The sequence below is a fragment of the Carassius auratus genome, chromosome 3, assembly GCF_003368295.1.
Source record: "Carassius auratus strain Wakin chromosome 3, ASM336829v1, whole genome shotgun sequence".
Lineage (NCBI taxonomy): Eukaryota > Metazoa > Chordata > Actinopteri > Cypriniformes > Cyprinidae > Carassius > Carassius auratus.
Window position 1 is genome coordinate 17,641,142 of NC_039245.1, and position 260,363 is coordinate 17,901,504.

At 37.1% G+C, this 260,363-nt stretch overlaps 17 protein-coding genes and 1 long non-coding RNA gene across 23 annotated transcripts in view; 6 read left to right on the forward strand and 12 right to left on the reverse strand.

Moving 5' to 3' along the window:
- LOC113041783 (proteoglycan 4-like) overlaps positions 1-845 on the forward strand; it is a 6,016-nt gene extending 5,171 nt beyond the window's left edge. The window contains exon 7 of the mRNA XM_026200409.1: positions 566-845. Coding sequence (XP_026056194.1) covers positions 566-632 — 67 coding nt within the window. The 3' untranslated portion in view covers positions 633-845. The remainder of the gene's footprint in view (positions 1-565) is intronic.
- A 4,904-nt stretch (positions 846-5,749) lies between these two features.
- On the reverse strand, positions 5,750-13,883 carry LOC113048991 (uncharacterized). 2 transcript variants are annotated; one of them, XM_026211002.1, is made up of 14 exons: positions 11,908-13,883; positions 11,528-11,620; positions 10,986-11,366; positions 10,261-10,362; positions 9,122-9,354; positions 8,526-8,704; positions 8,341-8,434; positions 7,892-8,236; positions 7,691-7,808; positions 7,484-7,575; positions 7,263-7,377; positions 6,503-6,775; positions 6,201-6,362; positions 5,750-6,108 (listed from the first exon to the last, which is right to left on the reverse strand). In XM_026211002.1, the coding sequence occupies exons 1-14, from the start codon at positions 12,131-12,133 to the stop codon at positions 5,894-5,896; spliced, it is 2,628 nt and encodes an 875-aa protein (XP_026066787.1). In that variant the 5' UTR covers positions 12,134-13,883; the 3' UTR covers positions 5,750-5,893. The 2 variants fall into 2 exon arrangements, with proteins under 2 accessions (XP_026066787.1, XP_026066778.1); XM_026210993.1 differs by having other exon boundaries at positions 6,186-6,362.
- A 2,296-nt stretch (positions 13,884-16,179) lies between these two features.
- Positions 16,180-18,980, reverse strand: LOC113049004 (endosialin-like). The gene has a single exon (XM_026211014.1). The coding sequence runs from the start codon at positions 18,789-18,791 to the stop codon at positions 16,755-16,757; it is 2,037 nt and encodes a 678-aa protein (XP_026066799.1). The 5' UTR covers positions 18,792-18,980; the 3' UTR covers positions 16,180-16,754.
- A 46,070-nt stretch (positions 18,981-65,050) lies between these two features.
- LOC113049014 (CAAX prenyl protease 2) lies at positions 65,051-72,706 on the reverse strand. Its single transcript, XM_026211025.1, has 8 exons — positions 72,378-72,706; positions 71,666-71,768; positions 71,387-71,470; positions 71,143-71,221; positions 70,674-70,841; positions 69,377-69,448; positions 69,218-69,280; positions 65,051-68,457 (listed from the first exon to the last, which is right to left on the reverse strand). The coding sequence occupies exons 1-8, from the start codon at positions 72,539-72,541 to the stop codon at positions 68,231-68,233; spliced, it is 960 nt and encodes a 319-aa protein (XP_026066810.1). The 5' UTR covers positions 72,542-72,706; the 3' UTR covers positions 65,051-68,230.
- A 971-nt stretch (positions 72,707-73,677) lies between these two features.
- On the forward strand, positions 73,678-90,202 carry LOC113049023 (E3 ubiquitin-protein ligase pellino homolog 1-like). The gene is made up of 7 exons (XM_026211037.1): positions 73,678-73,990; positions 79,195-79,390; positions 81,997-82,126; positions 82,487-82,588; positions 85,179-85,400; positions 87,267-87,455; positions 89,400-90,202. Exons 2-7 carry the CDS (start codon positions 79,218-79,220, stop codon positions 90,015-90,017), a joined length of 1,434 nt encoding a protein of 477 aa, XP_026066822.1. The 5' UTR covers positions 73,678-73,990; positions 79,195-79,217; the 3' UTR covers positions 90,018-90,202.
- A 2,297-nt stretch (positions 90,203-92,499) lies between these two features.
- Positions 92,500-100,614, reverse strand: LOC113049031 (ras-related protein Rab-1B). Its single transcript, XM_026211046.1, has 6 exons — positions 100,298-100,614; positions 97,357-97,429; positions 96,618-96,713; positions 96,379-96,474; positions 95,814-95,945; positions 92,500-94,825 (listed from the first exon to the last, which is right to left on the reverse strand). The coding sequence occupies exons 1-6, from the start codon at positions 100,309-100,311 to the stop codon at positions 94,631-94,633; spliced, it is 606 nt and encodes a 201-aa protein (XP_026066831.1). The 5' UTR covers positions 100,312-100,614; the 3' UTR covers positions 92,500-94,630.
- Positions 100,615-104,827: 4,213 nt separating this feature from the next.
- LOC113049040 (EH domain-binding protein 1-like protein 1) lies at positions 104,828-132,764 on the reverse strand. 2 transcript variants are annotated; one of them, XM_026211060.1, is made up of 20 exons: positions 132,390-132,764; positions 127,915-127,972; positions 127,197-127,292; positions 126,465-126,518; positions 125,973-126,151; positions 125,690-125,829; positions 125,197-125,271; positions 119,635-119,694; positions 119,392-119,536; positions 112,086-112,332; positions 111,837-111,991; positions 111,677-111,725; positions 110,973-111,491; positions 110,662-110,713; positions 110,401-110,444; positions 110,072-110,183; positions 108,249-108,348; positions 108,051-108,124; positions 107,754-107,868; positions 104,828-107,409 (listed from the first exon to the last, which is right to left on the reverse strand). In XM_026211060.1, exons 1-20 carry the CDS (start codon positions 132,491-132,493, stop codon positions 107,319-107,321), a joined length of 2,469 nt encoding a protein of 822 aa, XP_026066845.1. In that variant the 5' UTR covers positions 132,494-132,764; the 3' UTR covers positions 104,828-107,318. The 2 variants fall into 2 exon arrangements, with proteins under 2 accessions (XP_026066845.1, XP_026066854.1); XM_026211069.1 differs by lacking the exon at positions 125,197-125,271 and having other exon boundaries at positions 132,390-132,761.
- A 4,634-nt stretch (positions 132,765-137,398) lies between these two features.
- On the reverse strand, positions 137,399-139,136 carry LOC113041794 (potassium channel subfamily K member 1-like). Its single transcript, XM_026200410.1, has 2 exons — positions 138,744-139,136; positions 137,399-137,878 (listed from the first exon to the last, which is right to left on the reverse strand). The coding sequence occupies exons 1-2, from the start codon at positions 139,057-139,059 to the stop codon at positions 137,535-137,537; spliced, it is 660 nt and encodes a 219-aa protein (XP_026056195.1). The 5' UTR covers positions 139,060-139,136; the 3' UTR covers positions 137,399-137,534.
- A 1,805-nt stretch (positions 139,137-140,941) lies between these two features.
- Positions 140,942-151,613, reverse strand: LOC113054313 (TAF6-like RNA polymerase II p300/CBP-associated factor-associated factor 65 kDa subunit 6L). The gene is made up of 6 exons (XM_026219771.1): positions 151,605-151,613; positions 151,233-151,453; positions 142,986-143,118; positions 142,770-142,898; positions 142,041-142,347; positions 140,942-141,595 (listed from the first exon to the last, which is right to left on the reverse strand). Exons 1-6 carry the CDS (start codon positions 151,611-151,613, stop codon positions 141,432-141,434), a joined length of 963 nt encoding a protein of 320 aa, XP_026075556.1. The 3' UTR covers positions 140,942-141,431.
- A 26-nt stretch (positions 151,614-151,639) lies between these two features.
- LOC113049049 (uncharacterized) lies at positions 151,640-153,062 on the reverse strand. The gene is made up of 5 exons (XR_003276565.1): positions 152,742-153,062; positions 152,465-152,615; positions 152,296-152,376; positions 151,918-152,041; positions 151,640-151,674 (listed from the first exon to the last, which is right to left on the reverse strand). It is a non-coding gene; the product is annotated as an uncharacterized LOC113049049 (long non-coding RNA).
- Positions 153,063-154,638: 1,576 nt separating this feature from the next.
- LOC113049063 (mRNA decay activator protein ZFP36L2-like) lies at positions 154,639-156,498 on the reverse strand. Its single transcript, XM_026211098.1, has 2 exons — positions 156,292-156,498; positions 154,639-155,956 (listed from the first exon to the last, which is right to left on the reverse strand). The coding sequence occupies exons 1-2, from the start codon at positions 156,298-156,300 to the stop codon at positions 155,012-155,014; spliced, it is 954 nt and encodes a 317-aa protein (XP_026066883.1). The 5' UTR covers positions 156,301-156,498; the 3' UTR covers positions 154,639-155,011.
- Positions 156,499-157,751: 1,253 nt separating this feature from the next.
- On the reverse strand, positions 157,752-175,537 carry LOC113049054 (metastasis-associated protein MTA2-like). The gene is made up of 18 exons (XM_026211087.1): positions 175,076-175,537; positions 169,489-169,556; positions 168,457-168,550; positions 165,840-165,957; positions 164,814-164,877; positions 163,899-164,016; positions 163,516-163,609; positions 163,329-163,428; positions 163,022-163,210; positions 162,848-162,922; positions 162,683-162,741; positions 161,130-161,230; positions 160,900-161,039; positions 160,468-160,696; positions 160,235-160,324; positions 159,896-160,014; positions 159,682-159,824; positions 157,752-159,604 (listed from the first exon to the last, which is right to left on the reverse strand). The coding sequence occupies exons 1-18, from the start codon at positions 175,101-175,103 to the stop codon at positions 159,451-159,453; spliced, it is 1,983 nt and encodes a 660-aa protein (XP_026066872.1). The 5' UTR covers positions 175,104-175,537; the 3' UTR covers positions 157,752-159,450.
- A 1,141-nt stretch (positions 175,538-176,678) lies between these two features.
- LOC113049070 (echinoderm microtubule-associated protein-like 4) lies at positions 176,679-207,090 on the reverse strand. Of its 2 annotated transcripts, XM_026211108.1 has the most exons (24): positions 206,899-207,090; positions 194,861-195,037; positions 194,264-194,375; positions 192,182-192,643; positions 188,420-188,533; positions 187,333-187,361; positions 185,507-185,536; positions 185,152-185,272; positions 184,517-184,666; positions 184,368-184,437; positions 183,773-183,883; positions 183,428-183,523; positions 182,233-182,367; positions 181,578-181,716; positions 181,009-181,160; positions 180,790-180,915; positions 180,490-180,621; positions 179,513-179,580; positions 179,297-179,385; positions 178,969-179,066; positions 178,749-178,836; positions 178,548-178,646; positions 178,016-178,146; positions 176,679-177,764 (listed from the first exon to the last, which is right to left on the reverse strand). In XM_026211108.1, exons 1-24 carry the CDS (start codon positions 206,921-206,923, stop codon positions 177,555-177,557), a joined length of 2,964 nt encoding a protein of 987 aa, XP_026066893.1. In that variant the 5' UTR covers positions 206,924-207,090; the 3' UTR covers positions 176,679-177,554. The 2 variants fall into 2 exon arrangements, with proteins under 2 accessions (XP_026066893.1, XP_026066900.1); XM_026211115.1 differs by lacking the exon at positions 192,182-192,643 and having other exon boundaries at positions 206,899-207,088.
- Positions 207,091-207,259: 169 nt separating this feature from the next.
- On the forward strand, positions 207,260-211,139 carry LOC113049086 (evolutionarily conserved signaling intermediate in Toll pathway, mitochondrial-like). Its single transcript, XM_026211128.1, has 8 exons — positions 207,260-207,547; positions 208,296-208,487; positions 208,579-208,993; positions 209,092-209,315; positions 209,503-209,560; positions 209,930-210,078; positions 210,451-210,571; positions 210,657-211,139. The coding sequence occupies exons 2-8, from the start codon at positions 208,359-208,361 to the stop codon at positions 210,902-210,904; spliced, it is 1,344 nt and encodes a 447-aa protein (XP_026066913.1). The 5' UTR covers positions 207,260-207,547; positions 208,296-208,358; the 3' UTR covers positions 210,905-211,139.
- Positions 211,140-214,593: 3,454 nt separating this feature from the next.
- LOC113049092 (uncharacterized protein C11orf95 homolog) lies at positions 214,594-220,962 on the forward strand. Its single transcript, XM_026211138.1, has 5 exons — positions 214,594-215,041; positions 216,184-216,675; positions 217,437-217,787; positions 218,071-218,514; positions 219,861-220,962. The coding sequence occupies exons 1-5, from the start codon at positions 214,915-214,917 to the stop codon at positions 220,343-220,345; spliced, it is 1,899 nt and encodes a 632-aa protein (XP_026066923.1). The 5' UTR covers positions 214,594-214,914; the 3' UTR covers positions 220,346-220,962.
- Positions 220,963-222,131: 1,169 nt separating this feature from the next.
- LOC113049099 (reticulon-3-B-like) lies at positions 222,132-243,016 on the reverse strand. Of its 3 annotated transcripts, XM_026211162.1 has the most exons (10): positions 242,715-243,016; positions 238,128-238,172; positions 232,730-235,266; positions 231,659-232,439; positions 227,716-227,923; positions 227,261-227,399; positions 226,865-226,934; positions 226,656-226,702; positions 224,523-224,581; positions 222,132-224,367 (listed from the first exon to the last, which is right to left on the reverse strand). In XM_026211162.1, the coding sequence occupies exons 1-10, from the start codon at positions 242,806-242,808 to the stop codon at positions 224,319-224,321; spliced, it is 4,029 nt and encodes a 1,342-aa protein (XP_026066947.1). In that variant the 5' UTR covers positions 242,809-243,016; the 3' UTR covers positions 222,132-224,318. The 3 variants fall into 3 exon arrangements, with proteins under 3 accessions (XP_026066947.1, XP_026066933.1, XP_026066939.1); XM_026211148.1 differs by lacking the exons at positions 231,659-232,439; positions 232,730-235,266 and having other exon boundaries at positions 242,715-242,997; XM_026211154.1 differs by lacking the exons at positions 231,659-232,439; positions 232,730-235,266; positions 238,128-238,172 and having other exon boundaries at positions 242,715-242,996.
- Positions 243,017-246,300: 3,284 nt separating this feature from the next.
- LOC113049116 (menin-like) lies at positions 246,301-251,907 on the forward strand. The gene is made up of 10 exons (XM_026211172.1): positions 246,301-246,490; positions 247,298-247,769; positions 247,878-248,086; positions 248,676-248,804; positions 248,991-249,031; positions 249,150-249,237; positions 249,327-249,463; positions 250,308-250,446; positions 250,553-250,726; positions 250,810-251,907. Exons 2-10 carry the CDS (start codon positions 247,334-247,336, stop codon positions 251,308-251,310), a joined length of 1,854 nt encoding a protein of 617 aa, XP_026066957.1. The 5' UTR covers positions 246,301-246,490; positions 247,298-247,333; the 3' UTR covers positions 251,311-251,907.
- Positions 251,908-252,705: 798 nt separating this feature from the next.
- LOC113049123 (mitogen-activated protein kinase kinase kinase kinase 5-like) lies at positions 252,706-260,284 on the forward strand. The gene is made up of 10 exons (XM_026211184.1): positions 252,706-252,848; positions 256,138-256,195; positions 256,591-256,681; positions 257,043-257,107; positions 258,295-258,350; positions 258,452-258,499; positions 258,982-259,027; positions 259,181-259,253; positions 260,007-260,138; positions 260,218-260,284. Exons 1-10 carry the CDS (start codon positions 252,756-252,758, stop codon positions 260,282-260,284), a joined length of 729 nt encoding a protein of 242 aa, XP_026066969.1. The 5' UTR covers positions 252,706-252,755.
- The last annotated feature ends 79 nt before the right edge of the window (positions 260,285-260,363 follow it).

Sequence of the window (260,363 nt, forward strand, 5' to 3'; positions counted from 1 at the left end):
ATTCCTCTTTATTATAATATAGTGATTTGATGATTTTTGGTTTTCATGAGCTGTCAGCTGTCATAAAGATTAAAACAACAAAAATTGCTTGAAATATTGCACAATATTGTAATTTTGGAGACCCACATGTTTATTAATTACACTGTTTGTTACACTGTTGGTATAGGATGGATTAAATGCAGTGTCAAATATTGTATACAGGATTTAGCCACTTGCTCTTTTCAGTACCATGCATAATAGCCCCTGTGTGATTATATGTAGGAAGTAGACATTCACCAATATACTGGCAAAAATCTGTATCAGCCAAGATCATCCTTGCTGACTGATATAGGCTATTGGCTAGTTAACTTTCTATGACTTCATAGATCAGAGTGGCTGATTTTTATCTGTTACATTGCATCAAGCATTACAGTATATATGTATAGGTTTGTATAAAAACAAATACAAGGCCGTACAATAATTTTTTACAACTATTTATGCTGTGAAACTATTATGTTAAAATGGCCCCTCTGTTTTTCACTGTTCTAATGTTGTTATTATTATATTTTTTTACTGATACTTACAGTGGAAAAATCTGGGAGGAGACATGGGAGCCGGCCTGCCAGTTCTCACCAGGTGTCAAGCATGTGTGACGTCACCCATTCATCTACAATTCAGTATGAGTTGAATACCTGCTATGAGTTGTCGAGTTCGCTGTTACGGCACAGCCATCCTGTTTGCGCATGTGATGATTTTAGATAAGAAGGAGGAGCCACGTTACACACTTTCAATGGTTTCCACCCTAACATGCTGTCATGCTGTTTTTTTTCTTTATTACTGATTCTTGCTAAAAGCTGTGTTCAAATAAATCAAAGTGTTACTATATTTCTGTTTATGTCTTTCCATTCACCTTGTGGGTTAGCCAATTAACTGAAATATTCTTCAACACATCAAATTATATATTGCAATATGATGCACCAAAATATGTAGGAAGGTGGGACATGTTTTCAATCATATTAACTGACACCATGAAGAGACAGTTGATTCCACCAGATAAATCATACATTTTCTGTATAAAGGGTAGCTGAGGTAGGCAGGGGTGGATAAATGCACAGGCTTACCAAGACCAGATGTCAAGAGGGTCCAGAAGCCTCTAAAAATGTGAAAGCATGGTTTTTTTAATTCAGGAAAGTTTCTAAAGGCTTTTTAAAAAAATGCTTCTAAAGGCAAGGCACATGAAACCCTGGCTTCTGCACTAGTGGCCTTTTCCATTTACTTTGACACACTGAATGTGTGTGTGCAAGTCTACCCCCGGATGGGTAGTAAAAAGCAGAAGACAATACATTTTTTTTACACTTTTAATGTTATTATTTCAATCTATATGGGCCAGGGAAGCTGGGTTTTTTTGTTGTTTATTTATATTTTTTAAACTATAACTATCAATATTTATTTAGATGTTATCATGGTATTAATTTCTTTATTTGCATATTATTTTGATCTAATTACCGGAGAAATATTACAGTATGCTGTAATACAGAATATTATTATATGATCCGAGCTAGACGTATTCAAAGCCTATATTCCACAATGCAATGCGGGCATTCATTCACAGAATCGGACAGCGATCAGCTGGTCTTTAACGCCAGTATCGCTTCAATGTACACACACACACACACACATATATATATATATATATATATATATATAATCATTGGTTTTGTCACCAGCAACAACACTCCAGAAGTGACGTAATATATATATATATATATATATATATATATATATATATATATATATATATATATATATATATATATATATATATTAGCAAAATTGACTTCATTTGTTTAATATATGCTTTTTGGGAAATGTTCTAGCTTTCTAAGAAATGTGTGTTTACACTATTGTAAAACATTTCTTGAATTAAAAAAAAAAAACAACAATAACATACAACAACAACAACATAATATTCGTTATATTAATGTTTTTGTCTAACGTAGTATTTGAAGATTTAAACAATACAGATAACAATAATAATAAAATACAGTTTCATGTATTTGTCTAATGTATTGTGTGCTCGTCGGCCGGCGGCAATTTGAAATGGAATGAAGACCATTCACGGCCATAGATTCACGGCAGAATCCAAGTATAGGTCTCTGCAGGAAAGTAATGGGAGTTACTAGATCAAGGTGTTTTTACACCATGATACATGATTGGTTTATGTAATAGTGACGTTAGGTTTAGGGATGGGGTTGGGTAAGGGGGATCACTTAGATTGCATGATTCAGAAACACCCAGCAGTTTGAAAATACCCACAAGGTGATAAACGCCCACTTTTGCTCTGCAGAGACCTAAGTTTCGCAGAATCACAGGAGTCGAACATGTCCCCCACCCCCCCACCCTCCCCCCGAAATAACGCACATGCTTTGTGACAGTTTATGTGGCGCGTCTATTATGGGAGTTGTAGTTTAAATATATTGGTATATTTCTCATAATTAGAAGTAAAAAGTGTACAATTTTGGATACACCCTGTGATTTTGGGGGATGGTGAACACACTGGTGTCATCAGATTTAAAAATGTAATCGTTAAATAGGTGAAAATAGCTTACTACCATATTTGACAGTGCTTACAGTGGTTAAACTTTGGTGACCATATCTACATGACAGTAGAGGCCCAGAGCTTTCTATAGCTGCTGGTCTTATGTGTTTAGCACCTTCTGTTGCTGAATGACAAGCCTTCAAAGATGGACTGGGTTCAAGGTTCAGAGGTCAATATTTCAAAGCAGGAGTAATGTATCCTCTTCAGAATGAAATATGTTAATCCCCATGTTGAGACCTTTCCAATGATGTGTTTGCTATAGCACTGTTGACAATTTTGTCCTACTACAACGTTTACATTTTTACATTTCATGGTTTGCAGATGATGGGCGATTTGGGCGATAGCCTCCTTTATTGTCCCCAGAGGGATATCTGCCTTGAGTTCAAATGCTTCACACATAACACTTGACATATTGTTTTATCATACAGCTGATCTATACTTACAATAAAAAACAACATAAACAAAGTGATATGTAGTCAGACTAAAGCCAGGGTTGCCAACTCTCACGCATCTGGCGTGACACTTATGCTTTCAGCATCAATCTCACGCTTAAGTCCAAGTGTGAGTGTCACGCCAGATGCGTGAGAGTTGGCAACCCTGCTGAAGCACGTCACACAGTAACAATCTATTGCTCATGTTTCACAAACAGTGACGAGCAACACACAACCATTTGCGTTATATCATGAAGTTATTGCACAACCAGCCTCAAACAACATTATTTAAAGTTTTAATTGAGCTACTGTAGGTCCAAATAGGGCTATAGTTTAGATATGTTACATTTAGATTGGGGTACCTATATCTTCTGCCAGAGGATAAGAACTCATACTTGGTATGGAGAATAAAGATGGATCAGACCCCATTATTTATGCTTGCCTGGAGAGACTGGTTTCTATTCCTCTCCACAATCTTCATATTAAAATACTCTGTAATGCAGCCTTGTATAATATAAAACCCTCTGATTCACCATGAGGGTTTGCTCTAAATGATTACACCCACTTTCAACATGGGCCTTCCAGCCAAAGGTATTGTCCATATACACACCAATAGGCGCAGAGCTGATGGATTGGTTCAACATTTATGACATCTGATACCTTCTGACCCATGTCACGACCCTTTCATCAGCTTGTGAAATGGTTAAATGAGATGTGTGAGTTGCCAAGTCAAGTCACCTTTATTTATATAGCACTTTAAACAAAAAAGATTGCGTCAAAGCAACTGAACCAACTCTTGTTGATGCTATATTTTTCGTCACTGTATTGAATAAATACCTGGGGTTGTTTGTTTTCTTCTTTCTGGACAATCCCAGAGTTTAAGGTCCCGTTGTCATGGTATCCTCCAGGAGGAGGACCAGCACCACCGTCCGCCGCGATGTTCCTGCGGACTCCCGCCGCTGGAAGTATAGGATTTGGAATGTCTTTGTGCTCCATGGTTGGCTTTACTATGCTGATAGTGGACTGTGGGGCGCAACTCCTCACAGTCCCGATTTTATTTCAGAGTGACCTTCTCTTAGACAGGTTTCCATCCAAGGCTATGAGCCCTATCTGCCCATGCTATTTGACCCCTAGCTGGGGGCAGTGGTTGGCAGACGCCAGGGCGTATCCACATGCCGGTGGGCCTGCACGTCGTGCCTCTGGGGCCCACTGCTGCTCCGAGATCCCCTGCAGATTAGCCTGGGGTCTCGCGGCACCCAGTATCCGTGTGTGGCCACGTGGAGGCACTGCAGGAGTCTTGGTGGTAGAGAGGCTGTGTACCGGCAGCAGGAGGCTTACGCACTCGGCTCCTCTTATTCACCTCCACTAGGGGGGCTAGCCGGTGGCAGTAGCTGAAAGCAGAGAGTAGCAGGCAGGAGCAACATGCAGCACACAACATGCAACATGCACTGACAACAAGTACTTCTACGCACTACTGCACGTGGCGCATCACACACACCCTGTGCAAGCACAACACACTAAGCCAGCATTAGCGGGGTGGACTCCTTTAAAATAATGTAATCATCAGGTTTTAGCCAGGTTTCTGTCAAACAGAGCACATCTATTTTATGATCAGTGATCATATTATTTACAGAAAGTGTTTTCGTAGAAAGGGATCTGATATTCAGTAAGCCAAGCTTTATCATTTGTTTATTCGTATTGCATTTGTTTTTTATTTGTTGAACCTCAATTAAATTGTTAATCTTAACTTCGTTTGGACGATTTTTGTATTTTCTAGTTCGGGGAACAGACACAGTCTCTATAGTGTGATATCTAGGTGAAAGAGTCTCTATGTGCTGAGAATTAACTGACCTCTGTGATGTGAGGCAGCTGGCAGACAGTCGTTTTAGTCAGTCTGTCTGCTTCCTTGTGTCTGTGTGCAGAAGGCTGAGCAAGAAGTGTGCCAAAAATTGAATAATTTAATGTCTCACACATAAATATGCTCATGTTTTTTCCCCCTGTAGTCTCTGCTATTAATATTTAGCAACCACAATATTAGAAATTTAAATAACATGTATGAAAAAAAAATGCTTCTGTTTGTATGGTTTATTTTTTGTTTTTCAAACAGTACAAGTTAAAACAAATGCAAATTAGTCAAACGAGCTATTAGGCTGTATTTTTAAACACTCAACTGTAGGTTTTTCATATAGTCAGGAAATGTAGTTATTAAAGCAAATCTTGAAGTAATTCAGTGAGGCTTCCCTATTAAACATCCAAATTCTGAAAAATTTAATTGTGTGTATATAATAACCACTATTGTGTATATAATTAAGTCACATTTTCAAGTTTTGGGCCAGTTTTTGCATTTGTTGAACCTCTATGTACTTTCACTGCACATGAGAAGCAGCTGATAAAGTCCTGTCAAGGATGCTTTCAGAGACCATTTGTAGCATGAGATGATGCAAGAGTCCAACTTCAGAAAAAAAATGGGTTTGTGTGTCAATGTAAAACTGTCAGAAAACTCAGATTTGCCACAGCAGATGACATTAGTGGAATTATGTTTATTATTATTATTACAATGCACATATTTACACCTTCCTGCAAACTTTTCCACACAGTTTTGTTCTACCATAAACAGAAGATTACTATTGGAAAAACAGTTACTTAAATTAATTACATTCATTATTGTTGTAATGTCACATGTAGATATGATGAATACTATTATTCAAGCATATCTGACACACAAACAGTGTTTCCTCCATGTTGATTTAACCGTGGTGGCCCCCCACAGCAACATTTCTGACCCCCTACGGTATCAGAAATAGGGCTGCATTGTTAGAGTGGGAGAAAAAATAAACAAAATAAAAAATAAAAAGGAAACTCTGCAACAAAATTGACTTAATGCTCATTTCTCACTTGAGAGCTCATCAAACTCATCTGACAATTCAGAATCACTGTCGTATCCATCCCAATCATTCTGGAAGTCCATACTTGTTCCAGTCAAAACTTTAGCATAACAGTCTCTTGCATGCTTCATCATTCTGGTGACTTCTTGCTTCTTTCTCAAAGTTAAGCTGAGGAAACCCTTGATCCCTTCTTCATTTAGATCCCACAGCTCACCTTGTAAAACAAACATTATCAGAAAAAAAAAATTCCAATGTACAGTATAGTATTTCAACGCATTACTTAATGTGTACTTTTCAATGCCTCACTGGAAAGCTGGCATGACATCTCCTTGAGTGTGTCTGCACGAGTGGAGAGAGATTTCCAATGCTTTGCCATCTCAGAAAGAACAATCTTCTTCTCCTCCTCAAGTCTCCTTATAGCCATCACAACATCAAACGCCTTCCTCTTGGTTTTCAAATCTACAGCGTCTGGGATACAGTCGTGGAAAATAAGTCAATTATAAGTATGATTATTTTTCAAAGAATTTCTGAGATAATCTGGGATAAGGCATAATTATTTTTTTGCTACTGTGAATTAAACAAAATTGTCAACAGATTTGTGTACATACCACCATGTGAAAGTTGCCATGGCCAAACTGTCTCGTCAGAGAGAATGATGTCAAAGGCGATTCTTTCTGTATCTGGAACCATACTGTTGTATTTTTCAACAACAGAGCTAAGAATGGCCTTCTCCTCTCTGATTTTGCGCCGGATCCGGGCCCGACCTTTGCTGCCATCGGTGTCTTTGTAAAGGCGCTGGGACCTTCTTTTAATGCTGGCCACCAGCACCTCTATTCTATTGATCACTGCGTCAAGATCGGCATTCTTTTGGGATGTTGTTGCTGAGAAGAAAAAAAAAAAGTGTAAACATTTCACATTTTCATGGCAGTAACTGAAACGCTATAATGAAGTCATAAGGATGATCCCTCTTTGCTTTTTTTTTTCCCCCTTTATAAAAAAAAAACACAGCTCCTAGAGGAAGGACATGCGAGTCTCAATCATTTCATATTTATTAGCGTGTATAGGAAGTATGTAACAGGGTACCAAAGAAAATTACAACGTAGCCAAGATGGGATCCACTAACTGCAAGAAATGTCCAAACTTCTGGACTGTGCACCATTCAGGTACTTTCAGGGTACTTTGTTTTGACATAATTTCCAGTGTGTATAGTGTATAGTACAAACTAAAATTTGGCATTTTTATTGCATAAGTACATGACCAAAAAAACTGTGTATGTATGATTTAATTTTAAAACAATAATTACTTGCAGAAGCATGTCTCCCATTATTCTGCAGAACTGAGACATTGAAGTAATAGTATAACTCTCACCATCTGCCCACTCCTTAATATCAGTGACCCAGCCCTCAACTTCAACCTGTGTCACTGCCAGCTGGATTCTCATGCTTTCCAGGTCCTGAAGTTGGCTTTCTAGACGTTTTGTGGCCTTCAAATAACAAAAAGAGGAAACGAAAGTAGAAAAATGTTATACCTACAAAAATATACAATAGAAGGTATTTACAATATAAGAAAATAACAATACTCATCTCTACCTTCTGATATCGGCAGGCAAGTGAAGTAGCCAAGTTATTAAACTTTTGCTGATTCCAGCGCATGGCCATCAATGTAAGCATGTCAGTACGTCCTACAAAAAAAAATAAAATAAAAAATAAAATAAAAAAACACAACACCACATGTCCCTCACTGGCTACAATTTTCTTGTAACACTTTCAGTCTAGTGCAGTGTGTGGTTACCTTACCTGCTTTGGACATGTGCTTCGTGGTCACAGCAATCCTAGAGAGGAAGGCGTTACACTGCTCAACCTCCTCGCCAAGTGTCAATCCGGCCCCTTGCTGGTAAGCTCCACTCCATTTAACCTATTGAAGAAAATACTTAAAAGCTGCCAACATTCCTTTGCAGGTGTTTAGGGACAGTCAATGACATTGTAATGTTTTCTTACCTCGCATTTAAAATCATGGGCTTTGGCATGAAACACTGAGAGGAATGGTTTCATGCTCAGAAGGTGCTGGAGCTCCGGGCAGCTTTTTGTGACTTTGTTGAGGTAAGGCCAGTACTTGCAGGTTACATCCATGGCAAAAAAGCTTATTGGCGTATTTGCCAGCTTGTTCTGCAGGTAGAGGGGATAAGCATATATTTCTCCCCTGAACATGTTGAGAGCGGTGAGAAAAACTCCATGTCGACAGACTGCAAGCTCAAGTCCCTCCTCATCAATTTTACTTGAGGATTTCTGAGACGTTTCCCTTGCAGCTGACCACTCCCCTCCACAGACACCTCTTCCAGAGACCTACAAAATGGAAAAAGGTTGTGATAAAAAGTAAGGAATCACCCAAACAATGTCAAGATGTTATTGGTGTTTTTTTTTTTAGAAATATTATAAAACAAGTTTACATGGTTGGTGGTAGAATGAATGTAATCCACAAATCTCTCTACTTCATCATCTTTTGCAATGAAGATGCCATCAAATAAGGCTTTTTCTTCAGATCTAAATGAAAGAAAGATACACATTGACCTTCAATATGACACAGCCAAGGTTACTTTAACAACACTGCAAATTACACACATTTTGAAAGTACCTTGCTGCATTCTTAAAGCGGTAGTGCTTGCGATTTCCATCCACAGAAACAGCAAGCATGTCTGGGGTGCATGCAGGGCAGACAAAATGCTCCTCCCTGCAGATCTTATCCACCTCAAATCTAACAGCCTCCCACTCCAAAAAACTTTTTCTGAAGCTGTCTGCTGTGATCTTCCCAATCTGTTTCAGAACAATAAAACATGCCAACATAATTCACAGTAAACTAAAGTCAGTAAGGTCAAAGGTGACGCCAAATCCTCCACCATCGAGCCTCCAAAGGCAGCTGCTCAGCCCAGTGCATCATTGGAAATCTTTTGGCTCTTTGTATGTCACGGACAGAAAACATCACAACCAAAAAATTTTTACATTTAGTGTACGAATTTAGATTTTTTTACAGAGCGGTAGTTTTTACACAAAAATTTTGAATATTAGATGACGTTCTGTCAATGTATCGTGTATAGCTAAATCACTGTGTTTTGATATCATCAACATGCTCCAATTATAATAATCAATGTGTTGATAATGTCACCATAGTCATTCTACAATACACGTTAATACTAGTACTAGTTGTTAGTGATTCCCACCACTAATACTCACACGGCCAAAGCGGAGAGTTCGTTGATCAAGCATTCTTAAAAATGCTTGGCATGACAGTCCTGGTGCTGCCATCTTCAACTCTTCATATGAATAAAACACATCTGTAGAGTACACTGTGGAAAAGTGAAGGGTAGCAGGCCAGTAGTCATTACGGACTAAGTCATCCACTCCCGGGCTCCATGTGGTTTTGCATGCCTCGCATTTCATCTCAGGCATACTGAGATCATATCGTCCTGGAAAAATCAAGAACACATTGTATTATGCACAACTCTGACAAATTCATTGGGAACTAGAGGTCCCTCCCGCATGTCCCGACACAAAAGACTGCAGCACGGGACAGGTTTTGAAAGCTCTATGCGGGACTGGCCAGGATGAGACAGGTGTGTTTGCTGGTGTGGGAGAAACAGATGATTCACTGCATTTCCGCAAATTAAATATTTGTGTAAAACAACATACACAAATGAGAAAGTAGTGCATGTAATTATAGTTCAGCTGGATGATATGTTAGGCAGCAATAAAAAAAAGAAGGTGTTTAAGCGGTCTAACTGACAATGTTGTTTACGTGGTTTCAATTCTTTCCTGCTGCTCTATCTGAAACTTGAAATTGAAAGCATGACAGAAGAAGTGTACACCACTGGGCTACTTCAGATGTTCTTGAATTTCTAAAGAAAAGTAGCCTACATTATAATCACCCATATAGTACAGTCATAACCAAGAAACTTAAAATCAGACATCTGGCAGTCTTTCTCAGTTGTCAAATGCATCTTTCGTGAAATAATGCAAAACTGAACATCCCTCCTGCCTATCCTGTGGTCTTTCACAGGCGGGAGATGCACATACGGTTATCGATGCGGATGGGAGTGGGACTAAAACAACACATTGCAGAACGGGACCGAATTTTGCAGGAAGGGGGGGGGGGGGGGGCAGGACTGAAAATCCTGCCCAGCGCAGACCACTATAGGGAACGTTTGAATAGAAATAGGACAATGGAAAGTGTCAGGAAGCAAGTGGGAGAGCCCTATGGGGTGGAATCAGGTTAAAGTCCAACCCAGGTCCCTATGGGCACTTTGCCCAGAATGTGATATGGACACTAGAGCCACTTGATCTGGAATGTTCCCTTAAGTTCATCTTATTCTTACCATTCATTGTAACCACAGCAACAACTTTTCCTGTGTTGACACTCAACGATCCTGGAGAACAACTACATATTTTTTTGGGCATCTCCAACGGCACAATACACACTGAAAGACACATCATATGCAGGGATTAAAGACATGCATCGTACTATGTACTAACTCGGAAGTATTCTGTAATCATTTTTTTTAATAAATGATTTGAAAAGCTTTAAAGATAAAGTGTGTTTCAGAGAAAGTACTCAAAAGATTCCTGAGAGGCCTATTATACTGTAAAGTTATTTAAATAAACTGAGAATGGGACTAGGGCTGCACAATATATAATTGCGCTTTTTCTGACAGATAAAGCGATTACCATTTCCAATATGATTTTTTAATGTGAATGATTTGATTTAGTTCAATATTCCAAATGTCTCTTTAATTTGTGCCACCTCTGATAGGTAAGCACAGCCAGTGTACAAGACTAACACCCACTGACTGACTGAAGTTCGCCAATCAGAATTTTTGTACCCTTTACGCACTACGCAGACCCACCAACCAGAAGTTGCACAGTCAAGGAGGATGACGTGAATATAAAAGTCAAATGTCACAAATGTACCCAAGCATGATTATTTGCAGATTTTACCATTAGGCAGTTGCGTTGGATCATATTGCAATTGTGATTGCATTAATTGTGCAGCCCTAAATGGGACACTCAAAAAAAAGAAAGAAAAAAAAGAAATACAGCTTACCACACTGGGAAAGAGCCCTCTCCACGACACAGGTTGTTGGAGGCAATGGCTGAAAGAATCCAGCTATTGTTGCATCCCTGTTGTGGAATACGTGGTTTCGGTGTATACTGACATCACAATCAGCACAGAAAAATGGTTGTGGTCTGCAGTCACGACAACGGACAGCAGCTGGACTGATGCCACATTGTTGGCAGATCTGAGTTGTCACATTTTGTTGTGCTACCATGGTATTCACCAGACAGGCTCTTTCTTTCTCCCACCTCTCTGAGAGGAGACTTTTTCGAGTAGACCAGTCTGAAGAGGCCCGTGGTGGTGCTGGTGCCGTTTCCTGATCATCCAAGTCATCACCCTGTGAGTGGTTTAGCTCTTCAAGGAAAGTCTCTGTTAAAATAGTACATCATATTTAAAAAAATAATTTCTACACTATCAAAGTATGTAACATGGATGTTGTCGGTTATCCTGTTGCAAAAACATGTAATTTACATTCTAATTATTAGAATCTGTAAACAAAATGAACTGATAGCGACAAAAAAAGAACATACCAACAGTGTCAGGAGGACAGTAGTTGGTTAGCTCAACGCTGCTGTCCAACATTCTAGGATGAGCACTAGCCTTACGACTGTAGCTGTGACTAGCTGTAGCAGAAAATAAAACCTAAATCAACCTTTACAGCATTACAATTCCAAAGATTTTGACAAGCTCATTTTATTCCACACAATGATACAAACTTTTATTAGCCCAATTACGTTGTCTATACCCCTTTGGTGAGTATGTCATAAAAACTGCATATCTCATACCAGACACATGGCTGATTCATGTATTCAATCCCAAGAGGTAAAACAATCTACATCTCCATTTTAGATATATGTGAACAATCACAGGAGTTCTCCTTTAAGTAATATAACTGAAAAATAAAACTGACCCATTTGGTTTCGGGATGACCTTGGTCTGTCATAGACAACATTTCCATCACTGTCTCTCTTCAACCACCTGACAGGTTGATGGCTGGTGGATGGTGCTGCCTCCTGTTCTCCCGACATCTTATTAATGAAATCATCCAAGCTCTGGAGTTCATAATTTAATTCAGAATGTTCAACAAGCTCATCAAGCTCATCAAGGACCTGTTCGAAATTGGAATGGTCACTCATGACGAACAAGGACAAACAAAACAACACTAAAGGGATAGGGGGAAGAGCAAATGAGCAAGAACCACGGAGAACTAGACGGACTAACAACAATTAAATAGACAAACGTGGCTCTTAAAAGTGCCTTTGTTTTTGCTTTTTAATGAAACAGAAGTTTTAAAATAAATGATGAAGGAACAAGGGGACCTGTTGAGAGAAGGGAAAGATAATACATTCAGATTTGAAGATCATGCTACATACAAATACATATATACTGAAAAACTGAAAGGTTTTAGAACTTGAGAAAATGTTGGTCAAGTTTGCCCATGGTTTGGGATGTGGCGGGGAGGTCTGTGGGTGCTTATAGTATTAGGCCAGAATACTGTAGGGCTGGGTGTTGCCTGAAAACTCACAATACAATAGCTCAAAAGGGATGGACTGATCTGTACAATCATGGCTGATATTGATACCAACCATTCAAAATGCCAGTTTGGCTGATAATCAGTGCCATTTTTTTAATATGTTTTATAAGTTATTAATTCTACTTTTGTACTAACAAGGAAAAATATTTCTTTAACTGGTTTATTTCCTTTTCCCTGTGATAATTTTACTGTATATAAATGGGCACAAAACACTTGGCAAAGAAAGAGCAACGACATACAACCACAAGAAGAATCCCAACGCAGAAATACATTATAGCTGCTGTAACACGTTATGTCTCATTATGAAAATCTTACATTCTCTTATGATTGTACCTTACATGATTATATGCGACAAAAAATTAACTTGAATTCAATTAGCTAACTTTGGTAGCCTGCACATTTGGTACAGAAAGCCATTTTTTTAGAATGTTTTCCATTATTTATCGTCATAAGATATGGCCACCTTAAAAAAATGTAAAGTTCCTAAACACAACTTCTTGTCCTGATTCAACAGTTTTGATGTGTAAATGTAAGAATAGTATCGATCTTTATTAATTAAGCCTTCTAACATTACTTTACTTACCGAGTGGAAAATCGCAATGGACCTTGGGATCGGCCATACGGTGACGTCAGCATTATTAATTTAGAGGATTTAATAATAATAATAATAATAATAATAATAATAATAATAAAAAGATTAATTGAACACAATCGTAGCATTTATATGCATTTATTAAAATCAACAAACCTCTGATAAAAATACGTTATCCAGCATGCTATAGTTAAAGCGGTGTCCTACCAATGATAAGAAAACGCTTAAACTGCTTACTTGCACGCGCCTTGGAGCGTTGTTAAACTCACCTTTTAATGCTGTTTTACCTGCAGTCGAGCGTTGCTTTGGTCAAACTCACCTCTGAATGCCGTTTTCCCTGCAGCTGAGCGTTGTTAAACTCATCTCTGAATGCCCTTTTCCCTGCAGGTGAGCGTTGTTAAACTCACCGCTGATGAACGCGCTAAACCTTTGCGGGCGCTTTGATATCAGATTGCGAGGCTTTTTAAACATCAAAAACCCGCCATTTGGGGGCCGCCATTTGACTCACCTTGGCATAGATCATTTTTTGTAACCTGTTCCTTTTTATTTTTATTTATTGTAGTCTAGATCCATACGAGGCAGACAATGGGTTGTGGTGTGCTGAAACAAGACGTCAAATTTCAACGCTGTTTAGTTCCATAGAAGTCTATCGGACTACCCCCCACGTTGAAAAAAGACGTCAAAGGTATACCCAGTGCGTCAAAAAAGTGACGCCAGATCCCTTGACCATGCGTCAGACATTTGACGAGTAGCGAGTGAGACTGTGTTGGCAGAACACATTTGCCAATATTCCATGTCTGACAGGATATAGAATCTCAGACTGGGTGTTTTTAATGTGCCATTTCAGCCTCCATAGGTGCTGGAAACGAGGCATAGAATAACATCGGATCCTATATGCTGTGTGGAATGTAGGAACAGTGCTCCATATATAATAATTCATCCTTAATTAGCTTAAATAGCTGACAGGTTGTTTACTGGGAGAGGCAGGAAAGACACACAGCTAAGCCTGTGATGCCAAACACTCTCTGGAATACATAACATAAATCGGTCCATTCCCTCTCCTAATGCACAGCTGAATTTAAAAGAGATGTCTGTGGAATGTGGAATGAGGAGAGGCCACGATATACTCCAACATTTTCCCTTTGAAGAGTCTGTTGCTGAAATCTTTCCCCAGCTGCTTATCACTGGGCTGAATGTGAGAGTACCTGAGGGCACAAGGCAACACAAACAATCGGCGAGCCTTTGAAATAAAACTCATTACTGCAAGCATTTGTTGAACTGACATTAGTAATTATTACGGAAGGTTGATACGAATATTTAAAGTGATTGTTTGAAGAATTAGTTAAATGCCTTTAAGGAAGTATAATGATTTCAAACTTTGGCTATAAATTATATTGTATAAATTGTTCCCAAGAAATAATATAATCATGAAATTCTTTCTTAATTTGCAAAAAGACGATTATATGTATCAGATACTGACATTTTGTCATAACACTTTTTGATTCGTTCTTTACAAAATTTGAACACTAGTCTTGATCAGTTTAAGACTTAAAGACAAGTACTATAACTCCAAAAGTTTTTGGACACTTGAGTCACACATTAAAATGTATGAAAGTCACTGAATTATAAACAGCAACATTTACTTTAAAGCAAGTTTGGACACATTGGGTTTTCATGTTTTATGGCAACTCTCCAGAGACGTAATGATTTTTAAAAGTATACTGTACAAGCTGTATTTTTGATCCCTTTACCCTAAACCTACCCCTCAGAAAATATTTCAGCTATTTTAGATTCTCCAAAATGATCATTCTGTATGATTTAAAAAGCTTGTTTCCTCATAAGGACCAAAAATGTCCCCACACATTTTTTATTTTTTAATATATTTTTATTATGTTTTTTAAAGTCTCTTACCATGGTGTCACCAAGGCTGCGTTTATTTAAATACTATTACAATTTTAAAAAAGTGTTTATTTTTTATTTTAACATATTTTAAAATGTATTTTATTCTTGTAATGTGTAGCTGAATTTTCAGCATCATTACTCCAGTCTTCAGTGTCACATGATCTTTCAAAAATCATTCTAACATGCTGATTTGGCACATAAGAAACATTTTTTTATCATCAATGTTTTGATGCTTTTTCTTCTTCACTTTTAATCAATTTAACGTATTCTTGCTAAATTAGTATTCATTGACTATTTACTGACCCCAAACATTTGAGCAGTAGTGTATTTGACCACCCAAAGATTATTCTAAAGTCATCTCACACAGAACTGTAACCACAACTGCAAAACATGTAGGAAGCTGTTCGTTCTCAAGCGATTACACCAGAGTGCTTTTCCTGTGATGATGTGATGGCTGAGCACGCCAATTATCCACAACACTGCATGACAGTAGAAGGAGCTCTCTGATGTCTGGCCAGATTTATCTGATTGGATTATCAACTACTGAGTACAGAACGTGTTTCTTTCATTGCACCACTGTCAATATCTCTCAGTATCCATGTGGAGGCAAGGGAGAAAAGAAAGCAGGTTGGAGATGAGAAATGTTGAAAGGACACATTAAGAATAAGACAAAGGCATTGTTACTTTTATAGAGTTGAGTAAACCCTTTCCACATCCTTACTCTTACCCATAAAAAGCTGCAAATTCTACAAATAAACCGAAACTTGTCTATTGATTTTATAGGCATGCATTAGCCACAGCATCAAAAAACAAATATTGCTCATTTCAAACAATGAGGACACAAAACTTTAAACTATACTGAGAACTTTAATTTAAAAAAAATTAAATCAAGAAGTAGTTAGAGCAGGAAATTTAGTGGTTTGTGGATTAAACAAGTTGATCTGTACTTTACCTTAACACAGCCTTTACGTCAAGCATATCAAAACATAATGCTACAAACAAATAAGGAAAGTCATTGGTACACGATTGTCTGACTGCTTGTTTTCAAAACGCTTGTGAATTATGACCAACCTCATTCACACAGTGTTCACGACCAGACTGTGCACGTGCAGTTTCATAGCAATTTTTGTCATTAAAAACACACAATGCTTAGAAAGCATTTTCAGATGATCTTGTTAGGCACCATTTGGTAAAAACAGCGTTTAACAAATATGATAGACAGACTTTTTCTTGGTCTGGATCAGACTGAAATCACAACAGGGAATACAAATCTAGACATTGTCAAAATGGACTGAAATTATGGCTCCTTAGAGAACACATCTCTTAAGACCTGACTCAAACAGTTATTCAGATGGAAAGTTTCTTCAGAATTAAAAATAAATAACCCACATTATTCAACCGAGGATCCTCATCTATTAAGAATGCTCTATGGTTTGTCATGTGACCGTTGAGCAACTGTTTCGCAAACTAAGAGATCAGTGTGACCAACAGTAGAACAACTTTTATTGCCTCTTGAGAACAGCAGAGAATGAGGTTCAGTGATTTTAGAGTCATTCCTCCCGTTTTTCACTTAAGCAGACTGTCCAGATAAACATCCATACATAATTATGGATAATAATGTCAAAGGGAAAGGATGGGGTGCTACCCTCAATTCATCAAATTCTTCTCGGAACTGTGAAGTTACAAAACAAAATGTATTTACATTATCACACTGTCCAGTCCTACTTGCTTAAACATGGGTTTTGGTTACGCTATCAGACAAGTCAGCAGCTGCTTTATCACCAGCACCGGCAATCCAGTGATAGCAATCGCTGGTGTTCTTGTTCTGTGGTTTAACAGTGTAGCGAGTACAATAGATAATTCCCAGGACCACCATCACCACAATGAAGATGAAAAGTGGCACTAGCAATGCAACTAGCAACCAGCTGGTTCCTTGATTCTGGTCAATGCTGACATCTATTCCTGGTGACTGCATTGGGGAATGGGTGGAAGTTTGCTGCCCTGGACCAAAGGTGGTTGATTTATCAACATACATGTCAGTATTATAATGATCTTGTTCAGTAGACTTATGTTCTCCAAAAAGGTCAATAGGGTTAGTTGCAGTTTCTTGTGTCTCCGGTTTTGTTTGGGTTGAGCTGAACCAGGGCAAACTCCAAGCTCCGCCTGAAGCTGTGGAGGAAGGGAGGACTGTGGGAACCATGGTGCTCTCATCCTCATAATAGTCTGGTACGGGTGTCAGAATTGCTGGTGGAAAAAAACCATTATAAGCTGGTAGTTCTGTATTAAGGTCACCATCAACATTAATGACCTCAGGGGAGCTTTCAGTCAGTGTAGTCCTTTCAGGTTCCTTTTCAGTTGTCCAAATCAGGTCTGTCGGAACTGTTTCCACATTGGGCAGCTCAGTCAGCCAGCTCCAATCAGAAACAGGGGGAGGGATCCATGGGTATTCTGGATCTTCTGATTCCCTAAGGGGATTGTGAGTAATCCATGGGTTGGAGACGGTGGTTGAGGGAGTGTCCATGTCCTCCTCAATGAGTTTGCAGGAATTTTGGTCAAGCTGAAGAGTATAACCGTCTTTACAGTGGCACTCAAAGAATCCTGCGTTACTGATGCACATCTGTTCACATGTTCCTTCAATTTGACATTCAACGATGTCGTGACAGCGATTCTGGTTCTCTTGTAATGGGGCATAACCAACATGGCAGTGGCAAATATGGGAGCCCAATGTGTTCTTACATTCATGCTCACAAGGGTTGTCCAAACACTCATCTACATCTTCACAGGCACCCTCTTCATTTTGTCCGTAGCCATCCCAGCAGTGACACTCAAAGGATCCAGGAACATTTACACAGGTATGCTCACAGGGACTCTGTAGGCATTCATCGACATCTACACAGCTCCGTTCATCAGATGCCAGCATGTAGCCATCACGACAAGAACAGCGGTATTGTGAGTCATCATCAATGCAAATGTGATGGCAACCTCCATTGTCTTTATCGCACCTGCTTGTCTTAGGTGGATCAGAGCAAAAAGGTGGTTCCCTGTTCCAACCTACAGTTCCATCTTCCTTTTGTGTGCACAGAATTGATTGGTCATCTTTAGCAGGACAAGGTACAGTTGCAACTGATCCATTTGGCATATGTGTTAAGAGGGTACTCAGAAGGTTAAAAGGGGTAGTATACAGTGTATTCCCACCTCCCTCACTAGCAATAGCTGTACACATGCCTGGGAAGTTGTACCTGCACAGGTAGCCATCCACTGAAATCGAACAAGGTCCGTCCTTCCATTTCAGATTATGCACTTGCTCATGGGCCGCAGTGCTGTAAGGTATCACCACACATCGTGGGGATGGGCAGGTACTGGTCGAGCTTTCTTGGAGCCAGTTAGTGTACTGGGTGTCCTGATCTCCAGTGATCCACGAGAAGCCACGCAGGGGTCGGGTCTGTGAACATTGTCGGGGCTGCCTCTGAAGGCCAATCCAGATATTTGCCCTGTCTCTGTGGTGTGGTCTCAGTTCCACATTCGAGAAGAGCTCCTTCACCATTGCTGCTTCCTTTGGATGCCTGATGGTGGCCAGGTTCCCTCCGTGTTCCTTGCAGCTACGCCAAGCATCCAGGAAGATCTTGCGCTGGAAATAGAGCACATAGCACCCATCCTCGCTGCAGAGTGCATCCCGTTCTTTCAATCCCTGAGTTTGCACCCCATAGAGGCACAGTAGTGAGGACAGCAGAATAACACAAAGAACTGAACAGCCCATACCTCTCATCTATTCTATTTTCTATTGTACTTTCTTTCAATTTATTCCCCCTAGTTTTATGCTAGTTTTTGTTGCCCATTCTTCGATTACTTGTACCTGTATTAAACTTTTCCCTTCTTTTCCTCTCTCTCCACCCTCCTCTCTCTGTCCTGTCCAGTGGTGATCTGAGCCTAAGCTGAATATTTCCAATCTGACCCTTGACGTTCCAGCAAGAGAGAGAAAGAGAGAGAGAGAGAGAGAGAGAGGGAGGGTTGCAGAGATGGAAGGAGGGTAGGAGTGACTGAAGAGAAAGGGGGAGTCAAAAAAATGTTTTTGGCACAGGCAGGACCAATTTGTGTGTGTGTGTATTTTTGGGGGGACTGGGGGGAAGTGCAGTGGTCTCTGTGCCTCTTCAACAGAATGTAACTTATGTTTTTCATAAGAGTGTGTATGGAAATGGTTTGGGACTTTACCCCACCACACCACACCCCCCGCAACCCCAAGTGACTCTCCACCCCCACTAAACTATGGATATGATAACAAATTGTAACGTTTTTTTTTTTTTACCCATGTTAAATATTCGAGAATATTTAGACAAAAGGCTGTGTCTGCTGTAAAAGTCAGCAGTTTTCTCTAATCTTTTCTCTTTTTCATATTGTTTTCCGATGTCTTTCTGGGCATTTGGTCTCTCCTCTCTTATTTGAGTAGTAGCACTGTGGTTAATGCGTGCTATCATGACACTTTAAAGCTAATGTGCTCTTAAACAGGTCTGAAACTGTCCATCTTTGCACCTCTCTAAAATTTGTCCTATAAAAATGAATGACAAAAACATAAAAAGTATGTTACTTTATTGTACTAATACATGTTATTTGATGAATGAATTACACACATACTGTAATTAAAAATAATAATTGTTATGTAAATATATATTCTTAAATGGATGGCCTTGTTGAATGAAACAAGTATTGTTCATACATGACTACTGGAGCATATAAAAAACTCAAATTACCTGAAGTCTGCCAGTTGCCTGTGAAACCACTGCAACATCAACAATCACTGCATACTGGAACAATAATAGATCTAGTTTGCTAGAGGTTAAACTACTCATAGCCATAAGGAACAAAAAAGATCCAGCTTTGTTAAGAAAACAGAGAGGTGGAAAGACTCAGTGGTCTCAATCTGTATATAGACGTAATGGGGATAAAGTTATGTGGGGGGTTTAACAGGAACAGGCTAAGGAGGAAATGGCTAGATTTCTAAAAGATCATTAAAACTTTAGTTTTGTGAATGAAACACAAATGAAGCACATTTCTAAGAAAGCTGATAATATTAACTTTGAGAATGCACTGAAGTGTGGTCAGTGTTTTTGAGAGTTTTATTTTATGTTATTTTATTTTGGTGCAGGAATCATAAAACTTAACACAACCTTGAATCAAGCAATTTGAATCCTGTTTTGGTGATCATTAAAACCAAATATCACATCATAACAATCTGGAGAAGTGTCTAAAGCTTAAGTAATCTGAAAAGGATTTTTATTTCAGGCCACATGCACAAAGATACAAATACACAACTTATTGTCAGTAAACAGAGATGCTTCAAACAATCCGAAGAGTTTGGGCAAATCTATTCATGCACTGCAGATGTTCTATACGCACATATCAATCATTTCCGTGGAAACACTCAATGTGAAAAATGCAAAGCTTCACTTGCCAGACAATCTTTAGCAAAATGGGGGGGATTTCAAGGATTTACAGTCCTGCAAAGTCCTGATAATAATACGAAAATTGTGTTTTTCAAAACTATATGAAAGATCACATTTCTAGGTGTTTTAAACACTTCACTCATGCTCTCTTTTCATCTCACCATCAGTGCCGATGTACCTAACCTTCATCTCACGAGTCAATATCCAAGGTACACTGAGGTGAAACAAATCTGCAGAACAGCACAGAAGATCCTAAGGGTATTTATTTATTTATTTTTTTCCTGGAACCGTCCATCCACCACCTGTAAATCACATTTGCTCTTTTCCACTCTCAGTATGGCTCGTTCTAAATACTGTCCTCAGATCTCATGCTGCTTCCACTAACCCTTCATATCATGCTGAATTGAATTTGTTCACCCACTAGCTGCTCTGTAAACAGTGTCTCTAATTCCTGCATGTGATAATTATACAAAATATGTGTGATTAGGACTGAGAAAAGAATCTTGAGATGTTATACGTGCAACGGACATTCATATCTTCCCCTTTCAAGCTTGCTATTAAGCTGTTGGCAGTGGTCTTGTACTTAGCAGAAGTCATTACTGCTCATTTTACTTTCCTCTGGAAAGTAAATGCAGACATAATGTTATCAGTTTTAAGATAACTGATGCAAATGGAAGCAACAGACAGAGGGTACTGCAAACTTCTAAACACTAATCGTTACATATTAGAAACAACATTCTAGTTATATGTTAAAATGACCTTACCAATCAACTTTCACAGCTGTGTTTGGAAACAAGGATCTTGGTGCAGGATGTATAGTCTTATGTGGCTCTGTTTGACATTTGTAAAATTTATAATTCAGTTTTTGACAGCACTTTTGGAAAGCCCTCTCCCTGAACCATGATACAGTAAGTCTCAAATCCAATTCAGCTAAAGCAGTCATCCTAAAGATACGTTTCTGGGTCAGGAATTGCTTCTAAACACAAGCATACAGACACACATGTATGTATTTGGATCACATACATCATGTTCAGGATCTGTGCATAATATATATATTTTTTTAAGCATTAAGTGATCTGGAAAGCTTTTGATTCAGATGAAAGACTGACTCGATCAGAATACTAAAAAAGAAACATCAAATTTGCACATACATAAACACTGTCTTCCTTACTAAATGTGGATTATGAAACCTCTATCATTTTTATACGCTTAATGTATGTTTCAAGAAAGCCAAAACATTAGGCTTACAGTGGATTCTCATCCAATACAAAATACTTGGAAGAAGATTTGTACAATTTTACTCTGTCCAAAATGCAGTTTGTCTTTGGGCAGATTTCCACAACATTAAACCCAGTTGGCCTACTACTGTTAAAGTCAGCATGAAGTAAAAATTCACCCAATCTGTTTTCTAAAGGCATGTTATACATACCATATTGTGAACAATTAAACCATGCATATCTTTCATTTTTAAAACTTCAATGTTATATACCCTATAATGTTTTATCAAAGTGACATAACTGCATGTTGCATTCAAGTGCTTTGTCCATTCTCTTCGGGAAATCTTGTTAAAGCCCAAAAATATTTAGGTATTAATCCATTTGAATAAAATGTAGTGTCCCCTTAATTGGTAACCATATAAACATTCACCACACAATCTATATATCTGACTTGCTCATGATTCTGAATTGTTTTTCAAATAAATAAAATTTTTGTCTACATACAATAAGCATCAAATGGTTATTTATATGCGTGTATATACATGAGTGAAAATGCAGGAGAAAGCAATGTAAAATGTGTGAAAAAACAAATAAAACTTTACAGTGCAATAGCTATGTTTCTACCCTCCGCCAAGTTTAAAGATTACAGGCCCGCCCAACTCAGAAACTCGGCTGTCAAAATTATCTCAGTTTCTCAGTTGTAAATACAGCTTGAGAGGTCATTCATATCCATTTTCCACCTAAGAAACTTCGAAAGCACTTGACAGCAGCATTAGACAGTCTAAACCAGCCTTCAAATTCACGTTCATTTGCCTCCATTTTGAGTGAAATGCCTCAAAACATTTTTGATACTCAGATGTATATCCCAATATGAAAAAAACCCAATCTGTTTCTACTTTAATTTCAATGCAACTTTGAAAAGGGTTGTGGGCATGTTAAATATTTTCACATAGTAAACTGTAGACAGGAATGCCCTTTAATGCATGTCTGGGAAACCAGTCCTTAGAGTATAAAGGCACAAAGCAGACTCTGGTGGTTACAGTTAAAAGACCATGAGTCTCTGTGAGCCCTAGTTCAACAGAACACACATGAAGAAGCTAGAGCAGAGTGGCTTTGATGCAATATGTTACACTAAGTTCACCAACTACAATCTGGCCCTGGTTATGAGAGTGAGGAGAAAGTTTGATAAACATTGGGGTGGGTGAAATGTCAAAGTATTTGTGCACCCTCCTCTACACCCCTCAGGGCCAGAGCTCTTACTATCCAGAGCAGGACAATAGATTCAGACGGAGGCCCAAAAACATCCCCTCCACTCCACTTACCCGAGTCTCACTCTGAAACACATGGATGTACTGAGAGCATAGAAAACATGAAGGTATTTGCTCACGCACAGTTTAAGTAATATTAAAATCTTTATGAATTCTTTGCTTATGATCAGGTATAATAACTTTGATTACCGATGAGATCATATTGGTTTACTTTTTTAGAGTAACTATTTATATTTAATTTAACCAAATTTTATAAAAAATTAAAAACTATATATGCTACTGCAACAAAAAGTGTAGTATTAAACTAAATTTTTAATAAATACAGTTTTATATAATTTACTCAACCATTCGAAACATTCTTTAATGTGCTTCTCGTGTAATTTCTGTTCTTGAGGTCAGTGTTTAGTCAGCAAGGGAGTGGGAAAATGTTTTTTTCCCATGCTATCATTTCTATACATCATTACTTTTAATGACGTTAATAGCAATGACCCCCACTAAAAACTCGTTATATATGATTGCACAAACACTTACACCATTAATCCCAGACAGAGAGGGGGTTTCCATCGCTGCATTCTGAATAGCAGCAGAGTCAAGACTCTGAATTGTAATAGATGCATATTATTTCTGTAATGTGAAGCAATGCCAAAGCATATTTTCAAAATTGTCAATCTTTCGATCTTGCTCTATCTCTCTCTCTCTTGATTATTCTATTCAGAAAACACGAAAGACTACAAATCCTTCAACAGGCTCTCCAAAACCCTTCAGTCTTCACAGCACATACCACTTATAACTTTAACTCAAACATGACGCATTTACACAACAAGAACCTGATGTATATGGTCTGTTCAGTATAGCAAAGTGTTCTTCTGAAGTGTTTTGAATATGTTGTTTAAGAGCTTGTCACACTAAAATACTTAAACATTCATCATTCACGCAATATCAGAAAAAAAAGAAAAGAAATATACATGAGATCTGGATCTAAGGCCCTATTTATAAAGGCCTATAATATTACATAAAGGGTTGCTTTAAACATCAATACAAAGTGATGGAAATCCAGCTTAATCAAATAACTTTAAAAGCTGGACACAGGAGATTTTCTGCTCCTGAAAGAGCTTTTAAGAGCCAGATAGATGAGAGGAGCTATAAAATAAATATCAGACACTAAGAAGAAAGAGAATTGGTAGAGAGAAATGAAAGAGGCAAAGAGGAAAGCTGCATGGAGGGATGTCTGAATAAAGCTTTTTCTCTTTCCATTAGACTTTCACGCAGACTTTTCTCTGTTTCCCCTAGTCACAGAGTTTCACAATGTAAAATTGAGCAGGCTTCTAAATTTGTTCACCGGATGCTGGGCAATTCCTAATTCTATTATTTTAATGAATTCATTTTCTGGTGGGCAGCCAGCTGGCAAAAAAAATCCTAATTCACACAGTATGCAGCTTCATTCACTGAACATAATACATTGTATCTGTGCTCTGCAATAGATTGTCTTTGAGACTATTAGTGGCCAACAAAAGCTATTTGTTTTCATGGAGACAGACGGACCCTAAACCCAGATTACGGTCATGACAACAAAAGCTGTTTGAAGATATAGAAGGCTAATTATGTCTCTTGGCGAGACATAATTCATGTATTCCCACTTGTGATGCTTTTCTTGCCTTTGTAATAAACTGCAACGTGTAAAAGTACAAAAACAGGCCTTTAATTAAGTTTTTTTTCTTGATGAAGTTCATACAAGTTTAGGTCATTATATACATATTTAAGAAAGGAATGGATTAAATGGATCAAAAGTGCAGTAAAGACATTTATAATGTCAAAAAGGATTTTCTATTTCAAAAAAAATGCTTTCTACTCATCCTGAAAGAACTGTATATATTTTTCACAAAAATATCAAGTGGCACAACTGGTTTCAACATTGATTATAATAAGAATGTTTCTCAAAATGAGCAATCATGTGACACTGAAGACTAGAGTAATAGCTGCTAAAAAAGCTTTGCCATGAAAGGAATAAATTACTTGTTTCAAAATAAGTTTAAATAGAAAACAGCTATTTTAAATTGTAATAATATTCCACAATGTCACTGTTTTAACTGTATCTTGATCAAATAAATGAAGCCTTGATGACTTAAGATGTCTTTAAAAATATATATATATATATAATAAAAAATGTCTGACACCAAAAAGTGTAGCCAAACCTGTACATGTACACTCACACACAACAAACATAATTGCTGTGGGGGGTTTAAACCTCATGTTTTAAAAATGAAAAAAGCTATTGGTTTATTTATGTGTTTGTCTCTCTCTCACACACAGAGGCACTCATTTTCCTCTTCTCACCACTCTCTCTTCTTCTCTAAACTCACGTGTGGCTTTCAGATCAGCAGACTCTGGGCATCTGCAGCAGTTAACCCCTCCTTATCTACAGCCCAGAAGTGAGAAAAAGAGAGAGAAGATATCCTTCTTTGTGACTTCTCCTCCACTGTCCTCCCTTAGAGATGGAGATAGCGCATGTGTCTGCTATTCTCTAAACGCTTATGACCATCAGAACCTGCTCAAAGAAGAACAATAGATCCATTTCTGGCTCTTGTTCAGGCCACACATACCTTTGCTTCTCACTCTCTCGAAAGAGAAAAATAAAGGAGAGGGAAGGGTGATGGAGTTCTTCCCTTCAAGAGACTTTGGAAATGGATTTCTATAACATAAAATGTTACCGTTTGGAGAGAGTCACCATAAACCGTATACTTGCCTTACTATTTTCTTTATTTATATGGATATATCACGTACACTCTTAAAAATAAAGGTGCTTTAAAAGGTTATTCAAGCGATGCCATAGAAGAACCATTTTTGGTTCCACAAAGAACCATACAGTCAAAGGTTCTTTAAAGAACCATCTCTTTCTTACCTTTTAATAATCTGATGAACCTTCTTTAACCACAAAGAACCTTGCGTGAAACTGAAAGGTTCTTTGGATGTTAAAGGTTCTTTATGGAACCATTAAGACACAAAAGTCTCTTCTATGGCATTGTGAAGCACCTTTATATTTAAGAGGGTATATGGGTTCAACTTAGTCATTGTATGACTATCCTGCTCCAGTTTACAGTTTATCAGATCGGTCTGATTTCTTCAGAGTCACTACAGTAACATCCAGATTTATCTCATAATATGGCCAAAGGGTTTCCTGTTTCCTGTTTATAGACCCTTTTACAGTTGGTAAACAAGGTGACGTTTTTGTGTGGGCGGGGCTTAGCTGGAGGCAGAAAGATTCCCCTCAACACTTGAACGAACGGAAGCTAGCGAGTTTTCTTAGCTTGTTTTTTTTAATAATGGCTGGAGAAAATCTGAATAATCTGCTTTATCTGAATATTTAAGGTCACTCACTGTCCGGGACCGCGATAATTATTTTAAAAAAGTTAACTTTAACGGACGGAACCAGATTGATCGACCCGTACACAATCACTCATTGGATGGACGATCTGACAGGATTACCTCCGATTGAGTGGCCTGACATCTACACTTACCTGATAGAGAAACCGAGCGTGGATGATAAAGAAAACTGAGGGCGTATAAATCCTTAGATTAAATAAAGAGTGACATTACAGTAAAATTATTATTAAGATGTAAATATTTTCTAGAAATAAAAATTCTGAAGACTGCAAATTAATTATAAACTTTCTGTATTTATTCTTTCTTACCATGTTCTTAAATTCCGATCACAATTAATCACAACAATGTATATAAAATGTTCTCCATCGATTCTGGCAACCAACAACACAACAAGACGACATTTTAAGGTCCTTGAGTAGCCGACCCTGTGTTGGTTTGTATTAGCCGCCTCCAGTTTTCCGTTTGTTTTGCCTCCAGCTAGCGCCGTGATGTACCTGTGACGTCCGCGCAAAAGGGGTCTATATTTGCACATATAAATGATCAAAGAAGAAAAAACCAACCCTGACACATTTTATCAGATTCATGCTCGCTGTGTTTACATTCGAATCCAAGTTCAGATGTTGTTTCGATCTGACTGTCAGACGGTCAGCTGGCTAAACAAAACAACTGGGGCAGAGTTCGCCTAACCTGATTTTACCAAGTGAGACATGTTCCTGGGACAACATCGTTGTTGACCCTTGAACAACATTGTGATTAACCAATCAGATTTGAAGAACCAGTTTATAGATTTTGTGAAGTTTATGCTTAAAATCAGTGTTTGGTGCTTGTACATCAGTGTAATTCATCTATCATTTCCTCTGATTTTAGGGATTACTCATGGTTAAGGTTAGGTTTAGGTGTAGGGATATGGTTAAGAATATATTTTTGGAGTAAAATGTTGTTCCAGGGTCAACAAAATATGTTGACCTAGGAACACATCGGACTTGGCAAAATCAGGACGTGCGGCAGAGTTCTGGAAAACTGCATTGAAAAAGTGCACTTACTTGAGAAATAATATGCTAAAAAGTTACAAACTTACCAAAAGGTTACTTACAAGTGCTAACTGAATGAATGGTTTCTGACACTTAATTGCATGGTAATTGCACTTCAATGAAAAAATAAAAATATATATATATTGTAGTTTTAATTTATATAGCAATGCAAATACCTGAACTTTAGTTAGAAATTACAAAATTTTGTTAGAAATTACTTTAGTTGAATCCCTTTTTATTACTAAAGATTTCAGGAGCTTTTGTACTTTCAAGAAAAAAACTTACTGTGCCTAATTTCCATAACAGCAAACAAACCGAGATAAATTAACTCCTGCCTCCCCTTCTTCCCCACAGTCGAGGTCCCTGGCAAAGGTAACCTCTTAAACCTCTTTGCTTTTCGCTGTCATACCAAAGACCCATTTTTATCAAGCACATCCAATAAAAGTGAAGGAGTGCCTCTGAAAATATGAGAAACAACACTACGGCATCTAGTTTAAAACTGTACAAACACTGAGCAAAGGGGAAAATGAAAGGCATAAACATCTTTCAGTGTTCTTCACCGACCAGTGGATGATAACTGCAAAGCCATTAGATTTAAACTGACACTGACCAGTCCACTTTGCCAGAGTGTGGGAACCAAACAGAGTGGAGCCCAGTAAAGCGCTGTCACGTGTCAAAGCCAATGACCTCTTGGGGTTCTGTTATGATTGCATTTCTGTAATTTGCTGAAGGCTTTTAGTGGGCCACTGAAAAAGTGTTGTTGCTTGAATTGAAACTGTGAAATTTGTTTATTTTTAGCTTTTTGCTGTTATCAGAAGGACTATTTTAGATTTAATTACATTTCAGATTGTATTCAAGCCCTTGACAGACAGAAGCTTAGCCCTTTAGACAATATAGTTTTTGTACTGTTGTTGCTTCATCAGTTTGAATCACCTTTACCCAGAATACTCAAAATAAGCCAGAATTTTGTCTCAATCCATACATTTCTAAAACATGTTTCTGGGACAAAGTGACTGAAAATGATGGAATAGGTCACAAATGATTGTATTGTTTTTACTGAAATCAATAAATTCCACTATACAGCCTTTAAGACTATTCTATTCTATTCTATTCTTAAGATTTACTAAGATTCTAAATAAATGATGAAGTAAAGTAAAATATCCAATTGCAATCTGATAGCATGTGCCCTTTGTTGTGGTTGATTTATAAATTGTAATTGCACAAATAGTCTCAAACGCAAATAGGTTTGATGCATCTGAAAGAAAACCTACATAAACAATGATACTGAAAAAAATATATATTTAATGGGTAGCTGTAAACAGTACTCTTAAAATTATTTTAAGAGTAAAGGTCTCTGCACAATGAGTCTGAAATTTTCGTATACGTTTTTTTGTATTCAAAATCCTAAAAATTAGTCACGCACAGAAACCTTGCACACAGAATCCGATTCATATTAATTAACCCATTTTGAAAAAAATTGCAAAAAAGCGCTAACTGGAGTCTTCAAGTAGTGAGGATGATTTTGTTGTCTTATTGCTTCTTAAAAAAAAAAGAAAGAAAAAGGAAGGAAATATTGAGTCCATCCAATCCTGAGATAAGCCGCAGCTGATCGATATGTCACAGCATGACCTCCTATCTGACAGAGAGTTCCCCCTCAGGAGCAGCGGGATAATCACGGGCGATTCAAAGTTTACTACAGGCTGTCAGTGGCTCAGTTTGATGCTTTTGCTAGCAATACTAAAGCCACATATTGAAAAGAAACCAGAATTGTTGTGAACTCAATGTGCAAGGATCTATATACAGTGCTTTGTGCTGCGAGGCGAATGGATAAACTTAACAATCGCCACTCTGGATTTTGGCATTTGCTTGTACAGTGGCTATAAACTGACAAAACACCTCTGAAAATGCTTGCTACGGATACTTAAAGGTTAAGGTACTTAACAGACTTAAAAGTCTGCTGTTTCGTGAATTTTTTCACAACAGATTAATTAATACACATCGGACAAATTTTTTGGATTTCGAAAATTAAAAAAAAAGCATTAGAAAATTTCAAACTCAGCGTGCAGGAATTATAAACTAATAGCTTATTAGCATGGATATTACTAGCATATGGCCTGTTAATTAGTGCTAATAAAGCACATATTAATACCTTATTCTCCATCACTTAATTCTACCCCATATAAACTTAACAACTAGCTTATTATTAATAAGCAGGAAATTAGAAAACTTAATTTACAGATAATATGTTTTTCTATTCTAATTTCATACTTTTTTACCCTTGAGTTAAAGTGCTACATACTCAAATCAGGTCACCACTGTCACAAAAAGGTGTAAATATTTAAACAAAATCAGTGGGGTGACATAGAGAAGGTACAGAGAGTACATTTTGCATCACCCCACCAATTTTTTTCCACAGCGGGAGTGGAAAAAATCCTACTTTCATGAGGACCATAATGTGGCAAGAAATGAACCACATCCTTGGGGATGACAGTGATCTGGAATATGGGTTGTAAAAGAGAAAATGCCAAAGAGACTACAGAAGAAGCACAGTAACTTCGATATAGAAAAGAAAACATTATTTGGGTCTAGGTCACTGCTAGATTATTCATTAGCTCAAAAAAAAAGATTGCACGCTTATAGCTTTCAAGGATTTTCAAGGATGGCTATTGAATCATGGATTGCTGAAATGTGTCTAAATACCTTTGCAGACAATCTTACGTAAAATACAATTTTGAAGAAACTGTACAGTTGGATAGCACATGTATGCGAGAACACAGAGTTTTCTAATTAAATGCAAACTCAAGATATACATCTCTTGCATTAAACAGATAACTATATATCCACTCACATTTGGATATGAAAAAATAATAATTCTCAATGCACTTAAAAAAATTCTAATTATTACAGATATACCTTCTTTAAATGATGTTCCTTGCTACAGTTTGAGCCACCTGACCCCATGCTGAATTATACCTTTCAACATTTCCATAAAACCCTTCTTAGTTTTTACATTAGAGCACAAAAATACTTGCCAATTTTCTTCATTACAATGATTAGCAAAGGTCAAGTCATTCATTAACATGGTTCCTCTTAACATTCATGAATACGCAGTTCATCTTAAGGAAGATCAAAGCTAAAGTCACCACCACTATCTTTTCTGAGGCTGTTATTTCAAAGCATCATTGAAGAACCATTGATCCCATCATATTAGCCATTAGCCTTATGTGGTTCAAAGTCAAAATATCAAGATTAAAAGTTTTTTTTTAGAGGTGTGTTAGCCTACTAGCTGGCTGCTACTCATTTCCAAATAGTTATTTGCTGGTGTGGTACATCTTGCAGTGGTACAAAATATAACACTGTGTAAAGTTCTGTGAAGTGAACTTGCGTAAATGTATACAAACCATCTCAATGAATGTTTGCTATCCATTACTAGATTTAAAAACAGCAGCAGGGACATAATATTATATTTAGCTTAAAAGCAATACAAAAAAAAGTAAGTCATGTGAAGTTGTGGAAGTTTGAACAGATGTTGTAAACCTCAGATGGCCTCTGTGCACATAAAGCACTCCCAGAACATCCTCCCAGTGCATCCAAACTGTTCAAACAAAGCCCTGAGTCTCATGGGAAACAAACTGGGCTATTTGTATTTGTCTTGTAAATCTAATTAGCACTCACAGCGGCACTTTTATTGTTACTCACTATATGTCTTGACTAAAACATGCCTGCTATTTCCAACCATACTGTGGGTTTAGTGTTCAGCATAGTGTTCCTCCAGGAATGACCCATGGTGCTCCTGCATCTCGCCTCAGATTGCCCCTCTCTGGACATTTGATCTTTCGCAACAGAGAGGTCCTGAGATGAGACAAACCTCTAATCTTGTCACATGGATGATGTTCTCCCGAGCAGCTGGAGGTTCCTGTAGGTCAGCAGTTTAAATCTCAAACAGAGAGGGCAAATGATCTCAGATCCCAGTGCGGGTGAATGGTGCTATTGTTTCAGCTGAGATGAAACCCAATCTCTGCCTCCCAGTACACCACAAAATATCAAGTTTCAATTATTTGTTACAAAAATGATTATTTGATAGGAATGAATTTAATGAATTTAGAGACACATCTCCTGTAGAGAGATCAGATGGCTAAAATCGAATCAGAAATGTTGTGGCTGAATAAATCCATCGTCTTCAAAGCACTGTTATGCAAAACATTAAAGCTCCAAACAAAAATAAGCGGGAATAAAATGAAGCAACTGTGTCAACCTCATTAACTGATCGGTCATTTGGTAACTGAACAATCAACAATGCTGACCCATCCTGCACCCCTATTAATTTTATTCCTGAAACAAAGAGTATAAAAATAACACCACTCCACTGCTGTGTGTAAACCAACTGAAATCCCTCATTTTTCTTCTAGCTTTAGGCTGAATGTGATCCCTGTTGTTTTATTTTTGCTGTTTTTGGGGTTTAAATGCCAGGAATGCTCCAGGAGTTGGGATCCTTGCTGAGACAGCGATGTCTCATCAATTGTTTCATATCTCCTTCTCTGGGGAATATCATCAACATCAAAAAAGTTCAGCACTTTAATGAGATATGAAATACTGGATTACCCATCACTGCTGCCGTTGATTGGTTGAACTGTTAAATTTAAAACATATAGCTTATCGAATGAGGTGCACCAAAGGGACGATGACAATTACATAGAAAGAATGTTGGAAAATATTGCCTATGTTTCCTTAAATCTCTCCCAGTTTGAATGTTGCTAAATATCAACTAGTTCTCCTATCTGTTCCTGACATAATTAGAGTGAAAGAAGAACTGAACATAGCCAGAACAAGCATCCTGCCATCTGTCCTAATTCTGTGAGAATTTCCAGCAACGCCTGACACTGAAAACTAGCAAATCGTCCTCTCCACCCTCAGTGAAATGACACTACAGCTTATTCAATTACATGTCATCAATTCACATCTTACCTGCAGAACAGAAACTACTACAGTAGATCATGGAAATAATTCATTTATCTCCAAACCACCAACTGAAGCACCACAGGGATCAGTAGTACACAAAATTAGCAAAGTTTTAACCGTACATTACTACTTCTGTCTTGTTCATGCAAATGATTCTGAGCATTTGCATCTTTCACAACTGGACGATCAGATGCCGTTAAAAACCAAACGTCTGGCAAGCTTCCTGGATGAATAAACTGAATCTATAGCTACCAGAACTTTTCTAAAAAACTAGGTCACCTCTTATCTACACTGAAAGAACCTTGGTCACTCCCATGGGTTAAGACATGCAGATTCCTCCTGCAAAAAAATGAGACAGAACTTTATTGCCAGGGAAGCTACTCAGATTCTGGTTCTGCAACTCATTCCTGGATGTTCTTCCAGCATACGCAATCAAAACCTCTGTAGATCTTAAAGAATGATGCAGTCCAGCTGACATTCATCTTGCAAGTACTCTCAAGTCTCAGCTCTATACTTTCTCAGCTGCCACCCTGTCTCCTGTAAGATTAAAACCCTAGCAACTCTGATACAGCCATCCTTCCTATTCCTGTGTTATGAAGTAATCAACTTAGGCTGATTGAAAAAAAGCATGCCACATTTATGCAAAGATCAAAAAACATACCTATGCAGTACAATGCAGTACAATTCACTTTTATTCCCTTTTCACGCAGATTATGATTACAGGGTAAGATTATTGATAAATAAACATCTATTTTGATGTCGCGTCTTTGTAAACAAATCCATTTTGCCATTAGCATCACATAAACAGCTCTATATAACGGCTTTTGCGATGTAGTAAACTTGCTCAGTAGCTCACCTGGTACCGCAATGCTCTTGTTATACAGAGCACTTCAGTACAAATCCCAATAAATCCCAATAAAAGAGCTTGACTTCTGGAAGCAAGTTAAAATGTCATGATTGCTATCAAATGCATGTTTCTTTCACATTTGCTCCTGTTAACATGGTAGGTAAGGTTTCGGTAGGGTTTAGCATAGATGGTGCGTTATTTTCCAAAGCAATACAGTTAACTTTTTAACACTACTCACCAGACATTTCATTGCTGATGTAGAGCAACCACTCATAGTTCCACTCATTCCACTCCACATTTCAGTCATTAATAAAAAGAATATTATCAAAAAATAAAAAATAAAATTGCCTACAACTCAACTTCAACTTCATTATCAAACCTATTAAAAATTATCAAATCCTTTTGATGTTGTGTTTGGAAAATGTTGTAGGAAATGGGTACAAATGCATATAAAGTTAATATAATCCATTCTAATAGTGTCCTTCAGTCATGACTATATTCACAATGTAGTACATTCTTCCATAACTCATGACAGACAGACAGACAGACAGAGACATAAAGACAGACAGAGACAGACAGACAGAAATACAGACAGACAGACAGACAGACAGAAAGAAATACAGACAGACAGACAGACAGACAGACATACATACAGACATACATACAGACAGAGACAGACAGATAGACAGACAGAGACAGACAGACATACAGACAGACAGACAGACAGAAAGAAATACAGAAAGACAGATAGACAGACAGACAGACAGACAGAGACAGAGACAGAGACAGAGACAGAGACAGACAGACAGACAGACAGACAGATAGACAGACAGACAGAGAGACAGACAGATAGACAGACAGAGACAGACATACAGACAGACAGATAGACAGACAGACAGACAGAGACATACAGACAGAGACAGACAGACAGACAGACAGACAGACAGACAGACAGACAGACATACAGACAGACATACAGACAGACAGACAGACAGAGACAGACATACATACATACAGACAGAGACAGACAGACAGACAGAAATACAGACAGACAGACAGACAGAGACAGACATACATACATACAGACAGAGACAGACAGACAGACAGACAGACAGACATAGACATACAGACAGAGACAGACAGACAGACAGAGACAAACATACATACACACATACAGACACAGACAGACAGACAGACGGACAGACAGACAGACAGACAGACAGACGGACAGACGGACAGACAGACAGACAGACAGACAGACATACAGACATAGGGCCCTATCTTGCACCCAGCGCAATTGACTTTGTACACCGACGCATGTGTCATTCCTATTTTGCACCCGCGCAAAGCGCGCTTTTCCCTCCACAGAGGCACGTCGCTAAACTAGTGAATGAACTTGCGCTCCCTGGGCGGTTCAGCGCAAAAAAGGAGGCGTGTTCCGGCGCAAACAATCCCTGGTGCTATTTTGCTGTTCCATTAAACAATTGCGCCACTGACCAGAAAAAACCTAGTCTAAAGTCAGTGGCGCGTTGCGCGTTGTTCATTATGCTATTTTAAGGGCGCATGCTTGGCCATAATGTATAGCGTGCACAACGCGCATACACTTTGCTCATGTAATCTACACAGATGCAACAGTTATTTTTGCAAATCATAAATTGTTACACTAAAAAAATATTAAAACATGAGATGACGGAAATCATTGTGGTGTGACACGAAGATGTGAAAAAAAAATAGGCATAAAACTAGCTCACAAATTATTCAGGCTAATTATTCTCCCATCCCCATACAACACAACTTCTCTGTCTTTCACTGCTCTTACAAGAACATCAGTCTCCTCGGCTGTGAACCGCTCCTGGCGTGCGCCTGGTAAATACGCCATAATAATAGCAATCCATAATGGAACTTGCGCACCTGCTTTTAAAGGGAATGTTGGATGACGCTCTGATTGGTTTATTTCACGTTACGCCCAAACCACACCTATGAATAATGAAGCTACTTCAGACCAACCCATTTTAGATTTGCGCCGGGCGCAAGAGCCATTTATCCCTCCGGGAAAATAGCAACAGCGCCGAGACCCGCCCACAAACTTACTTGCGCTTCGCGCTTTGACACTTGCGTTTCAGATCGTCAAAATAGGGCCCATAGACATACAGACAGAGACAGACAGACAGAGACAGACATACATACACACATACAGACACAGACAGACAGACGGACAGACAGACAGACAGACAGACAGACAGACAGACGGACAGACGGACAGATGGACAGACGGACAGACGGACAGACAGTTAGATAGATAGATAGATAGATAGATAGATAGATAGATAGATAGATAGATAGATAGATAGATAGATAGATAGATAGATAGATAGATAGATAGATAGATAGATAGATAGATAGATAGATAGATAGATAGATAGATGTACCTGACATAGCTGAAAATATAATTCATGCAGTCTCATTTCAGTGCAGGTTAACAATACATCGATCCATTAATATTCAAAATGCAATGCAACCCAAAACTGCATCACAATCAGTCTCCCTCAAATGAAGTGTTGATGTCAGATATTCATTACATTGTGGAGTACATAGATAAGTGATCAAGGCATTGACACAGACAATGGGAAACTGTGTGTTGTATCCTGTCTTGTCAACAAATGTGTCCTCACAATTTGTCGCAATGCCAGGCAAACATGCGCAGCGTCCAAAAACATCAGATGATTCAGATAAAACAAAACCTCTTATCCAGCGGTCTCAGATGTAGTGAACAAAAGAACAAATGAGAGAGAGAGAGAGAGATGTGCCTGAAAAGACCCACGTCACTCACACAGTGTGTTGGAGACATACCATTCACATGATTAAAAGCTGAAGGATAAGTAGTGGAACATTGTTCAAACTAGAAATATGAGATTTTTTTTTTTTTTTTTTTATCAAAGCTGGAATGCACATAGTTATATAGATGAACAATGGCTTACCACCTAATAGATTAAGTATTTTATTCCTGGGCTGGCTTGCATTAACTTAAATAATATAATAATATAAACTTAAATAAAATGCATGCGTTGGTCTCTCAATAGCCAAAAGTAGACTTATGGTTCACCATTTTCCAAGCATAAATATATATATATATATATATATATATATATATATATATATATATATATATATATATATATATATATTTTTTTTTTTTTTTTTTTTTTTTTTTTCATACAATATTAATTCAACTCAATTATCAATGATGCAAATAATTTAAAGGTCAATTCAAAATATCCTTGGAGGGGTTTTTGTGTCAAGATTGGAACTGTGTTGTCATGTGTTTCAGTCCCTGTTTTGCCTTATTTGATCAGTTTCCTGTACTTGTTTAGTCTGATTATTAGTTGATTCCATTTTTCACTATTATCCTGCCTTATAACGCTAGTCCTTTCAGTTCAGTGTTGTTGGGCTTACTAATAATGTACATGTGTCTTCCTCCTGTTTTCCATGTTGGATTTACCCCTGTGTTGGATTAATAAAGACTTCAGACTATCCTCGGGTCTGTTTTTCTTCCGGCAGTACAAATCCTTTTGTGTGAATGTCCATGGTAAATATGTATGAAAATTCTACTGACTTTTGAGATGCTTTATTTGGGATTAATACCCCAAAAAATTACAGCAACATACAGTATTGACAATATTTATTTAAAATAATATTAGAAAGAAGTGGTTACAGCCTGTGAAACCAAGTATACATCAATTTATAAATGATATTTTGGAAACAGAACATTTGTAACTTTTTTTCTTTCTTATTTCTATTTATTTTATATATTTATATTTTTATCCCTTGATTATTTTGTAAAATTGTTGCTTGGAAAAATTTACAATAATTTACATTCCACAGACTTCTAATGCTTTTATCTAATTATAAATACTTGAACCTAATTCTAACCCCACACCCTAAGAAAATCTGGATTTTTACAAATATTTATTTCATTCCGTTTTTACAAATGAGAAATCAGATTTGGCTCACTTATCCCCAAAATGTGCTTAAGTAGGTATATCGTATATAGCTTACAAAAAGTATTGTGCAAAAGTCATAGACACCTTATATTGTAAATTTCACAAAAGCATTTGTTTTAATTTGCTTATATTATACATTTTGCTTTAGTGTGCCAGTTGGAACCAAACAGTAAATTTTTGTTGTTCCCACTGAAAATATATGAACCATAGATCTCGAGGGGAAAAAAAGATACAAAAGCTGTCATTGTCACAAGCCTGGTACCTTTACCAAAGGTACATTATAAAATGCTACATATTAGTACCTTTTAGAAAGGTTCCACCCCAGTGATGGACTTTGTACCTTTTTTCCAAGAGTGTACCATTTTGTCATGCTAGACCACTAATACACTATTTTGAAAAGAGCTAAGAAACGTGATTGATTTAAAAGCATAGTGTTATTTACTCTCCAACACAGCTAATCCTTAACCCCAGAGAGTATAATTCAGTCAAAAAGGAGTACAACATTTATTCTTATTTGCATAACATTTCTTTTAGAAAACATTTCAAAGCAAAGCTGTCAAAAAGGCTCTTTGCATTGTAAATGCTTCTATAGACTTCAGTAGAACACAGTAAATAATATATTCAGGTAAATGACATAGTTTCATTGCTTCCAGTGTCAAACCCTGCATAACATTCAGCATGAGTGATACCTGAGGCAATGTCAGTAATCAAAACCTGGAAGCAGTGATCTGTGAGCTTCATGATCTTCACCTCTCAGCATGCCACTGCAGGTAATGTCTGCCTGAATCCTTACTCTAAAAAAACAAGTCTATGTCAGAACTTAATTCAATTGTGGGCAGTGGTTCCACATATTGGAAAAGTGTTTTTTTATTTTTTTTTTTTACTTTAAACTCTACTCAAATACCTTGTGTAGTGAAAACATACTGGAATTGAGTTAACCTAAGAAAATTAGACCTGTCTAACTCAACTAGATGTCTTCCAGGATGTGGGTTTCCTCAATTCCAGCAGCTTCAATGTTCATCCAAGACACTGGTCTCTCACAGAGAGGCGAGCTCGACTTTTAATGGACCACTTGGAATCCTTCACTGGTCGTCTGTGGAACACAGATGGAGTGTAAACACAAATAGATTAAGCAAACTTCTGCTTTATAAATGCAAATTGATTGAACACGATGAAATTAAGTCAACAAATGCATCATCACATCAGAATTAAGCACATTGAGCAAGCAGCAAAAAAATCTACTTATAGAACTGTTCGGAGTGCATCACCGCACCAAGTACAATAGTGAACCGCAGCCAAAAACTCAAGGCTACATGGGAGGTCTGCTACATACAGAGAGACAGAGAAGCACACATTCTGAATATCCTCTTGTTACAAATCGAGTTTCTCTGCCTCTCTTCCACACTGCAGGAAGTGTTACAGACATACAAGCTCTTTCTCAAGTCTTAAATTCATGCAATGTGCAGGAAAACTCCAGACTGATTTGTTGGTTTGTTTGGTTGCCAGTGGGAGACAGTTTTTTCGAAGAGAATGAGCTAGCATTGTAGTCTCATTCCTTTAAGTGTTTTACACCTGTAGGACTCCAAAACCACCAATGAACAATGATCAATAAGGGGAAAATGACTCCTTAAATGAAATACAGAAGAAACCTGGAAGCTGTTAAAGTGTGGGGTCGACTGCTGCTTTGTGAGCTCTAAAATAGTAACTCCATCTTAAACTATGAAGCTACATTTGTCAAAACTAACTAAATAAGTAAATAACAAATATATTAGATTAAACAGATCATTTTTAATTGTACTTACAACATATTTAGATATAAGTGTATCATGTAGAGAATGAAGATGCATCAGCCAATAGGATAAAAAAAATAGATTTTAAATTAGAAAGTGTCATTAATGTGATATACTAAATCAACTGTTCTATTTCAAATTTAATTTTGACACGTAAGTTGAATAGCTCATAATTTAATTGAAGGAATGTCATTATAGCAACATTTTAAATGCAAATTGAATGATTTCACTAAATCAGGTTTAAATGAAAAAAAAAGTCAGATACCTTGCTTTTATATCTTACATTTAATAATAATAAAATTATGGTTACAAAATTCCAATTGGGGCAATTGGAATAAAAAAAAAAAAAAAAGAAAGAAAGAAAAAAAAAACATTTATTTGTCCACAAATCTCCCAAAAAATGAAGGTGTTACCATATTCATAACACATAAATTGAAAAATGTACATTAATCATATTACTGGCCAGCTTTTTATATAAAGTTGCATATATAAGTATGAGAATGTCACTATAAGCAAAAGGCATGAAGATCTTAAGATATTATAAACATTAACAGCATGATTTTCTTTGAAACAATGTGTGAAGAGTGCTATATAAAAAAATATGACTTGACAAAAAACTTGGCAGTGAAGAGAAGATAATGTGAGCTGTGTTGTTTGACCTGCTCCAATAATTTTTAGGAATGTGGAAAATTTCATTGACGAAATTTGAGTTTGCTATGGACAGTTGGGCGTTGACATATTTATAAACCAAGAAGCACGTTGCCTCATATCCATGAATATTTTGACTGTGGTGAAACCACACTACATATCAGAGCTGTGGACAAGTCCAAAAGGAAAAATAAATAAAACATTGCTAGAATCGCACAAATTACAGCAATCAGTTGAAGATCTCGGCACAGCAGGCAAGATGCTTGCAGGATTGGGTAACAATCGAAGGTAGGATTAATGAGATTCTAACAAGGACATGCATATGCACATCACTGGGTCCATGAGGGGAAGTGAGTCTGGATGGGGCTCTTCAGGGTCTGAGCTATGACTCACCCACTGGTCCCTCTTAATGGAGACTCACAATGTCATTGCTTCTACGGATACCAACGTGTAACATAACCAGAGAGGACTAAACTGTCTGAGCCGCGGCACAATTAATTATATCAAAGTGTGTGTTCACTGACTACAGGGGGTCAATTCATGACACAGAGGAAGCCAGAGAAGAAAGCAAACAAGATACTTGAGCCAGCTGAGAGAATGCAGAGAAAAATGAATAATCAGCTATGTAGTAGAATAGGCAATGCTACACATACGGCCATCTGTACATGAATTGTAAATATTTCTACAACTAGTCAATGAGTCAAATGTTTGAACACAGCTACTTACTTTATTGTTTCTATTTTCCACTCATAGATAGATAGATAGATAGATAGATAGATAGATAGATAGATAGATAGATAGATAGATAGATAGATAGATAGATAGATAGATAGATAGATAGATAGATAGATAGATAGATAGATAGATGGACAGATAGATAGATAGATAGAAGCTATGTTCACTTATTAATATGTATGCCTCTGCAACTGTTGTGGTTTTTAAAACTGTATTCCTTTTGCTTGGCTAGAGATACAGATAAACATGTATGTAAACATAACATAAATGAGTCTGTGGTCCACATTATTATTGTATTATTGCTTATGTGTGTTTGTGTATTGACTATCTGTTCTTCTTTAGTGCTAACTTAAACCATGTGCCCTATAATGATGTCCAGCTATTGAGCACCATAAACAGGGTTTTGAATTTCAGTTTCATCACAACCTGCACTCGATTCAAATAGATTATGACTGACATTAAAATGTTCTTGTTTTTGTGATGGTAATGTACCAATAACTGCCTTTGCATTGTGCAGTGCAGTTTGCATTCGAGGTGAAAGTACTACTGTGCTATACAAATGGAGTGCCAGTGATGCATTATTCATCTGCAATTATGCTTCATTTTTTCTAGCAGACTAGTTATCAGTATAATTTGCACTGTATCCGAGCAGTGCACCTGTCTTCATGCACAGGTTGAGACTATGATATATTTAATCACTATGAAATCACTGTTGCTCTTATATTTATCTGTTTTAAGAGACAGGGGCACAGAAACGATTGAAAAATGCATTATAAACTTAAGCAACTTGATTCGTGAATATTATTAGGGTGAAATAACATTCATCAAGCCATCTTTGTTGGTAGCCAGGTAAGTGGCAAGAAGATAACTAACATTTTTATTAAAATCACATGGGCTTTAACAAAAGTTTTATGTTTGAATGAAATATGTATACCATGTGAAAGACCTCAGTATACATACACGAACATCAAAATATATTGATATTTCCAAGCATCTAATCCCGAAAGCCTTATCATGTACTTCAAATGTAAAGTAAAAATGTGACCACACAAAGTATATGTCCATTTTTGCGAAATTAATTTAATGACATGAAAATGGCATTCATCTTGCATCATTAAAGCAATGGAAGCAGAGGTAATGGTCTGGTTTAGGGCTGTGATCTTGCGGTATTATTGGCTACTCTGAGTGACTTGGAAATACCACGTCTTACATGAGAGTGTGTGGCAGAACCACAAATTGCTGTGATGATAGTCCAGTTCACCCATTTCCTCCCACTGCCAAGCCTTTATCCTTCCAACCACAGCCAATCCATTATACACATTCATTTCAGCCAGGGGAGATGTACTGTAGTGGTGGAGTCTTTCAAAGTGTATGCATGCCATTTTCATACATAGGTATCTTTTGAAAAAATGTAAGCTTAACTTTTAGGAAATGTCTTGATATAATTTAACATGATAAACTGTTATTCCATGCAATTAATTGTGAACAACTGATTCACAACACATGTTTTTTAAGTGCCCAGTAATGTTATTTTACTATGATTTATGTACTATTTTTAATTATATAAAAAAAAAAAAAAATCAGTTTTTGCATTTTTTGTTTAAGTTTTAGCAACTCTGTTACTTGCTTTTGTCATTTTATTCACTTTTAAAATATTTCCATATAAGTATTTATTTTTTATTTCAGTTTTAGTCATTTTAGTACATTAAATTAAAATTAAATTAAATTAAATGTATGCATTTAGCAGACACTTTTATCCAAAGCGAATTACAGTGCATTCAGGCTATCAATTTTTACCTATCATGTGTTCCCGGGAAATTGAACCCCCAACCCTGCGCTTGACAACGAAATGCGTGACCAATTGAGCTACAGGAACACTAATTTATTGTTATTACTACAGTAAAAACATGTACCTAAACTTTATTTCAGCTAGTTACCAAGACAGCAACTTTTCTAAATTAAATTATATTCAATAAAATTATTAGATATACTGTAAACCTTGAACTTAGAAATTAGAAATGAGTATCTAGTCTCGCAGTGACCGCTATGTAGGCAACTAGATACGAGTACAATTAGAAACTATCTGAAATAAAATAAGTTTGAGCACTAAAATGACTTAAAGTAATACATTTAATTAAATAAAAATTAAAATGGAAAAATCACATTACAAAATTACTAAAACTTAAATACAAAATATGAATAAATGCTATAACAGCAAATAAAATTATACTAAATGAACGCTGCACAAATAGTGTGGGTTTCACACTTTAATACACAGGGTTTGGGGTTTGTTCAAATCCTCAATCCTAAGGTGATCTTACTAAAGCAAGCATCAGTATTGTTAAAAAAGATAATGGATAATACAGATATAAACACAAGGCTACACCAAAAATGCCAAGAGTGGGGTCTCATAACTAAACACTCTTTATCTCAATGTCTCATGCAGAGTTCTGGGAGAAGTTGTTTGTCTACAGGGGTTCTGGAAGAAAAGCAAGTCTTGATTTTGGTATCCAGACTGGGACTGTTTATCATGTATTCCCCATGAGAAGGCTGGTCTCATCCCCTCTGGCCGTTCTCCTCTTAGTAATGCCTACAATCTGGACTCCCACCACCACAATCATTTAATTTCTCCGCTCTTTTGTGAGAGAGCGCGTTGTTCCCACACTGAACAGTACGTTTGTGGGTGTACTGTTTGGAGCCATGTTTCCTACATGATCAAGGTTATTCTGGGGGACTTCCTGTTTAGGGTCTGACCGATTGCATGACATGGAGCATTACTATCATTTCAAACATGTACATATGGAAACTGTTAACTAAATATCGCAATGGAATGAAACTGGTATGAATAAGAAAGGCCCTTGTGCACTCAACCCCTCATCCAACAGAATATCATAATGTATCTCTCACACTGATGTGCGAATACAAAAATGTAACAATGTCTGGGCAGTTACTCAAACTTCTGTGTATCACAATTCGAAGCTGGCAGTGGATAGAAATAACTTGTTGTGAATAAAAATGTATAGCAATTATAATTTTGAATAATCTGAATATTGTGAATATATGTGAACTTGTGATGCCTTTTTCAAAAACTTGTCGATTGCTTCTCTATGGATTTGGCTCATGCTAATCCTTCAAAGTAAAATCAATATGATTTTTTTTTTTCAGAGATTTTAATATGTGCCAGGGATAAACAGGAAGTCAGATAACTAAGAAAAGTTATAGCGCACCATTTTTTTAATATAGACACACAATTTGAGGTATTATTCATGTCTGTAGCACAAACAGTGCAAGTTGAACCAACGTGGGTTAAAGAGACTTTGCAAATAGAAGCAACACCAAACATGAATAACTAATGAATCTTAAAAAGAAAATTGAGGGGCATGTGTTATTTTGACATTATTTTGCCTTATGTGAGCTCATGAATGCATTAATTCCTGTGGGAGATGATTCAAAACTGAGATGAAATCTCACCAGTTCAAATTAACTTAATGAAACAGAAAAAGATCAAAAGATTTTGTTTTAGCAGATTTGGTCTTTTCAAATGAATTAAATATTTAAGATCTCTGTTTGTTCTGTGCCAATGTTTTTAAAAAGTTTAGAAGAAATAAACTGAAAAAAACATAAAACATTTCAATCAGGATTTAACAAACTTTTGCAATTCTTTATTTACAAACAATATTACTATTGTTGTTGTCATTTTGATCCATTAAATACAGCTTTTGTGAGATTTCTTTTTAAAAACTTTTTTGACTGCATCATACACGAGATAAAGCATTTCATATTGATGCATACAAATAAATAGATGCCATAACCTCAAAGTAACATACAGTATGCACCAGAAAACCAGAAGAATGACGTAACATCCACGTATAAAAATGACTCTTGGGTAATGAGAACTGAAGATGCTCCTGGTCAGAGCGCCCCGGCATGATCTCTTCTCACGCTCTCCCTCAGTTTCCCAAAAATACTACAGGAAGCAGAAGAGCCACACTGGAGGGGTCAAGGAGGAGGGGGGTGAGGTCAACAGTGTGTATGCTTACAGATGCATGTGTGTGTGTTTAGTAGACGTGGATGAGAGAGGGCTTCATTTTCTCACTGCGTATTATTTTTAGTGCTTCCGCTTCCAGACTACAAATCAAAAACAACTCTTCACACTTCTACCTTCCACCCGCTGACAGATCAAACTACTTTTAAATGAATATAACCAGATTATTATATCAATCCACCCATATACAATAATACACCATGCAATGTTTATGTATATGTCAAATTAGAATTATTAATAGTGCAATACATTACACAAGAGGATGCAAGTCTCACAGAAAATACACAGCAGTCATATTAGGAAGACGTTTGAAATAAAACTGATGTTGGTAACTCCATTAAAGCTTGAATTATAGTTTCCTGATCCATTAAAGGCCCCAGAATCTACGGAGAAGAAGAATATTGTGGCCCTTGTGCAAAATGCACAAAGGTTTTTTTAAGGCTTGGTTAGTACTCCTTAAAGGAGTACTAACCCCAAAATTAGAAAAAAACATTTATTCATCCTCCTGTCATTCTAAAACTTTCTTTCCTCTGTGGAACACTAAACAAGATTTTTTTTAAAGAATGTTAAGTAGGGATTTTTTTGTCCACACAATTGAAATCAATGGGAACAGAAACCATTTGGTCACCAACAATTATCTTCTTTTATGTTCCAAGACAAAGAAAAAATCATACAGGCTTAGAACAACAACACAGAGTAAATGACTGAATGTTTATTTGTTTGTTTTTTTGGGGGTGGACTATCCCTTAAGGAATCTTTCATGAACATGCCTTACAAGATAGAAGAGACATTTGTGGCCCTTGTGGAAAAAATACAAGTCTATAGATATGTTTATTTAGCTCATTAGTCAGTGATTTTTTTTTAGCACTGAAACCCTGAGAAAGAAAAGGCCTGCCTCTATATTTGGACATGTTGTTCTTGACAAAATCATGCTGAGTCTGAACTATATCTACTGAAATAATGACATAAAACACTTTGGGAAACCAAGCTACAGGATCACAGAATCAAGCATGAGCTGTAAGTTCAGGCAAGAGGTTATAGCCAATGCATCCTTATAAGGAAAAGCTACAGCCCCCCTCAGAATAAAGAAATCCACATGGGTCGCATGTTGTAGGGACATTGGGATGCTCTGACACTAGCAAGAATTCAAGGAATTGTTTGTTTAGAAAAGGATGGTGGAGCTGGGGAGAAATAAATAAGAAGATATGGCATTAATACCCTGGAGGAAACCTGTATGTGCGTGTGTGTGTGACGGGGGAAAGGGAGGGAGTACTGCTCTGAATTTATAACTCAGGATTGTGTGATATGTTTCTGGTTCTGCGTGCTTTTCACACCAGCTCTGAGTGAATGGAATAAAGTGATCTCCACACCACAAGATCACAAGGATACCAGACTACCAATACAGAGAGATTATCTCTCAATACAATATAAATAAAGGCTGAATTGAAATTCTCATGCTTTAGCATATATGAATTAGATTTTCCTTAAGTATGTTCTATTTATATGCAGGTTTGTACAACAAATACATGATGACTTTAATAGCATGGTTGTGTTCCATGCAGAACTTAATTGAAAGGCCTTTTAATTTTGCAACTAATTTTCAGGATGTAGAATTCCAGTTAGAATTTGAATACAAGGAAGTGAAATTGATTGAAATACAACTAAATTTAATTAATAATCAATTTTCAACTTTGTCAGGACAAAGTTCCCAGAATGCATTATCTGTGATGATTATTTTTTTTTTTTTAGTAACTGTAATGCAGCAACTTCCTTTTTTTCAGTCAACATCCTGTCCGGCTAGACAAACTTCAAATTCAGATTTGCACAAATAAAAACCACAAATAATTTGCTGTTGCTGAACAAGTAAACTACCATTAAAAAGGGAACAGTAGTATTTTAAAATAATAATCAGCAAGGACACATTCAAGTGATCAAAAAAAAAAAGGTTAAGACTTTAACACTAACACCATTGTTAACAAAAAAAAAAAAAATTAGCCTGCAAAAAAAAAAAAAAAAAAACTGTACTATATATATATATATATATATATATATATATATATATATATATATATAAATGTTAATATAAATGATAATAATAATACACATTATTACTTATTTTACTGTATTTGTAATCAAATAAATGAAAACGTTTCTTGCAGGTTTCAAACTTTTGAACAGTATAGTGCATAATTTAACCACCACTTGAGAGCTCTATCTATATAACTTCAAACTATAACAATTAACCTACTCTTATATAAATAGATCTACAATACATTAAAAGCACTGAAAAACACCTTCACAGTTCTAAAAGTTGTCAGGTCTAATCCAAAGCAACCAATATTTGCTCACTTCTTCTGTGGTATTTAAAGGCAGCAGATTTCTTAAACCTCTTAGAAATATCCCAAGATCAATTTTAAACTTGGACGTTTTGCTCCAAATGCAGTTATGATTTGTGGACGAGGAAATATGATTTGACAGAGTCAGAAAAGACTGCTATTTGCTTTGATAGGCCATCACTTGTATGGGTTAATAAAGGTCAAACTAACCTGGCCGTGACCAGAAAACCCCCAGCTAACCCTCAGAAGATTTCATCTGTGGAGATTAGATGTGATTAACCTCATGCAACTAAAACCCTGAGATCTTTTCATTACCTGTCTGTTCTCTGATGATAAATGTATGGTGGAGGTAATAGAAACAACACAATCCTGTTAAAGATCGTCTTTGAGACGGAACAGTAATTTCTGACCCCTGACTCATAGTTTTATGGTCAAACAAATGAAAAAAAGAAAGTGTTGCTTTTCAGATCTGAGATGCTAACATGCTTTACATTCTTCTATAAAAATTCTATTATATGCCTTCAAGAAGCTATGCATATACATTCATCCTCAAGTCATAAAGCTTTAATGAATGTTGTGAACCACCGGCACAAAAACAAGCGAATCATGGCGAATGATCTACTCTGATTACACACTTGTAATGGCTGAACACCTTCACTTGAGTAATTACCCTGCCGTGAAAGAGGCCATGGAGCAAAATAAGTCTGAGAGAGTGCCAGAGAGAGCTTCCTAATGAATGCAGATGTGCCCACTGATGTGGGTTAAATGGTCCATGATGCTACACGCAGCTGCAAAGTCTACAACTGACCTCCCCCTTATGATGGTGTACAGATCACAAGTCACACAAAAAAAGGAGTTTTCTCATAGATTATGCAATGAGCTTCTGACAGACTAGAGAGAACTGATTATTTATAGGTGCAATACTGAATTATTCATATATATGCGCCAATCTGCTTGAACAGTGAAGATCTCAGGGATGGAATGAAACAGAGTTCAACATGAGGACAGTAAACTTATGAATGTAACTTTTATCAAACAGATGGGTTTAAATTGCATAACCGCAGTGAAAACAATGGCAACACTGAAGTGCCACTTGTATCCTAGAATTATTCACTCCTCAAGTTATTGCAAAGCTAAACTGAACTCCCTGTGAATTTTTTTAAAGAACAAATATATGGCCATTATTAACAAAAATATATTTTACATATGAAGTCTATATGATGCATTAGCAGGATGTGTGACAGAGGAATCATCCTTGAGAAAAATACTATGAAAACAATATCAACCTGATACAAATACAAACTCTACCATGTCTAATGTCTATAGCAGGACTCATCCAATAGCATCACTCACAGAAATATTCAAACATATATTTATAAAATGTAAAGGCCACTGTGAAATAGCCAGTGTGCACACATATACTCCTCTGACTGAAGATCAGCTGTATTATTATATTAATGCAGGAAGACTGTGTTAATCATTATTATTATTAAAACTTAAATTATCAATTATCAATTTCAACTTTATTTATTTTTGCTATACTCATCTTAAAACTTGCCACTTACCATGCCTTCATCACTTATTTTCCCTTTTCAAACAGATTTCCAGTGAAGCTGTAATTGTACAATTATGAAGAATGAATGAATATATATATATATATATATATATATATCCTGAAAGTAGACAAACATAACCCATTCAGACAAATGAGACAAAAATATTTTCTTTGTCATTTATTTATTCAGGAAATTCATCCAATATTACATATCTGTGAGCAGCCAAAGTATGTAAACTGTGAATCAATGACTACCAGGTGTCAGTGTGTGCCCTGTTTTATTCAGAAAACATGGATCTATTAAAGTTTGAACATGTTTGTGGAGATCTCTGAGGACCTCAGAAAAAGAGCTGTTGTTGCTCATCAGGCTAGAAAAGTAAACAAACCCATCTCCTAAGAGTCTGGACTCCACAAATCCACAGTCAGATAGATTGTGTACAAATGGAGGAAATTCAGGACCACTCTTACCCTCCCCAGGAGTGGTCGACCAACAAAGATCACTCTAAAACAAGAGGTTGCAAAGGAACCTAGAGTATCTTCTAAGAAGCTAAAGGCCTTTCTTACATTCGCTAATGTTAATGTTCATGAATCTACCATCAGGAGAACATTGAACAACCATGGTGTGCACGGCGGAGTTGCTAGAAGAACATTGCTGCCCATCTGCAGTTTGCTAAAGATCATACAACCCAGAGGGCTATTGGAGAAGTGTTTTGAGGACAGATGAGACCAAAATAGAGCTGGAGGATGGAAAACACTGCATTCCAGCATAGGAACCTCATCCCATCTGTGAAACATTGTGATAGGAGTATCATGGTTTGGGCCTGTTTTGCTGCATTTGGGCCAAGGACATCTTGCAATCATTGATTGAACAATCAATTCTGAATCTCAATAGAAAGTGGGTCATGCAGCAAGACAACGACCCCAAGCAGTTGTTTTTACCAAATAATGGTCTTCTAAAATGGTGAACGTGATTTCACCAAGTACAACATGTTTCTGGATCAACATCTTTTGATAATCCTGGACCAATATTATTGTCCAGAAATATAGACTTAATCCAATCCCTATACCCCTAAACCTAACCCTACACATAATTTATTCCTAAAATCAGTGGAAAATGATAGCTGATTAACAAGGCTGTAAAAGAATCTAACCCTGATTGTGTATATTTCAATTCTGATTGGTTGATTGGAATGTTGTACTTGGTGAAATCATGCTCACCTAGCGGGTGGCTACTGAGTAATTGGCAGAAGTAAGAAGAAACATATATTCATTTTAATATCATTTCACAATAGTACTATTTTGCCTGTTATTCTCATCTAAGAAATGCAGCCTTGAAAGTATTTAAAAAAATTCTTACTGAGACCAAACTTTTGAATGGTGGTGTACATCTGTAAAATCACTGCCCTTTTGAACATACTTTTGTGAGATCATAAGTGACTTAAACTTCAGCCATGTGAAAGGTTGCTTTATTTGGATGGAAAGCATTGGGAGATGAGTATCCCAAAGCCCACTGAAACACTTACAAAGAATTATTATACTGTTAGACAAACACGCAAGCAAAGCAACATCAATTCAGGAATGTCGATGAACTCCTCTAGAATAGGCAAGGACAATAAATTCAGGCCTTGAAGGAGAGAGGTGAGGGTGAATGGGGAAACTTCTGAAGAATAGGAGTTGGGCAATGAAGTGCAGGAGCAACATCAGTCAACACATTCCTGAATCCAAAGGTGACCCCTGCTGAACGGGGCAGGTGAGTAATGTGGTTATGTGTCTGCATATGTGGGAATCAAATTCACAAACACTGGCCTTAATGAGCTCACTAATGGAGGCAGGGTAGAAGGAAGTATCAGCGGGGCTAACGGATCTTACACAAATACACAAACCTTCTGGGTTCCAAAGGATAATCAGAGGTGCATGCTGGGAACACCAACTATGTGTCTGTCAAGCTGAAGGGACGGAGGTCATCATCATCAGGCCTGGAAGCTTCACACAAAAGAGGGACTGTGCTATTTTGACCCAAATAAAAAGGCCAAAAAAAAAATGCACACTGACTAGAGAGCAACTTCTGAATGACATCGAGTAAAACATTTCCAATAAAGTCCAGTCTTTCAAGGATCTCTCAACAAGGTCGACATGAGGAAATAATCATTACTAGAGCAAACAAAAGTAAATGTAAGGCAAACGTGTAGTAGTAATAGATCTCTCAGATATTATCTTTCCACTGATTTGAGATATACAGTGGCTTTATCTAAAACAATAATCTGAATATTTAGATATATAGAGATTTAACATATCCATTCCATAAATATGAAATATTTGTTAAAGTGAAAGAAACAAAAATAATCTATTGTGGTGTCTTCTGCAGTCTTATTTTATTATCCCTGATACTGTTATAGTTTTTTAATTTTTTATGTTTTTTATGTAATTGTAATGTTTTTTTTTGTGTCATTTTTATAAGGTTTTTTTATTATTAATATCCGTTTTAGTTAGTTTTTTGGTTTTCCATTTTAGTAATTATATTAGTACATGTATTTAAACGAATGAAAATGAGAAATGTTACTTTGACAACCAGCTGAAATAAAATGCACTACTCTATATATTTAATTTATTTCAAAGTTCAAGTTTATTTTATTTCAAAGAGCAAAATGTTTTTATGGTTTTAGTTTTTAAACCCTGGTTTTCTGATCTCAAAGCATATTAGTATGGAAAATGGATTTTAAATATGTATACAAAGTGGCATGTCAGATTTATATATTTGTTTGAAAAATAGGAATTTGTTTATATGGACATGGTTTATGAAAACCTGTCCCATATTTCAAAAGAGAAAGAAGCCAGAGTCTCACAAAACAATACAATGTTCATTAATAATTCAAACGAAAGAAATCTATGCACTAAATCCAAGCTGAAATTCTGTTTAAATAACTGTGCACTGGCTATAGACAGTAAAATAACACCTCATAAAGGAAGCAAGTCTGAAATCATTTAATGGAAGAACAAACACTTCGTTTTTAAAGATCTCACTCCAAATAAAACAGTCAGTGTAATACTGAGACCCAATGAAGATGTTAAAGTACATCTGTTTCTTGCTTAAGGTGCATTACAAATAAAAGCTACACAATTAAAAACAGTGAAATGAATATGATCTTCTTGAGAAACCATCTCAAGGCCTCATTTCACTTGCAATGTGATTGATTCTGGTCTTTATGTGTTTTGTTTTGGATACATGAGACCTTGCTTTGCGGTTTAAAGCCCATTTTGATTTCATAAAAAGATGTTTGTTTAAAGGATCTATAGGATTTCTAGAATCTGCACAGTTCTAGTAAACAGATTATGAAGCGTTTTATTTCAGTTAAGACTTCTGATGATGAGTCACATTGATTCATGTAAAATTTGTTTTTACAGTAGTAGCTATAGGGTAGATGGAAATTAACATTTCACTGCCAGTCAAGGACACACCTACACCTTAATTGTTACTATTATCACATTTTAAAGTAACAGTTAAGTAAAAACTGTAAGTTAACAAATTGTATTTATTTAAAAATACATTTTAATGATATTGACATTTCACAATATTACTTTTTGATCAAATAAATGCAACCTTTGCAACCTGTAATAAAGTAAAGGAAAATAAAACATGGCGGTAAAAAGTGTCTTGCATATAAATCAAATAAATTACAGTGGGCCATGAGTGCTGGGAGTGACTGAGATGTCTCTTTGACACTTTTAACATCTGCGAGTGAGAACGACTAGATGACAAATTTGTGAGGAACAAAGTGAGACTACAAGAGATAAAGCAGGAGTGTAAAAGTGACTGCTGATGAAGGACAGCTTCCCACGTCCCAACAATCCCCTCCAGTGAAGCTCCAATCAGAAGCATTGCTATGATAATCTTCTCCAGATGTTGACCTGTGTAGACCTTGCTGCAGGCATCTCGAGCTGCCGTCATAGACTACCAACACATTTACACTCACCAGGGGTCATTTTTAGCAAGTAGGAAGTCTAGATTTCTGTGATTCAGAATGTCAAGTAGTCAAAGGGGACGGTGCAATGACAGAAAGAGTTTTATTAACTTTCCTGTTACCTGAAGTTGCATATCTGTTTAGAAGATTTAAGTAGCTCTATATGAAGAAAGGAAGTCATATCACATCACATTTTCTTAACTTTGACATTAAATGACAGAAAACCAGTTATCGTTGATGTGAGAGTGTTTCTAATACGGCTGAGGGGGTTTTCTGAAGGATCATGTGACATTGAAGATTAGAGTAACTGCTGCTTAAAATTCACCTTCGCAATCACAGGAATAAATTACATGCCAAAATAAAGTGCAATTGAAAACACTTAATATTTCACAATCTCTCTCTATATTTTCCTCTTTTGCAAGGCCATAGAAATGCTATCGTGGATGTTTTCTTTTGCTAGTGGATCTGTTTTCATTTCTGTTCACCACTAAGTTTACATTTCCACCCTGTAAACGTGAAAAAAATCCACTGGTATAAAAAAAAAAAAAAAAAAAAAAAAAAAAAACCCTCTACTGGATGAGCTACTGTTGCTATTAGTTCCTCCTAGTTGTTTTTGTACATTATATTATATATTTTTATGTTGTTGTCCCCGTATTGTATATATGTATTATGTTGTTGTTTTAACATCTAAACTATTATGCGCACCAGCTTAACGTTTACTCATATTTTATCTTGAAAATCATATTAAGCTTGATGACAGTAACTTCATATCATGGCCTATATTTAGCATCTAGTTTTTACTAGATCATTTTTCATATGTTAAAATTACACACCAAGCACCAGTGTGACAGACACCATAATACATGTGCACAAACACACACACAAAAACATCTGGGAAAAAAATATCATATGCAAATTCAAAAGAGTATTTCATTATTATAAAACATTTTTAGCAGAAGCACAGGTCGTTCCCTGTATGTTTCAAAAATTCATTTATACCATGTCTTCAGGACATATGCAGCACAAAAGAAAAAAGAAACACAATACTTTAGATTTGACTCGCTACAATCACTATGATTTACCATGATAATATCGTCCAGTAGTGCCTCATCCACTATTGTGTGTCCTCTTGAACAAGATCTAAATCTTAAAGATGTGACGTACATGTTTATAACAATAATGAAAATGTTGTGGGAGATATGATTCCTTGTCATATGTTATTTGTGTTGTTATTGAGGACAGATGCTGCCTTGATATTTAGGATATTGCATTTAATATATCAGACTCGCTCACTATCCTTTCTCAGTTTAAAATGCCAGCCAACACTTGTTTCCAGATTTCTATACTAGGCACAGCAGTCATTATGAGTTGAAGGAACACACCACCACACCCTCCACCCCTCTGTCTGACAGATAATCTATTTGGGGGGCTGTTTTGCTTGGCCTCGTTGCAAAGAACAAGGAATTGTAGCCAGCTGTGTAAACTGACAAGTTTAAGACCCAGCGGAAGACTGAAGAAATAAAAAAAGTGTTTACTTATGAGTGTTTAGGATTTCAAAACGAATGACGCTTTTAAATTCACCAATAAATCCTTTTTTTGCCTTTGTTTTTTTACTTTATTTGACTATATACACTGACAAGCTGCTCGGCAAATTACAACAGCTGCAGTTAATGTCTAAACACCACTCAGTTCTCCACTTTTACAATATTTCTATGACAGGGGCATTCCCATTCATCTCAAAGGCATGCTGCTCAGCTGCTGTATGTAATGCTGGCAGTACACAACCTAGAGACTGGCATCTTGACTCATGGCATGCAAAATGAATCGGCCCATACCAGAATTCCTTACAGCAGACAGGGGAAAAACATACTAAACGTCCAGGGTCAGTAAGAATTATTTTACTAAGCAAGGTCATACTAAATTGTTCAAAAGTGATGGTAACGCCTTTTAAATTATAACATGATTACTTTTGCATGATAAAGATTTCTATTTCAAATAAATGCTGCTCATTTAACTTTTAGAATGATTTCTAAAGGATCATGTGACATTGAAAAGTTGGAGAAACTGCTGCTGAAAATTCATCTCCACAGTCACAAGAAGAAGGTACATGCTAAAATATTTACTATAGATTGCAATGATATTCAGAATATATTACTCTTTTTACAAATATATGGCACCTTGGTGTGCATAAAAGTAAACATTTGATACCCTAACTAATCATGAATAACATTTTACTGCATTTTTTAAATCCATGTTAATGTAAATTAACATTTGTTTTTCAACTAAAGTTAATATATAGAAATTTATATATAGAAAAGTGTTAATTAATTTTTTATTTTTTTTAGTAAAATACAATGTATGAGTACTTCTGAATGGCTGTCAATGGAGATGTATTTGCCCAGATAATAGTGTAGTAACCACAGGCCACATTTTTAACAATTCATTTAAAGGGATAGTTCACCAAAAAATGGAAATTACCCCCATGATATACTTACCCTCAAGTGATCCTAGGTGTAGATGACTTTCTTTCAGATGAATACAAATCAAGTTATCTTTAAAAATATCCTGGCTCTTCCTAACTTTATAATGGCAGTAAGGCACAAACATTTTCAAATCATTCATCTATCAAGTACTCCACATGGCTCTGAGGGTTATTAAAGGTCTTCAGAAGCGAAGTGATGCATTTGTGCAAGAAAAATATCCAAATTCATTTTTGTCTCAAGTTTTTGTTTGTTAACACTATCAGTTACATGTAGGGTTAGTTTTAGTAAAGGTGATATGTTATTTTCAAACACAGTAGAGTGTAAACACACTAAGTGCAACTTAACATATATTTTATGTGCCACTCACTCTACATTTTAGTGTAAAAAGCAACATACAAGAAGCAACATAATATCATTTTGCAGAAATACTGTATCACCACTGGCACATTTTTCCAATGAGCCTGGGCTGAAAAGAAAGCTTCAGCATGGGCACAAAAATTCTATTATGACCACAACAACTCAGAAGGCGAGTTAGATAATACCGGAGAGGCATTTTTTCTGGTCTTAATAGATTTTTGCAGACAACCTTAGAAGAAAGGATGACAAGAGCAATAAAAGGTACAAAAACATATTTTCATTAACAAAGATAATGACAGACACAGAGAAAGGAAGACAAGGAAATAAGTGCATTAGCATTCATTACAAATGGCACTGAGACTTTTTTTTACCTAAGTGAAATATATATAAACAGGAATGGGTGAGAAATAAACGACAGGAGAGACTGGGGGAAGGGAGTATGTTTTTGCTGTGTGTACATTCAAAAGTTGCCTGAATGCTAAATTTGGTTCCTGACCCAGTTTCCTTAGACTAATTTTTTTAAAGTAGACTGACAAACAAAAAAGGAGCACAATCTATCTATGCATACTTTCAAAACCAGTGACGTGGTAGATTAATAATTACATTTGCTAACACTTATTTCAGTTTTCATGTTATAGTGAATTACTGTATTAACAGCAACATCTACTTTTATTCAGTTTTGGTTAATCTATATATATATGTATATAATGCATACAAAAAGCTGTCACCATGACACCAGTGGTGTGTCTTCCTGTAGTTTCAAGAGCATAGTTTGCCACTGGACACATCATACCAAGGGTTCAATTACCATTGTGAATGCATGATGTGATAAAATGCTCAACTTGAATGCAAAGTCAGTCAGTTAAGATAATAGCATCTGACAAAAACATAAAAAATAAAATAAAAAAAGGAACCGTTGCCTTTGTAAACACCACTAATTATAATGTATACTTAAATACTGCTCTATAAAATAGTTGCATAATATGCAGTAATTGTTACTCAGTATTTTTTACAAGAACAAATATAATTTTATCTTTTTAGTTTTAATCTCTTTCTTAAGAAAGTTAAGAGGCCACATTACTGCTATACTGATTCTGAAGACAATAATACGTACAGTAGAAGAACACTTAATTATGAAACAGAAGCCAAAGTGGATTCTAAAAATACAGGAGCATTGTTATGTGGGACACCACTACAGCTTCTGATTAAATTTGGATATCATCTCTACAGAAAAAGCTTGGGTACAGTGATGATATTAATCTTTAATAGACACTTTAATAGACACAATACCATGTTAATAATTGACTACCATTAACACGGTATCTGAAAAAAATAAAATAATAATAATTATTATTATTATATATCATAGTATGCATGATTAATAAAATAATTACAAAAACTCATGGTAACTAAAAACCTGGCTGTTATTTCCATTACAGGCATTTAGCAATAGTTAGCAATGGGCACTTATCCAGTTACAAATAACCATAGGAAACACATTACTCAGTGTCTTTCTTAAAAGGATATGTTTCCTATTTTCAACCATTTGCTACAATGTCAATAGTATATGTAAATGAACAATGTGTACTCTTTTCCATATTACCTGCACCCAGACAACCCTGTTTATTTGTCAGCAAAAGTCCATCATACAATGCAAAATGAGCAAAAAGGGAACACTGTAGCACTTATTCTCTGCTTTCCCCAGCCACGTATAGCACAGATAAAAAATAAAAATAAAAAAAAAACACTTAATCCATTTTTCTACTGCATAGGCAGCAAAGCTTTATTAAAAACCCATCTTGTCGGCAGAGAATTCAGTTTAAAAATACTTATACAGCAAACAGTTAATTTTGAGGAATTGTTCTTAGATTATCAGATGATTATGCCAGTCACACAAGCTCTGTGGAAACAGAGGAGACTTGTCGGTATGGCTGCACATATGAGCATCATCCTCCTTCATGACAAAGCTGTTTTCTGTGTGCGTCAATTAACAGATACAAAAAGACAGCACATATGCTAAACTTATTACCTGTCCTTTCACAAGAAGTGCCACATGTTACAGTCATAACTCGTGATCACTCTCATGAGCAGGGTGACGATCCCTATTGAGCCGTTATGTGCATTAATAACCTGTGTATTCTCACCAACTTCCGAAATCTTTTGGTGTGTACCCAACTCGTTTCAAAAATAGCACTAGTGCACAAATAATCATTCATTAATAAGTCTCCTTGTGGCTGCATATAAATGTCAGACTGATTCAGATTAATTTGCATCCACTTTTCGCACCTGATTACTAATTGTACGATGAGAGGCAGCTGTAATGTGCAATCCAGTCTCAGTTTCAGGAGCAATTGATCACATTGGCATGCATCTACAGTATGACTGGTTCACCAGGTGGATTTTACTGTTTCATTGTAACACGTTACACGTCAAGTTTCCTCAGCTCTAATCACTGAGACTTTCGAACACCCCACTTGCACATTCACACACAGTGTGTGATCACACAATCAGGCTGGCCGTGAATGCCAATTATGTTGATAACAATTACTGTGACTGCGGTTCTTTATGCCCTGAACATGCACAAGTGGTTGATTTGTGTGGGCATATCATCATGAAAGTTGCATTCATGATGGAGCCTTATGACAAATTTAAAACAAGATGAATTGTGAATACAGTCATTGTTCTTATGGATTTACCATGATGACTAAAGTCGCGCATCTCAAGTTTAATTCTAAAGTTGGAAAAACAGAACAAGACCCTTCCACAAAATGTGAATTATTTGGGGAATGCAAATAGATCTAGATAACTTGAAAGATAGGATTGGCCAAATATGTTTTTATGCTTATTTAAATCATTCTAACAAGCTGGTTTGGTTCTCAAGGGACAATTGCATGCAATGGCCTTGTCAGTGTAAACACTATGAATAGCTTTGGGGACAATAAAGTGTATTTTATTTTTCATTAATTTTCAATAAAAATGTCTTATTATTATTATTATTATCAATGTTGAAAATATGTAATTCAAATTTCAGCTACTTAGTACTCTTGTTGAAACAATTATATGATTTTTTTTCAGTATTGCTTGATAAATATAAAGTTTAAGAAAACAGCATTTATTTGAAATATAAATCTTGTGTAACATTATTACTGTTATGTATTCTTTACTGTCACTTTTGATCCAGAATAATGTGTCCTTGTGAATATATATATATGATATATATGATATATGATATATAATGTACGAAAATTAATCAAATATTTAAACTAAAGCAAAATTGACAATTTTCTTCAAAATAACACACACAAAAATGTAGGGTACTAAAAATATATTTAATTTAATAAAGGTCAATGTACACAAAATGGACATAGGAACAATCTAAAAACTAGAACACACATTATAAAGCTTGGCTTATGAATATTAATTAGTTGATTTTTTTTTTTTAAGGAATTAAGTGGTCTCTAGTCATAATAGATTAGCTCTTGCTACTTATAACGATTCAGTCCTGTTCCAAAGTGACAATGGACTGTGTAATCATGGTTCCTATACACCCATGATCCAAAAAATAATTTATCAGCATTTTCTTTAGATTTTGGGGTGAAATGTGATATTTCTAAACGTAAGAAATGTGATTCCACATTGATTTGATAAAATGACCATTTGAAATGCACAGCATAATGCGTATGGACTAAAATGCCAATTAATCAGATATTTAAAACAGTCACTGATATTCACCGAAGCTTTCTACGTGCTTCTGGCATGTTGCACAGTCTTGCTAATAGTTCCCAGTGTAAGAGGTATTGTGTTACTGTCTTTCACGGAGGATTTTGTCAGTATGACTTCTGCGTTTGTGTACTCAGTGTCTCTGGAGGACGATGGAATTAGATCTTCCACATTCAGTCTTCCCGATTTACCCTTCACCCCACAGTGTCCCTGGCCTCAGACATAAAACATGAAAACTGGTTCTGAGTGACATGAGAACGAACAAGGCCAAGAAAAAACTTTACTGCATGGGCGGTACAACTCTGCTTCAAATTGAATTAGAGCAAACGTACGGGCTGATTTCAGAATACAGCACTTAAGTCAAAGCTAAGCACGTTGCTTATGTTATCTGTTTCCAATATGCTCATGCTGTTCACTTTCGAGTGCTAGCTCAGACCAAAAGCATTTAATCTTATTAGCCTATTTCCAGAGCAGTTTCTTTGCATTTTATTTCATTTGACTGACATTTGTACCTTCAGGGTATAAAAAGTGCATACATGTGATCATACAAAACTTTATGGCCTTAGTAACATCATCTTATACTCAGACACTGACACTGTAAAGCAAGTAACCACCACACATAGTCAAGACCAAGACCATAACCTCTCCACACCTGAACAATACGCAAGGGTGAGGGATTGAGTGTGTTCTTAGTTGATGAAGACAAGGAATACCATGTAGTGCACGATACAAATGTGAGTCCATACTGAAAAGATGGGATTTCAGGTTTCAATTAGATTCTGAAATAAACATAATTTTACGTTTTTTAAAGATTTGTTTATTTCAAGGTGTCTTTATTGCATGGTAATTAAAGAAGTAGTTAGTTATATTAATTAACAACATATGCTTAATATAGGGTTAAGTTTGGTTTAGGGTTTGATGCTTGTAATAACACATAATTTTAAAGAAAATACAAAATGATGACAGCATCCTTTCAAAGGTTACTAATATTTACCATTCAGGTAATAATGTGTACACTAATATGCACCCTTTAGATGTTAAGAGGATACAAAATTGTACTTCTTCATAGGGGTACTGCCGTACAGCTTTTAGGATTTTTCTTTTCCTTCTTGAGAAATGCCAAGAAATTCTGAAACTACAATATTTTACAATAAGGTCTTATTTGTTGACACTAGTTAACTACATGAACTTTCAAATCACAGTATTTATACAGCATTCATTAATCTTGATTTTAACATTTGCAAACACATTTTTTAAATTAAAAGCTATATCTGGTAACATTGTTTAATGCGCTGCATTGTTTAGTGAAATGAACATTAAGGGCGCTTCTACTTTTGGTTTGATAACCTGTAAAGGTTCAAAAGAACGTGGAGTAAATTTCTGCTGAAAGCGAGTGGAAATCAGTCACACTGGTCAGGAAAGTGAGTGAGAAAATACAGAAATACACAGTCTGACCAATTCATATATCAGCAATTCACATCAGAAACTAACCCTAGCGGTGTTTCCATGAACCAGACCACCCTTTTAGGCGGACTCGTGTACGGTTTGCAGGTTTGCGTGCAAGTTCAGAAAACAGTGTTCACATCCAAATAAACTTCTCCAGCTCAAAAAAAGTAACAGAGAAATCACCACCTGTTTTCTGTATTATGTAAATATATTTATTTTTATTTATACAGCTGTATAATGCACAAATCTGTACATAAATTGTGTTCCAGATGCATACCACATTTATTATTTTATCTTATTTAAATGCTCTTTCTGTTCTCAGTGTCATATGCAGCATGTATGTTTGTGCCAAAATCTCCTAAGAAAAAAACACAAATTCCATGTGTTTGCAGCACACACTTGGAAATAAATACTGTAAAAAATATATATATACAGTTTAATGCTCATTATAAGTTTGTTACCGAAACCATTAACTAATGTCAACACATGTGGCTTTATTGAATATTCCATTGTATAGTGTTATAAATTTGTATACAATTTTCAATTCATTCGTTCACTGTTATTGTTATGCTGATCATTTACAATGATAAAAATTATTAACGCAAAACTTTCTCAAGTGGACTCTGCACTACAGATATTTTTAGTTGAAGGCATGATTAAATATGGCAAAATAACATACGAAACATACAAACATACGGGGGTAAGGAGGTGAAGTAGTTTCAGAATTAGGTTTAATCCAGTTCAGCATGTGGGACGGTTTATATCTCCACACCTCAAGTGGCAGAAGAGTATGAATCTTCATGAGAGCCAGCATGTGGCAAAAACATAACAGAGTGATGTACACACAATGCTCCAGTCATTATTTTTCTCTGTGGGGAAAAAACACTGCCTAGAGAGAATATCTAGTATGCTACTGTAACTGTAAAAAAAATCAAAGGCTGTAAACTCCTCCATCATTGTGTCATCAGACAGACAACAAATACCGTGAAACACAGTGCTTCAGTTCCTGGAGATAAACTGTCTTCACAGACTGAATCTATTCCAAGATCTTTGGAAATGTGCACTCAGCAAGAGCACCTTCATTACTGACAGCGTGGACTCTTTCACCCCTTCAATATCACCGCCATCTGTTTTCATATGAGACTAGAGCACAAGAGGCATATTGCTTTTTTTTCTTTTCTTTTTAAAAATAAAATGTGAATCAACTCCACACAATAGGAAGCCATATTTTAAACTTAATGGGAAAGTTGGAGGACAATTGAAAATAAATGAAAACAAAATATCAGAATGTCATGGCATTAGACACAAAATATCGAGAGCGGCTTCTGCAAACAAATGATACATGACCTTTTCTCAGAATTAACTTCACTTTTCTGAGCCATTTTACAATTACCTTTAAAGTTCACCCCAAAATGAACATTTGCTTAAAATGTACTCCCCCTCAGGTCATTCAAGATGTAGATGAGTGTTTCTTCTTCAGAAAAAAAAAATTAGCATTAAATCACTTGCTCATCAGTGGATCACTGGCAGTGTATGGGTGCCTTGTGAATTAGTGTTTTTATCAGCTGTTTGGACTCTCATTTTGATGGCACCCATTCACTGCAGAGGGCCCATCAGTGAGCAATTGATTTCTCCAAATCTGCTCTGATGAAGAAACAAACTCATCTTCATTTTGGATGAACTGAGTCCATTTTAATTTCAATTTTAATTGTTGGGAGACCTATTCCTTTAACTTATCATTTAAAAACTATTTTTTCTTCTTGCTTGCTTTAACAAATATCAGCTAAATAAAATAAAAATAACATGATATATATAAAAAAACGAATTACAAAAAAATATATATTTTACAATATATTTTAAAAACATATCATATCTATTGCCATTACATTATTGTGACTTCAGTGTTCACTGTATGGCAGGGTTCTGTGTTTGAAATACACTATCCATATAATAGTTTCTTCCACCGTAAAATCATCACTAATAAACATGGTAAAGACTTTCACATTACTGTTCTTTCATGCACAGGCAAACCGAGATTCTTCTGCAAAAGTGTGTTAAAAAACAACAGCTCTTGAAGTTTATATACCAGACACACTGGTGATTTTAGCAAAGGTAATGTCCTTCACAGCTGAGCGGATCCTCTCTGAAGTCAGGCCTTCCTTTACCCTAAAGATACGTTTGCTGGAAGTCTCCGCAGGACAATGCTTCAGACTTCTACAATCACTGCATGAGCCGTTCAATCAAGGTACAATTAGTGAGTTTCAATGCCAATCTGCATGAAACCTTGAATTTAGCCTCTGCTTCCCTTGGAATGCATTTATACAGTTATAATAAACCGAGTACAAATGAGAGACCGAGACAGAGAAAGCTAGAAAATTTAAGATATGAACAGATGGTGTATTGCCTCTTGCTGGTGTATAAACCTGGTGAAAGACATTTGGAGCTGCATTTTTGGAATAGTTTTACTGTTAAAGTGATCAAGAGGTTTCTAAGATGGCTACAAGGCAATTCTGGTTTCCCATCAGATTAATTTTCTAAAAAAAAAAAAAAAAGTCATCCCTCTCTATATCTTATTATTTCCCAATATAAAAAGAACTGAAGAAATGTGACAAGTATTCCTGTCATATACTCAGCTTTTTTTTTTCTTTTTTTTAATAACAAGGGCCAGGTGTGATATTTACATACATAAATTTACATGCATTCTCTTGTGTGATGAATACAAGACAAGCGAATATGAATATGCCTGTGCAATTATCAGCAACATATTCATTGCTTCCAAACTGTGTGCCAAACTAATGCATCAGAATTGCACCACTTAACAGTATTTTTAGCTGCATATTAGTTGTGTTTTTTATCATCCGAAACGTGCTACAATTTCTAAAGTGACTTATTTACCGCAACTGACGTCAAGCACAAAGCTCAGGCAAAGAAATGCACCACATCTCAGATATCTGGAGTCCATACTTTGGTGATGTAATGCCAAATTTAGAAGTCCATTGTGAAGGCCACATCAGTGCAAGCTCGGCACAAGAACATCAAGTACACTATTTGGGACCATTCCATATACTTACGTACAGGTCTTTTGACTTGAGCCCGTAATCAACCACCTAGCAACATTGTTCAGTCACTACTATTTTATGCCCCCAAAAAATAACCTAAAAAAAAGACAAACAAATGAAAACTTGCAACATAAACCTGTCTAAGCCAGAAAACCCTGATGTTTGTTCATCTATCCAAATGAATCATTACCAGTTCATTCCCTGCAGGGCACCTGCAGAGTTTTCTTCACCCAACAGGTCGATATTAATAACAAAACATTGCATTCTTCAGTTCATTTGCTTGCATCGATACTTCATGTCGACAACGTGCTCTCACCGGGTTAAATCAAGCATGCAAAAAGCAAAAACAGTTTTCCTCATCAAGATAAGCTCTTATTAATTTGGATTTAATTAATATTTTATTGAGATAAGCTTTTTTGAGAATTCATGCAATAGGAGTATTACTTCTAGTTATGCAGTTTTCCAAGCTTTTGAGACAGACAGATGCTCTAAAGAGACTGAAAATATACTGAGAAAGAGAAAGCAAAGCAAAGCCCAGAACAGATACATAACTGGGAAGCAAAAGAAAAGACCTTTTGATATCTTTTCAATGTTTTACTACTCAAAGGTTTATTTTTATTTATTTTTTAGAAATTAGTACTTTCAGTAAACTGATCAAAAGTGACAGTAAAGACATTTATGATGTTACAAAAAGAGTTTGATTTCAAATAAATGTGGTTCATCAAAAATGTCTATTCGCCAAAATAAATAAAAATATATTTAAAAACAAAATCCAGAGAAAATATTCAGCAGCACAACTGTTTCCAACACTTCATTAATAAGAAATGCATCTTAAGCAGTAAATCATCATGTTAGAATGATTCCTTAAGGATCATGTGACACTGCAGACTGTAGTAATGGCTTCTGGAAATTCAGCTGTGCATCACAGGAGTAAATTACAAATTAAAATATTAGTCGAAATAATTTTATTTTAATAATACCATTTTCTGTATTTTTCATCACATTAAACGCAGTCTTGGTGAATATAAAAAAAAAAAAAAAAAAAAAAAAACTCTTACCAACCCCATTTTCAGATGCTGAGTAGACCTGCATGAATAAAATGAATTATCACAGATGAGGCAAAGTGATCTGGTGTTAACAGTTATCTATACACCCACATGTGAAGAATGCATAGAACGACTCTATGAATCCAAATTCCAAAACATCACACATTCAAACAAATCTAAAAGACGGGAGAGAATAGATAGACGTATTGACATCCCTCCTGTGGCTGAACAAGAGACCACAATGGTACTGTCAGTCTCCAAGTATTCTTGGCCCACTTTTGTCATTGCTCAAAAAATGTCACAAGATGAGCTGTCACTTGTACTCAAATGAATAAATATTAGGGTGGAACAGGGAAGAATTTTGAATACAATCACATCTTATATATGCCTAAATGTAAAATCATAACAGCTCTCCATATATATGAACCTCCATAATTATATCATCGCTCAAAGCTGAAGTTTTCAGCAATGTCAAAAAACATTCTGGCATCCTAGTATAACATGCAAAGATAAATACAAGACATTCCGGGTTGACTTCCCATGAAAAGGGTGCTTTTAAAACACTGCATCATCCATCGACCTACCAGTGGCAGATTAAGGTTGTCCAGAGAATGACATTCTCCTTGTTAGCACAGAAATTACACACTGTACCTTTTGAAGAAATGCAGAAATAAAGGCATAAAAGAGAACATAACTCCAAGTGAGGTGTTTAAAAAAAATCTTTAATTTATTTACAAACGGCAGAGTTTTGCAGAGTGGATTGAAAGACCGCCAGAAAGATTGTCATAAAACATTTGTCCATCAGTGAATTACAGTAAATTGCATTGCACGGTAGTCAAAAACAACTAGCATGCACTTTATTCTCCCAGTCACCAAAATAGATTTGATTATAAAATATAGCTCTCAGTATAAACATCAGGCTCGTTTGTAATCACCAACCAGTCCATTCAATTCATCTGTGTATGTGTAGAGATTCTCAAAGACTTGACATTTCTTCAGGTGATGTTTCAATGAGCCAAGACATCGCTCAGCTATTTTTCACATTTGCAAAATAGTTTTAAACGTCTATTGCTTCTCCTTACTGTAAATATGATGTTCAAATCATCTAAAATGCAAGTCTGCGCCTGCGGCAAATGTTTTGCTTGCAACCGACCAGATTAAAGAAAGAATTCTGTGAACTGAAACAGGATGAAAGAAGCTTCTAATGGAGAAAAAAACCCTGGAAAATAAATGCAGAATGCAGTAACTTTACAAATTAAGGAGGTGAGGATAAGACTGTTAGACTACAGCGAGAGACAACTAACAAGCTCCTGACACATTCACTTAAAATCAGTCTCCTTTTAGAAGTTACACCAGTCATCAATCACAGCGCCTGTCCTGTCCTCCATTCAGCTTTCCCTAAATAAATCACAATTCAACATGGCATTCAATCTGAAAATCCCATTGTGCGGTTTGAACACGAAGATGACAGAGCTGCATCTCTCCTCGATTATCAAACAAATCTAGAAGAATGAGTGAATTTCCACAGATGCGGAAAAAGTTCAACTTCGCGTATCAAGGATTAATTGAATCATAGTTCAATTACATTATCGCATCACGGGATTAAATATGCAAAGCAATACAGATACAGTTTCTTAATAAACACTAAGGAAGGTGTCTGCTTTAAATTCATGAAAACAACAACAAAATGAGACGCACACAACAATGGTCCTCTTGCGCCCTCTGTTGACCACAACCACAAAGCAGCTAAACTAAAGCAGCATTCTGTGTAGCTAATCACAGTTCAGCAGTGCTTACATACAGCATCCTCCTCGTGTAAACATGTCGATACAGTCATACACACTGTGGCACACTTCAAACACACTTATTTCAGCGTTAGAGACTAGTAAACCAGATCAATGAAGTGGTACCTTAACTTTGGCTGTTCAAGTGATATCACGGTTTTCTTTGTAGCGAGCCAAATAAGAAGGTTTTTTGGGAATGAATGAAAGAAAAACCCCAAACAAACTTCTTACGTGGCACTAGATGGAAATCCCTGATTTGATCCTGTTTGTGAGAATATTGCTTAAGAGGTTTACTTTGCATGGTCTCTCACAACACAGAAAAGCCTACAAATGACTTTATGATACACACTTAATGAATGTGATGGCAAACCATGCCAATATATTAAATCAACAAATTACAAGCAATAAAGTAGATAAGAGTTCTATATATACACTATCTCTATATACTCTGCTTTCACAATTGATGACAACTGAAACCACATACAACTACATAACAAGAAATGTTCTGCACCAAGCAGCCTCTATACTGGGTAGCAAGCCACATTTGCATACTTAAAGGTATAGTTCACACAAAAATGAAGAATAGATTACTCACTTTTTTTCTTTATTTTTTTAAGGAACACGAAAAGAAGTTATGCAAATGTCCTGATTAGCTAAATCGAAAAAAATATCTGTATATTCAAATCACACAAATTTAGGGAAAGAATTTTTTAGAATTTAGCCTCTGTTCACCATTCACTTATTTTCTGGAAAAGAGCAGCATGAGCATTCTGCTTAATATCTCCTTTTGTTGTTTTCAGAAGAAATGGCATGAGGGTGAGTACAGATGGCAGAGATTTCAATTTTGGGTGAACTATTTCTAGAAGCAGTTATGAAAGTTGTATTTAGTGTGTTTCTATGTCGATCATCATTAGAACATCCATATGTCACCGGTGTAGCAGCATGCAGATAAGTGGTACGAGTTTTCACTAACACTCCATGGTGAAGGATCCCGCATAAAACTTGATTACGCCATTTTTATATATAAAAGCTTTATAAAAAAGCTTAACTTTTAGATTTACCATGTAAAACATTATCAGTCGAAGTGTAATTCTCTGATATAGGTAGTTTCAATGTTGTTGCAGGTGGTTTATGACTAAAAGATAGTAGTCATAAAAAGAAAGTGTTGGAATTTCCACCATTACTTAAGCAGAAGCGTACAATTTACCTCAATATCCTCCATTTTTACCATACTAAATTAAAAAGAAAATTCATTCCTATGCTGATGTAAAAAAAATAAAAATAAAATAAAATTTCAGCTCTGCTTTGAAATACCTATCACTGAATATCCACTATAAAATATAGACTGTATTTTCTTTTTATTAATTGACAAATGGCCAAGGCAGGGTTGATCAATGCTTTAAAAAGACCTACACAAAAAGCTGTTCTCAGGGCAGTCAAACTTCTCATACATACTCACTAAATTGTGTTACTCTAATAGGTCTAGGTCTTTAGCTCCAAAAGCATACCTAACGACATAAATTTAAATTTAAGCCTATTAATTTGTGATGTGATTTTTAAACAATAAGATCAATAGTGAAACAAAATAAGTAAGTATCTGTAAAAACGAACGTTGTCTTCAAGTAAGGGCACCAGATCGAACAAGGTACGTTGTTTTTTGAGAAAGATTATAATATCACAACAAAAAATAGGGAATCTAGCATTTGAGCAATGAAGATTTCAGCATACAAATCTTTCTAGGAAACCCGTAATAGCGTCTGACTTTATCCCCAGCACCAATCTCAAGATAAACACACTGAATAAACATGTTGATGCATATAATCCAACTTGTCTGGCCAACATAGGCCTGGCTCTTAGATGAGATAAGTCACTTGATAACACAACATTGGCTGAACGGTGAAAAGAATGGTCGGTGCAATCTGAGGATGTTTTGCATCCACCGAGTTCTTCCACGCACCACCTCACAGAGGCTGTGAATTTTCATACCTGTTCTCCAGCAGTCCCTCGCTCTCCTGGTGAAACCAGCAGCAAAACAGCCACTCCTTTTCAAATGGCTGGAGAAGAGGAATGGATGAAATGAGGGATGGTGGTGTGGATGGATCAGGAGCAGATGGATCCAGGCGTGGAGGTCAGGGTGCAGACGGGTGTGGGCAAACCGTAGAAGAGTGGATCAGTCATGGGGAAGATGAGGAGGAAGAAGAGAACGACCCCCAGCACGTAGAAGAAGAGAATGGTGTGGCGGTGCGGGTGGTCCAGGGCTGTGCTGAGAGCTGGAAAACCCATGTAGTTACAGAAGGAATGGCACAGCACAGGACCCACCAAATGACCTAGAGACACGTGCAAAGAAAAAGTGTCAGTTACTTCTTCGCATGCATTACAATTTGTTTGTTACAATTCAAATTCATAAACAAATTGAATTGTGATATTATTTTCATGACAAATTAGGTTATTTCCCTCCCTAATTATCATTACTGTCTGCAATAAAGTAAAAAACTAAAACACACTAAAAGTATCCCACAGATTTCAAAATTAAAATCTTCAAACCTCAAGCTTTTCAAACTACTTTAAACTTTCTCTCTAAGCTTTCTTAAGCAAACTTTATCTTCATCACATTATGAAGCAATTATGTCTGGACACATGATATTTTTAATAAAAGCTGCATACAGGCAATACCAATAAATAATTCCTACCCTGCATAATTATTTCTCAAATTATCCTCACTGTCAACAATACAAACTAAAAGTTTGCAATTATCATTAATTTATAGTAAGAATCATCATCATGTCTGGACACAATTATATTTTATTAAAAGTAAGAGAAAGGCCATAGCACAAATACTGTAAATTACAATTACAATACTACAATTTCAATATATTCTTTTGTGCATTGCAGTCATAAACAAGATTTTTTGCATTATGGAAATAAGAATTGGGATGTCAATGTACTTAATTGTCATGAAAATAGTCACAATACAAAAGTTATCTTAGTAGTTACGATTAATATTTTAAATGCAAAACTTTTTGAATTTTTTGGGTATTTTGTAAAGTAGTAAATGCAACAGTAGTGTTAAAGAATAAACAGATGCACCTGTCCTGATGAATATAAAGGCTGTATAAGCTCCAAATACTGCAGTGTAGGAGAACTGGAACACTGAGAAGTACACAAACAAACACAGACATCAGTAATCATGTCTCACAGGCGGCACACCACGCACTAAAGATGACACTAAAGTAATGACTCTGTTACCTGCAGAGAGGAAAATCCCTGAGACAGTGCCCTGTCTGAACCGCAGGAGCTCGATTACATGATGAAAATGAGCTGCAGTCACACACAAACCGAGAGAGAGAGAGAGACAGACACAGAGAAAGAAAAAAAAGGTTACCATCACAATAATGGTCTACAAAGCAAATGAAATTATAAACAATCCTGTTTTTCTTGAGTAAGTCAGTGGTCAGTCATTAATAGAGGGGTAAATCTTTCTGTCAAACGAGACTTGAGAGGGTTGATTTTCCTCCATTATCAGAGCATTGTATGGAATGCTCAGGTTACCAGATATCTAGGTTGTGCCATTTGTTGTGATGAAATGAAATAATGTTTAATTAACAATGTTCACGTAATGTTTAATCAAAATGTTGTAACTTAATCTTTCAGTGAAGATGATATATATGGAGGAAAATATCTAACGCTATTCGCTACTAATATTTTATCGCAAGTTCAAATTACATTGGAAGACTGCGGAAAGGCTGCATTACCCACAAAAAGTAGTCTATGTCTACCTATAGTAGCTATTTGGCAACAATAATTTCCACATCTACACAATCTTGGTGACATCAGCCAAAAAAGCCAAGTTGTTTCATAGCCAAAAACAAGTTATAACATTTGATTAAAACCCCAACAAAACTCTTCTTTGGAACCTTTTCTAACATGCGCTCATGAGAAGCTGGCATTAGGCAGCGTGTCCACCAGACACACCATTTCGCCAGCTGAAAACATCAGGTGCTCTGCTGAGCTTACGAGTGCAGCGTTTTTTGTTTTTGAGTTGAGGTGTTGTGGTCATTATTATATGGAATATCCGCTGAAAGTAATATTGCAGACACATCACAAATTAAAGGTTTCTCCAAGCATTTAGCCTATTTTTCTATTTTATTCAGGATAATATGGTGGCAGTCCATCAATTCCATCTGGTACAGGCATGAAAACTCGAAGACAAGCAGTATTAACTGTTCCATTGTTAGTCAGTCGTAGTACAACCGTGTGACGGTTGGTTGGTGTGGTATTAGTCCCGCCCCTCCTCCACTGTGATTGGTTAGCTGAGTGATGAGCAGAGTTTTAAAAACAGGGCTCTATCATTGAAAACAACTGAAAAAACATGATATCTTCAGGAAAAAACACGTGATACACCTTGAGATGTGTCTCAAGACAGTAAACATTACATTTTGATTTCCTGTTGACTTCAAGACTTAAATGTAAGGTTGGAGTAAAAACTAATTATGGATGTATTTACCCCAGCCTGTATCTAAGCAAAGGGCACATCACCACTCACCAACTCCAAAGAAGAGCGGGCATGTGAAGATTGCCGTTGAGGGGCCGGCGCAGGGTACTAGCATGGGAAGCATGCATGCCCGAAAAACCAGCTCCTCTGTGAATGGCGCCACAACCTGGTTCCTCAGCCAGCGCATGTCACCCAGACACAACGTCCAGAAGCAGGGGTCTGCAAAGACATAACAGGCCAATCACATTTACAACAACACTGACAATGAAGCCAGTCTTATTCTTTTAGAGTAACAAAGCTCAATCTGGTTGAGTGGTCTGGTACAGCTTGAAGACTGCCTATTGCACTTCATCAAAATAGAAATGAGAATTTATTTATGGATACAGATTCACCTTCCAAATTCTTTGGCTGAAACGTACTGTTGTGTATTATAATTCAGCATTGTGACAGCTAACTAACTCGCTTTACAATTATAGAGGTTCACTGGAGACAATCACAAGATGTGGAAATGGCTGTTTACCGACTACAACTTTCATCCCATTGATGAAGCCCCAGGGGCAATCCATGGCTAGCTGGATCAGAGGGCCCAGAAACAGCACCTAACAATTATCAAATACAACATAAAAAATGTGCCAGATCACAAATCCAACGGAAAGACTCTTCTGCAATCTGAAGGTCTCTCAAAGTCTTCAGTTCCAACAACACTAGGTTTAAGGAAAACAATCGATTTCCATTGTCTAGAAAAACACCAAGTACAGACTTACCATGGTCAACAGCAGCGGAAGAATTATAGCAGGAATAAGACCCTCCAACCGGATCCCCATAAGGGCCAGTAATGAAGGACCAGGCTATGGGAGAAATCAAACACTTCTGAGGTAAGTCCAGTGTTTCTCCATCAACTGAGGTTCAACACAAAGGCAAAAAGCTTTATAACAAGACTGTATGATGCAGTGAGATCTAAAACCACTTATCAAATAAAAAAACACTTAATCTCAAAAAATGAGACGAAACATCTCTAAACATTTGTGTTGCAGTGAACTAACCTGGATGCCTGTGAACTCTTTCCATGACCACACAAACACTGGAGACAGAGCGGACACAATCAGTACACTGGTAAAGCGCCGTTTTATCACCGCAGGATGATCCCTGTTAGTGCAAACAACCACACAAACAAACAATCAGTGCTGTTGTAATTACATTAATACGTTTGCATCTTACCAACAATTTATGTTACATAAAACAAGACAAACATAAACAATGGGGGGGGGGGGGTCCCAGGTTTCATAGTAAGGCTGCTATGACGAAATATGACTCAAATTAATCAATAAATTATAATGAAATATTAAATCCATGATGTTTTATCTTGATGATTTACTTTTATTTTTAATGTAACATGTTTAACATTTAATTATTAGTTTTTCATCAACTTACTAATGGAATGTTTCATGCACTCCATGTTGTTGATGTCAAAGAATGGGAACATTTTGTGATGAAAAATTTTGTTCCAAACGTTCCATTTGATCAATATTTTTAACGTTCGATTTGAAAAGCATTTGATTCGAATGGTATTTTTTTAAAGACTTAACTCACGCAAGACTGAACGTTCTTTTCAAGCTTGAAATAATGTTTTCAAACATTAGATTTAACAATATAACGTTACAGTAAACGTCGAATCTGTGGTTACAATGCCCAAAATAGTGTCTAGGTAGGGTGCTCACAAGGTTTTGTGACACAGACAAAGGCTCCGAACTATACCTTGGTAAATCGCTTTTCCAAACGTATAGACTTCCAACATAGGAGCACGCAAGCAATAAACAGGAAAGAACTGACACCCAGCAAAGTCCATCAGGAACAGACGCTACATTAGCATGGAGTTGATCTGAATGAAAACTTGACATCAAACCATCGTCGTCGTTCATGGCGAGACCGACAAGGACTAAAAACCACTAGATGGGGTAAAAAACTGCAGATGTGGGTGACACATTAAACACCACACACGTGATTTTGTTTACGACCTAGATAAGTGTATATGTCCACAATGGAGGTTGAAGCTGACTGAGAGCCGACTGTTTGGGCGCCACAGAATGACGCCATCAACGCGAGACGGTCCTGCCAGCCAGTATTTCAATTCATATCAGGACAGTAGGTGATACTCTTGAATGGGAAGAAGAAAATGAAGGACAAATTATGTAACAAATAACGGTCCATTGGGACTCTGTAACCTTTACAGCATATGTGCAGCTTTTGGCTACAATAAGGTATATTTATTACATATCCTACCCAATTTCCGATTCACAATTCCTTGCAAAATCGTTTCAGTATAGAGATCATTTTGTATTTTACATGCATATTTTATGTACTTATTTGTGTAATATGTTAGATAGATAGATAGATAGATAGATAGATAGATAGATAGATAGATAGATAGATAGATAGATAGATAGATAGATAGATAGATAGATATTAACTGATAATGAAATTAATTTTGGAATTCACTGTTTCTAGACTTTTGATTCATATAAACCTTGTGACACATGCTTAAAAGGGGGGGGGGGGGGCAGACCTTCGGATTATTAGCTGTTTAATTTTGTTGTGAAAATATGATTAATTTCATACAGCTTTATAAAACTTCCTCGTCGCGCAGATGGTCTTCTTAAATTAAGAGGTGTCGATGAAAGTGAGACAGCACAATCACTTGGAACAGGTGAGATGCCGTTCCACAAGTGTATTCCTAAATGTGGAGAATGCGGAGGATCCCACGGGCTGTCAGATCCCTCGCTCGAGCGTCACTCACTGCGCGCATATGCAACACCAGTGATGTGGTGCCAACAACAACCCCACAGCTTACGCTTAGCTCATGAATATTGATTAGGCGGAGAAATCATCTAATGGCGAAGCCTGGTTTCTGAATATTAATTAGGTACTCCGTACGCTTCGCTTTTTCGGTTCAATGGCGAAGGCTTGGTACTTGAATATTAATGAACCCACTGCCATATTAGGATTTAACTCGCTTCCGGGGGCGGGGCTTACATGTGTAGTGGCTGCCTGACCAACCGCAGAGGCGCATGATGCGGGCGAGGGCAAAACCCGTCCTCGGATTTCATTAACGGCAGAGGACTGAGAGAGATGGGCGTGACAACGGAGTGTCTGGACTAGATTGAAACACTCTTCTCCTGGATTAAGATCCGCGCTGTTTTCCGTATAACTGATGATAACGGAGTGTGGCAATGCAAACCACACGACGTGATGCGCGTGCCGTCCAGTTTAACACAGCGAGTGATGAATTAACAGCACGACGCCCTATTTTAAGGCCACACGGGGATTGACAAGGCAAGGATATTCAAGGCAGTGGTCTGTAACATCATCAGGTGCGTATTTGGATAGTTTCTGTCTTGGCGTGCTTGTTCACTGAAATATGTTCTTCTCTTTATTATCACTTATTCAGTCTTCTGCTTATGGCAGTGCGGAGTGCGTGTATAGATGCGTGCGTTCTTCTGTAGTTGGTTATTTATTAATTTATAATGTAATGTTTTATTTAAATGTACTATGTGTAATAAATTAAATAATGAATTAATTAATTTTCCGTGAAATCCCTTGTGTAATTCCCAGGCCTCATAGGCAGCTGTGGAATTGCTTAGTATAAATAAGAGCATGGCAATTATATCGTTCTAGTCAGTGGGACACAATTGCAGTGATGATTATGGTGAATACCAAATAGGTCAGGTTTTGGTTTGATAACGTTATGTAATATGTCCATATGCAATATGCATATTGAACAGTCTTTACAGACGGGTTAGAAGAAATGGGAATAACAGGCTACAAGTGTGACATTTACATCATGTTGACGCCTTATGAATTGTTGTTAAAAACTGTTAAAAAAAAGTGTTGCCTAACTTAAAATATTTCATCTATAGTAAACGTCTCGCGTGCGTTTGTGTTTCCTGGGGAATCAGTATTGTGTGATTACGTTCTAAAAATCGAATTATAATTCGGATCTCATTCGAATCTTTGAATGTCAGTGTTCTGCTGATAGTGAAACGTAATCCGCTGCAATCTGTCGTCTGAGAGCACGAGCTGGTCCACGAGAGAATGAGCAGAATACGAGCAGTGCCATTACATAATCTTGCTTATTAGTTTCTGATGTTAACAATAATCTCGACCGTTTAACAGATAATTGAAAAAACGACTTTCACAGGGCCTTTTGTAAATCACAAAACGTTACATCACAAAATGTTGAGTCAACATTAAAAACTAAAGAATGTAATTTAGTTTATTATTTCTATAGCCTAATTAATTATTTGGAAGGTTTGGTCATTTAAGTGTTTTTTTTTTTAGTAATTGCTGAGCTAGTCTGAGTGTGTTTACAACTTGTTTGAATAACTATCAAAAAGCATTAGTGACACATCAAATAAGTACATCCTATTTTTGTATTTTTATTATGAACAATCATTAATGATGACAATATGTTTGTCTTATAAACATATTATTTGTGCATGTGGAGGTAGGAAACGTGTTTTTCTGGTGAATAATCAATCTGAAGACTGTCTTTCCCATTTACTTGTCTGACAACATATTTAACATTAATTAATATGAATTATGAAAAGATGTCTCCTACACTATTTGACTGCATGTGATGATGTGCATGGGCAGGGAGTATCCATGCAACAGCAAAAATAGAAGCCTTAATGATTATTTTGATTTCCAGTTAATATCTTTAAAACAATACACTGCTAATTTAATGGCGTAATATATTTTATCAAGGAAATCCATGTTGTTTTAAGTTAAAACAAAACAGTGAATAAGATATATTATTATTATTATTATTATTTTATTTATTTTTTTGGATAAACAAATGCTTAGTAGCAGACTCTTTGCATGAATGATGATTTTTACATAGAGAATGAGACGTTATTGAGGCTGGGAAAGTGCAATGTAGTTTCACATAATACATTTTTGCTTGTGTTTTGAGATAATTATTACATGTCAGTTAAAGTTTTTAATAATATTATTTTCAGCATTATTTTCAGTTTGAAGTTATTTGTAAATTTTCCGGTTCATTCTTTTGCTTGTTTATTCATTCCCATGGTTGTCTTTATGTGCTGCATAGTATTTCTAGGGTTTGTTATTTATCGGCATACTGAAAAACCTTCATAATTATTAATGCAAGTTATAAACAAAATGTCTTTGCAGTGTCACACAGGTGACCCATATACGAGTTTGCTGACATGCATCTTTGAATGCTGATGTGCCGTTAGAACAGGAAGAGTGTAAATGATAGAGCTCCTGCGGAGGTCCCTGCCTCTGAAGGTCACTATCAAGTTTCTCAATAGCGATACCTGTAACGGGGAGATGATGTCAACGTGTTCTTGCACTTTCTCTCATTCCCTGCCTTTGGTGGCTGCAGCTCTTTCCACTGCTTGCCCAGACAGGAGCAGCGGGGTCAGACAGAATTGCAGCATACTCACTCTATTATGAGACACACACACACACACACACACACACACACACACACACACACGCACACGCACACACACACACACCTGCTGCAGACCACAGCTTCACAGCACACTGCAACAGAAAACAGCCATGCTGGCCATTCAACAAACTGCAGCTGACTACAGACTTACACTGACAGAGATAATGGCATTATACGGTACAGTGAGCAACACTGTTATAGATGGTGTTTTTGCATTAATTATGCAATATGCACCGTTGTTGCGCTGGTGCAGACTGCAGTCTATGGCAGACCTCAGCTACTCTGCTCACCAGAACAGATAGATGGTGATATTTTTGGTTAAATGAAAATGCAACAGACAGCATGATGCTAACATAGAGCATAGTGTACTACTCCATTTACAAGAGATTTGCATCATGTTGTGGCGGACAAACATTACATTAATTTAGACTAATGGAAAAAAGTACTTAAACAGAATTTTTTTTTTTTTTAATGTACTAGCAAGGATGCATTACAAATAAATGTTTTTGAACTTCTGCTCATCAAAGAATAGTGAAGAAAGTATTGTATCACAGTCAACTGTTTTCAACATTGATGAAAATAAAAAATGAGGAGCAAATCAGCCTATTAGAATGGTTTCTGAAGGATCATGTGACACTGAAGAATGTTATTTACATAATTATGTAATCATGCAAATAATTCAGCTTTGCATCACAGGACTAAACTACATTTTAAAATATTTTCAAACAGAAAGCAGTTATGTTAAACACTATAATTAACCTTATATGTGTTTTATATGGTAATATCTAAATTAATGATTTCATTCCAGTCAAATTTGTAATTTAACATAACTGAATGAACTTAAATACATAAAGCTACATCAACAAAACTAAAGGCATAGATCAGGTAAAAACTATTCCTTAAACTGAAAATGGCTGGTTACTTTTTACTATGTTCCAAGTATACATCAAATATTAATTTAAGTTAAAACAATTTTTATTACATGGGAAGAGAGACTACTGAGAAACATTATACTAGCTGTGTTGGAAATTGCTTATTATAGAGATATATATTTATCTGCAGATTGCTGATATCAAGTTCATTAATTGTAGACACTATGAAGGCATAATAGTATATCATTGCATTCATGAGATGCCATCACTTTGAGCTGATTCCAGCAGACAATACAGGTGCAAACTACATTCTGCTACCTAAACAAATTCACTTTGATACAGGATGCCAAATGTGTGAAAGCATAACACCAATACCATTGTTTGCAGACTGAACAACAGTGCAGACAGAAATTTTGCAGCCATACGAGCATTCAAGATTTGTATTGCACAAAAGTGCAGCTCCGACAAATCTGCGAAATGGCTAATGATCTGCTGAAAAGCAGATAGAGATTGTGAAGAATTAAGTTTGGCAAGCCTGGACACGAGTAAAGCCTCATAAGTTATTTCTGAGATCATTTCCTCGTGCGTTTATATTTAGAACCCACTTCATCTGGCCTCTGATAGAGATTGATGAGGCAGACTCGCTCTCTGTCTACCCCGCTCATACTCATACACTCAGTCTCACGCGCCACACTCGCTCACCCGCTGCAGAGGCAGCAGAGAGGATTGTGGGAATGAGCAGAGAAGGTGGCGGAAGATGATACAGTAATAAGGGAGGACAGAAAACCAGACCAGAGGGAGGATGTGGTGATCTGAGAAGTGGAGATGAAGGGAATAAAGAAGAAGATTTTAGAGGTACCATCACTGTGGGACTCAAGTCTTCCAATAAAGGCACCAGAAGCCAATGAATTATTCATATGCTGCCCAATAATGCGTGACGAGCAGTTCAAGCTCACAGACTGAGCTTGTCATTTAATTATACGCTAAGCCTCTGTACACTAAGGTTGTTGTGTCTGGAAAGATCTCATTGCATGATGTGTGTCGTGTCCTCACCCCTTCCATACCCCTGCATTCCTGTTGATCTCCCTTTCCATATCTCTCTCGTTCCTCCCCAGGTTGTGGGCTGATTGGAAAATGCGTGGCATAGAACAGGCAATCCATCACCCTGCCAAACCTCAACACACACACACACACACACACACACACTCTTCATAACAGTGCTTGTTCATCCCTAGTAATCTTCTGTTATCTACAATCTGCTGTTTTGTAAGCACTCTATATGTATTACACCTCCACATACCCTTCTCCATCCCGCTGGCCCTCCCCTTCATCACCTACACCACCATGCGATTTCTATTTTTGTCCTCTCTCAATTTCCCTCCCTCTCAGCCTCCAGTCCACCTCTCGCCATTGCACACCCACAGTCATGCAGTGCCTTAATAGTGCAGCGATTGGCTACTCTGCGCCGTCTGTCTTCTCTAAACCAGTCATCTTCCTGTGAAGGCGAGGGTTTGCACTCAGTTCAGATTCATTTGCTGCCAAAGGGAGCCTTGAAGAACCAAATTGACAAATAACCGATTGCTATTAATGTTATTGCACTAGAAAAGATTTTAATGTTGTGTTAATTTAGTTGAATATTATGCCTACTGTACAGTTCTGCTCAAAATTGCAGAATCTGCAAGATGCGTATAATAAAAAAAAATGATAAGTTTGAATAATACAGTTACAAATATAATCTACTATGTTTACTAAATCTAGATAGATAGATAGATAGATAGAACCTTTGAAATGCCACAGCTGTTACTGTGTTCCATTACATCTGTATGAAAAACAACAATAAGTCATTTGCATTGGAGCACTTGACTGTGTTTGCAGAGAGGTAGTCATTCTCCTGGGATTGGTTAAATCTTCTGTTCCTGACAGGTTGTCAGTTGATGGTTGGCTGCTTGTTGACTTCAGAACTCTACAGAGACGGCCACACTATCTCACAGGCTGCTCTCACAGGATCAGTTGTTACATAAATACATAACAACTGATCCGTGATATGGCTGTTATTGTATTTACAGTTGGAGTGGGGGGGGGGTGCATATAAGAATCACACTGTTGTTCCATGTCCTTTCCCTGTAGCACTTATTAAATAAAGTTTTCATTTCACCATGGGAAAACAAGAAAAATGCGCTGATCAACAATATCAATCTCACGTTCCCTTTACTCTCTCTCTCAGTGCTGTGAGTGGTTCTTGTGGATATGGTTTTGGAAGGGAGCTCTGAAGCTCTTTGCCCTCCTCCATCCCTGGAGCTGCGCCCATCATGCAACAAGAACCAGCCTTCTCCTCCTCTGGGCTCAGGATCTCAGTCCCATGATGCTCTCTGCCCTGAGGACAAGGAGCCCATCAAGTACGGGGAGCTGATTGTACTCGGGTAAGAAAACATCCACAAAAACCCTGATGGAATAATATTCATATTAAAAGGATGAAATTAAGGTTAAAATCTTTACATTTCTATAGTTCAAATTAGCTCTTTCAGTCATAATAGCGCAACAGAATTTAAAGAATAGTTTACAAAAATCTTTACTTATATGAATATACATATTCATACACGCAACTGTTTAAATGTTTGGTCAGTGTGTTTTTATTACATTTTAAAACGTCATTTATTTTTGTGATACAAAGCTGAATTTTCAGCATCATTACTGCAGTCTTCAGTGCCACGTGATCCTTCAGAAATCATTCTAATATGCAGATTTGGAACAATGCACAAGAATAAGGGTAACACACACACACACAAATGGTTTAGACAATTTATAATACCGTTTTGTTCATTTATGTGCTTTACCAAAAATACAATCTTCCCATTTGTGCTTTAAAACTCTTGCCTTATACTTCAACTGTAAGTGCCTTAAAATCTTAATCAAAATGATTAATATTATTGCAAAGATTTAATTGACAAAGCTTTTATTTAGTGTAGAACCTTCATTGTTGCAAAGAAAGGAAATCATAAAATGATTCCAAAATAGATGTCACAAATTATGTAATGTACAAAGTATGTAATGGATTGATTCTGAACATATTTAGTTATGAAAAATCTAAGCATTTGAGGTTAGCAGCATTGGGTTTATTTTCATTCAGGTTTAACTGTATTCACACACATTAGAACTGTACAACATGGTCTCAGATTCGTGGAAACCCATTTATCTAAATTACAGCTCCTCCACTCAGCCAGCATTTTGAATGCTGAGTTCAGTGGGAGTAAATATGAGTTCAATTAACATCTTTTCTCGTAGAGGGCCAATTGACTCCCCTGGTGAACCTGCGGCTGGTTTTTCTTGACTTATCTTTAGATTTCAGCTGCGGATGCAAAACACTTCATTTGACTGCCAACAAAGATGTCATTCAAATCACACTGTCACAGAGCAGAGCAGAGCAATGAATGATTCCAGTGCCAAGAGCACAAGGGGGAAGAGGGTATAACCCTTGAGCTACTGTACAAGAGGTGGAAAAGAGTGTTCATTTCTTTTCCATTTGCACATCTTTTAAAGAAAAAAACTTGTATATGTTAAAATGATAATATCTTTTATAAGATGTGACAAAAATGTTTGTTGACATTTTTTCAACAGACTAAATTGATCAAAAATGACAGCATATACCTTTACATTGCTTAAAAAAATTAAATAAAAATGTTTTTTATTTAATGCATTTATTTTATTTTTATAACTACAGTAAATGCTGTTTTTTTGTTTGTTTTTTTTTTTACTTCGTAATTACCAAAGAAGTTTTCTGCTGTGAAAATAAGACCAGATGTTTCTTGAGCAGCAATTTATCATATTAGAATGATTTCTAAAGGATCATGTTACACCGAAGACAATAATAATAATGGCAAAAATTATGCTTGTCCATCACAGAAATAAATTACATTTGAAAATATATTAAAATGGAAAATACATGTTTAAAAAAATTCAAATGTAATAATGAAACTTTGACAATATTACAATTTATACTGTATTTTTGAACAAATGAATACAGTATTGGTAAGCATAAGAAAATAAATGCAAAAGTCATATAAAAATCCAAAATTAATGTGCACAGACGTAGCCAGGAAATTTCCACAATGACTGTAAAAGCAGCACAAAAAAGCACAGAGTCAGAAATAAACAGCCGATAATAATTAGGTGCGAGCAATGTACCAACAACACAGGCTCTAAATGGGTTATGACTTGCTTTCTTGGGTGTTAAATAATGGAGCAAATACCAGTAAACTGACTACTGCAAACCTAAATCACCTTGCATGACTCATTGAAATACTCTCCTCCCATAAATTTTGCATTTGAAAGGGAAACTCCTCCAAATGCATTTGCAATAAGTTTAGCTGCAAAAAATAGATTATCACTGATTTTTCATTGTGTGTCTTTAGTAAATCCTGACAGTAGATTTTTAATGCCAACAAAGGGTTTGCATTGGTACAAGCTGTAAGTATATCTGGCACCATTATTCTAGATCAGTCAGGGTAAAATAGACACAATTATCTAATTTAAAAGATTTTTTCTTTATAAGAAACTGCAACTGAAACAAAAAAATATATATAAAAATGTAAAAATGAACACTGCCTCCCAGTGAGATGATAGGAGATAGACAGAGCTCATTTAAGTGTCTGGATTATTGATCGCTGCCTAGATGAATTATAAGATGGCTTTACCTCCTCATTGACAGGCTCTGAGAGGCCTGCATTAGCCATTTTGTGAACGTCTCTTGACTCCTGTCTTAGTATCGACGGAGAGATAGAATAATGCCATTTAATTATTATTTATGTACACACCATTTCTCTTAAGCGAAAGTCATTCATGCCTAGTTTTTGTCATCGCCAAGACAACAGTCTGTCCTCAATCTGTCAGCTCTATCAAAATCAGTCAGCGGATGAAGTGCTGCATCTAAATTAAGCACCGAATGTGTTTTTGATTAAGTCATTTTTTTATTATTGATCAAAGCATTCGCTAAGCTCATATTGATCTGCTGTGGTTTTGTTACATTCAGGCATAATGGTTCGCTAGCTAGCGGGGACAAGGGCCGCAGGAGAAGTCGGCTGGCCCTTTACAAACGGCCCAAAGCCAATGGCGTCAGACCTGATGTCATCCACAATGTCTCCACACCCCTGGTGTCGAAGGTGACAGCGTTTGCTTCAATTCTTTACAATTTCCACACCTAGTTCTAAAATATAAATGGTAATGTCTTAATGCTAACAATTGATAAGACCAGATACTTTATTTGAAACAGCTTTTTTCATGGCTTCCAAATTATTGTTCCAACATAAGTGTCCTCCTGACCCACCCACAAAATTCTGTAAGATTCATTGCATAATTGCAACCAACCCAGTGATTTGTCAATTTATTGCATAAGGTTAGGGAACCTGAAACTGCCTTATGTTCCTCTGACTTGTTAAGGGATGTATGATGCAACAAAGGCCATTAGTCAAAGAGTTGTGTGTGTGTTTTGTGTGTGTGTGTGTGTGTGTGTGTGTTTGCAGGCCCTAAGCAACAAAAGCCAGCACAGCATATCCTACACACTGTCCCGGAGTCATTCTGTTATAGTGGAATATACACATGACCCCAACACCGACATGTTTCAGGTGAGCATCATACCAGAAGAAGAGAGGATTCTTTCACTTAACTTCCTGTTTAAATCTCCCTATCGATTTCATTAAACATGCAAATGAATTTAAATTGATTTATTATACTGTCGTTGTGGTGGAAGTCTTTACCTTCCTGTTGTGACAGTTATGTTCAGTTAGTTTGCTTTCTTGGACTTTCAGTTTGTTTTCAGTCATGGACACTCATCAAGTCATCACACCTGTTGATTTTTATCTCATTATCACTGTGTATTTAAGTTGTTCCTTCTCATTCACTCAGGGTCCAGTCACCGTTTGCGTTAATGTATGTTACTTCAGCCTGTTCTGACTACTCTTATGTGGATTATAATTGAGCTTTGTGTTGGAACGCTATTCATCATCATTGTGCCTACTCCTGAGACAACTTTGCAGCGAGATTCGCTGCCGTGCCTCAGGAGAGCCAGGATTTGTTGACTTTTTCAGATGATGTTTTCATCTTACAATCACCAGCCCTTTTGATAACAAGACCCTGAAATCTTTATTCTGGATCGGGGGAAAATTACCACCATCCCGCGGACCTCCCAGACAACTCCTGGCTAGACTGAGTTGAAGACATCATCTGGTGTCTGGAGAGTGTCTATCTGCCCACTGCGACGCATCAGTTTACTCACACTCAATCCCACCCGGTATCTTCATCACCACTGTCTTTGAACAACAGCAATGCCTGTATGAACACATATGAAGTCTTCAACCCTATTCCTGGGGACCCACTGTCCTGCAGACTTTAGCTACAACCCTAATCAAACGCACCGGAAGCAGCAAATCAAGCTAATCAAGATTGCTTGAAAATACACAGGCAGGTGTGCTGAAGCAGTGTGGAAATAAACTTTTCAGGACAGTGCATCCCCAAGAATAGGGTTGAAGACTTCTGCCCTTAATGTTGACAGCCCCATCTTCATTTTGGCTCCTCCCTCCTTCAACTCAGCCAAGGCTGTCGTCACATCTGAGCTCTGGGTCTGTGCCATCGGCTGTTTGCATCATCGCTGCCAGGATATCATCATCATCCACCTGACACCATCCCTCTGTCATCGCCACATCCGGTTAACATCCATGCATCCTTGCCCACCTCCCAAACCATCCCTCCTTCTTCTCATCCTCAGTTATGGGGTGTAATATCACAGTTATGTTCAGTTACATTTATACGTTTAACGAGATTACAAAAAAATCACATGGTGGATTTTTAGCATTACAGGGCGGTTGTGTGCACGCACTGCCAACACACATTGAGGTTCAAACAACTTAAAAAGTGCAGCATTAAATGACCCCTTTAAGTTGTTCCTTCTCAGTTACTCAGGGTCCAGTCACCATTTACCTTGTGTGTTATGGTGTGTTACTTCAGTCTGTTTGGATTATATAAATAATTTAACTTTGTTTTGGAACGCTATTCATCATCTTTGTGTCTTCTTCTGGGACAAACCGTGACACCCATATTTCTGGCCTCAATTATGTAAAATGTCATTGTTTCTCAATAAACATAAAGGTCCTATCACCCAATAATAATTTTTTTCTCATTTATTCACCCTCATGCCATTCTAAACAAATAACTTTCTTTCCTTCCTTGAGAAACAAATCCTTTTTTTTTTTTTTTTTTGGTTAGTGAAGCATCAAAATTAAATATCTGGCTGATAGCAATAAGCTGGTAATTTGATGGCTGATACAATATGTGGTCGATATATATTATAATGTATAATGATAAATTATACATTATTTTGTTCTTTAAAATTACCCCCCAAAAACTATCAATATTTATTTAGGCATCAAAACATTATAGAGCATGAGAGATGGATATTAATTTTGAGATTTGCTGAATATTATGTTTAACTGTGTTGTTAAATTATAATATATATAATAAAGATTACAATAAGTAAGCATTATGATGGCTAAAGTATCAGCAACGATGTAAAAATAGGTTAAAATGAGCATGCACAATTAAATATCAAATATTGAATAATATCAATAAATACCAAAAAATTACAAAATCTGATTATAGTCAATTCAAATGTTTAGGGTCAGTATAAGGCTCTTATACTTAACAGGTCTGCATTTATTTGATCATAAATACAATAAAAACAACATTGTTTAATATTATGCATTTAAATATTTTAAATTGTAATTTATTTCTGTAAAGGCAAAGCGGTTGAAAATCTTGGAAAGCAGCTTTTCAGGATTCTTTAGTGAATAGAAAATTCAAAAGAACAGTATTTATCTGAAATAGAAATCTTTTGTAACATTATAAACATAACTTTTGATCAATTTAATGCATCTTTTCTGAGTAGATGTTTTAATTTCTTTAAAAACAACAAAAAAAAAACGTTACTGGACTGTATATACTGTGGATCCCGTAAATTTTGCTCTTTCCCATAGAATTACAATGAATGGGGGCTAAGCAGCCAGTCAGTTATTCAGCATATTTTGTTTGTCATGGAAGAATGAAAAGTTATAGGCGTTTGGGATAACACAAGTAATTAATAAATAATTAATAGAAATGATCATTTTTGAGTGATGTAATCCTTGAATATCTCACTTAATCTGGTTGCTAATTTGTCTTTAGATCGGCCGTTCTACAGAGAGCATGATAGACTTTGTGGTGACCGACACAGCGAGCAGTGGTGGTGGAGGACAGGGGCAGGGGGGTGCAAATGGAGAGGGAGGACAGTCGGCCCAGAGCACCATCTCCCGCTACGCTTGCCGCATCATGTGTGAGCGTAGTGCTCCCTACACAGCACGGATATATGCAGCGGGCTTTGACTCTTCCAAAAACATCTTCCTCGGGGTGAGTCATAACAGCCTATTGAGTCATAACCGCGTTTATTAATGCAGAATCTTTGCCAAAGTACAGAAGAAAACAACACAGAGCAACAGGATTATTTACACTGACATCAAAAAAGCAACACTGTGGAAGGGGACAGATAAAATTTCAGCCAAGTGGTTTGTTTATTGGATATAACTAGATTTTTACATTATTTTAAAAACATTACTTGTTGCCGATGCTAGGATGTTATGAGTGGTTGCAGAGGAATTGCTTTATGGTTACTAAGCACTTCCTAGTGGTTGATAGGTAGTTTCTTACTGGCCCATGAGCCTCGGAGCCAAACACCCCCACAGTCATATAAAACCTGGGAATATCAATATAAAAATGTTAACATATTAAATAGAATTAATAATAAAAAGAACCAGTATTAATAATTGAGCACCAATAATAACCGAGCACCAAATGGGTATATTAGAACGATTTCTGAAGAATCAAAGACTGGAATAATGGCTGCTGAAAATTCAGCTCTGCCATCCCAGAAATAAATTACATTTAGAAAATATATTCAATTAGAAAACACTTATTTTAAATTGTGATATTTCACACTATTACTGTTTTACTGTATTTTGATCAAATAATTGTTGCCTTGGTGAGCATACCGTCAGATACTTTTTTATTTAAAAATATACTTTTATTCAAAATATACTTTTGCCCGTCAGTGTACAATAAAATCAGTATATTAAAATATTAATTTAATTATTTAGATTTCTAGACCTATAAAGTTATGTAAATAAGTAAATACCTTAGTTATTGGACATTTCTATAATGAATATAAATTTTTCTAGTTTTGTGTCAGTCATGTGACAAAAAAAAAACACGCAAGTCTGATCGCATATAAAGTATAGCACGCCTCTGTTCAACAAGCATGATTTGAATATCATTGCTGTGCATAGTACAAACAGTGTTTGATGAGTTACATAGTGTAAAGGGTTTGTTTATACAGGTTTTTTGCTTTAGCAAACACCTCTAATTATAATACAGTAGATCTATATTTACAGCATTAATATACATTTTACATCACAGACTGACATTAACAGGAGTGTAAACAGTGTAGCTCACTCTATTTTGAGCTGTGCAAAGTCTTTTTAGGGGGACAAAGGATTTGCTTGTTCATTCAGAAACAAACAAAAAAAAGAAGACCATGCAGATACAAAAAAAATGCTGAATTCTGCAATGCATATCATTCATAACATACAGCGCACACATTATGGTACTTTATGGCACATTTGTGCTGTCACTGACTGAGTCAGTAGACTTTGAATGGAACACTACTTTAAATCCATTACTACGTGTACTCTTTCAGTCCAGGCCTTTTTAAATAGTGACCTTAATATTTGCTTCAACCTTGATAGTAGCTAACTCAGTAGTGGTGATCTATGATTAGTTTTTACTCTCAAAAATACACAGACACCTGGAGGACAGTAATGGTCCAGTAGTCGGCAGTGATGCATGACATATCAACACAAATGTCCTTGACAGGCTCTCTTCCCACTTCTGTTATGTGGAGGTGGAAAGAGAACAAGAGCGAAAGAATGGATACTGTATTCAAGTCTAGGTATAAATATTTCAGACTCCCACTGTATAATGCAGAAGTAGGTGTGTTGTGTAATAGCTAGTAGCTAAAAACGGAAAGCCTAAAGTGTCTGTTGGTGCGTTATAATCCTCTAAACTCAGTTAGTCAGTGATTTATTATGTAACACACAACATGCATGTACATTAAAAGAGAACTGATATTAAACTGACAGTAAACCACAACACATTTTGATTTAGCTGTGAGTCGATACTGTAGAGATTAGTCAAATCCTCTGGATATGTTTGATTTTACAGGAGCGAGCTGCTAAATGGAGGACCTCAGATGGTCTAATGGATGGACTAACGACCAATGGGGTGCTGGTGATGCACCCGGCAGGAGAGTTTGTATCTGAACCTGCTCCAGGGGTGTGGAGGGAGATCTCAGTATGTGGGAATGTTTTTGCCCTTCGAGAGACACGGTCCGCCCAGCAGAGAGGAAAACTGGTGAGAATTTGCTTTAATCTCGATAATGAATCACAAGTCAAAATGTTTCCAAGCTACACTGCAGAATTCTGGCTTCCCTGTTGGCATCTGTGGTCGAAACATAACATTGATAATTTCTTCACTGGCCACATCAATCGGAAATTACATTTAATGAATGAATTCACAGAAATTCAACACAGATAGTGTACTTCCACCACCATGGTTGACAAAAGTGAATTTATTAAATATGATGAAATATACTACTTCTCACTATTACTTGTAACATATTAATGATTTTATTTAGCAAGTAAGCATTAAATTGACCGAACATTCTTTTTTATTCATTAAAGATTCCTGAAGAAAAAAAAACATCATGGTTTCCACAAAAATATTAAGCAGCACAACTGTTTTCAACATTGATAATAATAAGAAATGTTTCTTGAGCACCAGATCAGCATATTAGAATGATTTTTGGAGTAATGATGCTGAAAATTCAGCTTTGCATCACAGGAATAAATTACATTTTAAAATATATTAACATAGAAAAGTAGAAGTAAAATAGTTTTTTTATTGTAATAATATTTCACAATAATATTGTTTTACTGTATTTTTAATTGCATATAGTGGGTATAGAAAATAACCCCACCTTAAAATAATTACATTTCTGAAATGAAGACGGACACAGTTTTTGTTTTTTCCAGCTATATTTATTTACTCCGTGCAACTTATAACATGCAAGTGTAAGATAGAACAATTTTTTTTTTTTTTTTTAAAAAAAAATAGAATAACTGAGTTGGAAAAAGGATCACCCTCTCCTGAAAATGACTTGTAAACTCAGTCAAGTATAGCTTATCACCACCTCAATGGCACACAAAGCTGTGACCAGCTGTGCTCATTTTGATTAGCTCAGCATGAAAACAGCTTTTCTGGAGCATTTAAGTCCTTGGTAGTGCAACTGAAGCAAACAATCAACTATGGGTGACAATGCACTTGTCAAAAGACAAAAATATCACTGCAGTCCACAAACACTCACCATCAAATTGAACTGAATTTAAGTAGTTCTACAAAGAAGAGTGAGCAAATATTACAAAGTCTAGATATGCAAAGTTACAGTACAGACACATCCCAACGGACTAAAGGCTGTAATTAAAGCAAAAGGTGGTTCAACAAAATTACTGACACAAAGTAGTGATCCTTTTTCCAACTAATTGATACTTTTTTTCTGATATGTTGGTATTATATCTTTCACTTGGATGTTATAAGTTTCACCTAATAAATACAGCTGGATAAAACAAAAACTGTGTCCATCTTCAATTCAGACTGGAAATTTGATTCTTTTAAAGGGGGTGATTCCTTTCTTTACCCACTGTAAATGACTTGACAGACTTGGTGAACATAAGAGACTTCTTTTGAAGACAGCAAAGAAAATCTTACTGTCCCCAAACTTTTGAACAGTATTATATATAAACGCAAAACAAAATTGTGGCATTTCAAATATCTGTCTTTCTGTTCGTGAGGGCTACAGACTTTCAAACTACAGGCTTTAAAACAACAGCATTTCAAACTTTTTTTTTTAGAAATTTTCAGCTATGTAAAAAAAAAGGCCTAAAAGGGACTGACATTTGCTTATCTAGTGAAAATTTAAATGTCAAAATATTTTAATTGTACTTTCTTGCATTAAAAATTTAATTGCACTTTAGCATAATTGTTCCCTACCTCATGAACTGAATGGGAATGTAACAATTCTTAATTCAATGCTTTATAGCAAGTTGGATATCATGGCACATTATGTGCCAGTTTCAGGCTTAAAAGGTCAGTTCACCCAAAAATTTTAATTCTGTCATCATTTATTCATCCTAATGTCATTCCAAACCAGTATGACTTTATTTTTTCTACGGAACACAGTTGAAGACATATTTTGCAGAATGTTGTGAGTGATTGCATGTGTGTGTTTTTACCTCACAGGTAGAGAACGAATCAAACATGCTTCAGGATGGTTCTCTCATCGACCTCTGCGGGGCCACTCTGCTTTGGCGAACCCCCAGCGGTCTTCGTCACACCCCGACTCTAAAACAGCTTGAGTCTCTTCGCCAGGAACTAAATGCTGCCCGTCCCCAGTGCCCCGTGGGTTTCAACACGCTCGCCTTCCCCAGCCTGGCACAGCGCGCCACCATTGACAAGAAACAGCCCTGGGTCTATATGAACTGCGGCCATGTGCACGGCTACCACAACTGGGGATATCGTAAGGAGAAAGCGGGATCATCTGCGATGGCATTAACTGGGGGTGGAGGCACAGCTCCGGCTACCACAGGAGAGAGAGAGTGTCCCATGTGCAGAGGGGTGGGCCCTTATGTGCCCCTCTGGCTCGGATGCGAAGGGGGCCTGTATCTGGACGCGGGGCCACCGACACATGCATTCTGCCCTTGCGGTCACGTGTGCTCAGAAAAGACAGTGCAAGGCTGGAGTCAGATCCCATTGCCGCACGGAACGCATGCCTTCCACGCTGCTTGTCCTTTCTGTGGAACATGGCTTACTGGGGAACAAGGCCACATCAAACTCATCTTTCAAGGACCGGTCGACTGAGAGGAACAGCTACCGCACATAAAGCAAGATGTTGAGACTGAATAACAGTAACGGAGAGTTTGCATTGTGGAGGACAGACACAAAATTAAGAACCTGTGAATAAGGCAAGGATGACAAAAAGGGAATATACTTTATGTAATGCAGAATGTGTAAATAAAAGTGATGAAATAAAAGTTGAAAACATGAGCATTGTGTGTAAAAAGAAGTGAATGGAAATCGCATACGTTTGCATTTGTAAGAGCTTCATGCAAGGCCTTAAATTTACATAATGTGTAATGTTGACAAAGCGACTGCAGTCGGCTTGCATGAGGAAAACGTATCTGAGTCACATTTCACCAGGAAATCACATTGAAAAAAAAATTATAGGAGCATTAAGACTTCTAGCATTCTGGCAAAAAAACAAAGACAATGCACATTTTCTCATTCATTTTTCATTACTATATTGTGTCCATATTTGAATTAAAGGCATACTCCACCCAAAAATGAAAATTTTGTCATTAATCACTTAGCCCAATGTCATTCCAAACCTATTTTGGATGAAAACCGGGAGGCTTGTGACTGTCCCTTTGACTGCCAAGTAAGTTACACTGTCAAGCTTCAGAAAAGTATGAAAGACATCATCAGAATAGTCCATCTGCCATCAGTGGTTCAATCTGAATTTTATGAAGAGACAAGAATACTGTCTCTACTGTCAGATGGACTATTCTGATGATGTCTTTCATACTTTTTTGGACCTTGACAGTGTAATTTACTGGGCATTCTATGAGACAGTCACAAGCATCCCGGTTTTCATCCAAAATATCATGGGTTTGGAACAACATGGTAAGTGATTGACAAAATTTTCATTTTGGGGTGGAGTATCCCTTTAAGTCATTATTCTCACTGAGTGAATTGTGCTATTGTTTTACATTAACATTATAGTTATTCTTTGAGTGAATGTTTTAGTCCTGATTTTATTACAATGGTTTTATTAAATCAGGGCAAAAATTAAAGCAGTACAGTAAAAAAAAAGTTAAATACTATTAATTAATTCTTAATTAAAATTCCTCATGGACTATCTGTATATCTATCTGCTTGTATAAAAAAAACTATAATTATTATTATTATTTTTTCTTATTTTTTTATGAGAATGGGGGAGTTTTCTTGGAAATAATCTCTATCTCTATTTCTTTTCTTCGACTGTGGTGTGAAATCTGACCAAGATATGTTTTTGACCGTTGAGATTCACCTAATCATCGATGCAACCTTTTGTGCTAGAGAGAAATTGAGAGAATGATGAGACGGAAAAAGATGAAGACCAATTTTCAGCCAGAAAAACAAAGTGTTTAAATTTAGCATCCACGTGTGCTTGTGTGATGATGCATAAGCAACACACCAATGCTCAGATCTCTTTACATTTTTCTAAGGGTCTCAGTTTAGTGATTCTGATGAGCTGGCACAGTGAGAAATTAAAGAAAGAGAGATGCTGCATCTGCTTTTATCTCTCTCTCTCTCTCTCTCTCAGGGGATTCTGTGCAGAACAGTACATTCCTGCACACTGACTGCAGTTACTCTGACTGGCTATAAATAACTCAAGGTCACTAGCACAGCCCTTACTACACATGCACAAGCCTTCGAATATGTCTGTTCAGAAACAGAAACAAGCACACAAGACAGTAAATCAACAGGTCAAATACAACATCAAATGGAAATGGTTTCGATTTATGGTGTCATCTGAAAGAAGAAATAGAGCAAAATATACAGATATATAATGTCTTATAATACAGTGTTTACTACACGATACTAGGCGGTGACGGGATAGGCGCAGAGAAATAGAGGATTCATCTGACCTTCACTCTGCTATCACATGGGACAGGGTAGTAAAGACCTACTTTACGGTTTGCTTATTTCTATAGTAAATTTAAGAATAAAATGGAGGTCATTGGTCTGTCTGAAAGAGTGTTTTTATTGTGAATTAAAAATTAAATATAAATATTTTATGAAAAACCTAAACTTTAAAAATGAAAACCAGAAATACAGTCATCAACTAACTGAAATAAATGTTTGTTGCTAAAGTAACAAAGTAAAGTAACAGTACACTCTACATTATACAGTAATAGATTTATGAGAATCGTCCGGATACAATTATTTTTATTATTAAAAATTAGCAATATTTTGTGCTTGCCACAGACAAGTTCCTGATGGGTTTTATGCGAGGGGTCTCCAAACTCTGTCCTGCCAGGGGTCTCCAAATTGCCTCAACACACCGGCCTGGAAGTTTCGACTATGCCTAGCGGACCTTGATTAGCTGGTTCAGGAGTGGAGCTTAACTCTGCAGGACACCGGCCCTCCAGGACTGAGTTTGGAGACCGCTGTTTTATGCAATTCAACTTTCAAAATGATCAGTCATCAAATTTCAAGCGAACACATGAAGTGATACTTACCTCACCACCCACGCACCATTTCACTCGACACAACAAAAATACAAGCAGGAAAAGCCATATTTAAGTCTCATGTTGATCATTTTATTATATATATTTATAATATGTACAGAAAAGAGAAAACGAGATCAATCCCAGCTATGAAACAGCACCGGGGTGAGCAAGCAAAGGGCGATAGAGAAACAGCGTGTATATTAGAGAAGGAAGCTGCTAAAGAGGTGCTTGCCATTTTACCATCGCCGTGTCTTAATTCAAAAAAATTAGATGTGCAAATGACATGGGTAACAAGTAAAAAGACAAAAAGCATAAGAACGCTCCATCACATTCATAAGTAATCACCCCCCACCCCATACCCTTCATCTTTCTGCGATCCCCACACATTACCAAATACTAAATTCATAGATCAAAAGACAGCAGGCGTCCCGAGAAGTGACCAGTGACCCTTCCGAACGCATCCCAAAAAAGCACTTGTTTAGTGTGTGCATGAGTGCAGGCTTTAAATGAGACTATTTATTTCCACACAGACGTTAACGTGGGATCCACGACACGGACCTGTTTTAAAATCAAAGGAATGTTCCCAAACGCAGTTGCCCCTTGCCCATTCTTCCTTCCCAGCCATTGCACACGCACCCATATCCCTGCTACTGCTCCCTCCAACCCCACGTTACCAGTTCACTTACAAAATAGTACAAGCAAAACCAGCACACAATATTAACAAGAACGTGTGGTTACTTAGCATTGCATGTTAGTGGTGTAAAAACTAGATTACGCTGGCTCGGTGAGAGACAATGATATAATATCACAATGGGAAGACTAGTTAAGACCAAGTGACGCACTAATACTAGTGAAGTTCACAAACTCTATCTACAGTTTCTAGATCCACATTGTACATAATAAAACAGCCAGGTCAAAAAACACTGTCATCAGACCAATCATTTGCCGTTTTTGTTTGAAAATGCTGATAAGACTGAGTTGTAACTATGTGGACAAGATTGCAGGATCCATATAAACCTGTTTGAACACCGATGGCGACATCTGAATGAGCTTCTAGACCTTTAAAGATCTATCTGTAGGTAGATTTGAAAACTAGAATCGAAGTGTACGAATAGGTTTCATTAAAGAACATGGGAGGTCATATCCGGTCTTCGGCACTGGACCAGTCAATCCCAATATTTCTAGATGCAATACACAAAAACCAGATCCATGGAACTACCACGCATTCATTGGTGGCGCAATTAAGGTCCTTCAGAAATATGCAAATATATTTACCGTATGCAAATAAATACAAAGCACACACAATGCATGATGGACTGGTTTTGGTAGCAGCGACTCAATAAGAATGGGAAAACGACACCAAATTATAGATCTGAGGTTTCAAACCAAAGCCACAAAACTGTTGACTACATTAAGAAACAACCTCAACATGTCAAGACGGTGTTCTTGCATTCATTATGAACCTGCGATAGCCAAACACTCAAAAGTAGCAGAGGTCACTGAGGTAACAGAGGGAACAGTAGCTTTCATCGACCAGCCTAGACCCCCCAAATTCAGATTTTAAACAAAAAAAACATCTGTATCCATCCCTTCCCCAACCTGACTACATCGATGACAGATGTAAAAATCAGTCTTAAAATTCACCATAACAATAATATACTAATAGGATGAGAACAAATATAGAATATTGCCGACTTGTATGCAGTTGACTTCCTGTCGATTCCGCCTCAGAAGCCATGCTTTCGCCAACAAAACCTCATTCAAGTGCTGACTTGTGAGAGAATTAGAAAATCTACAGAGATAGGTTAACGTTCTTAACACAACCTCGCTAGTTGTTTAAAAGGAGGATTTGAGAATCGCCCCTAGATCTGCTCTCATTTATTTCCATTCATGGACATATGACTGTACCAAAGCTCCATCCTGGACTTTAAGCACAGAGGGTGGAGACATGGATATGGGCAGGGTTATTAATGTGCACAGGGAGGAAAAAGGGTTGAGGTGTCTTACACAAAAGGAATGGATAAGGAGAATAAAAACAAGAAGACTATGTTGTCATAAATGAAGCCATAAGGCTGTTAGACGTTGGCTCTGAATGCAGTGGTTCCTCCCATGACAATGCTTTTTTTTTTTTTGGTGTGTGTGAGAAAATTGGTTTGACAGGGAAAGGGATGGTTGTGTATGTGTGTACGCTCGGGCTCTTCAACAGCAGCCGCCGCCAGACTGCCGCACAGGAGTGCTCTCGATCTTCAGGTTGGGCTTGTCTCCTCCGGTTGTCGCTCCAGGCCCCATGCGCTTCTTGATCTCAGCAGCCATTGTCATGAAGGCCTGCTCCACATTCGTGGCATTCTTAGCACTCGTCTCAAGGAAGGGGATTGCTAAAGAGTCAGCAAATTCCTTAAAGGTAAGAAGAAACCAGAGTGAGAATCATTCTTGGCACTTAAAGTCAAACCAAAAATTATTCAGACACCAGATCATTTTTGTTTTTTTACTAGTATGTGCAGGACACTTTTAGTTTGTTTATGTGAAGTGAGGATAGCAAAATAAAGTAAACTGTAGCATACGATACCCAAAAATTCTTCATATAGTATTTTTTTTTTTTTTACTTCATACCAGTAAAATTGATAATAATTTAGGACCAGAAATTATTCAGACACTTTGACCGGACCATGTTTGCTTGAGTGTTATCAGACATTATCAAGATGAATTTATTCAGGCACAGTTAACTCGGAGTTGTCATATTTTATTACCATTTTCAAAACTATAGCGAATAAACTGTGATAATGTGTGAAACAAGAAGCTGTCTGAATACATTTCAGTTTGACCACATGTATAACTGTCTTAAAGACTGTAAAAGTAAATTTTCTTGTACAGTTAGCCTACATGTTAATATAGATTTTTGTCACTTTTTTGTTATGAAGAAAATGTGGTCTATGCCTATGCAAAACTTCCTTCTATGAAGCAATTTTCACACTGGATTTGAGTTTTTCATGCAAATTCACCATAGTGACCAACAGAAAGTAGAAGTATAATTTTATTTAATGTCATATCAGCATCTGAGGCTATTTTACCAACAGAGAGCTGTCATTTTGAAAGTGACTTCTGTGCGAGTGGTGCTTCATGCATCACTAAACTATCGACCTTTTTTGCATATGAAATGATGATGTAATTTCGCTAACGTGACATAAGACGTGATATGAGAGGTTCCTAGGTGGTTACTTACTGGCTGCAGTCAAAATGAGCTCATTATTATTTACATTATTGTGCTACCCTTTTGTCACAGAACTTGAAAGCAATTTGGCTTGTAAAGCCCACAAGTTTGGAAAAAAAGGGAACAGAGATTTAAAATCAGAAATTAATAAATATTCGATTGACGCATCAATACCTTGGCTGTTGTGTAGTCCACTACTTTCTTGGTGGTGAGGTCACATTTGTTCCCCACTAGCAGCTTGTTGACGTTCTCGCTTGCATAGCGGTCTATCTCCTGTAGCCACTGTTTCACATTGTTATATGATTCCTTTAGAGAGAGAAAGACAGAGAAAAGAAATCTTAATTTCAACCCTTTGTGTGTTAATGATGCAGTATTATTATTTTTAAATTACATTTCTATCTATGGGAGGTTCAGAGAGCTCTCGGAATTCATCAAAAATATCTTAATTTGTGTTCCAAAGATGAACGTCTCATGAAGGTCTTATGTAATTAATGACAATTTCCATTTTTAGGCGAACTATCCCTTTAAGTTTAACAGAAATATATATAAATCAAGTATATATATATAAAAAATTCTACTGAAAATCTAAAAATAAAATGCTAAATCAAAATATGAATGCATTTTTATGAGTATAAACAATACTAAAATAACACTGATGTTATCATCAATGTACTTTCAACTTTCTATAGACAATAATTAATTATCAAACAAAGGAGGTTAATTAATGATGACGTCTCACCTGATCTGTGACATCATAGACCACAATGATACCGTGAGCCCCTCGATAGTAACTCGAGGTGATGGTTCGAAACCTTTCTTGCCCCGCAGTGTCCCACTGAAAGAAAGAAAGGTTTGGCCCCATTAAGAGTCAATAGCTTCATCTATTGACCCAAGCAAGCCAGTCATCATGATGTTCTGGTCATGCTGTCATGGAGCTTGTGAAAAATGAGTGTTATGAGGAAGAATGTATGGACTTACAATCTGTAGCTTAATGGTTTTGCCATCAAGTTCAATGGTGCGGATCTTGAAGTCCACGCCTATGGTGCTGATGTAGCTCTCAGTGTATGTGTCATCCTGAAGGACCACAGACAAACAGAAAGGAAAATTTAAAACACGTGTGACCCTGGAGCACAAAACCAGTCTTAAGTCGCCTAAGTATATTTTAAGCAATTAAAAAAAAAAAAAAAAAAAAAAAAAAAAAAAAAAATTGTATGGGTCAAAATCGTTGATTTTTCTTTAATGCCAAAAATCGTTAGGATTAAGAAAAAATCACGTTCCAAAAATTTTTTTTGTAAATTTCCTACAGTAAATATATCAAAACTTAGTTTTTGATTAGTAATAAGTATTGCTAAGAATTAATTTGGACAATTTCAAAGGCGATTTTTCTAGTATTAAGATTTTTTTCAGATTCCAGATTTTCAAGTAGTCATATCTCAGCCAAAATATTGTCCGATCCTAACAAACCATACCTCAATGGAAAGCTTCTTTATTCAGCTTTCATATTGAATGATTTAAAATGTACAATAAGACTGATTTTGTGGTCACATATTTACATGTGTGGATATACTAAACCTCACAGTACATTGTAAAAGCAATCTATTACAAAAAAACATTCAATCAATTTGGTATGAGTTGCAGACTGCATGTTTTCAGTAGATTTATCATTCATGTTTGGCAGCAAAAGCTGACAAAACAGCCCATCTGTGACTGTACTCACAGCAAATCTCAACAGCAGACACGACTTCCCGACTCCAGAGTCACCGATGAGGAGCAGTTTGAAAAGGTAGTCACTAAAATTCAGAAATACAACAGTAGCACATTAAAAACAGAACACCAACATGAATATATTTCAGTTTTGAAGATTTGGTTAACCTTTATATCTTATGACTTTTACAAGCCAGACGGGTTTTTATACCATTATTAATACCTCAAGTTTTATTTTATCACACCATACAGTGTTGTTTTAGTATTATTTATATATTATTAATATGTCGTATTAGTTTTTATTTGTTACTTTTTCAGTTTTCACTTTAATTTTATCATGCTTTGTAATGTATTTTTGTCACTAAAATGGAGAAACCATATCAATACTTAAAATAAGTCAACATGATCATATTTCAGTTTTGAATAAAAATGTAACCCTTATATCTGAGGAAATGACAAGTCAAATGGGTTATTAAAATGCCATAAAACTAAGTAAAATAACTTAAGTTTAATTTAGTAGTATTATCTATATAACCTACTATTACAGTATTTATAAATATTTTGCAGTAGCATTTTTAGTTTCATTTTAATTTGTTTCCTAAATGTTATGCTTTTTTTCTTTTTTTTAGTTTTTTATATTTCTATTTAGTTGAAAAAAATGTTTTGTTATTTTAGTACTTCAGCTTATTTTATTTCAGTTCATTCAATTTCAGGTTTCTTAATTTCAAGTTTTTCATCGAATGATAATTAACAAAAACTTTGTTCGTTTGGCTAATGTGAACATTAAAAAATATCTCTAAGTTGGTCTTACTGTAATATTTCATAGTAAGACTAACAGCAAAGATGTTTGGATTGTAAAGAGATGTGTGTGTGTACTGAACTTTCCTGCTATGATAATATATCAATGACACTTCATTGCATAGTATTGAACTAATCATATAGCGCATATATAGAGATTTAACTTATCTAAAATAAAAAAGGAAGCATTGGTATTGCTAAAATGTTAACTGGTTTGGAAACAAGTTCTAGAATCAACTGCCACTTACAACCAATGGCCAGGAATCTACTTCATGGTGATCGTGAAGTAGGCTAAAAACTAAATCTGCCTGAACAAAGTCTCCCCTGCCTAGGCTGCCACCCGCTCAAAATACAGCTGAGCCTTATTCCAGCACAATGAATGACTGTCGCAAAGAAGGACCTACTCTTGTGTCTGAATTCAAGTACTAGCATTAGACAAGCTGAGAAATGTTGCATCACACAACAGTTGTGAAGCAATCATGACTCTGAGCATGCTGATGATACACAGAGTGCACGCATGTGTCAACACAAAATCAAGAGGTGTTATAACCACAAACAATAAGAGACACGAAAATGTTTTCAGCAAAAAAAGGGAAACTTTTAATGGTGTTTTGCCTGTTAGTTTACATGAAACGGGTTTTGAAGTGCAAGTTTTTGAAAACGCCACCATTATCGTTTCCGTGGAAACACCTAATATGGGAAACTTTGAAAACGGTAACTTCATGCGCGTGAGTAGTAACGTTAGATGTTATTTTTGTAGACATGCACTGTATGTAATCATGTTAAAGGCAAGTGCAAACAATGGTGGAGTACATGGTACTGTTGTGGAGTTTGCTAACGCTTCTTCAGCAAAATGTGGATATACTTCACCAATATTACAATCAACAGCGGCGACGTGTCATATACAACATATAATTGTCAATTCCCTACAGCTCCTGTTTATTAACAAGGTGACAGCGCCAACTATTTGCCTGGCATCAGTAATACAGCGTCGTTGGCCATTTTCGCGGATTTGTGTAAACGTGAATCATTTTGAAAATGCTGTCATATGTATGTGACATTTAAAAATGCAAGGGAAAAACTACATCAAAACCATGTAAACATAGCCTCAATATCAAAGCGTTTCAGCATTCAGTACCCCATTTTAACAAGTGAATTTTAGTCAAACACTTTGCAATAGAAACCACCATAAACTAGATAATAGAGAGTCTGTTAATTGGCAATGCTGATACATTTTAGTAAAAAAAAAAGAAAGAAAAGAATGTACACTTAAACTTAAAGCGCACATCTTCGCCATTTAAAATACAGAAAGTAAGTGAAATCTGTTTGGGCATCCTGACAGGGTCCGACATATAAACACTTCCTCAACCAATGGCACAAGTATAGGGTGGGGCTACCAGATTAACTGACCAATGGCACAAGTATAGGGTGGGGCTACCTGATTAACTGACCAATGGCAAACAGGGGAGAGTTTGAAACATGTTTGTGTCTTTGCTGCCAGTGAAACCAATGCATTTAAAGCACTGCTGATGACTATGACAAGTAATCAATTTCTGTTACTAGATATTCATGCAATATTCAAAAGTATTCAACTAAAGACGTCTGTATGAACACAGACTTGTAAGCTGCCCGAATGCAACTAAGAAAACTCAAAAAGCCTCTTCCCGTGACCACTTCCAGCTCTAATACACTGGCTTTCAATTCCCAGGCCTAATAAAAACCACATGACACCTGAATACATTGCGATGGTGCACGCAAGCACACATGCAAGATCATTTTTTGACAGCTGGATTCAGTCTGGCGTCAGTACGCTTATGACGGCTCTATGATGACGTCACAAATGTACTGTATCTTCCAGAAGAAGCACACAAAAATGACGTCACGCATTACGGCAAATGCTAACATTGTGTACTATTAACACTAAATAACGACAGTTATACGCTTTAAACGTTGAATGATGAATAATGCTACCAGTTGTAGTAAGAAACCGTCTAATAGAGGCTGAGTAAGCAAATATCCTTTGAATTCGCAGTTAGTTCCGGACGTTGTTAGCCGTTAAAGCTAACGTTAGACAAAGCTACACACACTGACGTTTCTTGACGATTCAAACACTGACATCCGCAACACAAGTCTGGGCGACAAATAACGTTACTCACTATTCTGGATTCATGTTGTGTTTGTGTCGTAGTCGTTGGGTTCAGCAGGCGATCTGATTCTTTTCTCTGCGAGCAGAGTCAAATGATGAAGAGGATGACTTTCTCTGGTTTTCGCTGCGTTCTCTGGTTTACGTAACCCCTTCCGATCACACCTCAGCGCTGTCTTCTCGTTGGATTCACTCACTTGACGGACATTACTGACCATATAACGCAAAACACTGATATTTTGTTCTGCTTTTCTTCCTTCCGATCTGCCCCTCGCTCGAAGAACAAGATGGCTGCGCAGGTGCGGCAGTGACATCAGATGACGTGGCATCACGGACGGATCTCACAGACACAACCCAGAGATTCAAGATATTCAACTCATCCAATAAGCTTATGAACTATACACACACACATATATTTGAAACCTACGGAATTCTTTTTTTTAATCTTTTTTTCCCCACATCATCATAGTTTTTTTTTTTTTTTTTTGATATGAGAATCATATTACAAAATCAAAGACCATACATAATGTTTTTGTATAATATATATATATATATATATATATATATATATATATATATATATATATATATATATATATATATTAATAATAATAAGAGTATTAACTTGCAAAATCCAAAGCAAATATTTTAATTTTCTAATTTTTATTCCAAGAGAAAGTTTATTTATTGTACAATAACAATCATGCTTTGCTTTGAGATCAATGAAAATTTCCTGAGCTTTTTTATAACAAGTAACAGTTTCAAATTCCAATTTCATTCATATATTTAAAACTGGCATTTTTTCCAAACTTGCCAACATTTGACTTCTTTGATATACAATTTTACAAAATTTACAGTGAAGAAAAAAAGTAGAAAAATAAAAATATAAATCACAAAAAATTAAAAGTTTTCTCTTATGTACTTCTAGCAATGAAAATTCTGCTGTATATAAAAACACTAATTGTTAGAGGAAAAGTACACTATAGAAAATGCTGCATATACAGCATTTTCTAGTGTACTTTTTCTCTAACCATCGGTCGTGGCCTACAGTGGCAGACAGTTTTTTCGGTAAAGGCTTACCCACAGATTCCTGATAAATAGAATGGTCTATTAATATGAATTAAACTTTGAAATATTATCCAATTTTACAAATGTTTTTTGTGATAATTTGATGAAAAATATGTGCTTACAATTTGCTGTCATTGTCCATGTTTGAGACAGTATCCATTTTCCAGGAAGTCCAGAAGCTCATGACCAGAGAAACCTGGATAAGGGATCTTCCCTCTGGATGTGATCTCCCATATGGTTTATTCCAAAAGACCACCGTGAGACATAAGGAATGAATAAAATTGTTTTAAGTTTGCTGTTGGGTAAATCTCATTAAAAAAACCACATCCATGATCCAGGACATATTTGTCCCACAGGCAAAAACTAAAAATACATGTCATACATAAAAATAAACATAAATAAATAACTATTTTAGGACCATTTCCACCCAAACAGTTTGTGTTTTACTGAATGTGTGGGTTTTTATTATTATTATTATTATTATCATTGATGATTCTAATTTATTTTATTAAAGGAATAGTTCAAAAACTTCAAAATGTAGAAGAGCTTGTTTCTCTATCAGATCAGATTTGAAGAAATGTGTCATTGCATCACTTGCTCACCAGTGGATCCTCTGCAGTGAATGGGTGCCGTCAGAATGAGCATCCAAACAGTTGATAAATACATCACAATAATCCACAAGTAATCTATACAACCCCAGTCCATAAATTAAAGTCTTGTGGAGTAAAAAACTGCATATCTGTAAGAACCATTTCTCTTCTGATTTAGACGAGAAAAACTTTTTACTGGAGAAAGCAACATTATGGATCGAGAACGTTGTTCGTATTTTTAACTTAAAACAAGTTTGAAGTTAAAAATATCTCAATGATGTCTACTTGATTTGACACACAGCTCACCTCACACCTCACAAACTGATTTGGCGTTGCATTGATTACTTGTGGATTACTGTGATGTTTTTATCAGCTGGTTGGACTCTCACTCTGAAGGCATCCACTCACTGCAGAAGACGCATTGGTGAGCAAGTAAAATTTCAGCAAATGTTAATTTTTTATTTATTTGATTTATTTAGTTTTTATAATTATTTACTTTGCAGCAATCAACCTTACAGGCATGTTAACATCCATATTCTTCTGCCTATAATAGTTACTGAATAGATCTTAGGTCAAAGTCAGCCTCATCACTAGGCCTGGCTTCTTCTCAAGACAATGCAAGTATTAACAGGACATTGTTGTGTAATGTGCTCTTTGTTGCCCTCCTGTGGACTCACATGCAATTGAGATACTCCATTCCTGCAGCAATGTACATCATGAAGTCCCAGCCCCACAGACCCCCCTCCCCTCCCCATAATTCTGCAAGTCAAAAACAAGCAGGAGGTAAAAGTCAAGCATATCCAACTGTTAATGTGCAGCTACAGGCGAAATTGTGGAAGTTCACACTTTGCAGTCTTATACAGGCCACCAGTTGCCATGGAAACATCTGTGCCCTTTGAAATCAGGTTATTCAAAATATTCCACTCCAACTTGATATAAATTATACATTTTACCCTAGATTTCAAACATGAAATAATAATTTAATTCAGGAGAGACATACCAGGCAATTTAACTACATTCACATGATCAAAATGTGTCTTTACTGTGGACTGCACCTACAATTCAACAGGAAATGTAAAGACATTACAGCAAGAAAGAGGTTGATTTAATTAACTGTGTAAATTGCATTATTAATTAAGATTATATTTTTTAACTTCAGAATCAGAATCTCATATTTTATTGTCACTTCCTCTCTGCATTATTATTTACACTATACACCTTTCAATGTTTTTACTTTGTATTTAAAATGTATTTGAATGTACTGTGTATGGGAAAGTGTACACTGCCAATCAAAAGTTGGGATTGGTGCAATCTTAATGTTTTTGAAAGATTTTCATTTGAATATGTTTTAATTTTATGGAATATATTTGACATTTTATATTGTTTTAAAATGTTATATTTTTTATGAGATTTCTTTTAAAACATATTTTATATATATTATGTAATTTATTCCTCTGATGGCAAAGCCAGTCTTCATTGTCACATAATCTTTCCATAGCGCCTCCAAGCTTCAGTGTAAATATTGCATCAAAATCAAGTCTATTTGAGCGAGATTTAAACCCGGATGATTGTAATCACTCTAAGTTCGTCTGTCTTGGGAAAGCTAGCGTGTCTCCGACATAGTGATGCCTTCTCTAATGCAGCTCAACCAGGTCTCGCCCCATTCGTCGCAAAATATTTGTTGTAGTCCAAACGAGTCGTTTGTTGTAGTTTTTGAAAAGTGATTTCTGTTAAATAAAATATCTCCTTTTAAAGTGGACGTTGAGCTTTGTAACTTTGCAGATCATTTTTTATTTTTAAACAGCAACATTACATAGGCTACTAACTAAAGTTGAAAAGAATTAAAAGACCCCTTTAAGTAGATGTCTAGCCTATAATAAAACATAATAAACTTTAGGTAACATACTTTCTATGTTAAAACTCATTGTTTGCATTCACGAGGAACACAAAGAGATTTGTGGAATTACTTAAACATAGAAAAAATGCTACTTACAGATTTTGATGGTGAGAATGGTCATTTTTGACTGCACTGTTTACTTGAATCAAAGATTTCTTCTGCAATGAAACGCTCTTTTATCATGGTTTATTATATTTCCATTATATCCCATACTAGAAGCAAACTAATGTGAATCCTCAGTCTTACCTCTAAATGGTGTTAGTACAGACATTGTCAGTGGAGACAATCCATAAAATTAAAAATAAAACCGCCTACTGAAAAAAAGTTTACTTTATACTGATAACGGTTTGTATTTATTTATTTTTTTTCACAAATAGGCTACTTCTGAATAGAGTTTGAACTTCAATAGTGCTAAGCGATAGTTTCGAGGTGGCTGATTAAGCAATGCTTCTTTTGTAGAAAGACCTTCTTTTGTGCAAGAACATGATTATATGGAATTTTAGAGAATTGTTGTAAAATGTTGTAAATGTGCTGATGTTTCGTTTTAATAGGGAAGTGAAACTTGCAAACATCAAGCTAAAATTTATTTGTAATAATAATAATAATAATTGTAAAATAATATTATTTGATGATTTTTTTTTGCAACAATAAAAAAAAACTAGGCTGTGAGGTTTCTGTAAACACTTATATGAACATTTCTTTTAATAAAACAAACAAACATGTATCGCACTTAAACACTCTTCTGTATACTCCCAACTCCCTTGTTGGAAGACCTAGAATGCTTGCATTAATTTATGCTTGCATTAACATAAGATGCATGCCATTGTATTTTGGTTGGAGATCTGGCAGTTGAGCTTCTACCTAGAGCTCTGCTTAAACTGCACTTTCTATAACTGTAGTCCAGTGACAGTGAGACATTCCTCTCCAAAATACTTGTAAACACACACTGTTGTACATTTCTCTTCAAAAACCACCAGATTGGATGCAATTCAGAATTAGAAAACAATTTTATTTCCCAAAAGACGTGTCAGCTGTAGTGTGTTAGCTGACAACAGGACGTTCCAAAAACAATTCACAACTTCAAAAAGTGTAAACAGGGCCAACGATGACATCAAATCAAAAAGCCGAGTCTCTAAACAACCAGTCAATCAAAATAGTTATCACACACACCAATTCTTCTGAAGTTCTGGGAGTGCGTCTGCATTCTGTCCCATACATGGATGATAGATGATGTTATATAAATGCTATGCAATTTTTTTTCATTCAGATATTTTAAAACAAAATGCTAACACTTCATGTGCATACTCTGACAGATTCTATGCATCTATACAGATTCTATGCATTTTCCATTTTCTTTGATATTGGCTACGTTCACATTGTCAGTTTTGGGGTTTGACAACCACAATTACTTACAAGTGTGAGTCTCAAATTGTCACATTTGGAGCATTTGAGTTGCATACAGAATACTGTAAATAACTGTACTGTGTGAACATAAACATATTAAGGAATCAGATACAGGACTGACAACTGTATTCTCCTGCGGTGTGAACATGGCCATTAAAGCAGGGCTCTTCAAATAGAACAGGCAACCGTTGTAACATTACTTGGAGAAGCATCGTTGGGATCATAGTGTGCAAATGATATCCATAAAAAGGGTGCCTTAATAGAGTAATTTTGTGCAAAATTTGGATTTTCTCCCATGCTTTTGTGCTGTATTGTCTGCTTGTTAGGTTAGTTTAATGTATGACTTGCATAACTTAACATAATCTCCTTGTAACACAACAGTGACATTTAAAACTGAATGCTCTGTTTAAACTTATACTGTACTATTTTACATATCTTTGAGATACCTTAAAAATCCCTGCAGCAACCAACTTATACAAACAAGTTAAGGTAATAAAACTGCAAAGGCCACATGTATATTATTTTTATTGAAAATGTAAAACAAGAACTGCTATCAGAAGACTATGGGACATTACAACTGTCTATTTCACTTTTTCAGACAAATATTCTAAAACTAAAAAGGTCTCCAAAATAAGACAACTTTTAATCCACCCTGAAATGGGCATTAATGCTGCTCGATCTCCTTGTCATTTGTTGTGATATGGTCCACACACACCTCAGTCACTAGTCCATCAGCAGAGGATTTAACATGGGACTTTCCTGTATAAAAGCAAAGACTATGGAATACCCAAGAAATGTCACTCTTATAGTTTTGAATGGGGAACAATGCAACGCTCAGTATATCCGCTCAATCCAAGTAGGTATAACTGCAGACCGGAGATCTCCAAAACGGGCCGTGAATTCCAAAAATTGGGCAGAACCTCCAATATGGGGCAGGGTCTCCTTTCGCAAAGACTTTCACCATTGGCTGTGGCTTCAGCCAATTGTTACTGACTTACATTTCAAAATAAAACTTTATAAATTAAACATTGTTTCTAGTTCATCTAAAATAAAATATGCTATATAAATAAATGTTCTCCATGAGAGCAGAGCCCAAAGCTTGTGGCCAGTGGTGTCTGGACCCGAATCTGAACCTCTGCTTCATGATGTAAACGGGAATCACTCAGGAGCTGTCCCAGAGGAGGGGAAAGATATTACTCTATCGTTTTATTCCAAGCAACGGGGTCGTCCCGGGGCACGAAATTCACAGGCTAGGAGGGGGTAGTGATGCTGGGTGTAACTAAAAAGGTGCCATCGCATATCGAATAATCGTATTAACTGTTTATGTCCTGAACTTTCTTTACCACACTATTCAGCGCCAATCCTGCCATTCAGTCATTTTCACTGGTTAAGGTAAGGTGTGGGGTAGGTTTAGGGGTTAGCATTTTTTTTTTTTTTTGCATAGTGTAGGAAACACTTTAACTGACAAAACCAATAATAACTCAAGAATCAGCTGTGGGGTGGAGTTTGCACTGAAGTGGATTGGGGAAAAAATTGTGCATGCGTGTCATGCGCTGGTCTGTCAATGGGAGGAAGCCACGCCCAATTTTGGAGCTCCCGCCCTGTTTTGGAGTTCCCGCCCCTATTTGGAGATGTCCAGGCTGCAATTATAACCTTCTCGCTCAATCGCAGAAAGCCCCGCCTTCTGAATGAAAGAGCCAATCGCAAATCTGTAAAGTCAGCAGCTGCCTTAGAAGTCCTGGTTGCTATAGAAACAGTCAGCACTCTGAGACGTACTCTTAGGACTGCGAATGCACATTTGCTGATCTAGCCTGAGAAATAAGCTTTTTATAACACTATTTAAACAAAAGTAACAACATTTAAGGCACAGTTGTTGTCAGATTTATTTGGTGATTTCAAATATGAAATTTAATCCTAAACTTGTTGAAGAAATTTTGGAGAATTTAATGTTTCCCCGTTCAAAGAGATAGGAGCTGCACTTGGATGCCCGAGAGGCATTTCAAAGATGGCCGCTGAGTGACATGACTTTTTTTTTTCTTAAAGAGACTTTGATAAAAGCAGGTGCACAGGATCCCTCATTGTAACACACACTTCTCTTTCTGACTTCCAAATTTCCTGCGCCTCATTTCTAGTCCTCTCTCCAACCTCTCGTCCTCTTCAAGAGCCCTTGAGAATGAGATGACAGAGAAAGAGTAAGAAAAAGAGCTAAATTCAGTGGTGGTTGACCATAGAAATGAATGTTTCTGTAAGACTCTTATGCTCAAAAATACAGGCTAATAATGTAAAATATTATTATAATTTCAAATATCAGCTTTCCGTTTGAATAAAATTTCAAATGTAATTAATTCCTGTGATGCAAAGCTGAATTCTTAGCAGCCATTACTCCAGTCTTCAGTGTCACATGGTCTTTCAGAAGTCATTATAATATGCAAATTTGCTGCTCAAGAAACATTTCAATTCTGTTCTAAAAAACAGTATAGTGTATATTTTGTAATGGGAATGAATCTCACCCTCTCTCTTTGGCATCCATGTCATGCACAAGCTCGTCTCTCTGGTTGACTAAAGACACCAGCTCCTGCAACAACAGCTGCTCTCTGGTTTTATGGGCCTCGGTTTTCTTCCATTCTTCAGTTTTACAAAATAAGCAAGACCAAAATTTTAGGATAATGAGAGATTGCCACATGCCCTGAATGAGTAAACTACTCGATGAGTGCCAAAACACATGCATATGCTCCTAATTACATTGTCTGGAATTCCTAGTCATATAGTTCACCATTTCACATATATTTATGTAAAAACAGTTGTACCTTCCACAGCCATTAAATCATGAAGCTCTTTCTTTAGCAGCTCAAACCTTTTCTCCAAATCTTGCTCTTCTTGCCTGTCACAGAAAGAATGATGATTAGCAATGTATCTTAAATCAGCCAGTGTTCAAATGAAGCCCTAGTGTGGTCATCATCTAAATGAGTACGGTGAGAAGTGAGAATAAGTGTGAAAAGACATACAGTAACTGCAGATGGTCTTGTCTCCTGATCAAAGCATTCTTCTTGTTGACCAGGGTAAACCACTCCTGAATCAGTGTTTCTTCTTCTACACGATCACTACCTGTAAGTGTACGATAAGAGCACAACTTCATCAAGACAGATAATGAACTGCATTGTCATTTGCTTAGTACAGTGTATGATAATCTATGATCTATGTATGTGTGTGTGTGTGTGTGTATGTATGTGTGTGTGTATTTAATGCTGGCCGATATATCGGTTAAAACGGTAAATCGGTTAGAATAACGCACACGGTGTGAATTGAGAAAAACCCGACCATACCAGTACAAATGGCTAAACAACATAGAAGGCCCTATAATACACCCGCCGCAATGTGACGCAATTGCACGTTACGCCCAAAAAAACACCCATTACTCATTAAGATAATAGGGACAACCCGTTTAGACCATGCGCCCATGTTAAAATAGCAAAAGTGGATTTGGACACACCCTGAGTGCCCCTGATATCTTGCACATATCGAGTGAGAATCATGCCAAAACCTCATACACACACAAAATGTGTTTTACTCACAACCAACGCTTCACAAACAAACTCAGTATGGTTTGCAAATACAAAACATCACTCACAAACTAATGCATTTTGTTCTGCAAATAAAAAAACGTAGCTATCAAACAAATACAGTACGTTTTACATATACAAAGAAACGTATTTCTTCAATGACAAAAATATCCTTCAAGTACAAACTTAAATCTTTCAAGAACAAAAAAATCCTTCAATTAAAAAAAAAAAATCATTCAAGTGCAAAACAAAATCCTTCAAGTACAAAACAAAATTCTACAAGTACGAAAAACTATCACGTGACTTTTGGCACTAATTTTTCGCCTTGCTGATCCACACGCAAATGCCTTCAGATCCACACACATGCTAGTAAACATGTAATTCGCACTCCACAACAACAACTGTTAGCAACTTGCTTGGCGCCGCCACCGACATGGAAACAGAGGAGAAGAAGAAACGCTAGCGTGAGGGACGTTTTGAACACGAAGAGCGGCCAACAGGTGAGTTTGCAGTCGTTTCTGGTGAAAAATCTGCCGGAAGGGGTTGTTATTCTGGGTTGTCATTGAAGAAATACATTTCTTTGTATATGTAAATCGTACTGTATTTGTTTGATAGCTACGTTTTTTATTTGCAGAACAAAATGCATTAGTTTATGAGTGATGTTTTGTATTTGCAAATCACACTGAGTTTGTTTGTGAATCGTTGGGTGTGAGTAAAACACATTTTGTGTGTGTGTGAGGTTTTGGCATGATTCTCACTCCATACCTTTAGATCATTAAAATAGGGCCCAGACAGTGCCACCTGCTGTCAGAGAGTGAATTTGAATTCTCACACAGCCCATCTGCTGTTTCTGTTTTGTTCGGCTTCTGATTCATTTTAATTAGCATAATTTCACATAGCTAAGGTAAGACATCCTGTTTTTGCTTTAAAATGTAAAATTATACAAACCACTTTCCATCAAAAACTGCTTATACTATAATGTAGCATGTTTGTTTGGATCGTGATTAAAAGCAGTGGTTCAGCAACTGTTTCATGCAATCTGATTCATATAAAAAGCACAGTCAGGGATAAACCATGAAACCTCCAGAATCCTAAAAAAAAACCCCTCTCCAATATTTTGAATTTGGAATGCAATGCCTAGTTCAACCACTTGGTTGTCAATCCTACATACAGCACATACAGGCAGGATGCAAGAGTTCAAGCACAAGCTTTCTTTTATTGCTTGATATAAAAAATAGGTTCTAAAACTAATTTAATCAGTGATTTACCAGATTCCATAAGTCTTTTTAGTTTCTTCTCCACAATGTCTGCTCTGCAATCTATCTGCTTCTGTTCAGCCTCCAGTGCCTGAATCTCACTAAGGACATATTGGCTGCCATCCTGCAAATACAGAAACACGTCATAAACACACATGCAAACACTCACACCCATATATATGCATTTTACAACCCTATCAAATATTGGTTTGGAGTTAGTTTACTATAAAATACTATTACATATAAGCCAAACTATTTAAGACTTTTTATTATTTCATACATTTATTATTTCAACATTATCTTAACTGACTTGAGTCAGCAATAGAAAAGCGTTGAATGACCTGATTCCCTCCTGCAGTAGCATCTTCAACATTCTCTACATTTTCTACACAAACGAGATAAGAAAAATACATTAGAACCAGATCATTTAAATGCATGCAATAGTTTACAACATTTTACAATAACGTACAACCCCAAAATCAGAAAAACATCGAAATAATTTTTCTAATTGCTTATATTCTGCAGAAAATCTGTTCAGCATAAGTTATGGTTTTAACATGTCAGTGTCTTTGAACATGAACTCTTTGAAAGTTAATTCTTACGTGACTCTGAACCTCCTTTGACTGCTTCACTTTCTGCTTGGACTGATGCAGCCTGGGTAGAAAACATTACAATACACAGCAGCTCAGCAAAATACTACTGTTTATGAAGTTAACGCAATTGTAAGAAATGTTTTAAATATTCACCCTCACAAAGATAATCCCTCACAATAATGCAGTGCTCTGCATAATACAACCCAGTTCCAAAAATGATATCTCTCTTGTGACACATGATTCAAACATAAAAATAAAAAAAATCAATTTTGAACTAGGCCCATCCAACCTGACTACTACAGTTGGTTGAAACGTTTTACCTCTGTACCACTCTGCTGTTCATGTGGTTCAGGCTCATCCATTGACTCTCCCCGCAGCTTTGATCTACGCTTTTTAACAAGATCTGCATCCTTGAGATGAGAAAAGGCCTTTCTGGGTGGTGCCACTGGAGGCTGAGTGGCCCCTGATCCTTGAGCCTGGCTTGGGCCCTGCGCTCGCTTCGTTCTTGGAGGTGGCACCAAAACACCAGCACCTCCTTTGACTTCCTTTTCAGCGAAGCTTCCATTGGTCTCTAGAGTGATGCCGCTGCTCTGGAGCCTTTCGGCACAGTAGCGAACAGCGGCTTCAGAGTCGGCTTCCTCCCTCTTCTCACCAACAGCGTAACTGGATTCGCTGCTGTTCTTCTCGATCTGTATGACACTGAGCTCCTGGCCGGTGAAATAGGTGCGGATCTGGTTGAGATACGTCATCACGATGAGTTTGTCAGGCACTGCCAGCAGCACCATGTCAGAAGGCTCTATCAACCTAGAGATGCCCAGTTCAGCAAAGCCATCAAACGCCTATGAATACACAAGGAAATATAAATGTTTTGCTTTTTCCTGATTCCAGAGTTAAAATCATTAAGGCAAGTGCACAGCCTTGTCATTTTAGTTGTATGGTAAAACTTCAACATACTGTTAGACTTGAAATATAAGAACATTAAACAGTGAATCAGATTACAGTCCAAAAAAAATTGGTGGATCACCTTCTTGTTGTTGCGCTTAATGTCATATGGATCCAGCATTTCATAATTCCTAAAGACAGAATGAGAAACAAATAAACTAAATACTGAGTAAGACTAGGTTGTTAAAAATAGGTCAAATACAAACTGAGCTTTATGCCTTCTTCTGCATAAAAACACCCACAATTTATCTTTATGGAAGTGATGCAGGATGGCACAGAAAGCGAGGCCGTTTCTCCATGAGGTGCTGAAGTTTGATATGCGGACGCCTTTGTAACCTTGTGTGACCTTTTGGCACCATTCCAACAGAGACTGACTGGAATTCACCAAGGTCCCAATCTAGAATTAAAGGCAAAGACAAATAAACTACCTGCTTGTTGATGACACTACGGTAATATAATCAATATAATTAAAAAGCAGCAGATTTATCAACCTCTGTTTCACTGGTTGGTGATGTGTGAGCTGTGGAACTTCCCTGAAGGTCTATGGCATCTGCTGCAGCTCTTCGTTTATTACAAACAGGCACTGTGGGCTCATTATTGGCCTTTCCTGAAACCGTACTTTGACTGGCTGATGAGGAACTGGGAATGGAGGCATCTTCTGGTAAAGAGGCACTTGAACGTTTCTTCACACGAGGCATTGGCACAGGACGACTGGAGGAATCTTCAGCTGTTGCTTGTCTAGATTAAAGAAATATATTTTTTTTAACAACACTGATTTATACATTCAAATAAACCAGTATAGTGAAAGCTATTCAACTCTTATAGACATACTATCTCTCAGGGCTAAAAATAAATTCATATTTAGTTTCAAGATACATGACAACAAAATCAAATTTGAATTTAAAATTTAAACAAGCACCAATTTCTTCACCTTTATCATATATAATCATTTATTTATTTACATTTTGCACATTTTTCATAAAGACAAACAGTTGACATGAAATTTAATGAGTAAATTAACCATAAACATCCATTGTTTTTGAATCCCCAAAATCAAAGAAACAATATTATTGTTCGAAAGACTGTTAGAGCACCTCTGGTGACCAATTACTACACTTTAATGTCTACAGTACAAATGTGACAACAGTTTATCTACAAAAACTTACCTAAAGACATTTAAGATAACACCTGTTTCATCTACAACCTCTCCAAAATGCACAGCACTCTTGTCTTTCTCAACACATGGATATTTTTCAGTTTGTTGCTCTGTTCCCCTTTTGTCCTCACAATGTTCACCAAGTGGAGCACCAGTCTTGGGTTTTTCACAAATATCGGTCACATCAGATTCTATCTGCCCAACATGTTCAATACCAGACTCCTCCAGGCTTTTTCTGTTTAGCTCTACTTCATTGGCACTTGAGGGGGTGGAATCTTCAAGACTCTCTATCCCTGCTTCTACCCTCAAGTGTGTAGCCACTTCAACAGAACATTGATCATTTTCTGAGATAGGAAGCTTGGCTTCTTCTGAGACTGCAGAGTAAGAATCTTGAGGTAAGCTGGGAAGGTTCTCATCAGAGAACTTGTCATTGAGTTTCTCTGAGTGGGGAATTGGGACAGGCATACTCGTTTCACTTGGTCCTCTCTCAAGGACTCCTATGTCAAGTAAATCTACAGGAGGTAGTAGACACCTTGAGGGAACAGTGAGATCATCTGGAAAAGAACCACTGAGACGTTTCTTCACATGTGGCATTGGCACTGGCAGACTTGAATCTTGATGGTATTCTGTTTCCAAAACAATATTGTCTGAATCTGCTTGAGATGGAGGGTTGGATGCAGGGGCTGGAGGAAAATCTGGAAAAGATGCACTGAGATGTTCCTTTACACGTGGCACTGGGACTGGCAGACTTGAATCTTGATGGTTGTCTGTCTTGTTAAAAATGTTGTCTAAATCTGCTTGAGAAAGAAGAGTGGATAAAGGGGTTGGAAGAGCATCTGGAAAAGAAACTCCGAGACATTTCTTCATACGTTGCAATGGGACTGGAAGACTTGAATCTTGATGGTCCTCGGTTTGAGGAGCAATGTTGTCTGAACCGGCTTGAGATGGAGGGTTGGATGAAGGGGCTGGAAGATCATCTGGAAAAGAACGGTTTTTTGAGCGTGGCACTGGGACTGCCAGACTTGAATCTTGATGGTCTTCTATTTGAAGAGCATTGTTATCTAGATCTGCTTCAGTAAGAGGGGTGGATGAAGGAGAAGGAATATCATCTGTAAAAGATCCACTGAGACATTTCTTCACACATGGCATTGGGACTGGAAGACCAGTGCATTTGATTCGCAGTTTCACTTCCAGCGCCTCAGGAACATTCAGATCCAGTTGTACCTGATCTTTCACATTCAATTGATCACCAGCTTGAGTCTTTCTTGTGTCTTCAGACTGAGACATATTTGTGATGACAGTCGGCATTGTGCTCTTTTCTTCAAACTCTCCACTGGCTTCATCAACTTTGCTTGTTTGAGCTTTACTCTTCTGCCACTGAGGACCACGTAATTGTGTTACTGTGTCTTTTTGAGGCATAAGGGGAACATTTTCTCCACTGTTTCTATGAAATGATACTATCATTTCTTTGGGTGTGGGGTTCTCTTTGCGTTCTGGTGAACAAATCTCAATTGTGGATACTTTCACCACATTTTTAGGAAAAGAAGCTCTTGTCAGTGGGACAGGTTTATTAATCAAACAATCTGTTTCTAAAGATGTACCATTATCTTTTGTAGCTGAAGTGAGTGCTCCACCTGGCTGTACATTATGTGATGTTCTCTGAGAATAATGATCAGTTTGTTTTATGACAGAGAAGTTGCTGCTCTGAGCAGTTGGCTTAGCTGGATTGGAAATTGATGTTGATAACCTAAATGTCTCTTGAAGAATGTCTTTCTTAGTCTTTCTTGGTGCCACATGTTCTTTTGAACCTGAAATGGTCTGTTCTGTGACAGTTCTTGGGTCATGAGAATTATTTGAAGACAGTAAGGGCATAGGTGGTTTCTCTGCATCCAGCAATTCGTCCTTAGTCCGTTGGATGAAAAGAGAGATGTCTTGGACAAAATGATGTTGTGGCCTTAAGAACAAAAATACAGTAACATTTATTTTCTGTTGACATAATGAATGCACTGACTATCCCATGGCACTTATAAACCACAGTCAAATACACTTTTAGCAAGCAACTTTACCACTGCATGAAATTCTGTCTTCAGAAATTGCACATACCTTTACAACATGCAACCAAACACAGCAACTTTGGCAATAAAAGCACAAAAGTTCTCAGCTTACACTCTTAGCATGACAAATACATGTCTTTCAATATGGAGTGTGTAATTTCTTTTCTTTAAAACATGTTCTCTTCCCAGTTTCATTTGCAGATACAGCAGTACAACACTAAGTAAAAATAGTGGCGTTTTCAAAAGAGTTTCAGTCTGCTTAAGCATTTCAACTTTTTTTCTGCTTTACAATGCCATGGTTTGGGGGCAAGACAACCCATCTAGCCAAACAATGGAAGTTAAGTGGCTAAATGAAAGGGCAGTAAAAGTGTTGCATATCTCGACACAATCAATATTTCTGCAATTCCCTTTGGTGCCACTAGGGTCGCTGAAATTACACACTGCACCTTAGGGCAAAAGGCAAAACTAGACCCATGGACAAATATTTAGAGAAACACACACACACACACACACAAAATAAAAGCCATTTCAGTGCAAAGTGTTTGCAAATGTGAGTTGGAAAACAAAAAGAATATAGCCATTTTGCCGTTTGCAGGACTTGCAGTTTGGGTTTGATTGCAACACTCCTGAGGAACTCACTGTTCCTCTAGAAACATTGTGGCTGACAACTCATCCTTCAACATTTTACATTTTGTCACAATCTCATTATCAGCTTCCTCCTGAACAGTATTAGTACACTCCTGTATCAAAGAGTCAACATCTGTTTTGTCCTCCTCCTTAGGTATCTCATGAAGGTCAGCGTCCGTTAAAGGGGGCCATTTTCTCATTAGGCAGAATTCTTAATCTTCAACAAACCAGCTTCAGTCTCTTTTGATGACAGTGATGTTTCTGAACAACCACTAACCAAATGCCACATGTAGGGTTCAGCAGAATCAAACACCTCACACTCTGCAGTATCATGACTTTTACTTGCCGACTGCTCCCCGACATGTTGCTCTTCCAGAAAGAGCTTCTCCTCATGGTTTTCAATACTGCTCAAGGATAGTTCAATAGTCAATATGGTCTGTGATGCGATTCGCATGCACCATGCATTTATGTGTGTTTTTAGGCACAACATACAGTGTAATTATACAATAATGTTTGTGGAGAAAAAGTCAGATAATAATCAGGTCATAACAAATCGTGTTGAGCCATGTTTTATTAGATAATTTCGAATGACACAACGGGTGTTGTCTTTACATGAACAGGCTTGCATAAAGCTCCCAATAAGCCTCAAAATGTCAAGAAATAATATAATAATATAAGATAATTACATAATATATGTAAAATAACTAAAGCAAAATAAACGTGGCCTCAATTAATGTACAAAACAACAATGTCAAAACAATATATTGCACATGCAAGATAAGAACACAAATTTAGTTCTAAAAGTGTCCAAAACACACACACACACACACTCAAAACATGCTATGTAACTCACCCTTCAGCCAAGGGAGTCTCATGGAAACAAAGAAAAAAAAAAGAAAAGAAAAAAAAAAAAGATACATATTCTGTGCATACATTGTTCAAGCCACACTCTAAAAGTGGGTCTCTTACCAAGTCCTGTTATATCCAGTGTTTGATTTCTTTCTGATGCTATGTATTGGGTAAATTTGGCTTCAAATTCGCTGTGTTCTTGGGTTGGACTTGGAGAAATTGCATTTGTAGAAGCATCTGGGAAATCAGGAAGCCTTGTTTCAACTGGGGAACATGGCACTTTACTGAACAGGTTTCTGAAATTGGTGAAACCTCTGGAGAAGCTGGGAAGACGGTTGTTTTTGTAGGACCACCTACAATAAAAGAAACCATAGGGCAAGGGTGCAAACGGTTGACTACATATGGTTCTTTATGGAGATAGAAACCCTCCACTTTAACCTGGGAAACCAGGTATGCAAGCTTCTCTTGGGCAGGTTGGTACTAATGCAAACATCCTCTGCAAAATATATTTGTCTATTTCTTCATACGGAGCTGCCAAATTAAACTGGACAAGCAACTCTGATCTTGTTCTCAGCGGCCTCTCCAACAGGGGCGTTTCATCTTCAAAACATATTCCTGCGTTTACTTGATGAGAATCCCATGATTCTTGAAGTCTTTGGAAAGCAGTGATGAAGATCAACCATACTGAGAGGAAGTGTAGCTTTGCACTTAGGTTCGTATGGGAATCCTGGTATTCTTGCCTTTGGTGGACAGGTTGGAGCCAATGCAAACATTATTTTAGTTAATTCACTGAGCCAATCTACTCCACCAATAAGGACAATAGGTTGATTTTTAAAAGATATATTGCACAATGTTTAATTTTCAAAAGACCAATCTAAATGTTCTCTATATATCCTATAACATTAGACTTCTCCGGGCAAGTGGGTAGCATGCGTAGCATTATTGGTTCAGGCACAGCTGGAAAACCTGGAACACAGACTACTGATGGATATGTAGGTGCCACAGCAAACATTCTATGACAGTTTTCTTTGCATATTTTCTCCATGTTCAAAACAACAGGGGGTTTCTTTAATGGATTTGACCACAAACTGAGTGTACTCGAAGGCCAGTAGGACATCTTAGGGGTCTGGATGTGAAATCTTTGTGCAAAGCAGACAAATGTGACTTACGATGTGGTCTAGATGGAAAGCCTGGAATAAATGATGCTTTCATGCATGTTGGTGCCAAAGCTATAAACTTGGAGTCTTTTTCATCTTTAATGGGGTCAAAAATACCAGTCTGTCTATCTTTCAATAAATTCCAAAAGATTACCGTTTATTCCAAAAGATTCCAAAAGATTCCAAATTCCAAAAGATTACCATATTCGGCTCTGCTTGGGTTTCAGGGACAGAATTTGGCATTTGTATAATATCTCATTTGCAGGCTTGGAATCATCCCTCGATTCTGACTCAGCAATTGTAGACTCTTGAAGACTTAATTCTACACATGATTGAATAAAAGTATTTCTCCACACTTTGATGCAGATGTGAAACAAGTTTTGAAGATGAGACTGTGGCCACCGTCATTAAAGGCATCTCTGAATACTCAAATGGGCCCTCAATGTGTAAAATTGGATGTGTGTTAGGAAGTTCTTCCAATAATTATGTTTCCATGCTCAGCCACTCCTCATGATGCTTTTCCTCTGTAATTGGGGTCTGTGAAGAAGTGTCAATAACAATGGATGTTTCTGGAAAAGATATATATATGGCCTCTGTGGGTGTCTTAGCAGATGGAAAGGCAGGAATTCTTGTTTCATTTGGACATGTGCAAGACAGGGACACCATATTTGACTCATAGTGAGATTTTTCCAAGTTTGGAAATAACCAAATATTATTTGTTGATTTTTGTGACTCATCCCAAATTATACTCAAATCAGTAGGCCAGCTGATTACGTCTGTTTTGCATATACTAGACAGCGCTGTTGATGGACATCCAAAAACTCTTGAAAACAGAGGACATGATAGAAGAAGATCTACCATGTTTGGGACACACTCTTGTTGCAGTCCTGTAGACCAATCTTTAGCTGTTAAAAGGACCAGACTACTGGGATCTCCGGTAGTATCGTCTTCTTTCTTAAAAGCTTCAGCAAACTGTTCTGGTCCGTCTTGCGATGTACATAATACACCTTGATCCACGTCATGGTTTTCAATCAGAGGGACTCTGTAATTCTCAGAAGGTGTAATCTGAGCACATATGCTTTGACATCTGAGAAAAATTATCATATAATCTGATATAAGATGTGAGGTTGTATGACAATTCAAGATGATCTGACTGCATGCATCATTCTGTTCACTGGCAGCCATTTAACTGATTCAATATACGACTAAATTGTCTGTTACACCTCACATGCTGTGCCTAGTTTTCAAACCATCATGCATTAATGATATTTGAGGCATAGATGACCCAAAAAATGACAATTATGAGCTGGCCTTTTGCACTTGTATTTCTGCTAGTTGAATGTTGTATTTATGAGGAATCATCTCATCTTCTGTCTGCTCATGTGCAGCAGAGTGTAAAATGGCCAGCTCGGCAGGGCTCTGTAAATTTTCTTATTGATTGACCTGGACCACAGTTAATGGGCCGGTGAATGTAAGGGCCGAGCAGGTTCGGTGACAGTTTCAAGGGCTGTGTGGGAGGGTACTCTATCTGTATCAGACAGCTCTGATTTTGACACCTCAAAATGTGCGACACCAGTGACAGAAGATGACTTCTGGTCACTAGGAAGCAGAGAGCTCATACTCTCTGGTCTAGGAAGAAAACACGTCAGAACTGATGGAGAGTGCCGGGATTACACCAAGAACAAAAAAACATTCCGTTTGAGTCCACACAATACAATACAATAAATAATACATTAGGTTGTTACAGTTTCATCCAAGTTTTCCAGAAAAGTCAAAGAGCCAAGTGTTCTGTGTTCACACCAAAGTCACCCAGTAAATGCAACACTCAAGTATACCAGATATTGAAATCAAGTTGTCAGTGCTTTGCTGCTGTCAGCTAACACTTGTTCACTCCAATGCACTTGTCATTTACACCAACCAATCAGCAACATTCAGTTATCTACATATTACTCACCCTTTTGCAGGCCGCACAACCTCTAGTCCAGAAACAGGCCGTGGCTTGTCCAAACCGCTGTTTGTTCTATGGTTGGCTGTACGGATGACTCCTGCTCTGCGAGGTTGGGGTTCATAGTTCTGATGAACGTCTGCATCCTCATCAGCTGAAGAAATATCCCCAGAGATCACATGAGAATAACTAATATGCCAAAGAAAACGCTCACAATGATTAGCTGTTAAAGCAGCTGTAGTGTACTCTTACCAGAAGACACTGTATTGGGACATTCCTCCTCCGCTAATACACTTAACTGTCTGTGTTGCTCTGAAATAGAAATGTATAATGTTTCATAATAATATAATAAATCTATAACAACATATTAAGCACAAATTCAGCATTCTGACATTCTGCTGTGGCATTATTATTACCATATGCCAACGGTAACACAGAACGCAATATGAAATATGAGGAAGCTCAAGCCTCATACATGTTTGTTCAGTTACAAATCTCCTTCTAAGATCAGTATTTTATCAAATTCATGCAAATCATACAGGCTAAATGTATCTAACTTATCAATCTATCATCCATGTGTCTGTTATGATACATATAACATCACTCACTAGACTCGAGTTTAGTTTTTTAAAGAAATCAGTACATTTATTCAGCAATAATACATTAAGTTATTTGTATTTAAAATAAATGCTGATCTTTTGATCTTTCTATTAGTCACTGTCTTACAAGAAAATTAAGTAGCACAACTGTTTTCAACATTAAAAATAATCAGAAATTGATTATTTGAACACCAAATCAGGAACAAAAGTGTTTATTATAACATTAACAGTTTTGTTCACGTGTCCTCCAGGGGGCGTAACATCATAACATTTAAGAAATGTGCAAATAATATCTTATCTGAATGTCAATGATAATCTCAGTTTTCTTTTACAAAAACGCGTCCCTATTGAAACTTCTTTATGTTTATGGAAAAAGTAACCATTCAAAACACTATAATGAAACATAAATATTGTTTAACATAATGCTGTCTTAATGTAACTGTGAGTCAGAAATACTGACAGTTGAAACTGTTATAACCGTTATGATGGATGAATTCAATCCACTGGGAAGAATGGAATGTTTGGCTTTCCGACTCTGAACTGTTATGCAAGAAATGTTGGGAGTGTAATCTAAAACAGATCTCACTAGCTCAAGACATGTGTAAAATCTGTTCTCTGTTATCAATTCAACATACAACACACATATATACAGCAACGACAAGATGTAGAATGAGAATGAAGCACAGTTGAAGGTTCAGACCAGCACATGTACCTGTGAGTGCGTCAGTGGAAGGGACTGAAATGGAGGCAATGGCAGGGGATGCAGTGGAAGTTTGGGTATAAATGTGGGGGTCAGGGATCATGGAAGAGGGTGAATGAAGAATAAAAGGAGAGGAAGAGAGAGGTAGGGGCATCTACAGGAAGAAGGGCTATTGGCCTGTGCACATTAGGGTCGAATCACTGTGGGCACATCCTGATGTCTCCATTCATTCATTCTGGATGTCTGAAAGTTGACACTGACCAGGATAAGAAAGGAAGATGACAGAAAAGGGAGAGAATGATTACAAAAGAAGAAAAAGGGATGAGGAGATGAGTGCAGAGAGGAAAAAAATCTGAAGGGTTAAGGTTCACCCCAAAATTATTTTACTTTTATTCAGGCTCATATGGAAATAAAATAATGACGTGTGTCTTTAAAACAAAACCTACTGGTGAAGCTGACTAACAGTTTCCTACAGTTACCATATGTGCAACGTAGCCACTGAATTCACATATATGGAAGTGAATTTGTAAAGTAAAATAAAATTGTTTGTCGAAAATTATGGGAGGCTTTTTTTATATATAATATTTTGGATAATATGCTAGATTTTTAATAATAAAATTGATTCAGAATATGTTCATAGCTTAAAGGAATAGTTCACCTTAAAAAATACAAATAAAAATAAAAAGCTGAAAATGTACTCACCCCTCAGGGCATCCAAGACGTAGAGTTTGTTTCTTCATCAGAATGTGATGAAATTTAGCATTACATGACTTGCTCACCGAAGGATTCTAGCAGTGAATGGGAGCCAACACAACGAGAGTCTAAAACGCTGATAAAAACAACATTTTTTGATGATCAGCTATTTGGACTCTCTTTCCGAAGGCACACATTCACTGAAGAAGATCCACTGGTGAGCAAGTGACGTAATGAAGAAACAAACCCATCTACAACTTGGATGGCCTTAGGGTTAGTAAATATTCAACAATTTTTTGGGGTAAACTATTCTTTTAAAATGTATTTAATTTTATGAAATTACATTTATTCATTAAGTGTTTTATACAATACATATTTCAAAGCAGCTTCACCTTAATTAACAGGAAAATAATGCTTTCCGTCTTATAAAATGATATAATTAATTCAATTTTAGCTGTAAAGTAGCTGTACTAGAATTGAAAGAAATTCACCCTTATTTGACCTCCAAAGGGTCTTTTTAAAGCCAAATGGTTTGGAACAGGGAAGTCGTGGCGTAATGGTTAGAGAGTTGGACTCCCAATCGAAAGGTTGTGAGTTGGAGTCCTGGGCCAGCAGGAATTGTGTGTGGGGGGAGTGCATGTACAGTTCTCTCTCCACCTTCAATACCACGACTTAGGTGCCCTTGAGCAAGGCATCGAACCCCCCAACTGCTCCCCGGGCGCCGCAGCATAAATGGCTGCCCACTGCTCCGGGTGTGTGTTCACAGTGTGTGTGTGTGTATTCACTGCTCTGTGTGTGTAGATGCAGAGCACAAGTGTAAATGCAGAGCACAAATTCTGACATTCTTGGCTGAATGTCACTTTGTTTGTTAACATTGAATAATAACAACAAGTGTTAAAACATCAACATCAGCCCCATGTACTGGTCTCAGCGGCAGAGGGCATGCTCGTAGGTTTTGTAAGAGCGGAGCGTGGCTCAGCCAATGAGGCGCAATAGATTTTTGATGGTTGTGCAGGTACAGGCATTGGACCATGAGGGGAGAAGCCAAACTCAAAGGAGGAGGGGTCGAAAAGACAAGAGGAGGAGTGTAAAGAGGGAAAACTGTGAGGTCTCCAGGTCCTGCTATGAGCAGCAGAATGGGTGGCTAAGTCAGGGGAGAAAACAGTGAGACAGAAAGGAGAGGAATAGAGAAGACGACAGAATGGAAGCAAGGTCAAGCAGTAACAGTAAAGGTAAAAATTGAAAATGTGCAAATATCAAATAAGCAAACATACATTACGCAGATAATGCAAGCTACAATACAATTATTTATGAGTTATAGCAACTATCTTTTAATGATTTATGGGCAATACTCATTACCTTTCTGGGTTATATCATGTAGAGGAGTCTGCTAACGGGACGAGGAGGACTGAGCAGAGGAAAGAGAGAAGGGTGTGCTAATCCCAGAAAGAAAAGAGAGAGGCGTCTGGTGAAGAACTGCACCGCCCTCAGCAGAGCGACTGCTCTCCAATAACTCAGACTGAGCAAGACCTCCAGACGGCCTTTGAGTGACCGATAAATCAACTCGAAGGGAGAAGGAAAAATTACATAGAAAGTAAAGCTACAGCTTTTTGTAAATTTGTTGATGTGTGTGTTTAAAAGGAGGCAAAAACACTCCTTAGATTGAGGTAAATAAGGTTTATTAGATCAAGTTGTGACAGGGCAAGAATGGTCAAAGTCAGGGGCAGGATATATAGCTAGTTTGAAGAAGAAATTCACAGGGTGCAACAGCAGCTACTATGAGGACCAGGCTGTTGCTTCCTTAAACATCAGCCTTAAAATGTATCTGTTGTTTTTAATGAGCAGTTGTCCAAACGTCAATTAAGATTCCTTTTAATGAATCTAGAAGTGAAGTATGCTCAAAAGAAAAAAATTATTCATTTAAAACTACATTTAAAAATAGCGGTCTCAGAATTTCAGGCGTACATTCAGCATGCAGATTCAGCATCAGAATAACTAATTTGGTTTAAAATACTCAGCATGTGAAGTAGTTGCAATTGCAAGATATATATAGTCAGTTTACAAGATGCACTAATGTTAAAAACTGTTTTTTTTTTTTTTTTAAGAAATTCATAATTTTATTTAGCAGGGGCATAATATTTATAAAAATATTTCAGAAATCATTATAATATGCTGATTTGGTCCTCATAAAATATTTCATATTATTATAATTATAATATAAATATTTTATTTATTAAAAGTAAATGCATTGATAATGTTAAATGTTAATACAGGAAGTGGAGAGGGGCGGGGCAGAAGGGTCAAGAGCGCTGCATGATGACAGGGGGCGGTACTGGAGAGGAACATTAGAAATAATGAAGGAACAGCTCATCTGTACTGGTATAGAATGAGCTGAGAGAAATGATGATGATTATGGAGAAGGACAGACAAAAACAGAGGAAGTTAACGTGGATGTGTGTCTACAAAAGAGTTGGGAGGTAGCAGACAAAAAACGCAGAGAGACAAAGAGGAACTCAAATGAGCAGGGAATAATTCAGAAGGGAAGAAAATGAGTGAAACCAGGAAGAGATGCAGATCTCAGATAAACTCTCTCTCTCACACACACACACACACACACACACACACACACACACACACACAAACTTGTTATGACCACTGGTATGCTGAGGTCATGAGAACGCATTATGCAATTTCACCCACTTTCTTACAGATTCAAAACAGGCCAAAGAATCCAGTCGATCCAAATACAGATCAGCAACACGAGTAAGAAAGTGCATTAGTTGTGATAACCTTATTTCTAGTATCTGATACAACATCAAACAATTATAAATTCAGTTTGAAATTGTTTTTGTGATATTCATCATCTCTACTGTTATTTTTATTTATTTTTTACTTAGATGTTTCCACAAGTTTAAGTAGTAAAATTATGTTACATTTGCACAACTAAAGTAATTTACTCTTGATTGTATAATAGCAATAATTATAATATTTACAGAGGTGTAATGGTGCCAGTACAAACACCAAACCTGTACAAAGGCACCCATGGTTCACGTATAAAATAATCTGAATATAACATATACACAATAATAAATATATAAAATAATATGTATATTTATGTATATCAAATATGTATATTAGTATGTGCATGTATAAATGTAAATATTTATTGTTTGTTATATATATATATATTATAACAGTTTGTACAAATGTGTTTGTGTGTGTGTGTGTGTGTATATATATATATATATATATATATATATATATATATATATATATATATATATATATATATATATATTTATGTGTGTGCTTGTTTGTTTACGGTATATATAAATCCTATGTAATTAAATAATGTATATAAAGAAGAATCATGCAAAGAATAATCTTTATGCATATACATATATATGAAAATGTTGAATATTAAATAATTATTAAATTAATATAATCATACACATTAAATGTAACTGAACTAAATTGTCCAAGTGCATTATTCATACATTGGTAAATTTTGCTTTATCATAAGACTTAATAAAGGGGCTCACTGAAAAACAAACAATGCAAATGAATAATATCAGCCAGTCACAGTGTCACATTTTTCAGTTAGCACTATCAAGGTTCAGTTTTCTTAATCAGTGCTTCTCCAGTTGTGATGCAAGTATTTACTAACCTGAAACCATTCATGATATAAATTGAGCAGTGTAAAACTGTAACACCCCATGGTACTTCATTTGAATATTATCATACCAAAAAAATCTAATATTAATTCCAGTGTAAAGGGAAGAAAGAGAGTGGAAAAATAAGCCAGCGCTGTCAGTAATCTACCTGTGTCAGAGAAACCTGTGTCTACAGCAGGTCTCCAGGCCTTGTCATGTATTCTCCTAGCTGGAGGAAGAGGAGCTGACCACACACAGAAAGAACAGAGCAAAGACAAGGAATGAAAAAGAAAGAGACTGTTTGAGAAAATAATAACTATTATAGAACATGAATATTATACAACATGAAAGAGAGATAATATCAGATTCTCAGATTCTGTGTTTGCCATGACCAGCGACTGTACCTTTAAATCTGTAATACAGCATTAACTGGGGCAAACATTAATTCAACTCAACACAACCAGACCACTAAAAACAGCAAACAACCACCAGGTTATCAACGTCTCCACCAAGTTTCATAAAACCAGGAAACAACACGACCCCAGAAAAAAAAAAAACGAAAAATATCCTTTTCAGAACAGGAAAGGCCTGTTTCTAAACTTGTTTGAGCGTCAAGGTTTCTAGTATGTGTACTTAAGGCTGTGAGTGAATGTCAGTATTACCTATTACTGCTGTGGCCATTTTCACCGCTGCAAACATTCTTTTGTCCTCCTCTTCATCGCTGTCATTGAAGTCCTCCAGGTTTCCAATGTCAGACGGCTTCAAACTCATCAGACTCGCCAGACTTTGCATGTCTTCATCACTGAATACACATCACAGGATACAGTAAGACAACTGAAGGCCTACTAAAACTATAGATCAGTAAAGTAAATCAAATATAGTTGACACTGTATGTGTCGTCTGCACAGATCTAGAGAAACACATGTTGAAATCATCCGAACTCACGTAGCTTTGCCCTCCTTCAGGAAGACACAGGACAGGGTGAGTTTAAGCGTGGCGTCCAACACTTTGACAGACAGAGGCTTCAGTGTAAGTGTCAGGTCAAACTGAGCCAGGGTCGCGCTCGTGTACTTCTTCATGTTCACATCCACTGACGCTAAAACTTTTCGGTGGCCCTTTGTTTCCTGTTGGGATGAGATGGGGTTAGAGCACAGTACTTTCAAACCGTAGCGTACTGCCAAATCCATGAAGCCATCACAACATAATTCAAATATGCTGTCTTCTGATAACAAAATATTGCAAAAGAGCAATACACATAAAATGTTCCTGACCCGTTTCTGTCACAGCACTCATTAAACAGAGAAAAAGAGTCAGGGAGTGGCCCACACTTTTTTAACCAAAACAGATATTCTTTTGTGGTTGAGGTTAGCAAACAGCTAAAATTGCTATAGCAGCACCTTTAATAAACAGACTGAGATTACAGAGTACAAGACTCACATTTTCTATGATGAAGGTCCAGTCTTTATCCTCAAATTCGTCTGCATTTGGATCCTAAAGGGAAATTTAATATTGCTGATGTGGACATGGATTATAGGGCATTACAATAATATGACAAAATTCATGTTTACAACTTATATTAATTTATAAATTGCACTGCAAGTCGCTTTGGATAAAAGCGACTGCTGAATGCATGTATGGTAATGTATTTAAGCACCACAGCACAAATTATCTCAATTTCCTATCGGTCAAATATATACAATTAAGGGATGATTTAATTGTATGTTTTCGAAATACATCTTCATAAGACACAGCAAAAACAGTAATATTATGAAATATTATAACAATTTAAAATAACTGTTTTCCATATTAATACATTTTTAAAATGTAATTTATTCTTGTGATGCAAAGCTGGATTTTCAGCATCATAACCCCAGTCTTCAAAATCACGTGATGCTTCAGAAAGAATTCTAATTTGGTGCCTAAAATTGAAATAGTTGTGCTGCTTAATTTTTTTTTTTTTTAAATATGATTTTTTTTTTCAGGATTGTCTTATCAATAGAAAATGTAAAAGTACATTATTTATTTGAAATATATTTTTTTTTTTAATAATGTGCATTTTTTTAACAATATAAAAGATTTAATCAATTAAATCGCTGCTGATTATAACTAATCTTACTGAAACTTTTTAATGGCTGCATTCATGGAATTGTTTTTATCTCTTATATTCACCTTGAAAAGAGTGACAGTGATGTCCACGCTCTCAGGAACCTGCCAAACCACAGTCCCCCTGTATGGGTTCATGATACCTGGCTGCCAGCCATGAAGCTGATCAAGACAATGACAATACTGCTGTTATAACAGCTGCTGATAGCCTGTCAGATAAACATATCTGATGTCTACACAATGAAAAAAAACTAAGTCTTAACATGAAAACTGTCTGGACGATGATTTCATGAAAAACAAATCACTAATAATAAAAGGTAAAAAAGGATTCATCTATATTAATGCAATCATCCTACTGTATTTGTGTGTTGAAATTATTATTGCATCACCAATCAGTTCCACCAATTGATTTCTGTGCTAGGAGTGAGTACTTGTTCTTTCCATTTTAGTAACATTTTCTGTGTGGTTACTTATGACACTAATATGCTGAGATGTATTGTCCTCCTCTGTAAAATTGGTAAAAATTCAATTTAGAGAACATGTCCAGACTTTAACAGCAAAATGCTATCCAATCATATTCTTCAATGAGCAAAATAAATAAATAAATGTAATGTTCTGCACTTACATTTGTGCTCTAGCTTTACTATTCCAGTAGCTTCTAGAACATTAGCAATTCTAGATGAATAAATGTCAAGGTGCAGTAACCACAGCCATATCTTTATACAGTACTTGAAAACCATAAATGTGGTAACAGTAACACTAAAAGACCACATCCTCCTTCTACCTTGCTGCAGATGCGTCTGTTTCGTCTGGTCCAAACCACTCGCAGTTTGTCTGGCTGCCTATGAATGACAAATAACACAAAATAACGTTTAACAAAGCAGGAAGATCATAGCTCCTGTTCCACACTGAGAGCACATATAAAACACTATAAATCAGTTTGTTTAGTGAGCATGTAAAGATGCATAAGCTCAGCTGTATTGCCCTTCACAAAGAACTGAAATTTAAAATGACTCAAACAGTGAAAATATGCCTAAGATTTTCAAACACACACCTAATATTCCCTAGGTAATTGCTTTAAGGAGGCTAGTCTCCATCAGCATGAAGAAGGTGACTACTATTTTATGGTGACTATGTTTGCACTCAGTTTGGTTATTAGGTCACTGATCTGACCCACATACAGGAAAACATTAGCTGGCTTTACTGCGTGGAATGCTGGAGCTTCTTTAAGATCAAGTTACAATCATTTGTTCCTGTTCTTACAGGCTAACATTATGCAAAATGAGAGAAATTGGAGGAAAAAAAATAATATGTTTCTGCTATTTTAAAAAGTAATAGAAACGTATCATGACAGGTCAGGCCAATATCCAACACATATGACAGATCTTAAAATATGTCCATTCTAACATTCTGGAGAAGCACAGCATAGCTGAAAAATAAATTAGACTAAAGGGGTCACATCATGAGGAATCATTTGAGATAAAGGAGTTCACTGTACTATGAAAACATACTGTAACTTTCGTCCAAAAAGACATTGTTTTATTGATCCAAAGCTACAAAAAGGATTCATTCTACACACTTATACAACTTTCAGACATCAGACAGATGAATACTTGACCACCCATATTTAATTGCCAACAAAATCTATTCTGTATAATTAATATCAATTAAATGGTTTTTGCATCATATCTGATGCATACATTTTGCATAAATTATGATGGGAAAAAAAAAAAAACTTTTTTTACTATAATAAATGGAGCTCAGGTAAAAACAAAAAAAACAAAACATAAAATAATATTAATAATAACAGCAAATATATTACCTTACATAAACAAAAAAATATTACCTTTTTTTAAAAAAAGGTTAATGTCTCATTTTTAACTTTTTTTTTTTTTTTTTTTTGCCAATTACCTTTATGCTAATTCTCAGCAGCAATGCTTCCATGATTGTTCTGAACACATACAAAAGAGAAAATGTCTGCACTGCCACTGATAAAAATGTTCATAATTGTAATGGTAAAAGACTGTAAAAAGCTACAGAAAAACCTGTTGATTGGTTAATGGTAAATTCCCTTATTCTACACATTCTACATGTGGCTTTCTCATTAGAGTGTTTTTTTTTATGGTTGTCAGTGTAATATAAATGTACAAAACAGATTTTAGTAATTCAATAGGCTGGTATTTTAACATCATATCAGTTGAAGTATACATTGTTTTACTGCATAGTTAAGTTCAATCAGTAAAACCGAAAATGTTACTTCCTTATTTGTGGCAATTCTGGCAACCACAGCTGCCTTTTCTTACCATAAATTTCACAATTCACTGTGAAACAACACAAAAGTGCAAGCTATGACCAACCATACACTATTTATATTTGCAGACGAATGCTACTTTCATATCATGCCGGTCGTTCTTTTAATCTTGGGATTAAAAGACTTTGCCATCCCATGCAACCCACCTGTAACATCAATCACTCAATATTACATCTGGAAAAGTGCTGATCAGTCAAATAAATGGGACATGACGTGCTTCTATAAAATAATTTCCTCAAACTGATGAAAAACCAAATGATGGCAGTAGATTATGTCTATGCATGTTAACGTGGCATTTGAAGTCATAATAAAGAAAAGGAAAGGTGGAGAAAGAGAATCGTGGGCCTCTGGGTCTCGTATTGCAGGTCAGTGTCAGAGCAGCTGCGTGAATGGATGCAAGAGGCCAAGCGATGTGGTGACAGAGTCATGGGATCCACACGCATTGATATAAAGCAGCTGAAGCACAGTGCTACATCTATCTTACTGCATAAGAAGAGAATCAAGTTTTAAGCACAAAAAAAAAACTCTTAAGATTTGAGGTACTAGATGGTGCAATGTTTAAATTTAGTAAAAAACAACACATGTGAACAGGTATGAAAAACTAGGGATTTCATATGTAAACAGATGCACATGATAAATAAGATGATCTTCAGCAAAAGACAGCATATAAATGAAACTGATGATCCAGGAAGCGGTATATGGCTGTGCAAGCTTTAGAGATGTTGATGGAAGGGATTTACTGGATTTATGCTTTGGTAATCTACTAAATATTATTCAAATGGTTTTTTTTTGCTCAAAATTATAAATTTTTATGAAACCTACCTATATTCAAGTGTTGATAAAAATGAAATGCTTTAGGCTAGAATAACATATTTATTTGTTTGTTTAAAAGTAGAGGCTTTGATCTTTATTTTGATGTTTTGCATTTTCAAATATTCATACAGCAAAATATACTGTAGGCCATCAAATTTTAGTGAACATCATCAAAATCACTGGCGGTGGATGGTAACTATTTTCAAAAACGCTGGTGAGGAAAGAGTTAATGGACCACAGAAGTCAGATGATATCACTGCAGCATCAGCTAATATTACCGAATGTTCCATGAAATACACTACTGTTCAAAGGTTTGGGGTCAGTAATATTTTTTGTAAAGAAACTAACATTTGTATTCAGGGTCGATGCATTAAATTAATCATTTTTTTTATAATTCTGTTTCAGATAAATGTTGTTCTTTTTAACTTTCTATTCATCAAAAAACTAAAGAGTATGTCATGGCTTCCACAAAAAAATGTTAGTAGCACAACTGTTTTAACCACTGCTAATAATAAATGTTTCTGACTAAGCAGTATCAGAATGATTTCTGAAAGATCATGTGACACTGAAGACTGGCTGAAAATTCAGCTTTGCATCACAGAAATAAATTACACATTAAAATATATTAAAATAGAAAACAAATATTTTAAATCATAATACTATTTCACAACATTACTGTTTTTATTGTATTTCTGAATAAATAAATGCAGCCTTGGTGAGCAAGAGAGTTCAAAACCAAATCTTAACTTTTAAACAATAGTGTATAAAAGGCTAACAATATAAGTATAAAAGTCTCAAAGTGAACATGTTTCAGCAAATAATAAAAGGCATGTCTACACCATAGCTCTGTCTGCTTTTTAGGCTCAATGCTTAAGTTTAATTTTTTTTTTTTTTATGATGAATACATAAATAAAAATGTAAAAAAATAAAATTAAATAAAAACTTTATCATTCCAGCCATTCCACATACTTCAAATTCTTTCTCTTTACACTGACTCTATGATAAAGAGTATGATCCTTCTACTAACACTGTTTTGATGGAATGTTGATTACCACAAAGTCCACTGATGTTTATGCACATTATGACTGTCAGGACGATAATACACTTTCAAGTTTGCCTACAATGCAGGAGCATTTATTTGTTAAAAGGGATTACTGAGATAACTGCATCGAAATTATTTTGATTCAGATTTAGATGACTGAACTCAACTAATAACTAAGCAAATAAAGGACAGCAAGGAAGGAAGAAAAAATAAGGAACTCTCCTTACATATGTGTATCTAATGGCAGGTCTGTCTAGACTTGCACACACTACCAATACAAAGTCTGACACATCTGACTGAAGATTTATGAAATCTCTTGTGATCTTAAAATTCATCTTATCGAAATGCTTCCACGTTTGAATTTAGTTTTGTATACAAAAATAAGCTGTGTTTAATGAATGAATGAGTTGGGCAGTGAAATAAAGGGGAAAACAACCAACAAGTGGCTCAACTAGCACTCCTTCAATAAAAGCATCCCAGAGTGCACCTCGTGCACTTTAGAAAAAATGAGTGTAGAGCTGCAATCTAGATTAACGCTAGCAAATTTGACCGAACTCAGATATTTTTTTAAATAGTGAAATGCATATAATAAAAGACTATGTGCATGGCTGCATGAAAATAAATGGCTATGCTTAGTAGCTTTGTTTATCAACAGCTGTAAGCTCCCATCAGCGTTAAAGGGAAGCCTATCACATAAAAAAGTGCCTAATGAAGCTGGTCTGTAGTGGCTAATGCAAGTGTCCATTAAGATGCGCATCAAGTGGAACCATTAAGATCTCATTGTTCGGAAGAACTGAAAGTAAAACGGAAGTATAAACGAAGCTAGCAATGACAAAACTCACTAATACAAACAGAAATGTGTAAACGAGCCCTCATAAACTGTCCGTTCTTGAACTATAAAGAACCACAACGAGCAGTAAACTACACTGAAACCACACGAATGGGAGCGTCGCGTTCTCATTTCATAGCGTCGCGTCGCTCGCTCCACTGGTGTCACTGAGGCTACGTCAAACGTAACGTACGATAAACCTATATGATAGTGTATAACAACAATAGCCTACGTGACACCGAAACGAGAAATCGTATTTCTTACCACTTCTTAGTGCACTCAACGGTGAGTTCTTGAAAGGACGCGGCGAACTGGAACTTCGACGCTCTTTTGCCAGCGCGCTGAAGTCTCTTCCAAACCGATGTCATGATGACTGCACTCACATGAGACAATTCCTCACAGAAGAGACTGATGGATTAAAAATACATCGGGGGAATTGCTGCGTCACTTCGCCTACCCCCGGTGTTTCAGGGATGGCCGCTCCGCTCCGCGCCGCCGCCTCGTTCACACATGCTCCAAATGTCAAAGTGAAGTCTTCAGAAGACAAGCGCAGACAGATTGGAGGAAGCATACAACCAATCACTTGAGCTGAAGCGAACCGACACAGCCCTTAGAATGACCGGGAACAGAAATGCTGGGTCACCAGTCTATACAGTCAATGCATTAATCCAATGAAGTGTCATATTGGGAAGTATATCCTTATTTGTCCCTTTAGTTTAATATTGAATGGATATGGATCGCGTAAAGGACCTAAAGGGGTGGGCACTGGATGAGAAACAGCATTATTATTGTTGTATCAAATCCTTGTTGATGTACTAGATAAAGTATGTAAGATTGCACATTTTAGTTCCTGGTCTGAACATTTTAATATTTTTTTAAGCTATCTCTGGATAGAATCAGAAAATACTTTATTGTCAAGTGTGTTTACACACACAAGGAATCTGTCTTGGTGTTAGGAGCTTCCAGTACAGAAAGTACAAACATATAATTAAGGCAAGAAAAACACTTATAATAAAGAGAATAGACAATAAATTATGAATAACAATAGTCATAAAAATATACAGAAAATAAAAATGTCCATAGACAGAATGTGCACATGTGCTATTTACAGATGAAGGTATGAGTTATTTACAGATGTGCAGTACTGAGGTGTGTTATGTGTTGTTCAGGTGGGATATGGCCTGGGGGGGGGGGGGGGGGTATCTTGGAGGTTGGGTAGAGGGGCACCGATAATCCTCTCAGAAGTCCTGACTGTCTGTTGTAGTCTTCTGATGTCTGTTTTGGTAGCTGAACCAAACCAGACAGTTATAGATGAACACAAGACAGACTCGATGATGGCAGAGTAGAACTGTATCAGCAGCTCCTGTGGCAGGTTGGACTTCCTCAGCTGGCAGAGGAAATACAGCCTCTGCTTGGTCTTTTTCACAACAGAGTCAATGTGATTGTACCACTTCAGGTCCTAAGAGATAGTGGTGCCTAGGAACCCGAATGACTCCACTGCAGTCACAGTGCTGTTCATGATGGGGGGGTTCCTCCTGAAGTCCACAATCATCTCCACAGATCTGAGAGTGTAAAGCTCCAGGTTGTTAAGACTGCACCAGACAGCCATTAAGCAAATTTGTCTCCGAAGCTCTGAATTTGGCCTAATTTATTTTTAGAATAGAAATGTGTCCTCCCACAATTCTGAAAACAAAACATTAGATAACCAAATAAAATAATTTATTATTAATAATAAAGATTTATATTTTGAATAAATGCTTTTCTTTTTAATATTTTATTAATCAATGAATCCTGAAAAATTACAGTTTCCACAAAATATTTGGCAGCAAAACTGTTGCCAACATTGATCATTCTAATAATAAATCAGCATAATGAAATTATTTCTGAAGCATCATGTGACACTTTATACTGGAGTAATGGCTGAATTCAGCTTTGCATCAGAGAAATAAATTATATTTAAAATAGAAACCATTATTTTTTATTGCATAACATTTTGCAAGATTACTCTTTTTTTTCTCTGTATTTTTAATTTTTTTTTAAATGCAGTCTTGATGAGCATAAGAGACTTCTTTAAAAATATTACAAGTCTTACTTATCCTTATCTTATTTTATATATATATATATATATATATATATATATATATATATATGTGTGTGTGTGTGTGTGTGTGTACACACACACTGTAAACTTATTTTTCTAAGTTGTAAATAAAGATAAATTGTGTACATATTACTTGCTACTTGCTGTTTCTTTATAATTGTGACATTTACTAGCAATTTCTAAGTGAAATTGTTTCTACACCTTTTTTAAGTGTCTATTTATATGTCGAATACATTTAATAATTAATTAATTTCAATATTTGTCTAATAAATTGTTTAATATTTTTGCTGTTCATTAATAGTTTTGTGCTTGTTTAATAATCTAAAAAGACAAAGGCTGTGTTTTTACAAACTACAATGTGACAACATGCCCTGCCATTGTCAGCATGTAAAACTAACTATAAAAAATATTGACAGGAGCAAAGAAAATGTGATACATAGCACAGATCACCCCTGCTGGGTAAGGTGAAGAAATATTTCATTGTGCTTTCTTACCTTGCAGTTTGTCTTGTTGAAGTGAATGGAGGTTGACAGGGCTATTCAAAGCACTCTGTGGAAGGTTAAAGGTCACCATTACCTCATTTGCAAGCAGTTTTTTCACTGTGCTTTAAAAAATAGAATGAAACCAATGGCTAGTGTCAACAAAAGTAGGATCTTACTTTTCATTACTTCTATAACTGATATAGTTGACTGTTAGTTCTTGCTCAGTACGGTCTGTTTGAACTAGGTTTAGGTCTGGCTAATATAGCAGGTAGCCCGATGGTATGTTATTATGACCTGAGACCAGTTTTGTAGACATCATAGCATCATTTTGATTATGATCTAGGCACCTAGAGCTGAATCAAGATCAGTATGAGTGAGGCAGGCTGAAACTTGCCCCTGCTGATCAGAGTTAAGCTTTAGCAGGTGTGGCAAGTCCAAAACCAAAAGGAAGCAATATAAAAATCTCTAAAGCTCTGCTTTGTCAAAGTCTTTAAAAAGGACGACCAGATCCAAAATAAACCCACCAATATCCTCTACCCAAAACGACCAATCAAAATATGATTCAAGCTGGCTAAAAAGTCACGTTTCGATGAAGTTAACTGGTTTTTCAAACTGCAGAGTTAATTTAACTAAGTCATTTGAATTTGTTCATCAAGCCAAAAATAAAAGAACATATAGAGGGATCAGGAAAGCGAAGAGAGAGAGAGATGTAATATAAACTTACAGATCTTGAATAAGGTTCCTGATCAAAGCTGTACACATCCTGTTAGTTGAGCTTGTCGTGGTCTCAGTACTTCCTGTTTTCCTGTGGCATTGACCTCCTCATGCCCAAGTACCAACGGCAGGAAATGTTCTAAACGAAGAAAAGCCTGAACAAATCTGAATGGCATTGATATATTTCTTAAAATACACCACAGTTTCATCATTAAATCATTTCAGCTATGAAGATCACTGCTCATAAAATGCAGCGCAATTATTTTCAACACTTCTTTAGAAGCAAATCAGCATATTAGAATGATTTCTGAATGATCATGTGACATTGAAGACTGGAGTAATGATGCTGGAAATTCAGCTTTGCATCACAGAAATAAATTACATTTTAAAATATATTCAAATAGAAAGCAGTTCTTCTGAATGGTAATAATATTTAACAATATTACAGTTTTTACTGTACTTTTGACCAAATAATTGCAGCCTTGATGACCATAAGAGTCTTGTTTCATTCTATATACATTCTATAAGAGCACAATTTGAACATTAAATAACATTAACTTAATTTCACAGTAAGATAACATTTGATAATCTTTCAACACACATCTCTTGGAAAGTTACATTGTGTAACTGTTACCCCATCTTTTCAGAATCAAAGATAACAGTGACAAACATAGATAAGCATGTAACACCTGCTAACTGTCAACCTGAATAAAAGAGAAGAATACAGTGTAAAAGCATTAGGAACAAAATTATATAAATATACCACATGCATCATGTCAAAAACGGCTTTAATATATTTAAATGTTTATTTAAAAAATCTTACTTATTCCCTATTTTTATCCTATGCGTTTGCTATATTTAATCCTGATTTGTTGTTGTTGTTGGCAGCTTATTAAACTGCCGTTTAATTGAAATGACTAAAACTGTGATGATGTTCCATTCCCCAGCACTGCACCAGCTTTTGGGGTCTAACTTTACTTCAGTCCTGACCTACATACAGCTCCTGTAACCACATCAACAGATCTCAGAAGCAACCATTTCAACACACAAACACACACACACACACACACAATTAGTTTCTGAAGTGATGAAAAATAAATACTATGTAATATACTCTTTTTATACTTTAGGACAAAAGTCCCTGGGTCTTTGCCTTGTTTAAAACCCACTTTTTCTTTAGTAGAAATTGAGAAAGTTTAAGACAAACAAAACACATGTATATAATAATCATGCTGATTTTCTTATCATGGTATTTTAATTAAAGTAACATTTTGTCAAAAGCCTATGCAAAAGAAGCACTAAGCTCTTAACTGTACTCTCTAGCACAAGCCGTCTACTGCAGAATTGAACAGTAAATGACCGAAGACCATAATTGAAGAATATGACCTCACAAGGAAAGAGGCGGAGCCTGTGAAGTGTGTTTATGTCAGACAGGCAGAGACATCAGCGCTGGGCACAGAGTCACTGTCCCACACACACATACACTCACACAGACACACACACCTGCTCCCTCCCTGCTGCAACTATGAAGAACAACATGTAAAACATCTGCATCTCAAATTGAATATTTTTATCATAACAGGCAGCATATCGAAAAATAAACAATAATTAATTGTTGCATTTCATACACGAGTCTGAATGTTTGGGCATTCTTGAAAGATTAAAAAAATCCTGACATTAATTAATTTTGACTCATTAGATGATTTTGAAGTTAAACTGTGTCTGTATTGAATTTCTTTACAAAACCTAAATTGTAAAGTATTGTAAATTATATTTATTTGTATTATACCTTTACCACATAAAAAAAATCTATCTGTGTGTGTGCGCGCCCATATATATATATCCAAACAATGATTACTTGTGTATTTGACAATATTGTTTCTTTATTAAGAAATAATATATTCATATATATTCTTATAATCTGTATTATAAATGTAAATGATTCATAAATCGTATTATACACTTATGTGGCCAAATCCCACTCACTGCATGCCATGCTGGTAGACCAAATTAATTCTAAATAAATCAAATCAACTATACCACCTAGTGTTTGCCAGCTTCATTCTTGGATATCATTTATTCTTCTTACAATGTCCATTTCCATTGTATCAGTTATGTAGTGGAAGTGGATTGGCACAGATCTGGAGTGGGGTTTGGTCTTAGTGAAGGGGGAACATTTTCCTTGGGTGGCAGGCCAAAGATCGGTGGCAGCTCTGTTGTTGGAGTAGCAGGTGAGTCTGAGAAAGCAGGGGAGATGGTGGATATAGGCAGGGTGTAATGAGGCTCCTCCTCTGCACCTGCCATGTCTCCACTGAGCACAAGCTCATCCAAACCCACCCCCTTCAGCTCACCCTGCCGCGGTCCAGTGAAAAAACGCAGAATGGCTTGAACCTGCTCCAGTTCCCATAAGCTTTCCACAACGACAAGCAAGACAATCAGTCCAAGCATCAGGTAACCTGAAAAAGACAAGTCTAGATTAGGGTTTCTGTAGGTTTTATAAAGGTAAGACCCTTTTAAGAGCAAGTAAAGAAAAATTTAAGTCAATGTTGTATCTAAATAAAGAGCAGACAATGAGTTGTATTTGCAACACTTACAAGTTTGAAAATTCAACTTTTTAATAATCTCTATCACTTTTTAATTAATTTTACTTACTAACTAATAAACCAACTAACCCACAAACTAACTAAATAAGGTTTGGATATACTCCCAACCCATACAATATGGAAATATCATTTACCGTAGTTTCTGATCACATGGCAAAAAAGGTGACGCTCTTCCTCAGCATTTTTGTTTTGGTTTCCTCTGCAAATGTCTAAAGATTCTTAAATCATTGTACACTTATTTGAGAAGTGAAAATGAAGTGTGTTCATTGTTAAAATAAGACCAAATATCTGCAAATGAACTCAGAATCAACTTAATTCAAAAGCAAGTTTTCATCACACTTCGGCAGATTGATAATGCAAGAGTCATTTTTTTTTTTTTTCAGAAAATAAGACTACTTCAACTCATTTTGCATCTCACTGTAACTTGATTAAAGGATGCTTAGATATTTGCATTTTGTTGCATTTCATTGCCCTGCACTGCATTTCGTTGCCCTGTATCGTACATGTGCAATGACAATAAAGTTGAATCTTATCTAATCTAATCTAATATTTGCATTGGAAAACAAGACAAAAATACTGAGGAACATACAATTTTTTTAGCAATGCATACAATATTTAATTATTTTTTTAAAGACCTTTTTATGACCCACAGAAAACAGTGAATCAAAACAATCCATATACATAAAAAAAAATTCAAAAAATAAGTGCTGGGACTTACAGGAGGTTGCAAACTCCAGCCCCTGACGTGCTGCCCGGCTTTGCGTCCTCCCAGGCAGGAAGTCAACAAGTCCTGTCGTGCTAAGTGAGATAAAACAAAAGTAGAGTGACTCCAGGTAACTCCAGTCATTCTCCAGCAGGCAGAGGGCACCAGCAGGCAGAAGAAAGAACAATGTCGCTGTGCAAAAGGCGAGCACGCTGCAGTGCAGCAACGCAGCATGGTTGCGAGACAGTCCCCAGAAGACTTGAAGGTTGTGAATAGGGGTGTGTGTTACCCATGGCAGGATGGCATGAGTAAGGCTGGACAGCAGCAGCATGGTGAAGGGGATGCCCACAAGACAGTAAACAACACAGAAAACACGGCCCTCATCCGAGAGAGGCACAGTGGTGCCATAACCTGCAAATATAGATGAGTTTAAAGATATCACAGATTTTAAAGCAGGATTACTTTAGTTAACTAAAATCAAAATCATAGAAAAACATAACAACATTTGTTACTTGAAATACAATAAACGTAATATATAAACTGAAATAAAATAATTTTGAATATTTCAGCTAGTTGCTGAAGCAACATTTCTCATCATCGCAACTATAATAGTGTATCGCTGATACTAAAATAAAACTGCTTTGAAGAGATCACTGCCTTTTGATAAGTATTATTAAATGTGAGCCAAATTACACTGCAGGACTTGAAATTTTTACATTAAAAAGAAATCAATCAATCTTGAGTGTGGAAAATTAAATATTGATGCATTTGGTTTGTTGAGTTTAAGAAATAAGATATGATTAATTCAAGTTTGAGTGTGAAGACTTAATATTTAAGTTGTATAATGTATTTTGATCGAAATTATATATAGCTCATGCATTGTTTGATTGAACTCGAATGACAAGAGTTAATATTTCTAAACCAACAGACAGACAAACTGGTGGAATAAACTTTACATTTGCTTCTTGGCTGTATAGGACCTACAACATTTTCAATTGTCTGAGCTGTTCACCAACATAGCCTCTCAGCAGATATTAGACTCTAAATGCTCCACAAGTAAAATAATAATTAAAATATGAGATAATTAAATACATGTTTGTGTTGGATAAAAGCACAGAGGTAGTTTTCAACGGGAAACATTCAGCCAGCACTGTAATGAATGTGTGACTGCTGCTCACCTGTAGTCGTGAGGAAGGTAATAACGAAAAACAGCGACGACGTAAAGTCGAAGTTGCACTTATCGCTGGCGGACTCCAGCGCGGCCACGCCACGTTTACCCGCGGAAAGCACGTTCATTAACAAACGATCCAAACTGCTCTCCTCAACACAAGGGTTATCTGCCAGAAAACGAGCTTTCAGTTCACGGACCTCTCTAACAAGCAAATTCACCTCAGGTTGCTCCAGTTTCATCAAAACAACGGCCCCGAGAACGATGAAGAGGCCGTACGCTATCATCATACACGTGAACGCGTGAACTCGTAGAAAAGTCAGAGCTTTGTCAGCAAAAATAGCCATCATTAAACTATTTTTGTGTGTGTTTGTATTGCCTCAGTATGGTAGAACATTAAGGTGCTGCATGTGTAACCAAACCTGGGCTCTGACATGGAGAGTTAACACCATGCTGAAAGTTTAATGCAATGGGTCAGAGCCTCCACCTGTCTGCTACACCTAAACCAAACTTTTCAAATTATAAGGCTGCCTCAACAAGCTCACTATCGGACTTCCAGTTGTCATTGGAGAAGAATTTAGTTTCTTAACGGTACGGTTTAAAATCCTGCTCCAACACATTTTGTAGAATGTATGGAAAGATACACAGTGACCAAGCTCTGAAAAGAACAGGAAGCATAATAGAATTACTACAGAATTAGTCATGCGTTATGTTCTTCTGCCTTCTGGAGCCATATGATAGCTTTGTGGTGAACAGACTGAAATTGAAGTTAATCACTGAAAATGTTCCCTATATATATATATATATATATATATATATATATATTTTTTTTTTTTTTTTAACAAATTCCTTTAGAGTAATGCATTATATACAGTTTTTGCTAAATTAATCTAAGGGGTTTCGATTTGACATGCAGCTTATTACCAGGCCTATAAAAATAAACTCATTGGCATCATGAACAGACATATATAATAAAATATATTGTGAGTACATGAAATAAATCTATTTATTTTTACAGGCCTACAACTTTACAAAACAAGTTAAACTTAAAAAAGGACATTCATTCATACATAAATCCTCTAATAAACAAGGCAATTGTATAACAGCATCTGTTCAGCTTTATCCTGCTGCAAGTACAGTAAATATAAACTTTAGAAATAACTATATAAGAACTTAAAGTTAATGCTACTGATCAGAATCAGCAGAGCTATAGCATAAAAATCTCAGGCGTTCATTCACAATTATTTTCTCACAATAATACTTGCCTTGTTTGCATAGAGCATATAGATCTGTTCATCTGTAATAACTAAGATGCAGCCATTTGATGAGATGTCACTGTGGTCACGTGTCTCTAAACGTCACGTACATCATTCACGTATTTTAAAGAGGCAGGTGAAGAGAGTAATGGGAACACGTCCAGCGGCACACAGGTTTGCGGACTCTCCCTATGACGGGCAGCTTGTGGGCGTAAGCACGAGGAGGGAGGGTAGTAAGAGCTGGAGTTGGAGTAAAGCTCGTCTGGAAGTGCCTTCTACCTATCTGTCGCCCGCCGATGATGAAAGAGAAAGCAGGAGGTCCAGCCTGAAGCAGCGTGTAGCGGGCTTTAGGGAAAATGTCTTGGGATTGGCTGGTAGAACGTCCAGGACGTGACGAAGATGACCTGGAACGTGAGGATGAAGATGAAGAGCGGGCAAGAGATCTGCAGACACGGGACAAAAAGGAGACCACCAGTGAGAAATGCACTCCACATTAAAACAAAATGTTTAATCAACATCTAAAGACCATTTGCTCTTTCGCTAAATATTTCGGTGAGTTTTTAATGACAAGACATGGACATTTTCGCTGAAGTCAAGAACCAAACCAACCAGGTGAATCACAATATTGCAAACTTTGATTTGAAACAAAATGGTTTCCATAACATTCAATTCCCCCATGGAGAAAATTCTAGGTAAACATAAAAATTAGGTAACAGCCAGACTTGGTGGTTGTGCTTCCATACGAGGGCTTCCATCTTGTCTTGGGCTAATATTCATACTGGCAGTTAGCTGGGGCATTTTTTTGTGTATTCTCAAGATTGGGGGCACCACTAACTGGCTCTTTCCTGCCCTCTAATGTCTGGCAGGAACATGAAGATGGGGCACTACCGAGTGGCGGGTCAGTGCTGAAGCGTACAGCCAGAATATCTCCAAAAAACGAGTAGAGTTCACAATACATGACAGGAAGAGATACAGTAGTCCACTCCTCCCATGGACAGCCAGCTCCACCTGCTTGGAGATGGCTTGCAATGCCAAGAGGGGGTTCGGAAAGAGGTTCGGGGGGTGGGCTGAGGCCAGGAGAGTTTTCTCTGAAGCTGACAGCCCCTGTGGCAGTGTCTGGTAGACCAGCACCGCCGCCTCCTGCTGCCGAGGTCAGACTGAGTGCCTTCATCTTCAGCAAACGCTCTACCGCCACCTTCAGGGAAGATAATAAAGTGGTCACTTCAGAGACATTGTGTTGGGCTAATCAACTGTTGAACGGAAGGTAGTGTGATTAAACGAAATGAAAACAAATCTCAATATAGCTTATGAAGCCTGCAATTTAATTAAATAAATATATGCACATCATATTTCAAAATAAAGAGCGGCACTGAGACGTGAGCAGCTCATGAATCTGGTGTTTTCAGCAGATCGGTTTGCAGGAAATGCTGCAAGGGCCGTGAGTTTGGGTCTACTGTAATGTGCAAATGGGAACACAAAATGAGCAAACAATCTGTGGTGTCTGGCTAAATAAAAGCTGTGTACAAACAAATAAACTTGAATAAACCAATACATTTATATCAGAATCCTGAAAAGAAACGTATGCACAACAGTCATTGTCTAAAGTACTGTACCTACCAGAATGGCTCCATAGACTTTGTGGCTGTCTGCTTTCACCTGAGCGTTGGACACGGAGTAATCATTTAGCACAGCTTGTAGATTCGCCCAATACGCAGGGAGGTGAGGATACAGCACACGTTCAACAGCATGTGTTAAAAGAAAAACACAAACAGTGTGACATTTAGTAGTAAAAAGCGTATTTGTGTTTGTTGGTGTTGTGCTGTGCGTGTTTACCTTCCAGCTGAGAGCATGCAGATCCACTACAGCTCCATAGTGGGAACAGAGAGGTCTAACCGGATCTGAAAGAACCTTCTGCAGAGACAGAAGAATCTGATGGTACAGCCAACTCACAAGATCACCATGTGTCCTAAGTATGGAAGCATATGGGTAGCATTATTCAATTTGGGATGTAATATGCAAAATGACAATGCAATATGTAAAATGGCAATGCATTTCTGTATTTACATTTACATTTTCCAATACATCTGTGCAACGTTTGGTGCAAAATGAAAATGAAAATTAAATTACATAATTTTCATTTGCCATTTACTACACCAGTTTTAATATGTAAAATGAATATTAATTTTAACGCTTTATAAGTTGCAAAATTAAAATTAAAATGTATTACAGAAATGATTAAATATGTCTAACATGTTAAAGCAAAAACTTTGGCAAAATGATCATTTAAATGCTATTTTTCTTAATTGCATTAACACTCACACGTCTCACAGTCAAGACACTTACGATTGCATTTTCATTCGTTGTCCCGCAATGAATGTAGCAAAACGTCCCCGGTTACTCACGTAACCTTAGTTCCCTGAGAGGAGGGAACGAGACATTACGTATGGGGAAATCCATTTCCTCGAAATTATGAAGTCTGATTGAATAACTCTTTTGCTTGCAAATAGCCAATGGCGCCCTCGCCCTCACCTGATTGGCTGACAGCCATCAATATAGGTGACGGTGGGCGCCAAAACCCTCAGAATCTTCCACTGAACGAGAGTAATGAGGCTGGAAGGTTTTTCCACACGGCAGGTTACGTAATGTCTCGTTCCCTCCTCTCAGGGAACTAAGGTTACGTGAGTAACCGGGGACGTTCCCTTATCGAGTCGGTCTCTCGACATTACGTATGGGGAACAATAAAACCCCCGCCGTGTGGGAAATACTGTCCGGCCCAGCTCGCATCGAGCCACAGAAGAGCATAAGCACTAGCTCTTACAGCGCGTTAGCTCTAGGTCGGGTACCGGACCTGGTTGAAACACCTCTTGGCACAGAGCCAAATCAGCTCTTACACCATCGTAATCCAGTGCACCCAGATAAGCAACACTGGTGTGATATGGGGAAAATGCAGCAATATGTTGGTGCTTGGGAATACACTGCCGGCTTATAATGCGGGCATAATAAAGGGACCACATTAGATAGTGAATGAATACCTCAACCGCAGCTATTACAACAATAACTGACGCTGACCTGGTAGAAAGAACCACGGCTAGTGCACGCGCTAGGTAGGGCGTGCCCATAGCTTAGTCCAAAGACTGCTCAACTCCCTCCTCCTGCACTGACAGCACATGTGATGCGAACGAGGGAATGTCCAGATTATAGAATCTCGCAAACGTGTTGCGAGACGACCAGCCCGCTGCGAAACAAATGTCCTGAATAGACATACCTTTCGCCCAACCCCATGACGACGCCAAACTCCTTGTGGAGTGGGCGTGCACCCCGATTGGGCAGGCGGTTCCCCGGGAAGCATAAGCTAGTCGCACAGCCTCCACTATCCAGTGTGATAGCCTCTGCTTCGACAGCGCGCTGCCCTTCTTGGCACCCGCGTAGCAGACGAAAAGCTGCTCTGAAGCTCGAAACTGGCTAGTTCTGTTCACATATGCACGCAGGGCACGCACGGGGCACAAAGCGCACTTCTGAGACACTGAATTACTGTCCTCCTCGGGGCAAAATGCTTGAATTGTAATTATCTGAGCTCTGAACGGCGTTGAGAGCACTTTAGGCGAATAACCGCGTTTGGGTAAAAGTCTGACCATACAATCGTCCGGTCCAAACTGCATACACGCGCTGTTCACTGACAGGGCATGCAAGTCTCCCACTCGTTTCCCGCAAGCTAGCGCGAGCAGTAGCGCCGTCTTAAATGAGAGCACTTTAAGGTCGCTTAACTCGGCTGGTTCAAAAGGTGGGTTGGACAGCGCACTAAGCACTAATGACAGGTCCCAGACCGGCATCTGACGAAGGCGGGGTGGATTAAGCCGCCTAGCTCCCCGAAGAAAGCTCGTTATCAGGGGGTGCCTCCCCACTGAATGGCCGTCTAGCAAGTCACGAAAAACGGCGATAGCGGCCACGTAGACTTTCACTGTAGATGGGGTACTGCCAGCATCCAGACGTTCCTGTAGGAAGGTCAGAATAATGGAGATATCGCAACTCCTGGGGTCCTCATTTTTGTCAACACACCAGTTAGCAAATACTTTCCACTTCAGAGTGTATAAACGCCTCGTCGAAGGGGCTCTAGCCTCTGCTATTGTCTGCAGCACTCGCTGATATACTCCACGCTGATCTGCCACACATGCAGATCCCAAAGCTCTGGGTTGGGGTGCCATATGGTGCCCCTCGCCTGGGATAAGAGGTCCCTTCTCGGCGGGATCCGCCACGGGGGAAGCCGCGACATGTTCACCAGTTCCGGGAACCACGGCTGGTTGGGCCATTTGGGTGCTACCAGGATCAACGCACATCTCTCCTCCCTGATCTTCTGCAGCACCAGCGGCATTAACTTGACTGGGGGAAAACCATACTTCCGTCCCTTTGGCCAGCGGCTCGACAGCGCGTCTCCCCCCAGGGGGGATGCTGTCAGCGAGAAGTACAGAGGGCAGTGGGCGTTCTCTTGCGACGCAAAGAGGTCGATCTCCGCTTTGCCAAACAGATTCCAGATCATATTTATCGTTTGCGGATGGAGCCTCCATTCTCCGTGTACAATGCCGTCCCTGGACAGCATGTCCGCGCCGCAATTCAAGCTGCCCGGTACGTGCACTGCTCGAATCGACAGAAGTACCCTGTCCGTCCATAACAGCAGCTGTCTCGCTAATCCCTGCAGGGATCGCGAACGCAAACCTCCCTGGCGATTGATGTACGCCACCACCGCCGTGTTGTCCGTTCTGATGAGAACATGACGGTGTTTCACAAACGGAAGGAAACTCTGCAGCGCTAGATGAACCGCTTCCATCTCCAAGCAGTTTATATGCCAGCGCGTCTGGTCCCCTGTCCACGTACCGAATGCTGGTCTGCCATCGCATAGGGCTCCCCAGCCTGATAGTGAAGCATCCGTAGTGACCACTACACGTCTGACCACTCTGCCCATAGCAGCACCCTGCTCGAATATGGTCGTGCCGAACCAAGACGCCAGAGTCTCGAGACATGAACGCGTTATGATAAGGCGTTCCGTTCCCGCTCTCCACGCCCGCGGCTTCACTCGGCTCTGTAACCAGTGTTGAAGCGGTCTCATGTGTAACAAGCCCAGTCTGCAGACGGAGGCTGCGGCCGCCATCAGACCGAGCAACCTCTGAAACGTTCTTAAGGGGATAGCTCTGCCTTGAACGAAGAGGGCTAGTGTATTTTGAATCGACTGGATTCTCGGCTCTGACAGCTTCGCGGTCATAGAGCGCGAGTCCAGTATCATACCCAGGAATGTGATATATTGGCGCGGCTGCAGTGTGCTCTTCTGAATGTTCACAGACAGCCCCAAACCTGTCAGATGGGCGAGGAGTCTGTGTTTGTGTTCCTCGAGAGCGCTTCTCGACCGTGCGATGACTAACCAGTCGTCGAGATAATTCAGTATGCGCATTCCACTGAGCTTCAGGGGAGCGAGCGCTGTATTCATGCATATTGTGAATACACGGGGAGCCAAAGCGAGCCCAAACGGCAACACTTTGAACTGGTACGCCACACCCTCGAATGCAAAACGCAGGAAGCGCCTGTGATGTGGGGCTATCTGGATGTGGAAGTAAGCATCCTTTAGATCCACTGCAATGAAGTAATCGTCGGGCTGAATGTGCGCGAGGATCTGCTTCACAGTTATCATCTTGAACGTGCGTTTCGCGAGCGCTTTGTTCAGTAATCTCAGGTCTAAGATGGGGCGCATACCTCCGTCCTTTTTCGGAACTAGAAAATAACGGCTGTAGAAACCGGAATTTCTCCGTTCCACGGGCACTATCTCTACTGCTTGTTTGGCCAGGAGAGAGGATATTTCTGCTCGTAGCAGCGGGGCGCTCTGTTCTGACACTTCTGTCATAATCACACCGCCGAAGCGGGGTGGTCTGCGAGCGAACTGGAGCGTATAGCCGCGTTTTATCGTGTTGATCACCCAATAAGATGCCGCGGGGAGCGTCGCCCACGCGCTGAGATGACTCAATACGGAGGGTATTAATGCATGCTGCGGCGGGGCGTGCGCGCCAGCCACTGGGGAAGCGTTGACCGCTATATGAGTGGCAGGTGACTCGTTCGCGGCTTCTTGCACGGGAACATACATAGTCACCTCCTCGGGTTTCCCCGAGCTTCCGCTTTGCGAAGCGTCTCTCGGAGGAGAGGCTTCGCTTATGTAGCGGGTAATAGTAGAGGGAGGAAGAAAGCTCTTTTGCTGAGGCATGTAATGCATGTTTATTGAAACAGAACATAGCGGTTTCATTCTCACAACATTCACATCTTTGACGAACTCTGGGCGGGAACGCGCCCTTTTCGCCGCGGGTCCGACGAACACGTCCCGCGCTCTCTTCCCCCTGGCACGAGCATCAGGAACGCTGCTCCTTCTTGCCAGCCGGGCGCCCTTGGCTGCTAGAGGCCGGTTTCGGACCAAAACGGGGCTTCCTGGGCTGCCTCTGGCGGAATGGTGGCTCTGGCTCACGACGCTCTGCTGCGCTCGGGAACGCGCGCCTGGTATTTCCCGCTTGTCGCTGTGCCGAAGAAGATCTGGACCTCGCTGCAGGGGGGGCTTGAGACCGTTTCGGCAAAAGATGAGGCATCATCTTAGACTGCTTGACGGTCTCGGCGTATTTCTCCGACAGAGATTCCACCGCGACACCGAAAAGACCGGTGGGGCTCACCGGTGCATCCAGGAACTGCCTCTTTTCGGCATCGCGCATGCCGGACAGCGTCAGCCACAGATGGCGATGCAGGACCACAAGGCTGCTCATATTGCGGCCGATTCCCTGCGCTATCTTTTTTGACGCCGCGAGAGCGAGATCCGCCGCCGTGCGCAGCTTCCTGAGCGACTCTGGGTCCGGGCTTCCCTCATCCAGGGACCCAAGGAGCCGAGTTTGGAAGACCTGCAGGATTGCCATCGTGTGGAGGGCAGATGCTGCATGTCCAGCAGATATGTACGCCTTCTCAGCGATGTGAGCAGTAGCTCGACATGGCTTAGAAGGCAAAGAGGCGGTTTTCCAGCCGGGAGAAGACGCGAGATGGGCCGCGATAGCATCCTCGACGGGAGGCGGTCGCGCGTATCCCAATTTCTCCGCCCCTTCCACCGTCGTCAGCAGCTGGGTCCCCTGTGCATGGGCTCGGGCTGAGTAAGGGGAGCGCCATGACCGGGTGAGTTCCTCGTGGACCTCAGAGAAAAAAGGCGCGGGTCTCTGCGGGGCTTCAGCCTGGCGGCCCGCGCCGAGGAAAGAACCGTCCATCCATCTCTTAGACGGCAGCTCCTTGGGGGCTGTCCACTCCAATTCCATATCTGCCACCGCCTCCGTGAGGATCGCCATAAGCTCGGCATCCAGTGAGGCGGGGGCGGCTTCAGACGGGGCCTCGGACCACGCTCCCGGGTCTGAGGCATTAGTAGACATGGCGTCGTCCTCGTCATATCCAAACGAGACCATTTCCCGCGCTTCTAGTGGAGGGCGGGAACTGGCCTCAGAGTATGAGAGGGGATCTTCCACGTGAGGGTGGCGTGGGCGTTGGGCCGACGCCAGTACCTCGACAGAATCCGTCGACGGAGCTCTCTGCAGTCTCCCGGTTCGCGGCTCGACGGCGGCGGACGGGGGAGAGGCAGGAGATACAGGGCCACCGTTACGGGTAACGGCCAGCCTTGCACGAAGGATCTTGATGGGAAGCTCCTCACAGGCAAGACATCCGGATCCTTCGAATGCCGCCTCTGCGTGAGCCCGACCCAGGCACAGCACACACTGCTCGTGTGCGTCCGGGAAATCAATGGGCCCACCACACATGCGGCAAAGAGACATTTTAAAAGTAAAATCACCGGAACGCGAGAGGGGATAATTTTCCACAATTTTCCGCTCTGTATGCGTGAATCCACGGCGAAACCAGACTCAAGTGAAGAAAAAAGATTCTGAGGGTTTTGGCGCCCACCGTCACCTATATTGATGGCTGTCAGCCAATCAGGTGAGGGCGAGGGCGCCATTGGCTATTTGCAAGCAAAAGAGTTATTCAATCAGACTTCATAATTTCGAGGAAATGGATTTCCCCATACGTAATGTCGAGAGACCGACTCGATAAGGGAACTCAATGTGCACATTGAAAATGCATTCCAAGCCGATCACGTGTCCCCGCCCTCGCGCCACGTCAATCATTGTGTGAACAAGGCGGGGCTTACAGAAGGTCAGAGACTCAAATCTCAAGAAGAGGATTCAATCAAGTGAGACAACATGGACAAGACAGTTGGTCCGTGTATGTTTTGATCATTTCGGTTTATGGCTTCAATATTTCATTCGGACTTGTGGGCGGAGCTGAAACGCTGCTTTCATCTGATTGGTCGAATCGGATCGGTTTTCATCTGACAGCCTTCAGCTGAAATGTCTGAAACTACACTCACTGTTAATTAGCATAATATTTGAATCAGATGTAGCTGGGCACATAATTCGTGCTGCTGAGACCTGCAAATTATTTCTAGGTTGTAGTATTGTATGAATATTGTCCCACTGATAAAAAAACAGTGCAAATAGTTCTGTCTCTTTGGATAACAGTAAAGTGGAAATAAATATAGTTACATTTATTAAATAAAATTAAATAGGATTTTTTGGGAAGGAAAGTCTGGCCAGTTATACAAGCAACACGAGTCGGACGAGTCTAAAGATATGAGCTGAATTGGGTGAAACATTAAAGTTCTAGTCTGTGTCAATTACTCTCATTATAAATAATAATAATAATGTTAACTGTATTTTTCGGTATAAGTTGCATCAGTCCAAAAATACGTCATGACGAGGAAAAAAAACACATATAAGTTGCACTGGACTATATGTCACATTTATTCAAGACAGAGAAAACATTACCGTCTACAGCCGCGAGAGGGCGCTCTGGGGTAGGCTACAGGAGCACTGAGCAGCATGGAGCTAATTTTACTATTTTTATTTAGAAATGTAACTATATTCATTTTTACAATTATTTATTAATGTCACACACACACATACCTAGTGCCTTATGACTTAAAAGATGAGAGTGGTAAATTTTACAGACATGGAACTGTTCAGTCTATTATTGATTTTAATTTCCACTTCACTGTTATCCAAAGGGACAGAACTATTTGCACTGTATTTATCAGTGGGACAATATTCATACAATACTACAACCTAGAAATAATTTGCAGGTCTCAGCAGCACGAATTTGCCCAGCTACATCTGATTCAAATATTATGCTAATTAACAGTGAGCGTAGTTTCAGACATTTCAGTGCTTCACTCGCACTGACTCTTATTCTGCCTGAAAGAATGAGAAGACCGAGCTGAAGGCTGTCAGATGAAAACCGATCCGATTCGACCAATCAGATGAAAGCAGCGTTTAAGCTCCGCCCACAAATCCGAATGAAATATTGAAGCCATAAACCGAAATGATCAAAACATACACGGACCAACTGTCTTGTCCATGTTGTCTCACTTGATTGAATCCTCTTCTTGAGACTTGAGTCTCTGACCTTCTGTAAGCCCCGCCTTGTTCACACAATGATTGACGTGGCGCGAGGGCGGGGACACGTGATCTGCTCGGAATGCATTTTCAATGTGCACATTGAATTTTGCTACATTCATTGCGGGACACCGAATGAAAATGCAATCGTAAGTGTCTTGACTGTGAGTGTTAATGCAATTAAGAAAAATAGCATTTAAATGATCATTTTGCCACAGTTTTTGCTTTAACATGTTAGACATATCTAATCATTTCTGTAATACATTTTCATTTTAATTTTGCAACTTATAAAGCGTTAAAATTAATATTCATTTTACATTTTAAAACTGGTGTAGTAAATGGCAAATGAAAATTATGTAATTTAATTTTCATTTTCATTTTGCACCAAACGTTGCACAAATGTATTGGAAAATGTAAATGTAAATACAGAAATGCATTGCCATTTTACATATTGCATTGTCATTTTGCATATTACATCCCAAATTGAATAATGCTACCCATATGCTTCCATACCTAAGAGCATTCACTATAAAAGTGAATTTAAGAAGAATAACTTTACTGTAGGATTCTAAAGAAATACCAGAAGATGTGGCTGAGCAGAAGGGCTGCATAGTCTCTCAGGGTCCAGTGGTCATTGAGGGGGTTGATGGACGCAGCCAGAGGCTCCAGGATGCAGTACATGACACTGGACACCAGACTGCGCACATATGAGCCCAGGGACAAATACGGGCTCTGCACCAAACTCTTCACCATGTGTAGGAGTCTGTTTAACTGGTCCAGATCATGACTGACTGACTTCACCTAAAAAGAGGAAAGAGATCCACAGATTACAGAATGCATCAAACAGCCCAAGGTCATGTAACAAGTTTCACAGTAATTACAAAAAAGCCATTATAATATAAGGTTTTACTTAATGAGGGCATTTTGTACTTCATGGACAGAGCAATCTTACCCCACTCATGACGTAAACGAAGTAAGGCAGGAAGGCAGCGATCTTTGGACTGGAGGTCTAGCAAAGCCACCTGATTGAAGCAGAAAAACATTATTATACTAGCTAGAGAAAACGGGGCTCCACCTCGTCTGTGCTCTGGTGCATATTTTCAATGCCTTAATTCATTTTTTCAGGTTCAAAAGACCAGCATTTGTTCGAAACTTAAATGTTTTGTAACAATGTAAAAGTCTTTGTCACTACTGATCAATTTAATGCATCCTTGCTCAATATGATCATTTATTTCATCAAATCATTATAAAAAAATCTTACTGACCCCAAACTTTTACAAGATAGCACAAGTACCTTCATCAGATGTGGGTCCTCTCCTAAAATGCCTCGCGTTATTTGCTGGTAATACTTCAGCAGATCCTCTGATTGAGACTGAACAGCAGAGGGCACTACCAAGAGAATACAAGAAAATAAACCGAATAGAGCAAGGTGAACTATGGAATATTTACAGTATATTCTTTTGTTGGCGATATAAATAAATAAATAACCAACCAACATTGTTCAATGATTCCCAATTTTTTTTTTTTTTTGTGCCTTCATAGATTGAGGTTCATGACTGTATTTTGTGTTTTACAATGTTCTTGTTCATATGGGTCATATAAATAAAACGTATATTAAATAAAATAGGAACATACAGATGCACCTGACAAATCAATTCAAATATGAGGTTTACTTGTCCCTTGAAATTCCAGATTGCCTTTTCCATCAAGATATGACACATGCACTGCCGAGGAGACAAAACAGACAATATACATTAAAAAAAAAAATTAATCATGAATACATTTCACTAAAGCATCCCGTTCCCGCCTTACCTCGAACCATCGTCTCTGCACAGCCTTTGGGAATATTAGTAGCAAGCGCCAACTCCACCAGATTTATCTCCTGATCTTCTACAAAGAAAAGCTCTCCTTCCTTTAATGCATGGAATGGTAAGGCATCTTGTGCACCATAGCCGCAAACAATCTAAAAAATATCCAGCAGGTGTAATGCTGTTCTGCAGGTGATGAAGTGTAACAAACAACACCACAATGCGAATTCACATAAAAATAAAAATAAAAAACGCATTCACACATAAAGATGAACCGATACCTCAGTATTGCTTCACCTTAGTGCTCTATTGAAGTCTTCCACGCTCAGCTTCTTTCTCTTTGCATGTCTCATGAACTGTGAGCTGTTCTGTAGTGTACAAAGAGATGAAATGTACAGACTGGTTGACAGTTTACAAAGTCTTTCCTTACAAATGCTTTAGAGGATTAAAAACACATGCACACATAACAACATCTACAAAAGCTTGAGCTGGAAACATTTAGAGACAGTAGCACAAATCAACACAGCAAGAGCATGTTATGTTTGTCAGCTAACAGTCATAATCTGAAATAATAGCACACATCACCATCGCTTTAAAGAAATAATAAGGCACGAATGCAATGTATTGCACAACAAATTAAAAGCCACTAAATTGACAGTCGTGAACATTTAAATTACTTAAATGGCCAGGCTGAGACAACAGATCCCATCAGAACAGCTTACAGGAAACATTAAAGCTGCTGTAGGGAACTTTTGACGCTCTAGCGGTTAATAAACAGAACTGCTTGCGTTTTGCGGAAGAACATCGTAGCCGGAACTACTTCTCTCTGTTTATGTCTATGAAGAATCATAAAGGTACTGGGTTACTCCGCCGCGGTACCCCCGAAGCAATCTAAAATAGTCCGAATATAAATACTTATTATAGGTGCACCCTAGTAATTCAGGCCAAGACAAAAACACGGTTTGGAAAATGGATTCATGGTGTACTCGCTTATTATATACATTTTTCTACATTTTGAACACAAACAAAGTTACGGCAGCTCTGATTGGTTATTTTTTTACCGGGAGCGATGGAGTTTCTGCAAATGGCAATATGACCACTGGGAGGAGCCAGAGGAGCTTGATTTTTTTCACAGATTATCTGTCTCATATTCTACTGTCAGGACATAATGACAGGTTTAATAAATATGTAAAAAATATTTTTTTACAAAAGTTCCCTACAGCACCTTTAAGACACAGACAAGTACAGCAGCATGTGATGCATGTAAATGTAAGTCGTATTGCTTCTATGTGTTGCTTCTCTGAGGTGGTAGCACACATCCTCGGCCAGCAGAGCTGACACCTCCTCGCTGAGCTCCCCTCCGGTGCTCTCGGACATTAGTTTGATGGATTCCCGCGGCACCTAGGCGAAGCGCCGTCCCTCCCGCTCTGTCATCTTTAGTGAGACCACTAAATAAAGATGCTGTAAATTACATTAAAGATGTAGAACTACAGCGGCTAGGCTGCGCGTCATCAGACTTTTTTCAATTCTCCTCGCTATGTACTTATATTAGTACAAGCAGCTAAGCTCTTCAGACTGTTTATACAACACACTGGGGAACTTGTGGGAAGCGCATGATTGGCTATGAGCTCCGCGCATGTATCCAATAATATACGTGCTGGCGACAGGTATATGGATTCGTTTTAGCGATTCGAATCGGTTCACCAAGTAAATTTTTTAGTTTACTTTCAGTAAAAAAAAAAAAAAAAAAAAAAAAGACATTTAAGGAAATAAAAAGTTGATCCGATATCAGAATTATTTAACTCGACCACAGGGGTCTCCAAACTCGGGCCTGTAGTTTTCTAACTTGCATCAACATATTTTCCTGGCTGTTTGATATGCCTGCCAATATTTTTTACAATATTTTAAAGGTGACTGTAATATATTTACAGCATTTCCACTGTATAAAAGGATCTTGTTCAAAATAACCGGAGTGAATCAATTTATAAAGAAAAAAAGCTCCCTCACTCCTGACTGAAAACAAGACTACATCCAAGAGAGAATTGGACCTCCCCCCCACCCCCCAGTAGCACACCTTGGACTTCATAGAAACTCACGTCAAAAACTGCAGTTTAGACGAAGTCTTCAAAAATGCTCAGTCACCACTAGTGTGTCATGAAAGACAAACCACACAGCAAATCCTTTTAGGAGGTTTTATTGAGATCCATGGATGCTGATGTTTCCAAAATAATTTAAAGGTCATGGAGTTTAAAAATCCTTAAATTAGAAACAAGCATAGTGAAATAAGTCTCACACACACACAACAGTAAAATAAAGTCTAAATTTTACACTTCCAGGGGCTTCATTCAGTCCGTCAAAAATAAGTGGCCTCAGAAGTACATGACAGACTTGAAGAAATAAAAAGCAAACGTTTAAGAATCGGTCTCAAAAGGCGGTTTAAAAACGAGTAGCAAAGGGACACTGTACACAACTAAAAAACAAAATAAAAACAAGGTTAAATATGAATTCAGTCACAGATAAAGCTTTATCATTTAGGATCATGCCACAGACTTCATGGCAACCGTGGCTTGTCCAGAGTGTCTTGAGGACCAGCATTGGCAGCATACTCCAACTGCTGGAGCCGAAGGGCGAGAGGGAGCAGCAGATCATTCAGATGTTGACTGCTGAAGGTGAAAGCATTGTTGGCCACTTCCACCGATGGTGGAGTGACTGGACCAGAGCCATCAGGGTACACCGGCGAAGCCAACGCAGATGGAGGGGATGAGGATGGAGGAGATGGTGAAGAGCACATGTCGGAGGCAGGTGAAAGAGATCCCCCATTGGTCATCTGATGAGGCCAGGATGTGTGGTTGGAGTGAAGACCTTTGATAGCGTTCGGAAGCCCATGTTGGAATCGACAACGGGTGCCATACAGACAGAAACCAAATGAGCTGAAGGTGCGACAGAGGGCACCTCGAGGCTTCCACTCATGGGATTGTGATGGAGGCTGCCAGGTTCGCTCCTCCTCTCCACCATCTGATTCGGAGCCACCCTCAACATGCAGGAAGTGGCATCTGGTACCAAAGGGGCAAACCCCAAATGCACGATAGGTACGGCAAGGCACATTCTTGCGACGGGGACGGGTGGGCCTCTGCTCTTTAAGGCTGTGCACAAAGAGACAACGAGTGCCATAAATGCAGTAGCCAGCGGTGTGGTAGGTACGACACAGCTCGGTTTTGTACTTGGGATGACGGGAGGGTACATGGAGATCATGGAGGCCGTGGGCAAACTGGCAGCGTTCAGCATACTTGCAGGTACCAGTCTCAGCATAGCGGCTGCACAGTTCGGTCTTATAGCGGGTGGAGCAGAGCCAGGGCGTCATTGGGGGCGATGGCGACTCAACTAGGGGAAGCAAGGCCTCGGCAAGAGACAAGCTCCCACCGCCTAAACCCTCCTCCGGGAAGAAGGCCTCATTCTGGCTTTGAGTGGGGAACAGAAACAGGTCATCCTGACTGGTCTGGAAAATAAGGGTAAAAATAGCTTTTTAGGACATACACACAAAAAAAACCCCACCACAACACTTGCCCATTGCATAGATAATTAATGCAGGTTACCATAGCCTAAAATTATTAAATAGGAAATATCATAACCAGCCAACCATAGGAAACATAGTCCAACATAGGTTTACTAGAAAGCATAGAAGATTTTTTTTGTAGTTTTCTAGTAGTAGTTGACATTCCAGTGATCCAAGTAAGAGTTACTCCGTGCTTTCGAGACGCTTTAACTAAGAATTCGATATGGAATGTCGAGACAGATGGTGTCAATAAAAACGCGAAGACAATAACAGCTTACCTCAAACATCACTGTGGTTTTAAGTTGCTTTACAAAACTCAACGGCACCCAACAAAACGGGGTATCTTGGAGTTTAAAAAACGACTTTAAAGCAACAAAAACACCCAAACACTTGGCTCCGTTGCACTATCCCAGATGAAAGACGCAGACTACACCCTGTGCCTGGCAAGTCCACCGTACCGACTACTGTTCGCCCTGTTGTTTTAAAGCAGACCCGGATTCCTTTTCCGCGTTCCCTTTAAAATATGAATCAGCTGTGAAGCGTGAACGTTCGAATCAGCCAATCGGGTCTGCCGTCGTTGACCGGCAATTCAATTTGGAAGTAGTCTGAAGTGATGATGCGTTCGTCTGCTGTGGGTGTTTTGAATTTGATCAAATTGGGATATTGCCGCTGCCTTGCAGAATCTACTGCAATAAACATTTGAAAAGTATCTTGTTAACCGACTTCAAAGAGCGAACTCCGAATATACACACAGGCCCATCCTGTATCAATTACCGCGTCACACCTCGAGCTGATAATTGAGCGCTTGTCTGTGAAGTGCAGATCGAGTCTTTATTTTATGGTTATTGTGAGGCCTGAGATGAGATGAGGTTATTCTTTTCCAGCAAACAATATGGACTATTACAATCTTACTTTTTGCCACTGAAATAACTTTGAAAAGAAACAACCAAACCTTGACAGCAGATATGTCAAACTAGTTTACTAGCTATATTAAAAATTAATATAATTTTTGGAATGTGACCGTTTCAACTGATTGGACGAGTCTGTGGCCTTAAATCATATATAAATCAATAATAAACAACTTTTGAAGAAAGATCTAAGTTTATTAAATTAGCAAAGCAACGTTGATAGGATAGTTCACCCCAAAGAGAAAAAAAACCCCAATCTCATCGTTTCCTTAGCCTTAAGTTGTTCTAAACTTGAGTTTTCTATGTGTTCAGCTGGTCATAAAAGACAGAACATAGTATGGAGAGAAAATACTAGGGAAATGAATGGGGACCAGAAACTGTTTGGTTACCCACATTCTTCAAAACATCTTATTTCGTGTTCAACCAAAGAAAGAGAAAACTCATACAGGCTTATTTCATTTTTTGGGTGAATATTTCTTTAATTGGCTTTCCTTGGCGAAACTCAGTCTTTTTGACAAGTTTGGGTCTTTACAATTACATTTTTCACAAATGAAAACGAGGCAATAGAAATAATTGTTTAAAGGTTTTATATCACGTTTAATTCACTGCACATTCTTGTCACAGACATGTTTTTGGAAATAAGCATTTTCAATATTACATCAGTTAAATCATCTAAAGTTACACAACTGTACAAACCAACTGGACGTTCACACTTTACAGCCTCGTTTTCATTCACGAAAAAAAGGTGTTTACCATGAATAAGGTCCACTGCAAGTGCAAATAAATCAGTACCAATGTAACAGCTCTAAAAACACATGAAACATTGCCTATTTAGGACCACAAACAAAAAATCTTTATTTTCTTATCACAAGATACATTAAAGGATACAGAGACACTGGAATATTAAAAACTAAATTTGAGTTTTGAGTTGAAAGAAATTTCTCATTGATATACAAAACTGAAATCCTGCACATCCTTGAATCAAACCCTAAAATCATCCAGTCTTCCCTACCCCAAACTCTATGCAATAATGGAGATCAATGTTAAGATTATTATTTTTTTATTTTCCCCAAACATTTTGGGGTCACAAAACCCCTTCCTAAAAAAACGGGTGACATTTAAAAGGGGAAATGTTAACATATATTTGTGTCTTTAATGTGCAGTGCACGCTCCTTTTAAGAAACATTACAAAACCCCTAATCGGGAACAATGTACAATGAAATTTTGTGTCGACTAATCTCAACAAGCCAAGAAATCTGTCAAAAAAAGACCAACCGTTCAGCTCAAAAAAAGAAAAAAAGCTTAATCATAAGGTGAAAATATGTATCAATATCAGCCTATAGTTGAGCCATGTCTAGGAAAACTCCAAAACATTTTTCATCTCACTGGATCCAGTTAAAAAAAAAAAAAAAAAAAAAAAAAACACTTGATTGGGAAATATGGATCAATATCAGCCTATAGTAGAGTCTTTACTAGAAAAACTCAAACATTTTCCCTCTCTCATTATCTACAATTGCTAACAGCTTCCCAGTAGCCCACAGGACCTTTAGAACACGAATGCAAGGGCATCGACTTGTTTAAAAACATAAAAACAAACTTTTATGGCTTTGTTCATGATATATATGGAAAGGCTTGATTATCGAGGTACAAAACAGGCCAACTGATTGCGACATCCAACCACCTCAAACCAAGATTTGCCTTACATTCATGAACACCTTCAATCACTTTACTACAACCAGAAGCCTTCCTAAATAGTCAAAAAATATGTTTTCATACTAAGACCTTAAAATATCACTGACTGGAGTAGCTACACTGCAGGATCCATGATCACAAAAAAAAAAAATCAATATTGAGTCTGAGAAACTTGCTATCAGTAAACCAACTCAACTGCAGATCCGCTGTATTATGAACAATACTTTTGCTGCAACGCATTCCATGATTCCATCTTTCCACAATTCAGCTAGACCTGAAAGACTAGAACCATGAGTACTGCCTGAAATAAAAGGAACAGCGCAATCATTTGTCTATAAAGCATTTAAAAGGGTGGCATATGTTTTTAACATATGCGACCTAAGAAATTAAGAAAATGATGGTAAAAAGACCATGTACTCCCCTCACACATTTAAATCCCAATTTCCATCCACACAAGAATCAAACTCTTGAAAAATGCTGTTAATATTTATACAAATATCGACAGAACTGGAGAAAAATAAAATGTGCTTCTCCACAATCTTAGAATGAACATAATTTGCTTTTAAATTACACAGTTAAAAGGATTTGCATTTAAAAAAAGCATTGGGCCAGCAGGGCACCAGAACCCTTAAACCATAACACTGGGAGTAAAACACTATGAAGTGTGCTGTATGCTGGTGTACGAGTATGCGCTTTATCATATTCCCGAGCACGTGAGCATGGTGTGCGTATGGGATCTGGGGAGGACAACAGAAGAAGAAGAGGAATAAAGAAGAACAGCTGACGATGGCAGGCTTAACATGCTCTGGCAATGGATGTGGTCTACTGGAATATTGCTCAGTCCTCCAACACGATTGGCTCGCTGGTGCTGGAGGGTATGATGGGTACAGGAAGCGGCCGGGGCGGCACAGGAAGTTTGATTCTGACCGAGAGGTGTGGTTTTCTGGCCGCCCGCCTCATCTCTGACTGAGTGAGGTGTTTCCTTAGGGCTCTGTTAACCACATACACATAGAATTAGTCTCAGGGAAAGAGCAAAAACATGTCAATCAAGATGTTTTAGAAACAAACCTGGTGTCTTTCGTAGCCACAAACACGACTGGATTCGGAGCATCTCCTTGACTGACCTTCTGTCTCTTAATGACTGACTGGGTGGCTGCTCTCATTCCCAATGCGAACGGTCTTCCATTGGTGGACAAGGAATGACTTCCAGCCTGCAGCCAATGAGAGAGCTTAGATCTATGTACGTTATTTTATCTACCTCATCTTTGTATGTAATACTCACATTTTCGAATGGCCTTTTGCCCAGTAGAGCAGATGTGCTCCGAGGCTGGTTAACCTGGTTACGGTTGATAGGGGTTGGAGCACCCCGAGGGGCTTTGAGTTTCAAAGGAGCTTGAAGAGCTGAAGAATAAAACAAGCACAATTACTCGAAATATTCAAATCTAAAAAGTCAAATGATCAGTTTTTTCAAATATTTCTCCTGTGTATTTTGAGGAAGTATTGTGCCAAACAATTGAATTCACTTTTATATCTCATTTTCCCCACCCTTAAAAGTGATTCGTGTTATATTTCAGATGTTAAAATAATGAATTTTGGATTTGATTGAATACTGAAGCCATACCCAATTCTTTAACTATATTGATGAGGGACGGACGAGGAATAAGGCGGTTCTTCATAGCACCCTTTGCTGCTTTAGGAAGTCTTATCATACCTAAAACAGAAGGGAAAAAAAAGCAGTCAAAAAAGACTATCGAGATAAAATTCAAACAGGTTTATGCTACTGCATAGAAAACTGAGGGAAAAAGAAAGAAAAAAAACAACAACAAGTTTTTATGGTTGTAACCGACTACTCACACTCTGCTTTTACAGCATTGGCGTTAATGGAAGCGTAGGGGCGGCGGGCTGCTCGGTGGGACTGCAGGATGTCCTGACACACCCGACGGGCAATTCGAGTGAGTTTAGTGGTCTGCAGGATGAAGGTCTGACGATTTTTAGCCAGAAGTTTAGCTCTTCCTGCGTTGCTGGTAAACGGAGACATGCCCTGTACCTCCTGGCGGGTCATGTGACCACGTGGAGCTGCATCCTATTGGAAAGATATATGTTCATTAATCAATTTGCCAATTTTCTATCTCCATCTAGCTTAAAAACATGTCCGTTTAAAATGACTGACCTGAATAATTTAGCCACCAAGATGATTAAAGAAACCAACTAGATTTCTCACCGTTGATTTTTGTATGCATTTAACCTTAATATTTTAAAACATCAAAAAAGACACGGTTAACATACTGAGCCAGTTCTTGTGGCGCCCTCTAGTTGAGTAGGGGTCTTAAGACCACCATACTTTTTCCAGTAAATCCAACAGGATGCACACAGGCGGCACTGCATGTTGGGAGGACCCCATGCGTACCACTGCTGGGACTGAGCAGCTGGAAGAGTAGCAAGTCAGACTCATCAATACATTCGTTGGAACGCAAAGGAATAATTGAGCTTAAATCTAAACACTTGAATTCACTCACTGTGGCAGCTTTCACAACTGAGACCTTTCTGGTAGCCAGTGGCACCATTCATGCCAGGTTTACTTCCAGGTGCACTGATCTGGTTTGGGTTGGGTTTGGTGCTGAGGGAGAGAATTAAATTTAGATTCTCCAACAGCAGAAAATAAATAAATAAATAATAATCTTCACCTAAAATAAAATGAATACATACAACAGAATATTTAAGCAAATGGCTACTTTTTATTCTGTGCTAATTTTGAGCTCATTAATAGTTTGACACTACTATTGAAAAATTAAGCTAAACAGCTGAATAAATAAGCTTTCCATTGATGTATGCTTTATTAGGATCTGACAATATTTGGCCGAGATACAACTATTTAAAAATCTGGAATATGAAGGTGCAAAAAATAAAATACAAACGCTTTTGAAGTTCTCCAGAGGAATTCTTAGCAATGCATAATTACATGTTGATATTCCTGTGGTATACCTGTGGCTCAGTGGTAGAGCATTGTGTTAGGTGCTCAAAAGGTTGTGGGTTCTATTCTCAGGGAACACACATACGGATTAAAAAAAAAAATTGTATAGCCTGAATGCGCTGTAAGTCGCTTTAGATAAAAGCGTCTGCTAAAATGAATTGATATTTACGGTAATAAATTTACAAAATGTACAAAATATCTTCATGGAACATGATCTTTACTTAATATCCTAATGATTTTTGGCTTAAAAGAAAAATGTTTAATTTTGACCCATACAATGTTTTTTTTTGACTATTGGCAAAAATCACCCCAGTGACTTAAGACATATATAAATGTACAAATATTGTATGCTTACATGTTTTATACTGTTTATAGGTCTACACCGCACATTCACACGTATATATGCACACACTACATTAATACTTTTGTAATTGTGTAACTTTTGTATTAAGTACTTGTGTTTTTGTCCTCAAATTTATGTCCAGGCTGCCAGAAGAATCTCAGAGTAAGAATTTCATGTATAGTGTAATATAGTGTTTCCTGCACATATAACAAAACCCTTGAATCCTGATTCCTGAAAACAAAATCATCATAGGCTCGACAAAAATATTAAGCAGCTGTTTTCAAGATGATTGAGAAGATATGTTTCTTCCACGTCAAATCAGCATATTATAGCGATTTCTGAAGGATTATGTGATACTGAATACACTGGAGCTGAATTCCATCAAAGGAAAAAAATACATTTTGAAATATATATTTAAAAAAGATTTTAAATTGTGATGATATTTCACTACATAAGTATTTAAAAAATATGTTCATTACATAAAATTTTTTATATTTATAATTTAATTTATTAATGATCAAATAAGCCGTGGTGAGCACAAGACACTTCTTTCAAAAACATTAAATCTTTTGAAACCCAAACTTTTTAAAACAGTAATCCATTTAAAAATTAACTTTAAGCCTTTATTTTTATTAAAATATTGTTATTTATATTAGGAAACTAAACACTAAAGGGGCACCAACTTTGGCATAAATTTGGAAAATGACACTAAATTTACACACACACAAAAAAGTGCAGTGACCTTAAATACTCACTAGGTGGGGATGTACACCTGCTTCAGCTTGCTGTCAGCCTCTGCTGCCTTTAGTCTTTTCTGATGACAAAAACATGGTTTAAATAACATTTAACACAACGAATGCATGCATAAATGTTAAAATCAGATTTATTTTGTTAAAAAAACAAACAAAAAAAGCTTATACCTGCTGGATGTAACGATCAGTAGTCTTCCACATGTAGTAGAACTGGACCACACTAGCCAATGACTTCCAGGGCAACTGTGGCACAACAAATAAATGTTCATTTAAATCTTGAGCTTTTCCAAATATTGCAGTGCGTATGAGAGCAAATGCTCAAGTATAGTGTCTTAAACTCACAAAGTCTTGGCGAATGTCATTGAAGTCTTTGCCGTATTTCTCCAGAGCCTCCTCGAACAGCATGGCCTCTGAGGCGCTCCACTCTTCCATCTCATCCCTGCACAGCACCGGGCCACCCTGAGGCACCAGCGTCGACATGGCCTGGGCGAGATCATAGCCGTTCTTCTGCAGGGTGTCCATGGCGTGGAACTATAGACAGAGGGGACAGTGTGAGTATCAGATGTGCATGCAAACTGAGGGAAGTGAATGAAATGCTCTTGTGAGTAGCTGAGGAAGAGAGAGTGATTGGATGCTTCAGTTCTCTCACCAGTGTAATGTCTCTAGATGCTGCCGCTGCGCTCATGTGGAGACTGGGTTGGCGGATTGAACTGCTGCAGTCTAGTGCACGTGCAAATGTACCAACAGCCCTAAAATACACAATATTTGAATTGATATCGTGCTACTGCGCAATAAAAATGTAAAAATAGAATTTTAACTAACAGTGAAATACTAACCGTGCCACCACCAGGAACTGGTCTATTTGGGGATCCTTCAGCTGGTTGTTAGGATCCCAAACCTTTGTCTCCTGCACTCGACTGTCTGAATCAACTAATAAGGTGGAAAACATTGCATTTACTCACGACTGGTTTTCAATTAGCCTTCAACACCTCTCCCTAAAATGTGTTGTGAAAATATCAACACCAGACCTGAAGTACTGCCGCAATATTGTGATGAGAATCATGTGCGAGTAGGACAAAATGTAAACACTGCAGCTGCTTCAGCATCAGATGTCTGATAATGCCACTACTACAGCTTCATGGAAATCGATGGAGTTTTCAACAACAAAACGACCATGTTTTAGTAACACCAAGGTGTAGAGACATTTAAACCTTCTGACCTTCATCCAGTTTGTCAGGGATATCTGCCTGGTATTTGGATCCCACCCTGATCTCGCCCTGGTCAGCCAGCAGGGTCTTCTGCACCGGGTCAAACACCAGGGAGTAGAAGAAACAGTCCTACAGAACAAACACACATTATAAAACACAAACACTTCACACAGTTGGCCATTTAGTAAAAAGCGTTCACTAAATCTAACAATTTTGTTTGCCTTTGAATCGAAAAAAAAAAAAAGTACTACTACCGTTCAAAGTTTAGGGTCAGTCAGCTTTTTGTTTTGTTTTAAACTTTCATTCAGTGCTTATAATGTTACAAAATATTTCAAATTTAAATAAATTGCTTAAATTCATAAAAATTCTGGAAAAAAAAACAAATCATGGTTTTCACAAAAATATAAATTAGCACAACTGTTTTCAACATTGATTATAATAGGAAATGTTTCTAGAGATCATGTGAAACTGAAGACTCGAGTAATAAGTGCGTAAAAATTATGATTTGCCATCACAGGAATAAATTACATCTTAAAATGTGCTAAAATAGACAAGTTACTTTAAATTATAATAATAGTTTTTTTTTTACTGTATTTTTGATCAAATTACTTTGGTTCGCATAAGAGACTTCTTTCAAAAATATTTTTACATTTTTAAATCCATTGCAACAAATCAAAATCAACCTTGACAAATCAATTGTATCTTTTTGCATTAGAATCATGTAAATTGGAGGAGAAATTATCTTGAGTCTTCAAAAAAATATTAAAAAAAAATTATAATGTAAGTGGTATATGGTGACAAAATTTCTAACAAATTTCATGAGTCTCACTCATACAGCGTTGTCATATTATGGCCTGTCTTTCAATCATGGCTTTAATGATGGTGGTAGTTGAGCGAGTGTTCTTGTACTGCAGGTTGACTCTTACCTCTCTCTCTAGGTAGCCAGTTAAAACATCAGTCTCATTCAAGAGTGTGACATTGCATTTTCCTCTGTAGAAAAAATGAAAACATGCATAGTATAAATAGGACTTTATCACGACAAACCAAATGCCATATATATATATATATATATATATATATATATATATCTTAGGGTGTTTTCATTTGCGCACCAAAGGCGGACCAAACAAGCGTACCGAGACCTGCTTGAAGAGGTGGTCTCGGTACGCTTTCAAACGAACTCTGGAGCGGTCCTTTCGTGTTGAGAACGTGATCCGACATCGAACAGACCCAATTGCAAAAAGTACTGATCATTTTTGGACTAAACCAGCTGCTGTAATCAGCTGCGCTGTGCATTACGGGATGAGGAAGCGTTTGATGACAGTTTGCACTTTAGCATGGCAGCTCGTGGACAAACTTGGAGTAGTGAGGAGGTGCAGAGCCTCATAGAAATTTGTTCTGATGACAAGGAGCATGAGTTAATAATTAAAGCACGCCTCCACTTAAAGTTACGAGCGGGCCGTTTACAGTGCATTAGAACATTATTTTCAAGCTGCATCCGCGCTTCATTATAGAAATGTATTGTTTGCACATTGTGGTGTATACAAACAATGTAATAAATTATGGCCAGGGACAAAACCAGCCTGCGCAGTCGTCTCTCCATAGCTGTGTTGTCTCAGTGTTGTTTGCTGCCTTTCCCTCTTATGTTGAAATTTTTCCGCACGTAAATTCTGACCAATAGAAAAGCAGTTTAGGAAATACGTCATGGCCAATGAGTGATGTGGACATTGTTATTTGACTGCATTTTGGTTTGTTTCAACTGGTTCGGACCAAAGCAATCACTGTGGTATGAAAAGGAACCAAAAAAGTTGAAAAATGCTACAATGTATAATTGTTTGCCCTTGGTTCGGCCCAAATGAACCGAATTAGAGATGTGAAAGCACCCTTAGTCTGGGCTCTGGTGGAATTGTACGATTCAGTCCAGATATGTTTGTGTCTGTGAGTGTATTTACCGTATATGTGTGGCCGGGAGAGACTCAAACTGTCGAGACAGGAACAGTTCTCTGTGCTTGAGCTGGTGTTTCTGTGGTTCTAACATTGAAGGCTGCTTGGACTCCTCTTCAAAGTCTCCTAAAATGCACACACAAACATATGAGTGTGATTCAAATGGCCTCAATTAATTCTGATCTGAACGAGCTTCCTCTCAGAACAGACACAGACAAAATCTTAACAGCTTACACATCACTAAGTTATTAGTAATGGTTGTGATCGGTTTCAAAATCAATCATATACAAGTAAATTGAACGTCCTTCATGAGATCTGCTGACTCATAAGAGAAGGGAACCATTATTATGCAGGTCCAACTCAAAATAACTCGAACTGGATGATTTCGAAAGCATGACTAAAACACCCAATTAGCAACGCTCTTGGAGAAATTTCTTAAATAGATGCTCATGTGACTTGGCAGGACTTTATCAGCCGATCTGACCGGACTCCACCCCTGCACAGAGGCGAAGGAAACCCTGTCAATAAGAGGGCGGGAAATCAAACCACACCCCTTTCCATTAACCCCTCCTGTCACCCTGGTGGCCCTGCCCCTCCTTTCTCTCCCCTTGGCCAATGAGTCCCTGCCAGCTTTACTCAGAAACCCTGTGCAATAAACCTGAGGCGCCCATCCCCCCATTGAGCAACAACATCCCCCCCATCATGCACAAGTACGCATTAAAAAAAAAAGGCACATGCTCTCTTTCACACATGCACAAGCAGACGAGCACTCAAGACACACGTACGACAAATCCATCATACTTGCACACTCTCAGAGCCAAACACACACACACATACACACACAAAGGCATTCAATAACATTTTAACTCCTTCACAAAGACAGCAGCCAGACAGTGTTAACCTAAAGTTAACCCTTTGAGCACCATTGCCCGGTGGCTCCCATGAAGGCTCTTTTGTTCTGAGAGCACAGGGCGGATGGCAGCTGAGGATAAGCACAGAGGAGCCCATTCAGGGAGGGGGAAGGAGGAAGATGGGCAGAAGGTAGAGAAGGGAGGACGTGATGTAAATGGGAACCCTGATCTTGTGTAACAGGACAGTGTAGGAGCTGTAGAGTGCCACGACAAAGAGGAGGATAGGTTCAGAATTAAACTGGCGGCCAAGTAGACCTTGACCTCTCATGACTGCACAGGATTTAAAAGCTAACTCCTGCCCATGTCAATGCAATACAACCTCCTCAACCCAAACCTGACCCTACTCTGGAATTGTTAGGTATATGCACTGCACTGACGATTACAACAGGTTTATGGTGGTTCATGTGTACAAAATTTACATATAAATGAACCACTACCTCAGATGTAGGTAAGATAAAAAAATCTTTATCAGACATGTGGGATGTTCAAAACTATATATTTTCAAAATCAATTAGTCAGTGGCTTGTCTGAATGACTAATCAGGGGGTCGGTCTCGGAGTAACCCTATCAGGTTAATTTCTCAGTGGGCACTCACATGGGATAACAGCGGGCTTCAGTTTTATTTAAGACATTTCCAGATGTTGAGTTTGTGTGACGCAATGGACAATTATCTGTATGTGTGCAGGGACCAACAACTGTGTGATCGGAATCAAAGCATGCAAGTTCTTTCAATAAGGCAACTGACAGATACTCAACAAATATATAGGGCTAAATACCTGTAGCCTTTTATTCCATAAAACAATCTTCTAAAGACGAAAAAAAGGATTAAACATAATACCCAAAACACTACTTAAACTATGTGATATTAAGTCTGGCAGTAAAAAGTAAAAAATAAAAAAATAATTCTAGTACTTCCAATTTAATGATGCAACTTCTCAGAAAACTTAAATGCATAGCTGAAAAAAAGAGAATAAAAATCTAAATCTGCTGTTGCATTGCATCACTAGCCGACCATCCCTAATTATAATGGATGTGATCTAGATTTGTTGCTCGTTGTGTAGATTGGTGTCCTGCTAAGACCTTCTGTTTTGTACCTGCATAGAAAGCTCCGCAGATTTCTGAAGAATGAAAATTTACACAATTCAAAACACGCACTGCCCTTTTCCTGTTTATTTAGTAAATATTTTGGATAATTAGATTATACTTTCAACCATCAACACAAGTGACTAGAACTACTCCGCTGAGAAATAGCTGATATTTTTAATTAAAGATTATGAGGTCACATGAATAAAAACAAAGTAAAAGAAAAAAAAAAGCCACTTTTGATTTCATGACAACTTCAAATCTGTTTGGCATGATTCCACCGATTTCCCCTCAAATTCAGTGTAGAATATAAATTCTGGGCCTACTAATTGGTCAAATTCATAGAGGAGTAAGGTTATATATTAACAAAAATTCTTGCAGAGACCTGCTTCTACATCCAGACTGAAGACTTCAAATACATAAAATGCAAGGTCATGCAAGTAGTATGCCTTAAGTACACATGGTTTGATCCATTTGGTGCCTTAATTGCTGCTCCCATTGGCTTTCAAAGCTTTAAATCCTAGTTGGTGTTTCACTGCAAATAGTACATCTACATTGTGCCAATATATCTTTATCTTAAATGTGATGTAGAAGTGTGAACTGCTGGAGACTAAAACAGTTGGGTACTCACTTGCATTGCTATCGGCCAGTGTGTTCAGGTTGGCAGAAATATCTCTCCGTCTGAAGAGACAGACCACCTTGGCTTCTACATTTCCATTGGCAGTCTTAGGGAGACATGCAAAGATAAAAAGTGTGAGAAAGACCATTCACAAAAAGATCACACTTATAGTCATTTTCTCTATACAATGTGTGAAGTAAGCACTTTAAGTGCTTTTACTGTCTTCATGTCATGGACTTGATAAAAACCTATAGTTTAAGCATAACTTTTAAAGTAAACTTTCACCAAAAGTGGGACTGAATGATACTGTCTATGGTTTAGCACCAACATTTAAGCTGCCAAGTAAAAAGTTGTGAGCCCTATTAATATCTACAGTCCAACTCATTTTCCAGCACTGAAAATGAACCACTCTATATAGAAATGAAAATCACATCTTGCTCATTAATGCAACACTCTCTGGATTAGAGTTGCGTATTTTCAAGACAACACTGAATTCTGACTATATTGAACACAGACACCACTTCCATAAGTTTAACCATCCTGCTGAGCTTCATAGCCCTTCAAAATGAGGTTACATAAAAGTGTTTTAATCCCTGCTCCAGGAAACAGGCCTGTGTCATTCTCAGCATTATGTAAGTGTCTTACGGCTGGATCTTCAACTCAAACACAGCCCAGCATGCATCGATAGACAACAGCATGATGGATGAGCATTACCAATACACAAGAGAGGGGAGCAGGTGACAGAGACAGTCTGTTCCACTATCATGAGTGACAATGCATTAGTAGAGAGCTGGCATACATGTCAATCATCCATGTTCAGTGGAATGTTTAAAAGTGCACATGCAATTGATGATGTATGATAAATGACTGGTGGACATCAAACGCCCCAACCAATCACAGTCAGACTCTAGGCTGTAAGAACGTTGACATGTATGCTGTCATACTGCTCAAAAATAAGTAAATGCATGAATCAAAAAGAAAGCAAGCACAATATTTTTGATAAAAAATTATGAAAGAATATAACATAACAGGTTCCAACCTCACCTTGTTAAGTTCTTCTATTCGGCGAATCAGATACGGGTTACTGGAGGAGTTTTCAAAATACACATAATCTGTAGTAGACAGAAGAAATCAACTGTAAGTGACAATCATATGTAATATCGCTGAGCTTCATCATTTATTTATATAAAATATATACACAAAATGACAAACCAAATCATGTTTTGTGCCAGTAACTGAAAAAGGTTAGTACCGCAAGGTTAGTGTAGTTCCCTGAATGGATATAAATTTTTTACAGTTGCTAAAGAGAGATTGCATTTATTTGCATTTATAAATTGGTGTATTAAAAGATTAACTTTAATTTTATTGTAGTAATTAAAAAAAATTAAATGGGGGGAAAATTGAGGAATAAGCATGCAAAATTAAATAGACAATAGAGAAATAAATCTGTAATATCAGTCAATAAATTCTACAGTACCAATATAATGCACACACCATACTGAAAATGGCATGAGCAAGGGTATGGACAATACTGAGAGAACATATGATGAGGCACGGTCAACAGTGTGTACACAACACAATCACTCTCTCTTCTGGTCTGGTCAGCTCTGGACATTCTGCTAGGCGTTGATCTTTGATCAGACTAATGCTTACTGTTCTCGCCTCTGCTCAGCCATGTTCTTAAAGTGTGCCACAAGGGACAAATCAAAATGGAGGTCTCTCTCCCAAGTTCATGAGCTTCATCAATCAGAGGCACACTGTGAAGAGAGGCAGGGCCAAATAGATCAATAATTTCCCTGAAGGAGAAACAGGGTTTAGCCATCTGCTCTTCAAGCAGGGATGTGCTGTATTGTTAGCTCATGGCATCTGGTGTTCAGAGACACCTATAAATCCACGGAGGCTTCGGGATTTCGGGAAGTTTCCTGAACAATCCTCCAGATAAACAGAGCCAGTCCCATCTCAAACTCATAATATCAATTCAGCCAACATTGCTGTATTTGGCTTCTCGGGATGCTCAAATAAACCGGAAAGGTTTATAAGAGTTCATACTTTGAGGGAAAAATACCTACAGACGGCTTAATTGTTGCTAAGGCTGGGTTTAAAAAAAAAAAAAAAAAAAAAAAAAAAAACTCCTTTTCAGGTTAATCATGATATTCATTTGAACATTTTAAGATGTTCATGTGGTGAATAGACAGTGCATATGCCTGTTAAAAAACATTTCACTGAATTCTGAGTCAATATTCTATGGATCTCAGCACGACGTGTGAAATATATATATACACACAAATGTAGAATTCATTCCCACGCAATTTTTCCCCCTCATTTTAGCAAACAGTATCCAATTTGCAACAATTCTTCTCCTCTATTTGATTTACTAAGAAAGAGGGAAGAGCAACAATTTAATTAAATGAGGGAAAAATAAATTTATTCATGGCAGCAATTTATTTTTGTCTGTATATAATGCTCCATAATATTGCAAAACAAATGTGCAGTCGTGGCCTAATGGTTAGAGCAGGGGTGGCCAACATCGGTCCTGGAGAGCTGGAGTTTTTCTTCAACCTTGATTAAAACTCACCTGCCTGTAGATTTCTAGTAGACTCAAAATCTTGATCAGCATGTTCAGGTGTGTTTGACCAGGTTGAAGCTGAACTCTGCAGGACTGTGGCTCTCCAGGACCGACACTGGCCACCCCTTGGGTTAGAGAGTTGGACTTGTAACTCAAAGGTCACGGGTTGGAGTCTCGGTACTGGCAGGAAATGTAGGTGGGGGGAGTGAATAACCAGCGCTCTCTTCCACCCTCAATACCACGACTGAGGTAAGACCCTTGAGCAAGGCATGAAACCCCAACTGCTCCCCTGGCACCACAGCAAAAATACTAAACTGCTCTGGGTGTGTGTTCACAGTAGGGCTGCTCTATTATGGCAAGAATAATCATGATTATCTTGGTCAATATTGTAATCTCGATTATTTGTGTGTGTGTGTTCACTACATCTGGCAGTATATAGACATAGCAGGAAGCTCATTTAACAAAAGCAATGTCACCTGATATATACATTTGCCTACATGTATGCAAGCAGAGCAGAACTTTCTTTGTGCATCACCACTAGATAAGTACCCTCTAAGCATCTTTATTAAAGGTCTCAATTAACACCCTGTGATGAACAATGTAAGCTTCACTGAACCAAAACCATCTCAATTGCTGGTTTGAAACACACTCCAATTCTCTCTTGCTGACAAACACTGCAGCTCAAATCTTGCCTTGTTTTAACTTAATGCACCACAAAAGAGAGGTGCTACATTTTGAATCTTCATTACCAATACCCACTTTGCTCCAAAACTCTCTATGTTACAATGCAAGAACAATCTGACGTTACACAATGCCTCATTTACTGGTAGAAACCTTTGTGAGAATTCACTGACAAGGCACATTTCATGTTGCATAATGATACAGCTCTCCTTGCACTTAGCATCTGGATTGTTACAGTAACATTTTTGCTACGGTAAACTATTGAACACGGTGTCATGTTTGCATAGCAGGAGAGAGACTCAAACCAAGAGTTCAGTGAGCACAAGTGACCTAGACAACATGTATTCTAGTGGTCAACCAATGCATCATCTCCAACAAACACATCTAGACAGAGCCTGAGAGTTGACAGGTATATAATAACAATAACAGTTTGATGACTGTATACAAGACAGAAAAAATTGGTTACATTTTATTTTATGATTGCCTTGTCACTGTGTAATTACACCTTTAGTACAGAGTAAAATTAATTAACATGTATTTAACTAAATGGTTAAGATGAGGGTTTGGTTTAGGGTTAGTTGCATGTAATTATGCATAATTTATTATTACTACCGTAAATACATGTACACAAGAACACCGTATAATAAAGTGTTACCAAAATGATTTTACACATTTAAAATGCACTACAAGATTGTTGGTTGGTTGGTGTTTTTATGCCATGCCAGCTCCCTCGGCTGCTTTCATAGTGCATAATAGTATAAAAGAGCAATTTAAAAACCTAAAACATTTTAAAATGGATTCAGGGTTGACTTGTTAAAATTTCTTCTAAAGTGTCCTCACAGTAATATAACTTTACAAGAGAACAAAAGCACACAACACAACTTAAAATATGTTTTAGAGATACAGGACTCTGGCAAGAAGAGCATATCAGATGATCTTCACTTCATATTAAGAACTTGTGTGTGATTCTGGGATGCCCTATTCGACATTGTGTGCATATGATATGATCCCAGCAATATGCTACAAAAGAATGAAAACAGAAACTACTTATTTTCCATTGACAAGGCTGTTGGTAAAGACTTTTATTCCATATTTTGTCGTAGACCATAGTAAAATGGATGTAAAAAATGATGCTTGCTGATTGGATAGAGACAGATCTGAATGCGAGGTAGCAGTCTTTTATAAGAAAGGGGAGGGGTTTAAATGGACTTTGGAGAAGGGTGGTCAGAAGGTCAGGTTATGATATTTTAATAAAACATTTAATTAAATTAAAAATATATATATTTTAATTTATTTATTTAAACATGCTCAGATAAAAAAAAAAAAAAAAAACAATATGCATTTAGTAAAAATATTTTTCAAGCAGATACAGATTATTGGCAGATACCAGGTTTCTCAAAATGGCCAAATATTGACGGATAATCCAGCCTGGACAATGTATCAGTCTAGCACTACTCAGCAGATATTGGCTGAAAGTGATATGTCAGTCTATCCCTCACTAATTCATTCTAGGAAGCTCAATAACAAAAACACACTCTGATCAAATGGGTAAACCGAAAACAGAGAAAAGCGACAGCACTTAGTCACAAAGCTTCAGACCACGGAGTTAAATGTAGGGATGCAAGAGCTTGGGGCCAGAATAGGAGGTCAAGTTCAATGACCTAAACCTGTACCTGCACCTCCCAAAACATTAGCAAGCCACACATTAAAATACATGACAGTGTCTATGAAAACTATGAAAGACCATCATTACATTACAATCCTACACAGCATATTAACCAGCTTCTTAATTGTTTAAAACATTTAAAACAACTGCTGTGAGCAGAGGCAGACTTTGCCTTCCTCTGAACCTAGTCTTGAGTCATAAACTCTAATATATTTTGACAAGCGTGTAATAAGTGAGTTTTTCCTCCAGAACTTCCCATCAAACCCTGCCTGTTCAATCTGCAACTGTGATAATGCAATCAGCTGCATCTGCTAAGGCAACACAGCCTGATTGCTGTGACCTATTTATGGCTGATTCCCGGATTTAAGAAAATAAGAGCACTATAATGTGCATGGTCACCATGTCACGATGCAGTCAATGATGGTAACACACATACAATTTCATCACAATGCACAACGAGGAGCATTTTGCTGACAACAGATGCTCAAACGTGACAGTGTACATTAAAGAGGAAAAAGTCTAATGGGCAAATCTATTTCTATACACTAAAAAACTGAAGTTGGATAAGATGCAACTATGTTATCATATTACATCTGCATGCACAGAATACATTAACTTACAGTTTAAACTTTTTTTTTTTTACTTTAAAATGGCCATGACAAAAATATAATAAAACTCAATTCATTAAACTCAAAATACATTTTTACAAAACCCATATTGTCTGAAAAACAAATTTATGACGTTATTTTAAAATTATTTTTGGCAAAGATTTATATTAAGACAAGAAAAAAACAAATGAATGAATTATTACTTTTTTTTTCTTTTTTTTTATAAAACCTACTCACAATAGACTTGGAATACCTTTCAAAGAGGAGAACACAAAAAATACATTTATAAATAATAATAATAATAAAAATGAAAGTTATTTACATTTATGTAACTAACCAAATTGTACATTTTTATTTTACGTATTTTATTCTTTTTTACTCATGTGTTGCCTTTGCATTTTTGTTGATCTTATTTATTTTTTCGCATATTCTGAACTGTCCAATATTGCTTTATATTTGCTTGTGATTAAATAATAAATAAATAAACTTACCCTGCCACTTACGAACTTTAGTCGTTTTTCTGTTCTGAACCATTCACTGAACTCTAAATCTAGTTTCACCAAGGTCAAAATATGTACATTTCCATAAACCCGTAAAAACAATAATTTGACTTCGTTCTATTTCAAACAGGAGACAAAACCGAAAGTCTTTGCATCCCGTAACTTACTCTGAGGCTCATACACTCCATATAACTCAGCTGTCAAAACTTTGACAGAACAGCTCAGTTCAGACAACGTGCAGTGAAAACTTGAATGAAAGTCGACCAATTGAGTAAAAAGCAACATAAGTGAATAAACCAACGGAGGGGTTCCCTTCTGATTAGCTGATTTACTTGCGGCGGTTAATTACTTTAAGAACCTAAACTAAAAACATCAGAAAGAGTTTGCGACATAACGCAAGTTTTTACACCCATGTGAATTTGAAAGTTAAATACGTGCATAATTAATTAATATCGCGTTAAACCTAATTTAACCGTAACGAAACTAGCCTAGCTCGCTTAGCAACGGGATTCCGCTCATTGTAACTAAGGCGGAAACAGCCGCTCGCGCTAATGCTAATGCTAACCCCCGCGAGCCTGCTGCTAGTGTTAGCCTTGACAATAACACTCACCTCCAACTCGGTACATGTTGGCCGCCATTCTCTCGCTCTCCTAAACAAACTCTATGTTCGCGGATTCTTTTGTTGTGTGGATAAAAATGTGTATCCAAAAGTGCTGCTGGTTCTTGATATCCTCGTGTGTGCTAGCGTACTTCACCCCCCCGTCGCGAGACAAAGCCGGGACCCGGCACGGCGCTGCCGCTCTGGCGGGTAAAAGTTTAAAGTTTCCACTACAATGTTTCTCCGGATGGTAAAACAAAATCGCGTCTTTTTTTCGGCTGCTGCGATAAAACTCCCATCGAAGCCCTTCTCAGACATTCACACTTCACACGAGCCCTTGATAGCCAGCCCGTCTCTCTCTTTCTCTTTCTCTCTCTCTCACTCCACTCTTCCTCCCATCCTCCGCTCCCTGCTTCATCTTCCTCTTCTTCACCTCCGCTCTGTTTCGCACACACACAGACGGGTGCGCGTGCACGCACCCCTTCTCCAACGTCATCTTCGGAAGCTCAAAACGTCACTTAGAATTCGACAAACTCTAAAATTGAACGTCATTGATAATTGTTATCATTATAACCAAGTATGTACATAAATGAGTATGTAAATGCTGAATAATAAAGATATTAAAATAATTTATCATTGTATGTCCTTTTTCTTTTATTTTTAATGATTTATTTGTAATTCACAGGTTTATATTTTTTACATGGTGCAATTCTGAAAACATTATTAGTAAAAAAGGAACTTAAAAAATAAATATTTATTTCCATTTAATTTTAAAGTAAAAAGCGGCACCATGAGACTATCATGTTTTACTATGGTAATCAATTGTACAATTGTTATGTTTTTTTTTTTTTTTTTTACATACACCTTGAGATCTATCAAAGGTTAATTAAACTACATTTAAACAAAAAAATTACATTTCAGGTATAAGACACCCAAATAACAACTGTCCAAACTATCAGAAACGTTGACTCGCGAACATAACCCAGAATCAGGTTAGGACAATGAAAAATGGTGCAATACTTCCCTCTATAGACTTAAAGACAGCACTACAGTCTCTCAAAAATTATTGCTCCTATTGTCCTCTAGGTGGCGTTTCGTAATACTAAAACTGCATCAGTGAATCACACTAGGTTATGAGACTTTGATGAAAAGTTGATGTAATATTTTATTACCCAATAGAAAACAACTGAAGAAGTTACTTTGCATGCTTTTGAAAGCCAGTTTGCCTCACATGTGAGCTAGGTGCATGTGAAGACCTCAAAGCCAAACTTGCCTATGTAGGCCTCATGGTCTACGTGACTGCTCTTATGAACAGAGAATACAGAAGGAAGTGCCGAAGATGGGAGATGCCACAGGATAAGATAATGCACCAACACAAGTCCTAAAATGTATATGCCTCTGTAATAGATAACAGACATTATCTCTTGAAAAACAGACTAGCAAGTGGTTTTATACAAGGAAAGCAAGCATTAGGAAAACTAATAAACAACTGTGGAAAAGTACTGGGAATGACATATTACAGAATGATCTGCGCACTCATCAGACAGTGACCGATTGTAGCATTATTTTACAAGACATAGAAGACTTTACTCCACAAGTACACAAAGACAAAACATTCTTACTTAAAATGTTTTTATTTGATTAAAAATAAAATTTCACATTGTTTAAAAGGCTGTGAAAAGCTGACTTGATCCATAAATAACAAGCCTTTTGGAAGTTTCTGGACATAGGACATATTCCTGATAGCAAATAAAGCATTGATTATCCTATTGCCCAAAACAAAACTCTTCACAGAGACATGATTTATGGTTAATTATGTAATGTTACACAATTATGTAGTATTTCATGACTGAAAAAAAAAACAGCAGGTGATTAAAATAAGCATATGAAAAGCACTATGAAGTAAACAAGCACTTGTAAACTCAAAGTACACTGAGTAAAGCATGATACATGTAAAAACTAGAGATGATTTAATTTTGTTTAATACATCCTTCTCTCTTAATGTAATGAAATGGCAAAAATTTCACTATTTCGAAAATTCTAAAAAAAAAAAAAAAAATTTGCTAAATGTGTGAATTTCACAAAAAATGTCAAGGCCACAAAATAAAACAAAATACTGTAAGTTTTTGCATTAAGAAAATATACATTTTTAGGACCACCAAAATTTTTGAGGCTTTTCATAATTTATAAATTTTTCCTTTTGATTTTGGAATACAATAAAACATTTATTTTCTAAAAAAGAAAAAAAAAGAAAAAAAATTCAGACAAAATATATTTTCGGCCATGTCAGTTCATGAAGAACTATAGGTAGTGAATAGCAATGCATTATTTATGATGTCTCAATGGTAAAACAACACTGTGACATATTTCGTAAAAACTAGCATAACCTTCCAAATGCTTTATGTCACAGCATACTGTGCAATGAGATTTCCTCCTGGTTTCATTTCCTAGTATATCTTCATGCCTGTTCCTCTCTTGATTCCTGGTCCCTCTATCGTCCATTCTCTGGAGAGCTAGAGGAAGAGCAGACAGAAGAGGAAGAAGCTAGATGTTCCTTATGGTCTCCAGTCCCCGCCCTTTTAACTCTCCACTGGAGGATGCAGGTGTCTTTCCCGCCCATCGACAGAAGGTGACTGTCATTATGTGTGAAACGAACGTTGGTCACATGACTGCCATGGCCCTCATACTTATAACTTGGAGCCTGACAGAGAAATCAGGGAATTCATTATTCATTTCTTGCAGTATAAACAAACACTTTTCCTGACACATTACCTGATAGAGTAAATATGTGAATTATTAATCTGCATACAATGCATACTACATCTGGCCTGTTGTATCAAAGTTTAATGCATTGTTAAGAATACTGATTCTAGTTAGATTTATTGTTTCATTTTATTTTTGTTCCAAAGGGATAATTGTTTCGACTCTCAAATATTTCTGGCAGTGACTGACCTTTGGTTTGGGACATGGATACTGGAACAAATGAACCTTACAGAAGTCATCAGCTACCGCCACCAATTTCTCACTGTGTGATCGACACAAGGCGTTGATATCTGTCCCATCTGATCCCTCGAGCCACACACCTAGACAGCAATACAGTTTAGACAGTCAGCATTCCCATATACGTGCTTTCACTGCACAGGCCTTTATGGACTCACAACATCAGGGGAACATACTTTATGCACATGCTCCAGATGCATACACACTTGAGTACCCATGATGAAACTTGAGTTAAATGAATAATGAATTAACAAAACATTTTTTACATTTGTAACAAAAAAATGTAATAAAAAAAAAATTAAATGTTAAACAATACTTGTTATTAAAGCAAGATAGAGTTTATGTTTGTGTATGTGGAAATCAGCAAATCAAAAGAAAACCAGCCAGCATATAGTAATGTTTTGTCCCACTCCTCCTAAAAAGGTGTTTGACACTGGCACAAACATTTATTAATTAAAAAAAAAAGAAGAAGATTTTCTCTCACCCACAACATGGAATCCAAGCACACAGGTATAGGACGCCCACTCTCGATCTTTACTCTCAAACCGGTTCCTCAACAGCTTGCAACCACTTGCAACGTCCCCTTTTTCCACATACATAAATGTCAAAATGCATTATCATTCACATTACTCACTGTCTTCTGTCAATATTATTAAGAATCATGAACTCAAGCATGTAGGCTTACAGTAGAGAATTTCATAATCGCCAGAGTTGGACATGATGTATTTTCCATCTTTGGACCAGTCAAGGTGAGTAATGAAACTGGAGTGCCCCTGAACACACAGCGAAGAGTTTAGCACACAAACAGGCTGCTATAAGCCATTACAAACAACAAACCTCCACGGCAAACCAGCATTAAACAGTCTGGCATCATTTAGAACACTTGAACCAAAAGCTTGGCTTACTGTGCACTTTCCGAATCGTGTATAGCGCCGGCCACCCTCAGTGACGTTGTAAATGTAGATTAAGTTGTCATGGGATCCAACTGCCAAAAAGCTGCCATCTGTGTTTTGGTAAGCAGTAAAACATAAGCTTTTGACTATAAACGGGCTTATAAAAGCTACAGAACAATTTACATGCAGTTAAACCTGCCACATTGAAACATGACCTATGTGCCTATGTGCCACAAACACAAATCTCTTTTACATTTACTAAATTTAATATGGTTCACTTTAGGAAAAAGTTCTGTTTTATACTGTGCCCTTTATTATTGTGATTTGGTTGACCTCTGACCTGGGGAGTATCTCATTACGGACAGCTGCTCATTGCCATCAGTCAGGTCTGACACTACTTCTTTGGTTTTCAGATCCAGTACAACCCATCTATATGAATAAGGGTTTAAAAAAACACCATAAAGCCATTAAAAGGGAATATTTCACTTTATAAAGCTTAGTTAAAAACTAATAAACGGGAGTGGAACTATTATCAACTGTGTTGTAAATGTTTTACCTTCCAGTACTCAGTCCAACAGAGACAACAGCTCCATTTGGGCTGAAATCAGCACACAGACCAGATTCCTAAAAATGATAAAAATGTATGTTTCATTCTTGTGTTTTTATGATAATACTGGACTAAATATTTAAAGGTGCACCAAAAAGTTTCACATTTAAATAAATGAATATTAATACTGACAAATATGCACAATCAAATGATTTCAGTGACATCAGTGTTGTAAACAAAAACTGTATACTACATACATTGACATTCAAAAGTTTTGGGGTCTCTGTCTCTTTCTTTCTCTCTAAGAAATTTAAATGTATGTAAATGCTGTTCTTTCTTACTATTCATCAAAGAATCCTGAAAATGCATCACAGTTTTCACAAAAATATTAAGCAGCACAACTGTTTTCAACATTGATAATAACAAGAAATGCTTCTTGAGAATTTAGTCAGTATATTAGAATGATTTCTGGAGGATCATGTGAGACTATAGATTGGAGTAATGATGCTGAAAATTCAGCTTTGCATCACAGCAATAAATTACATTTAAAATATAGAAAATATACAATTATTATTTTTTATCATGATCTATATATATTTTTTAGTTATTAATATATAAAAATATAACATTTTTATAAATTGTAACAATATTTTACAATATTACTGTTCTCACTGTATGTTTTAATAAAACTAGTGCAACCTTGGTGAGCATAAGAGACATCTTTTTCATTATTTTAAATTAATAAATAAATGCCCCAACCCCAAAATTCTCCACTTTAGTGTTAGATTGTTGAGACTAAAATAATTTATCATCTCAGTAACGCTCATATCATCAAATACTTACAATTGTTTACTTCTACTCTATTCCAAGCATACTGCGTGATGCAGAATCCATTGTCAGTACAAAGTGTAGTATACAGCCAGTGGCACACACAAAAAAAGCCTAGTGCACCTTTAAAACAGTTTGTTTCCTGTGACCTCTCTGACCTCTAGTGTTGCGCACCATTCCAGTTTGTGGTCCTCTGCATTCCACACACACACTTGACGATCATTTCCACAGGTAAGAAATATGCTCTGAGTGGGATGTGTGGCCAGACCCCACATTTCATCCACATGACCCTGTCAATTCAATACACCTTTTCAGATTCACTACAAGATCCACACTTGTTTTTTTTTTTTTATAAATGAAAGTTCATTTTATTGTAAGTCGATTATTAATTTACATCAATACCCCTATTCAGAAATTAATAAACGATGTATATTTACATATAAATCCAATATATCTACCTGTACAATAGCCACAAACCCATCCGAAAATGTTCCTCTTAGGATTGCGTTTCGTGTTGTGCCAACGAGCAGTTCCTCTCCATCTACATCTGCAATGGTGCGGACCGCACCAAACTTCTCAGGAATCTAGAAGGCCATTCAAGAAGTTGCTTACATTTAACCTCTGCATAAACTGCTGCAAACACACAGTTTCAAAAACAATAGAGATTCCCGTTTCACCTCACACTCTCTTTCGGGTGCCAGATCTGCGCTCCAGCGGATGACCTTGCGGTCCTTTCCGCCGCCGCTGAGTATAGCTCCACCCTGCAGGACGCACATAGTGAAAACACTGCCCTCGTGAGCGCGCGTCTGCTTCATGATCTGAAATGTCTCTGCAGGCACGGAGAGAAAAAAAAACTGGCAAGGTGAATTTGAAAAGATATCCACTGTGTATCCAAAAAGTAATACAGGCTATATTAACACAATTTTCAAAAGTCACATACATACATAAATAAACACTAACGTCACATAATTTATTTCGTATTTTAAAATACAACCAAGTGAAATGATTATTTAATAGAAAAATTGTAGGGGGCTGGTTTGATTAGATTGAGGAAGATGACTGGGTGAAATGACTGGAGAAGTCCAGCATACGTCACCAGAGATTGACATTCTGATGTAAAATTACAAGGTCATCTAATCTCTAATGTTAGATGAAAACTGATACAGTACTGAATAATATTGTGCATCTCTAGTAAAATGTCAAATAGAGGTCTATCAGGCAAAAATGAAAAAATCATTTTGCATACCCTTTGCTCCTTTCCCTAATGTTTTGATATCAGCAGCGGATTTCCCCCATGTGAGAATGTTCCCCTCAGAGTCTCCCGTCAGCACATCACCCGTAAGACTGAACACGAAGCACAGGACGAACTTAGGCTTCTTGTATTTCTGTTAACAAAACAATGAACAAAATCACAAAAAATGACAAATACCAAACAACGTGAATTCACAAGATCAATTCTAATATGCTTATTTGGCCGATTAAGAAACATTTCTTATTATTATGAATCTTCAAAACAGTTGCGTTTCTTAATTTTACTATGGAAATTGTGGTGCATTTTAATTATTATTTATTATATATTTTTTAACTGCATTTATTGGAAATTAATTTCTTTTGTAACATTATAAATACATTCACTGTAACTTTTGATCAGTTTAATGCATCCTTGCTGAATAAAAGTATTAAAAAACAAAACAAAAAAAACATCCTGACCATTTTTGAAAGGTAGTGTACTTCAAAAAATAACATGATACTACTATAGTACCATGTTTCATAAATATGTTAATACCATTGTACATTTTTGTAAGTGAGTTGCTGTTAATATAATAATTTCTTCCCATTTTTGGACACGGAAAAGCAAATGATACCATATTTACAGTGGAGGACAGTCAATATGGACTCACTCCAAAGATGCCCTGTTTTTTGGTCAGTGTGCCAGCGCTCATGGTCCAGAAGTAGACGTGGGACTTGCCACAGGAGATGATGTTGTTGGTGTCTGTTGGGCTGAAGTCCACCGCCAAAATTGCCTCATTAGTGCTCTGAAACAAACATACATAGACACACACTATGAAGACATATGGTTTTCCGCAGTATTTATGACTATGTGCCAATGGCTCTGTTATTATAGGAGAAAAGCTACAATTCAACTTCTAACTTCCAGTCAATCTGCAGCTGCAATAGCAGCTCATGTCAGTTTAATGACAGAAAATGACTGTAATTTTCCTGTAGCATTAAAAGATGTAATCCAGAAACTGTAAATACATCTTCAAAGCTTCGCAGAGGATATTGTCATTGCTTATGATTTCTAAATTGTTCAGGCTCTTTAATTTTCTACTGCAACCATGTTCTGTGTATTCATCTTCAAGTACTATTGTTTCCCGAATTCCGCCACATAAATGCTCCAAACATACATTTGACTTGTGCTTGTGAGATTTCTGAACAACAACAACAATTCATATTGAAATGAAAATCTAGATTAACTCAGCAAAACAACATGCTATTTAAAGTCCAACTACTTCCTAAACCCATTACTATCAGCACAGCCGACGAGGAACAACTTCATACAAAAGGCCAGTCCTAAAAACACTCGCTATCACTCTCAAAATCTACTGTAAAATATTTAGCCGCTCCTATAGCAACCCCACTCAAACCGCTCATGCTGAAGAATAAGGAAATATTTAGGACAAAGGATCCAACAGAGAAAAAAAAAACATCCACAGTAAAGCTGACGGCTTTACAGCACGCAGGCAGTTGGCTTTATGGATTCATGGTATACTCGCTTATTATATAAATTTTTCTACATTTTGAACACAAACAAAGTTACGGACCGCAGCTCTGATTGGTTGTTTCTTACCGGGATCGATGGAGTTTCTGCAAATGGCAATAGGACCACTGGGAGGAGCTTGATTTTTACACAGATAATCTGTCTCATATTCTACTGTCAGGACATAATGACAGGTTTAACAAATATGTAAAATATATTTTTACAAAAGTTACCTACTGCAGCTTTAATCATGAGAATGTAAGCTATACCCATGTAGCTTCATGAAGATATTGTAATGGTAGAAAGTGTGTGTGTGTGTGTGTGTGTATACACACCTTGACTTCAGTTTGCTTTATGTTTTTATTCCAGTCCCACACAGAAAACATGTGCTCATTGGAATCGTCGATCACACAGAGTAATGTACCAGCATCCTGTAACATATTTCGCAATATTATGTTTGTGTATTTAGTTATTTATAATTGAAAATGTACTATTCCAAAAGACTGCCACATGCCAAAGTTTATAGTCTAGAAATGTTTGTGAAGTGATTTGGATCCTGCATTATAGTATTATTTTACATGATTGATATTCTATCGGTTTAATCCACATGGACAGCGGTCTATTCTCTCTGTCTGCTGTGTTTGAACTGGAAAGAATGCGAAATGGAGGGCAATACTCACTGAACTGGAAAATGCCAGGGCTCCGACACCTCGTTCAAATGTGCCGAGGCCGATCTGTTGCAGTGTCACTAGCGTTTTGGAGTCCCAGATGTGCACATAGGGCTGAAGAGGCTGACGAACACACATGCACACACAGAAAGTTGGCTCAAGAACATGAACGTGTTTTTATGATTGCATATAGACAGTTTGTATGATTGTATGTAACAGACTGTTTTACCATTTCTTTTCATTCTTAACAATTTAAATCACCATTTTGCCTTCACTAGTTAATTTACATTAATGCATTTAGCAGATGCTTTTATCCAAAGTGACTTACAAAAGAGGAACAAGAGCAATTCACCAGTTTAAATCAACAGTCATCAACTTAATTTTTTACAAATATTTCAATGTAATATGACGTCATAAAATCTACATGCATGCAAATAATAATATAATTAGTAAAATGCCATATAAAATAGTTTTTATATGTTGCATAACACATCACACCACAATTCTGACTTCCCAATAGTTTGTCACATAACATATTTATTATTTGCACTGTAAATGTTAATCTTGTTAATCAGTAAAATGTGATTTATTTATGTGTTTATCTCACCTTGCCATCTTTGTCTACTCCTGCTGTCTGTCCGGATGCTACACGCACCTTGTCTGGGTGGATGGCAAGACTACATGACAACAAAAAAAGTAAGAACATAACAATCCGGACGAAATTAGGTGCACATCTAAATAACTCTTCAAACTCACCATCTGACACAGTCTGTGTGCTTCTGATAATGTCTTTGCGTTTGGTTGTTGATATGATACAGAACCACCACGCACGCAATAAAATAAACTGCTTCTCCAGACGGCAACAGGTAAAGATTAGCTCGACAGTCCCGTCCCCGGTAACCATAGCTGAGAATAAAAAGGTCAAGGAACATTTGCTAATATTTATGCATTACATAAAGGAAAGCTAAGTCACTGTGCTTAGCAACATGAGGTAAAATAAGTATATACTCCCTAAAAAAATATGAAACTGACAAAACATAAGCCAAATTAAATGATAAATTTTCTATGTATTGGAAGAATATGTGCTGTCAATCAAAGTAAACATTTTAGGGGAACTATCTGCATATTTATCAGTTTTAACATACAGGTGATTAGGCATAAAACTGATGCATAAAAAAAATGCATCAAGATTTTTTTTTTCAATGCAATTTGATTTAATGGGAATTATTATTATTTTTTTAATACTTTTTTTACATTTACAATTATTTTAATTTTATAATAACTTTTAATTTATACAAAAGCAAATCCATATTTACAACTTAATTCATTTTAAGTAATTAAAATGTAATTAATTATAAACAAAAAACAAAAAAACAATTGCTCTAGGATACACCCAATCCAGATCCAGTTTCTGTGAGGGGAGTTCCATTTTCAGCTCCTCGTAGTTCGGAATGTTTGACGGAATGTACATTGTGATTGGTCGTCCACGGATGAACATCTTGATTGACTGACCTGTGAGCAAAATAAAGTGGAAAATGCACAATATGAAAATACAAAAAATCTAAATGATTCTGATGTCTACAGTTGCCAGTTGCAATGAGTACTATCATTTGGATTAGTTAACTTCAAGAATACAATTTATAGAACTTAATAATAATAATAATATAATGGTTTCTATTACAATATTTTATACAGAATATTTTAAGTCAACAATTAGTTCCAATGAAAACAATAATTGAAACCTACCCTGCGTTCCTCTCCTGGACCCCTGAGATCCTGGTCAAAGATAAAAACGCAAACAAACATTATCTTTGCAGCTGCAAAACACATTAGGAATTCCTGCGGCCCAACTGACTCTACAGGGAGCTCCAATGAGAACACCTCTCTGACTCATCGGTGTCAGGTCCTGGTTTTGGACTGCACTGAGAGGTAGACTTTGTTTTTAAAAGGGCTTTTTAAAAGCAATGAAGCAAGCAAGTAATCTGTGTGTCTACTGCAAAGGAATGACATTAAATGCAACAGCCACAAACTAATAATCAAAGTCTGCATCAAAACATCACTGACCTTCGAAGATCTTTTATATAATATGGGTTGTTTTGATACAAGAGAAAGTGGGAATATCCCGTATGGTTTTGAGTTTAACCCACATACGACTCCAGAAGGACCCTTTTATCAATGTTATCAGATAGATGTCGCACAGGTGATGCGAAACAACATTCCACAAATGTGTCAGTTTCATCCCCGAAGGAATAACAACATATGTTTGATGTAGAGCGGAGATATGACTTTCCCCAGCCATTAAATAACGCAGGTGACTAAATTATTAAAACGGCACACGCACACAAATAAAATGGCTAAGGCAGTGTTGTGAAACGGTGGTGTGAATATCTGGCACGCAGGGAAAGGGAAATAGACACCCATCATCCTGCACAGAAAACTAGAGTAGTGCGGTTGCATAACCAAAGAAAGTAACTTTCCAGCGAGAGCACAACCACTCCTGTGTCTCACTGCAAAAGGGAAACCGGCATCTATACATGCACAATGAATAAACAAACAAATAGAGATGAAGCCACTAATGGCTTGTTAAAATAATTTACATTTGGCTATGCTGAGTCACGCTTGCTGTTGTGAGAACATTGCACTGCAATGCATTTAGACAAAATCTGCTCTCTAATATATATTTATTCAGTTATCAATTGGCTTTTCAACCTGGGGTCCATAAAGCTACTGAAAGGGGTGTATGAACTGATACACTGTCTGGGGTCAGTAAGATTTTTTGTAATTGTTTTTTTTAAGAAATTACTACTTATATTCAGCAAGGATGCATTAAACTGATCAAAAGTGATATTAGATGGGCTGGGATTAGGGTAACTAGTTCAATCATTTCTGGTGCAACTGTGTTTTTGCAATGAAAAAATAAAAGGAGAGATTCAAATATTTTACGAGATGCCATTCCTCAGAGAGGGATTTAGATTGCTGATAGTGTGCTCTGCTTTAGTGTGCCAACAGTCAGCATAGAAAAACTGTCTGAGAAGTTTTGCTTTCTAACTGATATCATTGAAAGTACCACTGCTGCAGCAGCAATCAAATCAGCACTTGTGTTTAAATACACTGCCTTCATCAATACATATCAAGATAATTACTGTGTGCTACGAGCAATGTTCCATTATTCTGAATCCATAGGTTAATATGTGAAGAGATTAAAAGACTGTGTGTTACTGATTAAAAAACTAATTATTCAAGAAATGAAAACCTGACAATCCTGATTGTGGGAAACTGAAAAGACAATGACTACATGTTGAGTGAAAGGTTAAAAGTGTCTTATATTCATAACACATGACAGCTTTTCCAGTAATCTAGCACACAAGGAAATAGAATAGAACGGAGTATTGTAAAGGGCTGACTATCTCTATACAAGAGGCACAAGTTATTCGGAAACTGAAGTAGAAAATGATTAATGCAATCCTGAATTATGACAAAGCTAGGCTGCTAAGATCAATGCGGTTTAGAAATGTTCATAAAAGATGAATGAAGAAAAAGAAGGTGAGAGAATGAGAGAGATGTCTTGTTACCTGCACTGGAGATAAGGTCTTTTGACCGGCTATGGAGACAAACACATCAGCTAATTAGTGAATTAATCATTTAACACAGTGAACATAGAACATATATATTAACACGGCAGTCGCATCAACCCTTCAGTTCAACTTTCACAAATGTCATGTTTTTTTTGATGTCACGCCAGCTTCTTTGACTGTTTTCATGTTGGAAACAATACCTGAGTTATTGAATTGAATTGATTTTGAAAGAGAAAAAGATTCATTGAAGACACATTTTGCAGAAAATTCCACGATTACAAGGTTTCCATGAAGTGCACAGAAACATTTAATTTGAACAAAGATTTAGTTCACCCAAAAAAAGAACATTTGGACCAGATTTGGAGAGATTTTCCATTACATCACTTGCCCACCAATGGATCCTCTGCAGTGAATGGGTGCCGTCATAATGAGAGTCCAAACAGACAGAGGATCTGGTGGTGAGCAAGTGATGTAATGGAAAATCTCTCCAAATCTGTTCTGATGAAGAAACAAACTCATCATATCTTGGATGGCCTGAGGGTGGGGACATTTTCAGGAAATTTTCATTTATGGGTTTACTATTCCTTTAATCTCTATTAAAACCATCGATGGCACTCTAAATTACAAAAATTAAGCACAATGTGAATACTAGGTGCCTTACATTTTGTCTGATGACTTGCACACTTTTATGCAATGGGCCAACTGACAAAACTTTATAAACCTGTTAACATTTTACATGAAATCCAAACGAGGATGGACATAACTACTTTCTACAAAGTGTTGTTTACATGGAGGAAACTCCACCCACAGGAAAGGATGATTTAGACAACTTTACAACTCAAAAACACATATTTCAGGAAAGAAACATTGTAAACACTTTCATTAAAATATTCTTTGAATCCCTTGGACATCAATTGTGCATACATGTTGTTTCTGTAAACTGAGGGATGAGTCATACAGATTTTCTGTAGAAACCGACAACATCTCGTAGATTGTGCTGATAGAATTTAAATTATTCAATTACTGTGAAACTTTCCGCTATGTGAAAGTGCATGCTTGAACAGAAAAAAACAACGTCTCTCACCTCTCCAGACTCGGAGACCGTGTGAGTAAGTTTGTAGAGGAGGCCGCTTTCTTAGAAAGCCGCTGTTTGGTCTTGTCTTGGGAGTCTCTGCTTTTCTCGCTGTTCCTTCTCACCCTGATCTCAAAAAGAGACATTAGTTACTCTCTGCATGTGCCGTGAAATCAGATTAACAGAGCGCATGCAAGGAGACGTCAATGCAGATATGAGCATGGTAACATGTAGTAACAGAACTGACAGAATGTGCTCAGCATGTTTCCATTTATGAGACCCATCAAGTTTGGACGTGCAGCATGCAAAATCAAACCCACTACCCACAATCATGCAAATAAATCAGATATCAGTGATTGAATGCAATGTTTACGTCACAATGGATTCAAACTTATGTGTGCAGGAGTGTGAGTCTGTGCTCACTGAGGGATTGTTTCCTTTAGCACACCCTATTTCCTGTTCTTCTAAATACCCTAAGAGACATCCAATAAAAGCTACATGAAACAGGAAATATCTGTGGTCATGTGACCAATGATGATACTTGCGGTGACAGATAGAGAAGTGAAAGTCATCTGATAAAGGGGGCTGTCCACTCTTAAATTAAGCTGAATGCTGTCACACTTTTTATGGCACATTTTACACAGTAGTCGTCGAAATGAGCATCAGACCAACACACTACCTAGACTGTTATATAATATTTGAGAAAGACTTATAAGTTGATAATGTACAAATGTTTAATAAAATAAGTGTTCATTTAATTATTCTTCTCTAATGTACTTTGTCGAATGCAGTTTGAAGTTCAAAAATAAGATTTTTTTATGTTTTTGAAAGTTTATAATGCAAAACTAAGGCTGTATTTATTTGATCAAAAATAAAGTAAAAACAGTGATATTATACACAATGGTTTGAGATAATTGAAGAAATCCTGGTTATTGAGCTATTTAAATATAATCTAATGTTGACAAAAACTTGAAATGGACTGGGAAAATTAGTTGATATATAAAAAGAATATAAAGACATCCGCATCTAAGTAAAGAGTAATTTGCATTAGAAATAGGTAACAGCACCTGTTTGGCTTGGTTGTTCTGTACACTGTAGAACACATACATTATTATGTTTATGCTATATGTATAATTTTTTTCCCTTCTGTTAATGTTTTATTTGTGTTGTTAATCTTGTAAATTAAACTTTCTAAAAAATAAATAAATAAATAAATAAAATAAAAACAGTGATACTGTGAATTATTACTATTGTTTTCTATTAGAAAATACTTTGAAATGTAATTTATTCCTGTGTTTACAAGACTGATTTTTCAGCAGTTGTGCTGCTTAATATTTTGTGGAAAGGTAAATTTTGTTTATTTTTCTCCAAGATGTGTTGATGAGTTAAAAGTTTAAAAGAACAGCATTTATGTGAAATAGAAATCTTTTGTAAAATTATAAACGTTTACTGTCACTTTTGCTAAATAATTTATTTACTTATGTCAGAAAAACAAAACAAAACAAAAACTAATAAAAGTCAAATTAAAGAGACAATGTATTGGCAGAAAAAAGACTATACTATGCTAAAGGTAAACTATGTGTTTGCTAACTTGGTTTTGAATGTAACAAATGGTCAATGTCCATTTAATCTGTGATCTGCAATTTACATTCAAATTATGCCAGTGTTTTCCATGGTACGCTGATAGTTTCAGAGTTTGTCTGCATGGAATGTCTTTAAAACTGCACATTTGTTTTCATTTAAAGCTGCGGTAGGGAACTTTTGACGCTCTAGCGGTTAATAAACAGAACTGCTTGCGTCTTGCGGAAGAACATCGTAGCCGGATCTACTTCTCTCTGTTTATGTCTATGAAGAATCACAAAGGCACTGGGTTACTCCGCCGCGGTACCCCCGAAGCAATCTAAAATAGTCAGAATATAAACACTTATTATAGGTGCACCCTAGTGATTCAGGACAAGCTATAAACACGGTTTGGAAAATGGATTCATGGTGTACTCGCTTATTATATACATTTTTCTACATTTTGAACACAAACAAAGTTACGGACTGCAGCTCTGATTGGTTGTTTTTTACCGGGAGAGATGGAGTTTCTGCAAATGGCAAAAGGACCACTGGGAGGAACCAGAGGAGCTTGATTTTTTCACAGATTATCTGTCTCATATTCTACTGTCAGGACATAATGACAGGTTTAATAAATATGTAAAAAATATTTTTTTACAAAAGTTCCCTACAGCACCTTTCAGTGCTAATCCAGCAGAAGAGTGACAAGTCACAGACCACCATCTGACACCATCAACGGCAGCTTAGGGGGCCACTAATAGTCATTTTTAACTCTCTGTCAACATAATCTTCCAGTATCTTGTTAAGTGTCTCACATTCATACATTACCATGAATTAGTAATTAATTATGGGCAGCTAGGTTTTGGGATTTCACGCTGTGCATTTGTAAACCACATATTTACATACATTCTTTGGTCACATTTTGGTTACTTCCCTCTTGCGCTGAAACTAAACAAGGCATGAATGTTTAACGATGCAAGCATTGTTTAGTTTTGCCTGGTGCTCGGTTGCAAAACAATCTACCGCAGCATTCTAGCACCACATAACTTTGTAAACCCAATACCTCTTTTGCTTGATGTCCATGCAAGGATACCAGGAAGGGATGAGACATAATTATCTGTAAAGCACTGTTTACATGGAACATTACATTTGTGGGAACCAAGAAGACATTTAGGCGAAAGACCACCCAAAGCAAGCATGCAGATAAATCAGTCAATGAATCAAGAGGTTTGCTCTGTTTATAAGATTAAGTGAGATTATATGATGGGTTAGTTTGATTTTAATGCGCCAGTCATGAGCTTTTGTTTTTCTGCAAAACCATGTTACAGACAAGATTCCATGGAGCTGTTTTGACAAATCTACTCAGGCATTCCTGTCACAATGACAGCTTTTTGGCTTTTGCAGCGATCTTATATGTTCCTTATTCACCTGAAGGAGAGTCGACGGGTCTAGATGACGGTTTTTATTGCTGCGCTTATCATGGAATGCTGCACTGTTCTTGCAACATGTTAACGGACATGCATACCTAGCCTTTCCAAAGAAGTCAAAGCATTAACTTGATCCAAAAATAAATGTAGAACACTGTTTATACAGAACTGTTCTCATTAAAAGAGCTGAATGAATGCAAAAAAGGTCATCAATATAGTCATGGCCTAAAGCACACTTAGGAATACAAACGTCTGTCTCTGGTATAAATAAAGGACTGATACTGTATATTACTGTAACAGCTCAATGGTGCAAGAAATGATTCCAAGGAAATCCATCTTAAATGCAATTCAAGTCGCTTTGGATAAAGGCGTCTGCAAAATGCATTAAAAAAAACAATTAACGTCAATTAAAAAGTTATGCATTTGAAAAATAGCTCTTGAAAGTTTAAATGAGCTTTCGCATCTATTTTGAAGCTATTTAAACTTGTTCATCCACTAGCAATGTAACAAATAAAAGGTTTCATTCTAAAACTGAGGTACAAACATCGACAACCTCATTAAAAAATCATGGCTGAGCTAAATTACACACTCCCCCTGATACCTTGACTATCCACTAATGCATTTTTTGTAAATATAGCTCAATCTGGGAGCCAAAGCTGTCCCAACAAGCTGTAACTTTGGTTTGTGCAGCAACGTAAGCATTAATGTTAGGATTAACACCAAAACCAGAAGCAGTGAATTCAAGCAGCCAGCCAATGCTTGACTCCACTTTTGGGGGTCAACGCACAGCATTTTCTCTTCCTCCCGAATGGAGGAGAGTGGGCCTCCGTGTGGGCTGGATGCCAGCTCTTTTGGGGGTGCGGGCGAGGAGGACGTTGGCGTCTGAGGGCCTGAACCCTGGCTGTCCTCGCTGCATTTGCTCTGCTGTTGCTGAAGGGTTCTGTTTGTGGTGGGCTGGATGGTTTCTTCTACTGAGGAGCTCCAGGTTTGGTCCTTCCCCATCTCTTCTTCAAAGGCATCTTCCTCCTCTCCACGGAGTTTGATCGGGGTTTCATCGGTGAACTGGATGCTTTCAGGTAATGCATCCTCCAGGGAGAGACTCTGGATGGCCCGTGTCAGGGCCAGCGGGACAGTCTCGTGATTGGGGATCCATGGCTCAGTCTGAGTGCACCTGTCACTAGTGCTCGGTTTGTAGCTGGAAATGGTTTTAGCCCCGCCCTCCCCGTTTTCAGCTGTGTTTGAGATATGGCTAGATACACAAAAAGAACAGAGTTTTTAAGATGAGGGATTTCTCAACATGATGCTTGTCGGTTAAAGTGAACGCAACAACCTAAAAATGAAAATTCGGCAATCACTTACCTATCCTCAAGTTATTCCAAACATCTATGACTGTCTTTCCATGGAACACAAACACAGATATTGCATAATATCCAAAATGCTTTTTCGAGGCTATAAAGCTTAAGAGGTTTACTCAACCAGAAAATGTTAATTTTGACATTAATCACTTACACCCATGTTGTTCCAAACCCGTAATGCTTCAGAACACAATTTAAGATATTTTGGATGAAAACCGGGTGGTTTATCCTTGTGGCGCGGCTGACATAGAAGAGCGTAGGCAGTTTGCGTTCAACGGATAATCTCTAAAATGGTGCTACCGTGATGTGGGGAGACACAGAGGAGACAAATTGTTGGAATCATTATTTTAGTTTTCTCAAATGTCAAATCCTTAACAAAAAAAGTATTGTCATTGCTTCATAAGGTTACGGTTGAACCACTGATGACAGTCATAAGCCTCCCCGTTTTCATCCAAAATATCTAAAATAGTGTTCGGAAGACAAACTAAGCTTTTACGGGTTTGGAACAACATGGGGGTAAGTGATTAATGACAAAATGTTCATTTCGGAGTGGAGAATACCTTTAAAAAAATGTAAAAGCATCATGAAAGTAGTCCATGCAACTTGCAAAGTAGTCCATGCAAGTTTTCTGAAGCCATATGATAGCACTTCATGAGAAATTTTCTGGAAAAAAAACTTGCTGACCCAGCTGTCCAACACGATATTTAAAGATATTTCCATTTACTGTATTCTGAGATTTTTATTTTTATTTTTTAGCATTTCTGCTGTAATTACAACAAAGCTGCTTGGTTTCAAACTATTAATAAAAACTACTGATATATTCAAAGAACCATGATTCTAGAAGTTTCAAGAACTGTATGTTATTCTATGGCTCCTCTGGATCACTGGTTGAGAACCACTGGTTTATGGTGCTATTTGTTATTGGTGTTTAGAGCTCAATGGCCTTAGTTTATGTCAAAATGGCACTTTTAGATGTTCTTCTGAATATTTTTCTTTGCGTTCAGCAGAAGGAAGAAGAACTGTCATTTACATTTTCCACCATATAAATTAGAAAATCTCATTAAAGTAACATTGATATTATAATGAACACAAATAACACAGTTTTCACTGTTCTCTCCTTTTCCCTGAATGCTTTTCAGAATGTCCCAAATATGCAGCTTGCCAAGGAATGTTGCTCTGCTTCTTTGTATTAAACGTGTGGGCGGCCAAACTGATTTTCACAAAGCTTTTCTTCTCAGTATCATCAAGCATATCTGAAACTTCAAGCCGTAACTGAATTTCATTTGTGGATGACTGATATTTTGATAAATGACTGTGTGACTGTGAGCTGACTTTCTGTTGTCTTTAAAACCTTGTAATACAAGTGCACATTTAATGTACCGAGACAGGAAACTGCTTAAAGGGATACTCCACCCCAAAATGAACATTTTGTCATTAATCATTTTGAGGTGGAGTATCCATTTAATTGCGTAAATTATTAAAGTAAATTATACTTTCCAGAATCTTCTGTATACCTGTTTGGTGTGTGGTGAAATCCGTCAAGTGAGCTTGTAGACAGTCTGCAAGATTTAGAGAATCCATCCACATAACAGGAATGATTTAACACTCGGGCTGCAGCAGGGTTCACTGTACACACACATTTACATGAGTGAAGTTTCTTCATGGCAGTTACTTTAATTAAGGTAAAACAATGCAATAAAATCTGTTGCAATACATTCAAAATACCAATAAACCTGTTGCAGTGCCTTTATAGTAACACAATGAAATCATTAATCCAAAAATAAAAATCTGTTGAAATCTGGCCATCCAAGATCTACTTGTTTTTTTTTATCAGAAAAAATTGAGAGAAATGTAGCATTACTTCACTAGATGTTAACTGATGGACTGGAGTGGTGTGAATTATTGCAATGTTTTTATCAGCTGTTTAAACTTTCATTATGACGGCACCCATTCACTGCAGAGGATCCATTGGTGAGCAAGTGGTGTAATGCTACATTTCTCCAAATCTGTTGAAGAAACAAACACATCTACACCTGGGATGGCCTAAGGGTGAAAATCATTTCTGAAAATGTTCATTTTTGGATGAACTATTCCTTTAACAAACCTCTTACCAGCAATCAGCTGCTGTTTAAGCAGGGGTATCTGTTGGTCATGGAGGCGGAGTGTACGCAAGGCATCGGCCAAGGAGGACTTCAGTAGCGTTATTTCATCTTCTTGTGCTTGGAGGCGCACCTCCATTAAAGACAGCCTGTCAGGAAACTCTGTGCTGCTTTCTGCAGACACATCATCTAGACAACAACAATGAAAAATAAAAATCACATTGAAAGATGACAGAACATGTCAAACTAAAAAAAGGGGAAACAAAGATGCACTTTTTAAAATCAAATCAGCATAAAAATAAAGGCAGAACACTATTTACTTTTCTTTTGTATAATTACTTAAATACTTCACAATTTAAACAATAAAACATAATATATTTGCACTATAGCAAATGAGATGCAAAAAAACTAATTAATTTTCTTCTTGATGCTTCTTTAAGCTTCTTGATGTTTTAAATCTTGGAACGTAATAGAATCTGCATGAGTGTAATTAGGAGTCTTTGGTGCAACGGCCACATACTGAAATGTTCTGCCCTTTAGGCTTCAGCGAATTCTAGGCTTCTGCACAATAGATGGGATGTGTTTGTTATATTTAAACAGGGATATAGGTCTATTCTCCTAGTTACAATAGGCCACACAAGAACAAACACACATGGAAACATTTATATGCAACATTTAAAGTTCCTCAACTAACTACACATGATTCCTCATAAAAGCAGAAACATTAAAAACATTGTAAAATAGGTGTATAAAATAAAATATCATTGTGTAAAATACAATACAGTATTTAGTATTCCTGACTCTCTTCTCCCACAAACAAACCCATTTCATTTTGCCTTGATCACCTGGAATTATTGACTAATGTATTTCTGCCGCAAGATTTCAAGCCTGAAGCTCTTTCTCTTCAATGAACACCCTTTATTGTCTGAATTACACAGAACTGAGCTTCAGTAGTAGTGAACCATGACTGGGCCTTGGACTACTGTCTTGAAAATGTAAATGGTTTATTCAAAGCTGTCATCATGTGCCTTGAAGGATTAGTTCACTTCCGGGACAAAAGTTTCCTGATAATTTACTCACCCCATAGTCATCTAAAATGTTCAGGTCTTTCTTTAAGTGTTAAAGACATTAAGGTATTTGAGGAAAACATTTTTCTTCATATAATGGACTCCAAAGGTGGCCAACGGGCTGAAGATCCAAAAGATTCAAAAGGCTCTACACGATCCCAGCCAAGAAATAATGGTCTTATCTAGTGAAACGACTGGTCATTTTCTAAAATAAATAAATAAAATAAAAATGTCTATACTTTTCAACCACAAATGCTCATCTTGCACTAGCTCAACTTCCTGCATTATGTTATCACATTCGAAAGGTCACCGAAGCGCTGACCCTGTCATTACAAAACAATTGTGCAAAGAAAGTCAAACACCCTTTACAAAAGAGATAAAACAATGATGTAAGATGATTTTGAAGTTGGAGGAGTTTTTTGCCCTACCCTACCTTTCTGAACTGTAGTATACATAGACGAAGAGCTAACCTTGCGTGACCTTTCTAATGTGATTATATAATGAGTGGATTTTCAGATGTGCGTCGCGGAGCTAGTGCAAGGCATTCATGTGTGGTTAAAAATGATATATATGTTTTTTTTTTTTTGAAAATGAGTGCAGATAAGATGCTTATTCCTCAGCTGGGATCGTGAAGAGCCCTTTGAAGCTGCACTGAAACCTGTTGGCCACCATTGAAGCCCATTATGGAGAAAAATCCTGGAATGTTTTCCTCAAAAACCTTAATTTCTTTGTGACCGGAGACAGAAAAACATGTCTCTTCATGAAGACATGGGGTGAGTAAATTGGCAGGACATTTTTATTTTGGAAGTAAATAGATACTTTAAAAGAATGTTGCATCTTCAATGCAATTGAAACCCTATTGACAGCATCGACAGCATTTTGTTGAGTACCACAGATAACAAGTTCAGATTTTCTAGATTAACTATATTAAAGTAAAACAAACATTGCAGGAGGTTTAAAAGAAGCTAATAGATGCTTACACAATATTATTCCACATAAAAAAATTGTCAAAATTTCTCCAAATAAACAAACTGAATTATCAAATCCTGACTGAATTTATCACACTAGTCTTATATGAACATAAAACTTAAATCTTTTATTTTAAAGTTTATTTTGGTGCAACACCTTTCCCTATGGATGGACTTTGACTTCAGGTACACTGTAATGTTGTTATGATTTACATTTTTACAAACTGAGAGAGAAGTCTAAGGCTACGTTTACACTAGAGCGTTTTCGTTTTAAAGCGGCATTTTAAAATGAAAACGATTCTTGTCTACACTGGCATTTTCGAAATTATCTCCGTCCCCACTACGCAACCTAAAAAGCATTTCACATGACCATTCATGCATATTATTATTGTTTACACGGTCGACAAGGATACTCAGAGCGAATGTGTGCAGCCATGCCATTGTTTTCAAAAGTCTTTGTTTTGGTCTTCTAAAACGGTGTCTTCTGCGTTTTTGAAAGTTCAGGTTGAAAACACCGAAGTTGTGTAAACGACAGGTGTAACCATATCAAAAGTTATGCTTGATTTTAAAACGAAAACGCACTTGTGTAAATGTAACCTAAATTATTTTCTGAGAGATTTCAAATAAGTAATAAAAAAAACCTCCTTTGATATTTAAACTAAATTGTAGTCTGACACAATATAAACCAGATTTCAGTCAGATATTAATTTAGCTTTAACAAACCAAGGTGACACACGACCCATTTTATTGCATGATTGGCTCAAGTTCTTTGAAATAAAACAGGACGTGTAGATAACCAAAGGTCCAGACTTCCTGAACCACAAATACATCCTGTGCTCTTTCAGATAGGAACAAAAATGAAGCCTATAACATTCTTTTTCTCTCACTCACAGAGACGTACTAACAGGGCTATTCAATGCCTCTGGATGAGAACCTTGACTCCTCTGATTTCTTCCCACAATGGATTCATTGAAGATGTGGGACGCTCTCTTCGAGCTAACATATTTTTCGGTTTCACAAGACCAACCAGAGGCCAAAACCACAAATATACCGAACAGATTTAAACAGGGCCAAAGTGCTAGGAGTGCACAGCGCCAACAAATATGGACTCAAAGTGAAACTACTGAAAGAACCTGAGATTAATGATACACTTTGAAAGCTACAAATCATTAAACAGCCCTGTTGTTATTAAATAACTTTAAATTATGACTGCAGGTGGTGATGAGTTACATCATGTGGACAAAATAACACTATTTGTCTGAAAGGAATAGGTCAACACAAAATTAGAGTTCTGTCATTATTTACTCAGTTTCAAAACTCTATGTCTATCCGTATAACCAGCTTTCCTTTTGGGTGGACAAGTCAGTTAAATAGCCCTTTTCCAGAAGATTTTACATTACAAAGGGGTTAACAATGGAAGTTAACAATGGAAGTTGCCAAATACAGGGCTGCATGGGTGAGTCAGTCTGACATTTCAACAAATTTCACACAGAGCAACACAGACAAATGAACAAGGATGTGGCAACACATTTTTACATCCAGACCAACCTCTGGCTGAGCTCCAAGTGGCTCAACAGTCTCTGAAGGCAGGCAGATACATGCACACGAAAGAATCAAAAGATCTAAGATACGATCAAACAACGTTCATGTCATAGCAAATAGCAGGAATAATTGAAATGCAGATCCACCAAGATGTCGTAACATTCCAAGCTGATACCAAAACCAGTTTTTAAATACAGAGTATTTTCTTTAATAACAACCAGGAACTTAAGGAAAGTTTTATAAGTGTGCTACATAATTATTATTTTTTATTTGATTTGTGTGACACATTTATCAAAAACACAAGAATGATAAAAAAATAAAAAAATAAATAAACACCCCACACAATTTTCAAAAACTGTCAAAGATAAAAAAAAAAAAACAGGATAGGGTTTCCAACTTAAAGGGAATCCAACCAGAACAATTTATCTACACAAAACGGAGCTTAAACCCCAAACTTTAGCTATAAATTGGTGAAACAGTCTAATTTTAGACAAATTCAAAATGCTACTTACTGCTGTGTGTAACTTACATCAAGAATGATGTATATTTCTTGTTTTGAAACAATGGGTCTCTACAGTATTACAATAGTTACAATAGTACAATAGTTCACAACAGTATTTTGTTCCTTCAAAAAATAAAAAGTAAAGAATGCTGTTGGTAAAGTGTTAACAGTGTTTTCTACAAAGTTCAATATGTTACCTATGGTCTCTCTGTAGTAGATTTTAATGCAGTCACCAAACAAAAGGTCAGAGTTGCCAAGTACACTGTTTGTCAGCACAGCGAATTGTAATGTAATACAAAACAACCCAACTGGTTGGGACAGTAATCAAAAGAAAGGAACAAAGAAGTGCTCTGTTTAACATGGTTAGTTTTGTCTATATCAAAAGTTATAACTCACCATATTGTCTAAACACCTGTTTGAATGAGAATAACCAAATGGTTAATAATGAGAAACAGATGTCTCATGGATCCGATCTATTCATATTAACGTAATCCAATCAGCCCTTTGATATGTGAAGTTCCCACACATTCTGACTGGAGTAAATCTTTATAACTACTTCTACACTGTTTATTCTTTATTGGCATCACTGGTTCCATGAAGAATTAACATCCATGAAACCTTTCCATTGCACAAAATGATTCTTCTATTGCATCGCTATGAAAACTGCCTTTTAGAACCTTTATTTTGTTTCCTTACTGGACAAACTCAATTCATTTTATGCCCTGCTTCGAGACAGGCAACACATCCCCTGCTGTGAAAATACCCGCTGATCATGACACCTGCCCTCTGTTTCTAACCAAACACAAAGTTTCTCTTTGAGACTGACAGTGATCCCCACATGCTTCAAGCAGACAACCATCATCCCAGTGCCCAAAAAAAACCTACATTCTCCTGCCTGAATGACTACCACCCCATAGCACTGACATCAGTCATCATAAAGTGCTTTGAACATTTAGTTAAAATCACACATCTGCCCCTCACTACCTGACACCCTGGACCCATTCCAATTTGCTTACTGGACTAACAGATCCACTGACGATGCCATTGCAATGATCATTCAATCTGCCCTGAAACACCTGGGGGGCAAAGGCACCTATGTTTATTGATTACAGCTCTGCATTTAACACCATCATCCCTACCAAACTTCTAGCCAAACTGAAGGATCTTAGTCAGAACCCAGGTGGTCAGAATTGGCAACCACACATCCTCCGCACTCACACTCTACACTGGTGCCCCACAGGGATGTGTACTTAGCCCTCTCTTGTACTCACTGTTTACTTACTGATCTGCCAAGTCCAGCTCCAACATCATCTTCAAATTTGCTTATGATACAACTATCTCAGGACTCATCACTGATGGTGATAAGACATCCTACAGAGATGAAGTAAATGCACACACAGCATGGTGTGCTAAAACAATCACTCTCTAAAGGCCAGCAAGACCAAGGAGAAGATCATGGATTACAGGAAGTCAGCAAGATCAAAAAGATGATCGTGAATTACAGGAAGTCTCAGAGAGATTGTCACATTCCCATTCACATCAATGCACAGGAAGTAGAGACAGTCAAGAGCTACACGTTCTGTGGCATTCACATCTTTGAGGATCTTTCTTGGAGCCCACACTTGAAAGATCATATTGAGAACAGGCTGTCAGCGTCTCTACTTCCTGTGGAGGCAGAAGATGTTTGACATCTCCTCTGACATCATGTCAAACTTCTACCGCTGCACTAAAAAGAGCATTCTGACCGGCTGCATCACTGTATGACAGGGCTATTCAAATCTTGCCCTGGAGGGCCAATGCAGTGCACAGTTTGGCTCTAACCCAAGTCAAACACACCTGAGCATGCTAATCAATGGTTTTGGGATCATTAGAAAATCATAGGCAGGTGACTTTGTTTAGGGTTGGAGCCAAACTTTGCATTGTGTCTATGTGCATTACATAAGTTGTGCAGAAACAGCACGGACTCATTGTGCTTTCACACAGAGGTCCATTACTGGTCCGCGACGACTGTTTGCCACAAACACAACATCAATCCATTTTGATTTCAAATCCAAATGTTGTTACTGAAAATGCTTTTTGAGAATTGTGATTCTGTTTTTACACAGTACAGATGTGTTTAAATGCAATAAATATAAGCAAATGTGTGAACCTGGTGTTATGTGTGCGCTACGAGTGTGCATGAGCAGCACCTTCTCTAGGAGAGCATGCAAGTGCTGAATGGTTTAAACACTGGCAAGAATTAAAAATAAATCAAAATTATTAACTTTAGTGACAACGCAACACTCCCTCGATTGTGACAGCGAAAATTCCTGTGTGAACTGTGCAGCTCGCTTATTGTGCAGACGCAAATAATTATTTTACCCGTTCCGGACATGGATTGAGATGGTAACGCTACATGTCATGCCAAACCTCTCACTGCAGGTGCGTCGTCAGTTTGAGATCGGTTTATTAGATCGGCGCCTATGAGGCCACCGATAAAACTTCGCCAAGCCATTATCAGCCGATAGCGATCAGTAGACGATCAATCGGAGCACCTCTATTTTACAGTGTAGATGAAAAGTATAAATGGGTTCTTCATGCAGGTTTTTGAGCAAGCACCGAGCAGCCTTAACTTGGCTGTGTAAAGTTGCCTAAATTATATTTCAGCTAAGTTCAGCTAAGGTTTAATACTTGGAGTTTGGTTAGCATAATTCACTGCATTTCAGCAAAAAACTGTGTTTCAATTCAGTGTCCGTTTATGTACAATTCTGCATGACTATCCAACAGTAGTCCTCCAAGTACTAAATGCCTTGCTGCTATTATGGTCAAGAAGCACTTATAAAAAAAATTATAAGGGTTTGTTTTTTTGATTTCACCTATTAAAATCAAGCCAGCATGTCCACAGCAATGCCGAAAATGGCAGTGGGCTGGTAATGCTGGCGCTGACAAGGCCACAATTATGTGGCAGAGTCTGTCTGCATTTGAGAAGAGTAGGCGAGAACGGCGGAGATAGCAACGGACAGTAAAAAATACTTTAATTGGCCTTCATGAATTTAGAGCACTGTCGTTTTAGAAACCAAAAGCATGAGGACAATGATAACTTAATTTTCATCAAGCTTCTGGCAGCTAAAACTGCAGCAGTCTAAATCTAAAAGTGCAAAGTGTTTTAAAAACTTGGCCAAAGATGTGGCGGTCAGTTTCATTAACACCAAGCCATGTTCTTTTCAAGAGTTTCATATAGGTCTATTGGTTATGCTCTTGAGCCACATCTGTCATGCAATGATGTGAGCAGGCCAAATGCACTCCTGTGCACATGAGGTATCAATTAGTGGTTTGTGTTCATGTGGATTTGATTTATTTTTCTCTTTCGTTTTCTCTCTGCATATGAAAATTTGCAAATGAGCCTTGCAGGTGAGGAAGAATGTTTGAGAAAAATGTTTGCGATAACTCTCACTCATATTTGCTAGTTTAACTAAAAATGTTACAAATGAGACTACTAAAATAAAGCTGAAATGAATGTTTAAATGTAAGAACTAAACTAATTGATACAGAAAATCATTAAAGCTTAACAGAAATCACATTTAATAATAATATTTTAAAATTTTAATGTACATAAAAATAAATGTGTATGTACTCTTTTTGTAGGACACTTTTAACACCTTTGTAAAGTTGTTTTCATTTTTTAGTTAATAAAAATATTTTTTTCCACTAATATCTCATTCCCTGTCAGTATATGTTAAGATAATAACCCTGACACTTGCACAATACAAACCCTTAATGTTAATGTAATAAATGTGAGAGACATTAGTCTCTACATCCTGTATCTCAGCTGAAAATCTTCAAATAGGTGGAGCCTGAGACCAATGAAATGAGTCCAGTGAGACCTGCAGGGCCAAAGAAGCATACTCTGTACAACTTTATGAACAAAGTGGACTTATTTTGCAGGAAACATTGGGAACATTGCGTACATTTAGAGTCACGCTGATATGAAAGAGAAACTGACAGAGGAAAATAACTGCAGAGATGCAGGCACAACATCAGATTTGTAAATTCAAGAAAGAGGAACCAATCTGGAACTGGCCTGCATGGTTTCTTTGAATGTCAAAGCCAACCCATGTCCCAAATTACATTCCCTTATTCCCATGTTCTGCACTCACATTCTCGAAAATGCAAACCACGCGCAAGGATGTGTTTATCAACCTATCAAGTCATTCTAAACAACAACAAAAAAATCTTGTTTGCACAAAAGAAACATCTAATAAACATCTCATATCTTATTTCACAACTCTTCACTAAATATAGACATTACAACCCAAATTTAGATGAAAGTAAAAAAAAAAAATCCAGTGCATTTCCAACCTACTAATTAAAGATAATCTTACCTAAGACCCTTGAACAGAAGTGATGTTCATGATCAAATACTAGTATTGCTTATTGAATTGTGAACACACAAAAAAATATGAGAAACACTATGCATTATGCAATGCTATGCATGACTATATTATGGTCATAAAGGGGACAGTCATGGCCTAATGTTTAGAGACGAACTCAGATCATTAAACAAGGCACTGCTCCAGGTGTGTGTTCACAGGGTGTGTGTGTGCTTGGATGGGTAAATAATGGACAACATAATTGGCCGCATGTCACGTCGTCACATGACCTTATTGTGTACATTTTTAATGTGCAACGATTCTGGTTCATTGTGGCACGAAAGAAGGCCAGGTCAAGTGCCATTGCACAGTAACTGTGATTCCCAAGCATAAGTGCATGGAGAATATCCAAGGCCAAATAAAATAAAGATGTTAAAATAAATAAAACACTTAAAAATAAATGCTGATGAGTGACTGCATTTCAACTGTGGTTTTACGAAACCATATGCTCCATGCAAAACAACTTAGCTCAACCAAGTCTGTGAAGCATTTGATTTCAACTATCAATCAATGATTATGCAAAACAATTGCAACAAACCTTGGGATAAATCTGGCCTTGCACAAAATCTAATATTAGTATGTTTGTTTTCACTTTGAGCCATGATATAATAAACTGAAAGTATCATAAGCTCTGTGCGATACTTCTCCACTTGAGTTCGCCCACCTCTCACTGCTGCTCTCTTTCCTGTCAGTGTTACATCACATCACTCATGGCTACGGCAGAACTTCTTGTACACCACTGTCCGCCCCTGCATCTTCAGTCTTACTCAAACACAAATTCTCACCTCCCACAACGAGACGAAGAGCAAGAGAAAACTTGATACATCATCCTCCAGAGTTTATTTGAAGAAGAAAAAGATATTAACCAGCTGGGAGGTTTTCTTGCGTTTCACCAAACATTTTTGTCAGTTACATTTATTTGACTCAACAGGATAAACAGAAACAAATGAGTCGATACCAATTTTCCGTAACTAATTTTTCATCCAAACCGATTCAGATCTGTTTCTGTTAAGAAGTTGAGTCGAGTGAGTTATGAAGAAACAATGTCATGCTCTCAAAACATGCCAAAACCCGAAGCATTAAATATGAATAATGACAAAAGAAAAACTAGTGAGGAAGAATAACTCATATCTTCCAAAGATTTCTGAAAATGATTTCTGACAATCTCTGTACACAACCTTAGTTTTAAATGAAATACTGATTATTAGAGTGAGCTTTACAAGGAAACACCATTGCAGTTTTTTCTACTTCAAAGTTTCAGCTTTGTTTCAACGTGTAACTTACTTGCAATTTCTTTGCAAAAATTTACTGGCAATATCTGAGTGAAACTTTTTTCCATAGCAATTTCTTTTATGTGTGTGTGTGTGTGTGTGTCTATGTAGGAGTTTTAAAATGATGTCAAAGTCAAGGAAATGCCCTTTTGACACATCTCCACACATGATTTGGAAGGCTATGCAAAACTATTTACATTCATATATCAAGGTTTCAGAAAGCTTGACAAAGTTCAATTGAAAACAGGTCACTGTGTAAATCGAAACTAATTCTTTAATGATTTAATAATCTAATTCAAGTTCCTTCCTTCATCAGAAATTACAAACCTAAAATCGATGCATTTACAAACTGCTTCCAAAGTAACACACGTTGAAAGCACATGTGGAAAACCTAACACTTTGACACAGCGTCAGCTTGCTAATCATTGTGATTGCACCAATTATCTGACATTGTGCCAATCATCTCTTCTGACATGATGCATACTTTGAGGCACTTGAGACAGACAGAGAACCCATCACGGAAAGGCAAGCTGGTAGAAATTAAGCATCTGCGGTAGAAGCATGATACCAGAGGGCTTCCTGCATGACATTTACTGCTCTCCGCCAGCCCAGCATGTTACCAACAAAACAAAAACAAATGCGGCGTCACCATTGCAGAGATTCAACACTGTATCCCTAGACTGCAAGCAATGTAACAAACTGCCATTATAACCAACAAAGCTGTCTAGGCACCAAGCACATGGCAAGCCGAGTAAACATTTACTCATAAAAAAAAAAAAACAACTAGTATCTATTTTATGCAACTAATACTTTCGCTTAAAATAATAGCAAGTAATTCAATAGCAAAGTTTGCAATCTGACTAAAAGTTATTTTTTTTTTAGCATTAATTCATTTTTTTGTCTAGTAGTGATTGAATATGGATTCCAATTGTTAATAGAAACATTTTTAATCATACAAGTAAAGTGGTATAATGTGGTCATCCTGACTAGTCAGTATATATATGAAAAGAAAAAGCACAGTTGTAACAAGTGACGTTGAAATGTTACTAGCAAGTATCAGGGTAGATAACAGTGTACTAGTATTAAATAAATAAGTACTATAGTAAAGCTGGACTATGTACCAGCAACGACTGAAAAAATTATTTGTTGCAAATTTCAAAGTGACTGTTTGCAGAATAAATAAATACTTGCATGTAATAAAAAAGTATTAGTGACTAGCTGAAAAGATACTGAATAGTCACTACTGGACAAATTATTAGTATTTAATTAGTAATTACCGAAGAGTAGCTGAAGAGTTGCTTTCAATTTTGGATTACTGAATTAATTTTATTTAAGATCCTAGTCAGTGTTTTAACAAATTACTGTTAACATGGCTTGCCGCAGAGTGTCAGAAACATTTAAAGCAGGGAAAGAGACAATATGAGGTAATGACTATGAAAGCCAACAGAGGAAGTGAGACTCGGATTGCTTGGAATTTTGTTTTTGTTTTTTACAAAAATTATGCAATGAACAAGTTGTTGTTGTTGTAGGCACTTCATAGAAGTCTGCATGATATTAAATCTTAAATGTGCAATCAAAATGTAGCCTATAGAACAATATATTATTTATTAATTTGATATCCAATAGTGAGCAAATGGTCTAATGTCTTCGGAGGACTAACATAATAATAATAAAAATAAAATAATAAAATAAAAAACGCCACTGTTCCTACGTCTAATGTTACTTTTAAAAATCATAACCAATTAATATAGGTAAGAATTTAATAACATTTTTATTTTATTTGAATTTATTTTCGATGTCAGTGCTCTCTCTTAAACCTAAGATATTGTGTTGGTCTGTTGTCCGGCTTTAAAGGGGTTTTGTGCACTTTTAAACTATCTCCACTAGCTTTCCCAGTTAAAAACCAGCTTGCCTGACCAGACTAGGAGACTAGCTAAGACCAGTTTAGGCTTGTTTAAAATGCTGTTTTACTATCAAATAAAACCAACTTAGTTTTAATACAAGAACAATAACTGTCGTAACTATATGTTGTTGGAAACTTGGTTAGCATAATGTATTTTTGCTAGAGACGTCTGAATCTGATAGTGTTAGTAACTGTCTGTTACACCCTGAAATCACAACATTCTTCAAAATACTTAAGTTCTAAAACTTTTTCATGCTCACAAATGTTGCCAAAGCTTTATACAACTAGTTAGTTGGTTCTACAACAATAAACTTCCTATGTTTATCGTTTATATTCCTATTACACAGACACAAACATAGTAAGTGACCAACCGTGTTTATCGACTCACCAAGACTATTCGTAGATCCATCCATGGCTGAGTCAAACACTCCTTACAGATCTGTCAAATATCGGATTATACTAGTAACGTTATATTCCATTGGCAGAAACGCAAGGCATATCTCCACAGATGCTGTGAACAGCAGCATTGCCAAGAGCTGGAGGGACCCTCACACAGTAAACACGCGGAGGAGACACTGAGGATTTCAGAAGTTGTTGCAACTGTAAAATCACGAATCCAGGAAATGAGCAGAGAGTGTCTCTATCACATGGGGCAAGATCTCACGGGCGTGATTTACTCCAGGAACCGCGTCCATGTAAACTGACTTGAGAGCGTGAGGTTCAAGGGTTTAGCCTTCTAACTGCACGAAGCGAAACTGAAATAAGACGCAGTACGACGCTAGTACTGTATAGTTCACTGTCCCAGACCCCGGTTAAAGAAAAAGTACAAACAGAACTTTGACAGCTACAACTGTAGTTTTCATCCTGTACCTTCTCTGCCATCTACCGCTAAAGTCGTGAATAACACACCCGGCCCGGAACCAATGTGAGCGTAACTTTCCTCGTGGCGTTTCAGGGGGGACGTAGAAAGACGTCGCACCAGACACCGGCTGAAGGAGACTTGACAGCAGAATGAGAACTGAGCGGATTGAGTGATCGTGAGTATTGATAAAGCATTATTTAGCGTTTCTCTGGCATATATGATTATTATATTTTATAGGATAATTACATTTATAGAAAAATGCAGTACTAGATGTCACAAAGTGATTATCATTTGCTTTATATAATTAATTACTCTGAAATTTAATGTTGCATTAATATTACTTAGATAGATAGATAGATAGATAGATAGATAGATAGATAGATAGATAGATAAGTTAGATAGATAGATAGATAGGAAGACAGATAGGAAGACAGATAGGAAGACAGATAGAAAGACAGCAGAACCTGATTTTACCAAGTGAGACATGTTCCTTGGACAACAACTTTGTTGTCCCTGGAACAACATTGTGATTAACCAATCAGATTTGAAGAACCAGTTTATAGATTTTATGAAGTTTACGCTTAAAATCATCGTTTGGTGCTTGTACAACAGTGTCATTCATCTATTATTTTCCTCTGATTTTAGGGATTACTCATGGTTAAGGTTAGATTTAGGTGTAGGGATATGGTCAAGAATATATTTTTGGGGTAAAATGTTGTTCCAGGGTCAACAAAATATGTTGACCTAGGAACACCTCTAACTCGGCAAAATCAGGACGTGTAGAAAGACAGATAACTACTTATTATTACTAGATAGATAGATATAAATGGTCATTGCAAATTTACATACAAACAATTGCATACATTTTTTTACATGAAAATGACAGTAATGCTCTCTGAAAGTAATGATGTTTTTGCCTGTAGTTCTTCCTAGGCTCATTTCAATACATTTGTAATTCATCGGCTGTGGTTTGTGATGTCATAATAATGAACGCCCCTCGTCAGCTGTTACGGATTCAGTGCATTGCTCGTTTTTTGGGGACACCCATACAGCGAGTGATCCCACCTACTGGAGCACATCTGCAAACCCCTGGATCACAGCACAAATACGGCCAGGTACCTGCTCAGTGCTTACCTCTGAATAATGCTTCTTTATAGACCGATAGTGTCTGCATTAATGCACTCCTTTCCCTCCAATTATTTTAAGCTTCTGAGACCACTCCACTGCAGTGCAGTATGCTCCACGAGTCGTCCAAGCCAGACACCGCTTGAAAAGACAGTTGAAGCTGAGACGCTTAAAAAAGACAAAAGTTTAGTCACACATGATGATTTATTTGAGAGAGCCGCTAGAGACTCAAAGACTAAGGCTGATTTTAACAGGGTCGTGGATGTTTTCAGCAAGAAGGACATTCGGCGACGAGGCCACGTAGAGTTTATTTATGCTGCCCTGAAGAAGATGCCAGAATTTGGAGTAGAACGAGACATTACTGTTTACAACAAACTCCTGGATGTTTTTCCAAAAGAGGTGTTTGTTCCACGGAACTTCATTCAGAGGATGTTTAATCACTACCCACGGCAGCAAGAGTGTGGAGTACAGCTGCTGGAGCAGATGGAGAACTATGGTGTGTGTTTGTGTTTTTGTAGGAGAGAAAGAACAACAAGAATAACTGATGCATTTCTTAAATGATTTGCCAATTCTTTGCTTTCTTAATTTTGCCAGGTATCATGCCAAATGTGGAGACCAAGGTTTTACTGGCTCAGATATTTGGGGAAAAGAGTCACCCTATGAGGAAGTACCAGCGTATCATGTACTGGTTTCCCAAATTCAAGCATGCAAACCCTTTCCCCGTCCCACATGTGCTTCCTAGTGACCCAGTAGAGCTTGCTCGATTCAGTCTTACGCGGATTGCAGATGACCTGGATGCTAAAATAACAATCTATCAGGTGACTATTGAATCTACAACTTAAAGCAGCTTCACACATGCAGAAGCACTACTTGTCAAACGTTTGGGGATACTTAGATTTTTTAAAGCTATATATAAATATGTGTGTATGTGTGTTCATTTTTACAAATTTTATTGAATATTTGGAATTTCAGTCTGATAAATGTGCTTTATTTTATGCATTGCAGTATCCATCAACAGACATCACAGAGACTGGTGAAGAAGTTATGCGCCCCCATATTGTAGGTATGTAGTCATTACTGATAACTGAACTTGAAATTTCAGGAGTATTCTGGGTTAAATGTGTGTCATCTCTATCTTATCTGTACAACAGAAAATAAGAACTCACAACTCAGTTTGTAAACACAAAATGCTTTGTCGTTCTCTGCAAATACTATCCAACTTATATAGTATTTAACCATAGTCTGATCACTGTACTAAGGACCAATTGTAATGCTTTCATAAGATTTCTATAACATCATACAGCATGATTGGAAATCACATTTTTGTGAATTGGTACTGTATATGCTTCTTGACATAAAAAGAGATTTCCGATACTGTTTGGTGAAATGAATAAGCACACAGTACATAACATTATATCTTTTATGTTACCAGGTATTCAGAGTCCAAACCAGCGCACCCTTCTGGCTAAACACAATCCATCCAGGCCCGTGTTTGTCGAAGGCCCTTTCCCACTGTGGCTCAGAAAGACTTGTGTTCATTATTTCCTGCTCCGGGCAGACCCTATACCGTCTGAGGAAACGGTACAGTAATTAGGCCAATGATGGCATTTAATGAATTTGCTTAAAACATACACTACCCATCAACATATTAGAATGATTTGTGAAGGATCATGTGACACTGAAGCCTGGAGTAATGGCTGCTGAAAATCAGCTTTGCTATCACAGGAATAAATTACATTTGAAATGACATTACAGTAAGATAACAGTTATTCACAATGTTGCTGTTTAACTCTATTCTTGATCAAATAAATACAGTATTGGTGAGCTTAAAAAAAACATTTTTAAAAATCTTAATTATTCCAAACTTAGTTGTGTAATACTTCAAAGTTTAAATACTTCATTCTTTAATAATTTGCATTCAAGATTATGTATTAGTCTCTTATTTTCCCGAAGGTTGAGGAAGAATTTGACCTGGAGATGATGGGTCCGGAGCAGAGTCTCTTCTACCCACAGCGACTGGAACTCGACCTGGAAAGAGACATGGGCGATGATTTCAGATTCGATGTAGATGATGGTGAGACTTATATTGCTTTGTTTCAATAAAATGGTTTGTATATCACCAAATATATACAGTGATGTCTGTTAATTTGGTCCTGCAGTGAAAGAGGGGCCGGTTTACGCCATGTGTATGGCCGGTCAGGGAGACCAGGTCACTCTGTCTCAGTGGATTTCGGGTCTACAGGAGACCTGTCCCATATTGGGTCAGATTCCCACAGTTTTCCGACTGGAATCTGGACCCAGAGAACTGCAAACCACATCAGATGCTCAGCAAACCCCTGAGCAGGAGGTTGAAACTGATCCAATTATTGAGGAGGAACCGCTACACTCACAAAGAGTAAAACAGTGAGAGTTTTCTGTTGCAAAAGCCACGCTGATGGATGTGCATTTTACAAAGACGGACCGTGATATAAATACATGAATTTAATATGATAAATCTTATATTTAATTTAGTTACCAGATACTGATTTTGTGTCTTGTCAATGAAACATTTTTTGAATCGAGGTCTGTCTACGTTATGTGGAGTTGCTCTATGATATGCTATAGACTGATTGGGCAGTACAATAAAACACACATCTCTCTAATATGTTGATTTTGTGTTTTTTTTTGTGTGTGTTTTTTTTTTACTATAATAAAAATAGTAAATAAGTAGATGTGTTTTTTTGGATAGTTTTAGTTCTTTAGTGTTCGGAAATCAATTTTAGTTTCACTATTCTAAGCAAATGTAGACTTATATTTTCACCAAACCTCTATGCATTCAATGCAACATTTTAGTCATAAAAAGGTGTATATAATACTAAAATGCACGTTAAACTAATTAACATTTTAAATTGCAGACAAGAAAACAAAAGGTGCAAACAGTTTAATTAGCTAAACAGATGTGGATTAAAGAGGGAATCAGAATTAAATGGAGGAAAGAAACAGCAAGTTCCCAGTCTTGAGAAAATCATTGAAAATATTAATGTACTTGAAATGGCTGCTAGTCTTTACTGCTAAAATAAATGTTCATATATTTTACGTTTATTTGCGAAATAGGTTTTGTAGAAAAACATCTTTGACTATTTGACTCCTAATCAATCCTAAAACGCGCCACCATCACATTTCCCCCGTGTTTTCCAAGTCTCTACAATGTTGATGGTGCACAGATATGCCTGGAGGCACGGGGGCCCCACACAGGGCCTCTGTACACTCCCAAGAGTCAAAAGAGGACTCCAAAATGTTTCTGTGATATTCTGGTTCTGGAGCCCTGTGAACACTACTCCAATTCAAAAAAACCTACCCCCATTTGTCTGTGCATTTCTATAGCCGGGGCCTCCAGGGGACATAAACCATATAGTGTTATTATTATAGTGTTTTGGTATACTGTGATATCTGGTTCTCAGTATAAACTCCCCCTCACGTAATTCCAAACATGTCTGACTTACTTTCTTCTGTGAACACATAAACTAGTTTGATTGTTTTGTACATATAATTAAAGCCAATGGTCAGAGTTGTTTTGGACCCTATTGACTTTGTAAAAGCAAAAACAGTTAAAACACCCTACAAATCTGTGTTGTGTAGAAGAAAGAAAGTCATTCAGGTTTTAAACAACATGGTGATGACTATATGATGATCTGTTAAGATGAATGAGCCACTGATAGTGAAGAGCAGATCAGTTTGCATATAACTGTGCAAACCAAAAATGAGTTCAACAGATCTGTCCCACGAGTAAACAACTGCATGATCATGCTGCGTGGGTATCACAGTCCCACTCAAACTCACAGCAGCGCTGCACTTTGGTCCGTTTTAGAACAATCTATAAATGAGGGGGATGTTACTGCTGACAGTGTTTTGAAAAAAAATGCTTTTATTTGGGGCCTTTTCTCTGTCTGCAACTACATTACTTTTCAAAAATTTGGGGTCAGTAAAATTTGTAAATGTTTTTGAAAAATCTCTACCACGTCACTAAGGCTCGCCCCAATCGGCCTCAAAGGGGCGTTACAGCGACCAAAAGCATGAAACCGATCATTGCCTCTAGAACCACTCCTGTCAAGCAAACTGTTATTTAAATATTTCAAGTTATTTAAAATCATACATTTGTTAACTAGGTTTTTAGCTCAACCTCAATAAAACCAATGCAGTACAATTCTCTGGACATTCTAGGTGAATAATTATCAAAACTCAAAATTCAAATATCAAAATTATCTTCCCAAAAAATAATTATGGGAAGTCGTGGCCTAATGGTTAGAGGGTTGGACTCCCAATCGAAGGGTTGTGGGTTCTAGTCTCGGGCCGGACGGAATTGTGGGTGGGGATAGTGCATGAATAGCTCTCTCTCCACCTTCAATACCACGACTTAGGTGCCCTTGAGCAAGGCATCGAACCCCCAACTGCTCCCCGGGCGCCGCAGCATAAATGGCTGCCCACTGCTCCGGGTGTGTGCTCACAGTGTGTGTGTGTGTTCACTGCTCTGTGTGTGTGCATTTCGGATGGGTTAAATGCAGAGCACAAATTCTGAGTATGGGTCACCATACTTGGCTGAATGTCACTTCACTTATTATTTTTTAAACAAAATTTAAACTTTTGAATTTGAACAGCTATAACAGAGTCTTTTAATAAAATTGTCTTAAACTTTTATGATAAATCATAAAAGAAAACTCTAAACTGCTCAAAACTATGTGAACTCATTCACCCTTTGATTCTAAACAAGTATGGTCACTTTTATGGATATGATAGTTATAGGTCTATAATAAACTCCCTGAAATTTAAATTATAACCACTAGATGGCAGCAGATTACAACTAATAGGCTCATTCACCTTATTAAAACAGTACTTTTCAAAGGTTTTACTTTTGGATTCACATTTAAACAATATATAATCAATATTATAATATTTAAAATCACATTTAGTCTATATATCAGATTTTTTTTTGACAATTTTGCCACATTATGGTTACAGTTAAACCTGAAAATTATATATAAAAAATTAAAAAGAGAAGATTTGCAGTAAGTATTTTGTTAACTATCACTTATTTCAAATATCTGTATCAGCAACAGTGCTTAAGGACATCAATATTGATTGTAAAGTTACATACAAATTTTTTTAGCAGAGACAGTTATTCACATGGATTTATTGTACAGGGAGGGAGACAGAGCAAACAACACGTGAGCTCAATGTCATCAAGCTCAGTTTGAGTCTGCGCAGTATGTTCGACCCCCAGGAAGTGCGTGCTTCTAATTGACTTCACTTGTCTCCGTTGAATCTAATGGGGTTGCTGTGTGCATTTCTTTTACTGTCTATGGTAGTCTACACTGAAAACATAGAGCACCCTCTCGCGGCTGTAGACGGTAGAGAGATTTTCCTGGTTAAATAAAGGTCAAATAAAATAAATAAAATGTTTTCTCTTGGTTCTTGGTTCTAAATAAATGTGACTTATAGTCCAGTGCGACTTATATGTTTTTTTTTCCTCGTCAAGACGTATTTTTGGACTGATGCAATTTATACTTAGGTGCGACTTATAGTCCTAAAAATACGGTATTCTGTTTTAAAAAATTCAATTTATAATTAACTAAATAGACAACGATATGCTACATAAATAAAAGAAACTAACATAGGCTATAAGTATTCAATTTATAATAAAATAGATAATAAAATGCACCATAAACAATAAGAAACAAATAACACAAATATAGGCTGTATTAAATTTATAATACAAATAGACAGTGGTGGTCTACAAAAACAAATATAAGAAATAAAATTAAAACAACTAGTATTATTAGACTGTCATTTCATGTAAAATAACTATATTTTCCAGAAACGTTAAATAATAAATGTAATAAACATATCATGCAAAACTAGAAAATAACATATTTAATCATATTTTATAACTCATTCATTCATTAAATATTAAATGTGAAGAATGCATAATATTAGTTTACAATCTTATGTGAAATATAAAAAAAAAACATTTAGGATGAGCCCCATGGTGCACCCGTCACCACATCACAGCCGCTACTGTCTCTTTAAATTTACCCAGGAGCCCCTAAAGGAGCCCCAGGGGCCCCTAAGCTCGGCTCTCCACTCTGAAGACAAGCAGATCATCTAAATACAAACAGCAGACCGCTTAAAGTCACCGACCATAAGATATGCACTCCAACCTCGATCTAAATGCGACTTGTATCGTCACGTAAAGTTAAGTTTACTTAAACCAAAAAGCAATCAGCGGCGAGCCTTCAGTGCAGACACACACACACACACACACACACACAGAGTGTAATGGGTGAGTGCGTGTTTCAGATATTTAGTCAACCACCCGACGAAATCCTTCGCTTGTGACATTTCATCGTACAAAAGGTGGGTACTTGAAAACATCACACAGTTATGGAAGAAGCGGAGTCCAAAGAGTCGGTGCACAAAGCTGAGCAGACAGAATCTCGCTCATTAATAATAAAAGCTGAGGAAGAGGAGGCGACACCGCAGCGGGGACACTCGGGGGAGCTCTCAGCAGGTAAATGTTGTGCTAAGCATTCACCTTTGACCATTAGATCGATGGCTTTCTCTTGGAAGCGTTAAAACCCGTGACGAACAATAGCATGCAGCGGCATGGCCCCTAATCTTTTGGGCTCCACCATAAACAAAGGCAAAATAACCATGCTGCATGTGTAAACGCGATGCCCTATCACCACCTAGCGGTGACACAGCGGTACCGCACCATGCCGCCGCCCCCGTCCAACACACCATTTATTTATATATTAAAAATATTATTATTTGCGTTGATATTTTTCTGAAATAAAAATATTTTTAAATCACCAATATTTGAGATTACATTTTAATCAGCAACAGACTCATGTTAACATGAAAATACTCTTAGTAGTAGTTGTAGAGTTATACTAATTTGAATATATGCTGACAGATTGTAATATAAATTTTATAATTTTATGACAATGCATGTATTATATAAAATATAAATAAAATCGTCTGTGTATCACAAAATAGAAAATATTTGACTCATTTCAAAATACAAAATAATTAATATTGTTTTCCTATTTAGATAACTTTAGTTACACAATTTGAGAATTGCATAAGCTATAAGCAACAGACTAATGTTATAAAATACTATTAATAATAATATATGAAAAAAGAAATTTATGCTGACAGATTAATTGTGTTTATGCACAAAATTGACTTTATTATTGATTTAATTTAATCATGAAAAGTCAAAATTTTTACATATATTGTTCTGAAACACAAAATGATTTGTATATTTTTGAATGAAGTTACTAATTTTGTTGTCTTTTGAGAATGACTTTAAGCCTATCAGTGATAGTATTAAAATTAAAGACTAGTATTACTACGTCTACTAGTACTACTACTGCTAATAATACTGTATAATAATAAGTTAAGTATATTAAAGTAATAACAAAAAATAATTTTTGTCCAATATAACATGCACATATGGTATATTGAGAATTTTTTAAAGCATGTATGTACAAAAATGACTGGTTGAAATGCATTTTCATTTTAACATTCATCTTCATCATTTCATATAAATCTCCATTATTTTATATTTCCCTGTCATTTAAAACAACGTCATAGTCAGATCTGACCTTACACTTCATCAGTGACTCTCTCTTTTTGTGTCCTCCTCAGCTCAAGAGGATGTGACCAATGGTCTCACCTCTCCTGACAGCCAGGACGCTCCTGTCACCTCTGTCTGTTCCCCAGGCACCAGTTACTGGTGTGTCTCTGAGAGCACAGACTCGCCTTTCCTTCTGTCTCCCATCCCAGGACCATCCACAAAGGAACCCTCTCCAGTAAAGCACACACCTGGCCGAGACCACCGGCGCTATTACCACGAGTACTGGCGCAGCGAGTACCTCATGGACTTCGAGCCACAGAGACGAGGGATGATCTGCATGGTGTGTGGCAGTTCACTGGCAACCCTGAAGTTAAGCACCATCAAGAGGCACATCAATCAGAAGCATCCGTACTCGCTGCTGTGGACCGAGTCAGATAAAGATGTGATCCGCTCGGGATGGGAGAGTCATTTGAATCGAGAAAACAGCCAGGGGCCGTTATGTCCCACTCCAGATGTTCCTCCAGAGTCACAGGAGATTCTGGATGTTCACAGGCACTCCACAGGTCTGGGTTTATATTTGTTCATTTTTGGTGGTGCTTTGTGTTTTTGTGAAGTCTGAATCACATGAAACCCTACAAAATGTCTTACATTTCACCTCGCAAAAATAAATATCAATAATATAATCATAATGATGTTTTGCTGAAAGAAATTCTAACTATTTTGGGGAAAATATAGATAATTTTCTCTTTCTTTCTTTCTTTCTTTCTTTCTTTCTTTCTTTCTTTCTTTCTTTCTTTCTTTTATATTTCAGCATATTCCACCAGACTTTAGTAAATAACAAAAAGACAGCGATTTAAAAATAAATATAAATTATAAATATATAAAAAAAATTATATAATTTTAAAATAAAGAAAGTATAAAATTTATTAAAATTTGTATACATCATGGTAAACATTTTCTGCCTTTATTGTATGCTAATATTTTTTACTTATTTAAATAAAATAAAATAATTTGTCCGGGCAAGATGATTTTCATTACAGCAATAAAGAGAATTAATAACGAGAATTAAAACCAGCTGGATGCAACATGTGACCTTAACAGGAAATATGTTTAAATCTCATGAAAACAATGTCACAATGCAAATTTGTATTGTAGCACTTTGAGTATGAGAAAGGCACATTATAAATAAGATGCATTATTATAGTTTTTTTTCCCATTTAATAACATTTTATTTACATAGTTTATTTTATTGTTATTATTACTCTCTTTTTGAGACGTTTACTTCACTATAGCACTTTGACCTTTATTATTCACATCCTTCTAGGCACGTCTGGTGGTTCCATCTCTCCAGTACTTCAGGCCCAGTCTGGCATTAACAGGGTGATGCCATCCCCTCCGACTGTCTCCTCGCTCCAGGAGCTCCCGGGCCCCACAGCTCAGGTGATGGAGCGCTACCTGAACGACTCGCTGCATGCCTGGTTCCGCCAGGAGTTCCTGATGGAATACCAGGCGGAAGAGGGCCGTCTAGTATGCATGGTATGCAGCCGTCTGCTGCCTTCACTGCACCTGGATCACATCAAGAGTCACATGCTGGATCTGCACCCAAACTCTCTGCTGTACAGCGCTGAGGAAAAGCACTCCATCCTGCAGACCTGGGCTAAGATGCATGCTGAAGGTGAGAGAGAAAATTAGAGAATTTAAAAGAGCCTGTGTACTTAATCCACATTTATATGAGTGTGTGTTTGTTGCTGTATTATAAATATAATTGTCTTTGGGTAGCTATGTTCTAAAAGTGTGATTGCTTTTTTTGTAACCCTGGTAAAACAACATAAAGTCTAAGGTTCAGTCTGATGTTCTACATGTTTCTGTGAAGCATTTTTAATTGTAAATTACACACCGGTTTCTTCACAACTTTCATACATTTTGTTTTCTCTTTGCATTTGTCATTTGCCATGCAGAATCCCACTCTTTACAGCCTCAAATCAAATCGGAACAACATGCCAAAGAAATAAACTTAGACGGTTCAGCCTCATTCATCCCTGTGAACGTGGATCCCCTTCAGGGAAACTTGGTGAACTACATAAGAAGAGATGAGAATCCACCTGACACTGGTCAGACAGCCCAGTCTTTACCTTATTACCCCAGAAAGAGAAGACTGAAATACGGCAGCCCCTGGCGTCTCCGCCTGGATTATTTAGTGGCATACGGTCCTCCGGAAAACCCGCTCTGCTACTGTATGGTGTGTTCTGAACACATGCCTGTGCCGAGGGTCAGCAACTTCCGCAAGCACATCCAGGAGTGCCATCCGGAGACAAGCGGCCTCAGCCGGACTGAGAGAGATGCTGTGGTCAGCGCTTGGATAAAGGAGGAGAATATCGACAAGGCTACACCAAAAGAGGATGGTAAGAACCAAGAACGGGAGTCACACAATATCAGATATAGAGAGAAACAAACTATCATTATTGTAAATGTAAATAATTTTTGTATGAAAATAAATCATCGTATAAACTAAATAAACACCAGAAGTTAGAACTTAGCACATGTACAATTACAAGAAGTCTGTTCAAGATCGCTTCTTCTGGAAAGCACCTGCTGTATACAAACATCTGACATACATCTGTAAGATGTCCGTTTTACATGCATAAGCATCTTAAAGACATTTTCTAAACGTCTATTTGACGTCTGATAGGAAACATACCACAGACGTATTGCAGATGAACAAACAATCTAAAGAATAGGACTTGCAGATGTCAAATAGACTTCTCTGTGAAGTCTATTTCGTGTGATGTCATGTGCTATCAGGGAACCAAAGTTCTTAAACAATCAATTTCATCTTGTGAAAAAAAAACACACACACAAAAAAAGATCAATTAATCCTGAGAAGCTAAATTGATTCTCTGAAAATAAAAGATTATTGAGCTTTTCAGGTAAATTTACTTTGTTTTAAGTATGTTAATGTATTTAAAGATATAATTGATATGTTGATTAATGTCCTTTAAATTCCATATTAAATATAACATTGTATTTTAGAAGCTAAAAATGGTCACACAAAATTTCTCTCTTTCCTAGCGTTTTCAGTTAGCCTATAGATAAGATAACAAGCATCTCAGGTACCCTGATAACACACACATATACGTCTATTCGAGTTCTGAATTTACATTTACGAGTTTTTGTTCATCTGCAATACATCTATAGGACGTTTCCTGTTAGATGTCAAATAGATGTTTAGAAAATGTCTTTAAGATGTTTATGATTTCCAATGTATGTAAAACTGAGATCAGATGTTTTTACACAGTAGATGCCTTCCAGATGAAGCGATCTTTATCAGACATCTTGCAGACGTACGTGTGCTATCTGGGTAATGATATTCAAGTTGCACTTAATCATGAAAATAAACTCATTATTGTCTTTTAAATTGCATTTCGTATTTCTAAACATAGTGAAACACTTCTCTTTCCTAGTGTTTCCAGTTAGCGTTCGCTTATTAGCAAGTGAACAGCTTAAAAACGAAAGATTATTTAGCTTCCCAGGTTCATTTATCTTATTTTAAGTATGTAAAGATAAGCTGAGCCTTCTTGCTTAGAGTAGTGCTATCTGGTTTAGAAATCCAGTTTTCATTAGCTAGAGCAAGATTGTTATGTAAATGTGCTTATGGTTTATATTTTTTGCGTTAAAGAAAAATCCTTTTCAGGAAAAAATTGTTTCACATCAGTAATGTTTCCCTTTTTTCTTTTGTTTGCCACTAAAGACCCACAGAGTGGCCCTGTCACTGCAAACGCTGCTGGTGACACTCAGGTGTCTCCTGTGAAAACCACAGAGCAAGGAGGTGAAACAGAAGACAATAATAGCACAAATATTACACCTTCAAGGCAGACGCCTTCACGGCACACGCACTACCCAGGGAAGGACCAGCGGCGCAAATATCAGGCCCGCTGGAAGATGGACTTCCTGATGGACTACAACTGCAGGAAACACGGATTGATCTGCATGGTGTGTGGTGCTACGCTCGCAACACTAAAGGTCAGCACTATTAAGAGACACATCCTACAAGTGCACCCTCACTCGCTGGACTACAACCCAGAAGAGAGGCAGCTGGTCCTGCTTTGCTACAACCAGATCTCAGCGCACTTTCATTCAGATGACTGTTTTTCGGGTTCGAACCATGGCCATAAAGAGAATGATAATGGTAATGCTTATGTTAGTACCGAATGCAATACGAGCCAGAGCACTTAAATGAAAGAGAAGGGTTAGGGATGAGTTTTCGACATCCTGTTTTTTATTTTCCTTCGCTCAGGAAGTTGCTGCGTTGTTAAACCATTTTTTTCTTTTTTAAAGAATGTGACGTTGGATTTTTTTGTGAGTAAAAAATCTGAAATGTTTTATAAGTTTAAAAAGAATATTTATGCTTGAATCACTTTTGAAAGTGAAACCCGAAGCCACCAATATCATTTAAAAAGTTACTTTTTCCCAACAAGCGATTTTGCTGAACTTTCGTTTCCTTTTCTGTGGATAAGCACTCTTACATGCATTTGTACATTCATCGCTCTTTTTGTAAACGGCAAGACTGTTATCGATCCCCATGCTTGATATTTTGCATGAACAATATTATTTAATTTACAGCACTTAAAATGGATTCTGAGTCCATTTTTTAGGACTCACCAAGCAAACACAGTGGGAGAAAATCTATGAAAAATCTATGATTTCAAAGAGCATTTTGTCAATCACATTTTCCCATTTTGAAAGAAAAAGCATAAATATAATATATGGTTTACAATGTTAATGTTATATAATATTGGTTCAGTTCACCAAAAAGTTATTATGAAATAAATATCCAATCAACTTTCTGTTTAGATAAAGTCTGGTTTCTTTTGAGTGAGATCCATGTCTCAGGGTGTTTTATTCATCATAATTTTTTTTTTTTTTTTTGCATTAATGAATCTTGGTCAGTTTGAATATTGAATTGAATAATAATGGTGCAATCAAATGAGCAGATCATACATGCATGTTCTCTAATCATTAACACTTCCTGGTTGCATGTATTTAAGATATGCATGATAGCATAAAATAGGTCCTTAACAAATATCCTTGTTTCTCATCACCGAGACATTTCGCACTGGTCTATGACAAACAGTCATAATGTTCAGTTCTCTCTTTAATCCTGCACAGAATAAACTGAAACCATTGTGTCAGCATTAGTGTCACATGAGGACTTTCCTTTTAATGCAATCTGGACTTTTCTTTTTTTTGCAATATGGAGGCACTTTCTCAGTTTGGAACATCCCCACAGATCATTTTGTGGAAATTGGCACACAATCTTCTTTGTGATGACGAGGTTCTTTAGGTTCACACTCTCAGGGTTGCAATGTTGAGGAGTAACAAATCAAAAAAGACATTTTAAGTTATGTGCCCATATAACACAATCCATTCAACACATGTATATACACCATTCTTGGATTTGAATATCATCCCTTTTGTTTCTCTTGTATAATTTACAGCAACACCAATAATCAATAAAATATAATGTCAATTAATGTCGATATGGAAAGCCTAGTTCTTAAAAATTAATTTCTGGTACATATTCCGACATAAGCAACTGCAGTTGTACAAATTCAACTTTGGGAACTAATTTAATGTTTACTTTTAAGTCTCTTATGTTCACCAAGGCTGAATTTGTTAGATGAAAAATACAGTAAAAAGTGTAATGTTGTGTACAATGAAATATGTTATTCTATTTTAGTAAAGTGTAATTTATTCCTGTTATGGCAAATCTGAATTATCAGCATCATAACTCTTCAGGGTCACATGATCCTTCAGAAATCATTATAATTTTCTGGATTTGGTGCTCAAAAAAACATTGATTATTATTAGTGTTGAAAACAGAAGTTTAATAATATTGTGTATTTTTTAGTCACTTTTGATAAATGTTATGTGTCCTTGCTGAAGTATTCATTATTCCAAATGTTTTAATGCGTGACAATTAATTTCATAAGAAAAAAAAAACAACAACAAGCACTACAAATGCTTTTGTCATTTTTATTAAGTTCACTTTGACATCATTACAGGGAGCACAAGTTTTCCTGTTTGCATCTCCCTCCCCACATATTAACTTAATTCAAAACTAACAGACTGAATTTAGATGTTAGTCACCACATCTAGTCTTCAAGAGTCAAAAGAAAAAAGAATGTGACCTCCGTCAACCCTTCTCAGAGAGAAACACAGGAAAGAAGAAACCGCAAACATGCTAAAGTACTATAGGAATAAGTTATAAAAATACCCAAATATTAAACTGAACCTCAGAAGAGAAGAAAGCAGATAATAACCTAAACAGAGAGGCCTGCATCTATTAAAAAAAGAAGTTATATAGTCATAATTTACCCTTAAACTGAAAACAATGTGGCAATACAAACTGTCCGAGCTTGACCTGTTCTTCGAAAGCAACACCGCACATGTGATCTCACCTGTAGAACATGCTAGTTAAGCAGCACAATGACAAGACACATTCGTCTGAATCTGGTTGTGTGTAAACATGCATACAACACAAAAAGGGTGTGAGAGAGAGAAGAAGAAATTCATGGAATCAATAGCAAATCAAAGTATACAAGAAAGGGGCCATAAAAATCACAAAACAGACTTTTAAAATGTGATGGAACTTGTTAGTATTAATCATTTTCGATGCTCTTCTAAACAAATTTCCAATGTGAACATGCTTCCAACTGCATCAGCTGGAATGTTAAGCGAAGGACGCAAAACCATCAGGATATGACAGACTACGTAGTGACAAAGACAACTATGTGAATGTGACTATTGATATATGGTAGACGAGACATTTATCGTGTTGTGACTGTGTGCATATATGCATTGGAGTAGTTTTTGTGTGGACTGGCATTGCTTTTAAATACTTCAGCCCACCTGAAACCATTTTTACTATTTTCATTATGTTACCCTTCGCTTTCAGAATTAAACTCAGCCTTGTAGTTGTCTCCTAATAGCCAACAGTGCTTGCAGTGGAGTTTCGACTTAAGGAAAAACAGTGTTACCACATATTAGTAAGTATAATTATCCAGCTAAAATAATATTTCTTTGTAGCCTTATTAAATATTTAAACTTCTTCAGTGCCCAAGGTGGTAAACGATGCCCCGAAATGCTGAAAAAAAACAGTTTTAGCTTTCTAAATGACATGAATGATGGGCACTGGCCCTGTTTCAATGAAAATCGATGACTTGTGGGGCCAACTTCACATAAAGCAGAAAATTATTGCCTTTCTCTCCTATATTCTGGTGCTCTGACGATCCTATACATAACTCAATCTTAAGGTTATTAATATTTGTTGCACAGCCAATGTCAGAAAGGGGATTTAAAGCAGCCATCCTAATCAAGATATAATATAATAACTATTATTTGAAGAGTAATAACAATAACACTTACATGTGAACTCAACTCAGATGACTGAGTGCAAGAGGTGCGAAAGAGACATACAAGAGCTGTATATTTGATTTTTAAATATAAAAAGCAACACTAACTACTTCACAGCAAAGAGCCCGTCGTAATCAAACTATATATACACATACACAAAATTAAAAAACTGCACCAATAACAGGGAGGATAGTGAACTAGACCGAATCATCACTGCTGCTAGCGTCCCGATCCATCCTGACTGATCAAAACATGCAATCTAATAATGTTCAGTGCATTTCAGATGAATACAAACACATTTTTCAAAGAAAGAAAAGGGGGTAAAGTATGTTTTTTTTTTTTTTTGTCAGCATTTTTTAGTGAAATGTTCATTTTTTTAAAGTACAGACATTCGCTTTTGAGTCAAACACCTGTCTTAATTCATTACTACAGCACCACCCATCCCAACGCTCAAAACCAGGTCATAAGAAGTTCAGTCTAGTTCACAAATCCTTCCGTGCACTGGCCATCACAATGGGCATCCAGTAGCATTACATCACTTTTTGTGTTGAAAAACACCAGCTTCTGGTGCCCCAAGCTTCTTTTCTTAATGCTCATTAATAAGCTGCAGAGTTAACATTGAATATCAAGAAGCTTTTTAGATTTTACATACTAGCTGGTTCAGTGCAGATGGTTGTTTTAAGGTGTGGGGTTAAACAGGGAAAAATAGGAATGGGGGCGGGGCTTAGGGTAAGGGGAGGCAGCTAAAGATAGAAGGATGGTAAACATGGTAACGAGGGATCGGAGAGGAGGATCATTCTGCTTTACAGCGCTTCAGCGATCCCGGGAGTTTCTCTTGTAGCCTAAGGAGAGAAGAAAAACCCATTGGGTGGCAATGTTAGTATGTGGCATCAGGGTCTCACTAATTGGCAGCCATTTCCAAGACTCAGTTCTTTATAGATAAATTGCATGCACAGATGGTATTTTTACTTTAGTACTCTACTCAAAACATACTCACTTGGCAATTGTATTGTTGACTTGAGTGCGTGCAATGTCAATGTAATGGTCAATCTGGGTCTGTGGAAAAAGCAAAGAGAGATTTTGTATTGTAAGAAATAATGACTGTGATATCACTAATAAATGATAGCTTTATGAAGTTTAATAAACACATCAGGTTGTATCGCGATTTCTGTTTTTCTGTCCCCAAATTTAAGACCTAATGAAATTGCATTGAAAATGTTCTGATTGAAAATACTTTTTATGGCCTTAAATTTGTGAGAAAAATTGTGAGGCCACTTTTGTGGATTAAATATGTTTTGCTGGAAAACACCCTGAATCATCATAAATTATGTCAGATCCATGTATATTCTGTTATCATTAAACATTTTTATTACTAAAAATAAAATACATAAACTTTACACTTAATTTGAGCTAATTTCTAAAACATCTCTTTTTCCATTTACATGTACTAAAATAAAGTCAGAAAAAATAAAAACTATAGACATAAATTACTAAAACTTTAAAATGAGAAAGGAAATAAAAAAATATATACATTAAAAATATAATATTAATACAAAATTCGAAATATTAATAAAAAGAAACTATAATGGAGTTGTGTCTTTAGTTTTCTCACTGGGAAGACATTACAAACTGGGTTACTGCAGATTTGAGGTCAGTGTATAGTGCTCTGCACCATGTAAATTAAAGAGACAGTTCAGAGTTAAGTGGCACCATTACGGATACATCATTACTGCTGTACATTATCTTCATTAGTGTTGTATTTAATTCAAAAAAAGGTCAGAAAAGAAAACTGCATCAGGCACTCATTAACAATCACTGTTACATAAGAATTTAAGACTTGACAAATGCTTTAAGCAAAGATTATGACAAGTCTTCAGTAATGGCTTACATAAGGCCCCTGTGGTGTAATAATCATACAGTACATACTGATTACTGTTCGATCTCAGTGGGCCCCCTGTTCTCAAACACTAACTGCATGTGTAATGCTTTAAAAAAAAGCAAATCTGTATAAGAATGTTTTAAAACCCTGCACTTGTTATGAATACAGCTAAACTATTTTCTTTGTACAAGTTTTCTGTGTCATTTAAGATACTACTAATACTAGTAAACATGATATGAGTTAATTACTAATACATAAATACATATATACAAAGCATGCTTTTCTATCCCTTGCTTCGATGAGGTAGAGCTAAATTAGTTACTATAGGTTTTATTATTATTACATTATTGTTGAACGGTTTAGGGTCAGTAAGATTCTTTTAAATAAATTAATACTTGTTTTTCAGAAGGGATGCATTAATCAAAAGTGACGGGAAATTCAAAGGACCCAGAATTTTTTTTTTTTTTTTACTGCAGTCTCCAAAAAGAAGATCAAGCATGAAGACTGATATAAATGACAACTGAAAATTCAGCTTTGATATCACAGGAATTAATTACATTTTAAAATATATTAAAATAGATAACAGTTGTTTTAAATTATAATAATACTGTACTTCCCAATATTACTCTTATCAGAGGCTGTATCTCTGAAAAGCTTTGACATATTGACAACAAACTTTGTATGTGCCATTGTCACCTTACATTGACCACACCACATGTGTTTGTCTGATTTTCACCCAAATCTAGTCATATCGTTTTCAGACTGCTCTGACAAAGTTGTGAATTTTGTGTCAAGACGAAACCATTTTTGTATAGCGCTGCAACAAAGTTGAGGCATGATTCCAAAATGACCAATGCTGTATCTCTGCAAAGTTTGACATATTGACTCCGAACTTTGTGTGTGCTATTATCACCTCATGCATAACATAACCACATCGATTTTATAACAACGCCACCAATTGGTCAAACGTAATAACCCATTAAATCACATTACTATTGGTTTTATTTATGATTTTCAGCCATTTTGACTAAAATCATCTTAAAATGGTTTCAATTACTAATTTTTGCATTTGGTCTGATGCTTACTGCCTTGCTTGCTTCTGTAGTGCTTGGCCCCATAGGTGCAGCTTGCAGCTATATTTATTATTATGATGGTTATTGTTGTTTTATGATCTCTTATTTGGACCTCCACAGGAAAAGCTTTTTTGGAGCACACAATGCATGATTTGCAACTGAAAGATATAGCTCTAACCTTGTTTTTCTCATAGATGGGCGGTACACTGAAGAGCAGGATGTCGGCTGAAAAAGAAAACATCCAGTGTGAGGTCATTACAATTATTCCAAAACTCTATGTAGATTCACTCTCAATTGGTCAGCCTATAACTAAACACCAAGCAATTTTGTTCCCCTCCAAAAAATTAAATAATACAAATTAAGTGCGATGATGCACATTCGGCCTACCGAGGATGAGTATAGTGATGCCATTGAAGACCGCTCCAACATATGTCATCAGCCACATAACCACTGCCAGCTGAAATCAGAAGGTAATGTGGGACAAAAGAACAAAGCTTGAGAACATAATTATTTATGTGCATTTGTTTGCAATGTTTAAATAAAAATCCTACTGCTAAAGAAATAAATGCTCCTTGTTGCCTTTTGGAGCTTAAATGTCACTATTAACCTGTTGTATGCAAAGGAATTACTGTATGCGTACTTTAAAATATCAGGTTTTTGTATACAGAAAATGTAATAAATGTTTTGAACAAAATTCAGGTAAATCAATACTGAAATACATTTCATGTTTGGGTGAACTATCACTTTAATCCGGTCACATCGTTTATAATTGCTGGTCCTGACCTTGAGGGAATCCACCAGATCCTCGACCAGAAAGAGGCGGCTCATCTGCTTGAGTGCACGGTTGACGTGGGTGAGACAGACGTCCACGTGCTTGCGGAAGGTCTCGGGGGGCACGGTGACATCTTTCTCCATCAGAGCCCTGTCACAGGCACATGGGTCAACCCAATTAGCCCTGCCCCACCACATACGCTCACACCTCTCAGCACCACTGCACTCAAAGTGTTTTTTATTTTAATCTTCATGACAGATTTGTTCAAACATACACTAAATCATGAAGAGAACATGTAAAAACTGTAAAAAATAAAATAAAGTCAAACCATGCCAATCTGAGAAATTAATAATTAAGTAAACATCACAATTCAGTCCAAAACTGAAAATTAGTTTGATACCGAATATTTTCGATATTTGTCTATTGTTAAGACACCTAGAAAAACAGGCCAAAAAATGTCTCTTACTTGAAGGGGTGTCCTTCATTGGACTTCTGCACAGCCTGGATGACAGACTTGTAGATGCGGAAAGAGATGGTGACACAGAGAAGGGCCAGCAGCAGGTAGGAGACCACGCTGATCACGCTAAACGCTGCCAGAGAAAGCAGCAGCAGCAGTGACACTCCAAACACCACACCTGACTTCTTAGGGTCCCGCCAGTGCACCAGGTCAGTCACTGCATGACAGAGAGACTATGTGAAAACCATGTGTGTGGTGTGTTTTCATGAACATTACAGGATATAGCGACAAAATGAATGAAATCAATTGTTAAACTGGTGCAAAACACTTTAAAACTTGAGTGTGCAGCTGTAAAAGGTAGTAACACATTATCTTAATGGGTTCTCTTTTTGTACCTGAACTGTGCAATCATTAGTTCGGTCATAAATAATACTGAGCTCATATTTTCCATACAGCTGCAGTTACGTAATGCAGTTTTCGAGCGTTTGGTGAAAGGAACCTTTTAAAGAAGCCTTACATAAAAGGCACTCTCCACATGGAGCGATTCCTTGAAGGGGTTCATTTCTCAGGAAATCACGGACACATAAACGGTCTATGGTGGAAGATGGTGGTATTAAAGACATCAGAATTCATAAAGAGGGTGCACAATTTTGTACCCTAAAAGAACAGGAAATTACACCAATATATATTTTCCTGGCATAGGCTCAGTGTTTTCAAAACACTGCCTTCCAAGAGGAGGAATTCCTACTTGGGCATGTGTGGGGAAGGGTCCTGTAACACAAGAACTTACACGTGCAAGTGCTGGCTGGTTGAAAACACAGCTACGTCTTCCACTGTTACTATGTTTGGTCTGTCAGCTTTAGTACATCACCTCAAGCACATATGACATTCACACTCCAGGAAACTGTAAATGCATTCATGCATTCGCTTCAAACAAAACATGGTTGGATACAGCTTTTCCCCTTCGGGTTTTCAGATAACGTTTAAATTCTGAAATGCACTGACCACTAAATATCTGTTCAATAGGGCATATAAACCTACATTTTTGTATGATTTTATTTACTGAAGACAGCCAAAGTCAAGGTCACTAAGGTGGGACAGGCCAAAATAAATAAATGCATTAATTAATTAGGGATAGGAGGGAGATATGTGGACCAAACTCTACTTTTCATGCTAGGTTAAAATTCCGTTAAATAACAGGTAATAGATTACAGTTTAAAAAATTTGGGGTTGTTAGTATTTTTAGAATTCTTTCAAAAATAAGGTTTTTGAAAGAAGTCTCACAAAGGCTGCATTTATTTAATGAATAACTCTGATGAGCTCAGGTCAGTTGAAGGCAATATTTTGAGAGAGAAAAATTGAAAAGCGAGGAAAAAAATATTGTTTACAACAACAGTCAACGTGACATGACTACAGCATAATGGTGAGTGGTAAATGATTCAGAGCCTGAGAGAACACCATTGTTTTTGTCCACTCTCACAGCTCGGGGGCTAAAATGCTCAGTGCATGTGAGGGGTTTCCTTCTTGCTCACTGCAGGGGTCTCAGTCCCTCCCAGCATGCTTTGCAAGTGCCCACAGGGAGGCAGCCTCGGCTGAGAACAGTTATTCGTTATCATTTCCTCCCTCCCTCGTTGGCATTAGTGGACCCAGATACAACAGCATGTCCCAGTGGCTGCTGAGCCGCAGTGGCCTCTTTTAGGTCTTGCACAGCTCGACTCTTAAAGGTACATAACACCATCTAATGCAACTGTGCGAAACCATGGAGGAGTTCACGTGTGTATGAATCATTTACAACTGAGTCATGCATGAAATCACCCATCCCGCCCAAGTACAAAAATTTCAGCTAAAAATTCCAGTTTTTCCTCGTCACAGTGAGTGCTCATCGGTACGTTCAGAAACGAATGGTGTGAGCCAATTTCATGCAATGAAAATCTAATGAGGTCAGTTATTTAAAGGCTACTGGCCACATTTATACACTTGAAGTCTCAAGTGAAATTAAACTGCTACATTTTACATGGCAGACCATTTGGAAAAATTCTAATGCCTATCGTGAATATTTATTTGTAGTTTCAAATGCATATAAATACATAATTGAGTACAGTTATTAGCCAAACCTATGCAACAGTAATTCACACAACCACACACTATTATCTACAGCTCTGACAAACCCAAGAGGAAACCGCCACACCCATTATAACAAACTTTCACACCCCTGGAAAGCTCTCAGCTGTATTTATGTGATTGACAAAATACCAAGTTGAAAAAATCTCATCCAAAAAAACTCAAGTGAGACAAAGAATATGCTCTAGATACATTAAATAACCCACTTAATTTATTATAAATACATATGGCAACGAGCAAAAGAAATGAATAACTGTCTATATGAATTGGTAACACTTTACAGTTAGGTTAAATTCATTAACATTAGTTACATTTACAGCATTTTTTTTTTTTTATTTGTTCACCCACACCCCCCCCCACACACACACACAGACACATAAGATACATGAATTAACATCAAAATAATATATTTATAGCAATATAGTATATTCAATAATTACCATTAACCTGTATTAATAAATTTTATATAAAAAAAAAAAAATAACAAACAAAAGAACTATTGTATATGATACCTTATGCATTACCTAATGTTAACAAATTAATACACATTGTAAAGTGTTAAGAAAATGTTAGTGTTCGTTGTCTTTTTAGTAAATACCTAAGTATCTATTACTTTTTAATTACAAAATTGGGGCTGCACAATTATACAATTATCGGTGAATAATTTATTCTGAAAAGCAAATTTATTCTCCATTAACTTCAAACATCAGCGTTAAAAATAATTAAGAAAAACATTCTCAGCTTGTTTTGGATATGTAGCCTACAATAAATAAAATAATAATAAAAAACAGGTTCTACAAACATAAGTATTATAATACATTATATTCTTATTACTTTAGAAATTAATCATGTTGTTAATCATGTAGCATTTACAAAACTGATTCTACATTACCAAGAAAGCGTCTGATAAGAGCATAAATGTAAACATCATAACAGAATCCTTCATGGTAACTGAAGGCATGCAGGAAGTGTACGTGCTTTAGATAAGGCATTGGACCTTTCCTTCGACATTGTGAAACAACAGAGTTCTACTGGGCCATGTGTGATAAATTTGCATTTCATGTCAGCAAAACCCAACTGGGGAATATATATGCTTAAATTCATATTTTGACAGTCTATTTGAATGCAGTTTTAATTACAGCTCTATCTTTTAGGTAAAACTGAAACTTTTTAAATTTAGTTAATTTAATTAACTGCTTTTGTAATACCATTGTCCTTATGGTAAAGGCCAAGCATTTCTCCTTTTAAGTGGAAATTATTGCACAAATCCGATTATTCTGCATTACTTTCTCGTGTTGTACCACATGAGTATTCAAATAACAATAGCCTACTAACTGCCAAATGGAAGAAAATGCTACTCCTGTTGAATGACACATTCACCCCGACTTCATTCCTGACAGCCTTCCCGAAAAAGATTGCATAAAAAGATGAAACCTGAGACAAGACATAAACTGTGTGACCCAACCTAAAGTGTTGTGCATTAAGCCAATCTGCAAAATTTTTATACTTAGCACTTTTAATACTATACCATCATGTTTTTAAGTTCACGAGACATGTCTGAAAATAAATACAAGTCAGTACATTTAACAATATGACTGGTCTTAGCTAATAATATTTTATAACACAATTAAAGATTGCTTCACAACAAACAAAGCATATATAATCTCCATAAGGCTATTAAATTAGTTACTTAGTGGCATCTTTTCAGAAGCATTCTTATAGGTTAGAGTTGAGTAAATTAAAGTAGAATTATAAAGTAAAAGAGGTAAGTAAGGTCTAGTGTTTGGGGGATGCGTGCAGGGTTAGCTTGCCCAGAAGAAAGACATGTTACCTGTAAGGTGGGTTAGTATTGCTGTCAAGACATGCTCTGCAAGGTGGTAGGCCTCTGCTACCCAAATGTCGATTGCCTCTACCTCTTTGGGAAGTAAGGCATCAGGCTGATACTCATTTTGAGGAGTGTGAGAAGATGAGGTGACGGAGACCTCAGCACTTGGTGTAGGATTTGGAGCTTTATCAGGCTTTAGGACAGTCTTCATAGTGGAAATATTCTCGTCTTCCTCCTCTTGGCTGCTCCCGAGCTCTTTCAAAGCAGAAATTGTGAGGCGCTCTTGCTCGAAGTCCATAATCATTGCTGGGGAGGATTGAGTGGAAGCAGAAGCATCAGATTTGGGATTCTGGTCTATAGTTTTTCGTCCAGGACTGAGAACTTCAGGTTCCTCGTCCTGCCGTGACTTAAGACACTCCCTCATGAACTCCACGAAACTATCAGTCGCAGCTGTTACTGAACATTCTGCTTCAATCGTCTCTGAATCACTCAGGGTCTCTGGCGAATCCGGTCTATCTAAAAGATCTTCGGTGGTCACCACTCGTGGTTCAGACTTAGTTATCACTGATCCCTCAGTTACCTCATTTGCCATAGGGCCAGGAATATCGTCAATAATTTTGCTAGACTGCTCATTGTAAAAAGAGTGAAATGGTGTAGGTGGGTTCTCTTGAACTGGTGGTTGTTGATCAATTGACTGGACTGGCAATTCCTCCTGTTCCTGCAAGGTTGAATCCTTGATTTCTACTGCTGACTTTTGATCTTCTGAATCAATACTTGGCATTTTGTTCTGAGGAGAGTAATCTTAATATCGGCAGGAATATCGGATGAAAGGACAGATAGAGAAGGCTCAGGCACAGATTCATAGTCTAGCCTGCATTCGTTGAGTGTCTCGTTGAAATCATCAGTAATTTGTTCTGAGTCAACACTCTGTATTTTGTTTTGAGGGAGAGTAATTTCAATATCATCAGGAATATCAGATGAAAGGTCAGATATGGAAAGTTCAGGCACAGATTCATAGTCCAGCCTGGATTTGTTGAGTGTCTCATTGAAATCATCAGTAATTTGTTCTGATTCAACACTCGGCATTTTGTTTTGAGGGAGAGTAATCTCAATATCATCAGGAATATCAGATGAAAGGTCAGATATGGAAAGTTCAGGCACAGATTCATAGTCTAGCCTGCATTTGTTGAGTGTCTTGTTGAAATCATCAGTAATATGTCCAAAGGATTCTTGAACATTTTTATTATCTGGAAGGCAGCTTGTCTTTGGAAGTTCTATTTTCTCACCTTTGCTCTCCTTAAAATAAGACGAATTCAGCTGGTCTTTTAAAGCAAGCTCTTCACTGGCATAATGATCCAGATAAGTCTCTACATCACTGGGCTCATTTGAGGGGGAACTGATGTCAGGGGGAAGGTCAGAAAGTATTTCTGCTGTCTTGTCTTTTTCCAGGGATGACTCTTTAAGGGGTTCAAAGGACACCAAATTCTGAGATATAAGCTCTTGAGAGTCCTCTAAATTTAAGCCTCCAGAGTCTGGAGAGGACTGGAGAAAAATGCCACTTTCATAATCAACTTCAATCACCTTGTGCTCAGGAGATTGCTCTGAATCAGAGCTGGTTTGATTTGTCTGAGAGGAAATGCCATGGTCAGGTTTATGCTCACCGTGTAGAGTTTCCACAGATACTTTTTCTTGAACCTCTGAGTCATGTAGGTCGGATGACCTTTTGCCTTCACCTTGCAATATCTGACACTCTTCATTCTCCTCCTCCACCTCTCCTTCCACCTCAAATGGTTCTTCATCATCACTTAAAACTTGCTCCTCGGTTTCAATAACGTTAATAATAGGTACCTGTATTGGCAGTTTTTCATTGTTTGGAATGGTCTCCTCTTCCTTGTGGGTTTCGGTGTCAAGGCCATTATTTCCCACTGTTGGGATGCTCATGGTTTCTTCAATCACTGTATCATCTGACTCCCCAGAACTGTCTATCTCCTGGATTTCAGCAGGCTCCAAGTTTCCCTTCGAAATATTGTAATGTTCTGCAGAACTAGGCTGTATCTGTTGGGATACTGGGGGTGATGGTGACTCAAAATCTGCAGGAGCAGCAGGAGAGGAAGGAAGCTCTTGACTGTCAGGGAATATCTGATAGCCTTGAGTGCCCATATCGGCTTTCTCTTTTTTGTCCCACATATAGGCTGTTGGTAAAAAGTTCTGGTCAAATTCAGAATCGTCCTCAACACTCTCTTGTTTTGACTGCTTGTTGTCATCATCCTTCGACTGATTGATGTCATCTGCCTCTTTGATAGGACGGTCCATAAACTGATCAGGAACTCCTGCAAAAGTTTCTGGAACTTCAGTTGTATCAACACTGTTTGGTATCATCACTTTGGATGGGCTCTCTTGCAGCAAAGGAAAATCATTTCCCTCATCAAGATCAGGATCTTCAATGTTGAAATTTGGTGCTGGAGGTAAGTGAGCTCTCATCCAGTCAGCGGTGTCCTCAAAGTCACTTCCATGCTTTTCCTCTCCAAGCACTTCAAAGGGTGATTCTGGAGATTCCTTCTCATTTGACATGGTCCTTTTTTGAAAGGGTGATTCTGGAGATTTCTTCTCATTTGACATGGTCGTTTTCTCAAAGGGTGATTCTGGAGATTTCTGCTCATTTGACATGGTCGTTTTCTCAAAGGGTGATTCTGGAGATTTCTGCTCATTTGAAATGGTCTTTTTCTCAAAGGGTGATTCTGGAGATTTCTGCTCATTTGACATGATCTTTTTCTCAAAGGGTGATTCTGGAGATTTCTGCTCATTTGACATGGTCGTTTTCTCAAAGGGTGATCCTGGAGATTTCTGTGCATTTGACATGGTCGTTTTCTCAAAGGGTGATTCTGGAGATTTCTGCTCATTTGACATGGTCTTTTTCTCAAAGGGTGATTCTGGAGATTTCTGCTCATTTGACATGGTCGTTTTCTCAAAGGGTGATTCTGGAGATTTCTGCTCATTTGACATGGTCTTTTTCTCAAAGGGTGATTCTGGAGATTTCTGCTCAATTGAAATGGTCGTTTTCTCAAAGGGTGATTCTGGAGATTTCTGCTCATTTGACATGGTCTTTTTCTCAAAGGGCGATTCTGGAGATTCCTGCTTATTTGCCATGGTCCTTTTCTGAAAGGGCGATTCTGAAGATTCCCGCTCACTTGACATTTTCCTTTTCTGAAAGGGTAATTCTGAAGATTCCTGCTCATTTGATATTGTCCTTTTCTGGAAGGACAAGCGGGAGGAAATTCCATGTGTTTCAGTAGGGGACTTCTCGTAGTGACGCTCTTTAAAATGTGGAAACCCCCCATCATTTCTATCAAAATCATTCTGCTTTGCAGCTAAAGCTTCTAGTGCTTTGATTCTCTCAGACACTGGGGATGTCTTTATAGGGGAGTCCTGCTTTTGAAAGCCAAAAGATGACTCAAAAAGTTCCCGTTTCTCTTTGATGGTATGATCTATGTTGTCACCAGGTGAAGAGTCAATTCCATAAGCAACTGATGAAAAGGAACTTGACTGAGAAGAAAAGCGAAGAGATGTGGCCAAATTCTCTGAAGGTTTTTCAGAGCCCAGTACCACTCTTTTGTCTGCATCCATCATGCAGCAAGAAAGAGGAGGAAAAGGAGGGTTGGAAATAAAGATCAAGGCATACTTTACCTTAATTCCGAGTAGCGAAAGCAGGGTAACATGCTGAAGCTCAGGCTTGTATAGGTTTGTCTTAAAGTAAGATCATTAAAATTTCAAAACCCAAAAACCCAACAACTTTAGCAATCAGCAGCTACATTGTAACTTTATGGAGCATTCCCAAGATGCTTAATTTGCTTGCATCCATTTAACTTAAGCTAAAGCGATCATGCAAACACTGCATGGTTCCACATATTAATGGATGGAGTTTGATGTCTGCATGCCAGCTTGACAATGTGCTGATACCACTGAGGAATCTCAATGACACACACAGTGCCTCTGAATGGTTTTAATGTATTGTTCCTGTAAAGGCACAACTGTTTACTTCAGATGACATCCATAATCAAACACCCCCCAAAACAATGAAACAATTAATACAGACAAACAAACAGAAAAAGTTACTGAATATCCTCAGTAAAATTACTAAAAAAAAATATTTTTTAAATAATTAAAGCATTGTTATCATTGGTTCTATTAAAGGGCTGTCTAAACTATGTCTCAACTATCAAGCCATCTCAAAAAAGGTAGATGATAAAGAAATTACATTATGGTGTAGATGACACAATGAGGCCTGAATTATAAGAGCACAGGGAATACAGCTAAATGAATGCTGGACACACTGAAAAAGGAAAGTCTGACCACTTTACCATGCAACACAATGGCTGTGTAAGAAAGCTGGCAAATTCTGCCTTCACAGGCACTTGACTATGTGGAGGTAGGCAGGTAACAAGGCACATCTGAATACAATGTTTGTGTCACATATGCTAAGCAATAATTTTAAGTTTAATAATTTCTCTCGACTCTCAGGTTGGGTGATAAAACAGGTTCCAGGTACTTCTGTAACATGACACACCGTCACTACCACATTCTAAAATCCTAATCATTTTGTCCCTTTCCAAACCTGTCATTTACTGGTTTTACCGTAAGATATAATCTTCGAATTTGCATACTGTAGGGTACATTTCCACTAGTAAAAAAAAAAAAAAACCTTTGCTGCAACTGACAGGACCTAGTATTTTCTCCATACTGTGGTTATAGGCCTACAAAGTCAGAGTAAAGCTTTCTGAAAATACTTTTAGCTTATAGCAATATAATACAGAAAAAATGCTATTTATTGTACATTACATGTTATTTTTACATGTTATTGCTCAAAATTTGTTTCAACTTTAAGACTTTTTTATTTTAAAGATACTGGTATGGTTAAGAATCCAGTGTGCAAACTAAGCAAAACTATTATGATGAGTCATTTAAATAGTTTTAAAGTTATTCAGACCAGATTCCAGAGACCAAAACACTTTAGTTGGCAATCTTTGAGAAAAAAAGCTAACTATTTTACATAATCAACAAAGTATTTAAACAAAAGTTTTAAAGGAAGACATTATTAACTGAAATAAATTTATTGAAGGTAATGCCATTTTAAATATTCAAGGTATATCTATGATATCTGGAAACTTCAACATAGTGTGAGGGATTTACTCAAAATCTACTTTATGCTAATGCTTTGTACATAAATGCTACAATGATCAAAATCCTGATAATAAATAGACAAAAAAAAAGAGACCAAACAAACAAACAAACAAAAACACTGAAACCTGTGGATTTCCTCTTACTCTGTGGTAAAAGACAACATGCAAAATGCATGGAAAAAGCAGGTGAAGAGTCAGCCGCAGCAGCCAAGGGGATGCAACCCCGAGCAGCGTCCTTATGCTAGTTCCCTCCCCAGTGGCGCTCTACCTTCAGGACCAGTGCCGTGTGGGGGGTGTAGCTCCAAACACAGCTTGATGTGGGAGAGGGGGGATATCAAGGACAAGAATCCCCAGGGACACCAACCTGATCCATTTTTAGGATTCTGCTCTTGCACAAAGTGAACTTGAACTTCTCTGCTATCTTAAAATAAGGTGGCAATCTTGGGATTAAGCCGGACCCACAGTAACGCTGACCTAAATCATGTTTGCAGTGGGTATAAACTGGAGCCGATTGAATTTCTAGCATCTGTGGGGACTTAGCTTTCCCATTTTTAATCTGTGAACCTTGTCAGATGTGGGTTGCCGAAATGACAGGGGATACTAATGTTAAATGTGAGGTAGTAGCCACAAAATATTGCCAGAACTGGCTACGTTCAAACAAGGCATTAGAAGATCAGCCATAGAAAATTGGTTAAAGAGCATTCAGCGAATCCAAGTTTGAAAATTTCAGAAACTGCTGAAAAAAGGAGGGACTTGGCTGTTATTATGGATTCCAATGTGCATGATTGCAAGGGGGTCACCATTAGAAACAGAAAGGGTCTTGTTATACAAAACTGGTCAGGGAGGGTGGTTGGACTGCACAGTACACGGTCGAGTGGCGTGCAGGTGTGAGACTAACTATGAGCTCGATTGTTAATGTTTAGGTAAGAACAGAGTTGTCAAGACCATACAGATTGAAGGAGAGGACATTCTGATGATATTCCACAGAAATTGGTTGGCTTCTAGCTTAAGAGATAAGGTCTAATTTTTGGTTTCTATGAAACAACCGGTAGCTTCTTTCAGTGTCCTCTGCTTCATTTCCTTCTCCTAAAAAGAAGATCTCCAAAAGAAGCCCTTACTGTGAGCATCTAGTCTGGTATAGAGGTGGAGAGGGTCACTGGCAAGAGGGATGGAGAGCGTCATAGCAGCAGCCCAGCGGGATATAGCATACTTAATAGAACAGAGATGACAGAGGAGCATGGAGAAAAAGATGTAAGGTAGAGAAGCAGGCGAGCATCATAAGAGAACTATACACTTGCCTTGAGGAGACTGAATGAGAGATACAGGCGAAGAAAAAAAGGAATCTGAAAAAATAAATTAGGACAGAAAAATGAGAAGAAAAGTCTCAGTATCCTTCTTATACTCTACATTTGAAAGGGGAAAATGTTAGTGAAATGCCCAGCAAAGCACCTTTTACATCTCAAGAATCTAGGAAAAAAAAAAGAGCTGACAGCAAATAACTAAGTTCTTACCTCAACAAGTTACATGACTTAAAGGAATAGTCATCATTTACTCACCTTCTTATATCGTTCTAAACCTGAGCAATTTTCTCCTGCAGACTACAAAAATGGTCAGGGTCCAAACAATATTGGACCTCTTTTCACTTTCAATGTGCAGACTAATATATAAATTACATTTTTTGCTTAATTTTTTTTTTCTAAGACATTTTTCAAAAGATTTTCTTTTGTGTGATACAGATTTTGAATAACATAAGAGTGAGTAAATAATTACAAAATTGTATTTTTTGGTAACCTTTCCCTTTAATCTACAAGTAAGATAAATATATATATATGAGATAATCAACCATTACTGATGGTGTGAGATGCTCTATTCTTTCTAAAGCTATTATAAAAAATAATAATAATAATAATAATAATAAAAAAAAAACACATTCCAAATTATTTTATGAATGCACCTTATATTACTTGAAAGACTACACAGAATACTATACTTCTATAAATTCATTTAACACTGGTGAAGAAGAAAAAAAAGTCTATGGAAGTTAAAATGATAAATAAATGTTCAGATGCTAAAATAAAAAAATTAAATGATCAAAATGGTCACTGATAGTTCTTAATTGACAAGGCTCATATTATAACTTCATAGTATGAGAACTGAATTATAGTTATGATATGGCTTTAATAAATTGTTAATAAAAATATATTTTAGATTATTTTTGCTATAGCTCGTTACTACAAATTAAGAAATTAAATTGCATTTGATTTATCATGAGCATCCATTTTTAAGAATAGGATTAAATATTTGATAGCATGACTGAACATTTGATTTACCATTTTAAGTTTGTTAAAACTTCCATAAAAGTGATAAAAAGGGAGGGGGGTGTGGGGGTGGAACAAAATAAATGGGGATCAATCACAGTACCTAAAATAAACATTTTTGCTTATACAATAATATAGATTTTAACATGATGTTATTTTCATGTATAATAATCACAAAGCAAATCATAAAAATATTTAGCATCAACTACATATGGCACTTTTTTTCTGTACAAACAGAACTAATCATATACACAACATTCCTCAATGCTTGAGCTGCATAGTGTACAATACTCATAATAGTCAAATGGTAGAACTTTCTCATGAAATTTTCAATGATCCCTCCTATTTTTTCTGACATCTAACCCTGCAAAGCACCCACATGTTGCACCACTGTTATGTAACTTGTTAAGGGAAGCCATTTTCAGCAACACTTCAAGAATTCATGTGATTTGGAAGCAAACAATATCTGAATTCATCCAGAAGCCACTTTCAACAGTTGGGTCAATCATTAAGCTGTAGAGACAACACTGGGTAACCCAAATTGGATGACTCTACTCTGGAATCTCAACACGAACGGGGAGTGTCAACAGCAAGAGTGGTGAGAAAGTTAAAGAGAACAAGCTGATCGAGTAGCACAACAGTGTTAAACAGGGTAAGCTCTACTCGTCACAAATAAGGAGTGTACCCTTGCTTCACGGCATTCCTTGCCCAAACCACTCCCAAACGCTTTATAATAAGCGACACACCTTGCACGATTGATGTGGACACCAGAACTCTGACAAATCCACACACCCTCTGTCATCTTGATTGAAGTTTTTGTTCCCTTACTTATGAGTCAACCATATAGAATCTGCATTTTTTTGTGACAGCAGTAACCACGTGGTGCAATTATGGCATCACAATCCTATGACAGTTGGTTAGTCATGTTCAATAAGGAAATAAGGTGTAGTAATCCAACATCCAAGGATTTGATAGCTAGATACTATCTACTGCAAGAGGCTAAATCCACCGAAATGGCTTGTGTTACAGGGCTATGCTTAAAGTGGGACTTTGACCTCTGACTCTGGAAAAGCCTGTGTGACATTTCTGTCATGCCAGCAATATCAGCTCTATTCCTGAGGGGACTGAATCATGATACCTAAATCTTTAAGAGTGCTGCCTCAGCCAGCTGTATTGACCTTAGAGATCATGCCCAGACGGAAGAGAGAGGGCAAGAGAGACAGTTTTCTGACAAAGCAAAAGACAGTATTGATATACTGTGAAGATCAATTTGATTTAGGCTTAAATATGATCTCCTGGTCTCATATAACACGACATATTTTTAACAGATTGTTCTGGGTTGAATACAAGTTAAGATTTACCAAAAATGACTAAATACTTTTGGAATGTTGACACGAACTATGGGATGGCAAATGTATGTTTAAAAATAATGATTTAAAACAGCATGAATACATCTCACTCTATAATTTATATGCACGTAGCCTTAATTATGATAATTTATAATTAAGTTGCATTTACTTAAATTAACCCGAATGACTACTTGAAATATCAAACTAACACTTGAAATATACAATTTCACTTACACATGTATTTACATTATTACCTAAAATGTATTTTAAACAATAACAAAATAATAGTTAAGTTTTGAATCAATTTCCAAGTAATAATTTTCACAAAATGTATTGACTTGCAAATAAATGCACTTGCAAAAGAAGCCTATGGAGCAATAATTGCATGCTTAAGCCATTGATTTCCTTATTAAAAAACATTACTCAGTTCACACCTACAAATCCTACTGATTGAACTTAACCTGAATTTAACCCAGAATTTTGGATTAAAACAACATTTAGCTAGGCATGTATGGCATCATTTAATACCTTATATTTACATGTAGTCTTTTAATATGTAGGTAGAATGTGAAATGTTATGATCCGTCCAGTGACAACGGCACCCACACAGACATCTCAGATTGTGTCTTGGAGGGCCATTGCAGCTAAATTTAACCATCTGGTCCAATATGTCACCTTCACATATGGTGTCTGTGATAGTAAGCCTGTAAGCCAGTCATCACCTCTACATTCTTCAAGCAATATTCAGATTCTGTTAACTAACTGAAGTCAATGTTCCTAAGCTCGAAAAACATTTGAAGGCATCAAACGATTTAAAAGAGCGCTGAAAATTCTGAGCAGGGTGATGTCATGAGTCTTAACTACAAATTCTAATTCTATTAGATTCCCAGACGCCTTAATGAAGCCAAACCAAGGAGACCAATGCGCTCCACATATGCTGCTGACCTGAAAAGTACTGAACCAACATCCGGTCAACAAAAACATGCAGCATTGTTTTCAATATGGAAAAATATACAGGAACTGAACAAAGGACAGGGAGTCATTTCTAAACGCCTGAAACGTGTAAATATGGGCAACATTAACTGCATTTATTAGGTATGTGTGTGTGCGTACATACGTGTGCATGCATGCATGCATATATATGTATGTATGTTTAATACCGTATTTACTGTAAACTTCAAGTAACGTGACAAGGCAGAACAATTTATTAACAAATCAATCCTTGTATACTTGGAAATGACAGTAGACATGGTAATACGGACTCATTTTCGAATAGATAATTTCACACTGTCCATTTTAAAGAACCTAGATTATTATTTTACGCCATGACATAATTACGTCACCCTGACTTGGCATATTTAAACGTCCCAATACAGTCATACGCAATCTAAAAATGGAACAACCCGATTTATTTTAATTTCATATGTCCCAATTCAGTATATCGCACCAATGATTCAGTTCATAAAAAACGAACTATTTAAGAGCACAACTTTTATTATGCACTAATAATAAAACTAATTTGAACACGTATACTGTTCGTGACGGTTCTAGGTTCGAATCGAAATAGAATCTGTTTAGTTCTGAACATTTTCAGTTGATTCTTTTACCAGATCGGACTCAAAAGAACGATTCCTTATTGGTTCGAGACAGCTAGGTTGATTATTCTAGCTTGTCACGTCGCTGGCCCTGTAGATGGGGTGTGTGTATGTGGGTTCTTCTTTCATTTACACTGTCTTCCAGTTTCGGATGCATCTGCAGTGCAGATCATCAGCTGAGCCGCAACATGTGCCCATGGGTTCAAAGGGGTATTATGTGTCCCCATATTTCTTCGTGGCCTTTTCCTAAAAATAAACGTCAGGTCAAAGCTGTGGATGAGAACACATTCATTCTGAGTCCAACATCCGCCATGCCATTTCTGCCTGCAAAGTGTAACGCCAAAAATCTTCCTACTATGCCCAAAAGGAGGGGATATGAAAAGTGTACGTGAGAAATAAACAGTGCAAGAATATTACATAACGCCAGAGAGACACAGTATTACCTTCAAGGCATTTTAAACATGTGCATTCATTCAAATCGATCTGAATTACACTTATATCAACTGCTATTGCCCTTAAACGCACTATTCAGCGCAGAATGCATTTTCCATTTAGAATATCAGTAAATAAACCAAACAGAAAAAAACAATGAACCTGTTGTAATGAGTTTCACGTTCTCTTACCGGAAAACTTCGAGTCTTTGGACGATGCAGAATGTCCATCGTTAAGGCCTTGTGACGACGAAATCTGAGAAGATTGGTTCATGGGATCTGCCATGTTTGTCGTGTTGTTCTACAGGGTCTGTAGTGTAGAAGTGTCGCTTGAGGTCTGGCTGCTGATTGACACTCGGAACGCTCCCAAATCACCGTGTATTTCCCAACACAGCAGCGGCGTTACCGAGCCTGCACGAGAACATTAGGTGAACCTGCCTGAATGTTGCAGTGGATGGGGGCGGTGGAAGACAAATAGGGCGGGTACACGAGAGAGAGAGAGAGAGAGAGAGAGAGAGAGAGAGAGAGAGAGAGAGAGAGAGAGAGAGAGAGAGAGAGAGAGAGAGAGAGCTAACGAACGAACGAACGAACCAACTATTAGAGCACGAGGGCGATTTTTGAGCTTAAAGGGATAAGCTATATAACTATTTTGCTTCGATATTGTGCCACAAACCTTGCTTTTCCTTCACCTCTCCCATAAATATTGAGACAGAGACTTTTCTCATACAGACCGCATCACGTTTTGTAAACAAATACCTGTAAGTGTTTGTTATACATGTTCAGACATTAAAGTAATCATGGTAATAATATTTAATAGTAATAACATAATATCTCCCTGAATCGCCACAGATTTTGTCGCCGCGAATAACCAAACACTTGTTATGAACCCTGAAAGCTACGGAGTTTGCATTAGGTTGATGCCTAATCTATCCTCGCCTACTTAACATATGTTATTTTATGGAACATGTTTATGTAATGCTTTTGCATTCTGTGCATTCGTCTGGAGCTAATCAGTTGCTGTTGTTTTCACCATTTCAGTAAACAGTGGGTCATCATTTAATATATAGTGCAACAGCGCACTCTTTTGGCGCCGTCTCATGCCTTTTTTCATTGTTATGAAAGAAAGGCCTAGATTAGACTACATTTCACCGACAAAATGATTGAGTTTTTTAATGGGATGGCGGACAGCAGTGTGAATACAGTATTAAATGCCGAAGTTATATTAGAAGTCCGAAGTCTGGGTCCACCTAGACTAATTTTAATATTAGAAACAGCACTATAGATTCCACATGTATTTTAAAGCTATGACTTCTACGATTCTGAAAACAACACAGACAACCAAACAAAATTTGTAATTTACTTGAGTTTCTGACAAAATGTTTTATTAGGCTATTGTTATAGTAAATCGGTCTATTTAAAATATCTATTATTTTAAACGAATTAGCCTACTTATGTAAAAAAAAAAACAATATACACGTCACTGTTCGCCACCTACTGGCATAATGTAACATCATAATGTAACATACTGTATACAATCATTATTAGCAGCGTATCAACCATATCATTATTGCAGCATTATCATTATTTAAACTTTTATCAATAATTTTGTTATTATTTAATGTTTGCAACACAGAAATGTATAGCCTGCTGTGTAGTCTGAGAAGCAGTTTCAAACGCAGCTCTCTTTCGATCAAAATCAGGTTTATTATTCCGATGTGATTTCATAGGTTCAATAGACATACCGTCATTTAGGAATAAGATCGCGTGTGTTTCAATCGAGATCGCAATCTTTTAATGATTAAACATGCATTATACATATGAGCCTTATAGCCTATAGATTTTGCTAGCACGTTTTATATTTGTACCAGGTCTGAGAAGTAACCCGCCCCCATACAGACATATTGTTTTCAAAGTTTGACAGATATCGTGATGTATCATTATAGGATTGCCTAGCAATAAATCATTTATTGCAGAATTGTTGCTTCATGAGCCATGTATCATATCATATCATATCATATCATATCAAATCGTGAGGTACCCTGTGTTTTTCAGTTGTAACAATATATTCATAAACATGGGATATGTGATTTTTCAAAGCTTTCTTAGCATCCGCTAATTAAGCACACCTGAACTAGCCAATTAAGTGATACTTAATTAGGCATCATATACTAAAAACCTCCAGGCAGGTGCATGGGTTGAGGCAAATTGGTGCTAAACTCTGCAGGACACCGGCCCTCCAGCACTGATTTTGGAGACCCCAGCACTATATGAATTAAAGTATTTGTGTGTACCAAAAGCACATATGTCTGCTTGTCTGTCTGTCTGTATATCTGTATGTTTGAATATCTTTTAAAAAAATAGCTGGAAATGAGAGGAGAATTTTTAGAAATAAAAAGGAAGACAACAAAATATCTTGTCTTAGAATAGGACATTAATAGGAGTTAGTTAATTAAATTAATTAGGAATTGCATTAAATGTTATCTTCCTGAAACAGTGTTAATCAGATCTCACTTCAGAAATTGTTAAATAAAGATGCAACTATAGACATAATTCACATACTATTTAAGTATCTCAAAGAAACAGAGTTAATGAACAGGATTTAAAGAATTATTATTATTATTATTATTTAGCATTTTTTAGTTTTCCATTACAGTTTTTCTCAGTCGCTTTAGTACATTTCTCGAATCATCCTTGACATTTGCAAAACAGTAGTGCATTTCTCAAAACAACTCGTACATAGCAAAACACCATGGATTACTGGCAAAAGCCATTCTCTTGCTCAAAATCCTTAGTTCATCTCTCAAAAATAAATATCTGTGTCAATGAACATGTCAGTGCCATCAGAATGACAAGTCCTTGTGTCATAGTTTATGGATAAGACAATCACTTAGTCATGTTGTCATTATAACAGTGTACTCTGGAGGGATGTTATGATGTAAACTATGGCAACATTTTGGATGACAGTTACTGTATTGAACAGTATGCCATATGCTTATGTATGCCATATAATCATGGATGATGAATGATGTGGAGGTTGTACAAGCAGTTTTGAGAATTTCATTTCTGATTTGAGAAATGCACCAAAGTGACTGAGAAAAACTGTAATAATGTGTAAAAAATTATTGACTTATACGATGAAAGACTAGATGTTTTTAGGGGTAAGACTATTGCACAGAAAACTATATAATACAGTTTGAGCAAAATGACATTAGCAACTGATAATGTACAGGAATCCGCATAATCAATTGCATGAATGTATAAAAGCAATCCGAACTTCTTCAAAAGAATGAGAAACTGGTTTTATGATGTGTATAAATGACATTGTGGAGGTTGTACGAGTAGTTTTGAGAATTTAATTTCCAAATTGAAATGCACCAAAGTGACTGAGAAAAACTGTAATAGGAAAACATGAGTCTGGACTTTGCATCAAATGTGATCTTCCTGCAACAGTTGAATATATTTTAATAAAATTATAAAAAGTAACTAAAAAATAAAATAAAAAAGCACTTAATCAGATCTCACTTCAGAAATTGTTAAATAAAGATGCAAGCATAGACATAATTCACAAACTATGTAAGTACTTCAAAGATAATGAACAGGATTTAAAGAATTATTATTTTTTTTGTAGCCTTTTTTGATTTTACCTAACGTCAATTCTCCACACTCCACTCCAGTAGGTGGCGGTATATACACCTAAAGCCTAAAAACGTCAAAGAAGAAGATGAAGATGATGAAGAAGAAGAAGATGACAAAGAAAACTACATTTCCCAAAATGCTTGTAGATAACAGGAAGCACTTTTTATTGCGCTGATATGATCACAATAGGAATAAGCAGTATTCAGTCGATGCAACGTTTGGACGTGCGGACACATTGTATACGTCTCAGGTATTTGTAGGAGCGTCTCTCTGTCTACTGCGCGGCAAAAGCAGGGGCAAAACAAAAGCATGTGGATATAATTTCAACAAAGGTACGTTATGTGGTAAGAATGAACCCTAGCGGCGTTTCATTGTCTAGAAAGTAAGGAGAGAACAATCTGTTCACTTAAAGCGGCCTTTATGCCGTAAAACACTAGAAACGGATAATATTGTATAAGCTAACTAGCTGCAGCATCATCATCACGCAGATGTCCGCCCAGACGCACATGAGATGAAGTTGCGTTGTTTTCCATGCTCAAATTTCATGCACTGTCTCCTTTTAGTTAACCATTCTAAACCACACTTTAGCATGCAATAATAATACTATATGGTTAACATATTAAACGAGACTAATGTCATGCTCAGCTTGTATTTTGTGCAAGCTGTATTTTGCATTTAAAAAAGATAGAAAGAAATGGTCTTACACGTGTCCCTGGGAATTCCCCTAGATTATGGCCACTACTTAAAAAAAAAAAAAAAAAATGTATAAATAAAACATAAATTGTTAATGCAGAACTAAGGTTTGTTTTAAAGTATTGTACTATAGTATCAGAAATTAACTTTTTACTCCTCTTATAGACATAGTCTAGTAAGCAAAGATTAGCCCATACACCTGCTCACACTATCAAAAAATTATATAAATACATTCTAAGTATCTACAGAACACACTGGGCTGAAATATGTTGATGAAAGCTTCTACTTGGACTTTCACAAAAAAATGTATATATATATATATATATATATATATATATATATATATATATATATATATATATATATATATAATATTGTGTATTTATTTATTAAGATTACACCATATTATTATTATTATAGTTATTTATGCATTCATATTTTTTAAGATTGAATCAGACTGGGATTGAACTCAACCACTAGCCATGGGGATTCGGTCGGCTCAGAAGAAGCATTTCCCTCTTCGGGGCATTGATGGAGTGGTGCAGCTTTTCGAGTCGGAGCTTAGCAACCCAGAACCAGACCTGGCCCTGCTGTCCCTCGTGCTGGGTTTTGTAGAGCACTTCCTGGCTGTCAACAGAGTTGTTCCTGTCAATGTCCCAGGCGTTCGCTTTGAACCTCTTAATCCTGACTGCCTCGACTCTTGCTTCCCTACAGTAGAGCTGAATCTTATATCTGCTCTCTACGAACGCTTCACCGCCCAGATTCTTGGTGCCGTGGACCTGTCACAGTACCGCAAACCGGCCGGCGGATCCAGCCGTGAGCTGGTGAAAAAGGTCTCGGATGTGATCTGGAACAGTCTTAGCCGGTCTTATTTCAAGGACAGGGCACATATTCAGTCCCTCTTCAGTCTCATCACAGGTAAAACTCCTGAAGTCTTTTGTATTTAGTGTATCTAATCAAATGGTAACATTTTGTCCAGGCAGACTCAAATAGCTTTTTTTTTTTTTTGCTCTCTGTTTCTGTAAGGCACAAAGCTGGACAGCTCAGGAGTTGCTTTTGCAGTGGTAGCTGCATGTCAGGTGTTGGGCCTGAAGGATGTTCATCTTGCTCTCTCAGAGGACCACGCCTGGGTGATCTTCGGCAAGGGTGGGGAAGAGACTGCAGAGGTCACATGGCATGGGAAGGGCAACGAAGACAGAAGAGGGCAGACTGTCAGTGCCGGAATCACTGAAAGGGTATGTAATATTCTATTATTCATGTTCACCATAACATATTAAAACACAGTTTATTAAAAAAACACCATGCCTACAGTAGCGTTCAATAGTTTTGGCTGAGTAGGAAAAAAAAAGTATATTTCAGCAAGGATGCATTAAGACATTTATAATAAGATTTTTTTTTTTTTTTAATAAATGCTCTTATGAGATCTCTGTTCATCCAAGTTTCCAGAATTTTTTTATCACAGATTCCAGAAAACTAAGCAGCACAACTGTTTTCAACATTGCTAATCATGAGTTATGTTACTTGAGCACCAAATTAAAATATTTCGTAAAGGATTATGTGACACTGGAAGTTCAGCCTTTCCATCACCGTAATCAATTACATTTTAAAATGTATTAAAATATAAAAAGTTATTTTTAATTATGCTAATAATAATAATAATTCACACATTACTGTTTTACTGTAATCTCGGAGAGCATAAGAAAAAAATGAATAAATCTTACAGACACTAAATTGTTGAATATTAGTGTAAATGTTAAACAATTCTTTAATTTTGGAATCGCGTGTTATTAATCTGTTCCTCATTTTATTTCCTCATCTTCTTAGAGCTGGTTGTATCTTAAAGGCTCCTACATGAAATGCAACAGGAATATGGAGGTAGCGTTCATGGTTTGTGCCATCAATCCGTCTCTAGATCTGCACACTGATAGCACAGAGTTACTCCAGCTCCAGCAAGTATGTCAAATTTAGTTTGTTTTACCACATAATCCTCTATTTCTTGCATTGTATTTCATCTCCATGTTATGTACTATTAACTGTAATTACATTGGCATATACATTATGTAAGCACAAGCATGCATATTTATCTTTCTATTGTCATTCAGACTCATGTTTTTAATGCATTTACTTTTTATCTCGCAGAGGCTGTTATGGCTGCTATATGATCGAGGGGATCTGGAGAGGTGTGACACACGTTTCTGATAAATCACAAATACAGAGAAGGGATGTAACTCATATGATTGATTATTGTATCTTGCAGTCTTTCTGAATGTTTGTTCTCTTGTATTGGGTGTTTTGAAGGTATCCTATGGCAATGGGCACTTTGGCCGACCTTGAAGATCAGGAACCAATGACTGGCAAGGAAAGCCCTCTCTCCATTCACCTCAAGGTATACGACTTTAGGTATATCAGAGTTATTTACAAGGTTGACATTATTAAAGACCTGATCTGTATTAATATTATTATTTTTAATTCCAGGCCGTCGAGTCAGCTAAAAAATACTACAACAACGAGCACATATACCCTTTCATGTATCTAGCAGGGTATCATTATAGGCACAGAAACGTCCAAGAGGCGTTAGGTTCCTGGTCAGAGGCTGCTTCAGTAATGCAAGAGTAAGTCAAGCACCATAGAAATCCGAATATCAAATGATATTGAATTTTAAGTTGCGTCTGATGAAGTAATAATCCGACACTAAACTAAATAAATGTATCTCCTATTTAATTTTACTTCAACAGCAGGGGGCAGTGTTTTATTTTTATTACGGTGTCATAAATTGTATTGTCAAATTTGTCTGTTTAAAACTTCTTAAATCTGAGTAAAGAGAAAGATTTATGTAAAATGGCTAAATGAATTTCTAAACCTAGAATGTGTCTATTAATGCTGCACAATCACGATTAGATGGCAATACGATAACCTCTCAAGCCTCTTGAATGCTTTAACTGAATGGAAAATGTGCCGTTTGCCAGCATTGTCTGTTTTGCCTCACGCTGTTTGTCTTTAGAAAGATCATTCCTGTCTTACCATTGGCCTTGGTCCCTGTCGGGAGAAACAATCTGTACTTTCCACCCTCTAAACACAGTGCAAGTGGACAGAGTACTAAAAATACTTTATTGTAATGTCCTGAAGGATGTCTGCACATAACATGTCTAGAACTAATGCTCACTCCCATCCACTTCCTTTTCCTGCTCTTCCTGTTTCGTCTTCCTTCATGACAACATTAGCTCCTATCCTCTGTCCTTCTGACGTGTTTTCATTTTGCTTGTGTTGCTTTGAACTATTTGCTGCATTATAAACAATGTAATCATCAGAAAGCATTGTTGATTACATTGTGTGTGTGTGTGTGTGTATATATATATATATATATATTAGTTTTTTATGGAATTTAATATTGCTCCAGTCAAGTCAAGAATAAAATGCAATATTTAATTCCATAACTTGTTTTTTCTTGGTCTATAGTTACAACTACTGCAGAGAGGATGAAGAGATCTATAAGGAGTTTTTTGACATTGCTAATGATGTCATTCCCACCCTCCTTAAAGAGACAGCAGCTGGTGCTGAGAGTGGTGGTGAAGGGGCTGATGAAACGGAAAAGGAGGTCTTGTTTAATTTTGCATAAAAAAAATACTTTTTTTTTTATTTTATTTAGAACATGGTTGTAAAAAATGTTTCTCTTGTCCTCTATTCATGCGTTTACCTCAAAGGACCCGCCAAGACAAGTAGCTGCTTTGTCTGCCCTTCAGGACCCAGAATGCTTTGCTCACTTACTTCGGTTCTATGATGGTATTTGTAAATGGGAAGAAGGAAGTCCCACGCCAGTGCTTCATGTAGGCTGGGCCACCTATCTGGTTCAGTCCCTTAGTCGCTTTGATGCACAGGTAAAATCCCTCGGTTTTTCTCCCTTTGAGGTTTCATTAAAAGGGGATTCATAACCACACTCTATATTTCCGCTCTTTCTCAGATCAGGCAAAAAGTGTCAATCATCACCAAAGATGCAGAACCAGTGGATGACGATGACCAATCCAGTGAAGACCTGCGTGAGGGGCGTAGACGGGTCCCGAGGCGAGAATCCAAGTTAGATGAACAAGCAGGACCATCATCTCCAAGTGCAACATTGCCTGCTCAAAATCCAGTGCCCAAAAAGGTGAGCGGAGAAGGAGGACGCAGACGTTCCTCTGCTAGCACTCGAGGTAAAGAGTCTGATGAAAAAAATGAGCCCTCGTCCCCAAGTCCCACTCCTTCTCCTACCCAGCCACCGATAGTGCAGGGCGGTCCGGTGGTGGTTTTCCACAGTGAGAAGATGAAGGGTATGAAGGAGCTGCTCTCTGCGGCCAAGATCAACTCTAGTGCCATTAAACTGCAGCTCACGGCCCAGTCCCAAGTGCAGATGAAGAGACAGAAACCCACTCCTTCTGGAGATTACACCTTGTCCTTCATGAAACGCCCTCGCAAAACTCTTTAGAATTACTCGTTTCTAGTGTTTTGTTTTTTTCACTTGTTCACCTGGAGTGAAGTTAATTTGTTTATTTTCAGATTGACTCTTATCAAATGTTTTGATAAGCTGATGCTGAGTTGAATTAAAATCATTACAAGTTGGAGTCAGAAAACCTATCATGCGCCAGCAATTATGCTTTTTGATTTTAATATAAAGTAATTTTATTGATTTGCCTTAATTTTAAATCATTACAATAAGTTCTATTAGATAGAATCCAAATTACAACAAGCCAAAGTGATTATATTTAGTTTTTATCAGGATTTTAGAAAAGATGCTATTCTTTTTTTCAGCTAACATTTTGTCTGCGATACAGTGAACCTATATTTGCTTCACAAGTCTAATGTGTTGGAAAAAAATGTTGGGATTCAGCCTGTATATGTAGGTCTTGCACTTGTTTTGTTATTGTCCACAGAACTGCTGAATTTCATATGTGTTCTCAATGTTATAGTGTCATAGTAAGTATCCTTTTGAAAAATGCCAAGTGCAGTGCTTCAGTTTAAAAAAGAAAAACTATTTTCTTGACGTGAAAGTGTATTTTCCTCTAAATAAACAACTTGAACAAAACAAGTGAGTGTTTTTACTGTCACCCATGTTGTGAAGGATTATTGTATGTAAACAGTTGCAATGTAGTCGCCCATTGATGCTCTGCACATGCGCAAACGCATTGAAGAGTATCGCGTCTGGTGATGGGTGAAGTCCGCTCGTGTCTGGGAATCGGTTCTTTAGAATAGTTCATTTCAAAAAGCTTTTTTAAAAGGTGAGTGTTTTACGTCACTGAAGTTCCTAGCATTCCACTGTGCTCAGTCAACGTTCCAATGAAGCCAGCCTTTGCGGTTTATTTTTGCGCTTCGTGTTTATTTCGTTTAGTTAAAATTATTTTTATTGCAACTCCACGTGCCCAGCTTCACATTAAAGATAGAATCTTAGAACATTTTCCAATTGCATTAAACAATACTGAAAGATAAAAATACTGAAAAAAATTGTACTTTTAAATAAGATTATATTTGTTAGAACCAAATTGTATATATTTTGTGAACGAGACGTGTTCGAAAGAGACAATTCTCGTTTACAGCCAGTCAGCGAATAGCTTAGAACTGCGTGGACCTGTTCAGTCCTATTCGTTAATGAATCGTTCGAACCAGTTTTGTGATTCATTGAAAAGATCCGACTCTGAATGCTTTCGGACATTCCTGCTTGTGCGCTTGTGTGAGAGAAACGAAGATCGTGATTGCCTGGTAAACTGGATGTGGACATGAAGTTTAGCTTTCGCTTTGCATTGAGTTATAGTTAAATCTATACTGTTTTATTATTAAATCCTTAGATGACGGCGCACCAGGATGAGACGAGTTTACAGCACATCAAACTGTGTGACAGCTGTCATGAATAAGTGAAACATACAAAGTGCTGCGGCCATGAATTCTATAGGAGTTTCCTTTTTAGATCCCTTGGATGATTATGAATTTATTCAACTGATAGGGAGCGGCACTTATGGAGAAGTTTTTAAGGTAAGAAAGAAATGTGTGTTTTATGTGTGTGTGATATATGTATATATAAATATATATATATATATATATATATATATATATATATATATATATGAATATATTAGCACAAAGGTTATTGTTTGGAAATTGCACGAAGTGTTTAAGTATGAATGTAATGTAGGACTGAATAACTTTTTAAGTATTACAAAACAAGGAGTGTAGGCCTATTGGAAATTATATCCATGGCATGTTTTTAGACATTAGTGTCATTATTATCTGAAGTACCAGTACCATGAATATGATAAATGTGATGATTCATGATATGATTATCATTCAGAACCATGTTAAATGTCAAAGTACCATCTGATAACATTTAAGGGGATCCTTGCTGATGCTCAACTGATGTTTCTTTACTCCGGTGTTGTTGTTGTTAATTTTCTTGTTTAGGCGGAATGTTTCAAGAAAACAGACATGATGTTACTTGACAAACTGGACTGTTTAGTTTTGTAGAATTCAAAGCATGTGTTCAGAGACACACACTCCATCCAACACAAGGAACTCAAACTGATGCACACAGACGGACATCCACATACGATTCACTTTTATTTTATTTAAATGTCTTTGTTAGGCCATCTAAGTATTTCCTCAATAAAATACGTAAAAAAAAAAAAAAAAATCATAGTTTAAAAATATATCATCGGATATAAAGTAGTTTGTGATTTTAAAGTAGTATATCTTTTGGTTTACTCAGAAATTGGACGTGAATTAAGAGCTATCATACTGAGACAACTGCACCATTAGAGGAATGTTACAAATCTGAACTTTAAAACTATGTAGTCCTCCCTACATAGAAAGAAGTTTGTACAAGCAAATATGTTGTTGTCTGTCTCTTTTATATGTGTTTGATAAAGAGGTTGTGTCACTCTTTTGTAGCCATCCCTAACACAGTCCACTTTATCATAAATCAGTGGGTGAGCCAAGAACCCTTACAAAACCCATCTTACAATGCACAAAGAATGCTTTTCTAGTGTGCTCTAGCTCTCTCCACTTGGACTCAGAAAGATCTCGAGATCTAAAAATATTTCATACTGAGAATATTTCATACGAAACAGTCTGTTTTGCGTTTGATGGACTTGTCAGGTCTATGCCAGCATAAAGAATAACAAGCTTTGGAGATTTCTGGTCAAAGTGTGGACAGATATCCAACCCAAAACCATTGTTCTTTGGATGTGGCTGCGTTATTTCAGGTTGCAACGTTAAACCATTAAGAGAACGTTGCACTGTTGGTTTAGTCATGACCGGAAGCTCTCTGGCATGCCCGGAAAAAACAACAGGAAGGCTGCTCAGTGAAGTTCCAGGTTTTGTCCAGAAATGCTTGATTTGTTATGTTTATGAGTAGCCAAAAGCAAAAATGGAGGTCCACCTTTTTTTGTCTGGTTTATATTCATAATAGGCCCAGTCATTACTATTAAACAATCCGCTCTGTATAGCACATATTTCATGTGCATGAGTTGCATGTTTACCGCAGTAGTTTACCCCAAAATGAAAATTTTCTTACAATTTACTCCCCCTCAGGCCATCTAATATGCAAATGAGTTTGTTTCTTCACTGGAACAGATTTGGAGAAATTTAGTATTATATCACTTGCTCTCACCAATGGATCCCCTGAATTGAATGGGTGCTGTCAGAATGAGAGTCTAGACAGCTGATAAAAACATCACCATACTCCACCAGCAATCCACACTACTCCAGTTCATCAATTAACATCTTGTGAAGAGAAAAACTGCATGATTTTAAGAAACAAATCCATCATTAAAGCATTTTAACTTTACTCTGTCACTCCTGTCCATAATACCTGAAAAGGTCCATCCCCTGTTGTCCTCTCACATCAAATCCACCATCATGTTTGTTTAGAAAAACTGTACATATTTCTTTCTTGATTCAGACGAGACAAAATTTTCATTGGAGAAAGCAATATTATGCAGTTTGAAGTTAGGTGTCTTTATGGATTTGTTCATAACAGACATGCATGCAGATTTTAGCTTAACAAGAGGTTAATTGATAGTTGTGTGGACTACTTGTGGATTATTGTGATGGTTTTATAAGCTGTTGGGACTCTCATTCTGACAGCACCCATTCATGGCAGGGGATCCATTAGGGAAAGCAAGCGATGTAAAGCGAAATTTCTCCAAATATGTTCCCATTAAGAAATAAACTCTTCTATATATTGGATGTACACTGAGTACATTCTAAGCAAATTTTGAACTATTTCTTTAATTCCACAGCTTTATGAATTTGATGAATCCTTGGCTAGGGGTATTAGTGGTTTTATAGTAAATTGATAGAATCCAGATGGAATGAGTGATTAACTAATGGTGCAGCATCATACGGTCTAGAACAATGAAGTACGTCAGCTCCCTGCAGTAGCTATAGGACAAGGTTACCGTCAAGGACACAGCAGGCTGTCACTGACACTTGGATATTTGTCATTAAGATGCCTGCTGGGTGAGCTGGATCTGTTCCTGGCTTTTCTACAACATCCCGAGCATTTCACCAAAGTAAACATGTCCTTAAAGTCGCGTTAGCTCATCTCTATATTACATTTGCTCATTTACATACATTGTGAAATGTTTATTTGACTACTAAGCCAGTTAAATGCTGCAGTGATTTTAGTATGGCTAATAGACAGCAATGTTCTGATAATTCCATTGAAATAAATAAATTTGTATTATAAATAATAAATCATAATAAAACAATTCTTCTTCCGGGTATTATAACTAATTGTTAAAAGTGTGAGGGAAATTAAAGCCTTTTATTTAGCAAGGATGCATTAAATTAAATATGTCATGGTTTCCTTCAAAACATAAAGCATAACAATAGTTCATAACATTGATAATAGTAAGAAATGTTTCCTGAGAAATGAATCATCATATTAGAATGGTTTCTGAATGATCAAGGCATCAAAACATTCAGTTTTACCATTACATTAATAAATTAAGTTTAAAAAAATATTATAATAGAAAACAGCTATTTTATATTGTAATAATAATTCATATTATTACAGTTTTTACTATATGTTTGATCAAATAAATGCAGCCTTGGTGAGAACAAGAGACTTCACTCAAAAAAATCTTACCAACCCCAAACATTTGAATGGTATTGACATATTAATATAAAACTTGCGCACAGTCACAAATGCATGCTGTATATCAAGAGTCATAATTATCCATTTTATAATTTGTATTGTTGTAAAAGACAGAGTGCAATCTGATTTCCAGTTCATCATGCAATATAATCTATTTTCTTTCAGGCTAGAAACATTAGGAGCTCAGAAATGGCTGCTATCAAAATTGTTAAACTGGATCCAGGTGTGTGAGTAGTTTTAAAGTGATACGTTTTTGACCAGATCACATTTACATATTGGGAGATTTTCATGCATCAGTGCTTTAGAGAACATACAGTCAACCTTTAGAAGTGTACGCAGTTCCTAACTAATCTCTCAAAATTAAAGGGGTTTTATTGGATCGATTCCTTGTATGAAGGATTTATATTATAATGAGCTCTATAGTTACACATAATTATAGTTCTCAGAAGACTTCATGGCTTGCACTAGTATTACTTTAAAAATGATTGGACTGCATTATGTCAAATTTGCCAATCACTACATTCTGAATTAAAATAATTCCAATATTTTGTGATAATAGACATTTTTTTCCTCAGTATATACTCTTTTTTTTTTCTAATAATCTCACTGCTTATTCAGGTGATGACATCACCTCCATCCAACAGGAGATAACAATGATGAAGGAGTGTAAGCACAAGAACATTGTGGCCTATTATGGCACTTACCACAGGTACAGTAATGTTTGTGCCTTGCCTGGTATTTCTCCAGTAGTTGTCAGGGCATAGAAAGGTGCATTCCACAGCATGTTTTATACCCCTACCAGCAGAGTTACACAATCAGATATGAAGCACAAATCACCCAGACTTGTTTAGTAGGATTTGTAGCACGAGGTGTGTCAGTACATGCTCTAGATGACTTGTGCATTCCCGAATATTATTTAAAAGGCATGCATTCCCACTCACAAGCTTTCAAAAATGTTTATGCCATTCTTGTCATGTTTGTAAGATATGTGTGTGCGCATATGCATCTATTGAAAATGTTCTGTGTGCATTGAATCAAAAGACCATGCTCTGAACTGTTCTACTTTTCAGGAATAGTAAATTGTGGATCTGCATGGAATACTGTGGGGGAGGATCATTGCAGGATATCTACCAAGGTATACAGTGAACAACACACAGTATTTTGTGAAAGCATTGAGATTATTGAAAATCATTGGAAAGAGTAATTATTAAGTACCTTAAAGGAATTTGCTGAAAATGTACTTATCCTCAGGCCATCCAAGATCATAATTTTATTCGAAGAAAAATATAATTACATCACTTGTTCACAAATGAATCCCCTGCAGTGAATGGGTGCCGTCAGAATGAGAGTCCAAACAGCTGATGAAGACATCACAATAATCGACAAGTAATCCACATGATTCCAGTCCATCAGTTAACATCTTGTAGAGGAAAAGGTGCATGTTTGTAAGAAATAAGTTTACTATTAATGTGTTTTTGCTTCTGGCCAAAATATGAGTTCATATTAAATCCAGTAATCCATAATAATGCTCCATCCAGTGAAAAAGTCACCCATCCCCTGAAAAAGTAACATATCCCCTGTTGTCCTCTCACATCAAAATTCACAGACATATTTGTCTAGAACTGTTTTAAGCTTTTTTCTTCTTCTTGTAAATGGTGCTTGATTTGTGCATAGTTCTCTCCTGATTCATACAAGACAACTTTTTACTGAAGCAAGCAGAATTATGGATTAAGGACTTGTATTTTAATCAGAAACAATGGTTTAAGGTTGAAAACATATTAATGATTGCTCTGGTAGTTACAAACATGCAGCTTGTAGATTACTTGCGTTACTGGTGGATTATTGTATCGTTTATATCAGCTGTTTGGAATCTCATTCTGACGGCACCCATTCACTGAGGAGGATCCATCAGTTAGATTGAATTCTAACTTTCTCCAAATCTGTTTCAATAAAGAAACAAACTCATCTGGGATGGACTGAGGGTGAATACAATTTCAGCAAATTTTCATTTCATAGGTGAAGTATTCATTTAAGCTTCTTAAAGTAATAGATCACTCAAAAATTACAATTCATTACTCGTATTGATACAAGCTCAAACAACTTTTTTTCTTTCTTTTTTTTTCAATTTGTATTTAAAAAAATATATACATAAAATATAATATATACATAAAAATATTTTCCATGAACCACTATACATTTTAGTCTCTTCCTAACAACAATTCCATCTCACATTTTGAGGTGAACTATTCCTTTGAGGGTTTAATGGCTGCATTTAACCACTGCCCTAGTTAAGAGAGAGTAAATATAATATGCCCTTCACAGTAACCGGACCTTTAAAGGAAAAACAGATTGCTTACGTCTGCAGGGAAACACTCCAGGTGAGGATAATTAATAATTTAAAAAGCTCTTTAGAGGCACACGTTTTTCACAATGACACATCTCTTCATTTTGAGAAGACTTTTGTTTTTGTCTTACCCAGGGATTGAATCATCTTCATGAGACAGGCAAAATACACAGAGACATTAAGGTGAATAAGGCTTTTCTATGAAATATTGTGCAATATTGTTTAAATATTGGGGTCTTTAAGATTTTTGAAATGTTTATGTTAGAAGTATCTTATGCTGACAGAGAGTGCATTTATTTGCTTAAAAATACAATAAAAAGTAATATTGTGAAATATTATTACAGTTGAAAATAGTTTTTTTTTTTTTTTTGGTGATGCAAAGCTGAATTTTCAGGAGCCATTACTCCAGTCTTCAATGTCACATGATCCTTCAGATATCATGATATTTTAGTGGAAATTGTGAAGCATTTTATTCAGGATTTGTTTGAAATAGAATTTGTTTGTCTTTTCTGTCCTTGCTGAATAAAAGTACTAATGTTTCCCTTTAAAATCATACTGACCTCAAACATTTGAATTGCATTGAATGATGGTGGCAATGTACTGTATTGTGATTTTTTTTTATGTTCAAATTGTTAATTAAAATATAAACCTCTCTTCTAATATAGGGAGCTAATATTCTTCTTACTGATCGAGGAGATGTAAATTGGGTAAGTGTTTTGATGTGTTATGAACCCTAAGTACGGATATACATATTCTACTCTTGGTTTAAGACACAGATGTTTGAAGCTGCACATTTTAGATTATTGTATCCCTCCCTTTCTCTCTATCATCTCTGTCTCTCTCTCTCTCTCTCTCTCTCTGTAGCTGATTTTGGGGTTGCGGCTGAGATCAGTGCCTCTGTTGCCAAGAGAAAGTCCTTCATAGGAACTCCCTACTGGTGAGCCATCTGCACAAAGATTTACCCTTTGAGTCCTGCAGATCACACAGTCTGGATTGTCTTGTTTTAAAACAATTAGCACGCTGTCCCTTATGATTAATGCAAAGGAATAGTTCACTTCAAAAATTTTAAAATTACTTAAATTACTTAAAAATTAAAAACTATAGAATATTTACTCTACTGCTCAAAGGTCAGTAAGGTTTTTTGTTCGTTTACTTTGGGCAAAGAATTGTACTTTATATGTACATTTGATTCAACAAAGATACTGAATAAAACCATAAACAATTTCCATAAACAATTTAAGATGCCATAACTCTTTTTAACATTGATAATAATAATGTTAAGCAGAAGAAAAAAAAAATAGGCATATTAGAATTATTCCTGAGGATCTGTGAAGGATCAAAAAAACACTTAAATAGAAAATCAGGTATTTTGGAATTGTAATAATATTTCATCATGCTACTGTTTTTACTGTATTTTTGATCAAATAAATACAGCCTTTAGGGAGCATAAGGCAGTCTTTTAAACATTAATAAATCTTACCAACCCTGAATAGGTAGGTGGGTGTGTGTGGGTGTGTGTGTGTGATTTTATATTACATTTAGCAGGTTTAATAACAATACAGAAAGAATGCATGATCCAAAACATTTCCATACGCTCAATGAATAAATTCACCCCTTTACCCTTTACATTTTCCTGAAAGACAATCGGACTGTGAAGTATCTAATGGAAATTTGTCTTTGTTTTTTTTAGGATGGCCCCTGAGGTGGCAGCAGTGGAAAAGAAGGGCGGATACAACCATCTGTGTGATATCTGGGCAGTGGGCATCACCGCCATTGAGCTGGCAGAGCTACAGCCACCAATGTTTGACCTTCATCCCATGCGGTCAGAATGACTCATTTATTTGATTTACGAGAACAGAAAGCATTTTTGTACTGAGTTTTTTTTTTTTTTTCTGTTGTAGTGCTCTGATGCTGATGTCTAAGAGCAGCTTCCAGCCTCCCAAACTAAAAGACAAGAGCAAATGGTGAGACTCAGAACCTCATAGAAAGAAATGACATTTCTCTTTGAAATGGAAAACGTAAAGAAAAGTGCAAGTTTTCCCGTGAG

Bases quoted from the DNA above. Each gene is read 5' to 3' on its own strand.
- LOC113049031 (XM_026211046.1), bottom strand. The intron at 96,475-96,617 runs GTAAGTCCATAC...TCTTTCTTTCAG, and splicing joins AAACCATTAAGCTACAGATT to TGGGACACTGCGGGGCAAGA. The intron at 95,946-96,378 runs GTGAGACGTCAT...CTCTCTCTAAAG, and splicing joins TCTATGATGTCACAGATCAG to GAATCATATAACAATGTGAA.
- LOC113049004 (XM_026211014.1), bottom strand. From the start codon at position 18,791: ATGAGAGGTATGGGCTGTTCAGTTCTTTGTGTTATTCTGCTGTCCTCA.
- LOC113049040 (XM_026211060.1), bottom strand. From the start codon at position 132,493: ATGACATCGGTTTGGAAGAGACTTCAGCGCGCTGGCAAAAGAGCGTCG. The intron at 111,726-111,836 runs GTGGGTGTTTTT...TTCTGTCTTTAG, and splicing joins CACTTCCATAAAGATAAATT to GAATTATGAAATGCTGGATC. The intron at 108,349-110,071 runs GTAAATCACTGA...GTACACTTACAG, and splicing joins AAAAAGACTTATGGAATCTG to GTAGTGATCGTGTAGAAGAA.
- LOC113049099 (XM_026211162.1), bottom strand. From the start codon at position 242,808: ATGGCAGATCCCATGAACCAATCTTCTCAGATTTCGTCGTCACAAGGC. The intron at 238,173-242,714 runs GTAAGAGAACGT...TTATTTTTTCAG, and splicing joins CAAAGACTCGAAGTTTTCCG to ATTCCTTTTTTTCTTCGCCT. The intron at 227,400-227,715 runs GTAAGAGACATT...TGCCTGTGACAG, and splicing joins AATGAAGGACACCCCTTCAA to GGCTCTGATGGAGAAAGATG.
- LOC113049092 (XM_026211138.1), top strand. From the start codon at position 214,915: ATGGAAGAAGCGGAGTCCAAAGAGTCGGTGCACAAAGCTGAGCAGACA. The intron at 217,788-218,070 runs GTGAGAGAGAAA...TTTGCCATGCAG, and splicing joins GGCTAAGATGCATGCTGAAG to AATCCCACTCTTTACAGCCT. The intron at 218,515-219,860 runs GTAAGAACCAAG...TTGCCACTAAAG, and splicing joins GGCTACACCAAAAGAGGATG to ACCCACAGAGTGGCCCTGTC.
- LOC113049054 (XM_026211087.1), bottom strand. From the start codon at position 175,103: ATGGCGGCCAACATGTACCGAGTTGGAG. The intron at 164,878-165,839 runs GTAAATACACTC...TTTTTTCTACAG, and splicing joins CTCCCGGCCACACATATACG to AGGAAAATGCAATGTCACAC. The intron at 163,429-163,515 runs GTTAGTATTTCA...TGTGTATTTTAG, and splicing joins CAGTTCCTGGTGGTGGCACG to GGCTGTTGGTACATTTGCAC.
- LOC113049014 (XM_026211025.1), bottom strand. From the start codon at position 72,541: ATGAACGACGACGATGGTTTGATGTCAAGTTTTCATTCAGATCAACTC. The intron at 69,281-69,376 runs GTAACAGAGTCA...TGTACTTCTCAG, and splicing joins AGGGATTTTCCTCTCTGCAG to TGTTCCAGTTCTCCTACACT. The intron at 68,458-69,217 runs GTGCATCTGTTT...ACGTGTCTCTAG, and splicing joins CTTTATATTCATCAGGACAG to GTCATTTGGTGGGTCCTGTG.
- LOC113041794 (XM_026200410.1), bottom strand. From the start codon at position 139,059: ATGCTGCTGCTGTCCAGCCTTACTCATGCCATCCTGCCATGGGTAACA. The intron at 137,879-138,743 runs GTAAGTCCCAGC...TGTCTTTTTCAG, and splicing joins GCTGGAGTTTGCAACCTCCT to GTTACCTGATGCTTGGACTG.
- LOC113049086 (XM_026211128.1), top strand. From the start codon at position 208,359: ATGAACGCCCCTCGTCAGCTGTTACGGATTCAGTGCATTGCTCGTTTT. The intron at 208,488-208,578 runs GTACCTGCTCAG...AATTATTTTAAG, and splicing joins CACAGCACAAATACGGCCAG to CTTCTGAGACCACTCCACTG. The intron at 209,561-209,929 runs GTATGTAGTCAT...TTATGTTACCAG, and splicing joins TATGCGCCCCCATATTGTAG to GTATTCAGAGTCCAAACCAG.
- LOC113048991 (XM_026210993.1), bottom strand. From the start codon at position 12,133: ATGAGTGACCATTCCAATTTCGAACAGGTCCTTGATGAGCTTGATGAG. The intron at 10,363-10,985 runs GTAAGCTGTATT...TGTGTCTTTCAG, and splicing joins GAGGGCTCTTTCCCAGTGTG to TGTGTATTGTGCCGTTGGAG. The intron at 8,705-9,121 runs GTGAGTATTAGT...GTTCTGAAACAG, and splicing joins GAACTCTCCGCTTTGGCCGT to ATTGGGAAGATCACAGCAGA.
- LOC113054313 (XM_026219771.1), bottom strand. The intron at 143,119-151,232 runs GTATTTCTTTAG...TTCCATACTTAG, and splicing joins CTGCTCAGCCACATCTTCTG to GACACATGGTGATCTTGTGA. The intron at 141,596-142,040 runs GTAGTGCCCCAT...CCGTGTCTGCAG, and splicing joins CAGCACTGACCCGCCACTCG to ATCTCTTGCCCGCTCTTCAT.
- LOC113049116 (XM_026211172.1), top strand. From the start codon at position 247,334: ATGGGGATTCGGTCGGCTCAGAAGAAGCATTTCCCTCTTCGGGGCATT. The intron at 248,805-248,990 runs GTATGTCAAATT...TTTATCTCGCAG, and splicing joins AGTTACTCCAGCTCCAGCAA to AGGCTGTTATGGCTGCTATA. The intron at 250,727-250,809 runs GTAAAATCCCTC...GCTCTTTCTCAG, and splicing joins TTAGTCGCTTTGATGCACAG to ATCAGGCAAAAAGTGTCAAT.
- LOC113049023 (XM_026211037.1), top strand. From the start codon at position 79,218: ATGGTTTTGGAAGGGAGCTCTGAAGCTCTTTGCCCTCCTCCATCCCTG. The intron at 79,391-81,996 runs GTAAGAAAACAT...TGTTACATTCAG, and splicing joins GGGGAGCTGATTGTACTCGG to GCATAATGGTTCGCTAGCTA. The intron at 87,456-89,399 runs GTGAGAATTTGC...TTTACCTCACAG, and splicing joins CCCAGCAGAGAGGAAAACTG to GTAGAGAACGAATCAAACAT.
- LOC113049123 (XM_026211184.1), top strand. From the start codon at position 252,756: ATGAATTCTATAGGAGTTTCCTTTTTAGATCCCTTGGATGATTATGAA. The intron at 256,196-256,590 runs GTGTGTGAGTAG...CTGCTTATTCAG, and splicing joins AATTGTTAAACTGGATCCAG to GTGATGACATCACCTCCATC. The intron at 258,500-258,981 runs GTGAATAAGGCT...CTTCTAATATAG, and splicing joins AAATACACAGAGACATTAAG to GGAGCTAATATTCTTCTTAC.
- LOC113049070 (XM_026211108.1), bottom strand. From the start codon at position 206,923: ATGGATGGATCTACGAATAGTCTTG. The intron at 185,273-185,506 runs GTAGGTTTCAAT...TTTTGCTCACAG, and splicing joins GTCCAGGAGAGGAACGCAGG to GTCAGTCAATCAAGATGTTC. The intron at 180,916-181,008 runs GTGAAACGGGAA...ATGGCCTTCTAG, and splicing joins CACCCGAAAGAGAGTGTGAG to ATTCCTGAGAAGTTTGGTGC.